Consider the following 240,898-nt stretch of genomic DNA (forward strand, 5'->3'; position numbering starts at 1 on the left):
AGGTGTCAAAGAGTTAACTTTATTTGTTCGAATCAAACAAAATGAGATGTTCCCCAGAGCATCTGAAATCCAGTGCCTTCCAGCCTACTGTTATAGCAAAACTTTGAGAGGAGTACTCCTCAAAAACCAATCAGGTAAATTCACGTTATCTCTTATTTTCGTCATGCAATGCTTTTGATCTGCCACGTTTATTTAGGCAACGAGGTACGTATCTGTCAGGATTCGGAACTCTTGTTCCTGTCTCCAGCCACTGTCTCCTCGTGTGGTGATTCCTTAGTGTTATTGTTTTCACCTGTTCCTCATTTGTCCCCTGTGTATTTAAGTTGTTCCCTGTTCCCTGTCCCGTTGCTCGGCCATTAAAGTTATTGTAGCCAGTTCTTCCAAGTCTAGAGAAAGTGATATTGTGTTTGCCTTGTCTTCTCTTGGTTTTTGGATTGCTACGAGATTGTTGTTATTTTTTTCTCTACCTCTTCGGAGTTGTTTTAGTTTCACTATTATCTTGTTTCTTTACCGTGTGGATGACATGCATTTTTTTGTTGGAATTTCTTAAGAGAACTTTATTTTTTTCTTTACCTCTTCGGGGTTGTGTTTGTTCTCGTACATTCTGGAGACTTGAAGATTTCATTGCCTCCTGAAATGTTCCCCTATCCTTCAGTGGCACCTGAGTAGAGTATTCATCCACAACACCGGAGACCGGACTTCGAGTCTCAGACCTAACACGTATCTAACGGTGGTTCGCTCGTTATTGTCTTATTTTCAAAACAAATTTAAATTCAGTGGGCAAAAACTGTCATCATAAACTGCTGGATTATGCCCAATAAACAGTGGAAAAGTACCCAAGGTTAGGAGAGAACAACATGTCACAAACTTTCAGGCCTCTGGCTTTTAGGCCTCATAAACAACAACAAACACTGGATTTTACCTTGTTACAAGTGCTCAACTGTGCTCTAAACATGTTTATATACCGATATACCGATTATAACATCAAATAAATAAATCATCATCACAAACTAATTTGTATGCAATTATTTTTAGTTAAATGTGTTCTCATATGTTTCCACATGTCAACTTACATTTCTACTGTTCCTATGAATACTTCTGAATACCTTTTAGGTATAAATGAATGAATAGAAAGAAATCTTTAAATTTTTATATAATCCTCACTCAGCTCCTGTTCAGCACAAGGTTATCATGACCTGTTTGTAGATTGTAGACATAGAAACGGAACGAATTTGGTCCTCAGGTATGATCAGGGCCGGAACAAGTCTTCTTGATACTGTTTAGTTATTTCCTGTCAACCACAATTACATTATGGTCATCATGACCTGCTTCCCTTTGCAAAACTCAATGTAGATTGTTGTCATAGTAACGAGGCGGAACATGCCCAACATTGGTCCTAAGGTATGACTGGGGCCAGTACATGTCTTCTCAATACTGTTTAGGTATTTCTAAGGGACATAATAACTGTGGTGTGATGAAGACCAGTGCCCAGTGCATGTAAAATATATCTGAATAGGTATTTCTCAGGTATATGATAACTGTTGTGAAGACCAGTGCCCAGTGTATGTAAAATATATGTAAATATGTCTTGTTTGTGCCCAAAATCACTCAGAAATTACACACTATATTCTGTTGAATTGATGCTAAAATACAGATTGCTTCCTGGGGAAATGCACCACAAGCCAAAAAGACCTGCATTTAAAGATGATGCATTCACAATTAGGCCCCTCCTTCCCTCTAAACAGGGGAGAAAACAGAAAAGCTTATGATTTCCGGTGCCACCTTCATACTCAAATGATGGACGTTCAAGAGAACAAGTCTATAGACCTTGTCGAGAAAACTGACACTAAGAACGCTGACCAAAGACCCAAATGGGACAACAAAGCTCAGTACATGCTCACATGCATCGGATTTGCAGTTGGTCTAGGAAACGTATGGCGATTTCCATACTTATGTCAAACCTATGGTGGAGGTAAGGGTCTGCTTAGATTGATGCTGAAAGTCTTTGTAGTTCATTTTAAACAAATTAAACACAAACGGCACAGAAGCGTGGGCTGTCAAGTGCAAGTTGTTTATGAATTAATTTGGCTTGTTTGAAACAGGAAGATGATGAAAGACCAGACAGGAAACAAGTGAGGCTGCTCTATACTACATGTGTTATAGAGGCTAGACAGGAAAACGTGTTTCTCTTCCACTTTTTTTAATAAAAAATCATGTAAATATTATAAGAATTGCTTATTTATTTTGAAATAGACATATATTATTTATATGTGGTGTGCTGGTTTACTTTAGATATCTCCTTGTGCATCAAACGTTGATTTTCTTTATAGGAAAATGTTTTTTTGATTTCTTATTCAATTTATATTGGAGGGGTAAAATATGGACAATCCCAACAGTTGGGTTTAAATTCAACTATTCCGGGTTGTTTCAACCTATGAATGGGTCAATTATGGACATGTTTAGGATAATGCAAACAAACAATAGTCCTTTGTCTGTCATCTATTTGATGTTTGCATTTCCCTATTTTTCCCCCACTTTGAGTTAAAGCAACCCATCGTTTCTAGAGTTGACACACACAAACACACACAACAGAATGGCTGGTTATGTTGATAAAGAAATCAAATTCACTACGTTTCTCACAAAACACTAAATGTTTTAAAATTATGTTAATAGCACATTTTTAAGATGCTTTCTCTTGTTCATTAACAATTTTTGTCAGAAATCCGCCAAGCTGAGACCGTTTCTCAGAAGCAGGTATGGCCTATTCTCTAAACCACCATTTCCATTGTGGTTTTCTGATCACAGCTTGCTTTCCTTTCCAAACTCACAAAATTCAGATATTAACGCTTTCCCCGCCAGCCTATTTTTAAAAAAGTTCCCAGCCTACACCAGCCTTTTTTAACATTTTCACAAAACTTTAATGGCTCACAGTACATTTCTGTAATATATATATGGACAAACAATATGTTATTGCAATGTTATTGCTGAATGCAAAAAGAGTCAGTATAGGCATGTTAAATAGTTTCACAGGCCTAAAGAGTTTTGAAGGTCTCATTTCACAACCACAAGGGTAAACTTTGCCCTGATTCCATTTTAAGTGTACATGTGTTTAAAGTGATACTTCAGGCCTGAATCCACTTCAAACATTGAACTCGCCTCTTTCACCCCACTGACTGAAACTGAAGTCACCAGACTTCCCTCAAGCCATCCCACCACCTGCCCCTTGACCCAATCCCCTGCCATCTCCTTCAGGCCACATCCAGCACACTAACACCTGCACTCACACGCATCATCAAAACATCCCACATTCAAACATTACTGCTTTAAGTTAAGTGTAATGTGTGTTTGCTCATGATGTTGCTAAACACAAACACCTAAGCTCGGTGGTTACCAATCGGTTTACCTTTTACATGACAAGCCGGAGTGTTCGAGGGTGAGAAACCTTTCTGTTGAGAAAAGTCTTTTGACACAACAAGAAGTCAAATGCAGTGTAATCGTTATCTTTAGCAGTCTACCAATTTTCTTCTTGCTCATTTTTTTGAAATTTATATTTAAAACAAAGAATATTTTGAGCGCCCGCCATCGCAGCGTACAAATCCTTTTGGCACAAACGATGCTACGTACAACATTTGCCATTCTTAAACCAATAACGTTGCAGACTGATTTGTCGATAAACCAAATCGTGTATCAAATCAACAATTCCTTTTTTTTGAGCGACCTCAACGCAACCGTGTCTATTAACCATATCAGGGGCTTAAATTGTGGATGTGTTTTGAGTGTCTTTAATGCATTGGGAATACGTGACGATTTTAAATGAATTTGTACTACTTGAATTGTCTAAAAACTTACAATTTAGAATGTCACTGTGAACATTTTGAGGGCACACACATTTTTAACAGAGAAAGACAATGACCCACACTGAAGCTATTCATAATAAATACTATGGAAGAGTAGGAATTGTAATGTTAAAAGTTCACAGGGACTTTAAAAATAATGAAGCCACTCAGCCAACCCCCTTTAGGAGTACCTAGCATATGATTTTTTAGGTCCTACTTTGGTTTATGGTGTGTCCAACAACAAGTTTATCTACATACAATGTGTTTAAACACTATAATGTCGTAATAATAGGCAGTTATTCGTACCTTACTTCTTGACTGACTCTCAAATGATTCGTTCCGCGATTCATCCGTCTAGGCCCTGCCTACCCGCTAACCTTGTGTCATGTGATTGGTCAGATGGTGTAGTCTGTTGTTATTGGTCAAACGCGTTCATCATGTGTCGCAAATGGAACCCCACTACCATCATTACAGGATTATGGTTTACATGTGGTTGGATGTCCTGTATATTATATGTGTAGCTAGAGATAGCGGCGATTTTACCGTACCCATTTGAACCCGAGTCTGACGAGGAAGAAGTCGCTAATCCACAACAAACTCCATCACGACTGGAGCAGGATGTTTGTCAGTGGCAAGTGACAACTATTGTCATAAAAACTCCCAGTGTGACAACATGCATGTTGTGCTTTTGCTCATCAATGAAATAAAACATATTTTTCTTTAAATACTGTTAATACGTTAGTAATACTATTATTTCGTCTTTACTGTGCGTTGTCATGGTACATAAAGCATTTCAGAAACTCGACGTTATGAGAAATTATATATATGAAACCCAAATATATCTATATAGGTGCACGTGCGGCAAACGTTTCATATTTGCAAAGTTAATAGCAAGATAAACAAACTGTAACACCCCAGAAATAACGGTACATGCTAATATTAGCGTTATATCCATTAGCTAAACACAGACATAAGGTACGAAAATATTTCTTGAAGTTAAGACGAAAATCTAAAGTCACACTTACAGGTTTGGATTCGGTGGAGCTAAAAGGTCCAAATAGAGTTTGTATTCCCCCTCTTTCAAGAATAGTCGTTTCACATACCCTGCAGTGAACGCGCCAAGATTATTAAACCAATGTTCGGTGAAATGACGCGCGCACAGTTAAACCCTGTGGTTATACTCCTTTGGTATCGTTGGAAAAATGAATTGTAACCATTTTTTCCTCAGGCGTTCTTCCTTTGGTATTTGAAATAAGACCGAGTTAGTGTCACACCGTAGAACACAGGCTCTAGACATGATGCACACGCATCACGAACGAGCGACAGTGTTTGTGGGAGGAGAGATAAGTTTTCGCGGCAGTCTCAGCAAAACGTAGGCGGTGACTATGTATAGTGACGTAGATACGCAGATGAACTATTCCATGTCTCGGTTGTGTGATTCAAAGTCCACTCCCATTTTTACAAGCAAATAACTTTGTTATTTATTCACCTTCAGACTTACAACTTGGCAGACAGCTTACTTTCAAACACGGCAACAGAACAGACTGCATGAAATGTCATTTTCATGATCTCATATGTACTCATTAACATAACTGTCACTGGTGCAAAAGCATATCATACTAAAACATACAATTGAGATGTTACGAATTGGCCACCATATACAATTCTCACAAATTGCCGTGAGATTGTGTACTGTAACTGTAACTTCTGTTGATTTGGACACACAGGGGCCTTCCTCATCCCGTACCTCATAGCTCTGGTTTGTGCGGGTCTACCCCTGCTTTATATGGAGCTCGCGATCGGACAAAATTTCCGGACCGGCAGCATTGGAGTCTGGAACTCAATCTCACCGTACTTGTGCGGCTTAGGTGGGTAATGGAACAAGTGACTGTAAAACCTGTTAGACTCCTATCTGTGGTCTCTATGTCTTTATGGTGACAATATGTCAGTGTTGCGGTCAAAATGTTCTGTGTTGTGGAAAGAAAACCACCTCTGAGAAACTTACTGCTTTATAAATCCAATCTAACAATTGATTGTTTCACTCTCTTTGACTCTCTTTGATGGTTTCGACATCTACATACATGTTATACATAACGTTTCTGTGACCATGCAGGTCTGGCTTCTATGACAGTGTCCTTCCTCATTGGCTTATTCTACAACACCATCCTGGCATGGGTGTTATGGTACTTTTATAATTCGTTTCGTGACCCACTTCCGTGGCATCACTGTCCCACTGCACTAAACCTCACTGGCAAGTTACAAACACCACAGAATCAAACATTATAAACAACTTTCATGCACAATAGCTTTATAAAAAATACATTAGTGCTGGTAAATCATTATGTTTTTTTAATGTGATTATCTGTCATTTTAATTCACCATTGCAGAAAATATTGAGGAGTGCAAACAGAGCACCCCTGCTAACTATTTCTGGTACAGGGAGACTCTCAACATCTCTCCAAACATTGATATCAGTGGGGGTTTAGAGGGTAAGCTGGTGTTGTGTCTGGCTGCAGCCTGGTTCATAGTTTATATCTGCTTCATCCGAGGCATTGAAACCATTGGAAAGGTATTTAAAGTGACCGTTTTGTGAGATCTTGCTCTCATTACTTCATGTTACGCAAAACAACGGTCTTAATCAATACTCTGGACATTTATGTTGCAGGCTATATATGTGACCGCCATCTTCCCTTATGTGGTGCTCACCATTTTTCTGATCCAGTCATTGACTCTACCAGGTGCTACTCTTGGAATAAAAACCCTTTTCACCCCAAATGTAGGTCTATTAATGAACACAAAGCTTTTAATGCTTTTAATGAAGTCTGTGACAAATGATGTGAATGGTCAACTTGTTTGCTTCTCCTGACAGTGGGAAACATTAAAGGACCCAAGGGTGTGGTTAGACGCAGCCACTCAGATTTTCTTCTCTCTGTCTTTAGCCTTTGGTGGCCTCATTGCATTTTCCAGCTATAACCCACAGAAGTAAGAAACCACAAACGTACATGTAAAAACAATACGTTAAAACAACCGTCATTCTTCTGTGCTAATCAGTTTCATGCCGGGATTTACTGGACAACACTCACATTAATGTTGTTACCACATATTTTACAAAATATAGAACCAAATCGAGTAGAATTTTTTTCAGAGAAAGCTAGGCTAGCACAAGCATGGTTTCAAGAATGAAGTTTCATATGATAAAACAAAAGACACTGTATATTATGGAATATAAAGACAAGTGTTTCGACACTTTTAGATGTTATAGCAAAATATTGTTATGCGGCTAGGACACTCATGTGAAAGGAACTGACCTTATTTTACGGAATTGTATTCTGTTATCTTACAGAATTTTCATATATTTTTTAATTGCGGTAAAGAAAATGTCAGACTGCAGAAATATACTACAAATTTACAAGTTGGTGGCATAAAACTAAATAAAAAAAATCTAATTTTACTTGATCAAAAATGTAATTTAAAGATTTATTCTAGCGAACCAGCTGATGGAATATTACCGTTTATTTATTTTTTGGTATATAATGGTCTTGATTAGGGTTGGTTAAAAATAATTGTTAACAACTTGGTGGAGTAATAGGCTGTTGGTTCATGGTACCTGGTTTTGAGTCTGACCTTAGTCATGTCGAAAATCCAAAAGTTAAATATAAAGTAACTAAATTTGTATTCGTTCTATCACATCATATGGAAACTATATTGAAATTTATTGATAAATGATCCTATTATAAATCCTATTGGTCACACTTTACAATAAGCTGCTGTTTGTTAACAATGAGTTAATGCATAAGCTAACATTAAATGACAATGAACAATACTTCTACAGCATTTATTAATATTAATTCATGTTAATTTCAGCATTTACTAATACATTATTAATATCAAACGTTGTGTGTTAACATAAGTTAATGCACCATGAACTAACATTAATAATCTGTGGGAAGGTAAGAGAATACACGGACACCAGATAGTTGTAAGTCAGCAGCCACGGAGCCCACTAGTGCTGTGCTTGTGTGGTTTATATGCCCGGCATTTAATCCGCTGGTTTCCAAGGGGACACTAATGCTGGATCTGTATCCCTGCCCCAAACTGTATTGACATGAACTAACGTTGACGTTTTTTATACAACTAACGTTGTATAAAATAAAATAAAAAACTTTCTGTTTTTTAATGTTCTTTATGAAAAAGAATCAATTACTCTCCCTACATAAATTATAAAAAAAAAACACCAAAGAAATCTGTATTCTAGAGTCATAGACCTTTCCATTGATATATAGTTTGTCATGATGCAATTAGCAATTGCATGCACAATTTTCACGCAAACTTAGGTGTCCCGTATACGGAACGGGTGAGAGTTAACAGGCTACTTTAGCAATCAAATCAAATAATAAAGGCACACCCTTAGCCTATAAATACTTTCTACTGGTCAATTAAGAAACAATGTACATTTTCAACTTGAATGTTAATGTGTAAAATCTGTTCCCAAATTCTCTGTGCTCAGTAACAACTGTGAAAGTGATGCTGTCGTCGTTGGCTGCGTAAACAGTTTTACATCCATCTATGCGTCTATACCCATCTTTGCAATCCTGGGATTCAAGGCACAAACGAATTATTCGGAGTGCAAAAACAGGTTACCAAAACAATTTCACCACAAGAATGATGAAATGTGGACATTCTGCGAAAGATTTAACTTTTGTCCTTTATCCTTTCTTTTCAGTACTATCAGTACTTGGGCGGCTGCTTTAAATATTTCGGATCCCAATATAACAGATGCAAGTTATGAACTATGGTACACACACCTGAATTCTACAAATCCATCATTTGTCAAAGAGCATAATTTAAAGATGTGTGATCTTAATGCATTTCTCAATCAGGTAAGGCTGCATCTGATAAGTCAAATGCTTATCAGTTTTTTTTTTACTGTAATTTGTATTTTTTTATCTGAAATGTGCTGATCCGCATGGAAGGTAGCAAACATTCATCTGCAACCTTTTAAAAGATGTAATGGAAAATAACAATGGGCCATTATGTATTTTGTATACCCAAGAGTGCATCAGGCACTGGCTTGGCATTCATAGTGTTCACAGAAGCGGTTACAAAGATGCCAGGTTCTCAGGTTTGGGCTGTGCTCTTCTTCATCATGCTGTTCACTTTGGGACTGTCTTCTATGTTTGGAAATCTAGAAGGGGTTCTCACTCCTCTTTTAGACCTGCAGATTATCCCCAAAAGAATCCCCAAAGAACTTTTAACAGGTATAAAGTCAAATGACTCTAGTCAGTGTAAAAGAGGAAATTATAGGTTATTTTTTGGAACTTAAACATAATTCTCTTTACAGGTCTCATATGCCTTGTTTCCTTCACTATCGCCTTGATCTTCTGTTTGGGCTCTGGAAACTACTGGCTAGAAATATTCAACAGCTATGTGGGGTCCGTCCCATTGCTGGTCATCGCCTTTTTTGAGATCATAGCAGTGGTCTGTGTCTATGGTGTTAACAGGTATGTGACTGAAAGCATTCTGCAGCATTTGTACTCTTCATACATATACAGAGCAATATAATGAAGAAATGCTTGGTTATAAGGTTAAATATTAAAGTCTGTTCCTTAATAATTTACTGAATACGCATTATATATCAGGTTCAGTGATGACATAGCGTTGATGACTAGACGGAGGCCCAACCTGTATTGGCAGGTGATGTGGAGGGTGATCAGCCCCCTCATGCTGCTGGTGGTCTTCTTAGCATATGTCATAGTTGAGGCCCAGAAGGAGCCCACCTATAAGGCGTGGAACCCAAATCACGTATGACACTTTGATCTATGATTCTCTATAAAAATGTTATTAAGTATGATTGTACATATTGTAGAAAAAAATATAACACTCTTTACCCCTGTCTCCTTCAGGTTGATTTTCCAAAGGCAGAGGATCAGCCGTATCCTTCATGGGTCTTTAACATCTGTGTTCTCCTGCCTGCTGTGCCATGTTGTCTTATTCCACTAGGGGTGCTCTACCGCTTCATCCAGTTAATTCATAAATACATAACAAATAGAAACACTTTAGAAGCTTATGACGTTGAAACTTAGGGATTGATGTACTGTTAGCTCTTTCAAGAATGTTTTTTTCATTCACAAAATCTCCAATGGAGAACGTTTATTAAAAAATGTAACGTTAATGCTGAATGATAACAACTTGCAGCACGCGTACAGTAGTATTATCAAGACTGTATAATCATCTCTGATTATTTAAGAGGTTACAACTTGAGTTTTCCTGAGGAAACCAGAGGAAAAAGATTTGATGTGTTTATAGACAATAAATGCTCATGTAATATCTCATGTCATTTAATTAGATACTCTGTATTTGTTTATTAAAATATATCTTGAAAGCATATATCATTGTTCTGTATTTTCAGTAACAGTTTGTATTGTATGTATTCATTTCCAGGAATATTCATTCAAATTAAATTGACAGCAAAGTTAGCTTAGCTAAGCTAACACTGATATCTTTATTGCCACACATCTTGGTTCATTTTTCATTTCTAAGATAAATGTAATAAAAATATCCTGATAATTTCCATGACATACCACATATAGCTTTATAAAGAGGTAGTAAGTGATATATTGTTACACACAGAAAGACTTAACAAACCAAAGAAATAAACATGAAAAATAATTAAAGTAATCTTGCCCCATATCAGACTTAATACTAGCTAATAAAATTGACAAATACTTCAGAAAGAAATTGTCTGCAGTTAAGAGTAAGACTTTTTTGGGGGAAAAATATAGTTATTAGCGATAAGCTTTATTAATAGCTATAATAAAAATGTCAATTTGTGGCCATATATTTCATGTAAACGGCTGAAAGGTGAGATGTGGTAAACCTTCGTTGTTTTTTAACTGAAGTGAGATAAAGAACATTACACACTGTAACAAACATTTCAGCAGCTGGGGTGTCAGAAAAAAACAAACAAAAAGGGTTTTTCATGTTATTTTACAGCTCTCTTTTTCTGTAAGTTCACATTTATATCGCATTTCAATGTATAAATTCTAAAAATATATATAAAATGTTTGTAAAAGTTGTTCTTACAGGTCATACCTTATATTTGATCATATTCATGTTCCTCAACATAAAGGGTTTAAGGTTTTGCATGTTTCTACCTCATTTAACAATGTACTGTGTGTGACTGAATGATGGTCATGTGACCTCATGAGACCATATAATTGAGTATTGCATTTAGTCGTGAACGTAATATTTAGGCAATATTATGGCAAAGCAATAAAATGAACATAAAACTGAATCATTATTGTGCCATGTGTGCGTGTGCATGAGATTTGATGTGACAGAGTAGTCCCTTTCTGTAATGTGAGGGGTGAACGGTAACATTGTCCCCCTTTTGCTGTCACGTGCTGTGGAATATGCTGGCTGCTTTTGTCAGCCTGTGACCCGTTCTGCTTTTCTGGCAGTTTCATTCAGCGGTGCCCTCGTGCACTGAGATGTCACCGATCCTCTCACAGTACGACCGCTGGGATTCAGGCCTGCATGGAAGCATCACCACCTGGGCCACATGGCAAAGGACAAGCAAATCCTTAAGACACAGCAAGATCTCATAGCAAAGAGAGCTTGAAAGAGTCAACTATCAGGTGATTTTTATTTCAGTCTGTCTTATTTATTAATTTTCGGATTTGCGATGTGTGTCAATATAATCAATGCATTTTATTTTACAACCTTAATGTGTTTACATTTTATTTAACATATAAGTATTTATGTACATTTTATTTAACATATAAAGGTAAACAAGCGACAACATTTATTAAAAACTTTGTTCACCGTAAATACAGCCGTATTTACATATTGTTGGGCAATGGTAATATTATTAACTATAAGCACGTTCTCTGAAGTATTTCACTCATCATTTATTCACTGTCATCGAAACCATATGACTCCTTCTTCTATGGAACACAAAATAAGATATTTTGAGAAATGTTTCATTGGTTTTGTGTTGTTACAATGGAAGTCAATAGGGGTCAGTGTTGTTTGGTTACCAACCATCTTCAAAATATCTTCTTTTGTGTTCTGCCAAAGAAAGTCATGCAGGTTTAGAAAAATATAAAGGTGAGTAAATGAATTTGGTGGGTGAACGATCCCTTCAAATACCATTGGTTAATTGTTACTTTCTATGTATACAGTAGGCCTCATACAGTGTGATCTAAAAGCAAACTTTTTTCTTTGTTACAATATGGTTTCCTTTAGAATTGAATAAAGGTTCATTGAGATTTCATGAATTGATGTCGACTTGATAGAAACGTACTCTTCTCATGTAGGATGTCTCACAGAACAGAGAGACCTCAATGTGCTGGTGCTGGTGTTGTCATGGAGTTTGACCAATATAATGACAGAGATTCGCCTGTGATAAAAGCCAGGAGCACTCCAAGTATGTTTCTTTACCTCTGTAATGCTTTTCGTACAGACAGAAATATTTCGATCAGAACTGCCTCCTCAAAACAAGTTGATAATTCATCCTAACTAGTTTTTTGATGTATAATTCAGCCATGTATAATTCAATTTAAAAAATCTATAATTCAATTTCTTTACAAAACAGCTAGAGCCACATTAATAAAACGTACCTACCTTCCTTGTAGTAAAATACTCTATAGTATATAATTTGTTTGTTTTCTACCTGCCATCAAAAAAATATGTATTACTCTACAGATGTGCCCTACGACATATACATTTAGTGACCATTTATCTCTTAGGATCAGCCCTCATCTACCTCAAGGGCCCCAAGTTTCTCATCTATGTGAGTGGAGCATTATCTATGTGGGTAAGCAGTCCTTTCATTTCTGCCATGCTGGGATTGCAATCAGTAAGCGGGGCATGAGCTTTGGCACAGTATTTCGTGTTTTCCTGATGCTTGAAAGATCATACAAACGATGAGAAATATGAAACCTGATGTATGATGTTAAGCAGAGCGTCTCTCTTCGTGTGCCAGGGTGATCGCATGTGGCATTTTGCCATTTCTGTTTTTCTGATCGAGCTGTATGGACATAACCTGCTGTTAACTGGCATCTTTGGACTGGTGGTGGCTGGGTCTGTGCTCTTACTGGGGGCTTTGATAGGAGATTGGGTTGACCGCAATCCAAGAAACAAAGGTAAAAGATGTATCATCGAATAAATACTGCCCATGCAGACAGTTTCAACGCAACCCGAAGTTAACTTTGGTCTGTTTGGTTGTAATAACAATTTATTTTGCTTTATTATATTAATATTTCATTGTATATTAGTTGTACTGAATTTAATTTAAACTATATAACAGTTCATGATTCTTTGAGTCTACTGAAAGTTAAGTTTGGGTTACAATTTTTTATTTTAATTTGCTGTCATATTTTTATGATATTCATAATCATCATGATTTCTTTTCTGTCTCTCACTATAGTGGCCCACCTGTCTCTGTTCATTCAGAACGTCTCAGTGACCATCTGCAGCATTGTTCTCATGTTGGTGTTCTCTTACAAAAAGCACATTGAGGAAATTTGGGATGGATGGTTAACTGTAAGTCCTTCTGACCTTTAACTTACTGAACCCTGGAAATCTTGATAAGATGTCAAATTTAATCTTACTCGAGTCTTAACTCTCATTTGACAAGTTTTTCATCATTTTAGACTTTAATGAGTTTTTTCAGGTTTTCACTGCAATGTAGCATAGGTCACTGTTTTACATCTTCAAAAAAAGTGCAGCATTCACGGAAGGGCAATTCTGTGAAAATGTCAACCTTACCACGAATAAAATTACATTTTTACCAACGTTTTTTATTATGGTTAAAGCACAGATTTTAACATTTGATGGTTTAAATACCCATGTGAGATCTCTCTTTAAATTCGTAAAGCATTTGTTCATGTGCATAATTTTTCATAGTCAGGTAAATGCAATTTTCAGGATTATCAAATCCATAACGCTACATAATGTATTCCTCGTAAATGGACACATGCAGATGAATATAAATGAACTATTTCATGTTCAATAAAGAGGAATCCCTTCTCCATTCATTGGGTATAATTGCTTCAGGATAGTGCATTTTATTTTACAGAAATCCTACAAAGTTTATCTTCTCCCAAAAAACGCGTCCTTTTTTTGTTACATATAACTCATGTTTATTTCCCTTTTTAAAATTTTTTTTTTTATAGACTGCCTTTTTTTAAGTTAAGACTCTATCAACAAGGGTTCAGAAAATATAAACAGATGGTTCAATATAATCGTAACAATTTCATTCTCTGAACATTTTTATGTCACCTCCATAAAGCAAAATGTCACGTCCATAATGCTGGAATTAAAAACTAGCAAATAGTCTATCTATGTTTTATTTAAAACCACTTGCAGGGAAAGAGTTGCACTAAGAGCTGACATGGTGTCTCTGCTACTGGTTAGCAGGTTACTGCTGTAAATGATGCTGTTAAACTTTCTTGCTGCAATGAAACTGAACACAGAGTAACTTGTTGCATCACAAAACTTACTCGAGGTGGTTTGTTATACGGTGGTGATCATCCTGGCAGATGTTGCAAACCTCGCCAGCACTGCTCTTACCATTGCCATCCAGAGGGACTGGATTGTGGTGATCACAGGCTACAATCGAGGTCACCTCGCAGGTATGAATGCTATTACTGTTCACGTAAAGTTAAAAAAATTATCAGAGACTATGGAGTCCAATTTAAAGCATATCAAAAGTAAGCCTGTAGACTAAAAGTCGATGCTCTCCGGATGCAGGAATGAATGCGACCATGAGGCGGATCGATCAGGTGACCAACATCCTGGCTCCACTTGCAGTGGGTCAGGTAATGACTCTGGCCTCTAATGTGGTTGGCTGTGGCTTCATCTTGGGATGGAATCTGCTGTCCCTCATTGTAGAGTTCATCTTCCTCTCCAGAGTCTACCGTATCGTACCGGAGCTGTCTGTCAAACCACCAGTCCTGGAGCATCAAAGCTGTTTGGAGAAGACAAGAGAAAGAAAATCCTCACAAGGTAAACTTTGTAATGGAAGTTTCTGTTGGCATGCCCCCTCACTATTTTATTTTTTAGCTAGTCCAATATGATGGGATCTTATTGTAAAAAAATCCTCTTTTCTCTAGGTAGAAGATCAGAGTGTCCACCAGCAGCCATTTCTGAAGAAAACACCACCAGCCTGCACTCACAAGAGCAATCCAGAGTACCACCGTGCATCCACCGTCTGCGTGTGCTCCTCAGCACCTGCCGAGAGGGATGGAGGGCATATTACAGACAGCAGGTTTTTCTAGCCGGCCTGGGTCTGGCCTTCCTGTACACGACCGTGTTGGGTTTTGACTGCATCACCACCGGCTATGCGTATAGCCCAGGGCATTAGCGGCTCTCTTCTCAGCATACTAATGGGTGTGTCAGCTGTGGCGGGGCTTTTGGGTACTGTCCTTTTCACAAAGCTGCGGAAAGCGTGTGGCCTGGTCAACACTGGGGTCATTTCCAGCGGCCTGCACCTAGGTTGCCTTATGCTTTGTGTGTGCTCTGTGTTTGCCCCCGGGAGCCCCATGGCCCTTGGTGTGCTAGATGTGAGGAATGTGTCTGACGTGGACGGGATGGCCGGAGGTCACCAGAGACACGGATACCCGATGCGTGTAGGCAGCAACCTGCCTCTCCTGCCAGACCGCTCGTCCATTCACTGGACCAATAACACTGTGCTGTTTGAGAATGCACCGTCGGGGACAGAACCTGAGTCTTATGTTTCTATCATCCTGCTGTTCTTGGGAGTCATCACGGCTCGAGTTGGTGAGCAAGAAAAGCGTTTACCTTTAAAACATGGATACACTTTACATTACTGGGCTAATGTTACATATTTTACTAAACACTGCAAAAACGTTTGCTTGCTGCATTCAATTTTCAAGTAAAATCAGCGAATTGTATTAAAGACTTCTATTTGCATCTCATTTAATATAATGGATTTCCTCTAATTTAAAGAAATTAACTTTGGTTGAACTAGATTTTTAAGTCAGTTCATTCATTTAAATTCAAGTGACTTGTAAAGCAATTTGATTTAACTAAAAATTTAAAGCAGGATTTGAACTTAAGTTTTTAAGTTACATTTCTTTACTGTAGAAGGAAAACTTTACTTAATTAATGTCATGAGTCATTCACTATTGCGCCACTCCAAACCCATGTGTCTTTTTTACTAGAATTTAGAAGAATGTCTTTTTCTAAAAAGTCCAATTTAAGTCAATTGGGACAAAAAATGCATATGGGTTCGGAACTGGATGAGGTAACTACTATATTTTTTTGCCAATTTGGGGTGAACTTTCTCTTTAAAGACACAAGTAACACAATTTAAATACGTTTTGATAAAATGGCTTGTGTTCAAATGCATTAAATGAATAAATATCCCTCGTATAAAGTGTACCTAAACTACATAACTAGACTGTATTGTAAAGGTAACTTTTAACAAGTGTGAAAGATAACACAAACACCTGTCCAATGTGTTACAGGTCTCTGGTCTTTTGACCTTTCAGTGACTCAACTCTTGCAGGAAACAATATGTGAATCGGAGCGAGGGGTGGTGAACGGAGTCCAGAGTTCTATGAACTACCTGATGGACCTCTTGCATTTCCTCATGGTCATCTCTGCCCCTCAGCCACAACACTTCGGCATTCTTGTCATCATTTCTGTTCTGTTCATTTTCACGGGACACACCATGTACTTCCTGTATGCCAGGAAAGCCAAGAGGAAACAACGCACAGAAACATAAGCAACACAGATGTGCAAGCGGATTTCTCTAATCATTGTCACGTGTGTTGGTTGGGCCGATTCTTGATTCATTTCAGGAATGCAGAGAAAAGGCCCAACAACAGTCCAGTACTCAGGTGAATAACAGCGCCCTCCTGCTGACAGTCAAGAGAAACGCCTCAATTATTGTCAAGTTGGCACTTTGGAGAGCCAAACTTCTACTGGTAGTTAATAAGTTTGAAAATGCACAGTGTTATTAGAAGAACATGTGTTACACATAGCTGACACAACACCTTTTTATGGATTATTACCAGAGCGAAGACCTTTTTTGAAGGCCTTCTTAAATGCATCTCATTGTTGCCAATTAGACACAAGTGAAACGAATGTATAATATTCAAGTATATGTATAGATTTTACAGATATAAAAACTGTCACATATATATGTACATATGCAACGTGCTTTTACAATTTTCATAAATGTGACAAATATATGAAATATTTCTTTTCGACCCCTTTGGATACATTAATGAGTTTGTCAGTTTGAGCAATAATATTAATCATAAGAAGAGACGGACGCACATTTTGCATTTCATTTATACTGTATACACTCAACAATGTATCTCTTCCAACAAACAGAAATAGCAATCCTCTCTTAGCTACTTTTATATCTGTTTTTATTATTTGTGGTTTTGACTGAATGCATAATCTTTTACTTTTAGAGAACAGAAGTTCAGAATTTGTGATTTATAAAAAGATGGTGGACTTTACTACGTCTGTTACACGTTGTGTCTTTTAATTTATCACTTTCTATTTTGAGTTCAAAATTGATGCAAACAGAATCTTACCTCAGCACTTCACTGTTACGTTTTGAACTCTAGTTTGAACTTATTTATGAAAGGTAACTATACATTAGTAATGGTTAACATATACATACAGTATATCACACTGCGTTGCATCTGTTGAAATTGTGTTAATAATTAAATATGGGATACCGTTATTTTACACTTCGTTATTTTATGCTGATGTGTTATGTAAAATGTTCTTGTATAAGTGTTAGACGGTTCAATAACAACCAATAAAAGCGCTTTTCGAATACAAAGCATTCATTGGATTGATTTGAATGGACAATAAATTATTTAAGAAACGGCTGTTGAAATGCTAATTCTGGTCTGCGTCCAGCAGATGTCTCTCTAAACCAAAGGACAATAGCAAGTGCATCACAATAGAGAGTCAGAGGCGTACTCAACGTCATGCGGCACTGCGCAGACTAATCAGTGTATGACATCACAGTACCGCGAGATAGAGTGACGCACTGCATTCAAATCGCTCTCTCTGTACTCTGATGTCATTCCCTGATCGATCTGCGCAGCTCCCCAAAAAAGCATTTTAACACTCGCTTTTATTTACATAGACTGAACTAAAATAATACAATAACGGCGTCCGATTTAGCACAAATAAAAGTCAGCTTTCTACTGTTCTCTATATTTACTTACAAATCCGTCCAAAATAAAAAACGTAGGTCTGTCGGTTGTAATGTAACCGAAACAAACGTAGAAAAAAATAAGATCCTTCTTTAAGAATTATATTTTTTCTTAAAAATGATCAGATAATAAAACTGTCCTTGGGCCAAACACTAACAAACTTTTTATCGGTGATCTCATAGCTACGCCCCACTCACGTCACGTGACATATTACCTTCACAATCCCGCACCTATGTTTACTCACGTGTCTGCCACACAATGCGCATCATTGATCTAGCGCTGTTCCGACCGGACCGATCTTATTTGCTCATCTGTAGATGAGTCAACATCCGTCAATGATCTGAAGAATCTCGGCATATGACCTTCAATCTGTGCTGTTTTCTATCAGGGACATGGAGGAGATGGTGAATGAGGGTCGGTCTGTGGTCAAGGGTGGTCTCAAGAGCTGGCGCTGGAGTAAAACTCTCAAGAGCAGCAGACATGATCCTTCACTTTCACCCAACTCTGAGTTCAAGGCCAGTTTGGAAGTTGTAAGTCTACTTTGTAACATTTATAAGTGGCTGTATTGTACTTGAATGTTGTAGTAAAGGCAACGGTTATCGCATCTGTTAGTCTGCTGGTAAGAAACTTCATGGCTGAAGAGAGCTATGCTTGAACTAATTCATTTTATTGGTCAGGTTGTAATGTGAGATTGGTTGAAGGGAAACCTGTTGGGTGGGATTTGAAACCTTGACTGAGGTTTTGTGTTTCTGCAACAGAACCAAAGTGACATTTGAAATTACCTGTACATAGGCCTATACACATTTCAATCATGTGCATTTTATTTCTAACAATAAGTGACTCATGATGGGTATTTAGTACGTGTTATGTTTGCCTTCAATGTTTGATGTCGATAAATAAGTAAATATTGGGTAAAATGTAGGTGTTAACTGGTGGTCATCATTTAATTTATCAACATTTTCAATGCAAGTGTCATTTTTTATAAAGACCTCTTAAGAGGACGTAAACCATGCTGGTCCAGAAGAAGTAATTCAACCAACAGAACATTTATAACTATAAATGTTTAACACATTTCTTTATTAATTAATTATGGATGTGAGATTTAAACATACTGTATATATTTAAAAAAAACGGAAAGGAAGTGCATCTGGCCCAGTGTTTATACTGTATCTTGCGAAGTGGTCTATAGCTACAGGATTCCACCTTGTAGAGCACTGAAGTGTTTGAAATGTCTTGTCAAATCCCCCAGTATAGCCTAGCATATAGAAATATCGCTGATATCTGTATTCTGCATCTTTTTCATGCACGATTCAACACAACTCCAGACATGGAGGTTAAGTGCAGCAGTTTACATTGACAACAAAAATGACTTCACTGTGTGTTTCCACAACAATCGACATAGTCATAAGCTAAAGTACACAATGAGTACTGACCCATCAGCCTTTCACTACCGTCCACTACGCTTTCTTTCACGGAGTCAAAATGCTTTTAAATCTATGTAGTTCACAACACTGTCTGATGCCTTTGCTGCACATACTGTATATTGGTACTTTATTTATTTTTCTGTACACATCTCTCTTTCATTTACAAATGAAATGTATTGTTTATTTTCCATTATACATTCTCTTGTCCAAAGTCAAATCTGTACTGTATGTCTAGAGCGAAAGTCTCGACAGGTCTGACCTTTTAGTTTTGTTAGATGTTGATTTAAACATAGATATAATGGTGAATAATAGTGAATGCACCTCTGTACACAATCTTCATAGCTGCTGTTCGACGATAAGAGACAGTTGACAAAGTGTATTGTCTGAACTTATAGAGCTTTATTGTTTTTAGATGTTTAACCTCATTCTTTTCCTGATAGATTATATCTCAGAAGCCGGCACCTGAGTCCATCCACTGTTCAAGTGAAGCGCATATTAGACACAAGGTATATCAGGCATTTACCCTCCCTGTCTACACAGGTGACTCGAAAAGCTGGTTGTATGGTTTAAAAATGCAGTTCAATAGACGGATCAAATATTGGGAGGGGTATGTCCCTTCCTAGCATAAAGCTACTGTTTCCTAAGCATTTTTTTATTTTATTTGTGTAAACGAGAAGTAAATTTTTTCCCTATGCAGTGTATACAATTGGGCTTTAAGGGATACTTCAAAATCAAAATCTGTATAATTGTCTTTGTTCTAATGAACACAGAAAGATATTTGGAAGAATGCTTATAAACAAAGAGATCTTGTCCCCCATTGAGTCACATAGTAGGAAAACATTATTTATCTTTTTTTTATTTTCTCAAACAAAAGAAGACTTTTTTAAGAATGTAGGACAGCCACAGTTCTCGGCACTTTTGACTACCATCATATTTTTTCCTACTATGGTAGTCAATGGGGGCCAACATCTTTCTGGTTATAAGCATTCTTCCAAATATCTTTCTCTATGTTCATCATAACAAAGAAATTTATGATCTGGAACAACGCGAAGGTGAGTAAATGATGACAGAATTTTCATTTTTGGGTGAATCACTGTATACTATTAAGGTTGTGATGTAATATTTAAATGCATGCAAATACTTTCTCATTTGGTAGCATGTTTCATACTTGTTTACGCTGTGTTTTGGTCCTCATTTCTTGTTTGCATCACATTGCTTGTCAGCATTATCAGATTTTATCGTTTGTAGATGTTTTATCATGATTAAAGTTTGTCATGAATTTAAAACCGTTCTCTGATTTGAAGGCTTGTGTGAAGAATGTGCTGTGTGCTGGCCAAGCCCTAAGGAATGCTTTCTTATCCAATGACAAGGATAACTGGAAAGCTCATATTAAACTGGCAAGAATCATCAGGCAAGTTTCACCATAATTTGTAGTGTGTGTGAGTTTCTATTTTAGTGAGTGACATTTATAAAGGAAGTTAAAAAGTTCACGCATCATTTAATAGGAAATTTCATTCTGACATGGAGTATTGTAGAAGTTCTCGTTGTAACATTGTTTTTAAGAAGCTGATGGGAAATGACCACAAACGTAATTAAATATTTATGAGATGGGTTGATGCATAAGTATTGCCAATCTATCATGTAAAAGCCAATATTGATTAAACCACTAATCTAACTGTTGGGGAATATGTCCCTCACAATGTCTACAGTGGTTAAGGCTGTCGGATTTACAAAGTGATATTACAAAAGCAAAAATTAATTACATCATAGTATGATATTAAAATTGTACAAATGGCAAATAGCATATAAGTAATAATTAACAACAAGGTTGTATTTGTTAATGTATTAGTTAATGCATTAGCTAACATGAACTAACACTGAAGAATTCTTCCACAGCATTTATCAATCTTAGTTCATGTTCAATTCGGCATTTACTAAAACAATTTTTAAATTCAAAATTGTAACTGTTAACATTAGTAAACGCATCAAAATGTAACGGACAACTATTTTGATATTAATTATTACTAACATTAACAAGGATTAATAAATGGTTAAAAACTAAATTGCTCATTGCATTAACCACTCTCAACAAATAAAAACGTTATTGTTTAGTGTTACCATTTAATTAAAATATATAAACAATAAATGTAACCATCGCTTAAAAAGTCAAATTGTAAAAAATATAAATATGGCAAGAATAAACATTTTCAGACTATGTTTATTTTGGTATTAAAGGTAAACTGTAATGTTTCTGATAATAAACTGTCATGCTTGTTCTCGTTTTTCATATCGTCAGGAGAACATATATTGGTCTGGAGCTGGTGGAGTGGTTGATGGATCACTGTGAATTCATACAAAACAGGGGAATCGCTTCCAAAATGTGGAACATTCTCCTGGACATGGGCATTCTGCTCTCAGGTACACAGATGTGACCGTTACGGCCTATGATACGATTGCTCCTGCAGTGTACAGATGGCACATACAGATGGTGTCGGTGTTTGGATGATTTATTGATTAAATTAAATTGCATCATATGCATTTTGAATCTGTAATACAGTGTAGCTCCCCGTGGCGTGCCTGACCAGAACAGAGTTGTGAAATGATTTATATCAGTACTAAATCACTGTAGGAGATACATTAAAAAGGAATTCTTCAATTAGGGAAATTTTCCAACCTCCTCTTTTACCGGAGTCATTACCATCATGTTATCCACTTCCAGCATGCATATTTTTCCTAGACTTGCTTTTTCATTTTTTGTCTGATATTTTCGTGTCATGCAGTATCTTTAATATTAAACTCTTTTGTGTCCAGTGGAGCAGCAAGACGTGTTTGAGGACTCCAGGTCGTTGTACCAGTTCACTTTTGAGGAATGTGAGGCCCAGAGCTGCGATTTCAGAAATCAGGCCAATTGGCGGAGTGCAGTGCATCTGCTCCTACAGCTGGCACCTCAAGGGCAGCTCCGCGGTGGTTCCCGCATACGGTGAGCACACGTATAAAGCTAGGGTCAAAGGTCATTGGAAAGCCATGTGTCATGGGATTGTGAAACTATAGCATTTAATTAACCACCCAGTGGAACGTGGCAGTCTGTGGCCTTTAATGATTATTTTAACCAAGCTAATGGAAAAATTTATGGTGTGTATATAGAATAAGCTTGTAATAACAATGTAAGTTGACCAAATACACCTCATTTGGTTTCCAAAATAGCATTTATTACGTTAAACCTTTTTAACGGTCAACAGTTTTTAAGTTACTTTATGGCTTTAAAGCATTTATGAAAAAAATCTAAATATGATTTCTTTTGTCTTTTGGGGAAGTACCCTTTCAAAAAGGTTCTTATATGTACCAATATGTAGAAAAGTATACATTTGGTACCAATACGCACCTTTGTGATACTAATATGTACTTTTGAGGTACTAATATTGCCCTTCTTGAAAAGCGTACTGCCCCAGTGCCAAAAGCTACTGTACATATTTAAAAAAGAAATGGACACTGCACAGAGAACACATATCAGGAAATATTACGGGCACAGAGATGAAAGCAGGGATCGGGAAAGGACCACGAGCCATGTTTCAAACTTGATTAGCCATGATTATGTGGTTAATTTTACAGACACGGTTGTCACTTTTTAAAACTTCTTAAACACTTACTTTCCACTTAAAGTAACTGTAGAAAGGAAAGCACCATGTAGTCTTTACTATAGATGTTAGTTCACAATGCCCCAACAAATCCTACCAAACAATAAATTCCACAGGTTGTTGATGTTTGGCGGGCTGTGTGACGTTATGTTTCCCAACATTCCAGCATAACCCAACAGCTAACATCACTGGTGATTCAAACAAAGTCACCTTCAATGCTGTTCAGATTCAGTCAGATATCAGATTTGTGTTGGCAGAAATTAAAAAAAAGCTACTTTGCCGGTTGCCTCCTTGGTAACACTTTACGTAGAGCCTTAATGTATAATACATTATAAAGGGTTATTAAAGGGCATGCCCTATAATTGTTCATAACGTGTGTTGTAATACATCAAATGTTGTGGTAAAGAATTCTAAGACCTAATGAAAAATGCAAAGTGTAACAAAGAATTGATACTGTAAGTGTTATAATGTATTAACTGTAGTTACAATTATTAACAAGACGTTACAATGCATTATAAGGTGCATTAAAGGCATAATAAATACATTTAAACTACTTTTATTGATTACTATACATATGTGACCCTGGATAACAAAACCAGTCTTAAGTAGCAGGGAAACATTTTTAGAAAAAGCCAAAGAACGGGTCAAAATGATCGATTTTTCTTTTATGCCCAAAAAACGTTAGGATAGTAAATAAAGACCATGTTCCGTGAAGATATTTTGTAAATTTCCTACTGTAAGTATATCAAAAATATATTTTTGCGAGGGGATGGCCTGCTACAGTGCCTCTGATTAACAACTTCAATGGGAATTTTACAATATTTTGATTCTTTTGCACCCTCAGTGGTCCACAGTTTTAAACGATTGTGTCTCCACCAGATTGTCATATCATAACAACCCATCCATCAATATAATGCTTAAATATTCCGCCTTTAGATGATGTAAAAATCTCGATTTCAAAAAATTGACCCATAAGACTGGTTTTGTTGTCCAAGGTCACATATATGCTTTAGGTAAAGTGTTACCGAATCCTTTAGTTTAGAGCCAACATCACACTGCCACAACAAAACCCAGGAACTTTGTTGAATCATTGGAAAGAAGACATGATAGCAGATGCACTTTACGGTAGATCACATGTTTAAGATGAGAAATTATCAAAAACAATACTGTGCACTTTTTTGTTAAAGTATTTAATTTTGCTTGTATATTTACATAGATATTTAGCAGACACTTTTATCCAAAGCGACTTAAAAAGAATTAGGGCAGAATTAATGTTGTGAAGTGTTAAAAAAACAGTGACCTGTAATCAAGACTTTAAGATGATAAAGGTTAATTATGGCAGGGAAATATGTTTTGGGTTCCACGAGCATACCAATGTAGTGAGCTGTAGATCCAGACTTTACCAGCAGATGTCTATGTGACAACACAGCTGTGAGTGGAGGAAGCGAGAGGTGTTTGTCTAACCCTCAGATATTCAGACATGCCCAACCTGTTCTGAGCATCTCACCAGTGCACAGAGTTCTCCATCTGACCTTCCACTGTCTGAAATCATGTCTTATCAGTTAACATATGTTCTGGTATTATCAGCAGACTTTCTTAGTTTTAACTGCCTCTGCACATTCTTCTTTTACAGTCACAATGTTATTTTATCTGAGCTATTCACGCTTATTGACAGCAATAAATGAGTAAATAAAGTATAACTCTATAAACGATGTCATTTTCATGTCATGTAACGTGTCACCTCTGAGGACAGCAGATGTAAAGTGTTTGCTCTCACTTGGTCACATCATTGACGTTTAGCTCTTTGGCAAACAGTACGTAAGCAGGGCATTAATGGACGTAAATGGAAGTCAAACTGTAGGCTGTGTCTGTCCTCATTATTTCCTCTCTGCTGGGAAAGGCGGTCAGGTGCTGTGATAGTCCTTTGGTCTGGACAGGATGTCCATCTTTAGAGATCTGTTTTTAGGTCCCTCTGTCTGCATCTTCATATGGCCCAATAAAGTATCGGGGACACTGCAGACGTCACTGAATGAATTGAAGTCTTATGTGGCCATTTTGTGCAAAGTCATTGTGAATATATTTGGTGTTTTCATTGTATTACAGCCAATACAATTCCCAAAGGTTTGTTCAAGATTGCTGTTATTATTTGACTCACAGTGAAGAATAGGTTTTACACTTACAAAACTTCTAGAAAGCATTGTTTCAGCATCATTGTAGCTACATACAGTTATGTGTTGAATTACATAGAAATAATTTTCAAAGAGAAAAACGATAAGTAAGGGATAATGTACATATAATTTGTCTATTGAATCAACCTCATGTCATTCGAAACCTTTATGACTTTCTTCTGCAGAACACAAAAGAAGACATTTTGAAGAACGTTGGTAAGCAAACAACACTGGCCCCCATTGATTTCCATTGTGTAGACAAAAACATTGAGGAAATATCATCTTTAGTGTTCTGCATTAGAAAGAGTCATATACAGGTTTTGATTGACATGAGGATACATGTATGATGGCAGAATTTGTATTTTTTGTTAAAACTATCCCTTTAAGAATTTATGTCTTTGAAACCGCACACATCAGTGAGATTAAGTTGTGGTTTATTTTGTTCTCTAGCTATAAAGAAGAAGATACCCAAAAGACATCAGAGGTTTTTAATACAGTTCTTCAAAAGAGAGCGTTGGAGCATCTCACTTCAACGGTAAGAAAACTAAACTGTCAACACTCTGATCCAGTAAGCTTTATCATTTTCATCTTTTTCTTTTTGTTAATTCATTAAAATCTATCAACTATGCATGACCACAATATACATAAGACTGTTAGGCCTGTGTTTGTCCAGTGAGAACCTGTAGATCTGGTATAATGTACAATAGTATGGCCATGCTGAGCATTAGCTTCCAGCCATTAAGGTAATGTTGCAGAACCCTCCTCAAGGTGGCCTGTGCACCTGCAGTCAACTTGGAAACAGAAATATAAAGTCATTTCCTGTAATTCCGAGACGATGAATTTGCATTGGATGCCCAGAGAAATCCGAGTTGGCTGTGGCTTGCGCAAGCCAAGAGGTCCGTTCAACACAAAACTTATTCAATATATGGGTAGTTGACAAATAAATCATACATTTCTGCTATTGTGCAAAATGTTTGAAAACAAGCTGTTACTATAACATTGTTTTATATTATTAATATTAATATTTATCTAAATAGCATGAGAGAGATTTATCATCTCAAATTTTATTGTTACACCATTGAAGAATGGATGCATATTAGTCTGTCAACTACCCAAAAACTGGAGCACAACCTTAAAACTAAAAATAATTTAAGTTGATCTAGATCTACATTATAAGGACTTTATAATTGGTCTATTGGCACGAATGCAATGTTCGACAAAGCAAAGGTTTCACGTTGCATTAGAAAGCTAGAGGGATTTAGTGTTCACTTGTATTATTATCACTTGTGTTATTAATTCATTAATTCTGATATAATTTATTTCATAACAGAAAAAAAATCCAGTCATGATCATGTAGTGAGATGAAAAAAAATAATACTCATCTAGTCATGTGATCCCAGCATTTCAGTTGCCATTATAGAGCAGCTTTTATTACATTATGTAAAGATTCTTACCTTCATTTTATTTTAATTTCAAATTACATTTTGAACATGTTTGCCAGAATGTTAAAGGGATAGTTCCAAAATTTAAAATTTTGTCATGATTTACTCATTTCAAGGCTGTATGACTTTCTCTCTTTCGCAGAACACTAAAGAAAATATTTTGAAGAATGTTGGTAACCAAACAACGACAGTCCCCATTCACAAGTTAATTCTTCAAAATATCTTCCTTTGTGTTCTGCAGATGAAAGAAAGTGGAGAGGGAGAATAAATGATGACAGAGTTATCATTTTTGGGCGTACTTTCCCTTTAATATGACTTTTAACACAGTGCACTTTGCTGCATTGAAAAAAAACCTGTCAACATTCTTTAAAACAACTCCTCTTGTGTTCTGCTAATGTAAGAGTCATACAGCTTTGCAACAACACAAGTTTTATTTACACCATTTCTAAGTGAACTGTCCCTTTAAGAGAGCTTTTGTATTTGACCGTACAGGGTCACAAAGTGGCACATTTCCCAGTCCAGCTCCATTTGTCATTGCCCCGTGTCTGTAGTCTCGGGTCAGGAGCTCCCACATCAGACGGCCCCGCAGGACGTGTCATTTTTATGGGCCACTAAGCACTGTTAAACACCTCCATTACTTTCTGCCACACACCTGGTTTACTAATGCTCACTCCTCCCATGGTCTAAGAGCAGCTGGACTTCCTCTCAAAACTGAATGATATTTCCTTCCAAATAACTGATGGATCGGATACATTTGTATTTGTGCCAAATGCTCTGGGATTAGCAGAGCCGCAGTTTAGTTACCACCTTAAAACAGATGGATTTGACAAGAAGACAGATCCCAAATAGTTTCAGAGGTTTCAGTCAAGGTTTTATGTGGTACTCTACACTCAAATGAATTGTGTGATATCTTGAAAATGAAAGGCTGTGAAAGAATAAGTAACGCAGAATTCTTCATACCCCTGCAAAAAACATCAAAGTACTCAATCCAGAGAACTGGTTAATGATTCAGTGCATGCAGAGTAAAACAAGCTGGGTATAAAGATTCAAAACACCAAAGATATTTTTTTAGAATCAGTTTGTGAAGAATTAAGCACGCGGTCATGGCAAGACTTCATAATATCAAGAGTCTCTTTTTTTTATAGGTGCAGCAGGAACTTCTCACAGCTCTGGCTCGCAAGGCACAAACTAAATCAAGTAAGAATTATTCTAAATTGTCAGGCATTTCATTTTTTATTGCACCGTCAAAATAAATTTCTTGTCTTGGGATTGTGTGCGAGCAGGAAGTTAAAAAAATATCATTCTGGCCTAGATTCTTTACTCATCCGCTATGTATTTGTGATTTTACAGTTGAGGAGAACAGAACAGAGACCCCTCCACCTTCTAGCTGTGCTGGGCTCACGGTAAGGAGAAAACACATTCAAGGGTAATGAGCTTAAATGTGTGTGTATGTGTTGCTGTGTTCGTGTGTGCGAATGTTTTGCTGAGCTTGACAGCCGTCCGGCAGCTCCAGCTGCTGTTTACAGTATATGTTCTGTGATTGAGCACCGCTTTCATACAGCTTGGTCATCAGTAGAAATCCCTTGAACTGGCAGAAAGAGAGAGCACGTGTGATTGGTGATAGATGGAGACTCTATATAATTTGTGTCAGGATGGAGTCCTGTGACTGTTCGGTAAGCTCAAGGCTTTTTCTGCCCTGTGTGATGGCTAATGGTTTATTGCAGCGTGTCTGACAGGTCTCTGATCAGCACACAGAATGTCGGCCGTTCACAAGAACCAATGATGTTTCAAAGGCAACACTGTACAGACTGGAACATATGGAGTGATATAAACCAACGGTTCTTAGTTGCTTTTAGAGGAGACCGACACCGTAATGGAATTGTTTATCTAACAAATCTAAACAAAAATGACGTATATTGCAAAATGTAAGGCTATTGAAATGTATTGGGGTCAAAGATCTAAAACGACTATACGACCTATAATAGCAATAACTGAATTCAATTAAAAATAAATATTACATTTCTGTGGCTGAAACATGAATCACTGATACAGTACAGTGTGCTTATGTACATGGCATTTAAAAAAAAATTATCAGTTGTATGCGGTTTCAGGAAAAATAAGTCTGGTAACTCCATTTAAAGGTCCAGTGTAGGAAATTTAGCACCATCCAGTGGTGAGGTTGCGAATTGCAAAATCAACTGCTCACTCCACCCCTCCCTTTGGAAACATTACGCCGGCTGGCACGGAACCAAGATGTTGTCAAATTTTTGCTTCTTTGCTGAAGGACATATTTACGAAACAAGCTATGTAGAGCAGTTTGTCCATTTAGGGCTACTGTAGAAACAACATGGCCACTTCCATGCAAGAGGACCCGCGGTGTATGCTTCATTATATAAAGTCTTCATACACCTCTGAAGACATAGTTATGTGTATTATATTTCTGTCAATAGATCCTCCAAAAAATAACACGGCACCTTTAAGTAGACAACTCAAAAACAAAATATATGAGATCTTTACTTAACAAAACTTCAAGAAATATTAATACTTTGTTTCTTAACACTTAATTTAATAATTTAATATTAAGCATGTTAAGGAAATTCATTCATTTTAAGATAAATCACGGTCGCATCACATGGCCAATTCATTTAGATGATAAAAACACTAAAATTACTTAATTTTACATTTTAATCTGCATTTGTGTATTCCACATTCTTAATGTTTAAATACTTTAACGTAATAATTTTGCTTTAGCCGAATGAAAAATAGTGGTTGGTACACCGTATTTTGTATAGTTTTCTTTTTATTGCACAGATAAGGATATATCAAGGAACCTGTTCATGTTATGAAATTTACTGGCTTCTAGCAATCCGCAGCAAAACCATACAGAGTTTAGTTAATGTGCCACTACGACTTAAAAATGGTTTTAACCGAAAATAACCTTATTTGACCCTATCAGAGCACACTGGCTACCAGCTGCTCATGTTGCAGTTCCTGTTGAATTGTTTGTTAGCTCAAGAGCTTATCATTGGGCCTCTATTTGGTAATTTGCTGTTATTTGCTGTAGAATTCTATTAGAATTCTGTACAACTGTCTATTGTTTTCTATATTCATCCATTACAATTTAGCGCTGACGAACGTCAGGGACTCTGCTGGCGTTGAATTTGTCCAGCATGAGGTTTGATTCCTTATATAGCCAGCAGAGCCGATATGGAAATCCTTGAATGTTCAAGACAAATTCCTCTCTCCTTCCCTTACTTCAGAGAATGAGGTCACAGGTTTCTCCACTGGACGTGTGGTATTTACCATTGTGTGTGAATGGAGCAGGAAGATGGGAATTTCTGTCCTTGATTACCCCCGGATTACCTATGAATTTATATTTTGTTATTTTGAGGCAAGGACAGCACCTATCAAGAGATTTATTGTTTGTTTATGTAGCCAAGATGCTCCAAGATACTTAGCGATGCCTTTAGATCCGCAACGGGGAATTTGCAATTTTACCAAAAATATAACCATGTGCACAACCATCAGGAAAACATTTTACAGAATGTTTTTAGGTTATATGTGATAAAAGAATATATATATATATATATATATATATATATATATATATATATATATATATATATATTATTCACAATGGTTGAAAGTAATTACCAAAATAGTCTAAAAAGTCACGTTTGAAGATGCCACTTGCTAACTTAGAGGTTCATTGTGTGAAATTTAGCAATATCTAGCGGTGAGGTTGCGAATTACAACCAACGGCCCACTCCACCCCTCATTTTCCAAGCACTACGGCTATATTGTCACGTTTACGCTTCTTTGCGATTTAACATATTTACAAAGGAGATAACATATTTACGAAACGCAGTCTGTAGAGCAGTTTGTCCGTTTAGAGACACTGTAGAAACAACATGGTGAATTCCTTGCAAGGGGACCCCCGGTATTTGTAGATAGAAATAACTTATTCTAAGGTAATAAAAGCATAGGATACTTCAATAAGTAGGGCCTTTAAAAAAACCTCTGAAGATAAAGTTTTGTATATTATATTGTACACTTGTAAAATGACACCTCTAATGAACTTCGTTGATATGTTTGACCAGTACTTATTGAGTCGCTGTTTATAATGTTTGCATTATACAATAGCAAGTGCCACTTGATGAAATTTGTTTTAAGATTAATTCACATGTTCACTTAACCATCAGTAACCTGTCCTGCTAGACCCCTTTCGGACCTTTCTCCCATTTTCTAGAGATTGCGATACTTCCTATTTGGGATTGGAGGGACTGCCAGATGTTTCCTGGTCGCCTCCACCCTGCCTATGTGCGTAAGAGAAATGGCAGGGAGAGAGAGGCAGGTTCCCTCTCCCCTCAGGCGAGCCTTCACTTTTTAAAGCTTTCCTCCTGAGCGCCTATGTGTGCCTACGGCTTTCTGCACCCTCAGGAGTGCTTTGACCATCTCGGCTAACCCACAGTTAGGGCATTTTCAGACTCATCTGAGTGAGACACAGCTGGAGTGTCCAGGCTGTCAGACTCTCAGTGATTCAGTGAGAGAGAGCTGCTCGTCTGTGCCGTGGCCCCATGGCGTGGGACTGTGGCTTAAAGTTTGTGTTTTCTGTGTCTCCTACACTGCAGACGGGCCCTGTGGCTGGTGTACGTGACAGAGAGGACATCAGCCGATTGGAGCTGGTACAGAGACTGGCCAAGGACGGATGTCGCCTGCTACACAGCCCAGTGAGAGCTACGGAGCGTCCCACTGAGGTGAGATTTATCATCATTCATGCGTGTTGTGTGTGAGATGGTCCACACGTGAGATTATTGTTAGGAAAACATAACTAGGATGGAGCAAACAAAATTAATTCTTGTCGGTTTTGTTTCTTGTGCAAATTCAAAAAAGTTCTGTTGTGTGTGAGGTACCAGCTCTTTATTTATTTAGTTTTTTACTATTCACAGTTTTTATCAGTTTCGGTGGTTTGAGAATTGAAACTTTAACCAACTACATACAGTACATTTACTTTTTACTCTATTACTTTTTCATTACATTTTGCTGTGATTTTTGACGCGGTACACTTAAAATACTATGAATACTATATTATGAAAAAGGATTGTTTACTTTTTTTGCTCTGTTAAACTCAAAAGAATATATTTTTTGAGGAATTTTGAAAAGCGAACAGTTCTAAGGCACCTTTGACTACCGTTTAAATTTTAAACTATGGTAGTCAATGATATCCCAGAAATGTCAGTTGCGAACATTTTCCAAGTATCTTTCTTTGTTTTTAATTGAACAAAGAAATATTTGCAGGTTTGGAAAGACTTGCGGGTGAATAATTCATGACAGAATTTTCAATTTTGGGTGGAGTATCCCTTAAAGTCCTCTTTTTTCAAATTCTCAAACTGTTTATACAACAAACCCAAGAAGATCTCTCATTGGTTAATCCCACAATAGTTCCATTTCCTCATAGCGGCCAGCCACTCACAATGACAGGAAGAGTTGACATCAGTTCTATAAGGTTGGCGGCAACAAGTTTGCAATGGCATGTCATACCCTTACGCAAAGAGAATATATTTTATTATATATTTACAGTCAGTATAGTAAATCATTTCATATTTGAAAGTGTAGCATGTAAAATAATATACTAATCAATTTCTGATTTTCATTATTTTTCATTGCAAAATGTAAGTACTTGTATTGTTTAATATGTTGCATTATATTTCCCAGTATAATTTTTCTCAATGGTAGCGTCCTATTCTGTGAGAAATCTTAGTTTAACCTTACATTGTGCTTTATAACCATAATAAGCCTTATCCAAATCACCACTGAGTTTTATGAATATCACAATACGGGCAGTTCTGCTGTTAGGGTTAGTTTTGTTCATCCTGTATTGCACAGCAGAAACACAATATAAGACTAGTTAGACTACATTACAACGGTAACTTAAAGTATCATAGTCCCTGTACCATTGTATGCTTATGGAATTGTCTTTTCGCTGCTGTCTTTTTCACTGGGTTTTGGATCTAACCAATAAAAATTCCTAAAGCGGCCCTAACAGACGGAGTTTCTCCCGATCTCATATTAATCTTGAGTACCTATAGAGTAGTATTGCATACGTCGTATCTTCGAGGAGAATATAGTTTGATCACATTTATAAAGGATAGATACAGCTGTAAGATTACTTCCAAAATCATATGGCGCTTGCGGGGGGAGGGGTAGGCTGAACTAAAGCACATTGTCAACAAAACACAGACATCAGTTGCACTCACTGCATTTTTTTCATGTCCAGCATCTTTATCGCTGGGACGGCCCCATATATGAGTTTCAAACCATCTCCAAATCCAGTGTTATATCCACCATTTATATAACATTCATCACCTAAACACCTGAACTTCACAAATATAGTCTCTATAACTCTCTCCTGCACACAAGTGAAAGTGACTGTCTGCTCATGCTCCTTCTCCTGCTCTCCATGCTGCCGCGTGCTTTTCCGGGAGAATTGTCCAATAAGGGACTAAGAAAAATTGTTACAAAACAGTTTTACATGTTCAAAAAAAACTGTCCAAAACCTGTACGATCGCTGGGGGAGTGAATCGAGCACAGAAATACTACATAATATGCCCAACTCGTTTTTTGACAAGTTGACCATGTTAAGCATGAGAAGACTGCATGTTTAACATTGTTAAGAAGTCAGAATGCATGACACATGGTTGCACCACCCCTTTAAAAAGACTTGTCAACTTTGACAACGCAGTATTTAATCATTTAAAAAATATTTTTGCTCTGTGAAAGTTGAAGCATGTTTTTATTAGGAAGAGCCAGTCAGGACATAATGCTGTCAGTGCAGGAGTGATGGTTGGTAAGAGTGCTGGTGCATGTGAACACAATGGCTGGCTCAACTCCACTGATGTATGAGTTTATTCATGTTGGAGGAAGGAAGCCTGCTGCTGCTGTGGAGATAGACTTTACATGCTTGTGTTTAGCTAAATCTAACATAATTTTTAGTAATAATACGCTGCATTTCTTTTCCTAATTGTGTTAGATTGCTGATGGAGGGTACACTTCAGCTGTTTAAATACTTATCCATAGAAACATTCATGGTACTTTTGTATGACACTTGGCATAAACAGTCAGTTTTGGAGATTGTTGTTAAGCATGCAGGTTGAGACACAGAGAGATTATGACATTGAAGACAATGTGCAGAAGATCTGCTCTTTGATTTACAAACACTCTCACTCGCGCATACCGCACATTTTACTTGCTCTCTGCTTTCACTCACTGTTTTCCATTACTGTGTTGTAATCTCTGGCATTAAACAGAAGTGAAGTTTTATTGCTTGGGTAAAAACTAAAGCCTGGAACTATGTGCTATAAGTCATGGTTTCCTTAATCTATTGGTTAGGACAGATGTGCATACTACAGTATATCCCGGCCGCCTTTAGGAACTGTGTATAGGGATATACACGTACAGTATGATTTACTTTAAAAAGCTGTTTTTGTAGAGTTTTGGAAACTGTTTGAGTAATGTCAACAGACCAAGAAAATATTTGAAATGCACACTGTCTTTTGTCACGTACATAAACACAACATTATTCCAGATGCTTCTGCCATTTGCAGCTCACATACTGTACTTTAACTGTGCTTTGCCGAAAGTTGACATGTTTTCAATTTTTAACAATATGTTTGTGTGTGTTAAATCTATACATTTGATCAAAGTTAAAAAAAAACATTTGTTTCAGACCAAAAGAAAAAAGTTGAGAATATTTTCTAGCTTCCTGGATTTGTTTTGTTTTCTTGGAGAAATATTAATAATAAATATTAGCAATTAAGTGAAAATTCTGTCATCGATTACTCACCCTCTTGTCATTTCAAAGCTTTTAGACTTTCTCTCTTCCACAGAACATATTTTGAAAATAGTTTGTAGCCGAACAGCACTGGACCCCATTCACTTCAATTGAATGGACACAAAAGCAATGCAAGTAAATGGGGCCAGTTAACAACATTTGTGTAAATGATGAAATAATTTTTATTTCTGGAAGAACAATCACTTTAAGTCTTCAGCATCCAACAGAAAGCCAGACATATAGATTACTGTATAGATGAATGCTTTCTGCCTGGAATCCCACAGTCTTGTGTCATATCCCATGTGCTCATAAGCAACTTTCAGACACTCTAGAAGGGCAGCAGGCCAACTAGCTATACGGCCACAGGGTCAATAACTCATTGCACAGAAAGACTTTCTTTTAGTGAGAACAGCTACTGACCACTGAGAGAATTAAAAAAGTTCACTGTGCAACAATTGACACGGACAATCTTTGAGAACGTTGGCATTTAAAAATGTATTAAAATTGTACACCCTTTTTGAACTAGTTGCAGACAATAAACAAATTATTTATTACAGAATGAAAATATGAAAATGCGAAGTAAGAGGATGCATGTCCACCCACATATTACTGAATGTGAACTCACAGTTGAGTCACAGACTCACATTTTTGCATTTGCAGCTCAGTTTTGGGTGGTTTTCCGCTGGGTACAGTACCTAGTACCTGATACCTTTTTAGTACCACCTCGGTTGAGGTTCCTAGCATACTTTACCGATACCAAAATGTGGTATGTTTACAAACAGATCAGTGAATGGTCAGAATCAGGACCGGCGTCATTGGATTTGCATCAAAAATAGGTATTTTAATACTTAATATTGGCATTTCGTTAAATGCTTTGTGACTGTAATATTGAGACCCTTTACGCAACATTAGTTTACCCTCGCACTGTTGAGCAAACCAAATGATCATTGTCTGCTTCTTGCTGTAAGATTTCCCAAACTCTCTGGTATTTTCAGCAGTTCTCTCTTTGGTCTGCGGAGATGGCATTAGAACTGAAGGAGGTGACATTCTCTCAGTCACTTCAATCCCTGTAGAAGCGTTAGCTGAATTTAATGCCACTAAATGCCACATTTTGATCCTTTGTTATGTTCTTCTTTCACTGCTCCAGCATTCAGTTTTGTCCACCCTGTAGTTTTCTGTAGGTCACCGGGTTTCCATCACCCTGGTTTTAGGCGCATTTTGAAGTTTCGCATCAGAAACGAGCGATGAAAATGGCAAATTTCAAAATAAAAAACGTTATTTTGCAAAAACGGTTTGACGCTCGCTTGAGGTGTTTTTTCTTTTTGCGAAGAACAGGTAATGCGAATAAACTCATTTGCCGTATAAATTCTGACGTAGCGAACATCAAAGCCACGAGACGAAGCGGCTGTTTCCGTTGATTGTGTCTTTCTGGTTTCCAGATCTTTTTTATTTACTGTTGGTTGTTACCAAAACCATCCGCTCGAGAAACCTGATGGAAACGCACTAATTTCACATCAGTCTTTCTCCTGTTATTGCAAACTTTGAAAAGATCCGCATCATGTTTGGATGGAAACCCGGCTACAGGCTACAAGTCTACAGTACACTGCAGGAAAGAAGCTTTTTGCAGGAGCGAAACTGAACTGAATGTTGTGCCTAGGGAGATGAGTCTGTGATCGTGGCTTTTTAATGCAGTTTGTGCTGATTGTCTTTGTGACGGGCATATGCGATCTGTATGTGTGTGTGCCTGTGTGAGATCACTGAAGGTCTCTCAATGCTTCAGTGCAATAGGCAATTAGAGCATAAAAGTGCTGGCACTTTCAGCCTGTCTGTTTGCCTAATTACACACATGCGCACACACACACGAATGGACATACACACATGCACACACACATTGAATGATGTGCTGTTTGCTGTGATTCAGGGACAGACTGCATGAAAATAAGCTCATTAACATCACACACACACACACATGCACACAAGTGCTGCATGTTCCTCTCATCAATTACACCGCTAACTACTAAAATTCATAAGCTCTTCATAAGCTCTTTCTGTATCATTGCAATACAGTTGTTTTCAGAATAGTGACAGTCAGGTTCACTGTTGGCAGAAGCATTATAGAAGACGGCTTGTGAGACACACACCCATATTTACTCACAACTGAGTCACACCTCCAGTTCAACTCGCACACTGCATATGGGCAAACAAACCCATTCCTTCAGTTCACAGTCCAGAGCTTTCGATGCGCTCCTCAAACATTCACATGGGTCCATCACCTGATTCAGTCAGTATTTGAGCACATGGGTGTGTAGGAATAAGCGAGCTGTGCGTGTCAGTGAACCCAATGCAGAATATGTTCATGTGGTTTTACTGTACAAAATCCTGGGTATAGGTTGAGCTTTATGTCTGTGTGGAGTAATTTGGTAACGCTTTGTTCTCAGCATGTGTGTGTGTGTTTCAGCATGAGCGGAGAGCTGGGAGAGATTGATAACACACACAGGACAAAGTGACAGGCCACACAACAGCAGTAAAATACTATACATTTAGGCCCAGTTCACAGACAAGGCTTAGCTTAAGGAACAGTTCATCCAAAAATACAAATTCTGTCATCATGTACTCACCCAAGAGTTGTTCCAAAACTGTATACATTTCTTTGCACACAGAAGTCGATATTTGGAAGAATGCTTGTAACCAAACAGTTTACCACCATTGACTACCACAGGAGGAAGAATTACAATTGTAGTCAAAAGTCCCCCAGAATGGTTTTCTTTCCTATTTTCTTCAAAATATCTTTGTCAGGGACTATAGGGTTAAGCCTTGTATGTCAATCTGGTCATTACTGTTTTTCGTACCTTTTGTAGATGTATAAAAAATTCCAATACTTTTTTTTATACCCACACCAAGACTTTTTCTAAGAATAGCACTTTCACAGAGTATCAGTTATCATGGACAAAATAATTTATCATAACCATATATATAGACATTGTAATTATTATTATATTGAGAAAAAAAAAAGGAAATCATGTCAAATTAGTTTCATGTATTTTGTTTTTTCCTTTTTGGTCAATGAGGTGGGTTGAAAGAATTCGTAACCATCGTGTCTCAAGGCAAAGTTTTAAACTGGTGTGAATATTTATCAATATTATCATATGTGTAGTATTAATTTAGTTTTAATGTCAATACTGCAAACAAAGTTTTATGATTTAAATGAAAGACGCAATTTAGATGTTTTAGATGAAAAATTAAGAATAGATCTAGTACATGCGGTCTTGTCCACATACAAAAACATCTACGTAAATGTTTCAATAATTTTGAAAAACCTTAAAAGCAGCATTTCACACAGAATGGATTCATTTTAGTCCATGGCTACATATAAAATATCTATTATCTAAATAAATGAGTTGCATTAATTCACCTTTCAAATGAGCAAATCATTAAAATATAAAAGCAGGCAGCTCTGAACAGCGCTGCAGTAGGGTGCATTGTGCCGGGTCACGATAAAATGAATCTTTTGAGAAGCGCCGTTTGATGTGGGCTGTTTAATTTAAAGCTGCATTGTGATGGAAATCAGGACTGAGAGACGGTGACAAGAGAGCAGGGAATCTCCTTGGTGATAATTTAAACCCCTCCCTTCCCCTCCTGCAGCCCCCCGGTGACGCAGCAGTCCGTGTGTGCGAGAGAGAGAGGACCCGCGAGGTGCTGCTATCTCAGAGAACGACGTCACCGAGAGCCCCCCCCACCCGCTCCTTCTCAACCAGGAGGTAAGCAGCCGCTCGCTCTCTTGCCATCACATGCACGGAGCTCTCCGGAGCGCACGCACACCTTCTTCTGCCTCTCCCTCACTCTCTCTCTCAACGGATCTGTCTGTACCTGCCTCCTGTCACTTTGTTGATCCATATCTCCCTGAAGTCATTTTCTCACACACGCGCTCGAGGATGTGCTGCATTGCCGTGCGTTCCTTCCTGTGGCCGTTTGGCTTCTGAAGGAGGCTGAACACAGAGTTGGTGTGGTGGCAAGCGTCTAAACAACTCTCCACAAGCTTAGCCTAGCCGGACGACCCCGTACTTCCCGGTCTGGATGTGGTAAGCGGGCACCGATGCTGACATGGGCAGCAGGCGTGTAGTGGCCCCAGATCCGCGCCTGGAGGGCAGGTTGATGCCGGCCGCTTTGGTGGAACAGGAGGAAGACGATGAAGAGGACGAATCCTCGGACACAAGTAGCGCCGAGCGAGCGACCGTGCCGACGTTCGATGTTCCTTATTTTCGTTACATTGACGAGGAGGGAGAGGAGGAAGAGGGCGAGGAGGAAGGCTGGTGCAGCAGTCGCTCCTTGTCCTCCATCGACGAGGAGGACTTCAGTGACTCTTCTGTCTCCCACAGGTACGCCGCTGTGCCTGCCACCCCCGAGAAGGTTCTGGACCATCTGTTGGATCAACTGAGGATGGACGAAGAGCAAAGGAACCCACAGAGCAGAGAAACAGGTGAGGCGTGACCTTTTACCTCAGATGTGACCCGTATATTGGTAGGGATACACTTTGGATGCTAGCTGAGAAACCATCTGGCGCCGGATTCGCAAAACATTCTTAAGAAGAAAATTATTCTTAACTGCCATGTGTTCTCTTAAATTGTAATTTAAGAAATAAGTTAGGAATGTTATGTAGTCCCGAAAAAACTTCTTAAGACCGTTCTTAAATTTTTCCTCAAGATTGATCTTAGAAATAAATTAAAAAGGATATAAATTCTCAAAACAGAAGCTGTCGTGAACTTAGATCTTAAAATTATTACAGCCTCACGGTTGTCTTAAATCTAAAATGTTTAATACATGTATTTGGTTGTTTTACATGTGACGTGTATTGTATTGAGCTAGAATCATAATTTTGATGTTTACTTCTCATTAAGGAATATTTATTTTGATATAAGGTAATAATAAGGTCTAGCTCACTTTAGCTTTCATTATTATAGGGCTTTTTACTTTATTCTGGGACAAAGTGACTCGAAACGGAGAGGGTCACAAGTCTTATGTCGTAGCAACATACAAAAGTTTTTCTTTTTTTTTTTTCTTTTTATAATATGTATATATTTTAAAGCTTGCTAATATATTAGCTAACATGCGATCGTAAATTCCGTTTAACACATCACATGCTAGTATATATAGACTACATAAGAATCTGATTTGTTTGTTACACATATCAAGTTTATTGTGTAGATAAATATATACAGTTACTACATGAGCAAGCCAGTTAAATCATATTATTTCATTCTTATGACAAAAATGTAAATGTTCTTAAGAAAATATTTGAGATTGTTTCAATTGCACTTATGAACATTCTTACGAACTTCGGATAATTGATCTTAAGAAAATTCGTATATTTTGTCTTAAGAACCTTGTTGTGAATCCGGCCCAAGGTCACTAAAACGGGTTAAAATTGTTTGCCTCGGGCTTTGTGGTAGTAACATCTATCAACACTGTCACTTATCCTGCTTTCCAAAAAAATATTCGGCATGTGCTCCATACAGTACCACAGCTCCAAGTTTTGTTTGTGCCATTGAGGTTAATGATCCAATAGTGTAGTCGGGTACCTGTCTGTGTTCTGTCCTGCTGGTACCGAGTTAGATTATTCTGCTAGCTTTAATAACTTGTGGTCATGTACAGCATGCTCCGTGTGAGCTGGCAACGGCTAAGCGAGAGAGAAAGGCAGGTCATGGGGTTTCACCTCACACATCATTGAATATGATCCTAGAGATGCTGCGAAATCTGTAACCCTCAAGAAACAGTACATTAAGTTTAATGAATTATTGAAGTACTGTCCATAAAACTTCAGTGATCAGAACTGGGTCATATATTTACGAACGGGGATGGGTTACATGAGGTTAAATTATAGTGCTATTGCATATGAGCGGTGTTAATATGATACGTCATACGCTGATATCCATTTAAAAACAGCATTTTTTTATTCCTTGTTATAATGCATGCATGCAGCTCTTCACATAACATAATAAATTACGAGACCACATGGAGTGTAGTGGCATTTTTAAAGGCTTATCATTTTGGGAGGAAAATAAAAAGAGGTTATAGTTGTTCAAAATACCAGGCTGACTTTATTCCTGATTTTCCACTCGGGATGTTTGTTGTAAAGGTATTGATTTCAATTCTCCGTAGGGGACCGAAAATTCCTGTAGCCCTAAAGCCATTTGTCTTGGGTCATAGACAAAGCCGAACTATAGATATGTGATGCTTATCAAGGCTCCAGACTTTTCACTTAAAGAGATAGTTCACCTTCTTGTCATTTTATATACCTGTGTGACGTGATTTCTTCTGCAGAACACAAAAGAAGATTTTGGAAGAATGTTGGCAACCAAACAACTGCTTCCCATTAAATTCATACAATAGAAGTAAATGGGTACCACCATTGCTTCGTTACCAACATTCTTCAAAATATCTCCTTTTGTGTTCTGCAGAAGTCCTACAGGTTTGAATTGACATGAGGGTGAGTTAATACAACAGAATTTTCATATTTGAACTATCCCTTGTTGTTTTCGGAACAAAGAGAACGCAGAACAGTATTTGCAGACAAATTGAACATGGTATGTGAATGAGCTCTGGCTGGTAGTGATAATTGCTGATCAGTGTGTAAAGCTTCTCTAAGACTGGAGGAAAGAGTTAGTGTTCTTCCCGTCTGAAAAATCCTGACGCTGCTGTGGCTATTCCCCCTCCCCATGCAAGGCTGAGGCAGTTTAGTGAAGTGAGTTCTAACCTCATTAAAGGCATTGATAGCTAATCGCTATAGTTCAGCTCAGTTCCCTGTGTGGAGCTAAGAAGCCGTCTGCTCAAATCCTGCACCACTGCTGCGCTTCATTTATTTGCTTTCAGTGCATTTTCAGCGCTCTCTTCCTAGTACAACCAAAACACACACATTTATATTCATTAACAAAGAGTACATGTGTCATGGGAAACTTTTCAAGCGATAGTCGCCCACAAAAACAAATGTTGTAATGTTTGCTTATACTTTGTTGTCATTCTGCCCGCTGTGGAACCCAAAATGAATAGTGCTTGAGGATGTTGTTGTACTAAAGTTAAGTACAATGAAAGTGGATGGGACTGGCGCTTTCAGCTCAAAAAAACTAACAAAATAGCGTCAATAAAGTGATGTTGATATAACATATGATAACTTTGTTATAATATTCAGAGAAATTTAATTATTTACTTAAAATCTTGCTTGCCAGCTGAAGTCTGCATTTACTTACATTTTATGCTAGTAGCAGTTTGGACATTCTGCTATAAATCTTCCCTAAACAATCGTGTTCTTTAAGGGGTTTATTGAAAGAAATTAGCGTAAATAAATAATGACAGTTTTCCGTTTTGAGTGAATTATTTCAGTAATACGTTTGTGCTGGTAATATACTGTACGTACACCTCGTATCGACATCACTCCTTCCTAAGAAACCTTCCTACGAACAATCCTCAGATTTGTTGCTGTCTTCAGTATTAACTAATAAATTGGATGCAGAAAGGTTGTCGTGATCTATGAACTGTCAGGTGAAGTGACTTCGATCCTAAGTGCCTGGTAAGCTCTATTCTACTGGGAGGGCTTTGTCAACACAATAAAGCTATTATGGCACAAATGGTATAACAGATATAAATAAATTATATCGCTGTATGTTTTTGATGCAATTTTTAAAGTGCAAAACCATTGCATTGGCTCAGAGGCTCTAGTGAACCACACGTTATTTTGTTATGAATGAAAACGTCTATGTACATTATTCTTATGTATTGTGTGTTTTTAAGAACCGATAGAGAGGGAGCGAGACAAAGAAAGAATCAGACAGACAGCGATTCCCATAGGAGAGGTCTCGGGGGGATATAAGGGTTGCTGGTGTATCATGTGGGGTTGTCATGCTTGCACTGCCCTCACATGTGTAGTGAGTTTTGAGAGAGAGTATTGATTTCATACATCTGAAGGATCCATCGGCTGATCCCGAATGAATTCCGTGTTTACATCCTGCAGAACAGGTAGCTTCAGCACACAAAGGGATTTAAAGGTTTGTTGTTTAAGGTATGAAGCCAGAGGGAAGCGTGCAGTGTAAGTATTGATTTGTTACGGGAAGGCCGAGGTTATTTTATTGTTTTTATAAATGAGAAGTATACAACCAGCTGTATGCAGGGATAAAGATCATAGGCATGAAATGATAAAAATGAAATAGAAAAAAATAGAAGCGTAGGAGTGATTTTTAATTGATGTATTTGTGGGTCAGAGCTTTTGCATATGAATTTTTTCAACTTCTTAGTTATAGCACCCCCCGTGTTACTGTCAAACGCATTGTAGTTAACCCAAAAATATTTTCTCATGCAAGTTTGTATAAATTTTTTGGGGTTTCCTACTGTTGGAAAATTGCTTCATAAATTGCTTTGTTCCGTTGAACACAAATGAAGATATTTTGAAGATTGTAGGAAAGCAAACAATTCTGGGGCACTTCTACCACTGTCATTTTTCCTACTGTGGTTGCCAAAGGTGTCCGGGAACTATTTGGTTACAAGCATTCTTCCAAATTTATTAGAATAAAGAATTGTATACAGATTTGGAACAACTCGGGGGTGAGTAAATGATGACAGAACTTTTATTTTTGGGTGAACTGTACCTTTTAAACAAGCATACAAACAAACAAACAGTATAATGGGCCCTGTGCCTCATGCCCGCAGCAAGGTCCCTATAGAAATGATTTACTGAGTTTGGTGTGGAACAACTCAACTGCACCAACCCTATTTTAGAACCATTGGGATGGATTTAAATGCCTCCAGCCCAGATTCCATCGCCTAAAATCTGTGTCTGACCTTATTGATGCTCTTGTGTCTGGATTGGAGTAAATCCCTGCAGCCATGCTCCAACATCTAGTGGAAAGCCTTCCCTAAAGACTGGAGTCTGTGAATGTCAAAATGGAAATGAAGAGCAGCACAGAGTTTCTCTACATTACATTCTATGTGTGCGCAAGCTGTTCAGTTCTACGTGAATGTGTGTAAGTCAATAGCCCTGCAACAGATGGTTTAAGGGACAAATCAGATCAATATGATGTTTGATTATTTTAGTTATAATGTTCATTGATCTTTAGGTCAAAACACTAGTTCGTTTTATTGTATTTCTTAATTCCATCACATGTTCAATGAATGTATCCACAGTGTCTAATTATGGGACATTTTCTCCACTAATGACCAAATCTCGTTCCACTCACAATGCTCTTCATTTAATTCTGAAGTAATTTGGCATTCTTTCTTTTAGAATTGCACTGAAATTTTACATCTGCAAAAATATAAATGAATACAGATTTTTCAGCACAAATATCTGGTTTACTGAAATAGTCCTGCGCATGCAAATAAAGTCTCTGAGTGCTTTAAATGCACAAAATAAACGGATATCAATCAAAAATCAGCTTCGAAAGATACCAGTTTTCATGTGTTTACATGCATAGTAATAATCCGGCTACGCAGAGAACCGGGTTTACATGGAAGTTTGACACTTGCCGGGTTTCCGCCGTGCAGTGACGTCATCGTCGATAGTCTATTTAGTTATTAAAAATGCAGAGGGAAAACTGTCAGGATCTGTATTTTATATATCTTGTCTTGGCCGCAGTACTTGCATATCCAACAATAGCTCTTCATTTTGACGTTTCTACATCAACTGCATGATTCGAAAGCAGACATTTACTATTGCGCTGTCAGACATGTGTACATAAACAAAACTGAGAGAAAACCGGTAAAGGTGTTTACGAAATCGGAGTAATGGGCAAAAAACTACCTCTGCCGAGCGGGTTTTGCTTACGCCGTTTATGCGCTTTCCCCAATTAACGAAAACCCTTTTACACATTTACGTGACTTACACGTTATACTCCGTAACGGGTGATAAAAGCGATGTTTTACCAGATAGATGTTTTATGTTAAAAGTCATTATATGAAGAGCTCTTTTCCAAAACGCTATAAATCCATTTTAATAGTTTTCATGAAAATGACATTTTTTACCTAGACCCATACATTTTGTTAATATTCAATTTAAACTGTTAAATTGGTCTGTTGGCTGAGTCTGAACATGTTAAATGAAACAACAATATTGTCGATTATAAATTCAAATTTTATTTATTTATTTTTCAAAACGCTACAAATCCATATCCTTTTTTTTTTCCTCAGTAAATCAAATAAATGCAAATGCATGAAATAAATAACAGCCAAATAAAATAAATAGTAACAAACTAAATAGTAAAACAAAATAAATATTTTCAATTTCATGTTTCAATATTTTCCACCACATACAACAAATCATTTAAAAATAACACATACAAATACCACTAACGAGCGTATTCTGATTGGTCGAGAGGACATATTGCATTTAGACTAAAAACAGGTTCGGGACTTTTTGAAAGAAACTGCTCCATCAATGTTTCATGCCAAATCACTATATTTCCTTGTTTAAAATGTACTTCAAGATGCAGTGAATAGGTTTAGTACACAGCAAAATGGCATGACAAACCCACTTTTTTTAAATTTGGCGTTTAATGCGTTTTGGAAAAGAGCTCTTCATATGAATAAATAACATTCAGAAAGTTTAGAAATATTTAATTACTCTTCAGAATCTGAATCGGCAATATAAGTCTTAGGACCGTATCGTACACCCGGCGTAGTGTTTTTGCTAGTTTCAGCCCGATGCAGATCAAATTTTTCCATCCTGCGCTGCGTTGTTTAAATACCACATGCATTTGCGTATTTTTGTGGGCCCATGGGCATGCTGGTCTAAGAAAATAGTTGTTCAGGGACATATTTGCCGTGTTACTACTTTGAGGAAGTGAAAATCGACTGCGCCTCAGACCAACTAAAACCTAGTCTAAAGTCAATGGCGCAATATTTATTTTGTAATTTAGAGAGCGCTTTAGTAGAAAATGCGCCTCTGGGCGCGTCCACATCATGCTTTCAATTTACTTATTAGACCGAGGGAAACACAGCAGCACACAAACATGTCAAATATTAAAAAAATATGTATTTCAACATTACTATTGTGTACATAAAGGTAAAATCCGGCTTGTCCTGTAGATGGTTAAAACGTGCGAGCAGATGTGTTTCCTCTTTTTGAGAAGCGCCCAGTCTTTGCTCTTTCCATACTTTTGCAAATTCCCTGTGAAAATAGCAAATCCGCCGTGGGGCGAGCGCAACTGGCTCTTAAAGGGAATGAGGGATGAGACTCTGATTGGTTTACTGCACGTTACGGCCAAAAAACACCCATTACACATTAGGAGAATCAGGACAGCCTGTTTAGACCATGCGCTGGGCACGTTGACGGTTTTCCCCGTCATTAAACTAGCAGAAGTGGATTCAGAAACACCCTGCGCTATAGACCATGCGCCTAAGATTGTTAAAATAGGGCCCTTAATGATCGTTGGAGAAATTTAGTATCAGTGCGTCTCTTATAAAATTCTGTCATCGTTTATTCACACATGCCATTTGAAACTTGTACGACCCTTTCTTCCTTGAAGTGGTTTACTTTAGGATTAGTTGCACCAGAAATGTCAATAATTGATGCTGTCAGAGGGGGCAATCCACCCCATAATGCACCTAATTTCATGAAAGACATCTATATCAGGAATTCATTTGAAAGACTTGTTTCGCAGATGTATTGATTTGCCTTTACATTCTTCTTTAACAATCCAAACCTGAGCCAATATTGAATAAAAATGATAAAGCAAAGGCCAACGACTCTATGATATTTCTGGCTTTTGTTCCCCTTTCCTCCTATTTCTCCTTAAGTGAAGTCAATCACCTGATCAGCGTTCTGGCTTGATCTGTCCTGAAGGCCTGCTGAGGTTAATTGGGAAACTGTGGTCAATAAGCAGCAATCAAACCCTGTCCACACGGCTGCCGGAGAGAATTGTGGGAATGCCTTCATTGATGATAATAACTTTAGCTCAGGCTGGAATTTCTAAACACTCCCACACAAACCCTGAGGCTGTCAGAGCTCATTATTCATGCTTCATGAACACGGTTTATGCAAAACCTGATAAATTTAGTGCGAATACTAGAGAGACTGAAAGTCATCTGTCATTTCATCTTATTAAGGTTAACGGTGTCATTTTCAGGTTTTTTGCAAGCTCTGGTTCCTCAAATGTAAATGTCGATATCATAAGCAGCTGACCAGACCTGCGAGTGCAAGCCGTGACCTGCGGTATTCCTCAGCTGTCCGTCACAGCATCAGACAGCGGCTCGCTTGACCTCCAGGGTCCGCCTCTGTCATTGAGGTGGTCATTTACGCTCAGCTTTTCACATCATGTTTGTAATTCAGCCTGACACGTTCTGTCTGATCTGTACTGCAGCGTAGGAGGCTGAGAAGAATGTAGAGAGATTTTCCACTTGGAGGTTATTTCCTCAAACATTTTCTCACCAAAATTCTGTGTCAAAGCAATGACTTGCTGCATCTAATGTGTGTCAGAATGTGAATTTTTAAGCTTTCAAATGTGTCACTGATAATTGGTAGAAGACATTACAGTATCTGTTTTTCAACTCATAATAATTGCAACTTTTATCACGATACACAGTATTGTCATTTCATATTATTCTTAAATAAATCCAAATGATAATTTAAGGTTGTTAGGGCGAAATAAACATACTTGGTACACGGCTGCTTACCTCATAAGCAAGTTATTGAATATGAAATATTGATTTGAAATATTTGATTACTTAATTTGTATTGTATTTCTTTAGTACTTTCGGTTTTAAGTCAAGACACAAAGTTCAAACAAGAGGCATATGCAATTTGGTTGAATCATTTTAAAATAAAATGTCATATAGACCACTTTGCAAGATTCAACCACTGGTCCATAAGCTTTTCCGGATTTATTTCTTATTTCGTTTTTTTTTTTCTTCTTTTTAATCTTGCATACTTTATTTAATTATATTTTTAGATCATCTTTTAACATTTTAAATCAGTTATAAATATTCTATTGGTTGTATTTTGTTCAAACGTTTCCGTAGTGTTAAAGATCTGAAATAGTAAAATCTTCTGGAACAGCACTGAACCAGTGTTTCTTACATCATTCAAAGAGGTCTATATGTTATTAAAAATGTATATTGAATTTATGAGTAATCTTAAACTTCATCTGTCAGAATGACTCGCAGTACCCGGATAAACGTGGATTATGAATTTTGAACGGTCTTTATCAGGGAATAACTGACCTTGGATTGTTGCGACTGGCCAATCAGAATGAAGTATTCCAAAGCGCCGTGTAATAAAATCTATTTAATGAGGACTTCTAGACAACTGAATATGCAAAGTTGATTTGCATTTTTGTGCTCTATTATCAGTAGCAAGATACAAGTGCGACAGGTGCTGTGTAGTTTTTCAATTATTTCATTTATGGATCAACATGCTAAAAACACTTCTCATTGCAGGTTTTGTTTACGCTTGTTCTCAGTTAGATGAGGAGCAGAACAGGTGTGTTAAACAGCTTGAGTTGTGTTATTAATAGAAAGTAAGCTTTCAACATTTAAGCGAATGTAATATATACAATTTTCCACAGTATTTTGAATAATGCAAATGATAATTGCAATTTGCAAATGAATTATAACAATAACTCTGTATTATTGAGACTGGCAAATGTCTAATTTCAAGGAGGTCTAAATCCTGAATCTCAAGAAAACATATCTTGGTCTCACGTCAGACTTAGAGTGCCAAAAAACGTTTCTCTTCATTAGGAAATATGATGTAGTCAAGTTCTTATTCCTCTGCAATATCTGATTCTAGATAAAGTTCAAGGTACTCTACAGTAGTCATGGTCAGTTTAGTAGCTTGCTAGTTGCTGCATATACAATTTGCATAAAGTGGACATTTTCTTTTCCTAGAGAAGTCAATTATGTCTAATCCTTTGCTGGTGTGGCACTTCTGAGGGTTTTTGCATGAGAAAGAGTCTCTTTATGCTGTATATGAAGTTCATAATTTTTCAGATAACGAAAAATCCATTCGGAGCATAGGAAGATGATCTTGTGCTAGAGAATTAAAGAGCTTAAAGCATGTCAGGTTTATCTGCGTCTGCAGACAGCAGGTGTTAATGAAGGGTTTTGTGAAATTACCTTTGTAAATCACTCCTTGTATGTTTGTGTAGAGCCTTATATTTGCAAGACTGAAAGAGTTAGCAGTTTAAACACATCAAAATGATATAGCATGATATCAAATCCTTAAAGCATAGATCGTAACATTGCAGGGATAGTTCACCCCCCCAAAAATGTTAATTGTTATGTATTCACCATCCTGTCATTCAAAACCTGTATATTGCTATTCGGTGAAACATAAAAGAAGATATATTGAGAAATGTCTCATTGGTTTTTGTGGTCCATACAATGAAAGTCAATGGGTGCCAGTGTTGTTTGGTTGCCAACATTCTTTAAAATATCTTCTTTTTCTTCTGCAGAAGAAAGAAAGTCATACAGGCTTAAATTGACATGAGAATGATTGAATAATGAGATAATGTATATTTGGGTGCGCTGTCCCTTTTAGTTTAAAGCAATTGATCTAGCTTCATTCAGTCTAATTTACTTCTAAATTGTACACGTATGTGTTTGTTCACTTTCCTGTTAAAGTTAAGCACAGGCATCAGTTTTGGGATGCACAGTATGTAATTTACTTTAAACTGCTCCGTCTGTGCGAGTGAGGGAGCATCATTGGCTACGGTTGTACAGCTGTGCTCTGCACATTTCCATAATGATGTGAGCAGTTCAGTAGAGCAGAACGCACAAAGCCCAAGGAAGTAAGTGTGAAATCAGGAAGAATTTACAACAGTGCCAATGCAGCACGCTCGCACCGCAGCCGGCAGAAATATTGTCACTAATAGGATTTACAGCTTAAGCAGGAACCCCTTTGTCACCACATACTGCAGCAGAAAACACTCCTTCATTCATCATTCTCTCGTTTTCTCCCCCCCTCCTTCTGCTTGTTTTGCTTTGGGTTGCATAGTAAGTTTAATGTAATGTTAATTGAAACAAATGTCAGAGTGCTTTAAAATGTGACCATGTGAAATAGCAGTAGTAGGTTAAAGTGGTTTTACTGTATTTAATTACAGTTTCAGGAATCCACAAGACCCGCAGTATGTTTATGAAAGCAAACATATTAATCCTTACCCACATCAGATATTATTTAAAAAAAAAAAAACATTATTTTCAAATTTGTAGCTTTCCTGTAGCTCAGAGGTAAGTGCATTGCGTTAACAACGCAAGGTTGTGGGTTCGATCCCAGGGGATTGCAAATACCTACGTAAAATGTATAGGATAAAGCAATGTAAGTCACTTTGGATAAAAGCGTCTGCCAAATGCCTAAATGTAATGTAAATGCAAAAATTGAATGTGATAAATGCAACCTTGACATGTTGGGTTTATTAGAAAGTCTTCATTATGTTTGTGCATCAGATTGTTTCAAGCTTCTTAATGATTCACAATGATTACTTAAGGAAAATCAATTCATCAGTTTCAGTATCATTTGATCTTTGATCATGAATGCATATTGATTCTCATGGCAGGAGAACAGATGTAGGCTATTGTAGAAAATATATATGAAACTGCAAATGCTTTGCAGAATTTTGCCACAGTCCAAACCTGAGAACAGATTATTTTCCATAAATTCAGAATAATGCATAACTAGTTTATGTGTGTCTGTAATAACTGTGTTTGTTTTGCTCCCCTACAGCACAACAAACATTTGTTAGCATGCATTTGGTGTGCATTCTTGGTTAAATGGTGTAAATTATGCACAACCAGAAACAGATGATGATATTATAAAAGATTCAGCACTTTCAAGCTTTATATTCTGTAGAGTGTGTAGATCAGATGAGAGTATTGATTCATGTCTGTGGGAGCATATGCTGAAATAAATGTTCCTGCAGAGCAAATTACAGCTGAATGAGGCTTGAATGCACATCAGTCATTATGGGCTTGACTTGTGGGATCAGCAGAGGTCGAGCTTACTAAGGGCCGTTTAATGTCTATGTCGGTACACGATCCGTTCTGCGCATGCGCGTAATTACGTAATATAAAACGTCACGGTTTCCCTACACTATTGGTATCATGCATGCGATGAAACAGGCGGCACAACTGATGGCATATTTTTGTAGACTACATAGTGTTTTTCTTTTAACAGTTCACGCGGGTCTATTTTGATGTTTTTTAATGTAGCTTACGCTATTGCATGTGTTAACGTTGTTGCCAATCCAAAATAATAAAGAAGTTGTTACATAAACATACATGAGTCTTTCTGTAATTGCAAACCTTCAGTTTCCTCCATCTCCCGCTGTATTGCATTAGGCCGTGGTTCGATCTGAGGTCAGTAGTTTTCTCAAAGACAGTTTGTGTCGTTTTTATTAAAAGCTGCTAATATTAGTTAACTTTAAATTGAGTAATTTTATATAAGAATGGTCTATATAGGCTAATATATCTATCTATATAATCTAAATGAGGAAAATAATCCCTTCAATGGCGTTAACAGAAGACAATAAGAAACATAATATGCATTTCTGTCAACCAAATATTGCCTAACGGTAGCATACTGGGCAAGCTTCTCTTTCTTTCGCTGCACACCAATTTCTTTCGCTGTGAGTGAATAAAAGTCTCGCGGTACAAAGGTGCGCAAGTGTGGAACAGATCGTGCAGTGTCATAAATTGGCGCAAAACAGAATAATCATTTGCACATGCGCGTTTTCTACCACGTCATTATGCGCGGACGGATTACCGACACTCTACCTCTCTCACTCTCTCCCTCTCTCTCTCTCTGGTATGACACAGCTGAAACAAATTTTATCATTTGTTTTAGATGTAATGCATGTATACACGATTTAAGGTTCAAAAACACTGTATTTTCCACACACTGTGTTTATATCTCCTCTTTGTCCTGCAGATTTTTTACAAAGCTCATTGCTCTGTAAACTGTACGTTGTGATTGGTCGAAAACTGCAAGCCTGTGATGTAAATTAACGCTTCTTACCATACTTGGAACATCAGGTTCCAAAGCAATTGTATTGACAGGTACACCCACCTTACTTGCGTTTACGTGTGGGTGAACTTATACCACAAACTGACATAGATTTGTGGGGGTGTAGTTCCAGGATGCGTTTCAGGCAGGTCTGGGTGAGCATTCGATTTTAGATAGAATGCATCTTTTGTTCTGACACTTTCATTTTTGAAATTTTAAGGGTCTTAATCAAGCATGGGCAACCTATAACACATCAAAGACCCCTTTAAGTGTATCGGTTCAAAATGCAGAGCTATTATTTGATCACACTATATGTATCCCCTTCAAAATTGACGAGAAATGAAAAAAAACATGGTTTTATTTTTGCTGATCTAAAAAGCACTGAAATAACTTTACCATAACAAAAGGTATAAACCTAAAGAAAATGTCTCAACGTGCATTCACAAAAAATGTGGGTTTTTAGTGGTCTTCAATGCTGCTCAGAGGAATGAAAAACATAACCGGTTCTGCTCAAGGTCACTGTGTACTGAGCTCTTTTTCCTTCAGTCATATGTTCAGGGTGAGATGATGTGGGAACAACACTGGCACAGATTGCTTGAAGGCAGACACAACTCTAATTAAAGTGGCATTATAACAAGGCATGATAATGCACAAGAGAGAGAAAGGAGGTCAGAGCTAAAAAAGGAATCACCAGAAATGATAAATATGATGTAGGTTGCCTGTTTATATTCAGTTTGGCGTTGTTAAATATTTAATGCACTCACTGGAGTCTTCTCATTTATGCTCTTAATTCAGCAAATCATTTGCATTGTAAAACGCTGTTCTGTTTCCAACATTTTTCAAAAATGATGACAGATTTTTATTTTTGAATGTGAACTTCTCCTTTAAAGGTGCTGTTTGTAATAACGGACAAACTTCTCTACAGAGTGCGTTTCATAAATATGGTATCTCTTTCGGCAAAGAGGCGAAAACGCAATTAAATTTTTGTTTTGTAGGATCCGCCGTTATGCTTCGAAAGAGAGGGGCAGAGTGAGTCGTTGGTTGCAATTCGCAACCTCACCACTAGATGCCACTAAAATCTCCACATTGCTTCTTTAAAGCTGCAGTCCATAGGATTGGCCTCTTTGTCCCCATCTCAGTTTGTAATGCCTCCATTGATTTCCATTGTACGGACACAAAACCACTGAAACATTTCTCAAAATATGTTATTTTTTCCCACACCTTTGTGTTCCATTTAAAGATTTTGAACCACCTGAAGGGAGCTTTTTTATCTCAATCCAGAGAATAGATAAAAATACTCCAAAGCAGTTTTAATACAGTATGACACAGCTGAAACAAATTTTATAATTCGTTTTAGATGTAATGCGTGTATCATGTATGGTGTAGCGTGTATGTAGTGATGTATCTGACTCACAGAACATGTTGTTTTTCTTTTCAGAGATTCTCGTGGATGACTTTCTGCTGACGTACCCTGTGTTCATGTCCACCAGTGACCTCTGCCAGGCACTACTTGGTCAATATCCTTCTAATGACACACCCTTGTACATGTATTATAGCAGATGTTGTTTTTGCTTTTCTTATACATTTTAAAGGTGAAAATGTAAAAAAGTGTATTTTCTTGGGCACATTTAAGCATAACCTTTAGATCAATATTATGTAAGATCTAAATTTTCGTTTTAAACTAGTATTATAAATATATTGTGCATACCTTTATTAAACTCACAATATTGTACGTATCCCGCCCTCTGAGGTCTCGGTACACTAATGTAAATGATCATGAGCAATCTCCATGAAATCTCCATGAAATCTCCATGAAATGAGCAATTTGTCGAATAATACTATGCATGAGCGCTATGTTAGACACCATCTATTACATAGGCTTAACCACATTGCTCAGCCAGGTGTTAAAGCACTTAACAGATTCTGTGGTGTTTAGCCAAAGGCACGCAATTAAGACTTTGTTATGGAACCCTTCGTAATTGAACACAGAGATCCGACCTCAGGCATTTCCTCTTCCTTTGAACTATGTGTCTGAGGAACACAGCACGCTGGAATATATTACATGCCTTAACTACTCCTGATCCACCTATTGTTCAAAAAAAGGACGACTGAAAGAGGAGGCCAGAGAGACTTTGCTCAGGAAAAGGAAAGTGCTGCACCTGCTGTCCCAATGGAGCTCACTGTGCACGGACCTGCTTCAGGATGACGAACATGCAAAACTATTCCTCAAGGTACAGGAAGGCAGAAACGGGACCTTTTTTGGAAGTAAAGAAAAGCTAAAGCCCCTAGAGACCATTTGGATTTCTATATGCATTTAATGAGGGTGAAGAAAACACAGGATTATCACTGGCTTCGGATTATTATGAAATGCCCTCACACATTTTTATTATCATACATTACGTTGCACTGTAAAGAAAACATTTCTTACTTGGTATTTTTGCAGTGGCATCCAGTGCTGAAAAAGTAAATGAGTGTTTGTTTTAAACAAGCAAAAATAAATCATAAAAAACCTGAATTAAATAATATTCCCCACCCTGTATATTTTTGCTTGTTTTAACCATAAACTCAACTTGTATTGTTTTTATAGAAAACAAGAAAAAACATCTTATGTCATTTTGCTTCTCAAGTGGAGTACATGTATCTTGATTTACAATTCTATGGCATTTTTACTTGAAAAATGTATTTAGTACAAAGTACTATGTATGTCATTTTTGCTAAATATCATTTTTGCATCTAAGATTCTGTTCACACTGCATGCCAATCTGAATTGTTCTGACTTGTTCACTTGTTCCGACATTGTAGTTAATATCTGATTCAACAATTGCTGTAGTTGACTTGTAGTCATTCGCACCCGTAGAAGAGCTGATCTTTTCAAAACGTTTTACTTATAACTCGTGTTTGTTTAACATTTGCAGACCCTCTACCGATATGTTCTAGATGATCTTTATGAGTTTCCCTCGCTGGAGAAGGACATCAAAGAACTTCAGAAACTTCTACGGATGCAGCGTAGACAGTAAGTGTCCTCACTACCACATACAGACCGCATCTAATGTTACGCGCCGGAGTCAATCTGAACTGAATTATGAATCTCTCTGATTTCTGGGAAGCCAAAAATTCATCATAGATATTTAAAGATGCATTAATCATATTCATCACAGTAATGTTCCTAAGAATTTGCACTCCCAAAAATACAACAAGAGAGCTGCAAAAAGACAGACTCATTATCTTTCCAAAAACCCATCTGCATTTTAAATAAGTTAAGAAGTTAAACTATCCATGTGACCGTATTGAGATCAGCCAATGACAAGTGATCTTTGACTTCTTCTGTCTGTCTGTTACCGTGGAGACAGGAGAAGAGAACAGGGCTGATAAATGAGTGATGTAACAAAGAAGTTCTGTTGTTTTGGATTCATGTCACAGTGTGTTGAAAGAAAGGCTTCCTCAGCTAGACAGCAGACGGTTTGCTGAGGGTGATAACTGAGCTCTAATCTAACAGCATTTCAAAGACTGTGGTTTTAAATGACCTGAGCTGGAGATCTATAACACCTGGAGAAAGAGATCTGCTAAAACACTCATTCCTCTTAAGACAAGACAGTGCATTAGTCTACACAGCTAAATAAATGACACATTGTTTCATGATAAATAGTCAGTAACAAATCGAAACCGTTCACAAGTGTAGTTCTTTACATTAGACACTTAGGATCACCACAGTCTTTAACAGTAAAAATGACGTAATTTAGCTTTAAGTAGCTACTTAATTGGTGCCTGAGAGAATCTTTGCCTCCGAAATTGCCTACTTCCATACTATATAGTAAGCGAAAATGAATATAAGTCATGAAGGGTATGTCCGAAACCTCAGTTTTTACAAAACACAGGTTGATGTTAATAAGGGATGAACCGATATGTACATTTTGGCCGATAGCCGATAATTCTTTAACATTGGGAGCCGATAACCGATATTTTGACCGATATACAGTATCTAAATATCTAAAGCAATATTAATAAAAATTCCCTAAGACTGAAACAAAAGGCAAAAAATGGACAACTGTTTTTATTTGAAAAGATTCTCTGCGGTAAACAAGGTAACCATTAGTTTATTTCTTATTAGTTTATACAACTTATTTCCCTAGAAAATCATGTACCACCTACTTTACAATAGTTAACGATACTTTAACCTTCAAACTTTTCTGGTATATTTAATAAATAAATTATAGATGTTCTTCCAGATAAAAATGTCAATAGTTTCAAACAAAATGCTTTTGTTCCTATAATTTATACATTCATAAATACTGTACATACATCAGCAATGTTTTGCTAATAGCAGTAAGGGAATGATCACGAATGATCAACGGAAAGATGGTACTGTATGGTATTTTAACCGTGAGCAGATGAAGTAGTTTAAAGAAAGGAAGTGATTAAAGATTTATCGGCTTTAATTTATCGGCATACATTGTATTATCGGCCGATACCGATAACATTAAAATTACCATTTATCGGCCGATATCGATATGGCCGATAGTTTATTGTGCCTCCCTAATGTGAATACGTCATAGGTCATAGAGCATACCGGTCAAATGACAATAAAACGTGGGGGATGCAGTACATCCGAAATCTAGTCATACTACCCCCACACATACTATATAGAACGTACTGTTTTAACGGTCAATAGGTAGGACCTTAATTTAAATCAGAACGTACTGTCATAGTATGCGATTTCGGATGCAGTGAATAAATTACATTTTTACACTTAAGCCCCGCCTCTTTCTTACTAAACCGACCAATCCGGGGCTAGGTGACCCTGCTCTTTAAAAGTTCAGTTTTTTTTCGATGGATCTTCATGGTTATACCTGATCGCTTTTTATGTTTGAGAGAAGCACTGCCAAACAAATTAAATATGGAAAGCTCAACCAACTATTTGATGCTAATACATAGCCAACTAATTTTTTCAGCTATTTAAAATTTGCATGTGAGCTCTAATCCAACATCTCCTTTTAGTAACCAGCAGTCTAGATGATGACCTCACACTGTACATCACCCTCCCGCCGGGGCTTCATGAATGTCCGATGATTAATTAGAGTGGCATAGGAGAATATGGAGACTGTAAAACTCTGTTCCATCGGCTGATTTTATCAGGCTGTTTAATCCGAGAGAGCTGTGCGGGGATGAAGCCGTTGTGCCGTTTCGTTTAGATGAGGCAATCAGTAAATCACCCCGCATCACATTTTAATGTTAGAGTTGATGGTTGAGGCCTGATCGGAATGAGAATGGGCTCTTTACGACCGCTCCTCGCAGCGGGTTGCGTGCGCTATTTTTCAGTTCAGATATAATAGCACATTTATATTTGAAGTGATGCCTTTGGCTCATTCTTTTTTATTTCTTTTTCGCTCTCTCTCATTTGCTTTCGCTTACATCCTATGTTTCTGTTTCTCTGCTCATCAGTACGGTAACGTTAGATGAATACTCGCCGCAGAGGAAGGTAAGAGATACTGTAAGACAATTAGTTTTTTATCAGCACAGAATCTAAATGTGTTTGCCATTGACACGTGATGTTTGCTACATTTCAGAATAAAGCTCTCGTCCATCAGTTGAGTCTGAGGGAGAACTGGCACCCCGTGAGAGGATCTCACAGAGAGAGAAAAGAAGGTAAACTCATCAAATATTCCCTCATTCTCTCCCACACGCTCCTCTCAGACTTATATCTCTGTGACCGCCTGCAGAGGCATTGCAGAACCCTGGCAGGTTGTTTATGAATAACAGTGTGGGGGAATCTTGTTTTAAGAGATTTTAATGTAATTTGTGACTGTGTGTGTGTGTCTCCTCAGTGCTGTGTCGTGTGTACATGACTGTAGACTCATATGTGAGCGTGAGGACACATAGTGAGGTGTCTGTGCAGGAGTTGCTGAGGACTGTGGCAGAAAGACTCGACTGCGCAGAGGACGACATGGTGCTGGTCGCCATCACGTATTCTGAAGGTCTGAACGGGCAGAACGCCATTTATTCATGTCTGTTTTCAAGTTCATTGACACAAACAAAATTAATGGGAGAAAAAGGTGCACGAAAGCTGTGATTGAAAACCAAAATTTTGGTATAAATTTGTTTTCTTGTGCAAACTTTGGATAGTTTTTTAGTTTTTTGGTCAGATATCAGTTTCTGCAAATAAAAAGCAAAACTTTATTTGGATTTATGGAGACATGTTTTCATGAAATGAAACAAAAAATCTATTTATTTAAACGCATATCTATAGACGGTTTCAAAGTGACAACTGCCCTTAACTTCTGGTACACATTTACAAATAATAGAGTGCCTGTAGAAGACTATTTCTGATCTGAGCTAAAGAAGCCGAGAAGAACCTTTAGATGGCTAAACTTGTCTCTCCAAAATGTTGAACTTGGACTGCGATACCAAGCTCAACCGCTAGATATCAATGTACCATATGGTTACTTTAAATGCGACCCAACTACAGGACCCATTAAACCCATGTTTTATTTAACAAAATGAACATGCAACAAAATTCAACAAATCGTTTATTTAATACAATTATTATACAATAAAATAATAATATTCATTAATATTAACATAAATAAACTAAAATATAAATAGTTATATTATTAGACAATAGCCAAACACAGACCAGAAATTAACTGCAGTCCTAGCGCGTGTCCGATAAAAACGGTCTTTAAATAGTTAATTCTGAAAAACTGAAAATAATTTTGGAGTGTTGGATTTTCAAATTTTTCTTGAACACCATGCTGAAGTATTTCCTCTCTAAACTTTTTCCATTGAATTCACTAGAACGGCACTGGATATCAGTGTCTCTCGACTGGACAAACTGTGCCTAGAAACAATACATTAGTGACCTCTTGGGGCCAAAGTAATTATTTCTCTTTTTGTGCCTCACTGCTGTAGCTTCTGTCCGACACTGATGTTCCTCTCTGTCTCTCTCTGTCTCCCTCTCTAGACAAAGTTCTGCTTCAGTCAGAACAGTGTGTGTTCTCCGCTTCACTCAGTTCTGCTGACAGGCTGCACGTCTGTAGAAGGGATCTGACTGAGATCATGGTGAGCATCAGACTGCTGCTCTCTGAAGCACACTTAAAACAGATCTGCTTCACACACTGTAAGCTCAGGACTCTGTCAGTGTTTGTGAATATGTGACAGACAGTTTACCCCAATTGGACACATACCTGTACTTATATCTAAACATCTTATGATGCAACACTATTATGATGTAATGATACATGAAATCGAGCTGGTTGTAATTTCGTTCTCTTATGTGTTGAGTCTGTTTCAGGCCATAATGCCAATACATAATATTTGTGATTCAGCCCATTGTATTATTGTTTTTTATAAATGATCCAGGGCAGGAAGAAATTATTTTGGAAATATCGTTAACGTTATGACCATTAATGTATGTCTACATAGTATACAAGCTCTTATATTTCAAAAGTGTGAGGAGAATGGAGTTTTCAATGACAGGGCCCATTTAAAGCAGTCCAATAACATGCTGTATTTGCCGTAATAGTCAGTGTTGTGTTTTGTCAGAGTCCCTGTACTGATAATGGACAGCAGCGCTCGATAAAGATGCTCAGCATGAACACATGGGATGTAGCCGTGTCTCTAACTAACTGTGACTGGAGTCTCTTCAGTAACATCCATGAGGTGACGTCTCACACACATTTACTTATTTGTCAAATGTGGAAATTCCAAAGACTTCTGTTGTTTTCATACACAGCTGGCTATGAATGCATGAATAATTAAAAGAATGAAGCATTTATATAGCCTATACCTAATGCAGTTTACAATCATACCAAGGGTCTCCTCATCCACCAACCAGTGTGTAGCGTCTACTTGCATAAGGGGACGGCGGCCACCTCACAATTTTTTAAAAGCTTCATTTACTTTGTTTTTTTTGGTGTTTTTACAAATGAGGACGTCTCCACAGGGTGGCTTTGCTCATGTTTGGTTACAAATTTAGTTAACTAACGAAAGTTAACAAGTAACAACTGATAGAAGAAATTCAGTTTAATCTGATGGATCTTCAAGGTTCAAAGGAAATATTTTCAACTTTCACAGCTTTTGTTATACATGTCTTATTTAAATCTAATGGATGGGGCTGGCAATGGAAAGGTCATGGGTTCATACCTTGACAACAATAGTCATTAGGGATGCACCGAAATGAAATTCTTGGCCGAAGCCGAATAATAATGAAATGCTTGGCCGAAGGCCGAAGGCCGAATACCGAACGCGGTGTTTCGCATTTTTTCCATTTATTTTGCCAATTTTTTCACCATTACAATAATTAAATAGTAAAAATTAGCTTTTTACTATTTTGTGTTGCTTTTCAGAGAAATAAATCAAATAACAAAAATATAATTTCAAAATATTTATTTAACACAGAACATTTTTTTAACATTCCAGCAGATATTATACAAACAAAGCACAATATAACTTAAAATAAATAAATTAGTAAAATAAAAAATATATTTTTATTTGGCCATCTTTGAAGCCCCCCTTCTTGAATAGCCTATGTTAGGCCTATAACTGACTGCTGAAAGAATGTAACTCTGTATGTCTACAACAACAAATGTGCATTGAATAGTGCAAAAAATGTGGATGAACCCACAACAAATAAATAACTGTCCTAGACATAAGCCTACTTAGCCTACTTCTTCAGGAAAAGTGGCAGGTTCTTCTTTATGAAAAGTAGCTTCTCTGCTTTCTCACATGAAAGTCGGTTCCTCTTCTCATCGATGACATGAGATGCAGCACTAAACAGTCTCTCGCTGTCGGTGCTTGTGCATGGAGCAGACAAGTACCTGCAGAATAGTTGACATTTTTATTGCAGTTTTCTGACAATTGCTCATTTCAAAACGAAAAATGTCTTCAAGATAATGAAATGGTTGAAACCCAGTGTAGGCCTACTATTTTACTACACTGAAAATAGTAAAATTTTCACAAAATACATAATATAAAATATAGGTAGTAACACTTTACAATGTTTCCTTTTGTTAACATTATTGCTTTAACTAACAATTAGCAATACATTTGTTATGGTATTTATTAATCTTCGTTAATGTAAGATAATAAAAAATATTTAGTTCATGTTAGTATAAGTGCATTAACAATTTTAACAAATAGGCCTGCCACTTTTGATACTTTTTAATTCAAAAATTAAAAATGTGATACTTAATTTTAATACTGTATTAGTAAATGTTAACATTAAGATTAATAAATGCTTTTAATAAGAGTTTTTCATTGTTAGTTAATGTTAAAAAAAAATAGAAATATAAAGTGTTACCATAATCCAAAATATAAGTAAAATCTTAAATTAATTTCCCATACAAGTAGCCTACCTGCGTGCCATCTGCGCCAGGTCGGGAAAGCGGCCTTGATTGGTCCTCCAAAATTCGAGAGGGTTATTGCTCCTGGGGATGGGGACTTCTGAGAGATAACCATCTAACTGTTGAGCGGTTGAGCTTGTCCTCTGTCTTGCAAATGGGTTATTCTCTTGGAGGATCTCATCGAACATGTCAGACAGCGAGACTGTGCGGGGCTCATCTGTAGTACGAGCGCGTTTACTCTCTGCGCTGTTTTCATCTCCTGCGCTGTGCGTCACCTGACCGTCTCCATCACCTAGCGGCTTTCCCAAATCCAACTCGGCCTGGATCATTTCTCGTGTGCGCAGCTTTTTCCCCACATCCAAGTAATGATCTTTATATCGTGGATCAAGCACAGTCGCGATGCAGTACAGGGGTTCTGAGTCCGCCTGACTAAATCGTGTGCTGACAGCTTCCAAGAGCGCACTTTTAGTTGTTTTCACTCCGTGGTCTGTTTCAGCCTCTTTGTTTAAAAGACGCTTTAGTGCTGCAAGTAAGGGTATGACGTCTGCCACAGATGCATCAGATGAGCTTATCTCTTTTGTTATCTGCTCAAAGGGGGCGAGAAGAGAGAGAACGTTCTCGATTAACACCCACTGGTATGCGGTGAATGTCGCGGGCAGGTCATGATCTGCTATGTATGTAGCCAAGACTCGCTTTTGCGCAAAAAGGCTTTCCAGCATATAATATGTACTGTTCCACCTTGTGCTCACATCCTGTTGGAAACGTTTTTGTGGCATTCCGAACTGTTCTTGGATAGATTGTAGGCGCGCATAGGCAAGTGGTGAATGTTTAAAATGGCCAACAATTTTCCTGCCTATCGCTATCACATCTGCTATACTGCGCTGACTCAACAATCCCTCGTTGACCGCCAGTTGAATTGTGTGTGCCATACACCGTATGCCTTTCAGATCGCTATCTTCCATGGATTTAGCCATATTTCTTGCGTTGTCACTGACTACCGCATGCACTTTAGATCGGTCGATACGCCAAGTGTCAAACATGTTGGCGAACGCCTCGGATATGGCTACAGCTGTATGGGACCCTCTAAACTCTTGTGAGTGAAGCACAATCTTTTGTAGCTTGAAATCTGTGTCGATCCACTGCGCAGTTAAACCTAGCATACTGGTGGGGCTCACATCCGAGCTCCAAATATCAGTCGTGAAGCTGAGGGCTGCAATGTCTGTAGCCAAGAGCTCATGGACGTGAGTTGAAACGACGTTATACATCTCAGGTAAGCACACGTCTGAGAAATACCGTCTACTAGGGATGGTGTAACGGGGCTCAATATGGTCTATAAGCCTGCGAAATCCAACATCCTCTACAACAGAGAATGGTTGATCATCCAATGCGATGAATTCCATTATCCTTTTAGTAATACCTTTAGCTTTGGCACTGTCATTGGCAAACTTTTTTGCTTTTTCTAAGAAGTCAGCCACAGATGGAGTGGGTGTTCTAGGACTGGGGGGAGCTACTTTCCTTTTCGCTGCTGCTGTTGCCGTAGCCGCCGCCGTGTCTTTCTCGTACTCTGCATGATGTTCGGGGTGTCTTGATTTTAAGTGATAAATTAAACTTGAAGTGCTGTACGTTTTTGCAGATGCACCCCCTCTGGACAATTCAGCAGAACAGTGTCTGCAAACGGCCGTTTTTGCCTCTTTCTCTGACACTTTAAAGTGCTTCCACACTGCTGACATGTTTGCTGCATAAAGCGCGCGCCTCTCACTCTACGCGGGTTACTATTTGATCGCGTCATTAAAAACGTCATTGTTCGGCAAAATTTATTCGGCCTTTTTACTTATTCGGTTGCCGAACATTCGGTGCATCCCTAATAGTCATTTTTTCCTTAACCCTGCAGCAAGAGCTGGTGTATTTCACTCTGAGCCGTGATGCCAGCGGCGGCCAAACGGTGGCGCTGGAGCAGTTGCTGCAGCGCTGTAATGAGACTCAGCAGTGGGTGATGACTGAGGTGCTGCTGTGTCCAATCCCATGCAAACGTGTGCAGCTCTTCAAGAAATACATCAAAATAGCCGCACAGTGAGTACAAAGATTTCGTTTGTCTTTGGCCAAAATTGAGATTGGGTTTGTTCAAAATATTAACCAGATACACCACTAGATAGAACAGACTAGAAGCCTAAAAATACTCAAATTTCGTTCATGTTCCAGGAAAAACATCTTTAAAGTATGAAAAGTGTGCAAAATAGTTTGTTTTATGTGCCTGAATTGCTTTCATCTCCTCTCTCAGCTGTAAAGCACAGAGGAACCTGAACTCATTCTTTGCCATCATTATGGGGTTGAATAGTCCAGCCGTCAGTCGACTCACTCAGACGTGGGAGGTAAGACAACACCAGAATACATCAGTCTTTCTTCAGCATGAATTGTTTTCCAAAGAGTATTGCTGACTCTGCTGAACCAGATTCATGCGTTGACTTCAGATCTTCCGCTTCTTTTCCTGTCCTCGTTTCAGAAAGTCCCTGGGAAGTTCAGGAAGTTATTCTCCGAGCTGGAGAGCCTGACAGTAAGCGATTGTCTCATCAGAATCTTAACTTTCCCCCCGCTGACTCCCCTCCTGTTCCCTCCTGCTGGAGCGTTTTGGGCTGTTTGTGGCTCATTAGAATGTAACATATGAAGTCATAATCATGTCAGAGCCCCCGGGAGGAAACAGCAGGTGGTGTTAGAGAGGAAGAGATTGAAAACAGACCAGATGGTGTTAGTGGGTAAAATAATTCAAACTGCATCACAAACACGCTCGCACAAATATGTACATGTGACCCCGCAGGACCCTTCTATGAACCACAAAGCCTACAGAGACGCCTTCAAGAAGATGAAGTCTCCCAAAATCCCTTTCATACCTCTACTTCTGAAAGGTACACAAATGACCTTCACAATAAACCTCCAGTCAAGTCATTTGTCTGTCAATGGCACAAAGGGACTGGTTAGAAGTGAGATTGGTGGTGGAGTGAGCCGTTGGTTGCAATTTGCAACTTCACCACTGGATGCCGCTAAAATGTACACCTTGCTCTAGCATTTAAATATTTTTTGCTACTTTTCTGGTCCCACCAGAGTCGTTAAGTTTTCCATGAAGTATACGATGAATTCTAAAGAAATATTTTATCTTTAAACAGATATTACCTTCATTCATGAGGGCAACAAAACCTTTCTGGACAACCTGGTTAACTTTGATAAGCTAGTAAGTAAACAGTAATGCTTATGAAGGTCATTTTATTTGGAAAATGAATGACGGGTCCCAAGTTTCCAGCAGTATCTAACGTAAGATGTTTTTTGCGTGCAGCACATGATAGCAGACACAGTGCGAATCATCAGGCAGTGTCGGACAGATAACATGGGTAAGTCTTCCATTCACACACGTTTGTGTTGAAATTTAAATGGAAAGTGTTATAAGTCTTCCATTGTTTGGATAAAATGACATTCAAACAGTTTTCCTTAACCCCTATACTCCTTATCCCCTGTCTACTATTGCTTGGATAAACAGACATATGTCAGGGCACTCCAACAAAGCAGTTTTATTAGTACTACAGAGTAACAAGAACCTATAACTTTTGAAAAGTAGATATATATAGCCCAGAACTGTCCCTACCTCTAAAAAGTAGTTGCTCAGTTGTCACGGGGATGCAGATTTTCTATGTAATGAGAATGATTTTGCTCTTTTACGTCCATCAGGAAACATGTTGTCCCAGAAAGACAGCGCAGAGGTGAGAACATACATCAATTACCTGCACGTCATTGACAATCAACAAACTCTCTTTGAGCTCTCACACAGACTGGAGCCCAGGACATAAAACTGCTGAGACACAGGACAACATCCATCCTTTAACTCAAGACTGTGATGGATACCTCATGTTGCTATGCGGTGTGTTATCCACTAGGGGGAGACACGCAGAGATCATAGGAAGAGAATATCACACGCCAAAGAAATCAATCTGTCTGCAAGTTCAGTGAGAAACCCATCATGCAAAACTGTGAATCATAAAAGGGAAGTTTGAATTAGTGTCATGGTGGAAACAGAACAATGATACAGTATTCAATGTTTCAATAAGAACACATCATGTTTAGGGTGTAACATGTTGTTATGTACGGCTTGCTTTCACATAGATCAGAACAGATGTCTAGTTGTTTGAGCCAAAAACATAGTAGTTTGAAATTAACTTAATAAGAGGACGTTTTAGTGAATGCCTATTGCGAAAAGGCAAACACATCCTCATTCATATTTTGTGCGATTAGTATGATTGTGCAAAATACAAAACAATGTGATGTGCTTTTAGGTTAAGGTCAACTGTTTGAAATATTTATAGACAATCAGAATAATATGCCTACTGTAAGCATCCGCTACCACAAGCAATGGCAGAACTTTCTTTTAAAGCTGTAGTGGGCATTGGGACTTACGTGAACTATTAGGACATCTTAATTCAAACCTTATAAGAATGCACATCTTAGACATACTGCGGATAACAAATCATAATTTAGTTTGCAGACTATAAAAGAAATAATTTCACACACTTTAGGACTTGCTCTATTAAAATGTCTTACAGCTTGGCTCAGATAACTGTGAACAGCGGTTCTACAGAGACCTTTGTTAAGAGGTGCTTGAAAAAGCATATGTATAGATTTTGTTTATAAGTTGTGCTTTGAGTTGTGAGCATATTTATTTAGCAATATATTTGTTCGGATAGGAACATAACACATTTTAAGCATAAAGAGAAGATGTAAATGTGTTCAGAAGGTCTGCAGGATTTGGCAACGCCATTGATGGACCTATCTGATTTAAAACCGCAAATGCACAAACAGCATTTTTTTTTATAAATAATACTAAAAACAGGCCATAAAGCAATAGTGAGGTGTACGTCACCTCCTGAAACATAATTTAGCAGACTGTAGCTGCTGTTTGCACTAGTTTTCTTTATTTCGATTAAAGAAAAATGAATCCTGTTCTCTGTCTGTCTGTCAGTCTTTGCCTATATTTGTACGGAGTAGAGTTTTTGAAGTTTTGTTTTAGATTTAGTATTTTTATAAATATTTTTAACTTTAATTTGTAGCTTTAGTGTTAATTTTAATTATTTATCTTTTTAAATCGCTATATTCATTTAATTCAATTTATTTTTATTTCAGTTTTATTTGCATTTAATAATTGTAGTGCCTCAAAATTAAACTAAATGAAAATTAACTAAACAAAAAACAGAAAATTTGTCAAAGTTTTTCTTATCTTAACTTATATGTTATTTTATTCAGTTAACAGAAATGTTATTAATATTTTATTGTAATTCAATTCAAGAAATGTTTGAATAATTTTAGTAAGATATAATAACCTTGGTATTGTGCATAGTTATGGTGTATATTTTTTCCTTGTGTGTTTTGCTTCCAAAATCTATTAAGTGAAACATACTGACATCAAGTGGTGGAATATAAACAGGGATAGACAATGAAATTACGTGACAAATATTGCAACAGAAAGATGAGGCTTATGGATTTGTAATAGCCACAACAGTACAGTATAGCTGTTATTTATATGCAGTTTTGATTGGTCGTGTAAATTTGTGTATGCCCCTAAGTGCAAGATGAGTCATCAATATTTTTGTTTTATTCCCAAGACAAAAAAAAAAAAAAAGAGTATAAGAACATGTCAGAATACAGTAGCATATAGATGAACTCTAAGCTAAGATACATTGACTAAAAGCCACAGAACTCCGATTCTGTTTTTCCATCTTGTAACCTGTAGATTTCAGTATGTCCTATTACGAGCATGTTCTCTGATGCAAAAGCTCAATTGGCTTACTGAGCATCTTAGCTTCTTAGAGCGAGGACAAATTGTCTAAACAATTACAGAGGCGTAATGTTCTGGGCCATTATTACCCGCGGTGAACTCGCTGTGGAGGAAGGCAAGACTCCACAGCTTGTGCTAACCTCTCATTTCCCGCTCCGGGTCATATATATCATTTTCTCATCTCCTGACAAGGTCTGCGTCACAGCAGAGAACTATGGAAAGGGTGTACAAACAACCTCAGACAAACACAGCAGTTGTTGTGTGAAGAAATTGAACGTCATCTCAAATACTATTGAAGATCACATCTGTACATTTCATTCCCATGAAATCTAGTTATTTTATCACACAGAGGTTGAGGAAATAATGGAGAAGATGAAACGTCCAAGGTAGACGTGAGATGCATCGCACCGATATATCGGTCTTCAGCATGCGAGGAAGGTCAATGTCAAACATATCAGGATGGTCCATAATCTACTGGAAGTCTCTATTGTGTGATGGCACTTAAAGGCATTTAACTGTGTTTATTCCTACTAACATAATATTTATACGGCATATTAATCTTTCAAAACTACCCATAAAGTTTAAGCACATGCAATTGAAAATGCATACGTTGAACACAGTTTACAAAATGCGTCTATTTCAACCACCCTAACCCTTAAAATATCTTTCAGCATAATATAACAAAATACAGTACAGGCATCTAAGAGTAGAGCTACGCGTCGTGGACCCTCGCTCACACCGACAAAAGCAGAGCCACTCCAGCAAGGATCCACTTTGCAGGTGGGTGTCGTGTTTTCAGACGAAAGTTCCAGATGTACGTGGGACCGCGGCGTTTGGTACGGTACACCGGACACTCGTAGGTGTTCTTCAGCTCCTGCTGGCCAGCCGGTACCGCACGGATGTACAGCACTGGCATAGCTGGAGTCAAGTCCATCAAAACAGCATCTGATAACACTCCTGAGGTGCTGTCCCAACCAGCTCCTGCAGAAAAAAACACACAAAGATTATTTTAGCATGTATCCAACGGGAATGACAAAGAGTATATAAATAATATTTATATTTATTTCATATATATTTATTCTAATAGTTGTATAGTGAATATTCATTCTTCTTTTTAATAAAATGAAACACCATTTTTTTGTCTGAAAAATCAATAAATGAACAACCGTGTCAATGTTTTGTTTGAACATCTTGTATTGCATGTTGTTTTGCGATTTAAAATTGCACTCGGTGTAACATACATTAAGAATATTCTTGTAAACTATACATATTTCATAAATTCCCTTTAAGAATAAAAAACAGCTAAAAGTTCAGAAAACAACAGAGCTTTCACATTTACAGTAAAGAACAATGTAAAGTCGCATAAACCCAGAAGGGGTGTTCAAGACCCTCATATGTAAATAAAAAAAGAAATCACCCTCTATGTAGAGTCCATGGATGTACGCTCCCTCTCGTGGAGGATGCCCATACTCATCCTTGCCTTTCTTAGTGACGTCTACAGAGAGAGTCATTCTGTCTAAAGGCCACTTGTTCTTCTGAGCTATGCTCTGCATGATTGCTGTAGGACAGAATATTGAACACGTTAGCTAGCATACAGCCCATTTTCATGGTGTTTTAAAGCAAGTTAAAAATGATTAAATGTCTGGTCATTGAAATTCAATAAAATACAGCCCTAAATATTATTTGGAAACGCTTAAACTAAAGGAAAATAAGAAATGTAAATATTTATTTATAACGCCACATTCACCAAACTCAGTCATGGTATCACACCTTTGTACCATAATACCAACAAAAACTTCCCTAAATAAATAAAAACTTCATAAAAAAAAAAAAATGAAATAAATTGATATTATATAAATATATATATTACTTTCCTTATATTATGTTATGTTTTATATTACTGCGGTACATTTGAAACCTTGTATCTTCATATTTTTTGTCATAAATTATTACATATTACTTTATGTTTGTCACTAGGTTTTGTACTAACTAATAAAAAGTATTTAAAAAATCATTGTCAACTTTAAAATGTAATCATTTAAAAATCAAGTGTTTTTCCACTTTCTGAAAAACGTCTTGGTTACGTATGTAACCTCAGTTCCCTGATGGAGGGAACGAGACGTTGTGTCGAGAACGACAGATGGGGTTCGCCCTTGAGAACCAATCAACTCTGACTACTATAGAAAAGGCCAATGAAATTTGGCGAATGCAATTTGCATGCCGGGCTCCGCCCCCGGAAATCCGGTATAAAAGGAGGCCGGCGTGCAGCATTCACTTACCTTTGTTCTGAAGAGCCTGAGACCTCTCAAACTGCAGCAGAATACGATACGTGTTCGTGGCATAAGGGACACAACGTCTCGTTCCCTCCATCAGGGAACTGAGGTTACATACGTAACCAAGACGTTCCCTTTCTGTCGGTCTCTCGACGTTGTGTCGAGAACGACAGATGGGGTTGCCTATGGAAAACGCCACAACGCTGTATCGCGTCACAATCTCTAGCGAAGCGACGGTAACAAGCCTGGGCGTGTCATCTCGAAGCTTTCGTGAGACTGTAACCTTCCAGTGTGGTGGTCGGGGGGTTCCAGAGCTTTCTTGGAGAAAGATGGGTACAGCCCTGACCGGTAACTTTCACGGACGGGGCCTTAGCTCTCTATAGGCGAGAGGCCGTCCAGATCAGTTTACACCGGGTAAGCGCGACTCTTAATCAGGGAAGCGCTACAGAGGCCACCTCCTACCCGTGGGGAGGAATATGGTGGATATAGGTATGGTCTCGTCCTTGGAGGAGAACGCATGGAACGTGCGGACTGAGTAGTTAACCGCGAGGTGGAGGCCCACCTGGGGAAGCTCATGGGTTACCAGGAGTGGGAACCATTCTCATGAGGATACATCAGACGGAACAGCCCACGGAGGGGGTGTTACAGACGTCCGGTAGCACTAGGTCCGGTTAGAGCTATCTGTGATAGCTCACATGGTATCCCGGCCTAAGGGGGAAGGCTGCTCTGCCCAGCCAGCCCCCAGGGGGTGCTTGTTTGGTGATGGATGGAATGCCTATTCTTAACCAGTGTCTGGGTAAGAAGGGAGGCTGGTGAGGTACCAGTTTCTTAGCGATGTGTTCGGGTAAGAAGAAAAGGTAAATAGCACACTGACCCAACCTGTTAGAGGGTGGAAAGGTGCTTTCGCAGGCATACGCCCCCCCGGATGCCAGTCCTACATGTCGCCACGCAGGACGTGGGCTGACACCGGGTTTACGCGAAGGTTGTTAACCCTTGCGAAGGTGTTTGGGCATAGCCCAACCCGCAGCTCTACAGATGTCTGCTAGAGAGGCGCTTCTACCAGTGTCCAGGAGGTGGCTAAACTCCGTGTGGAGTGAGCCCTCACTGCCAATGGGCATGGGAGATTCTGAGATCGGAATGCCGTCGTAACGGCGTCCACGACCCAGTGCGCCAGCCTCTGTTTGGAGACAGCCTTCCCCTTCTGCTGTCCTCCAACAGACACGGAGCTGGTCAGAGCTTCAGAGCTCTGCGTGCGGTCCAGTACGTACTGGACACAACACTAGCCGGGTTGGGTCTTCCTCCCCTATGGGGAGCGCCTGCAAGTTCACCACTTGGCCCCGGAGGGAGTAGTGGGAACTTCTTGGGCACGCATCGGGGCCTGGGTCTCAAGATAACGTGAGAGTTTCCAGGGCCGAGTTTAAGGCAATCCAGGGACACGGAGGATGCTCGGTGGTCCCCTACCCTCTTGAAGGAAGTGAGCGCCGTCAGGAGGGCCGTCTTACTCTATGAGGAAGATCGGAACCTCCGAGGGGCTCTTTGGGGGGCCCTGAGGCCCCCCAGGACCACTTAGGGTCCCAAGAGGGTATGGAGCGGAGATGAGGCGGATTCCGCCCTCTCGCTGCTTAGGAACCTGGTGACCAGGTCGTGTTGCCCTAGAAACTTTCCACCGACTGAGTCGTGATGAGTGGCAATAGCGACTACATACACTTTCAGTGTGGAAGGGAGATGTTAGTCTCCAGTCTCGTGAGAAGGGGAACACAATCCTGATCAAGCACCTCAGTGGGTCTTTCTCGTTGAGAAAGACACCAGGACGAGAAGAGGCACCGTCTAGAGGCGTGTAACCGCCTAGTAGATGGGGCCCTAGCCTGGGTGATGGTCTCAGCCGTATAGGGGGAGTAGCCATCTTAGGATCTTCTCGTCCCGTCTAGAGACCAGACATGGGTGTTCCAGAGGTCTGATCTGGGATGCCAGAACGTGTCCTTCCCCTGAGAGAGCAGGTCCTCTGTCAGGGGAATGGTTCAGGGGGAGTCGCTGTCCAGAGCATCGGCTCTGAGGCCAAGTGCGGTTAGACCGGTGTGGTGTAACCAATAACACTTGGTGCTCCTGCTCCCTGACCTTGCACAGAGTCTGTACAAGAAGGCTCCTGGGGGGGGGAAGGTGTGCTTCCGCCCATCCCGCGGCCAGCTGTGCGCAAGGATATCCGTGCCGAGGGCAGGGACTATCAAGCGGGCAAATGGTGGTGTTACGGGAGGTGAACAGGTTTTACCTGGGCCTACCCGAACAGCCTCCAAATGAGCTGGACTGCACGGGGGTGGAGTCGCCACTCTCCACGAGGCATAAACTGGCGAGAAAGCACGTCGGCTGTCTAGTTCAGTTTGCCCGGGGTGTGTGGCCTGCAGGGAACGAGTCACCTGTTGACTCCACCGGAGGAGGCGTCGAGCAAGTTGTGTTTAGCTGTTGTGTGCGAACGCCACCCTGACGATCTGTATTCGCTACAGCTATAGTGCTGTCCTCGGAACAGCACGTGCATGTCTCGCACGAGAGGCCGTAGCCTGCTCAGTGCAAGTAGCATAGCCCACAACTCTTGGCAATTGATATGCCAGCGCAGGCGGGGGTTCGTCCAACACCCCACCTGCGTGCCCGTTGCACACTACACCGCACCCCTGCAGGGAGACTTCAGTCGTCACCACGACCTGCCTCATAACCTGCTCAAAGGGACCTGAGTCCGTCGAAAAAGTCATAAAGACTAGGGGTTATGGTGCGTCGGCAGCAGGGCGGCATCACCATGCGCCTGCTGCCGGTGTGCCACGCTCTCCTCGGAACTCGACTCTGAAACCAGTGTTGGAGCGGTGTCATGTGCATCAACTCGAGGGGTATTAACCCGCGAGGACGCCATGTGTCCCAGGAGCCTCTGAATTGTTTCAGGGGGACCGCTGTCTGCCTAAAATGTTCATTTCAGACAGTTCAACACTGGTTGGGCACAACTGCGGACAGGTGTGCCGACATGGTGACAGAGCTGAGTTCCATACCGAGAAAGAGGATGCTCTGCACTGGGGAGAGCTTGCCCCTCTCTTGGTTGACCTGGAGTCCCAATCGACCTAGGTGCCGGAGCACCAGGTCCCTTTGTGTACATAACAGATCTCGCGAGTGTGCCAAGATAGGCCAGTCGCTGAGATAGTTTAGTACCCGCTCGCCTTCCTCCTCTCAGGGAGAAAGGGCGGTCAGGGACAGACCGAAAGGGAGGACTCTGTACTGATATGCCCGCCTCTCGCACGCGAACCGTGGGAACGGCCGGTGTCGAGGAGGATCGAGACATGAAAGTAAGCGTCCTTCAGGTCGATTGCCACGAACCAATCCTGACACCTCATAGATGTCAGGACGCGCCTCTGTGTGAGCACCCTGAATGGCAGCTTGTGAAGGTGCTCTGTTCAGGGTACGCAGCCTTTGGGGGCAACCCGCCGTCTTTCTTGGGAACGATGAAGTGCGGGTGGTGACCCACTGAACATCTTGGTTTTGAGGGACGAACTCGATGCCTGTTTTGCCAGAAGGGTGGTGACCTCTACCCGAAGTACGGAGGCGTCCCTGCCTCTGACAGAGGGAGAGATGATGCCCCGAAACTTGGGTGAGTCTCTGGCGAACTGGATCGAGTAACCAAGACGGACCGCCCTCATTAGCCAGCGAGACAGTGTGGGCAGCTCTCGAGCTCCCAGGGACTGTGACAGGGTGACCAAGGGGACGGTCTGCTTCATCATTCCCACGGGGGGTGGTTCGTCGGCTGGCGGAGCTAACCATGTCGCGGGGAGTCCCCGGAGGGAAGGTTTTTGCTCCGCCTGCTTACCTGCCTGGCGGGACAACGGCACGCACTGTCGGTTTGAGAGTGGTGACGGCTGTCGTATGTGTACGACCTCACGCCTCGCCAGGGTGTGAGGTCGGTTCGCCGAGCACAGTCCAGTGGAGTGTGCGATCGGCTGCAAGTAAACCCGGGGAGAACAGAAAACTCAGTGAGTAAGTGGGCGCCAAGCCCTAACAAGGGCCCGGCTTTGGTGACGAGGCAGGAGTCGTCCCGTACCGACCGATCAGAGCCGTGGCTGTGAAGGTTCGGGCCCGATGTTGTTCTTCCTGGGGTCTTCCCGTCAGTGTCCCTTCTCGCGAGGAGGTTGCTGACGGGGTGGAGGTTTCCCCCTCGACCTCTGCTTCCGGGGTGCCGCCTGTGGGGGCACAGGAACCGGAGCCGATGTCGAAAGGGTCCTGGGTTGCAGGGAAGCAGACGTCACGTGAGATCTCGGAGGCCTGTAGGCGGCCGAGTCGCGGCGTGAAAAAAAATGTGGTTAATTGCCACTGTCTGCTTCGCCGTCAAAAAACTGCTGAGCGCAGTCCTCGACGGTGTTACCAACAACCCACCCTGCGAGATGAGTGCATCAAGAAAGCGGACTTCCTTGCTGTCACTCTTCTGCACAAGGTATAGCCGGGGGTGTCTCTCCTGGACCACTACCGTGGACATCGTCCGACCCAGAGCCCGTGCCGCCGCCTTAGTCGCCCGTAGAGCGCTGTCAGCGGTGGCACGGAGATCCTGCATTATACCCGGGTCGGCCTTACCCTCGTGGAGCCCTCTCAACGCCCTGGCCTGGCGGACCTGCAGGATGGCCAAGGCATAGAGAGAGGAGGCAGCCTGGCCCGCAACATCGCAAGCTTTCGACACCAGTGATGCCAAAGTCTTACGTGCTTTGGACGGTAGGAGTGGTCGATCCCCCCCAGGTGGTAGCCGTCCGCGGCACAGGTGCACCGCAGGCGGACGTTCCACCCGGGGGATCTCGACGCAGTCCTTGGCTGCCTCACCATCGAGGGAAGTAAGGGAGCCGGAGCTGGTTTCACTGGAACGGTCCGTGAGTGGAGCGTTCCAAGTTTTACACAGCTCCTCATGCACCTCCGGGAAAAACATGGCACCCGGGGTGGGCGCGGTTTGCACCGCGCACCGACCTCGGGAACCACGCATCCCCGGGTTAGCACGGATGACATCACTTCTGCTTCCTCCTGAACTCGACCGCTGGGGGTGGAGTTTGGATTCGGCAGAGTCGGATGCCAGTCTCCCTCCGATGCTGCGAGCGACATCTCATCTACGTCACACATCGTTTCCGAGTGTGTGCGTGAGGATCCGGACGGTATGCCACCGCCGGTTGGGGAACGTTCAGAAGAGCGAATCGGGGTGCGATCGGCCCGTGAGCACTTGGCTGGCGGGTTTACGTTCGCAGAGTTCCCCGTATCACTAACGCTGCTAACGTGGGTGGTCATCGGGGCCGTAGCCACAGATGTCACAGCCCGGGTAGCAGACGAAATGGTGGCTGGTTCCCGTAGGAAGACAGCCACCCGTGACCGCAACTTCTGAATGACAATCTGCCCGCAGTGCAGGCAGATGTGTCAACGAACGCTGCTTCAGTGTGCTGGACGCCCAGACACCTAATGCAGCGATCGTGTCCATCCCCCTCCTCGATGAGGGTGCCGCACCCAAGAGAACAGCGGGACATGCCGCGCTGGAGAATGCTCAGTCAGTCCTGAAAAGGACTTTTAGAAAAAATCTCTAACACCTCCGGAACCGCCGAGACGCCCAGGGGAAGGTCGCTGCAGGAAGGGACGATCCGCTGTAACACGTCGTAGCACCAGCGTGTAGTTGTAGAGGATTGAATCCTGAGTTGTACTCATGAGCGATGGCTCTGAAGAACAAAAGGTAAGTGAATGCTGCACGCCGGCCTCCTTTTATACCGGATTTCCGGGGGCGGAGCCCGGCATGCAAATTGCATTCGCCAAATTTCATTGGCCTTTTCTATAGTAGTCAGAGTTGATTGGTTCTCAAGGGCGAACCCCATCTGTCGTTCTCGACACAACGTCGAGAGACCGACAGAAAGGGAACAGCGGATTTGGACATCTGAGGTTTATGAAGGACCGCAACGATGCATTAATATAGTTATATATATGAATATTATATGAAACTAAAAATATGAAACAGAAAGCCAATTCAACATATAAATAAACTACAAAAATGATCATCATGTGTGTGTCCGTCTCACCCGTGAGAAATGATTGAGGGCTAAAGAGTCCTGAGATCCAAACTACAGCAGGAAACACAAAGTCTTGAGTCCAAGTGTCCAGCTCGCGACACTGGGTCAGAACATCAGTGAACCTGCGGCATGTATAACCATAACATCATTCAAATTCAACAAATGTTATATATTTTCTCATCAAAGGTCTATGCAGGGTGCTGTACCACGGGCCCAGTGTTTTGGTTGAAGGATATGCCAATCTGCTCCAGCTCTCTGGAACGCTGTCATAGAACAGAGCCGTCTGGAGCATCTCAATGTCTGAAGAAAGACTCAGTTCTCCCTTTACCAGGAAGTTCATGATAGAGAAAACCGATAATGTTATTGTGTTTGTCAAAACTATTCATAATGATGTTAATTTTTCTATCTGGTTTTGTCTGTACCTTCAATCCCAAGTCCAGTTCTTTCAATGATCTGTGTATCTCTGCCAACAGCAGATTCATCCGCTGACACTCCTGCAGACACACAAGGATGTACGGAGTCCTGTCTGCTGTTTTGCACATCAGCTCTGCCAGATTATACTCTTCAGGCAGCTTCTCCAACATGTCATCCAGAACACTCTTTACCTGAGCATTGACAACTGAGCATCAGTAGAGACTCAACATGTCTAAAGATGCCATAAAACATTTGTTGCTCCTTATTACTTTTTATTAATAAATTAATTATTTGGAAAACCATTAATCTAAGTAGAAGGCTTGGTCTAAGAGATATGTGCATTATGTTACATCAGGGGTTGTCAAAAGTTTACATTGTAAGGTGCATCGCTTTGCGCCCCGCTTAGAATTTTAATTAGACCAAAAACACATTTAGTTATACAATGCTGGAACATCAATTCCTTATTTTTCTGATGGTTGACTGCATACAATCTATGCTTAATTTCTATATTTCATAAATGGTACAAAATCGGTGCCCCCCTCCTCGGCACCCAGTTTGAGAGCCGCTGTTGTAAGTACTGCACAGTTTTATAAGCACCTTCTCCTCTATGCATTGCGTCATTCCGTCTCCTGTTGTTGAATCTCTGGGCTGAAGTTCCAGCAGGGTTCTGAAGAGATCATCAGATGTGGCTGTCATTAACTCAATCTCAGCGTTAGGGTGCATACCATAGAGACCAGGACTCTCCACAGGCAGTCTCTCATCCACATAGCTGTGATATCCAACGAAGTCTAAATCACGAGGAGCCGGGAAGCCGGGACAAAGAAAGAGCTCCTCCTCAAACTGGAAAGAAATGAGAGTCATTTTGCTGTTCAGTTCAGAGTATTTCTGATGGAAGGTCCGGTCTGTCTTGTGTGGATCTGGGCCGGTTAAGAAGATTAGTGCTTTAGATCCTTTATGAGATGATTCATACATAATAACCATTGTGCAGGGAAATGTTTCGTATTTTAGTGTTTTAAAACTGTGAGCCGATAAATGAGTAAACTCTGCATGTGCACTTAAAAAAATAGCCAAATAATGAGAAATATCTTGTTTTTTATGTATTTCGATGCTAATTTTAAAACATTGGTCAAATTGAGGCAACCTTTGAAGTCAGCTGGGGGGCCCCGGACCCCATCTTTTGAGTACCACTGCTCTGTATGCTACATGAAAACTATACCATGAGACCAAACTGTCAAGTTGTTGAAAAGTTTATTCTTCACTGGTCATGTCTTATTTGCCCTTGAACGATTCAGTTCTGCCCCTGCTAGAAAAAAGAGACACAGGGCAGATGAGTTTTGGAGAGCGTTTCTGCTCCCTTTTTCCTGATGAACACAAACATTTCTCCGTGTTAGCTCTACTCAGAGCAGTGCTCAGTAACTGATGAAGGTGTGTGTGGGTAATCGATAGCAGGTCCGGTGTTGGGCTGGGAGAGAATAATGCAGCTCTGTGGAAAGGCTAAAGATAAACTCTGTGATTGATGGCTGCTCATCCCTGCTCCTAATGAGACTCACTGAAGAAGCATTTGGGCAGCATGCCTGACCACTGCTGGAAAACCGCCTTAATCACCCCGAACAAAGCCACTGGAGTAAAGACACGTTTTAAACTTTTGTGTGAACGATGTGATGTCAACTAGCACACACAAACAAAAAACTCTAAAAACAACCACCAAGGTTTGTATTCTGATTCTGATCAATTATTTGCATAACTTTTATTATTGCTAATGTAATATACAAGGGAAGAATGGGAAATGGGAAAAATGTGTGTAATGTTATGCATATTCTCGCCACTAGATGGCCCCATACAGCTACAGAACGTTTACTGAAGATTCAATGATAAAACTCACTACTCTGCTATAATTCACAAATAATATTTCATTACTAAATCACGTTATTTCATTGATAAATTACAGTCACGACTGGGAATTATTTGAGCAGTTAATTCTATTTTGCGAAATTCTAGAAGTTTGCATTGAAAATGATGAAATGGGTCTTTTGCCTCAACGTTACTTCTCTCTAGTTCTCTGACTTTGGTTCAAGAAAAAAACGAAATAAGGTGAAATGTAGTGTTTTAGAGTTCTGAATGTCTTTACCATCTTTGGACTGATGAACCGCAGGAGATAAGTACGACACAGTCTCCTGTCCCATTCATCTGTGATGTGTCCTCCATATATGATCTCTCCAAACAGATAACACAGGTCCTCCCATGGTACCTGACCAACACAAACACACCATTGTCAAAACGTCCAAATCCCATTACGAACTGATCCATCAGTGTTTAATACACACGGATGTATTTGATCTTTTTCTGGGAAACACAAAATTAGATATTTTGAAAAATATTTTCGTATCCATGCAATGGAAGTCAATGGGCCAGTGTTTGGTAACCAACATTCTTCAAAACATCTTCTTTTGTGTTCTGCAGAAGCAAGTCATACAGGTTTGAATTAACATGAAAGTGAGTAAATGATGAAAGAAATGTTCATTCTTGGGTGAACTATCACTTGAAGATGTGTCTTCATTGGATCTGCTGGAATAGCCAAACATGCTGTGACATTTAATAGAGCTTTTCATTTGAATCTCAGGTCATCATACTCATCTCTCATATATTATACAAGAGAAAAAGACAATCTACTTAATCTATAACCCGAGCAAAGGTCAAGCTCTTCTGACCTCATGCTTTGTTTGGCTAACGTCTGACCTTAGAACCAGCAGTTTGATGAGTAATTGTAAAGCAGAGAAGAAGCGAGTGTGTCTTCTAACCAATGACAGACGCTACTGAGGTTCACCATCATTTGTACCTGTATTGTTCGGCAAATTGCGTCTTTCATCAGCTATAATTGCAGTGATCACTTATAAAGCGTTGTAAGGTGTCACACACAACGCGTGTAATTACATTTAGCATGATGCTTCATTTGCCGCCTAATGAGTCCTCGGTGTACGCACATACAGGTTACTGTTTAGTTAACATAATGAAGGACATTCGCTTTTGGAGGGGAGGGGCAAAATCTAGAGTCGACATAATTGGTTGTGACCGGAGTAATGCAGGCAGAGAAAAACACACAATGAGATTGTATGAATACAGTGAGACTGTGACTTTTCTCTTTGTGGCATGAAATTATACAGCACTGGTGTTGAAATGAGCCAACTTTCAGTCACAAAGAGAAAATTCCTTCTTTTACAAGGTGTAAAAGAGTTTGTCAATGAAACGCCGGTATGATAAAGTCTGCCGCAGTTTTAAATGCTTGTCATTCTTTGTCTGGGTGTATAATTCGCACCGACACAAATGCTGATACATTCTTCAGTTTGTTAGACAATGGTAGAAAGGATAGTCACAATAACACTTTTACATTCCCATTGCATGATTTAAAAGCTTGTGTTTTTGATAAAGATGTTTAATTAAAGGTCCAATTTTGTTATTTTTTGGAGGATCTATTGACAGAAATGAAATATAATACACATAACTTTGTCTTCGGAGGTGTATAAAGACCTTTTATAACTAAGCGTTATTTTTTATTACTTTAGAATGAGTTATTTCTATCTACATACACCGCGGGTCCCCTTGCATGGAAGTGGCCATGTTGTTTCTACAGGAGCCCTAATCGGACAAACTGCTCTATTGAGCACTTTAAATAAATACTAATTTCCTACGGCAAAGACGCAAAAACTTGATGACACCTTTGTCTTGTGTCAGCCACCATAGTTTGGTGGCTGTTTCCTGCAGGTGGCGCTATAACTTTATCTGAATTTCACAATGTAGTTGTATTCAGGCCAGGTCTTTTAACAAATGTGTGAAGTCTGGGGCCTGTTGGACATTCTATGCCTGAGTAACAACAACTTCCTGTCCATGGCGAAGGCTAAACTTTGGCAGGCCATCAGGGTCACGTTTCCCGACGAAAACTCAAAAGATCCGCAATTTAGCTTCGCAGAGGCCTTAAGATGAAAATGACACGAATATGATGTTGATCGGATAAAATCTCCGGGAGGAGTTCGTTCAAATACAACGCGTGCAAATTGTAAAAAATCTGGAACTGGAAGGGGGAGGGGTGGAGAGAGCCATTGGTTTTGCAATTCCCAATCTCACCACTAGATGGCGCTAAACTGGAGCTTTAAAGTGATAGTTCCCAAAAATACAAAATGAAGTAATAATTTATTCACTATCATGTCAGTCAAAACATTTATTTGACTCTTTTTTTCTGTGGAACACAAAAGAAGATATTTTGAGAGTGTGTGTCCAAATGGGACCGATGTTGTTTCCTTTTCTGTAGAAGTCATACAGGTTTAAATGACACAAGGATATGTAAATGATGAAAGAATTTTCATTTTGGAGTAAAATATTCCTTTAATTCTTCTGTACAATAATCTGCTATTTGATCTGCAAGTTGGGAGTGTTTTTATAAACATGAACTTCTACTTATGGATATGATAATATCATTATTCATATTATGCAAAAGGAAAAGCGTTTCTAAGTTTTACATGTTAAAAACTTTTAACATTAACATAACATAACATAAAAAAAATGCCTGAAATGATTGTCACACACATTCTACCTGAGTTTTTGGATTGTTATTTTAAAACTTCCGTTTTGTCCTTTTTTCTGTGTAATAAATTCTAATCTCTTACTTTAGCATTTGTTTCCAGGTAGTTGTACAGCACACTGCTGGAGATGGTGAGATCTCCACTATTGAACGGGTATCTGTGATTCCAGCCCTGAGGCCCAAACCTCCTCCTCTCACTCACACAGGCATGAAAATAACAGAGCGAGAAGAGCAGGCCTTTAAACTCCTGTTCATGACAACACAGCTCCAGAGTATCCTGCAACGTGAACCAAAATTATAATTATATGATTTCCTTCAAAAAACATATTTATATTTTTACCAGCAGGGCTGCTTGTGGGTAAGAGTGATTCTGGGGGCCCACAGGTCCAATATCTTCTAAATTCAAACGAATGACATTGTTGCAGAAGTGTGTAAAGACCTGTGTGAAGTTGTCGAGAGCCGCGTGAAAGCTGGATTTTAGGCCGATGGGCGGCTCAGCGGTGAGTTTGAGTGAGTTCTCCAGCATGCTGCAGGGAATGATGTGATCATGAGGACCGGCTGCTGGTTCTCCACTCATAAACACTCTGAAGTCTGAGTGAGCGTTACCACCTGTGATGTCCAACAGCTCCTCCAGACGACATAACCATCCTGCCAGCAGGTGAACGTTCTACAGAAGATGTGTTTAACGGATACACAACATGCGGCTTTTATGATATTATTTCTTTGTAGTATAATGTCAATCATCAACCGTTTTGTTATATTTTCACGTTATTAACAAAACCGTCATTTAAACAAAAATGAGTACAGGGAAGGGAAGAAAAATGTCTTTAGTAATAAGTGTAAAAACGTTGAGTTCACATGATGACATCCTTGGTACATGTTAAAGGTGTGAACATATGTGTATTTAGTTTAGTTAATCTGTAAATTGAAAAAAGTCCAAGAAAGTGTTCCGGACAACGTTTTTGGGGAATTCTGTTTGGCGATGCTACTTGAACACAAATTACACATTTCACCTTCGGGTCAGCAACATTTAATATAGGGTAGAACCCCGGACAGGGGTTATCTTATAACCAGGACTAGGCCTAAGTTAAAGGGATACTTCACCCAAAAGTAAAAACTCACTGTCATCATTACCCTTAGATTCTTTCAAACCTGAATCATTTTATTTGTTTTGCTAAACATGCAGGAAGAAATTTGGAAGAATGTCAGATCTCCTCCACCATTTACTGCCATAGTAGGGAAAGTAAATACTATGGGAGTCAATGGGGGTGAGATTGACAATCCAGTTCAGCAGAACAAAGAAATGTATAGAGGATTGGAACTATCTGAGGGTGAATAGAGGATGACAGAATTGTCATTTTTGGATTTTATAGAAACATACTTTGAAAAAACATATTACTTGTGTGCATCCTGAGACAAAACAATTGTTCTAATATATTTTAAGATATTTTAGTACAAATTGTTTTTGTTCCAGATGCCTTTTACGTTTAACTAGTCTGGGAGTATGCTTAAGTTTTTTCTTTGTTCGACATTTGTTGTTTTATAGTCTTCTCCATCGTGCACACTTTATAGCATTTGTAAAGGGTAAATGTTTTTTTGGGTTGTACCTGTAGTATGACCCAATGTCCTCTCTCAGCTGCGGTCTTCAGCGCTCTCTCGGCCACAATCTCTTGCCCTTGACCTAAGGACACATTATGTAGGTTCCCAATGTCTGTGCTAAAGCCAAGCTTCAAACCTAAAAAGAAAACACATATCATAATGTTAACACCGATCATGCTATACAGAAATGTATAGGAGTAAGTGACAGTTCACCCAAAATTGAAAATTCTTCGATCATTTACTCAACATCTTGTCATTTCAAACCTGTTTGACTTTCTTTCTTCTGCAGAATACAAAAGAAGATATTTTGAAGAAAGTCGGTAACCGAACAGCACACAGAAGTGGCACCCATATACTTCTATTGTATGGACACAAAACCAATGCAAGTGAATGGGTGCCATTTAAAATATTTTCTTTTGTGTTCTGAGGAAGAAAGAGAGTCAAACAATGACAAGCGGGTGAGTAAATTATGACCGAACTTTCATTTTTGGGTGAACTTCAGTTAAAGATTTATCTGTACCCAGTGTTTCTACATCTTTAATGGGGTCAACTCCAGGAGACAGGATGAAGAACGCTGGCGTTGAAGGGCCGCACTGCTCATAACACTTTTCAAACTCCATTCGACCAACGTCCACATACTTGGGGCCCAAACTCTCCTCAATAAAATTCCTGTTATGGTGTTTAAAACATTGATAATAAACAATTTGAGGTAATGGAACCCGTGACTATGGTGTCGTCGCTAGCACCATGTTATACCAGCTGAGATATAGGAAAGCTCAAGGAAACTTACAGAATGAGCCAAGTATTGGTAAAGGAAACCTATTGGTTGTCTTGACGGATGATCATTACCTGAGAGCATAGGTCATCCTGTCAGGCCGAATTGCTCTGAGAATGATGAGTCTCTGGAGGGGCGTCTTGTTCTTCCAGTCCAGAGGGAGACGTTCTCTTTCTGGACATTCCGACTCGACCAGTTTCCTCCAGCGTTTGGCAGAACCTTCCACATCCTTGTCCAGACCCCTGAATGCCTCCAGCATGGACAAGCTCTATAGTGTCAACAAACAACCCACTTAAAGTTCTTCATACGAGTTTTTTATAGGAGTAGTTCACCAGAAAATTAAAATTATGTCATCTTTTATTTCTGTCCTATTGTCATTTCAAACCGGTATGACTTTCTTTCTCCTGCAGTACACGAAAGAAGATATTTTGAAAAATGTTTGTAACTAAAAATTCCCCCATTCACTTCTATTTTAACCAATGCTGTTAACAGCATTCTTCAAAATATCTTCTTTTGTGTTCTGCGGAAGAAATAAGGTCATACAGGTTCTAAATGACAAGAGGGCGTGTAAATGATGACAGAATTTCCATTTTTGAAGATGAACTACTCCTATAAAGCACCTGTACAAGCTTTATATAAAAAAAATCTTTTTTTGAAGGATTGCACTGTATGACATCTGAATAAATGACAGAAGGTGATGTCCAGAGAAACAGCCGGTGTATTACCCTAATGGTTCCCCATGCATGTGGAGACAGAAAGCCGACTGGACTGCTGTCACAAACTTCCACAGGAAACCGCAACAGAAGCTCCAGGTCCTGAGGCTCAACAGATCCTCTCTGCAGCAGAATCTAAATGAATAAAGAGGAAGAGCAGAAGTAATGGGGACATTAGACTTCAGATCCTCTGAATACAGATGTCCCCATCCATCAGACGCAGACAAGCGGTCCTCAGAACAGCTTTGCTCTGTTTGATGTGGACCTGTGAAGGACGGCTGGTGCAGACTGACAGCATCGAGGAAAACAGGTGCTGTCCTGACAGGTATTTGCATTCTGCCACTTTGCCCCACCCTCCTGTCAGAGCTGACCAGTTGAGGAGAGGGGTGCCCAGGCTGTGAGACTAAATCAATAGGAACAGACCTGGCTGTACTGACAGGCCCTAATGGAACTTAATGTAAAGGCAGAAAAGTGGAGTGATTGATGCCAATGACAAAGTGCAGGAGGAGGAAGGGAGTAGGTGGCGGTGGGTGGATGGGAGGCGTTTCTGTTCCGACGGAGGTCCGGCCCACTCACCTGGAGGGCGGTGTGGGTAAGAAAGGTGAGCCGGTCCCTCTGGAAGAGCGCTTGGCAGGTGTACTGCAGGGTTGAATGGGTGATGGCCTCGGTGAGGGATAAAACACGCGCTGACACGTCTTCATCTGGTGGAGCGCTCTCGAGGGCTTTGAGGAACACTTTTTTAAAAGCCTTAAATGTGAAATACAAATGAAAATTCAGATTAAAAACAACATTTCCATGAACCCTTTATACGGCAGTGGATTAAATGTTCATTGAATCCACATTTTGTGGTCATTCCAGTCCACTGTCTGCTGAATTTCAACAAAATCAAACCTAAGGAGTGAGATAAAATCATTCAACAGCAATGTGTCAGCATGACAAGACACACGAAAACTGTGATAAACATCAAGGTTATCGCATATAAAAAAAATAATTTACTGTATATTACTGTTGTGTTGCTTAAAAGTGAATATAAAGTAGTTTTCTTTGCAGTATTTGAGGTCTGAAAAAATACAGAGCATATTTTCAGTTATTTTGACCTGCTTCTCCAGTTTTTATTTTTCGCAAATAAATTTAAAAGGAAACATACTTATTTTTAAATTTGGGAGAAATAGTCGTAGTAGTTCACAGAATAAAATGAAAATGATAACTTTACCTAAACACATATAAATAGTCAATTATTTTTTGTATGTTTTGTATGTTGTATGTACAACATTAATGTTATTTAAAATTATTAATAAAAACAATGTGTTCGACAGTGTTGGGTAAGTTACTCTGAAAAAGTAATTAATTACTAGTTACTCATTACATATTCAATAGTGTAATTAGATTACTGTCCAAATTACTCTGTCCAAAAAGTATTTAGTGACTCATTACTAATTACTTTCTATATACTACATCGACCTTGATTAGTTAAGTGATTCAAGGATAGACATGAAACGGCTTATTTAATTCATTCAAATAAATAATATTATTAACTGACCAAAGTATAACAAATGTGAGCACAGATTTTAAAGTAAGACTTTGAATTTTGATGTCAATTACACTATTGCACACGCATATATTTCACAAAGTATTTAGTTTAAGTACATCAAAAGTAACTGTAATTAAATTACAGAAAACATACGAGTAATCCCTTGCTTTACTTTTTCAAGGGAAAAGTAATTAAAATACAGTAACTAATTACTTAGTAACTAGTTACACTCAACACTGGTGTTCGACATATCATGATACTCGTAATATGAACAGATGATTGTTGAATAGTGTTGAATGTCGTATTTAATACACCTAAATCAACATGCAAACTACATTAAAGGGAGAGTTCACCCAAAAAGAACAATTCTGTTATCATTTATTCACCCTCATGTCATGTCATTCTTGACACATTTTCTTACTCGAAACACAAAAGATATTTTGAGAAACGTCTCAGTGGATTTGAGTCCATACAGTGGAAGTTTGTTGTTTGGTTATCAAAGTTCTTTCAAATATCTTCTTTTCTGTTCTACAGATCAGCTTTGGAAGGACATGGGTCAGGAAATGATGAAAGAATTTTATTTTATGTTACTGTCCCATTATGTAAACAAACTAAGGTTACTCTGTTACCGTGAGCGAGTACTGGTACATGGGGTTGATGTTGTGGAGTTCTTTTATAGTAAAGTACAGCAAAGTTGCTCTTTCAGCTGCTGGCCGGTAGAGATCTCGTGCCTCGTTGATCCTCAATTCATTATCTCGTGCTTCTAAAGCCTGTGGAAACAGCACATCATTGGTGAAATACATTTAAAGCATAAGCATCTGCCGGTAAATATCGTTTAGAATTGATCTGATCGTCTTGTTAGACAAAAACAATGGTAGGGTGTCAGTGTGTATCCTACTTTGCTGTGGATCTGTTTGGCCGTGTTCTTGGTGTATTCAAGTTGTTCCACTAAAGCTGTATCTCGCAAAAAGTTTCCCTCTGCTGCTGTGAGTCTGCACAGCAACTCATCCTCCAGTCTCTTCAGCTCAATCTGACACATGTTCTGTTGAGTGCTCAACTCCAGCTGGAGGAATCAAAGACCAGCAAGCAATGTTACAATTCAGTGGAGACGGATCGAAAAATATCTGATGTCCTGACACAATCCACACTGAATCCGAAAATTATGTCCGAATGAACCAAATGAAGAGCTCTTTTCCAAAACTCTATAAATCCATTTTAATAGTTTTCATGAAAATGTTTTTTTTTTTTACCTAGACCCATACATTTTGTTAATATTAAATTTATACTGTTAAATTGGTCTGTTAACTCAGTCTGAACATGTTAAACTATGATTGTTAAATGGAAGAAAAAAAATTGTCGATTACAAATTCAAAGTTTATTTGTATTTTTTTTCAAAATGCTAGAAATCCATCCCTTTCTTCGAAAAAAAAATGGTTTGTCTTTTTAAAAACAAACAAACAAGAGAAAATGCAACATATGACATCAGGGAGTCATACTATAAATGAATATAAATCAAATAAATGCAAATGCATGAAATAAATAACAGTCAAATAAAATAAATAGTTTCACACTAAATAGTCAAATAAATGAAATATTTTCAATTTCATGTTTCAATATTGTCCGCCACATAAAACAAATAATTTAAAAATAACATTTTAATACCACTAACGAATGAATTCTGATTGGTCGAGAGGACATATCGCATTTAGGCTAAAAACAGGTTGCGCGCTTATAGCGGTTTGGAAGAGAACTGCATCATGCAGTACATTTTAAACAAGGAAATATAGCAATTTGGCATGAAACATTGATGGAGCAGTGAATAGGTTCAGTGCACAGCAAAATGCCATGCCAAACTCATTTTTTTTCGCGTTAAAACGTAAATAAAACGTAAAATGCTAAAATAGTGTTAACTACTTTTTAGTGTATACACTCTGCTTTCTACCCAAAAGTCTACTTTTTATCCAGACTGACCTTCATCATCTCCAGGTCGGGTCTGTCATGCGTGACCACCTCCCCCATGAGCTGCTCCTCCAGACCAGCAGGTGTCACTGTGAAGTTTATAAGTGTGGTCTGCGCTTGAAGCTCCGGAGGAAAGTGCGGGTTGGCTTGCTTAGTGTGTAGAATGAGGCGAAACGTGCTGTTATATTCACACTCTTTGTCGCCCAGTCTGATGTACCTAAAGGAAAACCAAACTGAGTACATGGTGCTTGGTTAAAGAAAAACTCTGCATCAACGTTAAGAGCTGGAAAGAGCGTTCCACCCGCACTAGACACCAGTACTGCCTAAATGAAGCAAACAGAAAAAGATGACAACAGCTCCCAATAGCCACCACAAGCAAAAAGGCGTTAGATAAACTGAAAGATGACATTCCCATCAGCCAATATTTATCCCAATCTGCATTTCAATTAAATCAGGCCTGTCTGGTCAAACATGGTGGCGTTTAATTTCGCTCTAATTACCCGACGCCTGTCAGCCAGCAGTAACAACTCTCCCGCCAAAATCCGGGTCCGCTTCGGCTCTATATCTTCAAAAGATGGAATTAATGTACTATTGATAGAACCATTACTTCACCAAATTAAAGTCCCAGCTGATGGATTGGCTCGTGCCCCTCCGTCAGACATGAAAGGAATAATTAGTATTCATTACTTCACACTCTGCAACATTCCAATTATTAATGAACTTCAGCCAGAGAGCCACACCAGATCCATCATGGCTGCCGCGGCCGGGCCGGATTAATCACGGGCACGGACTGAAGTGCGGGTCAGACGGTGGAATAAACTTGTAATCAAATTAAACATTGGGCCATGGTTATGGGTCAAAAGATTGAGAATGCAGGTGTCACTGAGGCACAAGAAAATACTTGATATATTATGCTGAGAAATTATTAACATAACATATTGAAAAAGAGAAACTCGTGAAAATACTGATGTAATGGTAAAGGGTCTTCAACATGCGCATCACATGAGGGTCCACAAATTAACATTTGAGCATTGAAAAAAAAAAAACTTGGTTAAAAAGTTAAAATTCATTCAAAATAAAAATGCATATATCAATATTAAAAACCCATGCAACTGTACTATAATATAATATAATATAATTATTAATTATAGTATATATATAATATAGTAAAATAAACTCTTGTTTTCTTCGAATTTAAACACAATGTTCTGGCTGCTTGCAACTGATCCGTATTCAAGACACATAAAGAAAAAGACCAAACAAACGCGCATTTATCAGCTTGTGTGAGTGCAGAATCAATAGCTCTGCCTTCAGCTCTATTCAAATCACACAACACTAATTCATCTTCCATTCTAGTTTTCATACAGAGTCATGACAGGAAAAGGCTTCTTCAAAATTCAGTAAAACTAAATCCCCTGGTAATTTAACCTTAGAAAGCTTTTAAACAAACAAAACATACTTTAATGATTGATCTTCACAAATCACTTGCCTTCCCTTCTTCAGGGTTTGTCTTCCTAATAGAGGTTCCAGGAGAGGGTCCAATGTCTCTTTTATGTTTTCAATCAGGACCACCTCACCACAGGTCACAGCCTGTTCAATCACATCCAGATATCTGTAAGGTAATATAAACAAACCCTGGAAATAAACATCTTGTTTGTAGTTGTGTTTTTTTATACTTGCTTTTGTCACGACTTCATAGAAATGTACACTCACCTAAAGGATTATTAGGAACACAATACTTATACTGTGTTTGACCCCCTTTCGCCTTCAGAACTGCCTTAATTCTACGTGGCATTGATTCAACAAGGTGCTGAAAGCATTCTTTAGAAATGTTGGCCCATATTGAAAGGATAGCATCTTGCAGTTGATGGAGATTTGTGGGATGCATGAAGCTCCCGTTCCACCACATCCCAAAGATGCTCTATTGGGTTGAGATCTGGTGACTGTGGGGGCCATTTTAGTACAGTGAACTCATTGTCATGTTCAAGAAACCTATTTGAAATGATTCGAGCTTTGTGACATGGCGCATTATCCTGCTGGAAGTAGCCATCAGAGGATGGGTACATGGTGGTCATAAAGGGATGGACATGGTCAGAAACAATGCTCAGGTAGGCCGTGGCATTTAAACGTTGGCCAATTGGCACTAAGGGGCCTAAAGTGTACCAAGAAAACATCCCCCACACCATCACACGACCACCATAATTGCATTAATGAGAAATTGAACAGGTGTTCCTCATAATCCTTTAGGTGAGTGTACCCTGCTTGTAAACATTTGTCACAACAGACCACTGGAAAAAAATGTTACAGTGTGTAAAACACAAAATAAGTTAGTTGGGTGATGCTCACGAAACCTTTGGTTTAAAATGTCACATGGTTTTTGAAATACTTGCATCTACGTCTTTTTTAAATAACAACATCAACATGTCAACATGCTTTTTTCCAAAATGCCTTAAAAAGCGCATTACCGTGACAGCCTAAAATGTCAATACCACAGCATGTTTTGCTAAAAGAAGGGGAGGCCATGATGGAAAGAAAGTTTTTATTCATCATACATACTTAGAAATTATTTAAGTATGTTTTTATAGAAGATTGTAAATGTATTTTTTTTGTGTGGAAAACTACTTGTTGCGGTTAGGCTAATTCATATTGCTGTGTAAACAGTACGACGAGAATTTTTAACTTTTAACACGACGAGAATTTTAAACTTTTAACAATAATATGAAACTGTAATATAAAATCTGTTAACCTGGTAGCCATTACTGGCAGATGTGTCACGTCATACAAAATCAAATTTACTGTAAAGATCTGTATGTGTGTGTACACAGTCCTAAATGTTGCAGATGATAATAACGTCACTCATGGAGACTTCTTTTTTTCTACTATTTCTTAACCTTTTATATTCCGTCAATGTTTTTTTTTTGTCATCCGAGAACATCTACTAGAACATACGATTATTTTTTCCAGACATTACATTTTTTATCCAGTTTAAATGACAACATATTATGCACATGAGTATAAGGTGTGTTACGGTAATGAGACTTTCAGCAGAAAATGAAATCAAATTGTTAAAATGATTATTTGTGCAAGGTAGAGAAAACAATTATCATTATTATATATTAATATATTGTGTAACTCAATTTATGTTTTATAATTAAAATAATAACGATGTTTCGGTGGTTTTGAGAGAATGACCCAGTATGTATGTACCCTTTAAATATTTAAACCTAAAGTCTGGACTTGTCTGGACTATCATCCTGCCACATAAGCTGTTAATCGCTCAACTGACTTTAATGTTAATTGAGCAAACTAAAGTGACTTCACCCTTTCTGGCCATACTGCAGGATCCTCATGTTAGGCCCATACAGATTTCGGATCCACTTGCTGGCCTGCAGCTGAGGATCCACGATCAGAGGCCAGCGCTGGCTGGTCATCAGGATGGCTGCGTTTTCAACGGACAGCCGATCAGCTGGCAGGCCCTGGTTGTGCCAGGCTGCCACGGCGGCCGGGTTGGTCAGCGTAAGCACAGGGTCCAGATCGTGTGACAGCGGGATAGGGGTCTGGACCGAGAGGTGTGAGGAGAGGAAGACAGACAGTGATGCTATTCAGTTCAACGCTCTGCTGGAGTGTAGACACGGTCAAACGGCAGCAGGATTTTACAGCAGGTCGCTCAAGAGGAAACACTCCTTGACAGGAGATTCAAGTTGGCAATAGGCGCAATATGTACAATAAAAGTAATAAGTGCAATAACTGTTTTTAAAGGAATAGTTCACCTTTCAAATTCAAATTCCGTCGTTATACACTAATCTGTATGACTTTCTTTCTTCTGCATACACAAAAGAAGATATTTAAAAATATGTTGGTAACAGAAAAACGTTAGTCCCCATTGACTTGCTTTGGTTTTTTGCCTATTCAATAGAAGTCAATGGGGACCAACCGTCCAACACCTTTTCGAAATATCTTCTTTTGTGTTTTGCCAAAGAACCAAAATCAGACAGGTTTAAATTGACAACAGGGTGAGTAAATGAAGACAATATTCTCGTTTGAAGGTGAACTATTCCTTTAAGCAAGCAAGAATAAAAACAAAGCACAAAATAATGAGAGAAAGCTGGGCAGGAATCTCACCCCGAGCTCTCGGAGAAAAGGAATCAGCATGTCGTGGAGGAGCTGGTGTCGATACGACTGCGTGAAGCAGCCGGCGTAAGAGACGAAGGCAGAAGCCAGGAGAACGTCACCACAAACTGTCTTCATCTGAGACTCCAGCTCTAACTCTCCTTCGGACCAGCGCACATTCTCCGCCTGTAGTGAGAGAGTGAATCGCATTAGAACCAGCACAAATTTAGGCTAAAAAATCTTTAAAGGTGACAATTAAAGTGAATAATTTCTGCACTACATTGACAATTGTAAATAAAATATTGTAATATAAAATATGTAAAAATATTTTCTCATCTCTCATTTCTTTCTCATTTAGCGTTGGTATATCACAACAATATATGACAGTTGTTGAAATCCACTCTTCAGAATGAAAGAGAAACCTCTTTTGTTCTCCCTCCAATCGATCATAAACACAGACCAAACATGAGCCGTAATATATACGGTCACAATTCACCTAAACTGCCTTTGAAAGTTTACTTACATTTTCACTCAGCATCAATTCAGCACTCATTTAAGACTTCAATAATATCGCGGAGACGCTCGTGCGATGATAAATCTTCTCTGACATCGCCTTTGCGGGGGCCGAGCTTCCAGAACATGTCGCATAATAAATTCTCGGACAGTTAAAAATCACTATAATTTTATACTAATGCATTATGGATTACTTGGAATATCAGTCAGTCCTGGGTGAAACGTTTTTAATTTCCAACAGCTGTTAAGGCTTTGAGGTAAGTTAATGATTACATATAGACGGGCTGATTTATTAGTCTAAACACTATTGCTTCCAGGTCAATGGCATAAAGACGAATCATTTGTCTTGATATGTTTAAAAGCCAAGCTGTCCTATTGCAACCCTATTCGTTTCTCCCAAAGTCGAAGGTTTAAAATAAAAGCAGTTAAAGAAACATTACAATCTCTTTTTTGAATTAACAGTAGCAAAGATTTCAGATCAAGGAAAATATATTATTAGTGTAACATGAAGTAAAAAAACATGTTCCTGTTTAATATTAGCTTTTAGCATTGCTCATCCCATTATGAATTATTTATCTTGCCCAGCCATGTTCAGGACAACGGATAGCAGATGAACGTGTGCCCTTCTCTCATCTCTGTCCCAAACTGGCACACGGCCATCTAGCCCCTTGCCCTGATCAATGGTGCATTTGCTGTGATGTGCTTCTTCCTTCCGAGCGCTCAATTTCAGCGTCTGGCCAAACATTTAAGCCACAGCCACATCCCTTTGAGCGAAGCCAAGCTCATGTTGAGATTAGGTCTGTTGGTGTTGTCCCCTAAGTCCAGACCCTTTCCTCTCACAGCCTCGCGGTACCTGCAGGCCTCCCACCAGCCGATTGGCCAGCTCGATGGTCTGGCTGGTGCGTGTCACTTCCTGCTGGCAGTGCAGTTTCTCAGTCGCCGCCCTCTCAAACTGAGCTGTTAGGCTTTGCAGGTGCCTGTCCAGATCCTACGAGCAGAGACACAGCAAGTGATTTATAGCACTACTGTACTTTCTTACTGTACTTAACTGTGACGCATACAATAAAAAGCTGAATTGTAATACTTTTAATAGTAAGTTTATAGAAAGGACAACATTATACGTTTAGGGTATATGAATGCACTCTTTAAAATACTGGTGTTGTGATGATTATTATTTATTAAAAATAAAAAAATCTCACATCCAGTTTCTTTCTCACTCCGAGCAGTTTTGTGGTGGCAATCTGTAGTTCATCAGTGGCTTGTCTCAGCGCCTGACGCTTTGGTGCAACTTCACAATACACCTGGAGAACCCCAACAACACATACTATTCATTACACAAAAACATTCACTCGTGTTCATTTTAACCCTGGATGGTGTTCATGTTTTTGTTTCTCACATCTAGTGGACATACATTTGCATTATTTGTTGTTTAAATCAATGCAGTCAAGATGTACAGATGTTACCATAATTCTGTCATGTTCCTCTGTTAAATGACACCTTTGATAAAAGCTAATAGTTATTTTTATAAAAAAGTAAAAAATAAGAGGAATAAGAGGAATAATTACAAGGTTGAAAAAACATGTTGTGGTGAGGAAGGCTTGTGGGGCTTCCGTGTTATTGTTTGTTTGTTTTGATTAAACTTTTTTTAAATGTTTGCCGGTTCCCGCCTCCTTCCTTCCTTTTAGTGAACCTTATTACAAACGTTTATTATAAATCATTAACATTATCATGATATTAATGTCTAGGGTTGAAAATAAATAGGATCTTTTTTCAGTAAACACTGCAAACGGGTGCCACGTGAAGGGTTAAACAGACAACTGCTTGTCATTTTGACAGAAAAAAACGAGTTACTAGAAAGAATGCAATTCAAAGTCTAGATAGAATATTTCTATATTCATAAGTGTCTACGTTAAAATACTTTTCCTAGTTTAATGTGGTCAATCAAAAGCTGCTTTTACTGAAAAATTGCCCTATTCACTAAACCATATTTCAAAGGGTAATAAAACATGGCGAGAAAAAATGATCATGAATATAAATAGTTAACATGATATACATCTTTGGAAAAAAAATCGTATTAAATGAATCATTTTTTTGCAAACGATTTCCACATTCTGGAACCGAAGGGTTAAACAGATGACTGCTTATAATTTACAATATACATATATTTTAATTCTGCTTTTGAACATGTCACATGGTCTCACCTCATAGTAGCGCACTATGTTGATGGCCCACGCACAGAGACCTGCAGCTGCATAGGACTTGGTCCGAACATGGTCCGGATGAAACTCTGGGATTCTCAAGTATTCCTTCTTGACCACGGTCAGACATGATTCAGGGATGTGCTCTTTATCATAAGAAAGCAATGACTGCAGGAAGTCATCCACCTTTAATAAAAACAATGTCAGTAAAATGGATACGTTTACAGGTATGTAAACACTTTAATCCCAACCAATAAGCCTAGAGACCAAGCATTATAAATCAAGTATACTAATACTAATTTGTGCTATCATCCAAAGCAAGAACACAAATAAAATATTTATTCACGCGCACAATACTTATAAAGCACAATCATGACCTTGATAACTTCACAGCTCCTGGGTCACCCTTGCGTTTCATTGAACCTGCAATCTTTGCATTTGCATCCCTGTCTTTATCCATCACCAACCTCTACACAACACCCTTCCAAAAGCCATCTCCTCCCCCTCATAAATCAACCTTTCCCCAATATTTCCATTTCTATCTCATCTGACATGTATTTAATATTCTCATGCACTGAAGTGCTTTCATAATGTAGTCTATTCGTGACACGGCAGCAGTTTAGCAGGGTCAGCAGGTCAAGGCCTGATTGTGGATTATACAGCATGAATCAGATAGCACCGAAAAAAGGGTGTGTTGTCGTCATAGCAACAGCTTCACCTTGCCCATGAAGATCCTGGCGGCCTTCCACCCGCGGTCTTTAGGAATTCGCCCACGTGGAGCCAAAAGCACCATCACGGCGGCGGTGACGTTAATAACAGCCTGCGGGGGATTGGGGAACGTCTTTAACTCTGTCAGATTCACCTTAAAGAAGCAGAATAGAAAGCATTTTACAGGAGATCAAAACCTCACAGTGTTAATTTAGAAAGTGTTACCATGTGGCCGGAACAAACCCCTCATGTGAGCTATCACTATTGTATTCTTGAGGAAACTTCTCTTGTACCACATATTCAGGTACCTTTGCTTCAGTGTAGGTCTATTGGGTGTTTCATATATGACTTTCAGGCAAGATTTCTTTAAGCTTTTTGTTCCAGCTTTTTATTACTTCCGGGCAAAGTTTGTTATTTTTGCGTGAGTGACGCGAGCTGACAAATATTTCAACTTGTGCTGAAGAGGAGATTGATGCGCGTTCGCGGCACACGCGCCGCCTGATTCCCATCATTGGCACCACCTGGCGCGTCTATTTGTGTCTTATGTAATTTACTCACGCGAAACACTTGATTTGTGTTTGGTGTAAACCCCCCTATTAGATTCTCAAGTTTTGGGCCCAAACGTGTCAAAAAGTTTGGCCAACTTGCAAGAAAGTAATAACACCTCTTCTTAACTATTTTTAAATTGGGACATGTTACGAAAGTTTAGACCTAGGTTAGAGGGTTTGTCAAAAGCAACATTTATCGTGATGTCTGCTGTGATGATGCGGGCATCACATTTACATTTTGGCATTTTGCAGACACCTCACAAGCGACATACAAGAGTGAAGAACAAAAAAGTTATTCATCATTGGGGCATTCATCATTGGGACAATAATACAAGAAGTGCTTAAGCAAGTCACCAGCGTTTTAACAATGTTAGATAAAAAGGTCTTATTATTATATATTATACTATTATAAAGAAGTTTACTAAAGTTGGAACTACTGAAACTTTCTGTAAAGTGAACTGAAAATAAATAAAAACTAAACTACAAAACTACAAAAAACAAAATACATTAACATTTTATTGCAACATAAAAAAGAAAAAAAACATAATACAATTACAAAATCACTTAACAAAGTTGCTAAAAAAATAAATAAAAAATTATAATAATAAAACTACATTTTGTTCATTTTTACATTAAACTATAATAAACTATAATGACTATAATAAAGCAAAAAAGAAAACTATAATAACTCTGACACAATACCTGTTGAAGGACAGAGAAATGCTTAAAGGTATTTTTATTTTAAAAGGAAAGATTTTTAAGATACAATTTTATTTGTTTTTTCTACAATATTTTGAGGGATGCTGCTCATCGCACTGATGAGAAATGTGCAAATCAGTTGCAAGTCAATATTGAGTCTGAGTCAATCACAAGTTACAGACAGTATATACCTTATTGAGTGTTTGGAGAGCAGAAGTGGCAGCGTCTAAAGCCGGTTCAGCTTTAGCCAAATCACATTCACAGTCCCTCAGTCTGCGTGACACCTCTGCCCGCATAGTAGCTACCTGCAGATCAACACACGTTAAATAAACAAATCAAAATCATGAAATTCAGTTAAGTAAAACTGTGTGAGCTTTTACAGCTGTATGCCTTTGATTCCTCTACCTTTTGCTCCTCTAGGTCCGCATCACTCCTCTTTTGGCTCACTCGTTCTGTCTGCAGGCCGATCCTGGCCATGAGACCTTCAGCTGCCTGGTTCTTCAATGTAAGCTCCACTTCTTGTGAATTGAGCTTAAGTGTCAGATCCTCCACCTGTTGAGTTTGAGTTAGGAGATGTTTAAAATAAGCGGTATTTCTTAATTCTCATAGTTTAATGTTCTGTTGAAGTATAATTAGGCCTACTCAATACATTACTATAGTTGCCTCTGTCTTTTAGATTTCACATTAAATCATAAGATAATAATAGATAATAAAATTCTATAATCTGATAATATAATAATAATGTTTCCAGTCTTTTAGATTTCACATTACATCATAAAATAATACAAATAGTAGATAATAAAATTCTATAATTTGATAATATAATAAAAATATTTCCAGTCTTTTAAATTTCACATTACATCATAAGATCATAATAATAGTTAATCATATTCTAAAATTAGATCATAATATTCTATAATATTTTCTATAAGCATAACAATAAAGAGGCCTTCTAAAAACCAAATGTTATCTCAGGATCTGACTGAAACTCTTGTTGAAATCTATAAAGCAGCTTGTGTTCTTTTTAATCTAGAAGGCATTGGCAGCATCTGAATGCTCAACCCTATATCACAAAGGCAAGCAATCATCAACACTTCAAGACTCAAGGTTTACGATTCCCTCAGCCTTCGCCGAGTTGTGACGCTCATCTTGAGGCATATTAACTAGCAGTAACAACATTCCCAGCCAAACCCAGCCTTGAGGAGGCTGTCCGGTCCACCTCTAAACTCTGCGGTCCCCACGAGGGCCACGCACCTGAGAGGCGGTCGTCTTGAGTTTCTGAAGGCCGGCGCGAAGCCTGCCGTGCCGCTGCTGTAGTTCCATCTCTCTCTTCTCCAGGAGACTCTGGTAAAGCCTCAGCTGCTCCAGGAAACTTCTGGGTGTGCTGTAGATGTGCCTCCTCTCATTGCGGCAGTAATGTTCGCTAACCCGCTTGGCGTCGCCGTGAGCTTGGGCCATGAAAAGACTGATGGATTTCCGAACAGCGGGCTGTAAAGACGAGCGTGAGAGTGAGCAGAGAGCCTAAGAGAGGCGACTGAACGGATTAAACGCTCTTTAACATTCTCGGCTGTCACAGGGCCTGAAATATCACCTTCATAAATTCAGAATTCATCTCCAAGTTTGTATGTGCTTTGCCTGCTTCTGGACTTACTCAATCTGAAATTTAGGTGCGGGGAAGATTGGGCCAGTAGAGGGCTTGGAAAATAATGGCCTACGGCCGGCGACACAGAGCGTATAAAGTAGGCCGAGCGTTTATTTCACGTCACGTGGCTTCTGACTCTCAGAGAGCCAGTGCTGTGTTTTGTTCGTCGGTTATTTATGATGGCTGCTGCTGTCCGATGACTGACCCATTTATCAGATTGTTAAAGATCAATTCATGCAAAGGCAAACGCACTTTAAAAGATGCAAGAACACGGATCATAATTCAAAGAAAAGCAATAAAACATGAACATGTAACCGGCTGGCAAAACAAGAAGAAAGAGACTGTTATAAATGAAGACCTGACATAATGCTATTCGATGAAGAGCGTATTGAGTTTAGACGCCTGATAAATAATCCATCAGTCTCTTTAACTCAATGGTGTCATTAAGCACTTTATTCTGTTGTTCTGCTATTTACAATTGTAAATAAATTGAGCAAAAACGGCAAAGATTTGGTCATATGTCCTATCTAAGGGAAAATAAAAATAAATAAACCTAACTGCATGGTAAAAAAGCCAACTTGCAAAGACGTAGCTTGAACATTGAATCTTTAGTTAAAGGAGTCCAAATATTGTTTTGCATATACAAAACCTTCCATCCATCCATTTTCTACCGCTTATCCGAACTACCTCGGGTCACGGGTAGCCTGCGCCTATCTCAGGAGTCATCGGGCATCAAGGCAGGATACACCCTGGATGGAGTGCCAACCCATCGCAGGGCTATACAAAACCAAATTAGTCTAAACATGTTTGTAACAAAGATTATTTTGTTGCCTAGATTTATGCTGGGTTCACACCGAACACAAACAAGCTTTTTGTTCCAGCTTTTTATTACTTCCGGGCAAAGTTTTTATTTTTGCGTGAGTGACGCGAGCTGACAAATATTTCAACTTGTGCTGAAGAGGAGATTGATGCCCGTTCGCGGCACACGCGCCGCCTGATTCCCATTATTGGCACCACCTGCCGCGTCTATTTGTGTCTTATGATATTTACTCACGCAAAACGCTTGATTTGCGTTTGGTGTGAACCCCCTATTAGATTCTCAAGTTTTGGGCCCAAACGTGTCAAAAAGTTTGGCCAACTTGCAAGACACTGTATTTTGAACAAACAATATTGCAAGAGTTTGAAAGTTCCCAAGATTCATTCTCTATTTATGTTCAGCCAACAAAAAATATTTTGTTCTTGTTCATTAGGTAAACTTGACTATGTTCTGACAACTCAATTTTTGTAGTTGGGTGGACTTGTGCTAGGTTTCCTTATCATTTTAACTTATCTTAGCAAGTTAATCTTAGCATTTCTTTTCAGTGTCAGTTTTAAATAGTTTGTTCAAATAAGGATAATATTTTTATAAAAATTTTTACTCGATTAGGATTAATGCATGCAATTAATTAAATTTAGCAAATTTTATTTAAGTTTTCATTTTTTACACTGGTTATGCACTAAGGATCCAAAAATTAAAAAGGTGATAATAATTGCGATTAAATAGTTGAATCAACTGACAGCACTAAATTCAATATGCTAATGTTATGGTCCACCACTGCACACAAAGAGAAAACAAACTCACAGCTGGTCAACACACACACACACACACACACACACACACACATTGAGAGTCTGGCTGAAACAGCTGTGGCTTCTCTGAGGGTCAGTCTGTGTGTATTAATCACAGTTGCTTTATTAGCATAAATGATCCTGCTTAGTGATCGTTCCACCGGTGCAGGACAACAACAATGCAGAGAGTGAGAGAGAGAAACTGCGTCTGTCATTGAGCTCACTGTGCATGTGATCGTCCATTTGTCTTCACTTCAGAGTCTAGCTAATGATGAGGAATCTAGTGCACATGTAAATGTGATGAGAGGAGACTCATTAAAAGAATGACTGTGTCTTAGACCCTTCGGCTGTGTTGTGCCATTTCAGTGAATGTGAAGCAAATGCAAACAATGGAGAGAATTGAAACCACTATAAACTACTTGTCAATGTGGAATAAACCTGTAACCGAAATAAACTTGGACTGTAAGCAGTTACACTTTACATTAAGGTACACAAATGCTTGCTTATTAAAATACTTATTAGTCGTAAATTAGTATATATAAAGCACATATTAATGCCTGACCTTATTCTACAGCCCCTAAACTATCTTATAAACAGAAATTAGGAGTTTACTGAGGCAAAAGATATAGTCAATAGTTCGTTAATATTGAGAAATGGACCCTAATCTAAAATGACCGTGATTTTTTTCACATGAGTTTGCAACAAAAAGTCTAGTGTGACTGCAGCATGAAGCTCAGGTTTACTTGTATGCTTGGGATGTTCTGCAGGAACCTCATGCTGACAGACTGCAGGGCCTCCAGGGGCCATTCCTGAAACCAGTCCAGAGTGGTGCAGCTCAGAAGAGCTGGAAACCGCCGGACACGTGCACGCAGGGAATTACCTACAGGAGACAAGCAAAGCACCACCTGCACACACACACAGCGTCATATATTGTTCAAAATGTAATGTATCTTGTGTAAAGCTAAATGTATAAAACAATCACTGCAGTCAGACCTTGAGCTGCTGTTGCACTCGGTTCATAAAAAACCTCCAGTAGTTCTCATTGCTCTCCAGCAGACCCAGTTCCCGGAACTCACTCCTCACGGCTTTCCTCACTCCATCCAGCTCCTCTTCACTCAATAGATTAGGGATCTCACCTGAGGTCAGAACGCACATGCAGCAGGTTCAGGTCAAATGGATTTATATAATTACAAACTTAACTAGTAATGTAGGTCGAGTCCTTATTTTAACACCTTAAAATTAAGACATCTCCGGCAACACTGAACTAAATCAAACGTTAGAGCCACACAACATTGGAACACTGGCACCATCAATGATGTGGATTTGGGGGCGGAGTTTCGTGTTCATTGTATTCAATAATGTTCAGAAAACCTGTTTGAAAACTTTTTTTGGAATTTTGTGGTGCCACTGCTTGCACAGAAATAATACTTTACCTCGAAAGGTCCAGTGTATGAAATTTAGCGGCATCTAGCTGTGTGGTTGTGAATTGCAACGGCTCACTCTACCCCTCCCTTTCCAAACACTGCAGTGGCTTACACACAACTAAGATGTTGTCACATTTTCGCTTCTTTGCCGAAGGGGATAACATATTTACGAAACACACTCTGAGAGCTCAGCTAAAGAGCTACTGTAGAAACAACATGGCGAATTCCATGCAAGTGGGCCCGCAGTGTATGTCGATAGAAAGGCAGGGATCTGAAACAGGCAGCCCGCAGGCCAAAACTGGTCCTCCAGCAATAATATCTGGCCTGCGCCAGCAGCGTTATTTTAAATATTTTGCCCGCAGCTGGTTCTGAAATAGATCTGTCATAATCATGTCTTATGAATTTGCCTTCAAATAAAAGTACGAGAACGTTTTTGCAGCACTGTTTTATTTAAAAATGAATTGAGAGCTTTTAATTTGAAAAGTTCTGAAAGATATGGTAAGGAGTCTGTCGATCGCTATCACACTTCTAAAATAGCCGCCATGAAATATGGGGTGTGAAAAAATTAACAGTGAAGCATTGAAACGTTTGCTTTTAAGGCAGGGCACCAACACGTGACCGATAACAAAGCAAATTCAGCTTCCCCTTTTTTTTTAAGGTGCCATGTTTCGTCTTGTGGTGCGGTCTAATATTATATTCTTTGCAAATAATGACAACTTCGTTGCAGATAAAACACACAGGCTTCGTATTCACAAAACTAGGGAGGACGAATGCATGGTTGTCTTTCAATTCCCCTTTGTATGCCCTATTTTTGCCCCCAACTTTCTTCTTTAGACTCTTTGATAGTGCCATTTTCTCTCACCATCTAGCTAGCTTAAATGTTAACATCATTGCACAGGACGTAAAAGCATACCCCCAGCAGGCAAAAAAAAGCACTTTAGTACGTGAGGATTGTAAAAAATAGGCTATGTTATATAATTATATAACTATTATATAATCATATATAATTATATAATAACTTTTTTCATCAATTCATTTCTTAAATTTTTCTTTAACTAAGTTCTTGCCCGCCATCTAGCGGCGAAGCCCAAACTTACTTGGCGACCCCTGTTCAAAGGTATTAAAAACATAATGCTTCATTATGTGAGGTCTTTATACTACTCTGAAACATACTGTATATGTATATTGCGCTGCATGTCTGTTAACAGATCCTCCATAAAATTACACACAGCACCTTTAACTTGAATTCAAGAAAGCCACATTTTAAGTTTAACCATAAGATTTACACCATTATCATTTAAAAGCTGTCTCTCGGGTTTCTTTTATTATTCAAATGATTCATAATTCAGCCATAAATTGCCGAACAAACGTAATTCTAGCAAACCTTTCAAACTCTCTTACTAAAGCAATGAAGCATTAACACACGCATCAGTTCAATGATGTCACATTTGTTAACTCAGATGATCCAATGCTTCATTCGGGTTCAAACATTAAGCAGGTCTTCGACCTCAATGTTTGACGTCAATGACTGATGAGCGCCACCATCTGTGTTCTGGGGGTCCTGATCCAATGACACGCGGGTCTGTTCCAGCCACCCTTAATCTACTTCACCAGCCCCGCTCCATTTACATATGTTTCCCATTCATCAGAGAGACACACAATAAGCACCCCTACGGCGTGTGTGAATGCGTGTTTGTGCGGGACGATCTGACCTGAAGAGATCAGGGTGCTGATGATGACAAGGAAACGGTCCTCTGGGATCTGAGCGTCTGTGAGGAGCAGGACTGTGGGAACGTTTTTAACACCCGTCTTCACGTACAGTCTGGCCAGATCCACCTAGGAATGTTACAGGAGAGACTGTTGCTTTATCTCAGCACACGGAGAGCGTATCAAATGTGAAGCTGTCTGAAACGCAATAGCTAAAGTCTCAATCTAATTATGAGATTAGAAGCATCAAAGTATGATTTCACAGAATGTTATTTGTCATTATGAAAAATGATTTTATGTAGAAAACAGTGAATCACAAAAAATGACCCAAAGTCAGTCTGATATGTGACCTTGTGGTCCGAGCATGTGCTACAGACACGTTTAGCTGTGGTTCTCATGTAAGAGATGGGATCTCAAATCTGACCTGCATTCTGTCCTGATCACCTCATGACAACATTTACTGACACCTGTCTAGCTCTGCTTTCAATAAAAACTAGCAAAAAGCCTGAACATTTTAAAGATATTAAGATTTAGACTAGTAAAACCATATTAAAATGAATACTGACCTGTAAAAATAACTACAAATAACCTGAAGTGTAATTTCTAATATTTACATTTCTTCTCCTAACCCAACTACAACGAGAGAAATAAGATTAAAAATGAATTAAAGCAAACTTGTGTGTTATGGAAATGTTTTGATTTGAGACTTGGTTCTATCTGCATTCTGAGCAGTTTTGAGCTTCAAAGTTTTTACATTCTGTTCTACTTTGTAGATAAAAACCTGTAGATAAAACCTTTCTGTTTTCTAAAAAAGTCCCAAAATGTACACAACATAAGATAAAAATCCGTGTATCATTCGTTCTTTTCATATTCAATTGAGATATCAAAATCGGAAAATTAAAAAACGGTTTGTTTCTTCGTTATTCGTTTATAAATGTAATACCAAAAAACAAATAACGGGTCATTTTTCGTACTTTTGATTTAATGCTCAGATCAAAAATGGGAAATGAAACAAAGGGGACACGACAGATTTTGATTTTGAGATTGAATTTGTTCGATTTGGGTAAGCCGGAAGTTATCTTCGTGTGTGTATGTGTTGCAGTTAAAAGAAGCCTGAAAACCCTCAATCTTGCAGTGATTGACTAAGTAATTTTTTTTGTAATTTCGTATCGACACCCTGGCCGCACTGGAATCATATGCTGATTTAATTAAAGACTTATTTGAAACTGTCAGGACACATAAAGAGATGTCAACTACGCTGCAGAAGATGGGTATCCAGCGAAGTTCTGAAATGAGACGAGGCTGAATCCAGCTTCTTATTCGCAGTTTCTTATTCACGCTTAGCTTCTTAGGGACCATCTCGCGTTTCTCTTCTTTTACGTTTTTAAAATAAAAACTTTTTTGTGTGTGTGTTTCTGTGTGCGCGCGCGTGTGTGTGTGTCTGTTGGCGTGTGTCTGTGCCTGCCTGCGTGCGTGTGTGAGAGAGAGTGCACAGAGGATGGGCTGCTGCTCGCTGTCTAAGTCATGACCTGCTGAATGCCCCTTGAGATGACCGTGAACTTCACGTGGAACCTCCATCACCCACTCCCCTTAACATTCTCTATATTACTTTGATCGAACAGTTTTTTTAGGCAGCCTATGTCCACCATGAATATTAATCGAATCCAAAAGTACCTACATGTTTGAAAGTGCAATATTCTGGTGCAGAACATGCAGTACGGTTTATGCATGAGTAATTTACGTGTATATTTGTAAAAAAAACATAGTATACACCGTTTTGTTATACTTTGCATATATATAATTAACTGTTTTTATTCTATATATTTATTTTTTCTATTTCCTTTGTTTGTCTATACTGTATTTTTTCATTCTGAGCTCCTGAAACCACAACACGTTGCTTGTCTTTGTGTGCACAATTTGAAAATAAAGCTTATTCTAATTTTTTACTGATCCATTGTTCTTATACAATTTATTATACTCTTGTTGGTCTTAGCCAGTGCATTATACACACATTATATTACTGCTATGTAGTTACATGTATATATATTTAAGTAAACTTTGACACAGAACTGTGTTTTTGTACAAGTATGTCTTTGATGGTGCGTTAAAAGTTCCACAGCTAGGTTACACCTTGTCTTGATGTCTACCGTCATGCAAGAAAACAGTTTTACTGTAGCATTTTTGGGTTATTGGACAATTTGGGGTGCCATATCTCGAGTTCTTTGAGGGTGCGTTAGACGTTCTACATTGGAGTTATACCCAGTATTCATGACTAACATCTAGCCAAAAAGCAGATATTTTTATTGTAGCATTTTGTAGCAGAACTTCGCTGGATACCCATCTTCTGCAGCGTAGTTGACATCTCTTTATGTGTCTTGACAGTTTCAAATAAGTCTTTAATTAAATCAGCATATGATTCCAGTACGGCCATGGTGTCGATACGAAATTACAAAAACAATTACTTAGTCAATCACTGCAAGATTGAGGATTTTCAGGCTTCTTTTAACTTTTTGCAAATGCGGCAAACTTCCAAGTGCAACACATACACACGAAGATAACTTCCGGTTTACCCAAATCGAACAAATTAAATCTCAAAATCAAAATCTGTCGTGTCCCCTTTATTTCATTTCCTATTTTTGATCTGAGCATTAAATCAAAAGTACGAAAAATGACCCGTTATTTGTTTTTTGGTATCACATTTATAAACGAATAACGAAATAACAAACCGTTTTTTAATTTTCCGATTTTGGAATCTCAATTGAATATGAAAAGAACGAATGATACACGGATTGATAAAAAACATCACGTAATATAAATAAGTTGTCAATGAATAAGAATATGTGAATAACTCAATTTTGACCAAAAAAGTCAGATAGAAGCTTAAAGTTCCATAGAAAAAATATAAATGTGACAACATAAGTATTTAAAAAATACACCTTTAGGTTAAAATATTTTTCAGATCATGAGAAGTTTTTCAAAATTTTAATGGTAGCATATACGCTGCTGTCCTTCTAAAACCATGTATCTCTATATTTCGTGGTTCGGGCTGCATTGATATGTACATTTTTGCCGATAATGATAACCAATAATTCTTGAACACTTGAAACCGATTAACCGATGTTTTGACAGATATACAGTAAATAGATAGACTGAAAATATTTTTTTCCCCTAAAATCCTGTACCAAGCCTACTTTACACTAATTGCAAAACCCAGCATAAAGCATAAAGGGGGATTTAGAATAAAGATTTAAAAATAGAGATGAAAAAATGAATTATCGGCCATATCGGTATTGGCAGATAAATGGTAATTTTTTATGTTATCGGTTCCGGCCGATAATCAAATTTAATATTATAGCCGATAAATTATGAATCATTTCCTCTGGTTGAACCACTTCAGCTGCACTCTGCTCACAGTTAAAATCCATGATCATTCACTTACTGCTATTAGCAAAACATTGTTGATGTAGTATGTAGATACATTCATGAATGTGTAAAATATAGTAGCAAAGGCATATTGTTGAAGCCTACTGCTGTCTGGATGCTTTCTGTCTTTAGACCTGTTAGACTTGTGGGTTTTGAGCACCTTTCTGGGTTAGTTTAAAAAGAACAATCTTTAATTTGTGTATTAAAGAAACTTTATACCCTAAAAGATTAAAAGTTATATCTAACCAATAAACTGTGTTTTTTTATTGCCTTAAAATCAGGTTTCGGAAGGACAGCGATGATATGAATAGAAGTAGCATTAAGTGAATGATCATAGATTTTAACTGTGAGCAGCGTACAGCTGAAGTGGTTCAACCAGAGGAAATGATTCAAAATTTATCGGCTATAATATATCGGCCTGAATTTGATAAGCGGCTGATACCGCTAACATTAAAAATGACCATTTATCTGCCGATAATTTATTGTGTGTCCCTATTTTTAATCATTATTATTATTTATTGGGTTTTGCAAATATCTAACCAATAAACAGTCTTTTTTCTATTTCCTTAAAAACAGGTTTCGGAAGAACACCGATGATATGCATAGAAACGCAGGATAAGACCAGTATGAAGTGTCATATCGTGATTATGTGTAGAGGGCATTAAACAGTCGGTGACAGGTGTATAGAGATCAATGCAGCTCGGCCAACTGGCCTCAGATTTACCACACACTGATGAATGAAATGATAGCAGCGGTCTCATCAATAGGGCATTGAAATATTTGCCTTGGTTCTTTAATAGGATCTGGCAATTACTCCCCATTGCATCCGGGCAGGACTAAATGAGATCGATGAAGCAGGACGGGGTATTGATCAGGAAAAGTGTTGTAAAAGAAAGCTTGATCTCTGGTAATGAATCTTCGCCATTTTAGATTCATCTTCACCTCACAGCAGCGACGGGTTCGAGCGTTTGGGCAGCTGATGTGGTTTACTAAAATACCACAATATCATTGTAGCATTATTTGTGGTTTCTGCATCGCCTATTCAGTTTTTCATTGATTGTATCGTGTCGTCAGAGTCTAGCGATTTACCTTTAGGTCCTCTATGCTGTAGCCCTTGCTGAGGGTGGGCTGGAACACATCCATGTTGGAGAGGTGGGCGGCAAGGCGGGTCAAGCTTTGTTTGCCACTGCCACCCACACCTACGAGCAGGGCGTGGCCTGAAGGACACGCTAGGATGCGACTGATCCGACACCTGCAGAAATCGTATGAAAAAACAATGTGTGCAGATACAGTAGTACTGTATTGAAAAAGCAAATAATACAGATGGAGCACTCACACGTGCTGCATGGCTTCTTGGAACAGAACCAGGTTCATAGCACAGTGGAGCTCATTGTAGCTGTCCAGAGCCTCATTGAGGATAAAGCTGAGCTGCTCCCATCCACTAACGGGTCTGTAAAAAGATTCTTCAGACCTCACTGTGCTGTGCATGTATATGAGAGGCTCCTGCAACATTGCTTCCTCATGCATTTCCTATAGGAGATATACAAAAGAAAACCGATTAATTGATTAAATGATTGAAAGTGAATGATATTGAAATCAGATAAGTTAAGGGAAAGTCTAGCGATAGTAATGATCTTTTAATAGCTGCAGAAAACAGGCTAGTTTGTATTATTAGTTGTTTATTAGATGCCCATAGGATGCCTATGTTGGGACAATACAAGATATTTACAGATATTAGTGGTTGTACAGTATTTATTGGTTTTGGAGGTATGTTGAATTTTAGTGGCAGATATTGGATTCTTAATTGTGGATGCTTATGTCTGCATTCAAAAAACGTTTCCTGTAATAGAGAACCATTGCTATTGTGGCCCTTTTATAAAAATACTTTTTTCTACAACTACAAAATTAAGTTATTTACATTTATTATTAAATAAATGTACTTTTATTGGAAGCTATTTCCATCTAGAATAATAAATACGGTAATTATCAGAATATTGATATTTAAAATTGATGTATCCCTATATTTTAACATTTTTTAAATAAATAAATATATATACAAGGGAAATGTAAAAGGGTCAACCTACAGCATTCTGTAATCAAGATTTTTTTTTAATTAATGTAAAAATACTTTATATACGGATGTTTACTTTATGACAAATATAAGCAACATTTATAGTTAAGGTCTTTTCATTTTGTTTTCTTAAATTTTTTTTGCAAAAGATGGTATTTGTTACTTTCTGTTAAAAGAAAAATGTACATGTTTATCATACACCGTGTCTACACAGGACGCAGCGCAACAAAAGACAATAGAACGCATTGAAACCCATAACAATTAGAATTTTGTCCACACTTGATGCGGCGCAACAATCCCATTAGAACAAGAGGTGTGTCGCGTTGTGTCTGTTGTAGACACGGTGTTAAAGTGATTGTTCACCCAAAAATGAAAATTCTGTCATAATTTACTTTTGGGAGCTGAACTATCACTTTATATAAATGTGACCCAGTCATTTACTGTTTTCTGTTTAAAAAAAACCCACATAATGTGAAAAACATTCTGTGAAAATATAACCTTTTTATCTTTAATATTGAATGGTACTTAATAAGGACAAACCATTGAAATCATAATTAAATTAACGATTAAAAACAAACTTTGATGAGTGTTATCTCAATTAAAATTTTGAGACTTTAGCCTGGTTTTCACAGACTGGATCACAAATACGAACGTCTGATGTTGAGCATCACCTTTTTTGAATAAGGGTCCCACATACCTAACTAGGGTATGCATACCTAAGGGTTAATATAAGGGTTATATTAATATAATAAGGGTTAACATACCTAAACTATTAAACCAATAATTAAATATATAAATACAAATCAGACAACTTAAACCTCAATTTGTCTTGTTTCATACACTACTGATTTACCTTAGATGTATGGCGCACAACGTCTGTCTGCAACCTAAAAAACAGCTGCAAATCAGACTCTTCAGAGAAGCGGTCAGAATACACCCTGCTGGATTCATGAATCCAAAGGCGAACCAGATCTTCTCCCTGTCTAACACAGTCAGGTCTGGAGAACAGGAGACCCTAGATGCGAATGCACACAATCAATAGCTGTACACAAAAACAAACACTACTATAGATTTACTAAATAACTGGAAATATTTACCTGGAACAGCCGGGAGAGATCGCACAAGTTGAAGACGTTGTAGAACTTATTGGAGGTGGGGAGGAAGTGCTGGAGCACTGTGTTATGGAGAGTTACAGCTGCCTGCACCACCGCTGGACCTGTTCGCACAACAGCTGGGCTGAACGGAAACCTCTGCAGGTGGAGGGTCAGGATAGAGCCGAAGATGGAGCCGAGGGTCTCACTGTTGGGTGCGTTGACCGCTAATACTGTAAAATGCCTCTGATGAAGATAAGGATTAGTCAGTGATGGCATTCACCGCTGTTGTGTCATATAAAATAAATGTGGACTGTAATATTTTCTAGTTTTCTCTCCATAAAATGCCTCACTGATATGCTGTAACTATATTATGTAAATGCCAGGGTAGGGATGTGAAAAAATAACTCTTTTGAACTCATCTGGAATTTGAGTCGGCCACTACAGGAAGTTTAATTGGAACGAAAGAAAACCAATTAATTTAATTCAAAATAGCCACACAGAGAAATATCGTTACTCCAAAAGTTTTGTTATCAAATATAATGAATTACTTCATACTCCGCCAAACAGCACTACAGAATTTTTGACAAAATGTTGTTAGATAATATTTGTGGTAAAATATTTAAAACTAGTAAATTAAGAGCATTCTGAAAAATAAAGTTATTTTTTAAATAACTGTTTTTAATAATCATTATTATCAAAATGATTAATCTATTATTGTTGAGAATACATTATATGGTTTGTGGATAATTTATATTTAACATTTGCATGTGTACCTCAACTTCAGGAATACAATTTGAAAGGCAATCTCAGTTAAGCTTTTTATTACATACGCTCCTGGCACAATAAAGAAACTCTTAAAAAAGAAATATAAAAACCTGAAGTCTGGGGTTAATTGTGAAACTGCCTGATGTTGGATTCATACAAGTGATGTAATGGGTGTTGTGTATTTCCTTCATAGTTAACTTCTGGCTGTCATACCTGCAAACAATAAAAAACACGGTGTTATAATGCAGTCCGACAACTAAAATCTATTTTAACTCAAATAAAATGAGATGGATGTATAACCAGTGCTTGTAATCCAGATGTTGGCGAATGAGAGCGTGTGGCTGAGAGGTTCCATAACCGTCTAACGCGGCCATGTTCATGTCATCAATGAAGTAGACGAGTCTCTTGTTTCCTTGAGGAGCATAACATCTGCCAGCCTTCCTCTCAAGAGGTTTCTCCATCACCTCTGATAATAACAGCAAGATGAAGATCAACAATTACGTAGTAACATCTTCATTTTCATGGTGACAGACCATGCAAGTGAGATAAAAATATGAAGTAATGACCAAAAAACACGATAATATAAGGCTTCTTGAATGTTTTTAGATGGCAGATCACTTTAAAAACAAAACAACAATTGTACACCACAAATATAAGAAACCACAATTCACCTCACAACAATTACCTACCAAGATAAGTATATTTTCTTTTTTAAGTACAGCCACAAATATATTGCATATATATATATATATATATATATATATATATATATATATATATATATATATTTATATAGATATAGACAATCTACTAGGATTATTTGACCAATGGTTGTCAATTTTTTAAAACAACCCAGCATATTTAGTGTGTAATTTTATCAGACTGCTGATATGTTCTTGTTTCTTTGTAATAAATAAACTCAACCGTTACTTTTACCATATTAACGTCTTGGTTACGTATGTAACCTCAGTTCCCTGATGGAGGGAACGAGACGTTGTGTCGAGAACGACAGATGGGGTTCGCCCTTGAGAACCAATCAACTCTGACTACTATAGAAAAGGCCAATGAAATTTGGCGAATGCAATTTGCATGCCGGGCTCCGCCCCCGGAAATCCGGTATAAAAGGAGGCCGGCGTGCAGCATTCACTTACCTTTGTTCTGAAGAGCCTGAGACCTCTCAAACTGCAGCAGAATACGATACGTGTTCGTGGCATAAGGGACACAACGTCTCGTTCCCTCCATCAGGGAACTGAGGTTACATACGTAACCAAGACGTTCCCTTTCTGTCGGTCTCTCGACGTTGTGTCGAGAACGACAGATGGGGTTGCCTATGGAAAACGCCACAACGCTGTATCGCGTCACAATCTCTAGCGAAGCGACGGTAACAAGCCTGGGCGTGTCATCTCGAAGCTTTCGTGAGACTGTAACCTTCCAGTGTGGTGGTCGGGGGGTTCCAGAGCTTTCTTGGAGAAAGATGGGTACAGCCCTGACCGGTAACTTTCACGGACGGGGCCTTAGCTCTCTATAGGCGAGAGGCCATCCAGATCAGTTTACACCGGGTAAGCGCGACTCTTAATCAGAGAAGCGCTACAGAGGCCACCTCCTACCCGTGGGGAGGAATATGGTGGATATAGGTATGGTCTCGTCCTTGGAGGAGAACGCATGGAACGTGCGGACTGAGTAGTTAACCGCGAGGTGGAGGCCCACCTGGGGAAGCTCAAGGGTTACCAGGAGTGGGAACCATTCTCATGAGGATACATCAGACGGAACAGCCCACGGAGGGGGTGTTACAGACGTCCGGTAGCACTAGGTCCGGTTAGAGCTATCTGTGATAGCTCACATGGTATCCCGGCCTAAGGGGGAAGGCTGCTCTGCCCAGCCAGCCCCCAGGGGGTGCTTGTTTGGTGATGGATGGAATGCCTATTCTTAACCAGTGTCTGGGTAAGAAGGGAGGCTGGTGAGGTACCAGTTTCTTAGCGATGTGTTCGGGTAAGAAGAAAAGGTAAATAGCACACTGACCCAACCTGTTAGAGGGTGGAAAGGTGCTTTCGCAGGCATACGCCCCCCCGGATGCCAGTCCTACATGTCGCCACGCAGGACGTGGGCTGACACCGGGTTTACGCGAAGGTTGTTAACCCTTGCGAAGGTGTTTGGGCATAGCCCAACCCGCAGCTCTACAGATGTCTGCTAGAGAGGCGCTTCTGCCAGTGTCCAGGAGGTGGCTAAACTCCGTGTGGAGTGAGCCCTCACTGCCAATGGGCATGGGAGATTCTGAGATCGGAATGCCGTCGTAACGGCGTCCACGACCCAGTGCGCCAGCCTCTGTTTGGAGACAGCCTTCCCCTTCTGCTGTCCTCCAACAGACACGGAGCTGGTCAGAGCTTCAGAGCTCTGCGTGCGGTCCAGTACGTACTGGACACAACACTAATCGGGTTGGGTCTTCCTCCCCTATGGGGAGCGCCTGCAAGTTCACCACTTGGCCCCGGAGGGAGTAGTGGGAACTTCTTGGGCACGCATCCGGGCCTGGGTCTCAAGATAACGTGAGAGTTTCCAGGGCCGAGTTTAAGGCAATCGAGGGACACGGAGGATGCTCGGTGGTCCCCTACCCTCTTGAAAGAAGTGAGCGCCGTCAGGAGGGCCGTCTTACTCTATGAGGAAGATCGGAACCTCCGAGGGGCTCTTTGGGGGGCCCTGAGGCTCCCCAGGACCACTTAGGGTCCCAAGAGGGTATGGAGCGGAGATGAGGCGGATTCCGCCCTCTCGCTGCTTAGGAACCTGGTGACCAGGTCGTGTTGCCCTAGAAACTTTCCACCGACTGAGTCGTGATGAGTGGCAATAGCGACTACATACACTTTCAGTGTGGAAGGGAGATGTTAGTCTCCAGTCTCGTGAGGAGGGGAACACAATCCTGATCAAGCACCTCAGTGGGTCTTTCTCGTTGAGAAAGACACCAGGACGAGAAGAGGCACCGTCTAGAGGCGTGTAACCGCCTAGTAGATGGGGCCCTAGCCTGGGTGATGGTCTCAGCCGTATAGGGGGAGTAGCCATCTTAGGATCTTCTCGTCCCGTCTAGAGACCAGACATGGGTGTTCCAGAGGTCTGATCTGGGATGCCAGAACGTGTCCTTCCCCTGAGAGAGCAGGTCCTCTGTCAGGGGAATGGTTCAGGGGGAGTCGCTGTCCAGAGCATCGGCTCTGAGGCCAAGTGCGGTTAGACCGGTGTGGTGTAACCAATAACACTTGGTGCTCCTGCTCCCTGACCTTGCACAGAGTCTGTACAAGAAGGCTCCTGGGGGGGGGAAGGTGTGCTTCCGCCCATCCCGCGGCCAGCTGTGCGCAAGGATATCCGTGCCGAGGGCAGGGACTATCAAGCGGGCAAATGGTGGTGTTACGGGAGGTGAACAGGTTTTACCTGGGCCTACCCGAACAGCCTCCAAATGAGCTGGACTGCACGGGGGTGGAGTCGCCACTCTCCACGAGGCATAAACTGGCGAGAAAGCACTTCGGCTGTCTAGTTCAGTTTGCCCGGGGTGTGTGGCCTGCAGGGAACGAGTCACCTGTTGACTCCACCGGAGGAGGCGTCGAGCAAGTTGTGTTTAGCTGCTGTGTGCGAACGCCACCCTGACGATCTGTATTCGCTACAGCTATAGTACTGTCCTCGGAACAGCACGTGCATGTCTCGCACGAGAGGCCGTAGCCTGCTCAGTGCAAGTAGCATAGCCCACAACTCTTGGCAATTGATATGCCAGCGCAGGCGGGGGTTCGTCCAACACCCCACCTGCGTGCCCGTTGCACACTACACCGCACCCCTGCAGGGAGACTTCAGTCGTCACCACGACCTGCCTCATAACCTGCTCAGAGGGACCTGAGTCCGTCGAAAAAGTCATAAAGACTAGGGGTTATGGTGCGTCGGCAGCAGGGCGGCATCACCATGCGCCTGCTGCCGGTGTGCCACGCTCTCCTCGGAACTCGACTCTGAAACCAGTGTTGGAGCGGTGTCATGTGCATCAACTCGAGGGGTATTAGCCCGCGAGGACGCCATGTGTCCCAGGAGCCTCTGAATTGTTTCAGGGGGACCGCTGTCTGCCTAAAAATGTTCATTTCAGACAGTTCAACACTGGTTGGGCACAACTGCGGACAGGTGTGCCGACATGGTGACAGAGCTGAGTTCCATACCGAGAAAAAGGATGCTCTGCACTGGGGAGAGCTTGCCCCTCTCTTGGTTGACCTGGAGTCCCAATCGACCTAGGTGCCGGAGCACCAGGTCCCTTTGTGTACATAACAGATCTCGCGAGTGTGCCAAGATAGGCCAGTCGCTGAGATAGTTTAGTACCCGCTCGCCTTCCTCCTCTCAGGGAGAAAGGGCGGTCAGGGACAGACCGAAAGGGAGGACTCTGTACTGATATGCCCGCCTCTCGCACGCGAACCGTGGGAACGGCCGGTGTCGAGGAGGATCGAGACATGAAAGTAAGCGTCCTTCAGGTCGATTGCCACGAACCAATCCTGACACCTCATAGATGTCAGGACGCGCCTCTGTGTGAGCACCCTGAATGGCAGCTTGTGAAGGTGCTCTGTTCAGGGTACGCAGCCTTTGGGGGCAACCCGCCGTCTTTCTTGGGAACGATGAAGTGCGGGTGGTGACCCACTGAACATCTTGGTTTTGAGGGACGAACTCGATGCCTGTTTTGCCAGAAGGGTGGGGACCTCTACCCGAAGTACGGAGGCGTCCCTGCCTCTGACAGAGGGAGAGATGATGCCCCGAAACTTGGGTGAGTCTCTGGCGAACTGGATCGAGTAACCAAGACGGACCGCCCTCATTAGCCAGCGAGACAGTGTGGGCAGCTCTCGAGCTCCCAGGGACTGTGACAGGGTGACCAAGGGGACGGTCTGCTTCATCATTCCCACGGGGGGTGGTTCGTCGGCTGGCGGAGCTAACCATGTCGCGGGGAGTCCCCGGAGGGAAGGTTTTTGCTCCGCCTGCTTACCTGCCTGGCGGGACAACGGCACGCACTGTCGGTTTGAGAGTGGTGACGGCTGTCGTATATGTGTACGACCTCACGCCTCGCCAGGGTGTGAGGTCGGTTCGCCGAGCACAGTCCAGTGGAGTGTGCGATCGGCTGCAAGTAAACCCGGGGAGAACAAAAAACTCAGTGAGTAAGTGGGCGCCAAGCCCTAACAAGGGCCCGGCTTTGGTGACGAGGCAGGAGTCGTCCCGTACCGACCGATCAGAGCCGTGGCTGTGAAGGTTCGGGCCCGATGTTGTTCTCCCTGGGGTCTTCCCGTCAGTGTCCCTTCTCGCGAGGAGGTTGCTGACGGGGTGGAGGTTTCCCCCTCGACCTCTGCTTCCGGGGTGCCGCCTGTGGGGGCACAGGAACCGGAGCCGATGTCGAAAGGGTCCTGGGTTGCAGGGAAGCAGACGTCACGTGAGATCTCGGAGGCCTGTAGGCGGCCGAGTCGCTGCGTGAAAAAAATGTGGTTAATTGCCACTGTCTGCTTCGCCGTCAAAAAACTGCTGAGCGCAGTCCTCGACGGTGTTACCAACAACCCACCCTGCGAGATGAGTGCATCAAGAAAGCGGACTTCCTTGCTGTCACTCTTCTGCACAAGGTATAGCCGGGGGTGTCTCTCCTGGACCACTACCGTGGACATCGTCCGACCCAGGGCCCGTGCCGCCGCCTTAGTCGCCCGTAGAGCGCTGTCAGCGGTGGCACGGAGATCCTGCATTATACCCGGGTCGGCCTTACCCTCGTGGAGCCCTCTCAACGCCCTGGCCTGGCGGACCTGCAGGATGGCCAAGGCATAGAGAGAGGAGGCAGCCTGGCCCGCAACATCGCAAGCTTTCGACACCAGTGATGCCGAAGTCTTACGTGCTTTGGACGGTAGGAGTGGTCGATCCCCCCCCAGGTGGTAGCCGTCCGCGGCACAGGTGCACCGCAGGCGGACGTTCCACCCGGGGGATCTCGACGCAGTCCTTGGCTGCCTCACCATCGAGGGAAGTAAGGGAGCCGGAGCTGGTTTCACTGGAACGGTCCGTGAGAGGAGCGTTCCAAGTTTTACACAGCTCCTCATGCACCTCCGGGAAAAACATGGCACCCGGGGTGGGCGCGGTTTGCACCGCGCACCGACCTCGGGAACCACGTATCCCCGGGTTAGCACGGATGACATCACTTCTGCTTCCTCCTGAACTCGACCGCTGGGGGTGGAGTTTGGATTCGGCAGAGTCGGATGCCAGTCTCCCTCCGATGCTGCGAGCGACATCTCATCTACGTCACACATCGTTTCCGAGTGTGTGCGTGAGGATCCGGACGGTATGCCACCGCCGGTTGGGGAACGTTCAGAAGAGCGAATCGGGGTGCGATCGGCCCGTGAGCACTTGGCTGGCGGGTTTACGTTCGCAGAGTTCCCCGTATCACTAACGCTGCTAACGTGGGTGGTCATCGGGGCCGTAGCCACAGATGTCACAGCCCGGGTAGCAGACGAAATGGTGGCTGGTTCCCGTAGGAAGACAGCCACCCGTGACCGCAACTTCTGAATGACAATCTGCCCGCAGTGCAGGCAGATGTGTCAACGAACGCTGCTTCAGTGTGCTGGACGCCCAGACACCTAATGCAGCGATCGTGTCCATCCCCCTCCTCGATGAGGGTGCCGCACCCAAGAGAACAGCGGGACATGCCGCGCTGGAGAATGCTCAGTCAGTCCTGAAAAGGACTTTTAGAAAAAATCTCTAACACCTCCGGAACCGCCGAGACGCCCAGGGGAAGGTCGCTGCAGAAAGGGACGATCCGCTGTAACACGTCGTAGCACCAGCGTGTAGTTGTAGAGGATTGAATCCTGAGTTGTACTCATGAGCGATGGCTCTGAAGAACAAAAGGTAAGTGAATGCTGCACGCCGGCCTCCTTTTATACCGGATTTCCGGGGGCGGAGCCCGGCATGCAAATTGCATTCGCCAAATTTCATTGGCCTTTTCTATAGTAGTCAGAGTTGATTGGTTCTCAAGGGCGAACCCCATCTGTCGTTCTCGACACAACGTCGAGAGACCGACAGAAAGGGAACCTAAATAAATACTTCTCACTACTTTGACCAACACTTACATACAATAAAGCATAACTGTCAGTTATGATATTATCACAAATGAATGTCACCACAATCATTCAATTTGTTCTTATGCCTCAAAAAAACAGGTCATAATTTTAATATAATGAGCTTTCTTTTATAATTAGTTCATTTAGTTTTTTTTTTTAATTAGCCAATCAGCTTGTGTTAAGCGTTTCAAGCAGTTGGTCTGAAGGATCCTAAATTGTGCACATCACAGCTTCACACAGATGAAGAGAAATTCAGCATATGAACCACAAGGAGGTGCTGTTCTATACATATAAGGAGCAAGTCTCTATAGAGAAATGTGTAGAACTGTATACTTTCACACTCACTTTTCAGCACTGATGCTGTTGTGTAGAAGTTAAGGGGCACATTTGCAGCCATAAATCTCTCTGGCAGTCTTTCCAGAAAGTTTCTGACCACAGCAGACTTTCCTGTGCCTGCTCCACCGACCAGCATGAGAGGTTGAGATGACTCCAGCAACATGTCCATAAAATACTGCAACCTGACTGTCTCCACCGTAGGAACTAACACAGCCTGTAGCCAGAGTCAATCACATAATGAAAAACTATACGTTTGATCGTTCAAGTCATTTTTAGCCGTATACATAAATCATGCTTGTGTTTCAGAAAAAAGTTGTGCAATGCTTTGCAAGAACGCTGTAAATGAACTTTGATGAACTTTCAAACAATAGTTATTTCACACTGAGACACGATAAACCTGTAGGTCTGGTTCATTACTAAGGAAACCATTTGTCAACACTGCCTTTATCTTTGGAGGATAAAAATAGAGACAATAGGCACACAAATGTGATTACTCTGAATGGTAATCATACCCAAAACTCTTCTGACTGCAGGTTCAGCTCATGTTGTTTTCTCTGTATCTGTTCACTGACCCACTCTAACACAGTAACTGCACTAAATTAGCATGCCATTATTCTGAAATTAAAGTGGCTTTCTGTGAGAGAGAGGTGGAATTTTCTCAGGAAAAGGACTCGACACAAAAAACTACACTGCGTTGTGAAGAGTACATTCACATCGTGTTATTCAGCAGGTTACAGGAAGTAAAAAAAGTAGTTTCACATCAAACTTCATTGTAAGTTTCTTCCTGCACTTTACGATCCTGGCTTCACCTGTACAGGTGTATTGGGCTCCATCTCAAATGCGGGAACCCTGTCGGTCCAATGCAGGAAGCGCCTGGAACGAGGATCTAAGTAGTAGTCGAACACAGAACCCTGAGCAGGGAACTTTACAGTCTTCATCTCTTTCGTCCACCACTGACTGAACTCGGCCCGATAATCCTGGAGCTGTGAGAACAGATAAAGCAGGAACTTTTAGAGACTGGAGAACATGCTAATGCTATAAGTTTGTAACCACATACATTATTAGGTTGTGTATATTAAACTATTACCCATAACTGAAAGTTCGGTCATCATTTACTCACCCTCTTGTCATTTTAAACCTGTATGACTATCTTTACCGTGTGGAACACAAAAGAAGATATTTTGAAGACTGTTGGTAACCAAACAATGCTGGCCCCCATTCACTTCTATTGTATGGACACAAAACCAATGTAAGTCAACGGGTGCCATCGTTGTTCGGCTACCAACATTCTATAAATGATTCTATAAAATCATTCTATAAAAAAAGTCATACAGGTTTGAAATCAATTTTCATTTTTTTCGGTGAATTATCCCTTTAATACAAGATTGGTAAATTCCATACAATTATAAAACAAAAATTAGTTTTTCCTGTTTCACACACACAACAAATACCTGATCCTGATATGTGGCTCCACCGAAAGCCCACACACAGGCAAACGCAAAGAACATCTCATAGACGTCTCGTGGTGAGTCTGCTGCAATGTTCTCAGGGGTTAACAGATAATCCAGATATGAGCACAGAGTCTGAGAAAGACAGAAAGTGTCATCTGAAAAAATCGCAAAACTGAACTATACAGTATATATGACTGTGTGTGTGTGTGTGTGCGGTCTACCTGAACCATGCTGTACTCAGAAACAGGAGTGATTGTCTTAAAGGAGCTTCTCATTTTTTCAATGCAGCGTGGGACGTATTTGTCAAACAGAATGGTCAGATGTGCTCTTTCCGTTTGTGTTCTCCTCTGATCAACCCAGCTCGCGACACATCTACACCAGGATAAAAAAGAGCAGCTATTCACACATGGATTGAAAAGACAAACCCATGACAAGCAACCATAAACACCCCGAATCACACTCCTATTACTATGTGTAGAATTTCAACACTCGTGTCTGAAAATAAATAAAGTGTATTTCTCACAGGTGCCAGCTCAGCTCATGAGGATTGATGTGCAGGATGCCAGCGCGGGACACGGTGGCTGGTGTGGCGTGTTTCAAGTGACTGATCTCAAACAGCAGCCTCATGGAGGGCGTGAGAGGGATGCGTTCATTATTTGCCAGAGTAAGAACCTGCAAACGTGTATAAGATCAATGCCACAATCGCAATATTCATATTTAACTCAACTCAACTCAACTTTATTTATATAGCGCTTTTTACAATTTTCATTGTTACAAAGCAGCTGGAAAATAATAAAAAAAATAATTGCTTGGAAAATAAATCCACAGTATTAGATGGGATGCTGGTAGTTGTCTAGCATTACACACGTAACAATTCTGATGGCTAATTTAATTTGAATAATGACATCATAGCCCCCTGGATTACCTTGGATAGAAACTTGCTACATACTGAATCCCTCTCTGAATTTATTTACATACAATCTGATAAAGTGGACCAATGATGCGCTTAAGCGCGTCAACCGAGCAGACAATGCAGATGTCAATAAAAACACAGACAAACTGTATATCGATACCTTGTTGTCATCCATGACAGTGTTGAGAGACTCAATCCACATGGGGTCAATGTCTCCATCCAGAACAATCCACTTCGGGCCCGGGTGAGAGTTACTGGCTTGATCCCGCATGAAATGCGACAATAAACCTGCCAGATGGAGAGATTTACAATCTGAAAGTCTCAGCAGGAATAATCCATCTCAGGTCTAAAGTGTAAGTTATGTGATATGAATTGGACAGTATCAGGTCAATGAAAGTGTAGTAAGTCTAGAAAACGCTGCATGCTGTACCATCTTTCCATTCCCTAGTGGCTGGATGGATGAATCCAAACAGCTCATCCGTGCATATTGCTTTCGGGTTCAGATCATTCCAGAAAGGCTTCTTTCCCATGTTGCTGTAGGTTTTGTGAAGAGTTTTCAGGATCTTTTTTAGGGGTAGACGTAAATACACATATCACATGATTACGGTTTATAGTTCAATCCAGATTGGTCAAAGCGTTGCGCGTGACACTGACCTGGCTTTTCCCTGTTCCAGCATTACCGACCACAAACACTGAGTGATGAACAGATAGAAGCTCCTCAAGCTGTTCCACCTCCATTTATTAATATTGTGAAAGCAATCAAATTTGATTTTAAACAAGTGATGACTTAAGATTGAAAACACAAGAAACAATGATGCACTGCAGGGAATTTCTCACTTTGAGAATGAATGAGTCTTCAGGTTGGAGCTTCAGCTGTAAACTGGTCTGTCTGACTTTTTGCTCAAACTCAGCATCAGTCCACCGTTCCACCTCGACGCCAGGAAACAAATCTCGAATGAGACCAAGGAACACCGGAACGTCCTCCGAAACGATCTTCGGCATGTTGAAATCTCTCAGCGCCTGCATTAACACCTACATTAAAAAACAACTCCTGTTACGGAATGGCATCTAATTTTGAAAGTTGGGTGAATTTAGTATAATGTATACAGTAAATCGATTATTCTTCACCTGATTTTCCGGTCTAGCACGATCTGCTCTTTTGAGAGCCCCAGCAACAACCAGGACAGGTTTGACAGCCCGCAAGCCCCAGTCATAGTGGTCCTTAAACATAGAAAATTTTTGTCTATGTACAGATATAAACGAAGACAATTGGCTGAACTGCATCTTCACTCTAAAAAATGCTGAGTTGTTTCAACAAAGTGTTGGGTCAAATATGGATGGACCCAACCGTTGGGATGAAAATTAACCAACTGTATGCTAGGTTCTTTCAGACAAAAAATTTGGGTTGTTTTAACCCATTGATGTGTCAAATAAAAATATTTTTTGGGATAACTGGGAAAATTGGGTTTGTCCATTTTTTGGCCAATGATGGGTTAACTTAATCCAACATTTTCATGGGTGTCTGTACCTGTTTAGAGAGCAGCTCCTTACAGAGCCTGTAGAGAGTGATGAACTTCATCCCTAGAACCTGAGCATTCTGAAATCCTTCTGACATCAACATGATCTCGCAGATCAGCTCCATGTCAGGAACCACCATGGCACACGGCCTAAAGAAAACAACATTGGTGCGACATTCATAGTCTGCATGCTGCTAATAAAACATTTAGAAAAATAACTTTATGTATTTTCCACTACAGTCTGACTGTATGCTAGTTTGTACGTTTCTGATATTCTGCTTTATTTGGATCAAGCTATACCTGAATAAAGCTTTGAGGTTCTCGGGCAGCTCAGTTCTTCCAGCATATCCAGGGTTCATAGTGATGAAGATCCCAACAGAGGGTTTCAAGCCTATCTCCTCCTCTAGGAAAAGAAACCTGCAGGACAAAAGACAGAAAATCACTCTAAATATGAACTATTGTAAAAATCTACAACTTTACGCTAAACAACCCACCTATTCCTCCTGTTACGAATGGCATCTTGTATGGTCTTCACCTGTACTGCTACCACTGACAGAACTTCCACAGTGATCCGATTAAATTCATCAAAGCAGCCCCAGGCTCCAGTTTGTGCTAGACCTTTAAAGATGTTCCCTATGGACTATATAACATCACTGATCAGGAAAACACCCCCAATGACTATATGCTTAGTGGAACAACTGAACCAACAGCGGTGGTTAAGAATGTGATGAAGTTTTAAAGAGATCAGTCATTGATCTCTTTCAAAGAGGTCAAATGGTTTTTTACAAAGTAATTATATTCATTATGAGCTCAGCTGAACTGAGAATACACTAATTGAAGCCTAATGTGTGCTAGAGACTTCACCTTGTAGTCCATCTGTTCAGAGCAGTTGAAGACATAGACCATCATCCCCAGAGCTCTGCCCAGGTCTTTAGTGGTCTCAGTCTTTCCTGTACCAGCTGGTCCCGCTGGAGCGCCGCTCATAGTCAAGTGCAGGGACTGAGTGAGGGTTATATAGCATCTGCATTTAAAAACAGTTACAATGTAAACTTCAGAAAACATTAAATTAATATAAAATATGTCATAAATATAATTAGTAATTTTTAGATTGCATGCATAATTTGACAAAATGACAGATTGATATTCTGTGATATTTACATTGATATTTTCATTTTTATCAATTAATTTATCCTAAGCATGTATATCTAACTTTGTCTCACTGACATTTTTTTATTCTTGTTGACTTAGTTTAAAAGAAACTAGCTAATTTATTGGCTGTGCCAGTCCTGGTTTGAGTGAAATATTCTCTAAATAAATAATGAGATTGCTAGCATTATTTTACTTATTTTTTTGTAATTGTGTTAATTATATTTTTCATGATTTTTTCAATGTTCAGTAAAGGCTAAACAATAAAAATGATGGTAACCAACTACACTTAGTTTTAATGAAAGTGTATTATTTGCAAAATTGTTGGTTGTGGTGGGAATGATCCCAGTCCTCATTTGAGTGATATTTTTACCAAAATAAAATATGGCTAACATTCATTTCACTCATTGTTTAGATTATCGGTTTTCAAAAAAGGTGTTAATGTTATTTTTTTTTTTAAATAATATATCAATGTTTGTCAATGGTTAAACTATATTAATGATTACAAGGTGTCACCGAAAAACGAAAAGTTTCCCATAGCTGTCTGTTACCTGTCAGTGAGGGGTGTAATAACCAGTCGAGGTGTGTTGCCGAGGTATTCATAGGAATAGCGAAACTGGGCGTCACAGATGTTAATGAAGCAATGCCTCTGCTCTTCATCCCAACTGTGACGAAGCTGAGAAACCCAGGCAAACGCTTGAGCGCTGCTCACCTGGATAAAGACGGCATTAAACATTTATTCAAACTTCTCCGAAACATTCCGGGGCTATCAAAATATCAGATTTCACTACACAACTAAATGGCCTAAAGAAATCATGAAAACAATATTATCATGAAACATTATAAGTCAAATTGATCTTTTGTTTTCCATATTGTCAATACATTGGTTTATAATAATCAAATAAAAATAACAATACACCTATAATGTTTAAATGATGAATTATTTATAAAATTATTATGTGTATTATCAACAAGATATCAATAATCATAAATTATGGTTATTAATAGTATGGTCATTGGGACACACCTGAAACATTCCCAAAGAAATCATGGTCAAACTTTAGATTATGTTCCATTAGTCACTACTAACTACAACTACTGCCTCAATAAACTTCTTATTACTGCTTATAAGGTAGTTGATAGGTTTATGTAAAGGGTATTGGGTGGTAATAAAGTCATGCAGAAAAAAAGCATTTATATGTGCTCTATACGTACTAATATACAACTAATATGCATGTTAATAAACAAGTGGTTAGTAAGAAATTTGTGTACCGTAATATTAAGCATAACCGAAATCTTACTGCCCTTATTAAGTAAACCAATAATCTAAATCCCCCCAATTGAAATAACTGATCAATGACTACATGTCAATATAAAATGTTGACTAAAACCACAAGTACCAAACACTATTTAAAACAAGCAGAACATCCAACAGTCAACATTATGATTTTGTATGTACAGAAGTAAACATGACCCAACCTTCTTAGCAATGAGTTGCGAGACCACGTCTCTAGCATGAACATCAATGGTGCACAGGGTCATGATCTTCTGCCTGTCAGTCGGCTTCAGCTCTCCCAATAACATGTTTATCAAGGAGTTTAGCTGGGCAATCTGGAATAAGTAAAGCAGATATTTTCGAGTTTATGAGGGTACAAAGATGGCCTATGAGAGCATACAGTGAGCTTTGTGGCCCCTGCTTACAGTAATTATATCAATTTACGTGCCAGAGAGAAGTGGATGGTAATGACTATAGTGACAGGGGCTCAGGGTCATGTGTTCATCAGAGAACCCCCCCAGCATGTTTATGGAGCGAGGTCATATATTCTAGTTCTGAGGCCAAATAAGCACAGAGCTCATTTATCAATGTTGGGGGTACTGTGAGTGTCTGCGTGTGAGTGTGTAAGACGGGTCGACTGTGAATGAGATCAGGCAGCTGGCGTGGTTTGTGTGTGTGCGACTTTAAATGAGAGTGGTGGGTCAACACGCGTGTGAGTCGGGGGGAGGCAGTTAAGACGCGATATTGTGGATCCCTGTCACAGACAGGCAAATGAGATGTAATCTTCCTCCCTGTATTTGGTGTAAAAGCAGCTTAGGTTGTACTACATTTATCACCTCGGGCTGTCTAACAGCGACTCCAATCAGGGGCTTGAAGGGAGAGAGGCAGATTATTCAAACGCCGGCCAAGGACAAGTTAACCTTCCCCACGTTTGATGACAGGGCCCGATGCCGTAGAGACAGTGTGGACAGACTAGTGGCAGTCACACAGATCTGCGCTGTTTACTTCATCATACTCACAGTGAAGAAGCAGGACTGTGTTTTCTAAAGCTTTATCAGTATATGTGCTTTATATCAGGACGTCTCATAGGAGTATACAAGGAGCTTTTTGCAGCTGTTGCCATATAAAATGTGTAAAAACTTGGTGTATTTCCAACAATCTTATTTGTAACTATTTTATTTCTTAACATGTGCGTTTATAAAATAAATAATGAACTTGTGTTATTTATGCTTATTAATTCATACTTAGTATTAATATAAAATAAACATTTATTAAAGGATTCATAATGTTTCATAGTTTAACTCTAAAGGACTGTGACTGGGATAAGGGAAAAATAAAAACCTATATAGAAAAAACATCTTTCAAGAAAAATAAATAGATGTGAATTTCATATCAAAACAAAACAAATTTTTGTTTTGTTTGTTGTCATGGATCAGGAACCGAAGTTACATTTTCGATGTAATGAATAATTTCTAAATAATTTTAATTAAATTGTAGCCAGTTTTTATTTTGCATTTTGGGTGTAATTTTGTTGTAATGTCAATGACAAAACATTCGTATTTATAATTCAAAATCCAATTCAAAATGGCAAAATCAACTGGCAAATCAGTTAGAATGGGCACAACCCCTGAGTGAGAATGCATCCTGTGGTATTTCAGGACATGAAAACTAAATGTCAGGTGACATAATCTGTCATGAGATATACATTACAACACACAGATAGAACACTAGTCATTAGAAAGCATTTTTAGCACTCTTCAAATGTTAAAAACAATACCTGCTGGAAACATGAAAACATAAACATTATGGCATATTTAATCAAATAAAACATACTGACAGATTTACACAGAATTACGTGTTTATTCTGTCAGTCTGTATTTTAGGAGATAGTCTTTGTCCAGACCTGTTTCTTGTTGTAGTCTCTGAGTGCCGTCTCGAACCCCTCAGCCAGCCGCTCGAATGCCAGATTCAAATCCGCGGACCACCAGACCTGGGAGGCGGTGAGGACCACCTGAGCGGGCTGCTCAAGTATCCAGTGTTCCCTCGAGCGCTCCTCGTACACAGCGACCGCCTCAGCTATGTGCCTCCTCAGTCCATCTCTCATCACGTCCTCCAGACGAGTCAGCCAGAGCTCAACCTGAAATAAAATGGCTTAATTTGTAAGTTATATTCTATGTCTTCCGAGTCAAATATTTACAAAATTATAAATACTTCCTGCTTAAACTGTTCAAAGACAATAGGCAAACCTTACAATGAATTTCACATCCAAGTGAAGTTCCATAACAGACAAAAAAATCATGTCATTATATTTATAAATGTGATAATTGTTTATATAATTAAATATTTTATATTATAAATATTATATTTTATAAATTAAATATGATTATATTTCTATATACTGTATTTTATTTTAAATTACTTACTGCACCTTTAAATACATTTAATAAATTTCAATAAACCTATTGATTCAATTGTATTTGATGTTACTTTCTTTTAAACATGGATTTTACCGGTCCATCGAAGTCACACGGCGAATAGAAGGAAACATATTCTCTCTCTCTGCTGAACATCCCAACACCTGTTGTGTTTTTTTCCTCCCCGTCAGAAAACTCCAGATCAGTCATACTGTCAAACAGTTTACCCAGGTGACAGATCACCTGTAAAAGCAATGAACCGTAACGCAACATTTTCACAGAACAATATATGATGTGCAGCAGCATCTCTTTGTATAATCGAATCAATCTACAGAGTCGCGTATGGTTAAGTATAGGCATATTCATAGATAATGATATGATTGTGAATACATTTGCAATTCTTATTATAACCGAGGTACAATGAGAAGATGAAGCACTCTGACACTCTTCTGGTTGAGCGCTTCAGAAGAAAAGCAGCACATATGTGGGAGGATCGGCTCTAAGACAGAGGTGATGGGGGTCAGAATCAATCCAAGTTTATAACTTTTTTTACCGTAATGATATTTCACAGAGAAGCACTGGCTTTGGAATTATTAGCATGTTGATGAAAAAGTTTAATCGTGGAGATAAAGGTTACTGCGCAGCGTTGAGGATAGAAATGAAGTATGGTAAAATGTAAAAATTATTTCCATGAATTTCAGTAATCATTATTACTAATACCAGGATAGTTTGTAATTGACCTGTTTATGGATTACTGTAATATTGAAATGAGCTGTATAATTAGAGCAATGTGAAACTAACTAAACTTTGAAAACAATTCAAACTGTTAGAAATGTTCGTTTCCAAAGTAAATTAAATACAAATATTGAGGTAGAACCTGTCTGGGCTGTCGCCCCTTGGAAAGGATGTCCAGTAAGTCTGCTGAAGACAGGAAATAGAATCGGGGGAAAGCCACTCTCTTCGTCTCCAGGTATTTGGCTAAAGCCTTCTCACAAACACCCAGTCTAAAACAAATTCAATGAAACCAACAAAGAATCAATGTGCATTAATCGTAAGTGCGTAACTATGTTAACCTTATAAAATCATTTACCTTTAAAATTTAAATTTTTCAAACCTTTTTTGCAGATCTTCAAGTACCCGTAGAAGATTGGGCTTGCTGGTGGCAGCTATTACATTTTTGGTATTGGCACTTTTGAACATCAGGTCCTTCACACAAGCACATCAACATGCAAGAAAATAAATGATTTATTATTTAGATTTATTAACCAGCTAACCTAGCTAAATCATTTTCCTTTTTTCTTCCTGTAGTGATAATAGTGATATTAAATCTATTAATATTGCATTGTTTTCAAGTTTCACTTCATACGTCATTTAAATAAGCTTAACTAAAAACATGCCATACAAATGTCAAATCAATTTAAAAAGCTCAAATCAATCAAACCTTGAAGTCTGAATCGATGGCACTGAACTGTCGCGTCTCCTCCGGCAGCTGCAGACAAATGTCTTGAGAGCCCATGAAGATGCTCTCCAGATGAGCCCAGGTCCTCTGCACCTCCAGCCAAAGCACAAGCACTGAGTCAGCCCGAGTCAGCTGGACCTGTAGAGCAGACACCTGCTCGTGGAAAAACTTTGCTTGCTTAGTGTTCAGTAAAACCTGGAGTTGCACCTGACAGAGAAACAGAAACATAAAGTCAGCAGCTTTCCTAGATGTTTCATACAGTATTGCTCAACTCTTGATGTTGTGCTGTAAATAAAAGTAATTGATGATATATACACGATATAAATATGTGCATGATGAACTTTTATAAACTCTGTGTGAAAAAAAAAAAGAATAACAAATTTAATCGACATATTCTCTATCTTGTCAGTCTATGGTGCGTGTTCACGATAGCATTTCGTCGCTTCCTGCGCATTCGATGGGGGCAGACCCTCCGGAATCCTACTTTGAGTTTACAAGCAGACGTACGCTGTATATATGCTGATCTTCGCAAAATGTCTGATGATTTCGATATTGAGGAAGACTTTTTTGCCCAACCATACAAACCAAATCTACATGCGTCGAATTGCTCTCGTGAAGGCGCATGATATGTTGATTAAAGTTGTTTGTTTTTCGCACATAAACCATTGTCGTTGCTTCCAAAAAAATTCATTTGAGCCACTATGAGCGGATGGACCGTTTAAACAATGTCTTTAAGTACTTTTCTGGACCTTGACAACAACTATAACCATCTCTCGGATGTCAAATAAAATATCTTTATCTGTGTTCCGAAGACGCCGGGAGGTATTAAAACATGTTGAACGTCATGTGGCTGAGTAAAAAATAACCCAATTTTGATTTGGAGATTAACTTTTCCTTTAATAGAAAGTTTTAATTTCTGCTCTCCTATGGAGGTTGTACTATAGATGTCGAGATTCAAGTATTTGGTCCTCTTCAAACTGATCATCTGAAAATGTTGGGTGACGGGGCGCACAGTTGACATTCAGAGTCAAAAGTGTACATTTGAATGAATATGAATAATTTTGGTCCATTTTTTGGCAAATACTTTATACAGTAAGTCTTTTCTTGCACTTTTCACAGTTTTTATATTACATCACTTCATGAATGAAGTTTAGCATTTGTGTACAAAAAAGGTTTGTGGTTTGGTTACTCCCATCCCAGCTACCATGTTGCTGTGTCCTTCTGTTGGCTACACTATTTTCAGCCATGTGTGTGTAAAGGGGCCGCTTTTGAACAGACAGCAGACTCATTGTCAACAGTGACGTGTTTGGCCAGATTTGGCCCTTTACACATGTAGCGTGATAACAAAGCCAGCAATGTGTGGTCTCTATAAATCTGATGTCTGAATACAGGCTGCTGACATTGAGAGATGGCTCTTCTCCTCACGGTGGTACGGTCTCAGAGAAAGAGATAAACACTCTGGCCACACCAAGCTTGTTTTGCCAAGCAACAGCTTGTTAACATTACTGATAAGATGAGTAAACATGTTATCAGTTTAGCATTTAGGTGTTATTCTGATATAAACTGTTTGCCTAATTGGATGTGACGTTTTGGTACCTGACTCTCCTCCAGACGCTCTATAAGTTCATCGCTGCACTTGAGTAGTGGTGTAATGGTGCGGTAATGATCTTCATAAGAAAACTCCATTCGTTCCCACATCTGAGTCACTTCTGACAAAACCTTAAAAATAAAAATAATAAAACATTTGTTCCTAATTTCCAGAACAGGTATAAAAGCAAACAACGGTTTGGAAGGGATGTAAGATTAAACCTTCTCAGTGGACAACTCTTTGACTGCTCTGCCCACTGTACTGTGCACCACATCCTCATATCTATTCAGTTGCAAAGCCAGAAGGTCCTGAAGAGTTGTTCCTTCAGTTAGGGCAAAGTCAACCTAAGAGAACAGTTCAGGTGTGAATATTCCTGATGAATATAGTGATGAATGATATTAATTGTTAATCTATGGATATATACAGAATTTCATTGCTTATCATAAACTGCATTTCACTGGACATGAAACAGGAAAATAAATTCAATATAATTTTACATTACCGAATAATGTAATTGAAAATAAATTGACAGAAATTCATCAAAAAATTCATGAAGTAAGTAACTAAAGTTTCAAATAATTCAATGACAGGTTTTTATTAATGTTTTAAATAATACTTACAATATCATGCACACAATATATTATATTTTTTCTCGTTGATATTAAATGAATAGTTCACTTTAAAATAAGCCCCTATTGACTTTCTATAGTAGAAATAAAAATTACTATGGAAAGTCAAAGTATATATATTTTGGTGGATATATATTGAAAAATAAATTAATAATCGTGTTATGCAGTGATAAATATAGCCGTTGCATCTACCCCAGTAGTCCGGATCAGCTGGGCCCAGTGTCTGTCTCTCATGGCCGGGTTCTGTAGTTCTGTCACAGCCCTGAGAGAAGCTAACAGATTTTTGAGCACATGATCCAGACCCAAATAAACACCCCAAACACGGGCCTCTATATCAAGAACCCGCATTTCCTGTTTAGACAAAAAAATTGTTAGATATTACAAAACACTAAAGCTGATAGATAACCACACAATTTCACTCAGTTCTTCACGGGACATATGACAAAAATAGAATATTAAACTTAAAATGTTAAATATTTAGTACGATTTTATTAGATAATGCGATGCTGGTTTCTAGAACACTAACACTGACCATCTTACCTTGGTAAACCTTCTCAGTTCAGTCTCCATGTGTTCCACAATAACATCTCTCCACTTGGTTCTAGCCCAGACTGCTATACTGGACTGTGAGGACACAACATTACATTTAACTTAAACAAAAGTGTATATTGGATGTTGAAATTTGTCCTGTTTAATGCCATGTTTCTTAGCATATGAAGAGCTTTGTCAAGAATATATGTGGTTTAATAATGATCATATCCAGATTTCAAGTCAGGCAAAACCGAACAGAATGACCTACCTGAGCACATAGAAGCAGATCCCAGAGATGTTTTAAAACAGTGATGTCTCTCTGACACAGCTTTAGTTGTTTTGAATCAGGGCAGCTCACTTCAAACAGCTTGCAGGACTTCTCCAGGTCTGCCATCTCTTCTTCTAAAATCACAATCTCCCTGTGACACTAATACACAAACATACTCTAATGTATTACCTAAAGCAAGATATGGCACCATATGATAATGACAGCTGTCATTTCATGTGATTGTATGCAAATATATGCAAATAAATACTGTGGTATAATGGTTGGTCTGAATTAAAAGAAAAAACGCATTTACTTTATCCAGGCGAGTGTATGGGTTCACTGTGACGAACTGGAGAGGAGCTTCTGTTTTGAACCTCTCTCGATACTGATTCAGCTTTTTCTAAAAAGAGGAGAGAAATGAATATACAAAATCTGAAGTGCATGTTTATCCTGAAGTGACTGTAGGTAAAGCTTAAGTCTTGATTTTAACTTGACTTTAATAATAAAGGTTTAAAGGGATAGTTCTGCCAAACGACTCAAATTTGCCGTTTATTTACTTACACTCAGGCAATCCGAGTTCTAGGTGACACTTTTTCTTGAGTAGAACCATAAATAAGATTGTTTGGTAAATCCGCAGCCCTCTCCGCTGCGGAAGACGCTGGTATGCCATCCGCCACCAAATACTACAAGAAGAAGATTGAGATTGTGTGCAGAGGCTCCACATCATGGCTAATATTATTAAAAATGACGTTTAATTTATGAAAATATCAAACGATTCGCTTCACGAAACGTCAACATGTCGCCAGGAGCCGCATTTTGGAATTATGTGCTTTAGGAACTCTTAGACGGGTGGACCCCATAGACTCCCACTATATGAAGCAGAGATTTACCAATCTATCTTCTTTATGGTTCTACTCAAGAAAAAATGTCAACTACATCTCGGATGGCTTGAGGGTGTGTAAAAAAACGGCAAATTGGAGATTTTGGCTGAACTATCCCTTTAATTTAATATTTAATAAAATGTATATAAAATAAGAAAAAATCACCTCAAAGGCCACACACTTCCTGCGGACGATGGTCATTTCCGCAGCATGGAGAGGAGCGAGCTCATGTTTCACTGTCAATGCCAACTTCTTTATGCAGTTCCACTTCTCTGGCAATTCCTGATACAAGGTGACATATTTAAACAATGAAAAAAACGTTTCATCAGGCACAACACAGGATTTGCTAGTAGAATGCACTTGCTTCTCTTGGTATGTTTTAAAGTCTGCACAATCCTGTCATGTAGACCATTATGAATGATGCGAACAACACTGCTCCTAAAGCTGGTCCTGGTCTTAAAGGAACAGTTTACCCAAAAATGAAAATTCTGTCTTCATTTACTCACCCTCAAGTTGACTAAAATCACTAAATGTATTAATGTCTTTGTTCTGATGAACACAGATACATATATTTGCAAAAATGCTTAAAACAGTCCTTGGCCACCATTGACCACCATAGTAGATAAAATACTTTATACTTTGATTGAGTTTGAAATGTTGTCTTGCTTGTACACTTGCTTTTGTTTACGTGTAGTATTGAAAACAGGAAGTGGACCAGTGTTGTTTACATCTTGCAAAACGGTCAATAGATGATTTTTATTTAAAATACATAAAAAAATACAAATCAAACTTTTTTGAAACAATTAAAGTGATGTATGATATATATATATATATATATATATATATATATATATATATATATATATATAGAGAGAGAGAGAGAGAGAGAGACTTAATGATATTAATTACATATTTAGCATTGATGGAAAACCAGTATTCAGAACTGAATCTTCACCCTCTGTTAGGCAAATTAGAATTCTTTATTATTGCTTTTACGTCATGTCTTTAAAAAGGCACAGCCACTTTAATCTTAGGAAGGCTCTTGGATTCCTCATAAACATAACAAATAGGTCCCTGAATAATTTTCTCGATGTCACAGTCTGGGACCTTTTAACAAAGAGGACAATCATGTTTTCAGTTTCAGAGTGATTTATATAGCAGACAGCAAATTAATTAAAAGTTAAAGGAGAAGCGATATCAGTTGTTCAACATAGCCAATGTGGAAACACCATAAATGAATATAATAATCCTATGTGGGTTACACACTAACACCATCAAATCATTATCTCTTAGTCATGTCTTGCCTCGGGCTCTCACCTCAAGTTTTGCGTGAACACGGTCAGGTAGGGTTTCTCCATACTGCCCCAACAGATCCACCACATCACTGATAGGTTCCAAAAGTCTATCCGTATGGGGTTGCCTATTTCTGATAGCCAGCAGGTAACCCATGACCTGCACGAGAGACTGGTAGTCTCCACCACAGACAGGCTCTTTTAGCCTCCATTCCGCCTGGAGAATAAAGTCCTCAAGCTCACCGATACTGAAGAACATCAAATTACAAAACCCGCAGAAATAAATTACAAATATTGGTGGTAGAAAGCACTCGGAGTGTAAAATTAGGGTTGAAATGATTTCTACAGTATGTTATTATAGAAAGGGCTTTCACCTGTCGGTTACGTAAGATATCAGGTGCTCCTTAAACATCCAGCTCCATTTATTCACAACGTTTAAAAGACTGATCTTGAACAAACGGATATCCACTTTAAACCAGCCCTCGAACACCTGCCAGTCCTCCAAAGAGCTGACCTCAGCACGCACTTCTTCATAATGATTCATCTGTATTTAAAGGAAACAACTCTATAATAACAAGACAAGCGCTTGACTCAACTATCAGAATACTACTTATTGGCTGATATCTATATTATCTTTTTTACGACAAATTAATAGTGTGTCATGATGTTTCGATGACTGATATTTATGGAGAAGCTTTAAAAGCTGTGAAGTATCACCTGCTCTTTGAACTGCTCCGTGGTGGGAGGAGTTTCTGGAAACGCATCTTCTCCATACGTTTCCACCTCCTGAGCTGTAAGTGCGTGACCGTAGAGGAGAAACTGCCTGAGAAACTCAACCCTGTCATCAAGCCACAGGGGAGCATAACGGTTATACGCTTCCTTGTATGTTAAGGCTTTCTTCAAGACATCGTCAACTTTCCCCATAACTTCCTGTCGGAGATCTAAGAGGTCCATCATGTTCTCGACATCAGGCTGAATGGACAGTAAAACAATTATTTTACATAAGATCAAATTCTACCTAATGCATTTTTCAGATACTTTATGGATGGCTGCAGTAAGAAATAATAGATATAGTGGGGTCGAAAACTTTCAGCAATTTAAGTTGTAAATATCTCTAATATGATTAAATATGCAAAAGTCTGGACAATTCATTCAATTTTTACCCTATTTTTAAATTTTATTATATTTTTATTTTTAGTACCTGGTAGTCCTCCATCCCCACGTGAGCTGCTACCCTCTTCACCTGAGCAGACATCTTGAACACATCTCCCAGTAATCCTTCTACCAATTCATACAGTCCATCTCCAACATCTCGATCAAGAGATGGTCTAAATGTAATCTCAGATCCCATCAGCAGCATTTGAGCCTCAAACAGCGGAGCTTGCCTCACTGACCCCCCCATACTATCGATGAAAAACGCCAGAGAAGTAGCGATATCACGGAAAAACCCCTCTACTATCATATCATCCACATACTCCAGATAACCTTTCCACATGTCTGAAGAACCATCGACTCCAAAGAGGACCATGTTCTCCTGGTAATAAAAACAATAAACAGCAATGTTGAGACAAGAAAAGATAATACGATTTAATAAAAGAAGATGTCAATCCCTCACCTGTAACAGTTTATGGATTGTTTCTCCATCTTTCCTGAGGTTGTTGTAACTTTTTGCAACTCTTGCTGCTCTATCTTCAAGTTGCAGTAGTGTATCTTTCTTGTTGTCCTTCCTGCAAAACATTGGCTGTTTGCTCCATCCATTCATCAGAACCTTCATGACCTCAGCGTTGTCTTTAGTTTTCTGAAGTCTTCTCTCAATCTGATAGATGGTGTCCTTCAGGATGCAGATGTAGTCGCAGCATCTCGGGTCTTGCCATGTGAGTTCAGTTTCTGCTCGATGGAGCTGCTGGTCAATAGTTTCCAGCTCTTTATTCATGAGAGGAGCCTCCACCTCAAGAGTCGTTTGTTTCACCTTGTTGTACCACTGCACTAGCAAATCCAGGCTCCCAAGATTCTGATGGAGGTCAGGTAAAACAATCCCAATGAAAAGGCAAAAAGATCTATGATAACATGCAGACAAATAAGAAATACACTTACATTAAAGAAGATCTCTTTATTTTCATACAACTTCATAGCAGCAGAAGGGATGTTCGTCTGATTAAGGATTATAAGTTGTTTTACGTCCTTCAATACTGCAATCAGCTACGGTTAAAAAGTCAACATCATTCAAATGACACCGCACGATTCCCCCAGTAGTAACGGTAAGACACTTAGCATTTCAACTGAAAATAATGCAGTGTGCCATAACACAGTATTTTTTAAATACATTATACTTATGTTCTTCACCTCTTGACTGATGTTTACTGACAGCAGGTCAGTACTTGGATCTCTTTTGATCAAGGGTCGATCCAGGTTTATATTGCAGACCTGGTCAATATCGCTACACCAGGTGAAATAGACCTGCTTCTCATATTCATCTAAACGTGTACACATCTCCATGTACTTATGATAGACCACCTTCGTCTCTGGTCCCTCCATGAACCTGTGAGAGATTATGTACAACCCTTTTACAAATCAAACCCATTGATCTGAACCATTAAAAAACAAAAAAGTACTTACATATTGAGAACAAATCTGAAATTCTTCCAGGGGGTTTGAACTCTCTCTCTAAGCCTTTTTGCCAATTTCAGAGTTCCTGTCATTTCAGGCATGTTCTTGCTTAGGCACATTTTGTTGTTCTTTTTCTGAAATTCAATGATACAAGGTCAGTTGTGCATTGGAACAACAACAACACACTGTAGAACAGCTATTCTACCTGCTCAAGATGTGAATCCAGCAGGTGTTTGCATCTGTCCAGCTCCTCCTCAAATAGCTGAATCGCTTTGAAGAAATAAGGAGTAAAGTTTTCCCTCTCTCTGTCCAAGAGGGGTTTGAGCACAGCTACCATCTTCAAAGAGATGCAGATACAACTGTTATGGGTCTGTTTTAACCGTTGGTAACAAATGAATCAATTTAATTTGAATATCTTACTTTAAAAACAGATTCCAAGCCTGAACAGTCTTGAAAGGCCAGGTGCAGAATACGGGACAGCCGTCGATCAAAATCAGCCACGTTTTCTTGAAAACTTTTGTAGTCTTTGTCAAAATCCTTCCAACAAGATGTTACAAGTCTAAGAGGACTAACTATACAGTACTTTTATCAATAAGAAAAGTCTTAACTAATTTACTGACTTCCTTCTTCAGCTGAACACAAACAAGATTTTTTTAAAAATATTTGTCCCAAACCGTTAAAGCTCTAAAATGGATACTGTAAGCACCTATCCAAAAAGAGATTCAAAAGGCTTAAGTGGGTAATGAAAGTCTTCGGAAGTGAAACAAAGTCAAAGCAAAGATATTTTGCTTCACAAGGTATATTAGGGATAAGTACATTTTCAGATAATTTTTATTTTGGGGTGAACTATTACTTTAAATACTCATTGTAGCTTATCCAGATGAATAGCGTGCCAGCAGTTCATGATAACGTTAATTAGATCATTACCATACATTATACCTAATTGAATCAACATTATTTAATAATCTGCCAAAGACTTTAAGACATAATATAAAACTCATGTATTAACAATATTATAAAGTGTTACCAATAAAATAGATATAAAATAGACATACAGTTGACATAGAATCAGAGATGGTAAAAATCTTTTCCCAAGAAAAATAAAGGTTGTTTGCTAGCCTGGCTGTATAGAGCATATCTTTGCAAGATAACCTGCTGTTCTCTTTAAAACAGTCACCATAATACAAAATATTACAGAGAACTATACAGATGCATAGAGTGAACTAGTCAAATGGTATCATCAAGCGTTATCATCTACAGACACACGACAACATACTGTCAAAACATCAAACTGTTTCTTTGTGATGTATCAGGGTATATAATTAGAGGTCTGTTTATAGTTCACACACAGACTTTATGATCATATGATTCCAAATCATACCTGTGAAGTCAAATCTAGAGGATTGTATTCACGATCTCTCATTACTTTGCAGAGCTGGAGGAACTCGGAGTGAAGCAGAGAGACCTGCTCAGTGTAAACTCTTCCTCGGAGTCCTCCAAACACCACCTTCTCCAACCTCTGGAACTCCAGCACTGTAGAGAAAAAATCCTGAAAGCACAAAGCATTATATCATCCTTTTCAAATATTTGCTGACTAAATTTGTGTAGTCTGTATATGCATATATGTAAAGAAGATATTGGCTCATTAGGAGAATGATGTTAAAAGACACATTAAAGGGGTCATATGGGTAGAGTACGTGTTTTTATGTGTCTTTGGTGTGTTATAAGTTACCCATGCATTATTAGACGAAAATTGCAAAAATGAAATGTGTCGGAACCAAAGATGCATTCTTTCTAAAAGCGAATGCTTATCCAGACCTCGTGTAACCACATCCCCACAAATCTATGTCAGTTCGTGGTGTGATCCTCCCAAATGTATACGCAAGTAAGGTGGGCGTAACTGTCAGAACAATTGCTTTGGAACCTGATAAATATATGATCCTGATCCATATGGTAAGAAGCGTTACATTTCCATCACATGCTTGGAGTATTTCACCAATCACTACGCACTGGTTAACTGGCCAATCATAGCACACCTCACTTTTCAGAGCAAAGAGCTTTGTAAAAAATCTCAGAAAGGCGGGGCAAAGAGGAGATACAAACAAGCACGGAATGTGGAAAATACAGCATTTTCTAACCTTAAATCATGTATACACATTGTATTACATCTAAAAAAACGATAATTTTCGTTCATATGACCCCTTTAAAGTACAGTACAAAAACGTTCAACATTTCTTTCTATATACCCAAAACAAACAGGAACAAATTAAAGTGAATTATGATACTGTGAGCGTACCTTCAGCTGTGAAACCCGAGCTAAGAAGACATCAAATCTGGTAAAAACAAGGGGCAAAGGGAAATCCCAGCACTTGTGTGACACACAAGAACTGGACAAAGCAGCCACTTTTGCTCTGTATGTCCTAAATGTTTCCCTGCAAAACTGAAAAATGTTCACTACAGTCTGCAACTTCTCCAAGATATCTTCGGTCTCTGCTCTCAGCAGCTCCTCTGAACTAAGATATGAAGTTGCCTAGTTGGAGCAAAGATGTGATGAACAGAAACATTTTAATCTCAATTCTGACAATATTCATTCTCAAAATTATCAATATATAAAGAACAGATAATAAATGATAGTTGCTGCTACTTTAAAATAGATTTTGTGAATAATTAACCTTGATTAGCTGTAAACTGGATGACCTTAAGTTCATTGATTCATGTTAAACTCGACACACTGAACTACTGCAGGAACCTATTCATTAGAAGCAACATTACATGCGTGTTACCTGCTGAATGAGCTGGTTGTGTAGTTCCTGCAGCAGCACAACAATACGAGCAGGAAAACGATAAAATGAGCAATGGGTCCATATGAGCAGTATCACATGAAAGACTTGTGGGATGAGCGCATGGAGAGATGAGAACTCATTTTCTTCTAGTTGAGACAGCAGTGATCCGAGAGGTTGAAGGTGAAGGTCTATAGCTTTGGCCTCCTGCAAAGCTATGGGACAAATACACATAATTGCTATTGACACATACATTGTGCTACATGGGGGAAATAATTCTGTTTTTAAAATATTGACTTACTGTAGGAGAACCACATGCTAAAACAATGTTTGAAATTCATCTAGAAAATAAAATAAGACTCACCTTTAAAAACATCATCAGTTAAAGCTTTGAATGATGGAAAATAGCTGCTTTCTATTATTTCCAGAATTCTCATCATCTTCCGGACACCAGGATTCTGAAGCTAAGATTTACAATGATTTAGTTCAATATTAGACTGCAAAATTAAATAATTTACTTCATTTTATTGCAATATATATAAAAAATTATTTACGCTTGCTCATTCAATTTAAAAGTTATACAATAACTGAAGGACAAACCTGCTCATTAATGCTTTGTATGTTTGTTTTTCTGGCCCTCCAGAAGTCAAGTTCAGCTTTTGGTCCAGGGATCTTTCCCTTCTCAAGCAATTCAGCAGAATCTGCTCTTAAGACTTTATAAATCATATGCGTCCAGCTGATGACCATGGACTCTATAGCATATATCCCAGCTCTATTGTGACTGTCTTGCCTTGAGAAAAAGAGAGAGAGAAAAGGATTGCTGTTGTAATAAAAAAAACTTGTGTGAGATTTTGTAAAGTCACATTACAAAGCAATAACCAGAAAGAAAACAGCTTATTATTACTAATCTGATCAAACATGAACATTTTAGACAAGAAACAATACGTTACAGCAAGTCAAGATTGTCATACAATGTGAAAGTTTCCACTTCACAGCGTTCCATCCAGTCATTGATTGCTGGGATTGGAAGAATGGTTTTCCCACACAACTCTCCTCTTACAACAGACATCTTGCTTTGCAAATTCTCATTGTGTTTCAACACATCCTGTGATATTGTTTTTGGCCACATCTGGTGATTTTTCTTGTTGGACAGAACCGGCAAACAGACCTTGATGCAAAAAAAATCAACGTTTACAAGCATTGATCATGATCTTGCGGTTAAAAGACAATGGATAATACATTCAAGTTTTTTCCTTCTCAGCATGGGACTAAAATTGAAAAGTTGTCCTCGTAATTCGTGAGAATGCTAACATTATCTGTCTTTATACCATAGTCTGTTTGAATACTCGTTTCTTATTGGCTGGAAGGTGTGCATTAAAAGTGTTTAATGTCCAGGTAACTCCAGTCAGTTTGATGAATGTTTAAAATGAACTGACAAAATAACCGTCATTTTCATCTCAACCAAAATTGTAATGTAAACATCGATAACAGCTTTAACTTGACAAATGAAGATGGTATATAAGGGATAATCCACAGGTAGCCATGCATTAAAGGATTTTAATGCACATTGCAGAGGCAACAGCCTCCACATCCTGTATAAAAACCCTTTAATGTGTGGCTAGTTGTGGATTGTTCCGTACATGTTAATTAATTCACCTCAACAAATCAATAGCTTTACATGAGCATGCATTACTACAGTCTACAAAATGTATTTACCTTTTCTATTGTGTCTGACAGCTGTGTCAGAAAAGTGGGTGAGAGAGCCCCAAAGAGTAAAGAACTCCTACAGTTTTCTGGGACGATGGGAACATTTTCCTTCTTGAGAATGTAAACCTCCTTGTGTTTAGAAAGGTGACAGACCTAAAGTGCAAACATGGGTGATGTCGTAGCACTTGTAACACATGACGCATCAATACTATGATATCTAATTTCGCATGCATTGACTATATTCATCTCAGATACAGAAATGTAAACAAACACATAAGGCCATACTGCTTACCTCTGTTTTAACTGTGATCTCATTGGCCGCTGTCGAGCTGAAAAACAACAGTCTAACGCGTGCTTCGAAAAGCATGGTGAAAAGTGATTTATTTTTTTCAAGGTTGACAAAATTTTCCCACGCATCAGCTTGGACTTGCAGCATCCGGCACAGTCTCTCGCCAACATACTGCACTCTGTGGTCCTCGGAAAACTGCTCTTCTTCTTGCTCTTCTGACATATTAGTTGTCTGTGTGAAACAGAAGCAAACAGTCCAAAACTTTGATGAAGATTTCTTAAAGCATGTTGAACGCGATGCACGTATTTACAGGTTAGTTACATGCACGCGCTGAACAGATTTAATACTTTCAGAGAAAGTGTAGAAAGGGGCAGAACCGCGTCCCGCTGCCATGGTTTCCATCCAACACAACGCAAATACCCCCCAAGCTACACTTGGGTCATTCAGTCCAGACCAGTGAGTTTGTACTTGTCAACATGACCAACTTGTGTATGGACCGAGTACCTAAACGAGACTATCTGGCGATTGGCGAAGAAGCTATAGTTACTAATAAAATATTATGTTTTTCGAGAGCCATTTAAAGAACTGATTTTATTAGCTTTATTAGAGTTTTTAATTGCGCAATATTGCTATAACTCGTAACGTGTTCACAGACTGTTACGTCAATGCGCCAAAATAAAGTGTAAAGTAGGCCTACATATTCTTGAAATATATTTTGACTGATTCTACGCGCCAGTATGCTATTTATTTATATTTTAAAATGAACATGACTAAATTATTGTTATTTTATTTTTACTAAAACAGTTCGGTTGATTACAAGTTGATGCGTCGCAATAATAAAATGGTCCCTGCTGACTTTTACGTGAGTGCGCCTCTAATGCCCTCTAGGGGCCTGGACCGTTGAGGCGCACTACTGAGGGAGATCTGCTGCTGACGAACACAACGTGCTCTGCCTATCCACTCTTCCAAGAGTACGGTAGGGTGCTTAATTCTGGCCTTGTTTTGGAAGCGGCTGTTCAAACTTTTAGTTTTTCAGATATCTAAGTGTTAGATACATATTAGCTTGTTAAGTACACTTGCTACACGTCGAAACGAACTATCGAAACGTTGCCAGTCAGTTGTGAACTTTAACCATTTGGATGAATTCTCAATTTATGACACGTTCTCTAATTATACAATAATAACCTGGACAGTGACTTCTCTCTATATGTTTTGTAAAATTAATCATTTTGTACGTTTCTGGACTCGGGAGGGGAAACATTGTCACTGTTTGCTAATCAATAAGATACAAGAATGTTTCCTATGCAGTGAACGGTTAACGTCATTTCACACAGCGTGTTTATGGTGACTGGGAAACCATGGGAATGCCGTTTGAACTGGACAGAATGCGACATCCGGCCACATGCGGCCTTCCTATGGTTCCCCTGCGGTGTTATGCAAGCTGTATAAAAGAACAAATTTGTTATCCTCCACCCGAGGGCATCTGTTGATGGATACCTCCTCCCAGGGGTCGAGAGGAAGTAACGCTCAACAGCCGCTGCTTATCTCGCTTTAGTTGTTTTAAGTGTTCCTCACTTGAGATATGACAGATTTAAGTGCTTCACTAGGAAGGTAATAAATGCCGTTTTTATCTATTTGGACGGCGAGTTGCGACATATTCATGCGTCGCGCAGGTTGCTGGTGCTCGTGGTATTTGTATGAGATAGAATATGATTATAATTCTGGTAAAAATTCCTAGATACCAGAATGGAATATTAATGTCAGATAAAAGTCCACGAGGCAGTGCATGTTAGTTTGTGTAGGCAGGCAGAGTATTGGGGATTTGTGTGTACCACCAGAGGACATGGACCTTGAGCATTCCCAAAGGAAAAGCATGCACTGCATGTGTCTGGAGGGATGCTTTATCCTTTTTAATAAACCCCCCAAAAGACTGGTGCTACCCTATTGACCTAAAAGAAGATTAAAACGGGATATCATAGCATGTGAACCAAGCTTGTAATATCTAGCATTTAATACTCTCCAACCATTCACCTGTTTGTTTTGAACACCTGAATGATAATATTGTTTTGACCAGTATATATTTATTTTGCTATGACTGTAGCCATGGCACTTTTAGTGTGGTTTCTGGACAGGGATTATTTTAAACCAGAAATAGGCCTTAGTTTGATTAGAAAATGTAAGTAGTTTTAACAAATATGTCATACTAAAAACATTACTTGTGTGCATTTTAAGACAAAACAAAGGCACTTGGTTATTTAAATATAAGTTAGTACAAGTAGTTTTCAGTTTGGAAAGCTTTTATATTTATTTTTAGACTCGGACTAGTCCAGGAAACCACCCCTTAATGTTTTTCATATAGGTAAGAAACATCAATACATTTTTATAATCTGTTTATATGCTTTTGGCACCTTACAGAGCATGCTGCCTCACTTAAAAATGATAAAGTGTGCGATGCAGGGTCTCCCGGTTTTATTAGATTTGTCTCCGATTTTTCAGGGGTCTTTGTGACATTAGTCTATACATGGCCTTTTGATTCTTAATCCTAGCACAGGCAGCCGATGTGATATTCCTCTCACAGCTTGTGATTTATGACCTTGCTCCCCAGCACTTAGTACAGGGAGATCACAAGGTGCTTCTGAGGCCAGTATAAAACATTTAATATGCATGCCCTGTGCTCCTGCACGCTGGCTATACTGCCCAAAGAAGATGGGTCAATAAATGTTTACAAAAATTCATCTGAGACTGCAAAGGAAATCAACCAGTTAAAATGTGTATAGCTGTGATTTCTAATCAAGATTGTTTTAAAATGAGTGACACAAAAGAAACCTTGCAAAAAGTGTTTATGGGAGAAATGGCAAACTAAATGGCAAACTCAAACAAACCTTCTGGCTCACGCATGCTTTTGAACTTGAGTGTAGATGTGAGTCAGTTAAATGATAAGATATTTCATCTTCCTATTAAACCCTTCCAGTACAATAACAAGTTTAAGTTCATAAAGTCCCATTAAAATAAAAAAAATACAATTCCTATTTTTTTCACAGAATAGTGCAGTGTTTATTTTAAATATCTTACCAATGTGTGTCATTCTCTTTTTAAAATTCACATGTCCTCAAAATCTTAAATTAAAATCTGAAAATGTGCTTCGACCCTCTAGTTACTATCCTCCTTAAATGACATAAGACTGTTTAATCCTCCCCTTCAACTTTCAGTCTGTGCCCAGTTCCATTTCAAAATGCAAGGGCAGTTTTTATGCACCCAATCAAACCACAGTGAAAAAAACAAGCCACGCCCACAACTTTTCACATTTGAAATTCTTCTTCATTACAGAGGTAAAAATAATAGCAACTTCTGTTTCAAGGGGACTTTAACATTGAAATATCCAACAAAAAGTGCAAAACATATTGAGTGTGTCTTACATTTACTTCCACAACATTAAATCTATTGATTCCTTAGATTTGCTAAAAGTTAATAGATTTAAAAATAACAAAACTATGTACACATTTATTTACCCAGTAAATGGCAATTCTGTTTGACTGTTGACTTTCTTCTTCAGTGCACTTGCCACAGTGGTATTCACTTTACAAGAGTGCTAAACACTCAAGTGTGTATCTTTTGTTGGTGAAAAGCCTGCTTTGCCTTCAGCATATTATTGTTGTGTCTGAGGACCGCGGAGTGGAGATGACATTGTGTTTGGAGCTGATGTGAGATTTATCAGCGGGGCCGTGAATGAAACAGTTTGGCAGGGATGACTACATTCTTTGGGAGGTATGTCTCTGCATGAAAGCACATTAATCTTAGCTTACCATAAACAAATCTCCGAACTGCCCGCATATCTTAAATAAACCCTTTACATTTTTGTCATTTTTATCAGGTTAGTGAGATGTTTTGTCAAAGATACATTAAAACAAAGAAGGTCTTTAGTACTATAGCACTATTTGTATTACTTTGTACAATATTGCTATTGCTGTTAAGTAATGATTTTTGACATTTTGTCAGTCTTAATGGGATAGTTTGAAAACTAAAGTTTTTGTCATAATTTATTCACCCTCGTAAAGGAATCATTCTTCAGTGCAACACAAAAGAAGATATTTTGAGAAATTTCTCGGTGGTTTTGTTTCCATACAATGAAAGTCAGAGGGCCAGAGTTGTTTATACAAACCTTTATCAGAATATATATTTTTTTTGTGTGTGTTTTGCCGAAGAAAGAAAGTTATACGGGTTTTGCAACAATAAATACATTTTCATTTTAACCTGTGATTTCACTTCAATATTAATTTATTTTAATTCACATTTATGCTCTCATTTAAAAGTCTTATATGGCATATATATATTGGATATTTATTGTGCGATGTATTTTGCATCTTGCTTTTTTACGAAGCATTGTTTTAAAGCATTAGAAAATATACATTAATTTTTTCATTTTTGAAATTTTTATTTTCACACAGTCATGACGTGATCCAAGAAGTCTGATATGCATTCGTGGCACCTCGCTCTGATTTAATAACAGTGAGAACTTGTCTTCGCTCTCTCTCTCTGTTTTTCCTGCATCTGCCTCTGTGCCAGAGAGTGTGCAGTAAATGGCAACACCAATTCACCTGGACTTCACTAGCTTGTAATGGGCGCATTACGCTCCAGCCCCCCCATCCAGTGCCTATCATAGGGGACAGAGGTCACCTCTCTCCTCCTTGCTCCTGATTGAAGGCATTTATGCCAATTTTGGGAAACAGCCTTTCTAGGCTAATGACCCCAACAACCTTGGACTTTTCTCCTGGTTGGCCTTGGTGACCAAACTGCCTGAGGTCACCGTCTCTTTATGGGTGCTCTCTCCCTTTTGGATCTACTGAATTGAGAAGCATTTGCATTTCGCTTTGTGGCATCTCTGTATTCCAATGAAATACACACAGCTGGTCTTTGTTATGCATATTTATCATGGATATGTGTGTAATTGTGTTGCCTTACATTGTTTGTAACAATTACAATCTTCCATTCTGAAGAGAATGAGCATCTGAATACCCAAATGTGTGAATATCTAGATATTTGTAATGTTTAATCTAACCTAAAGAAATGGCTACAAATGATTGTGGGATTACTTTGCTATATACACCAACCAAAAAAACGCTTAGAATGAGACGAATCAATGTCCAGCATTTATTTCAGTTTCTTTCCTCTCTGAAAGTAAAATGGGTTCTTAACTTTCTCCATTAAATATAATTGCAGTTCTTCTAGTTTCATAAAAGTAATGATGAAAAGAGGCCCGTGGTTAAGATTTGAGTTGAAGTAAATGATGGGGCAGGAGTTTGCTTGTAGGGCCCCATCATCACGGCGATTAGCTTCTGTTTGCAGGACAGAAGCCACAGACCATTACTGCTGCACCATCTTCTGTTGTGTTTGAAGTGCGAAAGCATGTTTTCAGTGTCATCTATATTTTTATTTACGATTTCATAATCCGAAGTTGTGAAAAGTTCAATTGTAAACTTTTTATTTGATATTTTTATGGTTTTAATTAGCTTTGATTGAATGTAAATTTTAACTTTTTAAATTGAATTACACAAATAATTGGAATGCTTAGTTTCATTAATTTTCATTTGATTTATAAATACATCGCTCTTAAAGAGTATTGAATGTAAAAATGTTGTTACGAATTAAAAAAAATGAGTTTTTGTGAGCTCTAGTAATAGACAATGGGTGAAACCTTGCATTCGCAAGAACACAATGTAAATGTAAATATTTTTGTAATATTGATTTTATTTAAATGTATTAGATGTATTAAATGCACTAGGTTTGTGGTAGTAACTGTAACTGATATTGCTTAAATTCACACAGATGTATGAAAAGGCACAGTTGTGGGAAATTTTAACCTGAAAAACTGTTCCCTGTGTATCTTGCCTTTACAAACCCCCACACCCCCCCCCCCCCCAAAACTCTGCCCTCCTCACTCTTTCTCAGACATGGCATCATTAAAAGAACCTATTGCTCCCGCTGTGAGATTATGAAGTTAATTATTTTAAGATCAAACGACCAGCGGTTACAATGAAGCCCATTGCAAAAAAACTTCTGAGGTCTCCCCCCCAAACCACCGTCATCACCTCCCCTTTCCTCTCAAATTAAAGCACAGTGGGGATCTCTCCACACCTCTCAGGTGAATTCCCCCAGTGGCCTACATCCTCCCATTAGTAGCCTTTTAGCTGCAGGCTAAGGTAGGGCTACTAATTGGCCTCGGGAACAAAACTAGCCCTCTGACAGGCTCAGACTCGCAGGAAGCTAAAAATGCCCAAATTGCCCCAATCCCGGGAAGCTGCTGTTTGCCAGAGGCTGGCTGGACCATTCCACCAACACTTTAGTTTCATAACTACAATGTTACAGTTGAATTCTCTGTGAGTTGTGGAGTTGTCAAAAATCTTCAGGATATTTTAAAATTGTATTCTGTAATGCTTGACCTCACTTGATGCAAAGGGTCTTTTAATAGTGTATAATATTGTAGTCTCTTCATATGTAATTTCACAAATAGAAGATGTGCTTAAAGATCAATGGGTAAATAACAAAAGTTTGTCCTGCCATTGTGATGCGTGCTAAGTGCCAAACAATTAATACCTTTTGAACTCTCAGTACTGCATTGCAGCCATAAAATCGAATGGCACTTCATATAATGAATGCATATTGCTGTATCAATCTCTCACAGTGATATTTGTGACCCTGTCTGTGAAAACAAGGATAAAGCTTCAAAATCAAATTTTGAGAACAATTTTTGAGCCCATAATTCCTCTTTGATTCCAATAAACTTTTTCAGTCATTAAAGATAACGTCAAGGTATCGGGGTTATATTAGCAGAATGCTCTTTACATTATCTATAGATGATTTTATGTTGAAATCAGTAGATCAGACAAAATGTTTCAATCGTAATTGAATATCAATAACATATGTGTTTCGTGTTTGCACCTGTGGATGCTGTTATTCAGTTAATATAAAACACATACGGACAAAAATGTTAATGCACAGTAGATTGCTTTGCATAACATAAATAAAAATGTATAAATATAAAATATCTTGACACACTTTACAAAAATAAAATGTTCTTTAGCTGATCAAGGTTAACGAAGAGGACTCTTGTCTCTAGTCTAAAACATAGACATGATAATAACAATAAACGTGTGTGTGTTTGAGAGAGAGAGAGAGAGAGAGAGAGAGAGAGACAATTTGAGCCATTAGGTTAGTTCTCAAGCCATTATACAGTGATTACCCAAAGAGCTTATGAAAGGTTGCTTTGATAGTCTTGTTTTTAAATGGGTCAAAAGCTCTTCTCTGCTCAGGGTAATTGGAACTTGAATCAATTGTTTATAATGCATGTCAGCATCAGCCGCCAAACTCAATTTAACTCCGTCTGAATTACACCTTATACATTTTAAAGGTGTTTGCAAAGCTGTGAGAAATTATTAATGCCGTCTTAAGAAGAATCCAGCAATTCCCTTACAAAACACGACAATAACAAAAACAACTGGAAAACTGTTTAACTAGTTTCAAGAACATCTAAAACATAGGAAAACATGTTCCGCAGAGCAAGTGTAAAAGAAAAAAATGTAGTCCCTGTTAGATTTTGGAAGGCAGTGTCATCCATCACATGGTCTAATTCCTGAAGGCCTCCCATTGAGAGTTTGAAATGTGCATGTAATTTAATTTGAAGCCCCCCGGTCACTCTCGGCATCCTCCCTGCATGTTTGTCAATGTGCTGTAATCTCATGCTCAGTGGGAATTTAAGTGCTGATGAAATCAGATTGTCAAGTGTCATTAAGGAACGCTGCAAATCAAATGGAGAGTGAAATATTCACCATGTTCTATCAATTTGGTGTCTTGTTACAGAAATATTTGCCTGTGGTGGTGCATTTCACTTTACTTTCCCAATGAATTTTTTGCTTGATGGGAGTTGTAGATGTGTTTTCTACTGAAGCAGAAAGTTTAAGATGGACATATCAAATATTTTTTTTTTTTTATAACCAGTGACTGGGTTGTAGTTGCATCCCAGCAATAAGTCATAATATTCTACTTTTCTACATTTTTATACTACGGAGAATATGATTCGATAAAAGTTGGTGTGGTGCAAGATGAGTCATCGATATTTTATGTTAAGTTTGCACTCCAGCAAGTGACTATACATTTTAAAATTGATATATCTGAAATAACATTTTGTCAATGATGGATTTTGTTAATAACTTTGTTTCCATACCTATTTCTTATTATGGGGTATTGCATAAAAAACTGCTGTATTGAAAGTTACAAGATGCGCAAAATTATTTAAATGTACTTAATTGAGTACGATTCTTTTATTACAGATTTTTTTTAACCATTAAGATTTTAACTTTCGATTGAAACGTAGGTAGTGGTGGTTTCAGTAACAAGACTTTTACCATATGACATCATCTTTCCAACATTGCCTCATGTTCTTTTTCTCTGCTGAAGAATGCAGTCGCTCTCATGGTCCTGCGGGCCCCTGAAGCTATACAGGATCGCGACAGTGCCATCACAACGGCTGGCTTCTCACACAAGATTAGTTCTGCCAAACAGAGCAGGTCTGAGACAAGTGCACCAGCTTTCCTAAGCAGATTTTGTCCTGCAGTTGACCCCGTCATCAGTCTCTAATAATCCAGTCCTTCACCGAGAGCCACAGGAACAGCCGAGTCCGCCAAACCACGGCCGAGAACCGCAGGTCTCGGGCGAGTCTGGCCTTGCCCACAGCAGGGATGCGGGAGGTTGTGATAAATAGGGAAGCGAGTCATATTCGGGACAAAATGACATGTTGTCCTCTATCATTAGTGCCATGTGGATGCTAGTAAACTGCAAACTGAGGAATAGGGCACACAGATGGTACTGCCAGTAGCTCTCGCTAAAGGATGTCAGCGAGGGGGCTTTCTGTTTCAGCCCATAAGCCCTGACCACCTGATCCGTGTGCTGGCTACAGGGTGTAATATACGTTGCTGTGTTATTAAAGTCAGGCTCTTAGTTCCTGCAAGACTAAACTTGCTGTCGTGGTCCAATTGTTTTCTTTGCTTTACTGATTTTCTTTAAGCAACTACATTACATGTATCATGTGTTCTTTACAAGGTTTGGCAGATGCTTTTTAAGCTTTGTAGACTCACTGTTTCATAGGACGCACAGGCCTCATCGGAAGTTAACTTCCGGTCTTTGCTTGTTGATTGGTCTTACTAGTGGCTAAAAATATAACTATCTAATTTTTTTGTAATTTATATTAATATTAGTTTATAGGAATATTTTTGTATAATAATTGTGTAAAAAGATTTGTTAAATTATATTTTATATACATTTTTTGTTAAATGGGTTGACTTTGTGTCATATTACAGTAGCCAAGTAATGGTTCTTCTACTGGTAACCCAAAATAATACGATTAGACATACTTTTACTAGCTACTGTAATTCACTTGTTATTTATTTGCTTGTTTTCAGAAATAATCATGCACACTAAAGGGTGGATGCGCAGTAACGGTTGTTTATGTTTTTCCTTTTACCCATTTAAATGTTAGCATGATGTCAGTACTGGGAATCAAACCCACTTTGTTAGCACAATGCTGTACTAGTTGAACTACAGGAACAATGCAAGACTGTTTAGTGGAAGTTTTTGTCTTCCTTTAAGAATTCAAAGACATTAATAAATTGTTAAACCGGTTCAAGTTAATGTGTGACCGCTAAACAAACCCATAACAAACAAATGCATGACAAAAAAAAGTTTAATGAGAAGTAAAAGTCCACTTGTTTAGCAAGACTATATTTTAAATTTCGTTTCAAAAATTCTTTTATATTCAATAATTCTCTTTAATATAACTTTTATGTTTGATTTGCTTGGCAAGAGCACACAAAGCTCTTTATAAGGTTTGGCTACACATATAGCGCACCCACTAGCCAGTGTGACAGCATCTCCGTTATCTTTGACACCTTTGAAAGTAATCTATTAAAATAACAATAAACGGATGCAAAAACAAAACAAAAAAGAGCCAAATGTCTTTGATTTACAAAAGTGAGGCTTCTTGTCCTTAATTTTAATGTTGGGACCTTTGATTTCCTCTTGAATGGAAGGCTTAACTGATGCTAAGAGTATAGGGCAGTAACTGAAGACAATAAGAGCTTTCAAAGTTTAAGTGCCCATTCAAATGCTAAGAAAGCAATGGCTAATTATATAGTTCTAAGACGCTTGAAAGTCTCTTATCTGTCTTACATTAATGCCGAGTCACTGATGTGCTGTTTATTTCCCAGCAGTCATCTGGTTTCCTGCCCAATGAATGACAAGAGAGGAAGAAGGAGGTCCAAGCCTCTAATGATTCCAGTGAATTTAGATTTCAATAGAGCACTGGTCTTAATGACAGTCTTCACAGCTCTGCTCGGAGGAACACTGGGGCGCTTCATTTGCTTTCAGTATTCTACTGCTGTCATTTTAGCAGCATTCTCTTGTTAAGAGATGTCAACTTAAGACATGCACATCAGCTGTTTGTTGAGTTTCACAACACAATAATACACTGTTGAAAAAATGTGGGCTTTGCTTGCCTTTTGACATGAAAGAAACCGTTCATTACTACCATAATCTCAGTATCTTCTGGTCTATTTTGCCAAAACTGGTAAATTGTTTCTTAAGCAGTCTGTGGGAATTTATCTTCAAGAAAATCTAATCAAAATACGTTTCTGGAGATATTGTAAGGTATAACTAACTTCTGGTATGTACAAACTATTTTACCTTCAAATGTTTTTTACACTTTTAATATCTAAATACTGGCAACATTTTACCCCCCCCCACTTCCCAAACCCCCTACGGGTTCTCCCCAAGGATGCAGATATGCAAAACAATTTTCCTTTTTTCCAGCCAAATAAAAAAGTACCATATCACACAAAGGCAGCTTAAATTAGTTGTTGCCAAGCAACAAACATCAAAAGGTCTATTGCTTTGGGTTGAGGATGCCTGTAATTTAACACTTTGTGGGCACACCGAAATCACAATGAGCTACCCAGAGTTTTCTTGCAATTAGACCATCTCTGCACCCCCATTTATCGCTTATAGACAGTATTTTGTAAGTGCTTGGGCTCTAAAAATAGTGCTAAAAATGCAACAGGTACAAGGAACCTGTTTGACAATTGACATTCCTTTTTTTACTTTAACCATTAATCTTTCATAATGTCTTTGAGTCAATTGCAAGAACATCCTACAAAATAAAAGAAATGCATTTACATAGTCTGAATTGTTTTTGTTATGATGCAATCAGTTTGCATCTCTTGCAAATCATGTGAACATTTGTTCCATGATATCCTAATTTTTGGTAAAGTTCAGCATGGTGATTATTCTCCTGTTTCCCAGATGAAGATTGTTTGTTGATTGCACTCCGTATTTATGTCCATCCTGTCTGATGATGGAAGATGACGCCTTGCACTCAGTATTTACGTCCATCATGTCTGATGATGGAAGATCGCGCCTTGGGCTTCGGCTGGGACGAAGGCATTTGCTGCAATCACAGCCTTTTACTCTCCTTATGAAGATTCTGTTTCTACTGCGGACAGCCTGCTAACCCAAACCATCCATTCGCGTGCGGAGGTGATCTGGAGGTGCGTGAGACACTGGAGTGCTTTTCTTTCCCCCACTTGATTGACTCATCAAATCTGAACAGTTGTCTGCTGTCTTCTTGGACTTGTTTGCTATTGATTGGTGTGATGGGAGAAAGAAATCATTAGGGCATTCAAAGCAGAAAAGGAAATCTTGCCATTCAGTGGAGTGGTCAGAGAGAGTTGATGATACACGGACGTTTGCAACATATTGTATTTGTTGCTCTTCTATAGAAACGACATGAATTCAATCATGCCTGTTCATGTTTTTCCAAAGCAAGATAGAGATCATGAGACCACACTGGATACTTACCGATAAGTTTAAAAGCGCTTTAACATGTTTAATGTGTTTTCGAGGGCGTTACTGTTTTAAAGAGTTTACATTTAGTCAGTTCCTGAGAAGGCCTTATTCTGACTCATTGCGCTTCACCAAGAGGAAATGTACTTGGCTGTAAGTTTTAGGTAACTGGTATTAAAATTTACAGGATGGAAAAAAAGATGAATGAAGTGCAGAAGCATATTTTCGCTACATCAGAAAGAGACAGATCATTGATGACACCCTCACTTTTCATTTTATAGCCGCAGAAAAATGTTTGAAGTCTATTAAGGGACAGTACGTGTTTCTGTACATTCCATTGTTGCATTCTAGTACTCGTATCATTCCAAACTTGTATGCTGTTTTCTGTCAAGCACCAAACAATTCTATACAAAGGTAAGACGGTTTCCAATGACGTTTGACGCTATTAACCAATGCCTTTTGCAGCATACTTTTGTTGATATACGAAACGAAGGTAAATAGCAACGTATATTTGTTGCAATCTTTCCGTGCGTTACAGTGCTTAACAAATTAATTCGACCAAATGCGTGTTGTAATCAAAAGTAAACAAATATTTTGGGAATCTATCAAAAACGTGTAAATCCCCAAAATGTATTTCTCAAATAACACATTTAAACCACGGAATATTCTTTATTCACGTTAATTTACCTCAAATCTATCTCAGAAGTCACACATTTATCAAGCGTAACGTTGGAACGATAAAACTTTGTTCTATTAAAGTACCATTGTGTAATAATTTAGGTGTATCTAGTGGTGATTTTGCAAATTGCAACTACATTTTCACTTGTTTCCTGAATGAGATCATGTATTTACGAAACATGTTTGGTGGAGCAGTTTGTCCATTTAGGGCTAGTGTAGCAACAGCATTCCATCCATCAGACCTGCGGTTTATTAAGATAGAAGTTGCTCATGCTTAGGTAATTAAAACATACGCTTCATCATGTAAGGTCTTTATACACCTCTGAGCACATAGTTATGTATATTATATTGCATTTCTGTCAATAGCTCCTCCAAAAAATTACCCACCGGACTTTTAAAGTTCATGAGAAGTTGCGATCGTCACATCGTATTCTAACGCATTTCAGAGTGAAAGGGTATTTCGAGTGAGAAAAAATTGTGGGCATGGGACAGAAGTGCATTTTCAGATTTTAACTGAAGATTATGAGGGCACATGAATAAAATAAAAAAAGACCCACATTAGTACGCTATTTACAATAAACGCTGGAATTATTTTGATTTCACTTGGACTTTAAGGACGGCAAGTAAATTATCTTTAATTTGGCATCTGAATAAAAAAATGAATCACTTTTTCTTGTAAAACAGTAAATTAAAAATGGCAACAAATTATATTTTAGCATTAGAAAAACTACTGTGACAAGAGAGCTCACACATATTTTTTCGAAAAACCATTACAGACAAAATGATCTTGGTAATCACCAAGATTGTTAGTTTACGGCAGCCATGTGGAACGAACCTTGCATTGGTTGATGGTCTAATAAATCAGTTTTTACATGATTTTATTTAATTGCGTGAACTACTACTTAACCTAAAAGCAACTGTCCAAAAGAACAATTTTTTGTGAATAACGTGAAAGATTACACTCCAAAGGAAGGGGGGAGTGGTCAGACACTGAGCAGACAGGTAGATGCTTCCTACAGGTGATGTATCTGTGTCTGTTAGACTCTTGACTTTGGTCGTAATCTGTTGCGGATGATCACAGAGGCCGGCAGTGCTCGCAGACCTCTGACCCCAGCTTCAAACGCAGACCTGCAGTAAATCACACCACAGCAGCTGCCCTTAAACGTTCCCACTGAGCAGTCTACTCCCCTCGGGCCAAGCTCACAGGAATGCCAGTAATGTTAACCGACTACCTCATACCAGGTAAAGAGACCAGGTACAGAAACGTCTGTGTGTGTTGCCATTTGTTTACAGTGTATACACTCTTATCCTTTGATAATTTTAAATTATATATCTAACATTGGAAGGGTTATTATGGGCCGTTTTGATCTTTGCAAAGAGTATCCTGCCTCTTATGCTTAAACTCACAATGGTTTTAGTGTTATAAGGTCCACTTTACTCTCACTTCTGTGGATGCTCCACTCACCGACATCATTCAAAGAGCCAAGGTCAGCGACAGTCCTCTGCTTTACATAGGCGCATAGTAAATGAAGGCCTTTCAATCAGAGGATGAGTGTGCGCCGGACCACAATCAGGCCTGCCGTGACGGATGAAGAAATAAATCAGTTAGGCTTTAAGAGAGGGGGCGAGCTGTCACATTCACACTTGCTGGGTTAAGTCTTTTGCATACAGTACATTCATTAACATACTGCAGCCATTACGTTTATTTAAAGCAATACACCTTTTGTGCACAAGGGCTGTCACAGTATCAGATTTTTCAATACAATCTTGCAGGAATTCATAGGTAGTTTATGAGATTTTAATACGTATAATCTTATTCATTCATACATTTAAGTTTGATTTGCTTTTGCGCCAGTGATGTTTGGTGTAAGTGTGGGGTTAGGGGATGGGCTTCAATATTGCTTTATTCTAAGAATTGTATCTTTTTGTGAGATTCACATCATACAAATTAGCCAATTTGTAAAATACCTATGGATTCCCTTGAGATCAGGTTCGATTTTCACAATAAAGATATTATCATGATAGGTATTTTATAATGCTAGTAGTAAATTCACCATTCATTTGGTTTGTTTTGTGTTGAACCCCCTCAAAAGCAAAGGAAGGCAAAGAGAAATGGATTGTAAGCATTGTTGCTCTTAACGCAAAACTATACTAAATATATACAATATTATCATATGTGTAAAAGGAAGACAACTTTGAAAACTGTATTTTAATATCATGGTTAGGATATCGGCCTATTGTAACACACCTATTGTGTGCGTACGCAACAGTGTGGGCTATTATCGCTTGGACATAAAATCGCAGATTTTTTTTTTCCGTTTTAAATCATAAAAACTTCCAAAACGATACATAAGGGACAGAAAACCAAACTTTTGCAGAATTTAACAATTTAGAGATTGACAAATTCCCCTCATGCTCTCTCATTTGTCAAAAGTTTGCTCAATTTTTATACCGCTCGAAAGGGCCAGCCAGAATGTGCGAGTCCTTCAACGATCAATACATTATCTGCAGCCCGGCTTTGATAAGCAAGGTCCTAATACCCCTGTTTTTTGCTTCTTTTGCTCAAACCGAGTAAAACAAATTAAAAACACAGCAAGTCACTAAAAGACCAATTCATAAAGCACAGCAGCTGCCTGAGGCCCATGACAGGATGTTGAGGTGAAAAATCAGCGCTGACCTCTCCCCCGGCTCATCTATCTCCTCTTACTGTCCACCAAAGGGGCTTCACAACACTGATTTATGGGCCAAAGAAAAATGCCACGCTGGAATGGGCTTTTGATAAAATTGTTCAAGAGATTCCAGGCTATAAATCCTGATCTTTTACGTCCAGGTCGCTTGCTACTTTCACATTCTTCTGCCATCCATAAGAGGACGCCGGACATGACATCTAATCCATAATGCTACAATATTCCTGGCACTTTAGGAAAACAGTAACATTTATATTTCTCTGCATGGATGCTGGTGTTTATAGATCTAAAAGGATGTCTGATTCAAACAGAATGTGGTCAGATGTTGCTTGTAATGTTGTGTTTGTTTGAAGAAAAAATGTATCGCTGTTTTATTGTAATTTCAGGGTATATCCAAACAATATTTATTATTATTTTTTAAGTAGCAGAACCTGTTCATAATTTTTCTATGAAGCAAAAACACACTTTTTTGCTTTCACATTATGCGGACAACTTTAGAAATTGTACATTCTCTTAACTTATCAAAATAAGTTAAACAGTTTCAATTGAATTTCAAAGTCATAGCAATTCATCTAGCCATAATTTTTTGTTGAAATGAGTTGTTAAAACAGTACTTAAACATTTAAGGGTGCAAGACCATTTTTTCGGTGTGTCAAAATATGTCCATTGTAAAATAGAATACCAGATTAGACAACAGAACTGAAAAAATATACAGTATATTCAAACTGCAATTGCAATGCTTGAGACATCGCTTTAATGTCTGAAACCTGTTGGTGTCTGTAACTAAAGTGCATATTGCATATTTGCGGTTGCCCCAAGCCAAACCGGTTGAATTTATGTTGACAGGTACGATTAGCATCTGGAAACTCAAGTCGTTCGCATCACATGACCTACTTTTTTAAGTGGTGACAGGAAACATACCATCAGCGAGCTGGCGCCAGAAATGAGGAATGAGTCAGTGAGCCTCCTGCTGTCGTTTCTTTGGTCTCTCAATCTTTATGAGCGAGGGATGAGAAAAACAATGAGACAACCACCGAGCACAGGTGTTTCAAGAAGGGAGGGGACGTGTAAAAACAGGTAGCCACGTATCTGCAGTGAGATTCATTGTCTCTCATAAAAAAGCAGAAAAAGAGAACAAAACCAGCTTTTCCGAGAGATCCACGCTGGCTGTTTTCCCAGAGTAATTGCAGTTGTAAGGGATTGTAATTTAGTTCTGCGTAGCTATGCGCAGATACAGTATGCAAATGTAATTTCCCTCCATCATCAGCGCAGAGGGACAGTGGAGATTGATGCGGTTAGCTGAGGCTCCAGAGAAAACCATTGCCAGCCAATAGCACCAGGGAATCTCATGCCACTTCCAATGAGATGTTTTTTTAACAGCCATTTTAAAAGACAATGACATGAGCAAACGAACCGGGAGGATGTCAAACAGTGCCGGGCTGGAGTGGAGTGGCTCAGCTGAGCTCCGCAAATAGACGGCGTATAACTTACAGAGGGGGGCCCGCGGTGTCCTCAATGAGAAGAGGAAGATGAAGTGGCTAATCTACAAAAGTGAGTTTGTGTTTCAGATTAGGGGCCCTGCCAACAAGCACGGGGCAAAGAAGGTACTGACAGGACGAGGAAATGAAATGTTTACCGATGGGTGGGGGGGGTGCGGACGACACACGTCACAGCTTTGGTTTGGTTGGCAGCACTTTGGTATTATTACAGAATGAAGGAGAGGGTCGGGGGTCAGAGAGTGATGAAAACAGGTGTTACAGGAGAAGTATGTAGGGGGGGATGCTGTTGTAAGTAAAAGATTCCTGGAAGTCTTCATATTTGAGTTCAGGCTTCATGCAGAGGAAGACGTCAGATGTAAAACCTAAATTATAGATTAAATATGAGAAAACAATAAATAATAATAAAAACACTTCATATTTTTTAAGAAAAACTATCCTCTAACATAAACAAATAATCTAAAGAACCTCATCACTGGGTGAGTCACATGGATGCAGCAAGAGGTTGTAGAAGCTTATGGCTTTAATGACTGATTGACAAAACGATCTGTCCTTGTAGTTGTGAATTCTTGATTCTAGCTTTCATGGTTTCTCAAGCAATGTCTGGAACTCAAAAAGTGCACTTTGACAGAAGAAAATACCGTTAGAATGCCTTAAAATCCTCTAAATATCAAGAAAACATGTGATTGACACCATTGAATGTCACACGTGTTTACTGGCAACCCATATTATTTGTTCCTCATACCTATCCATCAAGCTGCTACGCATTATCTCCACGGACAAAAAGGGTAGAAATGCTTTCGAGACTGTATTTCGAAAAGTATTTCTTTTTGATTTGGTCACTTGCTTAACTATGTCAGTCTGCTTGGTAGTAGGGCTGCAAAATGCTTAATCGCTTCCTGAAAAAAAAGTTGGTGTTTACACAATACCTGTATATGAGTAAAATATTATAATTAACAAACGTTATATATAATTTAAAACATAAATACATACATGTAAATATCTAAATATGTTTTATTAATATTAATATGTATTAATATGCACAGCACACAGACAGATATTATGTAAACAAAAACTTTACTATGGATGCAATTAATGGGGATCATTTGACAGCCCTACTTGGTACTATGAAACTATCAGAGCAGTCGAGAGAGAGAGAGTCACATCAATGAAAGTTCAAAATGGTCGAGCGTCATGTGAACCATGGAACTTTCAGATAGCTCTAGGAAGTTTTTTGTCTTTAAATTCAGATTTTTTTATTTATTTGTTGAACAACTTTTAAAGTTTTTCTCAATTTCGCTCATCTCTCGAATATTCCAGGATGATCATAGAAGCATTATGTTAATTGAAAGCATCTCTGTTAGCCTGGAGCAGTGTCAATACAGAACACTCGCAGAATGCTCCGAAGGCGTCTTGTGATCGCAGTACCAGGAGCAGAAGTCAGACATCCCCCGTGTCTCATCTTCACACTAATCTTTCATTTCTGAGCCCGCTGCACCATATCAAACAACCCCTTTGCAAGCACACATACACACCCAAACGACTCAATTTGCATGGCAGAGGGGGATTTGTAGCAGGGGCAAATCTGGTGTCAGCCTCTATTAAATGTTACATCGATGTGCTATCATAATCAGACTGCTAATGAGCGGTGGGTCGACTTGAGATGAAGAGAATTCTGGGATACGTGGTGGAGTTCGAGTCTTGTCTCAGCAGCTGCTGTATTTGAAGGACCAGTGTTGTGTTGATGCAGGTTCTAAACAGTATGCCATAGTTCCATATTTATTGATTTCTTACATTTTTATGTTTTAATAAATTGACTATGCAAGTAATTTTAACGTGATGTAAAATTTTATAATAATAACAATTGAAATAAAAAAAATATTTTGATGAAAAGGCCATGATGTGTTGATTAAATTATTTGTTTTGTATTGTGCTTTGTGTTTAAGGAAACTGCAATTTAATTTACTTTTATTATAATTAAAGAAAGCGTATTTCAATTTCAATTTTTATTTTAATATTTATTATTGTTATTATTAGTATTTATTTATATATACATGTTCCAGTCTCAGTGTATGCATACACATACACATATATTATCAAGTTATAACTGATATGGAAAAAGCGGTGGCTATGTTTTTTTCTAGAGGCATCGTTCCATCTTTTGATTGCAAGAAGCAATATATATTTACATACAGATGTGGACAAAAGCCGCATGCTCTCTGAGTGATTGGAGACTTGATGTATAATCATGTAGCAGGAGCACCTGATGTGTAGATCTAATGTGCCAGCAAACACACGAGACTCCAACACTTCAGCCTTTTGCTGGAAAATAGAAACCTGAAATTAGGAAGATTGTAGTGGTAAATCAAATAATCTGTACTTGACTTGAAGAACGTTTAATTAATCAAATTAGCAAAAGTGATTTAATTGAATTGACTCATCCACTAATACCTCACCTGTATTCACTTGATTAAAGGGTTAAAAGTGAAGAAAAAGGAAGGCAGATAATACACTTCCTGATCAATTTCTTTCCCACAGAAAACACATTCATTTATTTGTTTTACGCCAATGTACGCACGTACTGTATTTTCAGTGTCGCACATCCGGTTCGTTTGAATCACCTCTTGATGCTGAATCTAAACTGACGCTAATATCCCTGAAAACACTGTTTTGCTTCCTCAACACCTCGCTTTCGGCCGCGCACCAGCAGCACACACATACACCGCTCGGATGACCCCTGCACACTGTAGCTAGGGTCCCTCGCAAACCAAAACCTGTCAGCAGCCCCCTTCCTATGAGTGGCCCACACAATAGAGAAAGGGTCCCGACTGCGGAGTTCAGTCGCCATTAACCCCCACCAGCTGTTCCTGCCGGGGCCATTGGCCGCTCAATACGGCCCCCCGAAGGGGGGCCCTCACGTTGCCTAATCTAGCCATTGTTGGTCAGGAATGCTGACAGAAAGAAAAGAGTTTTTTTCTGCTTCTCCTTGTGTCCATGCAAGCGTGTGTAGCCAAGTGTGAGAGCACAGAGTAGGCCAGGGCTAATTTCTATAGTTGCCCGTGAAGGAAGGGGGCTGCCGTGGAGAATAGGCCTGTTTAGCTGCTTGACAAAATTCTTTTTCTCTTTTTCTCTTTTGCAAATGCAGTGCGATTGTTGGATGCCGATCACCCCCCACCGTCCGTATCTCGTAATTCCTTTTAGAGACTTTTGGCAATTGAATTAGATTAAATGTATTAAAAGGTGTTTTTCTCTTATCAAAAGCTTTTATTGGAACTAGAAGGATCATGAATCTGTCAATCAGATCGTTCCGATTCTGGTGAAAATGCATCCATATTACATTGGGAAATGTGTGAGGAAAAATGTTTCGTACGTAGTGCAGTTACCTCAGCAGCTGGACGTTGCTAGTATTTAATCAGCTGAAAAATAAAGCTGACTTTTTTGTGATTTACTGATTGTTATTTCCCATCCAGCGGTAATATGATTTCCACAGAAATCAAAATCCTGTTTCAGTTGGTACTTTCGCCTTGTGAATATATTAACAATTAGTCCATTTCAATTAACATGAAAATTAAAACAGCATTTTCCAGTCAATTTAACCTGGAAGCAGTTAGGCTGCCATTATGATGAGCTCAGGCAGAGGCCTCGGCAGGGTTTGAACATGTGTGCCACAGTCATTTGTGCTCAGCAGAACAAAAAATAACCTCTCCACATTTTTTAAAAATCATTAGATGGGACAATTTGCCATTTTTTGTTTTTTAATTACTCAATTCTAAGAGGTGGGAGAAGAATAGTGACAAAACATTATTTGAGACGAGCATGCCACATGATCAAATCCCAGACACATTCGGTGAAGCATCAAAGGGATGAATCACCAAAAATGTAAAATTCTGTCATCATTTACTCACCCTCAAGTTGTTCCAATCCTGTATAAATATCTTTGTTCTGCTCTACACAAAGGAAGATATTTGAAAGAATGTCAGATCTCATCCCCAATTAACCGTCATAGTAGGGAAATTAATACTATGCAGTCAGTGGGGGATGAGACCTGTTTTACCTGTGTACTTACATTCTTCCAAATATTTTACTTTTGGGTTAAGCAGAAAAAAAAAGGTATATATGTTTGGAATAACTTGAGGGTGATTAATTGATGACAGTTTTCATTTTTGGATAACTACCCCTTTAATTTCATAACAATTTAAAACGATGCATGTGCTGCATATCATGTCAAACACATGCAGAACCAATCCAGTTATACACTAAAACACAAAAACAATTTTCGTCTGTCAGTTCGGGGCTTATGTACAAATCCACCAACTTTAACTGTCTGTTCTCTCACTTCAGAAGTAGGAATCACCACACCATAATCCCCCGCGGTGACGGAGCTCTCGAACAAGATCGCTGGAGGAAAACCAGCAGGTGAAATGAGGTAAGAAGTGGTAAGTGTTAATGCAATGTGATGGGATGTGTTTGTATCATGTCATTGAAGGTGGAGGGGTGGGCACGGGGTGTACTGTGTGTGTGTCGTGCTCACAAAACTGTTGTGACAGGCTTCGGAGGAGTGATAGTTGAATCTGCCTCAGTCAATTATCTGTCCGCGCTAGACGTTTTTGTGCTAATGAGCTCGCAGGGTCCCGTGGGCAGACTTCCCCTGTCTCGCGGCTAAAGATCACTTTCATTGCTTTCGCAGAACTAATTCAGGCCCACAAAAAGTGGGAGCTTCACGGGCGCGGCCCCCTTTTACTGCTCCTTTTGTGGAGCTTTTAGAGGCGTGCTGAAGAGAGTGAGGGCTCTAACGCTGCCTCCTCTTCATCCCCACTCCATTGCCTTCCATTACCATACATATCCATATGAAAAGTCAGGCAATGCCCGAACAGCTGTCCGGCAAAAGCGCCCACAGAGAAAGCCAGGTCCCCCGGCCCCTCCTCTCCGGGGATCACTTTAGCCCTCAGTGGGCAATAATAAACCACAACCATTTAAACAGTCTTTCAGCCAGAGAGAGAGAGACAGAGGAGAGGGAGAGAGAGTGATGGCAGCAGAATGCAGCGTTTCACAGGCCGACGTAGGGCCCTCATTGGCCGATTCCGACCTCTGGTCAGCCCCCGCAGAAGTCAAGAGAGTGAGGGAGGACCAGCCCAATTGCTCACACAATGCAAAATCCCCCCATCTCTTAAGAGAGAGCATCATGAATGGCAATTGTCCTATTAATCCCTTGTTTTCAAAAACCTCTCCACAATGAGAGGAAATGTTTCATATCTTATCTTAAATCATGTAAAAACAACGTTTCTGAAGAGCGGTTGAGGTACGGTGATGTAACATAAATGCTAGCAAAGTTTTATTGGAGTTTACATTTGTCCCCTATCACAGATCTTCTGTTTTAAATAATAAAGAATGAAAAAAAGGAAATAAGGATTTGTTGAGAGTAATGTACTGTAAATGTTTATTTTTTTTTTTAAAACAATCACAAAAATAGAAAGCAAGAAACAGATGGTGAAAATTATGCAGATTTCAGTGCAATAGTGGTCAACAAAGTTGCAATCTGTTTCTGATGTTTTGATTCGTTCCACCTGTGGCGGTACATTAAAACTTGCCAACATCTTGCATTAAGTGAAAAGTGTCAAATAAAAAAGGTTTTTATTACAACCCAGAATTCCCCCAACACCTTCATTAAACAGTACAAACTACGGCTACAAACCCTCATTTTCTCTTCCAGAGAGATGCCATTCGCTGGGAATTTCCCAGCAGAATCTCGCATACACCTACAGGGCTCAATAAACTGTTCTGGGTGGGACCCCAAAAGTGCATCAAGCGGTAAAATCCCCTGCATTAGTGGGACTGCTGGCACAGTGAGGGTTAAATTAGTGCCCCCGGGTCACTGGGGGGGTCTTTTAGTGAGATGGGATTTGAGCACCTCGCCCTGCAAAGGTCTCCTTCATGCTGGGATGATGCGGAGGGTTATTCCCTGACAGCGCTGATGCAGACCCACAGTTTGTGTGGTGAGCTCCCGCTGTGTTAGGTGATGTTAGGTGTGATGTCACACAGGGAAATGCCATCTTAAATCACCTTACACGTAATTGTAAATTATTAAGAGTTGCTGTCCATCCCAAACAGGACACTTTTGATCCAATAATTTACTAACATGCCTGTTCTGACGTGTGTAATTTACAACATTCAGTCTAACAACTCCAGCTACCCATGTTCATATGTTGTTTTGCGTGTTTTGGTCAGATGTGCTTCCAGTGAGAGAGAAGTATAAATCTATTGATGATAAAATGCAAGCTCGAAAACAATCGTTGGTTCCGTCGTGCAAACGGCAAGAGGATGTGTGTGTGTGTGTCAAAGTGGAGGTCCTGTCCTATAAAGTCCCTCACCCCCACCCACCTCACGCACCCACCACAAAGTGACTGACCCCAGAGTCATGGCACACAAAGCCCCACACCTTCTTCCTCTGAATGTCCATCTTAAAATGAGGAGCAGTGAATTTGAGTCCATTATAGAGGCTTTGACATGCACCTGATTATGGTCAGCTTCTTGTCCAACAGGCTTATCGGCCACTCAATGCATTATTAGCCAGCCTTCCTGTGCCACATATCAGCGCTGGCACACTCGAGTGCACCGAGACCTGTTGCGTTCCCTCAGGGCGCAGACAAACACCCGCAACAGGCGGAAACCTTTCTTAATACACAGTGTAAGCCGTCGCCTTTGGTGCTTACCTACTCCACCTACTCGACCAAAACCTTATTCAGTCTGAAGGCCTGTTTGTTGTCTTTGCATAACTCAATAAAAAAGGAAAGAGAGAGAGATAGAGAGTGGGTGGGGGTAGGAAATGGACTAGAGGGGGTGTGTGGGATCAGAATGACTTCTTGAACGCATCTCTCCCTTTGGCTGCAATTAAACACAGTACGATGGTGATTAGTTCAGCGCGAGGAGCAGAGAAAGAGACACTCTTGAATCCAAATGGAGGGACCTGACTGGCCTTTCTGGAGGGACAATGGGCCGAGTTTATTGCAGAAACCTGCTTACCCTCCTGCATGGCAAACCATGGGAACTCCAGTCAGGTGGAAACTTTTCTCTCTTTCTCGCTCTTTCTCTCTCTTGATTTCCCCCCGCCCTTCGAAACCCCCACCCTCCCCAATAGCACCCCCAGTGACTATGGATGTTCTCAAGGGCCACAAGGGTCAGGGGTCCCTCCACCTCCGGATTTAGTATTTTTTATTTTTGCACAATCGCTCTGTTTTGTTTAATATTTCTCTTTATGTCGCTGTTATTTATATTGTTTCTAGCATTTTGCTTGTGTTCGGCTATTGTTTGTGCAGAGCAAGTAAACTATGAGCTTTCCCATCCGTGTTTTTATCATTTTTCTCTCTAAACCATCTCCTCATCTTTTTATCATTTTGCAAGCAAGGAGCTGAGTCTCTCTCTCTCTCTCTCTCTCTCGCTCTCCGGCTTCTGTGGGAAGTTCCTTTTCAAGGCCCGGGACCTTGCCTGCGTGCGAACGCATAAAGAAAACAATTTTACGCCGCCGAGGCAAGTAGGCACCAATTACAGACCTAACAGCCACCTGCAGAATCAAAATCCCTTTACCCCACCCCTCCTCTCCCCACCAGGCAATCCCCCTCCTTTCCTCCATCTCATGAATATTTAATAGGCTGATGATGTTATGAATGGCCGGGCCAGGTGAGGAGGGGTGGGAGTAATAAGTTTCCCAGCTGGAGATGATGTAGTGGGCCCCCGTCTCACTGCGCCAGTCCTTATACCCGCCGCTCCGGGACAGCTGACCCCGGGGGAGAGAAAGTGACAGGGGCGTGCAACGCTGTGTGGCGCTCCCTATCCCCAACTACCACCACCCCAAATCTCTTGTTGGCCGATTTTACACATCCTGCCCTGTCCAAAGGGACAAACGTCAGTCCTGACAGACCCACACTATTTATAATTTGATAAGAAGCACACCCAATGGGTATTAAACAAGTATTACACGCAGCATTTATCCCCAGATCTCTCTTTCTCTGTAAACTCATAGTGGGCTTGTCCTTGTGATTAATTGAACACATGCTGGTGATGGTCATAAATAATCTACAGAACACAAGTGCATATTGTTAAGAGATTATGAAAGTGTGCAATAGGGAATTACATTGGTATTTGATCTGCACTCTATGAAGACTCAATCTCGAAAGTACACAAGCATAAAAGCTTAAATACAAATACTTTAAAAGACTATTGCCCCGGTTCCACAGACAAGTTTTAGGACTAGTCCCAGACTAAAATGAAAGTTTGAGCTGTTTTAACTGAAAAAAAACTGCCCTGACATATCTTAAAATGTGTAATCTTTGTTGTTTCGTCTCAAGATGCACATCAGTAATGTTTTTTTCAAAGGCATTTTAATAAAAGCGAATTAAATATCGTAATTTACCTCATGCATAGTCCTGGTAGCTAAGCCTTGTATGTGTGTTTTGTTCTATATACCAGATATTAAATATACAAAATTAGTCTGGAAGTATGTAGAATGTATTCATATTTGGAAATTACAGTTGAATGAGTTGGTCTGAATGAATGATTTATATTTTTTTGAATAGCATAAATATATATATATTTTATATTTATAAACAAACTATATGTTTTTCTTGGTGTAAAGCTTGTCTTTGAGAATTTTCACAATGTGTACAAGGCTTATTGACTTAAAGTGTAGGAAAATGCAAATTTTGTCTACAAAATATTACCACAAAAGTTGATGAATACATTTAAATAACTGATTCAATTGTAGTTGGTGTATGCTTGTCTTTGCTTCTTTTTATATACCCTAACATGCTGTAGTATGCCATTTACCATAAAAATAACAATTTCGAACAAAGAATATAAATAAATAAGTTTAGTGTGTTGTCCATTTTGTAAAATAAATCTCATATTTTGATGGTTTATTCAACCCAGAGGGGGCATTTAAAGCAAAAATTGTACAAAAAATCCTATCAGACATCACTCTTGGTCACTACTATAGATCAGTAACAGTTCATCTTTTAGAGCTACCCTAAAGAATGCCTATGTACTTATTTTTTTAAAGCTTTTAAAGATTCAGCTGTATAACAAACACTTGTTATGTGTATGTTTACACTGTCTATGTTGGTTCCACCTAGAGGGATCAGCTCTTCAAGATTCAAAACAAACAGCTCTCAGAAAAAAATATTCAACTATGCAAACTGCCATCCAACCAAAGCAGTGGGTGTTTACTTATAAAGTCTTCAATGGGCACGCCATTAAAACGTTGCGTTTGTAGAGCTGGCCTCAAACCCCGGGTAGAAAATAGCCTATTACTTATTGATTTTGATGTTTTTGAATGTAAAAATCACGCAAACGTCATAAGTGGACATCATACAACAGTATAAAACAATAAACAAGACCAGTTCATCACACCTTTAAAGCCGAGAGAATTGGGAAACTGAGAAAATAGTTAAATTTAGCAGATGTTGTACATTAGCGCCACACAGCTCAATTTGAAACATTTTCTCAGTAACGCATTAGGGGTGGGCGGAATGACTAAAAATCTGTTTCATGAACTGAATAGTTTTATTAGCTGAATAGACAGAATGATTATTGCACAGGTGTGCCTTAGGCTGGCCACAATAAAAGGCTACTCTAAAATGTGCAGTTTTACTGTTTTTTTGGGAGGTCCGAAACAAAAAGCATGTGCGTACCCATCGCCAACAAAACACAGACAACAGTTTCACTCACCGCATGCGGTCCAACATCTTTAAGCGCTGGGACGGCTCCATATATCCATTTCAAACAATCTCCAAATCCAGCGTTATATCCACTGTTCATATAACATTCATCACCCAAATGCAGTGAACAAACAAACACCTGAACTTGGCGAACGTATGCTCTCTCTCTCCCTGCACACAAGTGAAAGTGACTTCGGCGCATGCTCCTTCTCCTGCTTCTTCTCCTTTCCTTCTTTTCATGGAAAATTGTTACGATTTTATGTGTTCGAAAAACATGGGGAACTGGGGAAGTGAATCGAGCACAGAAATACTATGTAATACGCCTAACTTGTTTTTCGACAAGTTGACCATGTTAAACATGAGATGACAGCATGTTTAACATTGTAAAGAAGTCAGAATGCATAAGAAAAAGTGAGATCATTCACTTTATCCTTGGAATAGAGCTCTTTTTTTTTACAGTGGCTAGTGTTTATTAAAAGTACATTTTGATAGAAATGTGTTTTTCCACAGTTGTTTAGGTATGATAAGTCGTTTTAGAAATTAAGCCAGAAACTGATATCCCGACTTCTGACAACATTGGAAGTTTGTCACTACGCTTGTACACAGAGTGCATTAAACATCTAAATATTGGTGGTAGCCATGAAGTAATTCACATATTTCTGGATATTTGGTTCAAATATATTTTCCAATAAATTCCATTATAAAATCTTTATTTGAAAAAAAGAACAGTTGTACATTGAAAAGGGCTGAGAGATTTGCACATACTCTTGTCCATATATATCGCCTACACACTAAGAATTGCTGGGTTAGAAAATAACCCCACCTTAACCCAGCTGCTGGGTAACTATGGGACAGAACACGCGCTGGGTTATTTTGACCCAAGTGCTGGGTTGAACCATTTGACCCAAAATGATGGGTTGTTTGTTTGACCCAACTAGTGGGTCGGGTTAACTGTGTTTCTGGGTTAACATAACCTAAACATTGGGTTATATGTTTTCCCAATGCCTTGCTACTTTTATATTTACCAATAAAAATAAATAATCTCAAGGGAATGTAAAATTATTATATTTTTTCTGTAATACAATTACACAAAACAAATGCAATTGTAAATATGCATTTTTATTCAATTAATTTCTTTACATTTATTGAATGGGTGCAATTGTCATACATTTCATCCAACACCTACAGACACATAAAAACAAGTTTTTGTAGATCAGTTTCTTTAAAAACACAAAACTGGGTGAATTAAGCACTGTAGATTCCTATTCTATATGTCAACATTGCAGCATTAGAACACTCAAAAATATATTATTGGCACATGAGAATCAGTCCAAACAGTGTGCCATTAAAACTAAGCCAAACAAAGACTCAAAACAACAGACAATACATGTGACAACTTAAAGCATGTTACAAGTGTCCTCAAAAACTTCCCTCTTCACTCATGTCCATCAATACGATAAACTGCATGCCGGAGAAATTTCTAAGTAGGAAGAGACTGCTTAGTTAACATCAAGCACAGAAAAGGACTTGAAACAGATCAACTAAGCAACAAGTCAGTTTCAATGGCATGTCCTGAAACAATGGTGAAGGTCTGGGATGTCGTTGCTGCCTCGTCCCAAAGGCACAAAATGTGCAGAATACATCACTGTTCTCTGCATTTTGCAAGTATTCCACCATGAAAGTCCCCACCTGTTAAATATATGACAGTTAGTCTTAAAACATAACTAAAATTTAAGTTAAAATGCATTTAATGAACAAACACAGAGGCCTTATAAAAATGCTAATTTTAGAAGAAAACTTCAAACTTCACTTTTAGTATTTTACATCATTCACTACATTCATATTGTATATCATTTACTTCTGAGGATATACATATATCACACAGTGATGGCCAAAACTATTAGAACACTAGTATTTTTACCAGCTGGAAAATGGAATAAAAGTCAGTTATTTCTATCGTTTGCTGTCGTAGGTCAGAAGGAAATTTCTGTTTAATTTTCCAATCATTATTTTTGTCATTAATTGTAATAATCAGTGAGTTTAAGAGGCATAGCTTTTAGCTAATGCAGCTAACGGTAACGTTACCTGTGGGAAAAAAGCGCGAAAATGCTAAATTTTAAATTATTGCTAGTTGGTTGGATCCGGCACGTCACAGACACTTGAAAAAAATATCCCCTTAGATTAAGTTTTGCATGAAATTATCTAATTCTGACTAAACATTACAAAGCCATACAGTAGGCAAACAGTAACCGAACTATACCATGTATTTCTGACCTAAGGCTAGTTCATACATTTCCATGAGGATTTAACGTGAAGGATAAAAACCTTTTAAAGTAAAAATATGCACACGTACACACATATATTTATAACATAACGATAAAGCGATTGTTAAGGACTTTTTTTGTAAAAAAAATTGCATGCTAAACTGCTAAATTACTTAACGTTAATCAATCACAGAATAAAACACTTCCTCCGCACAGAGACAGATCAAATACTGCATTAAACAGTAAAATCAGTGTTCTCTTACCACAAGTTATTAAAAATAATCATATTATCATATTAATTTACCTTATAAAATCAGCTTGCTGTGATGTGCGTTGCCGTTTGACAAGGAGACGCGTGAAGGATCCAGAAGGTTCGATGAAGTGGAAAAATGAACAAACCGGTTGGGTCAAAATAACCCAACCCAGCTGTTCAGTGGTGAAATAACCCCTACAGTCCATTTGACCCAGAATGAGCAACCCAACTGTGTGTTTACAGTACCTCAAACAACCCAAAATTATGACCCAGCACAATTAACCCAAAAATGTGTTTACAGAAATAACCCAGCATTTTTTAGAGTGTAAGCGTGTTTTAATATTTGACAAATAAATGCTGCACACAGTCACACACAGAAACACACTCGCATGATGAGTCCACATCTGAAGAACTGGCCGAGGCAGTGGGTGAAAAATGGTCTGGAAAAAATTGAGATTATGCAACGCTTTCCTCTAGCCATCAATCCAGCGTTTAACACCTGTCCCGGGTGGAGGTGCAATATAATAGATGAGCAGGCGAAGGTTAAAGAGGAGTGCGGCGCATCTTTGATGCAGCGCTATGAGAGCCGACAGAAAGCGGAAGAGAAGAGACACGAGAGGCACTGTATTAATCTTCTCCTAATCTCAAAGTCGCCGACGGGCTGAAAGCACAGCTGACTTTATTCACTGTAACAACTGGTGACGAATGAGAGCGCTGGTTACATAAGTTCTGATAAAGGACGTGTGGGAAAGACAATGGCCCTCAATTTTTGATTTAATCAACTCTCTTCGTGTGATGTATTTGAGCAAATGATAAAAGAAATCAATCAAGTGGGATCAGACGTGAGAGGGAAACAAGGCAAATGTTTGATTTTACCTTGTCGGCCGATACGGATGAAATATACACGGTGTAATAAAGAGGCCTAAGTACACGGCGCCCGGGTCCAGGCTAATACAGTGGAGGAGGAGAGATTGAAGCAGGCCGGTCGCAGGTTCTGTTATTCGGACCCGGGCAGGGCTGGATTGATGAGAGAGAGGCACAGTGTGATCTGTGGAGTCTTAATCTATCTCCTCAGAGCGGCTCATTTGTTACAAAAATGACAGTGTCTTCTTATCGATTTTACACTGAGAGATCAATCAGCTTCTACCCCGCAGCAGGCAAAATTTACAGTCAAGGCCCAGACACACACACAGGCACACACCCTGTCTGAAAACAAATCAAAATTAGCTAATCTGAGCGAAGGAATTTGTTGCTCTGGAGTTCAGCTCACAGAAAAACACACATGCACAGCCCTTTAATCAATCACACGCAAAAACACGCTCATATTGTTCATGCCACGGCAGCATAGTTATTGAAGTGCTCATCTCTTTCCATTTATTATGTCTTCAAGGCAGGTAAGCTATATACTTGTGCAACATAAACAAAAATCACTTCATGAACAGACATTCTATATTTTACATTGTCGTATTAAGCCTATACAATTGACTGTACAAGTGCAATGCTATTTTAATAATAGAAACGTATATCTGTGGAAAATAAAGAGACCACTCCAGTTTTGCCTTTATTCAGCATTTCTACATGTATAGTGGCTGTTGCATTTCAACAGAAACAACCCAGAAATGATATACAGTCACTCAACAGCGATGTGAAAGACTGAGAGGATGCAAAGATGCATAAAAGATGTGAAATAAAATCAGGCTTCTTCCATCATACATTCATCACTGATCCTAAAGTACATGTAAAACAGTTATATTGGGTTGTTTAAACGTATAATAAAATATCAATTTGCTTTCTTTGCAGTATTCTAGATAGAAAGTTTTAACTTTTTTGTTATTTTGATCCGTTTGACCATTTCTGTTAGGACCACTGTCGTCAAATATTTAACAATATATATTTATTTAAGTATATTTAAGGTTGGGGAATGAAACTGTTCTGGACAAACTATCAGCCCGTCCATGCAGCCTTGCATGCACATAGCAGGAGTGCAGCGATACATGTCCCCCCCACGGGGGGAACCACAACAGTTCATGATGTGCAACAGGATTAAATGGAATAATCCGACAGACCGGGGTTGGCGCTTGTATGCAAGCGCCTGGTGGTCGGGCCTCCCCCCATGGGGTCCGGCCGGGCTCAGCCCGAAGGAGCGACATGGGGCCACCCTCCCGTGGACCCACCACCTGCAGGAGGGACTGTAAGGGGCCGGTGCTTAGTGGATTGGGCGGCAGTCGAAGGCGGGGTCCTTGACAACCCGATCCCTGGACGCGGAATCTAGCTCTAGGGACATGGAACGTCACCTCTCTGGCGGGGAAAGAGCCTGAGATTGTACATGAGTTTCAGAGATTCCGAACAGAGGTCATTGGGATCACCTCTACGCACAGATTGGGCTCTGGAACCACACTCCTCGAGAGAGGATGGACTCTTCACCACTCTAGAGTTGCCCGTGGTGAGAGGCGGCGGGCTGGAGCTGTTTTGCTTATAGCGCCCCAGCTCAGCCGCCATGTGTTGGAGTTCACCCCGGTGAACGAGAGGGTCGCTTCCCTGCGCCTTCGGGTCGGGGATAGGTCTCTCATTGTGGTGTGCGGCTATGGCCCAAACGGCAGTGTAGAGTACCCGGTCTTCTTGGAGACTCTGGGAGGGGTGCTGGAAAGTGCTCCGACTGGGGACTCCGTCGTTCTGCTGGGGGACTTCAACGCCCACGTGGGCAGCGACAGTGACACCTGGAGGGGCGTGATTGGGAGGAACGCCCCCCCTGATCTGAACCCGAGTGGTGTTCTGTTATTGGACTTCTGTGCTAGTTACAGCTTGTCAATAACGAACACCATGTTTAAGCATAAGGGTGTCCATCAGTGCACATGGCACCAGGACACCCTAGACCGGAGGTCGATGATCGACTTTGGTTGTTTCATCTGACCACCGGCTGTTTGTCTGTGACACTCGGGTGAAGAGAGGGGCGGAGCTGTCAACTGATCACCACCTGGTGGTGAGTTGGATCCGATGGCGGGGGAGGAAGCTGGACAGACTCAGCAGACCCAAACATACTGTGAGGATCTGTTGGGAATGTTTGGCCGAATCCCCTGTCAGAGAGATCTTCAACTTCCACCTCCGGCAGAGCTTCGACCAGATCCCGAGGGAGTCTGGAGATATTGAGTTCGAGTGGACCATGTTCTCCACCTCCATTGTCAACACGGAGCTGTGGCCGTAAGGTCGCCGGTGCTTATCGAGGCGGCAATCCCCGAACCCGGTGGTGGACACCGGAAGCAAGGGATGCCGTCAAGCTGAAGAAGGAGTCCTAACGGGTCCGTCTGGCTTGTGGGACTCCAGAGGCAATTGACGGGTACCGACAGGCCAAGTGGACTGCAGCCCAGGGTGGTTGAGGTCGCAAAAACTCGTGCCTGGGAGGAGTTCGGTGAGGCCATGGCCATGGATATCATCGGGCAGTGGAATGAATACTTCGAGAATCTCCTCAATCCCGCCGTCACGTCTTCCGTCGAGGAAGCAGGGGCTGAGGGCTTGGAGGTGGACTCGTCCATCACCCGGGCTGAAGTCACCGAGGTAGTCAAGAAACTCCTCGGTGGCAGGGCACCGGGGGTGGATGAGATCCGCCCTGAGTACCTCAAGTCTCTGGATGTTGTGGGGCTGTCTTGGCTGACACGCCTCTGCAGCACCGCGTGGCGGTCGGGGACAGTGCCTTTTTTGACTGGCAGACCGGGGTGGTGGTCCCTCTTTTTAAGAAGGGGGACCGGAGGGTGTGCTCCAACTATCGGGGATCACACTTCTCAGCCTCCCCGGGAAAGTCTATGACAGGGTACTGGAGCGGAGAATCTGGCCGATTGTAGAACCTCAGATTCAGGAGGAACAGTGTGGTTTTCGTCCTGGTCGTGGAACACTGGACCAGCTCTATACCCTCTGCAGGGTGCTGGAGGGTTCATGGGAGTTTGCCCAACCAATCCACATGTGTTTTGTGGATTTGGAGAAGGCATTCGACTGTGTCCCTCGCGGCATCTTGTGGAGGGTGCTCTGGGAGTATGCACTTCGGGACCCTTTGCTAAGGGCTATCCGGTCCCTGTACGACCGGAGCAGGAGCTTGGTTCGCATTGCCGGCAGTAAGTCAGACTTGTTCCTGGTGCATGTTGGACTCCGGCAGGGCTGCTCTTTGTCGCCGGTTCTGTTCATAATTTTTATGGACAGAATTTCTAGGCGCAGCCAGGGGCCGGAGGGTGTCTGGTTTGGGGACCACACGATTTCATCTCTGCTCTTTGCGGATGATGTTGTCGTGCTGGCCCCATCAGACCAGGACCTTCAGCATCCACTGAACGGTTTGCAGCCGAGTGTGAAGCGGCTGGGATGAGAATCAGCACCTCCAAATCTGAGGGTAAAAGGGTGGCTTGCCCACTTCAGGTTGGTGGAGAGTTCCTGCCTCAAGTGGAGGAGTTGAAGTATCTGGGGGTCTTGTTCACGAGTGAGGGAAGGATGGAACTGGAGATTGACAGATGGATCGGTGCAGCTTTTTCAGTAATACGGTCGCTGTACCGGTCTGTCGTGGTGAAGAAGCTGAGCCGCAAGGCGAAGCTCTCGATTTACTGGTCAATCTATGTTTCTACTCTCACCTATGGTCATGTGCTGTGGGTCATGACCGAAAGGACAAGATCCCGGATACAGGCGGACGAATTGAGCTTTCCCCGCAGGGTGGCTGGGCGATCCCTTAGAGAAGGGGTGAGAAGCTTGGTCACTCGGGAGGAGCTCAGAGTAGAGCCGCTGCTCCTCCACATCGAGAGGGGCCAGCTGAGGTGGCTCGGGCATCTTTTCCGGATGCCCCCTAGACGCCTTCCCGGGAAGGTGTTCCGGGCATGTCCCACCGGGAGGAGACCCCGGGGAAGACCTAGGACACGCTGGAGGGACTATGGCTCCCGGATGGCCTGGGAACGCCTCGGTGTCCCCCCGGAAGAGCTGGAGGAAGTGTCTAGGGAGAGGGAAGTCTGGGCATCCCTGCTTAGACTGCTGCCCCCGCGACCCGGCCCAGGATGAAGCAGAAGAAGATGGATGGATGGATCCGACAGATGCAGGCAGAAATTTTGGAGATGGGGATGGAGGTGGATTTTGAGTGCAGCACGATTAAGCAGCTGATAAGGAGTAAAGAAATGCAACTTGTATAGGACGCAGTGTAGTGTGTGTTGTATGACTATTGGTTTAAGTTGATTAGCTGCACCTGATGTGATCGATTGATACAAGATACTCACGTGACCTTCCGGAACTAATGCTATGCTTGATTTCAATTTTGGAGAATGCGAATAAAAAATTCATTCATTTGGGATTCAAAATAAATGTTGTCACTAGTTCACAAAGTGAAACAAAAATGAACTTTTTAATTAAACGCATACCTATAAATGGTAAATTCAGACGAACTGAAAATAATTTTGAGTGGTCTCTCATGTCAATTAGCTGTATTTGTACATTCAATTCAAGTTTATTTATGTATAGCTTTTCACAATGTGCATTGTTCCAAAGCAGCTTTACAGGAGCAAATAAGAAAATCACAGAATGGTAACACACAGCACAGTGCATGATGTTTATAGAACAAGCAAGATCATTCTAATAATTAAATAAGTGCAGTGTCCTGGTGAGCAAGCCAGCACTGCCATATGTCTCGGACAAATCCATAACTGATTTGACATCATTGCTGTAATTTTTGCATTGCAGGGGAGTATTTGTGTGACAAATCCTTGCATTTGGATGACAATGTTTGAGAACAATTTGAGTCATGGGTTTGACTGGAGAGACTGGTGCTGTCTTAGCTTCAAACAAGACATGTACAAACCGTGTTAAGATTAATTTATCATTCATTTCAATTTTTATGTATGCCAGAAAAAAAAACTTCACATATTTGGTACTTTTATAATGTTTGACGTTGTAAAAATGTGAATAGTTTGGTGTATTTACAGTAATGGCATTTTAATGCATACATAAATATGATACACGCCGCTATTATCCTGAGAGTCGACCGAAGAGCACACTTCGCTATAGATAAAACATTCATTTGAATCCAGACTTAATATACTTGTTTTCAAGAATCTGACAAAATATTTCACCAGCTGAGTCCCTAATTGGTCCCCGGCACAGAAAAGCAGCACTAAATGAGGGGTCAGTCAAAAGCGGGGCATGACTTTGTGGCTTCTGCGCCTCCATTTGCTTTGACAGTCTCAGCCTCAAAGAGCTTTCAAATGCAACATCATAGCAAACAAATGACTCTTTATCCTCCATCAGTTATATAAAGAAATAATTGGAATCTGAAAGTTCATTTACAAAGGACTAGCCATCGCAATCACAGGCTATAATGTATGGGTGTGGGGCGAGAAAAAAAGCCATAATTGGTTTGGTAAAGATCGCTTTCCATTACACCATAAAGCACTACACAATAGAAAAGGTCACCAATTAAGCAATCATGAATACCAAGTACTGTGGCTGATGAAAATAGGCCAGTGGTTTAAATAGATTTGCAAGCAATTTACCTTTTCACAATGTTGGCAATCTGATGCAATTTGCTTGCAATTTTGTCCGCTTTCAGTGGCACTCCAAGCTGACACTACATGGACCAAATGGCCGAGCGGAACGCACAGAGAAAATGTAAAACTATATTGGCTGCATCAAGGTATCAGAACGGGGCTTCATCAGGAAAATTACAACAATTAGCATAAGTGGTTAGGAAGCAACATTTTAAATGTCAGCGACTGAAGCGTTCGCTGGAGGTTTTGGCCAGGGACATTCGAGAGAGTGCCGTGTCCTCTGCGACGGACTCGCTCGCGGGAAACGCATGAGGCAATCACCCATCATGTGGCGAGCGTTGATGGGCCCGCAATTGCCGTGACATTCTACTTGTCGCTGGCTGTCATTCTCTGCCACTCACATTTTTTCTTCCTGTGTCTTTAATTCTGTTTCCTAACTGGCGCTTTTCTGTTTTCTTTCACTGCAGAATTACCCCACATAATTGTTGCCATGCATTTTCCCACATTTGCGGCTGTAAATTATCTCCCAAACATCCGAGACAAATGCGTGACACACTTTTGCATTGACTTGGCTTTCTGTCAAAAACTTTGGAAATGTCTTTGTTCGATATTTTAAAACTTCTCAAGAGGTATCTCTTACAATAAACGCGTGAGTTCTCAAGCATAACTAATTCTTAAACTGCTAATCATGTGAAATGTTTGTTCATGTGATGAGTGTTTATTATGTCATGTCATGTGTTTGTTTATGCAGTGTTTGCTCATGTGATGTATGTGTTGATTGGTTTTATGAGAGGATTGTTTGTGTGATGTTGGGTCATGTGAAGTTTGTTTGTGTGATATTGGTTTATGTGAGGTTTGTTCATGTGATGAGTGATTATGTGATGTTTGTTCATGTGATGAATGTTCATGTGATGAGTGACTATGTGATGTTTGTTCAAGTGATGTTTGTTTATGTAATGAGTGTTTGTGTGATGTTGGTTCATGTGATGTTTGTTTTTGTGATGTTGGTTTATTTGATGTTTGTTCATGTGATGAATGTTCATGTAATTAGTGTTTATGTGATGTCATGCGTTTTTGTTTATGCAGTGTTTGTTCATGTTATGAGTGTTTATGTGATGTTTGTTAATATGATGAGTGTTTATGTGATGCACATTTATGTGATGCTGGTTTATATGATGCGTGTTTATGTGATGCATGTTTATGTGGTCTTGGTTTATATGATGAGTGTTCACGTGGTGTTTGTTCATGTAAGGAGTGTTTATGTGGTGTTTGTTCATGTGATTATTGTGACCATGTTCATGTAATGAGTTTCTGTATGATGTTTGTTCATGTGATGGGTGTAAATGTGATGTTTATTCATGGGATGTTTGTTTGTGTAATGTTGGTTTATGTAAGCGATTATTATATTTTATTCCAGGACCCACCTAGACAGGTATAATCTATCTTGAGACCCACCCATGGGCGCCGTAAAGGGGTGGAAGGTTAGGACGATTCTAAGGGCCCAGGCTGATTTAGGGCCCAGAAGAGCAGACCCCCTTTATATTTTCCTATTTGTAGGGGGCCCAGAAATTTTGGTTTCCATAGGGCCCAGAATTTCTGGCGGCACCCCTGGACCCACCAAAGTATTTTTAAATGGAAATATGGGGAGAAAATATACATTCATCAAGTAGAAGAGTTTTGATTTTTTTCCTAAATAGAATAAATAAAAATGAAGCTGCAGTAGCAAACTATCTAGTGTTTATATGGTGAGTATTCATGTGATAACTGTTTACGTGGTATTTTATTGATGCGATGAGTGTTTAAGTGATGTTTGTTCATGTGATCAGTAGGAATGCAACAATTCTCAATATAATATTGAACGGTTCTGGACAACCTACACTGTTCAGTACACGTAAATGTGAATTGCGGTTCTTTCAGTTTCACATTGAAATAATTCCTGTTTATTTTATTACTCTCTGAAACGGTTTCTCTTTCCTTGTTTGTCTGTATGTCTGCGTGCTGAGATAGATAAAAGCCTCCTAATTAGTAAATATCTAATAATAATGAGCTAAAGTTGCGATGCTGGTGACAGATTTCACACGAGTTGAGCGGTGAAGGAAGGCCGCATGCAACATGAGAAGCAATTTGCAGCCGAGAATAACGCTGACGAATAGATGCGGGGTAACCATCAGAAGCACCGAAACCTACCGGCTTTATTGTTTGCCCATTGTACAAAAGTGATCATGTCCGAATTGAGCAAATTAAGTCGGTTAAATGTATTGTTGTAGTGATCAGTGTTTATGTGATGACGGTTTTAATATGGTTTGTTCATGCGTTCGAGTGTTTACATGATGTTTTGTTAATCCGAAGATTGTTTTTGTGATATTTGTTAATGTGATGCATTTTTTCTAAAGTGCAAGTTACTAAGTCAAGGAAACAATTAAAAGACCTAATGACTAAAACGTTTATTTATTTAATATTTTAAATTAGTAAATTATTTTTAACATATGTACATAAATGGCAGCATCTTAAATGTGTGTGTTCAGGCAACATTTTCAATTCCATATCCTGTTTTTGATCCATCACATCCGCATCACCACAACAGTGTGACCAAGTTTAGATCTATTCAACATTATTAAGGTGTGCAACAAAACAATCCTGTGGCAAAGTATTTACACTCATGTGCATGTCCTCACGTCTGTGTGTGTCATCGACCTTAAAGCTTCAAATGCGTTGCTGTTGACATTCTACACAGTATAGCTGCGAGAAACATAAATGCCTAAGATGGCCCTAATAGCTTTGGTGTAATTATGTTTCAGCATTTAGAGATCCAAGCTTTACGTGAGCCAAGTAGGAGGTCTTGACTCGTGTCATGACGAGTTTAAAAGCAGGCGTGGGCAGCGCTACAATTACAGAACAACAGTTCTCCTCATCAACTCTTTTTTTCGATATAATAACCACTAGTCAAAGATTATGAGTGTGTTTGGTTTGCTGAGGTTAGCGGTCTGCTTGACCCACACTAAACACATCTGTCTGCCAACGGTCCTTGATTAAAACCTATGGATTTACAGTAATAATCAAGAGTCATCAATAAGAGGTGGTATGTTTGTGTGTTTTAGTTAATGAATTATGGCAGAAAGTACCTGCCTGCTTGTGTCTAATGCCATTTTCTATATATGATGTTGATTCGATAACTTGTACAGTTCAACTCTTAAAGGGACGGATCACATGAGCATAAAATATGGTGAAACAATAAAAGTATCATAAAAGTGGTTCGCATGGCTTGTTTACTATATTCAACATCTTCTGAAGTCATTCTTTATACTTTAACTGTTCCTGACGTTGTCATTATTCACATATGATATTGACCAAAAAAATGAAAATGCTTCATATTTATTTATATAAGTGTGCCCTTGTTCACAAAACCAATCTAAATGATTCAGTGTCTTAATGATTTAGCTAATAAGCAGTTGACAGATCACAAATATAAATTTGAAAAAGCCTATTAAGTATGATAAAAGTCTGTCTTTATACAAAGTTATCATATGATTTCTGAACAGTTGGAATACAATGCAGTCACGTCGAGCACCAATTGAGAACTCTGAGCAATTATTTTGGAATTCTACTTTTTTGTTCTACAGATGAAAGTAAGCCATATAATAATGTAAAAATAAGTAAACAATGGAGTTCCCCATGTCTGGGGAATGATGCAGGGTGTAAGATGGACGACATGGTACCCCCATGTCCCTTTTTTCCAATTTTTTGCTGTACATACTATCTGTGCATACATGAAAGTGTGTGTTTGGGTGTGTACAGATGGACGTAGCTTGTTCCCCTCTATTTTGCTCTTTTGTGTCAGCGTTCTCCATAATTACATTTGATGAGTGGTGGTTGCGGGGGGAGGAAGGAGACCCGGGCAGGTGATGGGATGGGGGAGAGAAACCTGTGGCAGCCCCCCGTGCCATCCGGCACACCGTTTCCCCGTCTGACAGCTAATTAGGACAGACATAGATTTCTCCCCAATGTAACAGATGTTGCCTAATCAGTCCAGCTTCTGAGCTCCCCGCGCCAGCTACATTTCATGCACAATTTAACTATCTAAAAGGAACTAGAGACTTAATGCATTGTAAGGCCAGCACAGCTGTTTTGCTTAGCAGAGAGACACGCAAAGAGAGAGAGAGCGAGAGAGAAATAAATAGGGGAACTCATTGTCAGAAGCAAAGAGTGCTTTATTTAATTCAAGCAGGGGGTTTATAATGTCATAATGCTACAGTGTGGTACTAACAACGCTGGGGGTGCCAAAGATTTCAGCTTCACTGCTCCATCACTGTATGCGGGATATCCAAGCTATTGAACTAAGTGATGTATTTCAGAGGGAAAAAAAACCTTTTTAATCACACTCCGTGACAAACTCCGAGGCATCATGCTTGTGAGGAGGAACCAGTGGCAGTTTTGGCTCACAGTGGTTTGGATTTATATTACAGTATATATTTAGATGCATTACTGTAGTGATACAGTTTTTATTTTGATATGCAAGGGGACCAGAAATCTTGAATTTAAAGCATATTACTGTACCTGTTAAAGGTGTGATTCGAGCAAACTCAGACATCGCTGCTGTCCTTCTGAAACCTCCACATTTCATGATTTTCCTTTTTTGGCATAAATCATTATTATTAGTCACGCTTTGTGTTTGTCAGTGGGTTTTGTAAATATCTAACCAACAAAATGTTTTAAAAAGTGCCTGTCTACTTTGACAACACAATATTTAATCATTTAAAAACCACAGGGGTTATTTTTCACTTTCCTTAAAAACAGCAAATTTGTACATCTGATTTACAGCGACAATATCTATATTTTTTTCATTTTTAATAGATCTATTAGATATTTGCCATAGAATTTCAGAGCATGCAGGAAACTTATGAGGTTGTCACACGATAACCATATCATCACAATAATTGCATTTTTTTATAATAAATGTAACTATAAGTAAAGTTCAAATTTAAAAAAGATATAAAGCTTTATATCTGCAAGATGTGACAGTGCCATATGACAAACGTGTCTTTAACCCCCCTCCACTTTCTTCCACCTCCCTCTGCCCTCCACTGCCATATCTGCAGTACTTTCATCCTTTTCTTGTTGATGCATCTGGCAGTAAATCCCCCACCAACTTTCAACAATTGCACATGTAGAGAGCAAAAAAAAAACACACATACTGACTGATGAAATCAGTTAGTAGTTGTTGTGCTAACCATTACCTGTCAGTTCCTCTGCCTCAATACAAAGGGGCATCAATATCTGAAGAGGAAATCAAGGACGAGGAAAGAAAAGATGGCCAGATAAACAATGACAATGCCCCTGTATTTTTCTCTCTCTCTCTTTCTGTTTGCTCCGTGCTTTTATTTATGATGAAATGTTTAAAGTGAGACCTAGGGACGCCTCTTAAACAAACTCTTATATATAGTGGAGTACAGAACAGAGTAAAAGAGTGTGCTTATTGTTGGTGATCCGTTTATTTCAGTAGCTGTTTAGTCCTGAGGTTTTTCCACATCAAAAAATATTGAAAAGGAGCTTGTGTATATGTAACAACTGTTTCTCAAGTATTTCTTTTTTTATGGTCATGTCGCCAAACTTACACTATTTCACTTAAATGTAATGCTTAAATAAATAAATATATACAAAATTATACAATAGACTTTTTTCATTTAATACTTAAATTACGCAATCTTTAAATCTGTTTGCACAGTGTGAAAGTTTGGCCTCATGCCTGGAAAACTTCAGAGAATGAGCACATTTTGCCATTTCACACCTCGACTTCACTGTCTAATATTACACGGCAAATTTGCAAAGCGCTTTTGGAGTAGAACGAAGTGTCCCTCTTTACTCTCTCCTCTCATTTGAGTTGTTCTTGAAGGACATTGGAAATCCCCATAACACCAATGCAGATCCCGTATGGCGAGAAGAAGAGAGGTAATTACATACTATTCTGCAGTCTGACAAGACGAGGTGTTTATACCTGAACACCTCGTCTAACCTCTCTCAACGCCCGGCTGAAACACCGATAATGGATCCGTTCGCAGATTATCAAACCTGTCAGGCATACCCCAACACAGTACTTCTTTGAGTACAGTTTATTTACAGTATAAAAAATGTGATTCATGTTAAGTGTATTTCATAACCTATAGATTTGATCCGCAATTTCCTGTCGAGTTCAAACTCTCCTGCACCATTTCGCTTTCCGCATTATTGATGGAGGAGCTCGCTCGCGGTTACTCCGAGCTTTTGACGCTTGACCCCACTCAGTAGTCTCTCTCTATTCATAGCCACTGATAGCTTTTTGTTTGTTATAACCACCCAATTTATGCCTCTCTGGATAACAGAGAGCATTGATTGACTGACAAAGGGTGCGACGCAGATTGCAAGAGGTGAGGAGAGCCTGTAATGGTGCCTGTGAATGCTCCTCCGTGCATTAAAAACTGCAACACATCATCCAAATGACTTTGAATCTCGAATCGCACATTACGAATGGCTCTGTCTATACTATGAGGAATCGATGGAATAATAATTGCATTTGTTTTCGCCAAAAATGGAAAAAGTCCATTATGCCTTGGCTCTCTGTGATGTTGTGGGCAGATTATGGAGCAGCGTTCCGTGTTCCGTGTTTCGTGTTATTTCTTTTTCTCTTTTGATCGTTCGCTAATCGGTAAGTTTTGCAGCGCCGCATGCAGCTGTCAGATGAACAGAACACATCCTCCTACACTCTAATTGACCCAATCGTAGTTTCTCGTGACAAACAACATGACCCCATGGCCTCTGAAATTACTACTTTGACTCTGAAATCTAAAAAAAGAACTAATTGCTACTTTAATCCACTTGTGCCATTCTCACGCACACATGAAGTTTGACTTTTATTTCATTTGCACAAAAAAGTTGAAAGGCTTCGGAATTTTTATGATTGCAGTCGGGGACTCCACAGGCACAAAAAATGTATGGCGGACCAATTTTTGACAGCCGAAATTATTACGCTTGATTGCAAATCAATAAAATCAATACTGTCGACTGACTTCATGTTAAAATCAAAACTTTTAAGTCAAATGAATGGCCACTTAAATGAAGTAATTATCATTACACATTAAGCGATAGTAAATTATTCAAATATTCCCATCCGCCTTCATATTTATCTTTGTGCACTTGTTAGTATGTGTGTGCGCAGTGTGTGTTTTTCTTACTGGGACCACCCCTTCACTCCCCATGGCTGTGTGTCACACTTAACAAGATTAGCCCTGTGGGCTCCCAACACCCCTAACACCCCTGACCGCTCCCACTGAGCCAATCACCCATGGTCCCATTCACACGAGCAGCCCCCTCTACGCCTCACACGGGGGCCATTCAGATCACAGAGCGTACGCATCTTGGTTACCGTTGAAGTCAATATGGAGCTCCTGTCTAACCTCTTAGGCAGAGTGCTTTAACCAAAGTCACCTCTTTAAAGCGAGAGAATGATGGGTAATAGATTCTCTAGAGACCTGTGAGGGGCTGCAAACGGTCAACGGGTCAGTGCTCTAACCATTAACCCTCCAGCTAAACTCACTCCTTCTGCACATTCAAAGCTTGTTACAATCTATTTCACCTTATCCCGGGTCAAAAAAGTCATAGATTCTTCCCTGACAGAAATTTGTAACGTTTTTTCTGTAGATTCTTGAACCGCCGGCCGTCACTGCCCCATCAAAGCACCCTCTCGCCGGCAAGCTTGTTCGACAACACGCGTAATGACAGCTCCCTGGATCCTCTGGCGTTTTTCCTCCTCTGCGATGGTGTGAAGAGTCGAGCGTAAAATGGAAGCGATTTATTAACGAACCATTAGGGACCGCTTTATAAATGCCCCTTCCCAGCATGCTCGGCGGGTGGTGTGGCCAGGCGGATTAGGCCATGCCGGTTTCGGTGACATGAGAAAGGAAGTTCCCCGCCGTGCGTGTGAAGAGCGGCAAGGGAAATACAAAGCAGGGGCCGCCCTTTCCCCCTGCTCGCTACAGGGCCCTGGGTTCCAGGGGCCTCACAATGGGCTGAAGGGACATGAATAAGCTGGCCGGGCCGGTGGCAGTGGAGGTGGCTGGGTGACAGGGTGTGAAAGGGGCCAAGGAAGGAGAATAGCACAATGGGCCAGATAATGAGGTAGATTCCACGGGTCAGCAAAGCATTGCATTCACCTTCAGAGCTTCACACACACACACATACTCGCAGATACCTGTGGGACTCTCACGCCGCCCGTCCTCCATTCACAAACTCTTCCGGTTCTTGTTTTGTGGGTGTGACAATGTTTCCCTTTCCAATAAATAGATGCATGTATTATAAAATAGCCAGCCTACGCATACAGTGCGTGGCAAGCAAGATCACGATTATTTTACAATCCTGGAGATGTGCATTTATCTGGAAAAACTCCCCCCGTTGTAACCAAATGCATTAAAACAAGCAGTGACATGCAGTGGCGGAGAGACTGTACGTGCAATTTGCCAGAGGAAAAACAAAACTCTGTACTGCTGTTGCTCACTGACAGATTGCCGTCAGGTTGTTCAGGACAAAGTGTGGCAGATCCAGTTTAACCGACAAATCAGGCCGCGGTCTAAGCAGAAGGGAAAGGATTATCCAAAGTGAATGGTTGAAAGAAACTCAAGGCTATCAAATAGCACATGTTCGTGCAGTGCTGTGCAAAATAGCCACATTAAGAGCTTTAGACGGGAGAATTGGCGCTTATAATGCTTTTAGTATGGAGCTTTTGTCATGCCGTCCGGTTTAGGTGATTCCAAACATGTATTCAGCAGGCGCACTGGAGCCGGCGTCAAAATGGTTGTCATCCAGCCTCCCTCGTCGTCCCACTTCAGATAAACGATTCACAGTGAATGCAAACCGTCAAAATTAGACATGGTCGCGATGGAAAGCGTTTGGCCTTGGCCTTCAGTTTCACCATAATCCTCTTCTAGAACGTACCGGAGCGAGGCCCGTCGGGGTTTTACGCAAGGAAGATGCTCAGACATTGACACGGCGAGATAATGCAGACGGCCAAGATACGCCTCCTCACTTCAGACGGGCCTTTTTTACAGCGCTCCTAATCTAATTAAGTAAATAACTTTATAAGTGATCACCTTAGTGACAAAACACTACTGAGAAAGCTAATTTGCTTCTTCCCTAGTGCAAGAGATAATACTGTTTTATTACACAAAGGTCACAAGGGAAATTAACTTCTAGCCAACAAGCAGATAAAGAAGAAAGCAGAGGCAGCCGGAATAACAAGCGCATACTGATTACATTCAATCCAGTGAGTCCCAGATGGGTTACAACAAGTGACCTTTCTCCAAGCTCCTCGGAAAATGGGAGACACAAACGTCGACTTGCCGCTTGGTGCAGGGTAAGCCGGTGTTTATAGGTTAAGTAATAGGGATAGGCAAGAACCGCAAGGTGGATTGTTGGGATTATTCATTTGGCAGTTTTAGACCACATTTGGGGGACAACGAAATACAATTTAATTTTTACAAAGAACAGACAAATAAATTGCTTGGCTCTAGTGAATGCACAACGACGTTGCTGGTCTTTTTGGTGATGGTCTGGGATTCAATCGTTGGACAAAAGCTGTTGTCCCTGTTCGCCTAAAATTGGTCGACGTACATATGAGACTCTAGATTATCTTGCAATCTTTGAGTGATTTTTCTTTGAAAGATTTGTTTGCAGTTGTCAGTTAACAATGCTAATAAGTTAACAAGCTCTCGTTTAAAAGTGCTGATATGAGATAACATATCACACTGTTTTTTTTCAACGTTTTAAATTGCATACCTTTTAGGCTGTTCTCAGTGATAAAGAACAGGCACCCTAATGTATCTATTTCTTTATAAATCTGATAGATTTAAAAAATCCACATTGCGCTTTTGAAGGAAGAAAGTGAAATTTTGAGTCGACAATATCTCGCAGAACTATTGCATGTTTCAATCAATGCACGACGGAGTAAATAAAAAGCAGGGGGGAAGATTCACCGCCATTGATCGCGGCTCAACACAGACCCTGCTGACAATCTAGAGTTTACGCCGGTAATGTCCACAGTCATCGACAAAATCAATGAAACTCATCCTTTCAATAGCATCCAATTATTAGCACAAAGTAAAGGTAGCCATCCCTGATAAATCACGGATACCTCATTGAGAAGATACAGACAAGATAAATGTTAATTGAAATGCAAATACCGTTCGGACTAAAAACAAGAAGCACGTGAGGGGAGTTGAAAGATCATTTAAAATATCTGGTTTAATTAACATGGATTCCAAACGCAAATTATTGAAACATGATAAATTCAGAATCTTTTGTCATACACACCGACTAACAGCACTTACATAATGAAATAAACGTTGTTCCCAAAGTGTGCCAACTGTTACCAAGCTGCTATTTTGGCAAGAAAGCAGCACATTCAACCCATGAGCCCATGAGTGATCTGAGTAACACATCACATCTCCCGTTCTAATCATCATTAATATCTCATCATGGTTTGTGTTAATTAAAAAAGCTACACGGCTGATGAGTGTTAAATGTGATGTGGCTGGATCTAATGTTCATCGGTTCTCTCGTCCCATCTTACACTCATTTCTTAAATGTGCCAAACGTAATCAGAAAGCACAACGCTTTCGGTTCAAGTCTGTCTGCCAACTGCCGACTTATTTTCCAGGACTTCTATGCTTTTATGACTAAACAACAGTCAGTAAAGCGTTTCCGGTGTGACAAGACTATTTTTAATATCAGAACACGGTTCAAAGACAATTTGTGCTCTAGTGCATTTCTGATACAAACTTATCCAAAAGTTATATATATATATATATATATATATAGTACTTATAAAGTATAGATACTGTATGTAGAATAAAAATATAATGATAATAATTTACATTAATAATAAATATTCTTTGTGCATGAAAAAAAGTGAAAAATAAAATCGGAATATAATAAAATGAATGTTTGTAAAATCTTTTAATAAGCTTTTATTTTATAATTTATAATATTAAAATAAAATCAGTGCTAAACTTCTTACATTAGTTATACGTTTTGATTATTACGAATATATTAATTATTGTTTTGTATTTAAACTAGGGCTGTCGACTCGATTCATCACGATTAATTGCATCCAGAAAAAAGTTTGTATTTATATAATATGTATTCATGTCTTTGAACTGTGCATATTAATTTTGTTACATTTTTACATTTGTTTACAAATTTACATTTGTTACATACATGTGTATATTTAAGAAAGATAAATAAATATAATTTTAATTATTGGTAAATATAAATAAATAGATGTAAATATTTTCTAAATATGCATACATGTATGTATATTTTTTTGTAATTATGCACAGTACACAGACATATGTTATGTAAACACAAACTTTTATTCTGGATGTGATTTATCGCGATTAATCGTTTGACAGCCCTAATTTAAACAGAGCATAACATAATATTAATGTGAATTGATTCTGCTTGTCGACTAGAGTAAAAGTTACTAAAATATTTATTTTTAGTTTCATTAATATCCCTTATTGTTGTGGTTATATTTCTATTGATTTCCACCTCTGTCAAGACTCTTACAAGATTTATGAAATGAAACAGGAAGACCCCAGTGATTTATATTCATCTAAATTAATTCACAGTCACAACATTTATAGCAACTTAGGTGAGAATCATTGACATCAAAGTAAAAGCTATTAACCCTGCACATTCTCCACGAACTCATTACTTTTGCCAAAAAGCCCCAGCATTAGGCCCTGCAAGACTCCACATCACCAGCATGAAAACATTTCTTCTGCATTTTCGCCAATGTTAAATATAGAGCCACTGTTTGTCTAACATTTTTGCCTAATGAGCCATGAAACACATTTGCTACTGTTGACCTAGTAATTTTAAGTAATATGGCTATTAAAAACCATTATGTGTCAGTCAGCTGGAACAGAGTGGGGTTGAGCTGTTTGGAGGGTTTGAAGAACGCTGCTATGACTTTAGTAGGCCTGCTGTTAGCACTTTGTGAGTACCCGAAGGTGGAATGGAATTTAAAGAGATAGTCTTCTGCACAACACAAAAGGCGATATTTTGATCAACGTTGGTAAGCATACAACATTGGCCACCATTGACTTCCATTATAACGACACAAAACTATCTTCTTTTGTGTTCCGCATAAGAAATAGTCATACAGGTTATAAACGCCATGAGGAGTGAATAATTGATTAATTTTTCTTTTAGGATGAAGGAATGCTAATTTATTTAGAATGTGAATACAGTACTGCTTGTGCGTGTAAAATGCTTTGCACACATTCTTAAACAATATATTTCCTTTCATTCACCTTCATAAATGCAAAATCCACTTTGAACCGTTAGACCGTCCAAGAAAAAATTCCCTTCCATATTCATGAATCCTCACGACACACACACACATACACTCACTAATATTCTCCCAGACCTCATTAATACAGTGCCGTGGATGACTGCTCTACAGGGCCTGACTTAGTATCACAGTGGAAGGCAAGAAAATCAGATTAAACAATTAGTGTCAATTAGCCCCGGCCAAATCATTCCACAAACAATTGGTCTCTAGTGCCCCGCTTAATTACGAGCGACTCTCAGCGCCTTATCAAGAGCCTCGTCTGGCCCGTGATTCATGTCCGACTCTCCACTGTCCCGCAGGCACCATCAATTATCCTCCTGTAAACAAATCCTTGATAATAAATGACATGCCTTGCCGAGCTCTATTAGCATAGCCTTATTTATGCTTGCTTGCTGGTCCCGCTGCAGAACTGCAAGTGATCATGAGGCCCACCTGATTAGAGAGGGCCGGACGCTGGGGGAAACTGTGAAATGATGAGGACGTTAATAGAAAAGCCGAGCGTTTTGGTGATGTAGTGCAGTGCGGTTGTCCCTTTTGTGTATTTTTTTCACAAATATCAATGTGATGGTCTTTCTCAAATCTTAAGTTAAGAGTTCAGTTTTATAACCTGTGTGACTGTTTTCTTTGAGACACAGCAAGTGATGGTATGTTAAATGTCAGGGATTGAAAACCTTTGTCCCCATTCACTTGTTATTGTATTGAAAATGAACAGGGTGTAATAATGATGACTTTTTTCATTTTTGGTTATTATTTACTCACCCTCTTGTCATTTCTTACCTGTATGATTTTATTTTGCAGAAAGCAAAAGAAGATATTTTGATAAATGTTGTTAACTCAACAAAGGAGTACCCGTTGACTTGCATTGGTTTTGAGTCCATAGTAGATGACGACAAAACATTTTGGGGTGAACTATCCCTTTAAGGTTTTCGCCCTCACATCACTTCTTACCCATCATGCACCTGCCATACATAGAGCATCTTCACAATTACTTGTGATTTTTGACCATCATCAGAGAACAATAACTATCGTTCTTCAAAATATAACATTCCCGGCACCCGAACCGATACTGATCCATTTATATACAGTGTAACCACAACAAAAATCTCACACCCCCACACACACACACAGAAATACACGTGTTGCAAGGGGAGACGGCAGGCGTGATGACATGTTAAATTACCCTGGTGATGTATGGTTTAATGAACCCCCTTGTGTTGATCATGCTCCACATTAATCAGAGAGCTCCAGCAGATTCCCTTATTTTCTCAATGCTTCCCTGATAAACTGCAATTTCATTTAACCTTGGACAGCAACTTTAATAGCTTCCACAGGACAACTGTCAATACTTGCCTGGGTATACAGTGATTAAATTGCATGGTGAGAAGAATGTCCTGACTTCCTTTATCAAGCCCCTCCCTCATTCCTCTCTTCCTCAATTCTCTCATTTCTCCCCCTTCCCCGACGTGATTTTTTCTCGGGGCGCGCAATCCGCAACGCAAGGTGCCCAGAAGTGTTGTGCGATGTGTAAATTGGAGCTAATAGAAATCCAATATGACACTAAGGAGAATCTGGTTGAACGCTCATTAGCTTGTAACCAGTGTTGGGTAAGTTACTCTGAAATAGTTATTAATTACTAGTTACTAATAAGTACATATTCAACAGTGTAATGAGATTACTGTACAAATTACATCTTCAAAAAGTATTTAATTACTAATTTCTTTCTACATCCGATCAACCTTGATAAGTTAATTGATTCAAGGATAGACATGAAACGGCTCTTTTAATTCATTCAAATATATAAAAAATCTACATCAATTAGTCTTATTAACTGACCAAAGTATACAAATGTGAGGAGGATATATTAAAGCATACATTTTAGAGTTAGACTTATAAATGTGTAGTCATTTCCACTATTGACTATAGTAGCCAATATTTAGTTCAATTACATCAGAAATAAGTGTAATTAAATTACAGAACAAATAAGAGTAATCCTTACTTTACTTTTTAAAGAAAAAAGTTAATAAATTACATTAATGAATTACTAACACCCAACACTGTATGTAACTATATAAAGTATGATGTCAGAATTCATGAAATTATTTTACACTTCACCCCAAATTCTATCATCATTTACGCAACTTCATGTTATTTCAAACCTGCATGACCTTCTTTCTTTTTCAAAACAAAATAGAAGATATTTTGAAGAACCACTGTTGTTTGGTTACCAACATTCTTCAAAATATTTTATTTTGTCTTCTGCACAAAGAAGTCATACATATTAATTGAAAAGAGGTGTCCATTTTAGTCATGTGTTGGTTTTATGTTTTTATTTTGTTTAGCTTTGGCTGATACCTCAGGGCCTTGAGTGACAATCTTGCCCCATGTCAATCACTTTTAAGAAGACATTGCAAATTAAAAGCCTATGATGCTGAAATACACACAGTAGGTAAATCAGAGAAAACAATGACTCTGTTTATTTATTATTATTATTATTTCGTTTTTTTTATTTCACAATGTAGCTGTATATAAATATAAATGACATTGAAGGTAATGTAAAATGGTTCAGTAAAAACTAACATGAAAATGTTTTCTATATATTTTAAGACAATACATGCCATGTTCCAGTAAAATACTAATAACAAAAATGTATAGTGAAAGGTAACCACAAAAAAATAATGCGTTCCTAAAAGTCCCTGCATGATCCATTGCATTTCATTACATTTTCTATACGTAGGTAATTTTTTTCCAATATTTGTAAAGCTGCCAGTTTTTATAGTGAATTTTTACAAATAACAAAATTAAAATAGAGGCACATATGTTGCAGACATACCACCCCATATCTGAGTCTCTGAAGGTGCCTGCTGACCTCAGCACTGTTGAAGCGACTTTCACTCTGCGACATCTTAATTCTCTTCATGTCATCTGAGCACAAATTATAAGCCAAGAGACATCAGCTGACTGATTAAAAACAAGTGTCAGGGAATGGAAGGACAAAGGAATGTCTGAATAAAAAAATAATCAATACACCCCCATCCCTCCCTCAAGCCAGAGGTATAAAGTAAACCACAGTCCTGAAGGCATGTAGTATTACATCTTCAAAAAAATATGATAAATATAATTTGAAACCGACAATGTGAAACTGAGATGGTTAGTCAGTAACTCCATATGCTTATAACATTAATTGAACGTGTCCGTGTATCATACTACCATGCACATTTGTAAAATATATCAAAATAATTGTACACAATATTGCAAGTTGTATAGAGAACTAATTATTATATTGTATGAGAGTCATGAAGTTCATCCAATGCTTTACAAACCTAGCAAAAGCAAACATATGATGATGCAGGGCCCCTCTCAAAATGTGTTTGCTAACTTAAATGTTGTCACAGTGAAAAAAAGAACTTGCTATTGTGTCATCGCAATGACATAATGAGGTAGGCAAATACTTGTCTCTCCGCCCTGTCCCTTCCCTCCCTTTCTGCAGAGGTGACAGGCACACACTCTGGTCTCCATTATGGCTGTAGATGGACAGAATGGGCCGTTGTGGATAATTACTGAAACTGTAGGAGTCAGGACTTGACTATCAGCACTTTACTCAGTCTAACGGAGGTTTAGGTCTGTCCCTCACACTGACACACTGAACACACTCGCTTGGGTAATGCTGAGGACTGGAAGGAAAAGTCAGGGATGGATTGTTGGGCTCTTACTGTCATGATTTGATTCGATGTGTCATTATTTAATTGATCGTAATTGGAAAGATTGATGAATAACATACGTTTAAATACTCCACTGATCAAACTGTGTTACATATTTTTGCAATTGTACAAAATTCTGCAATTGGCCAAAAAAAATTACTATAGACTAGTTAAAAGTTTGATAGGACATTCAGTATTTTATTAATATTTGTGGCGCATATGTTTTTATTAATATAGCCAAAGTAATTCAATGAAATTAATTCAAAATAAATTAATTGTCTGCAAACCATGAATATCATTCAAAAACATTTGTTAATTTTTCATCCCTACAAACACTATAAAATAAGAAATCTAACCGCATTAAACTCAAAACTAAAGGATGACAAAGCCTTTCATAAAGAAGCAACACCCCCCCCCCCCCCACACACATACTGTCACCCATCCCTCCCAGCCAAAGGGGCTCCCATCCAGGCTGACAATAACCCAGTGGCAGCTGGTCGATCGATACCCGACAAAAGCTCGGAGGTTGGGGCAGTCAAAAGATTGTTAACTAGCCATTTCATCTCTCAGACATTTAGATGATTGTTCGTGCTTCACTGCACTCCTTCAGCAAGGGCTGCTCACACACCTGTGCTAGGGCCCTTACAAAGGCCGCTTACCCACTTTTGATGACCTTACTGGCCGGCAACCACCCGACGAACACTCACGCACAAAAGCATGGCGCCTCAGGATGCCTCATAGTTGACAACTGTGTTTTCATGCATGGTTAAGGGTGCACAAACATTAGATACTGTATTTGGAAAAATTCTTTTTTATGACTAAACTAGACGATTAAGTTAGGTTAAGCAGATTTTTTTTACTTCAAAGTGGGATGATGATTATCATTGTTTTGTGGTGTAGCTTCTGGAAATGTCTATTAGACGTACTTTAACCGTTAATGTTCTGTGCTGTACTGTAATAATTTTAAGATCTCTGAGCCTTAATTATGTTTGATATTTCTGCTACTAAAACTCAAACTTAAATAGACATGGGAAATACTCCAGTCCGTGCAATTAAAAAAACGTCAACAAGCCTTTTTGACCCCACAATTAAAGTTTTTCAACATACATCTCTTCGGATCACAGCAGAGTCTGACCTGTTGTCATATTTAAACCTAAGAAACATTTGCATACGTCATTCAGTTATTGGCTCCTTTATATCGTGTTACATTAGCATGTGATTTGTTGGTTAATTAGAGGCCTTATGATAATGATAATGACCACATAGCCCATGAAGACACCTTTCCAGGTGTTTAGCTTCGGTGATTAGCCGCTGGATGCCTCCTCCCACATCCAGTGTCGACACAACACTGACTAAATCAAGATGAATGAGTTATTTGACACAGAACACACACAAGCATATATAAAAAATCCCACCATATATGATTGCCATGAATTCATTTATTACACAAAAACAGCATATGTGTGCAGGTGTGTGTGTGTGCTGCTCAAACTTGTTTGCATATATGTGTGAATCTGCCCACATATGTGTGCCTTTACACTTCTGTGATCGTGTCCATGGTTGTGTGATCCAGCAAAAGGTCAGCACATGGTCCACGGCCTTGCTCTAGTAGTTCAATGGGACAGTGGGACACGGGCCGAGGGTTGGGGCCGGGACGTGGACTGGCGCTCTCTGAGGTTCACCCAGGCAGAGCCAGGCTTCCTGCTCCTGCTTTGTCACACCATTTGGGCTCTTGTGTCTCGGGCTCCACTGCTCTTGCCTCACTTGGCAACCTCACACACACAGGGACATCTGGTCTCTCTGTCCCACCTCCTGCTGAAAAGAAAGAGTCCGGCCATGGCTTCACATTTATATGAAAATTTTACAAAGAACTGAAGTAACAACTGTAGAATATTAGCTTAAATAATGTGTGAAACCTACGAGAGACAAACATGTTTGGAGGACTAAGTGAAGGGAAAACGGCATTATAGTGCAACAGATTGCTTTACAGTTTTATTTTAACATACACCTGCTTCATGCATGTTATACCTGTCTTCTAAATTTCTGCTTCATCATTGTCAACACTTTTCATATTAAACAAATATTTAGACTGCAAAAAAATATTTTGTTATCACAGAGAAGATTTGAAGAATTTGAGATGCTTATTTGGTTATTATGTAGATTTAAGTGCATTTAACGCAGTCCTAAATCTTTATTACTGGTTTCCAATTTCAGCAATTAGTCCTGTAATGTTTAGCAAGACTCCGACAGGTAAACCACTGGATTATCAGTTTTCCTGGATAATCGTAAAATTAGAGAGAAAAGTGCTCCCACCATCTCCGGGACACAGCCGCTTACTTCCCCTCTATTCTTTGCGCAAAATTATTGGAGAGCACGCAATATTAAACCCCTTTTGTTCGTGCGCACTGGGCCAGAATAACGCGATGATTAGAGGCACGAATGGGACAGGTTTCTTTAGCTTGATTTCATGACGGTAATGTAGCCCAAGCATGGGAGAAGAAAGGCAGAGATTGGGACATCTGTTCAATGGGTCACAGAGAATGCAGGCCAAAAGGAACCTCGGTGGCCTGTGTTGCATCTTGGGAGAGTAACAGGATATTTGCATGTGCATTTTCTGAGAATTTTAGATCAATGTGATTATTTGCAGGAAAAAATCTCCTGATAGGAATGCAAAATAAACTACATTTTATTTGAGTATGTTGCCCAGAAGCCTTCCCTGAGAGGTTTTGAAATCCAATGTATGATGTTTGAAAGGAATAAATTGGTAATGTTTTCGGTATCATTTAAAAACATCACATCCCGCAGTGCTCGCTTGCGATCACACCCTGTTGCTGCGCATCATCCTCAGAAGATAACACAGCCAGCGCCAGGCGTCTCCAGCATCTCTGTCAGAGGACGTGAACACATGTTTTGATTACACCACCGGTGGCCGAGCGGCTCCTCCGTTATTCGTAATTAAACTCAATTCCCAGAGTAACATTTATCTTCCAGGGTCTGCGCGTTCACTGTGCGCGAGCGCCACTGCCTTCTGCTGCGCGAGAGGAGATGTGCGCGGGGTCAATCAATAAACCGAGGACAGAGACACGGTATGTGGATCATGCATCTGTTGCAATTAAACAATGCTGCAGTTTATAGGACATTTGTTTGTGGATGTGACATTTGTATTTTGACGTGTTGCGGTTACGCGTTCTATTATGGATAGTATTTCTCGAATATTTATACAGGATTCGGGGATGTTTTAATTATTAGAATTTTTTTGATGTTTTTATGTGGGATGCTTTCGATTGTTTTTGAGTGCGTGTAAAACCATGGAAATGTTTATGATAAATTATCTTTTTTAAGAAATAATTTATACTCTTGCAAACAAAGTTCTAAAAATGATCTGACAGCAAAGTAAATAAATGGCTAATGTTTAGTTTTTGCAGCGTTTTAAAATAGCCTAGTGGAATTTTTTTGCGATTTATTTTTGTAAATCATCAAAATTATAAATGATTTTTCTTGTTTAATTTGTAGCTATCTTAACAAAACTTGATACTATTTTTAAATTAGTTGAAAATTCATTCTGGCTCCAAATTGCTTTTTACGTTTTTATTTTTTATTCTATGTTATTATTACTTTAGTTTTAGTTACCATATTTGAATCGCAGAGGTTAAGCATTGCAAAAGGAAAACAACAAAACTGTCGTGCAAATCGAAGAAACAGAGAAATGAATCTGATCAGCCATCTATCACTTCCAGCAATAAAGAAAGCGACGCAGCGGAGGCAGATAATTTGATGTATAATCTTCGGTCGTTTTAATTAACTTTTTGCTGTCCTGTAATGACCAAGTTGGTCAACGGAGCCGGTCAATAAGAATGTTAATATCAAACAAATAAAACTTCTCATGATTAAAAACCTCCTGCTTTATTAAATTTGAAATTCAAATGAAATTTATGCCTCCAGTCCAGGACGCATGGGCTACATCATTATCCTGAGAGCATTTCTGCATTCATCGTCCTGATATCAATAGCCCGAGACTGTATTTCGGTTGAGAGTTAACTGAACAAAAGGGTCATATTCTACCTTGTTAAGACATGTGCATGCATTATGTTGAATGATTATTGCGCTAACCAGCACGAGTTAACAAATTCTCAGAGTGAAATGCAAGAGTTCATTGGCATAATAAAAATCAACACGGTGTGTACACAGAGAAAAAACCCAGAGAGTTGTTTTTTCAACTTTTAGGCAATGCATCCATAATGCAACAAACTCATATTAGAAAACATGTGAAATTTTAACCAATTGATAAGATATATATGTAATAAATGAATAATACACTATACATTTTTACAAGTAGATGGAGTTAAACATTTACAGATTATCTAAAAATTAAGGTTTAAATGCAACCTGTTATTTTGCCCAATTTATTGTAATTATTTTCGCGAGTACAATAACGAGTATAGTAACTTTTAGTGACATACTAGTTTTTTTAATATTATCACAAGTAGCAGTAGACATTAGATAATAATAAACAATAATACATAACAAAAATACTAAAACGACTAAAAAAGAATACACTTATAAATAGTGTCAAAATTAACGTCTCACAGGGTCTCCTAACCTCATTAACCTCATTACAAAAGAATAGAAAACTTTTGCCCAAAACTTCCAGTCCTTCTCATTTAACTTGAGTTTTATTATGAGGGGGTTGTAGGAAGGGGTGGAGATCTTGTCTGAAGTGCTCTGTCGATGACCTCACGCTAGAATGTGGCCGCGTGAAGGTACGGCTCTTCCTGATTGGTCGCCCGTGTCACAGCGGCACTTCAAAGCTGTGAGAGGAGCTACAATTGTGCTGGAATGGGCGGACCACATCATTGTATTGCACACCTCTAAAAAAACAGTGCTCTGATTCATAAATATAAAAAGATCCTCTGAGGAGGGCACTTTTGTGATGGCAACTTCACTTCTAGGGGTGAGTCTAAGGAGTTTCGTGCTGGTTTAATTAGTTTCCTTTATTGTCCTGCCGTGGGGATTAACATTTCTTGGGTCAGCCAGGGAGAGAGTCACTTGATAATGTTTTAAGCGAGAGAAACGGACAGGAGTTTCATTTCTCACCTTCGACATTGTATGTATAACTCGTTTCCGGTGCACATATACTGGTGTGTGTGTATATATACATATGCTGCGCATTGGTTTTGTTTTACGTATGCGCTTGGTTGTATTTCCGTAAAAGATTATTTACCATCATTCAGGTACGTTTTTCCTGTTTGAGCTTGTCAAATCTTACGTCTGTTGCAACCCTAAACGAAACATCCTAAATCTTCTTGTTCTAACCATTTGCAGTGCTGTGTTTTGGGAACACGTATGCTTTAATTTACTGACCTTTAACTCAATTTCTTCCAGGAGGAGCCGAGATTGGGGTCGACTCCTTTAGCCATGTTGGCTGCGACGTGTAACAAAATCGGGAGCCCAAGTCCCTCGCCGTCCTCTATTTCGGATAACTCGTCTTCGTTCGGAAAAGGATTCCACCCGTGGAAACGAGCGACAGCCAGCAGCTGTAGTTTAGGATCCAGTTTATCCTCTTTCACTCGGAATGGCGGTGGTTTAAGCGACTCCTTTGGCACGAACACTTCCACGGGATCCAGTGCCTTTTCCTTAACTTCTGGTACTTCATCCAACTCCCACTTCGGAAACGACTACTCCGTTTTCCAGGCGTCTGTTTCCAACAATTCCCAAGAGCCCAGCCATCAGCCCATGTTTATTTCCAAGGTGCACACGTCCGTGGACAGTTTGCAAAGTATCTACCCGAGAATGAGCGTGGCGCATCCCTACGAGTCGTGGTTCAAGTCCTCGCACCCTGGCATACCCACCGGAGACGTGGGCACCACGGGTGCATCTGCATGGTGGGACGTGGGAGCTGGTTGGATTGACGTGCAGAACCCGAACGGAGCCGCGCTACAGACGTCCCTTCACTCTGGAGGGCTGCAGACTTCTTTACACTCTCCTCTGGGGGGATACAACTCAGACTACTCGACTTTAAGTCACTCTGCCTTTAGTACCAGTGCGTCTCCGCACCTGCTGACCACCGGTCAGCATCTCATGGACGGATTCAAACCCGTGCTGTCCTCTTACCCGGACTCGAGTCCCTCTCCTCTGGGTGGAGGAGGTGGTTCCATGCTGACAGGGGGTCCGACGGCCTCGTTGGCGGGATCCCCGCGTTCTTCAGCGCGACGCTACTCGGGCAGAGCGACTTGTGACTGTCCGAACTGTCAGGAGGCGGAACGGCTCGGTCCAGCTGGGGCAAGCCTCCGCAGAAAGGGGCTTCACAGCTGTCACATTCCCGGCTGCGGTAAAGTGTACGGTAAAACTTCACATCTCAAGGCTCATTTGAGGTGGCACACTGGAGAAAGGCCGTTTGTGTGTAACTGGTTGTTCTGTGGAAAAAGGTTCACTCGCTCCGACGAGCTCCAGCGACATTTACGCACGCACACCGGCGAGAAGCGCTTCGCTTGTCCCGTGTGTAATAAGAGGTTCATGAGGAGCGATCACCTCAGTAAACATGTCAAAACGCACAGTGCCGGAGGGTCTTCGGGGTCTGGGGCGAGTGGAGGGAAACGTGGGAGTGATACCGACAGCGAACACAGCGTGCCCGGTAGTCCCTCTTGCCACTCACCTGACCTGTTGCAACCTCCCGAGTCTGTCCCAACAGCGGCCATGAACGGCCGTGCAAACTCCCTCGATTAATTCCGTTCAAAATGCACCTGCACGAATCTCGAATGAGGAAGACTTGAATTGACTAGAAATCTATTTGTCGGTGCGCAAAAGGGTTATGGTTAGTCGTTTGGTAACACTTTATAATAGCTCTCAAGGAAAAAGTCGTAACATTGATGGCAAACAGATGAGTGGTTTATTTACGTTCAGATATGAATATCTTAAAAACAACGTTTCATTACTTTTCTAACTATTTAAATGTACATTACCTAAATATCTGTTAAGATGTGTGGATGTCTGTTAAGGGTGTTTACGAAAGTGATTATAAAGTGTTACCTGGTGTTCTTTGAGAAATAACCATATGGCCATTTCACTTGGATGTTGTAAAGTGGTTAAATCTACGATTAAAATGTAATTTACAATGAAGTAAGCCTGTTTTTGGTCTGCACAGACTCTTATGTGACGCGAATTTGGAATATTATAAAGGACATAATTTGATGTGTGCGTACTGATGGGTATTTGTCGAAAAGTCTTATTTTTCTTTTAATGTTGTTCTGAAACTGAAAAATATGTATTTTACCCATCAGTGAAGTGGCCTGTCATTGCTAACATTTTTTTCTTCTCAAAACCAAACTGTGGCACTTTATTCATGAACACTACTTTAATCCGATCTCCTAAAGACAAATTTCCGTAGTGTTGAACCGACTTTGTTTTGTCATTTACAATTTTATTTCTTTAATGTTCGAAAAAATAGTCTATATATCGCACACTGGTCTTTGTCAAAACTACATACTACAAATCCTAAGTTTTTTGTATGAAATGTACTTATTTCCTGTTGCTGCAAAAGAATGTACATATTGAAAATAAAATAGATTAGAATAGAAGGTAATTCCATGTTAAAGCTGAGTAATGTATTTGTTCAGACACATATTTTGAATAGTATCTTTAGTTGCATATATTGACTCTAGTAAATATCCAAAACTGCGGGAGTGCTTTTTTGTGAAGAAAAACGTCATATTTATCCAAGAGTTGCAATTGATTTTTGTAAGTCTGTAATAGGCGCACTTAGAGATGATTTTGTAAGATTTTAAATTTAGAATACCGTGTTTAGTCACGTTTTCTAATTTATGTAAGCATGCACATGTAAGGTGAGCGTTTATTTCACATCGTTTATTTGAGAAATTGGCTCTCTAATTTAAGTCACTCAATAAAGTTAACATGGATTCAGCCACAGTGAACAGTTTTGGAGTTGAAATTATTGCAATGTCCAGCTTCTATAAAATATAATGTGCACTATCATAATCGGTTTATCGCTTAAGGGAGAGCCTGCACTAAAGAAAATAAATGCTGAGATATTTTACAGTATATACATACAAACGTGTAATGTTTAAATATGTTACAGCAGTACATTTTTTAAATTCAAACATTTGCGTTTACATAAATTCGCAAAATGAAGCAAACTTAGAAAAAAATACATTTAGGGCTACTACTACATTTAGAATTAATTAATACTGTAGTTTAATATAATAAATCCTGCGCTTTTAATAATTTAATTATTTTTGTAGAATATAGTACGGCAAAATTAAAGCTTGTGTTAACATTGTCTGACATGTAAAATCCATCATTCCTATTTTAGAATTTGTGTGACACTTTGTGACATTTCTTACTCTACAAAAGACACTTGTGCATTTCCACACGTTGCTCATGACTTGTAATTTAGTTACTAAAATAAAAATTAACTCCGAATACACCAACAAAGTAGGCGAAACAATTTTTTTTTATTTATAAGTTACAAAAGCTACTCAAGAAGGCTAATCTAAATTTTATGAGACTCCATCGAAAAACAACTGTTCAGAATATTCTGAAACATTTTTTGATTTGAAGATATGTACATATTCTATGTAAATAAAAACATTTACATTTTATAAACATTTACTGACAATAAAGAAATTAAGTTACGTGCGAGAAAAGTTAACATTTAGCCAAACAACATCAAGTTTGTGAATGAATCAAAAATATCGAATAATGTTGTAATTCACGTTCAAACTAGATACAATATGATTTAGGCTATAAATGATCAAAGCCGGATAATTATAAATGAAAAAAATATTTTTGATCATCTCGATTACATCATACGATAAATATTAATGACAACAGTGTTGTTACAAAAGTTACAACGGTCTCGCAAAGGAGCAGGACGTTAAAACCATGAGTGCACTGCGCCCCCATGCGGTGACGTCATAAACAAAATACTTGTGAAATGCTCAGAAAACTGATGTTCACATTATACGGGTTTACCCGATGTAACTTGTGCAATTAGCACTAAATGCAAAGCATAGGATAAGTGTTGTCAATGTCGAAAAAAGTTACATTTATGTACTATGACACTTACAATACTTAATATACACGAACAAACGCAACACAATTTGTGAATAAACAAAAATAAATCAATGGATAAAGTGTAATTTTGTATAAGAATAGTACCTGTATCAAAATAAAGTGTACAGATTCAATTACCCAGACAAAGCTGAAGAGCTCATTACAAGCTCTTCATAATAATAACAAATTATTTGCCTCTTGAAGATAGGCCTTCTTTTTATACAGCAAACTTTTTAATTTTGTTTGTAAAAGTTAGTGAGCAGACACTTGAGCATTCACTAGAGCATGGTAGGCCCCTTGTCTAGCCATGAGTTGGGCATGTGTACCCTGCTCGGCAACTGTGCCGTTCTGAATGACCACGATGCTGTCAGCATTCTGAATAGTGGACAAGCGGTGGGCAATGACGATACAAGTGCGGCCAAGACGAGCGTCATCGAGGGCTTTCTGAACAATCTGTGTCAAAGGAAAGAGAGAAGTGGGTAAAGCTTAACTCATGCAGTTTTGTTTGTAAACCACACTAAAACAAAAACGACATTCATAGTATTGAGTGTACAGAACAAAAATCAAGCAGAATGAAAATAAGTATGGTGGCAATTTATAATTACTTAAAGCATGACTCGGTGCTTCACTTTACCCGTAGTTTTGACAAAAAAAATACTAAAGATAAAATGCTCCCTTTTTACTCAGTGTACAATACATGAAGCTGCACTGCTGTAAGGACAGTCTTTAAAACCTTCAGGCTAACTGGATTAGTGTTTATACTACTTAAAGAGCCACCTGCTGGTTGAAGTGAATATTGTACTTGCTGCACTTTTTATGCACTATTTAAAAAACATGCTTTTAATGTTATGTATTCAAAAGCTTAAACACACATGTACAAAATTACTCATTTATAAGAATATTGTTTATTATTATTCAAGCCATGCACAAACATTAAAAGTAATAGTAATATTATTATTAACCTTCTCGCTCTCTGTGTCGAGGGCTGATGTTGCTTCATCCAGAAGCAGAACTTTTGGCTTGCGGACCAACGCTCGAGCGATGGCTATTCTCTGCTTCTGTCCTCCAGACATCTGAGCGCCTTTATCTCCCACTCGAGTGTTATATTTCTGAAGGGAATATGACAATGTCATACACACACACGTTAATAAAAAACGTACACAGATGTATTAACATGTATCAATAAAGTAACACATACATCAGGAAGCCCAAGGATGAAGCTATGTATGTTAGCTTTTTTTGCCGCTTCCTCAATCTCCTCCTGGCTGACGACACGGCTGTTATCCCCATACTGAATATTCTCCGCAATGGTGCAGTCGAACAGGATGGGCTCCTGAGACACCAGACCCAACTGTGCGCGCAGCCAGGCCAAGTTCAGCTTTCTCGTGTCCGTCCCGTCTGCTAACTGTGCAAACATGAGAAAGAAAGTGAGGCACGAATGGATTCCGTTTGCTGAGATTATGGTTTAAACTTTCACGTGATGCACTCACCACTTGACCTGCGGCAGAGTCGTAGAAACGCTCCAGAAGTTGAATGCTTGTGCTTTTTCCACACCCGCTGCCACCCACCAGAGCCAGTGTCTGTCCCTGATACACCGACACGTTGAGACCCTGCAGGACCTTCACGTTCTGACGGGTCGGGTACATGAAATGCACCTCTCGGAATTCAATATTGCCTGAGAAGTCAGACTGGACAAAAATATCCGGATCAGCATAAATAACAACTCTCTATCATGACAATTTCGGACAGAGGTTAAACACAACTGGGTCAATGACAGAATGCTTTTTGCCTTTTTTACTGGAACTTTTTTATATTTTTGGATTTTTTCGTGGTTAATTTCAGCCCAGCCCATAAATCAAAAAAGTATAGTTTTTATGAGGCCGATAATGTTTACTGTGGGTTGTGTACTGCTCAAGACAATCTTATTGTTACATATTTGAAAACAGTAACACTTTACTTATTTTCTGTCCTTCTGAGACCCTGATCTCCATATATACATATATATATATTATATATAAGGTGTTTATAAACTTTGACAACATATCAGAGTTAATATATTTTGATTTTACTTTTTTAAATATTTGCAATTAGCTTTTATTTATTTTTAACAATTTTGGTATGCCTATATGCTTTAAAAGACTGATTAATTTATATTTTAGTTTATTATTTTAATTTTAGTGCTTTAAACTTATTTCAGTTTATTTTTGAGGCAACATTTCAATTTTACCTTTAGTTAAGTTTTTCCAATAATATTTAAGTTTCAATAAACTGAAAATGAAAACTGAAATGTTTTCAAAATTTTAATTTTAGGAAAATAAAACAACCTTGCAACACAGTAAAATGAACTTAAAACCTACAGTGTGTTTTTATCTCCTGAAAAACAGTGAATTTGGACATTCAAGGTTTCAGAAGGACAGCGATGATATTCAGGACTTCACACTTACTGGTTTATCTCCAGACTCATCATAGATGTCAATCAATGGTTTCTTTTCCAGCAGCTTTAGGATCCGTGCAGCTGCTGCTTTGGCTTTGGCGAAGTCGGGAGCAAATGATGACGACTGACCGATGTTCATAGCAGCAAAGACGATCACAGAAAACACCCTGTATGGAGGAACCAGTGTTACCAGAGGATGTTTGAAAAGTATATATGTAACACAGGAGCAAACCTCATGCAAACTTTACTTACAAGAAGACGTTCTCATATTCTGTGTAACAGCGTGCAATGAGCCAGGCTCCAAAGCGGAATATAGCAGCATTAACCAGGTACGGAATCGCTTGTGCAATTGCAAATGTGATGCCATAGATGGGTGCTTTACACAAACTAGACCTGAAACGATACATATTGACCTTTGTAAAATTACAAATACGCTCAATCAGATCTGACTTTAGATAAGATCATGTATCGGTTGGATTTTTACCGATAGGGTATATTGAGACTGTCAATAAACTTGCGGTAGAAGACATCTTCACGGGTTAACGCGACCACTGTCCTGAAGTTCTCCACGGTTTCTGTAGATATCTGTGGATGGATGTTGTAAATGAAATCGTAAACTACAAAATCAATCCTGTTTAAAGGTCAAATTGCACCAAACAATATGAGTATCTAGTCTAGATCTAGTGTACCTTGCCAGACAACTCCAGAGCACTCTGATCTTTGTTGGCGTGTCCTGCCATGGCTTTCATCTGTACGAAGTTCGCCCCCGTGAGGAAGGGCACACAGGCAAGGATGAGCAGGGTGAGCTGCCAACTATGGATAAATGCTACAATGATAGCAATGGCAAGAGCACAGATAGTGTTTGTAGCCAATCCTAATCTGGAACCAGCTGCCTGTAGACAAAGAAGACACGAGCAAGGTTTTTGAGATTTTAGAGGATTTTGAAAAGATTAATTATGGCATGAGAACAAATAAGGTAAATAACAACAATAGTGCATAAATGTGTGATCTCATCCAAATTTCAAACTGTACTAAACGTCTGATAAATGAGATCTACTTAAAGAAAATACAAAATGGCATCTGGCAGAACACAGCAGTGAATTAATGTCAATTCTTGAAGCTGCGGTTGAATGGATTAGATTTCTTATGAATCCGACAATGTAGAATCACCCAGGCCCATAACAGTGTTGAAAGATGGATGAAATGAACTGAAGCCAAAAACACAGGCTGTATGCACAGTGAAAGCTTAATTACTGGTTCTGATGGCAAATCACTGTGTTCCACTCACCCCTTTAACCAGAGACGCATCTGTGGCTAATTTAGTGGTCAGGACTCCCACTGCATTGTTGTTGTCATCAAACCAGGCGATCTCCTGTTAACAGAATGAAGCGCACATTTCAATAGCCGTTTGTTTGTGCCAGATTAGCTCTCTGCTGCATTAGCTTTATACGGTAATGGAACGAGTGACATGATATGGGCAATACCTGTCGCATCATGGCGCTGAAAGCCTGACTTCTCAACCTCATGGTTAGAAGCTCCCCCGATTTACCAAACATGAAGCCCTGAAGGACAGAGGAACAGACGTGAATACTTATTTCTGATACAAAAAAAACGTGATTTTTACAGAATGCCCTCAGTAGCCACACGGATCCTCTTTTACTGGTCTGTAGATGTGGTTCAGCTGTTGATGTGTTTTATTACTTATACTAGTAGATTCTATGGTTAAGTTGTAGTGTTAATGTGACACTGTTTATACATCGGACACGATCGGTGTGACGTGACATTGTTGTTCCGACCGGCTTGTTCTTACTGGGTTTGTTGTGTGGAGCATATTCACTGAGGACAACATTTTAAATTATAATGGGTTCTAATGGGTTATATTGTGCTTTGTTTTGTTGCATTGCTCCACGTCTGGCTAAATTAGGTGCTTCACAACTTTTTAACATATTATTTGTTTCAATAACTAATTAAAATTTGCTTATTATTACGTTTTACTTCAAGGTTATAGGTTTGGTTAGGCATAGGGTTAGAGCAAGAACTTAAATGAGTAGTTATTTCCAAATTAGGAAAGAAAATCCAGAACCAATTTTATTTGACATCAATGACATACCGCCATATTTGAATATATTTTGAATGTATATCTATATATGCTTCATCGGCTTACGTTTACATGCAATCTTACCATTGTCAATTAAGCTTAAGATAAAATCGTTTTCTCACAAATGTATTGTTTAGCTTCATTTGATCATTGTTTGAATTCGTATGATTCATATACTTATGATGGGTGGAGACGCTTTTTGGAGCATCAAAACCTGTGGCGCTTAATAATGGCATTACAAACCTAGGAAGAGCAAGGACATTATTTAATATAACAAATGTAATTCTGGATTTAATTATTTCTTTGAGATTTTTTTAAATTTAATATACAACATAGTCACAGCTACATTCTCACCTGGAAGAAATATGTGATAAATGCCACCGTTCCGACTAGCAAAAATAAAAGTGAGAACATCAAAGTTTTCTGTCGCTTCACTTCAGGATCAACCTCTGAAAACACCTAAAAAAAGAGACGGTTCAACTAAATTAAACGTCCAGAGTAAATCATTATACATAATACGCACAATATGTGGTACTAATATAAAAGTCACTGCCACAGAATTGTACCAATTAAATCGCTTTAACTTGCTGAATCATGTTAAATTCACAATCAATTGAAATGAAATGCAGAAGGCATAATATATGCAATAATGATTATTGTTCAGAGATGTGCAAACAAAGACAAAAGGACACTCACACCAATGATTTTGGCAAACAGGATGGCCACACAGGGATACACAGCTCCACCCACAAAGCTGGCCAACGTGCCCACCAGCAGGTAAGGCCATTCCGGCTTATTCAGAGCCAGAATCCTGGTGAATGGGATTTCTTCAACCTTTTCCTTTTTCTACAAGACATTTCCAACTGCTTCATTTATAAATAACGAGACATTTCACTAAAGGCAGAAACTGTCATTTTAAGTCATATACCTTTTTGTCCTCCTTTTTCCTTGAGGAATTCTTTCTCAAGGACTTTCTCTGGCGTCCGCTGCTGCGTCTTGAGCTTCTTCTGAGGGTCCCGTTCTCCCTTTTTATCTCCACCACCCCCTCAGGAGTCTCTGTGTCAGTCGATTCCCCCTCAGTCTCTTCCTCTGAAGCGAGATTCGGGATATCATCTTCATTGGTGTCAAGGTTGTCATCGCGTCCCCCAGAGGTCTGGTCAATGTAAATGAAAACAACTATTTTAGCACTAAACTAAGACAAATAAGAAATGTCCAGTCAGACTATTGATCCATTTTACAAAACACAGACGGACACAAGTATACCTGTTGCATTACGAGAGAGTAGTACACTCCTTTCTTGGCCATGAGTTCTTTGTGCGTGCCCTGTTCCACAACCTGGCCATCCCTGAAGCCTGCGATTATATCTGCTGTGCGAATAGTCGACAGGCGGTGAGCAATAACAATGGTTGTGCGTCCTGCTCTCGCCTATGAAACAACAATCTTGTTCATTTCTGCTGCTGGTTATCACAAAATGCACATACTGCTCATAAAAAGCCTCTGTGCGGTTTGTGGTGCATCACCTTGTCTAAAGCCGCCTGAACGACGGACTCGCTCTGGGTGTCCAGGGCAGACGTGGCTTCATCCAACAAGAGGATTTTAGGGTTTTTGACTAGAGCTCGAGCTATGGCGATCCTTTGCTTCTGACCCCCACTGAGTTGAGCCCCCCTCTCCCCAACCATAGTGTTCAGCTTCTGTCTCAGAGAAAAAACAACAGTCAAGCCTGTTTCAGATTTGATACAATGAATTTATTATATTTAGTATACAAAATGAACAGTCCTTACATCTGGTAATTTGGAAATGAAATCGTAGGCATTGGCCTCTCTGATGGCTCGGTCAATATCCTCATCGGTGGCGTCTTCCCGGCCGTAGCGTATGTTCTCTGCAATGATGGTCCCAAAAAGAACAGGCTCCTGACTGACGATGCCCATGTTCTCTCTGAGCCAGCACACATTTAGAGAACGGACATTATGACCATCTAGAGTCACCTGCAATGCATGTTTCATAAACACATGAGGACAAATCTAGACATTAACTGAAATAAAATGCTTGTGACTAATTTCGGGAGGGGAAATGTTATGAAAGTTTAGCATTACCTCTCCTGAATCAGGGTCATAGAATCGCTGCAGGAGCTGAATTGTCGTGCTTTTCCCACACCCACTGGCTCCGACCAAAGCGAGGGTCTTTCCATGAGGAATCTTCAGATTCATACCCTGTAAAATCTGATGTGGTACGTTGAATCAGTTCTCAGTGTCACGTCAAATGTCTTCGGACATTTCAGAAGTAGGTCAGTAAAATATAAATCTAACATCTTTTACTCAAGACCCCTTTGAATAACATTGCATTAAAGGTACATGGTATCCAAATTGACCTTGGTGTTGACAGCAACCTGAAAATTTGGTGAAAATTCTTGAGAGCAAAGGGAATATTCAACTCTACCTTTACATCTTTTCTAGAGGGATAGTTGAAGTAGATGTTTTTAAATTCAATATCTCCTTTTACACTGTCTGGTCTATGACCCTCTTTAGAGCTGCTGTCAATGGGACGAGGCTGGAACAAGAGAGAAATCATCCAAAATAAACAAAATACCAAATTAAAACTTAAAAAGTGACTTTGCAATGAACACACTGAGGTTTTGTACCATGTCAATAGTTTTGTAGACCTCGTAGGCGGCACCCCGCGCCATGGCAATGCTCTCCAGGTTTGGAGCTCCTTGACCCAAAGAAAATGCGCCAATCATCACACAGAAAAAAACCTGTTGACAATGAGTTGCACTTGACCGAATCGTAAATTCAATCAGAAACTGAAATAAGTCCAAAATATCTCCAAACTTACGGTGATGACCCGTCCGATGGTGTAATTATCAGGTTCGTCCACAGACAGTTTTGTCCCATACCAAAACGCAAGCGCATACGCGCCAAATATAATGAACTGTGTCAGCCCCATGGCCACATTAGTGGTAACAGATTTTTTTACTCCAAAGTTCTTTGCTTCAAGCAAATTTTCTTCATACCTAGAATACAAAGTCATGCTGTAAACAGGGTGAATAGAGTTCGGTGGCATTCTTAACATTTAGAGGAGTTCTTGATCTTATCAAGTGACAGAGTTCAGCAGTTCAACTTCTGAGTTGTACTTATGAGCGAAATGTTCCAAATGTGCTCACCTATCCACTGCTTTTTTCTGTCCGTTAAATGCCACGACAGTCCTTATGGCCACAAGAATCTCTTCAGCTACTGCTCCTGCTTTTGCGTATGCTGTCAGCTCCTTAGTGGTCAGACTGGCGAGAATCTGTGGGTGACGGAAAGATAATAATACATTTGACTGTATTAAAGGAATAGGTCATATCATAAACCAAAGCTTTCTTTGTTTTGGTGAACAAAATAACCTTTTCATGTGTTCTACATAATAAAGAGTCGTATACAGGTTTTAACCAAATGAGGGTGAATAACGACAGACTCTTTTTAATGAGGAAAACAAAAGTTATTAAAACCATTTAAACTAAATTGTGTAAGCACATACTTTAGACCAAACAGCCGCTGATCCTGCGAGAAGCGGACTGACAGCAAGTATGACAAGAGTCAGTTTCCAGCCGTAGATAAATCCGATAACGAACCCAGCAATAAATGTGCAGAAGAACTGTACGAACACACAGATTTTGTCTCCGAGGCCATCGTTGATTGTGTTTATATCACTGATCAGAGATAAGAAAAGGAATTTTGAGCATAAGCATCCACTCTAAAAAAATGGTACTAGCACTAAAAGTAGTTCTTGGCTCGTAATCATAATGGAACCAATTTAAGTGCTATATAGAACCATATATTGGTGCTTCAGTGGTTCTTAAGAGGTTCTTTGGGATGAATGAGATGCTATGTAGCACCGCTTTTTTATAAAGAACCTGTATGGTTATTCAGCGGTTCTATAGAGCGCCTCAGTCATCCCAAAGATCCATTGAAGAACCACTGAAGCACCAAGATATGGTTCTATATAGCACTTAAACTGGTTCCCTTATGATTACGAGCCAAGAACCACTTTTAGTGCTAGTACCATTTTTTTTTTTGAGTGTGAAATATGGCCAGTGATCTGAGATTGTTCTAAGTAATTGTGAAAGTAATTGAAATGTGTGAGAATTCAGAGGAATATGCTTCACTCACTCCGTAAGTCTGGTATTTAGCTCTCCGATCTTATGTGTGTCAAACCATGACATCTGCTGGTGGAGGATGGCATGGAAATACTTCTCCCGAATTCTCTTGGTTTGCTTTGCGGCAGTCAACAGGAAAAGCATTACCTGGAAAGTGCCCAGGACTAACACTGCACCCCCGATCCCCACAAAGTAATAAGCATGTCTGGAAAAAACAAACTCACACACGTGAATCATAGATCATGACATTTTTAAAGAATTTAGTGAATGACTCGAAAACATTTAAGAAAATCACTTAATGATTCATTTTGACACCAGAGACTGCTCACGTTGTCATTTTATCTTCAATGCCTATTTCAGGAGAACCAGCCAAACACTCTGAAGGGTTCGAAGTGATGTTGTCTGCAAACAATCAGAGAGAAATATTTCCTGAAACCAGATACCAGACCATCCAAAAGGCAAAAGCACACAAAATAAAAACTCTGAATGGTAAATATTTATGAAACCATTGCTGAACCGCTACACTAAGCGCACATTATGTGTAGCTGCAAAATATGAACTTTTTATAGATGTTTCGACAGGGCTTGAAGACTCACTTGGTAGCCCTTTAAATATTTTTTGTTGTAACCTGCATAATTTTAGATGTTGTTACCTGTCATATTATACTGCTGCCCACTGCTCACAAAGCTGTCAGTCATTTGTCCGAACACCACACACATGAGAGGTAAAGCCACGCCATGGGCAGCTGAACACAGCAGACCTATCAGCATGAGCAACACCTCTGCACAGGTGGCATACCGAAACTGCAGCCCATAAAAACATCCAAGTCAAGCTTTGGAAACACTGCATACCCTCAGGGGTTTTCATTATCATCAGCACGTTGCATCACTGCTTACAAAAGTAACAAATAAATTTGTGAGGAAAGTAGACACGTGTGTGTTCTCTTACCAGCTGAAAAAATCCAACTGCTTTCTCTGACTCTTTTTTCTCTTTTGGCTTTTTGTCCTTTTTGCTATTTGAACAGAATGAGATGTGTAAGACACAAAGTAGATTTACACTTGAACTTCGAATACAATAAAAACCAGATGGTTTTGCAAACGAAAACCACATTCTAAAAGAGACTTTAAGCCTCTTTAGGTGGGACCTTTTGTCGCCTTAGAATTAGAAGGTTCTGTCTGCATTCTGAGCAGTTTTGAGATGATGAGCTTCAAAGCTTTTGCTTTCCATTTGACTTTTGGTTTTCCTAAAATGTCATGTGTGTACATTTATAATGTCTTAAAAATAAAGGTTGCTTAAAAGTTTATTCACAGCGAGTTCAAGGACTCAATATTTAACACCATTTACTAAATGTTATGATTCAAATTATTAAAGCTACAACAACAATGTCTTCATAATTCGTATTTGCATTGTAAAACATGCAAAATCAATACGCTTTTTGTGAAGGCTCCAAATGGCCTTTATTTTGCCTTATCAAAAATGTGACACTGGACCACAAAACCAGTCTTAAGTAGCACAGGATTTTTGTAATAGCCAAAATACATTGTATAGGGGTCAAACTTGATCAGAGATGTAAAGAGTACATGACAACCATACTAGAGTAAAAGTACAGATGCCTTGCAGTGAAAATTACTCTATTACAAGTTACAAGTCGCAAATTGCAAAACGACTTGAGTAAAAGTCTTTGAGTATCTGATTTTAACACTACTTGAGTATTTTACTCATACGGAATGTAGGCTTAAAGCACTTAACCCCAACACTTAAGAGACATCTTGGTGAAAAACAAGAAACGGTTCATTTGTGAGGAGAGCAATCGCATCAACTGAACAACTCAAAATTGCAAACAAATCAAGGTCGACACTAAAGCCTACATCTACAAACACTCAAATGTCAGTTAAGCTTAAGTGCTCATGAGGAAACCAATATCCTTCAAAAAGCTCTCTTCTGGAAAACGGATAAATAAGATAATGTTAAGTTAAAAAAGCCTTTTTTCACTGGACATGGTGGTTTTGGCCTTGTCGCCAGCTGCAGTCACATCCTCATCACATATAATCCGCCGGCGATTGACAACTACCTGATAATAAACCTGCATTTGCATAAAGGAGCCATGTTGACAAGTTTCAGTAAGTAAGGACAAAAATGAACAAGATATAGTCAATGCCCTGAAAATGACAATACTGCTTCTTCTCTAGCAGAATTAAAGTGCTTCAGGAAAAGTTAGGTGCAATGAAAAATGTAATGTGTAATTGTATTGTAATTCAAGATGTATTGGAGTAAAGAGTACACTGTAAAAAAAGAGTACACCGTTTTGTTCTGTATTTTTGAAAAACAGGGAAAATGTCAAATGACAGAAATAGACTGCAAATTTGTTTTTTGTTTTACAGATTTTCCCTGTATATTTAAAACATGGCTAAAAATGTAAAAAATCGTCAAATTACAGAAATAGACTGAACATTTACATTGTTTATTTAGCAAAGTATCTGTGTATAATTGACAAATACTCTTCTTAAACACAAACAAACTAAATGAATCCTCTGGTAGAATCATTTATGTTTTCTGTAAAGGCAGCCTATACGGGCAAAATAACCAATGACTCGGGCATGAAGTCACTAGAGTTGAGCAATAATCCTTTTTTTCTTTCAGAGCTTATATGGCTGTCAGGAAATAATTAAATTACTGTTTTTCATAACTTGTCCCTAACTACAATATACGTTATTTCTTATTATATATCTGATCATAAATAGCATAAATAAACGTTATGGGGTAATTTGACTATTAACATGCAAAATTTATTTAACTCTGCACACATGAACGAAATGATTCAAGAAAAGATTTGTTCATTTTGCTGAACGAGATTCAAACATCCGAATCATAAATAGGAGTCGAACTTCCCTTCACTAATACATTCAAGCCCGGTTTCTGCATAAGTAGAATCATCGGAGACACATGTGCTTGCATCTTCATATTTCGTCATAAAACCGCGTCGTAACTAACTTCGTAATATTTTGTCATTTTTCATAGGATTCACTTGGGCATATGTTACAGTATGGAAAAACTTGAAAATACTGATTCTGCTCGGAGTGGAAAGAATGTGTATAGATGTCTTTCTTTTGATGAACACAGAGAAAGATATTTGGAAGAATGCTTATGTCCAAACAGATCTCAACCCCCATTGACTACCATAGTAGGAAAAAATGGACCGGAGTGGCCACAATGCATCTAAAAATGGTGATTTGAAATGAAACGTTGGAATGGTTTTCCTGATTGGTTTACTGATAAGGATTTACTGGTTAGCAGATAGCGTTTATTACGATAGTACGTTTAGCATTTTAGATGTTTCTCAGTATATTTCTTTGGATTTTTGTAATTATATTAACATCATTCTTTATGTTTATGTTTTATTAGTCAAGACTGCAGGGTTCTTGAGTTAGTTGTTAAGTACTTCATAGAGAAAGAGGATCAGATTTTCCATAAAGTTGATCAGACAACCTTGCCTAATGAAGTGGACTGTGCTGGACTTCCAAGTACACTGGAATTTGTGCAGAGGTAAAAAAGAAGTGAAAGTCAGTCAACATCCAATCACACACACTGTCTCTCACACACACACACACACACACACACACACATTATCATAAACACTCTATCTCACACACATCCTCACATGTACTCACTCACTCCACAAACACACATCATCATCACTTTCTAACACAAACACATCATCATATACACTCACTCTCTCCCACATCATCATCACATACACTCATTCTAATACACACATCTTTACATACACTCACTTACTCAATCTCACTCACACACACACATGCACACATGGGTGAGGTTGAGTAAATAGAGAATTTTCATTTTGAAGGTGAACTATTCCTTTAAGAGAATAATGGTACAGTCCTTTTATTTATTGATATTTTGTTAATTCAACAGATGTCTTTTCAAGATTATCCCAGAGAAGGACCCAAAATCGAAAAGAGCACATCAGTCGAAAGGTTATGTCACTGTTTAGCACAATTGCAGACTATGAATGGATTGAGTTAAAATTGTAAAATACTCCTGCAGTGTCTTGAAAAATTATTCTCTGTGCACTGACTTGAAACTACATGTGCTTTTGTTGTTTATTTGTTCTTTTATGACTCATATGTTGACAAGACGATTTTGTGGTAATAAGTGGTCTAGTTTTTAAGGCAGTTCAGTAAACTTAAAATATTTGTATAACAAGTTGTATTTTTATATTGTTTCACTTTCCTATTGGTGATTGTTGAAATGATTAATTAATTGTTCTTTTGATACATTGACATAGTTATGAACAAACTTTTATGTTGGTATACTCATGCATTTAAGATCAAATTTTCTATGGGTCCATTACTGTTTAAAAAGTATTCTTTTCATTAAAACCTGAAAAACACTCAACTTGAGGCTCATTATTTGAATCCGTGATCTTATTGGTACTTTTATGGTTTCCACATAAATGTCCACAATATGTAAGTGGTTCTTTACAGTTTTTTCCAACTGCTTACACACAAAATCTTTTCATGTCACATGCTTTTTGAAACCTCTCACCCAAAGTGCAAAACTAAACACAAAATCTCCAAAACCACAAGCTATTTCTCAGCCTTTGACTCAGCGTTCATTGCATAAAACACTTTTTTCAAAACATTACACACAATTATTTACCTAAAACACAAAAATCTAACAGGAAGTGACTTGCTTTCCTTTTCCAAACACAACCAGTCAAAATGCTACACTTATTCACCAGGTCACACACACTCTCCTCACATGTGGAAACACTAATTGCTTAACTGATCACTATCCAATCACTGCTTTACTGTAGTATTGGCCTATAAATAGATCAAAGGTCAGATTACCTGTTTTGAACAATGCATGCCAACAATGGACAGAGAGCAAGAGGAGTAGGAGGAAGAGGAGGAAGAGGAAGAAGAGGACGAGGGCAAAGAAGAGAAGGAAGGAGAGCCATCTCTGATAAGATTAGGGGAACACTTGTTGATCTTGTGATCAACCACGGTTTGAGCATGAGATAGGCTGGAATGAGACTCCAGCCCAATTTGAGTCGATTTACAGTGGCATCAATAATTCAAACCTTCAGAAATGAGAACAGGTATGAAACTATCTAATGACTATTTTAGCTATACAGTAATGTACAGTAAATACCTATGACTTCATAGTATTGCAAAAACATTTGTAACTCTAAACCATCCATTTATTGCACTGCCTTGAATGAATGAGGTTGGTTATCATGCTGTACTACAGTTTGTACACAATGCTTGTCCCTGATCCAGATCAAGAGCATGCTAGATTTGTGGTTACATGGGACAATGTTAGTTTTCACCGTGCTGTTCTGGTCCAAAACTGGTTTACCACCCATCAGCAATTTGTAGTTTTGTACGTACCCCCAAATTCACCTTTTCTAAATCCCATAGAGGAATTCTTCTCAGCCAGGCGCCGGAAAGTCTATGATCGCCAACCCTATGCCCGCATGGCGCTTCTCCAGGCAATGGAGGACGCATGTGGGGACACAGAGTTTGCCTCTGTCCAAGGTTGGATACGCCATGCTAAGAGATACTTCCCTCGATGTTTGGCAAGAGAAAATGTTTCTAGTGATGTGGACAAAGTATTGTGGCCAGCCCCAGCCCAAAGAAGCGATGAAGCGTAGCTCAACAATGATGGCTGCACCTCCACCAATTTCTGGACTGTCCCCCGGGACCCCACACACACAATTCTGAAGAACATACTTTTGGTTTATATATGTCTTTGATTTTGTTGAATGCTACTGTAATAAACAGTAATGTTTGGCCTAATATATATGTTCTGTATCTAGATTGCATTTGTGTTTACAGTGTACTTGTTTCCCCTCAGCAGATAACTTTCACTGTAGAACATGTAGATATGAGCACATGAAAGACAAAAGAGCTTTAAATTTAGAACAACAGTGTTTACTTGGTATATCGAAACATTCACTTTTATGAAAGAAGTATTTGCCATTTGTTGCAAATGCTTCATCCTGACATGTGTTTATGGAATTTTGAATGCAGTGTTAAATTTTGAAGGAGATATGAGGCATTTTGCATTTTGTGTGTGCAGTTTTGGGAATTGTGTGTAGAGTTTTGAGAAAAGGTGACATAGTTTTGAAAACGTGTGTAAGTAGTTGGAAAAAACTGTAATCTTTAGATCTTCAATTAAACATCGAGAAGCTCAAGAAGTACATGAAATAGCAGTTAAAAACTGTTATTATAACTATGGAAAAAAGACTGTAATGGGTCAACTTATATAAAAATGTAGTCAAGTATAATGTAAAGCTGCTAATATCTTTAATACTCAAAAAAAGAAATACATGTTATTTTAATGGTGAATTTTTTTTTTTTTAATTAGTATTTATTTAAGGGAAGATCGTGTATTTTGTAAATTTCCTATCCTAAATATGTAAAAACTTTATTTTTGTGCGTATGCTAAGGACTTCATCTGGACAACTTTAAAGGCGATTTTCTCAATATTTAGATTTTTAGACACTAGAGTTTTAGAAAGTCTTATATCAGCCAAATATTGTCCTATCCTAAAAAAATCATACATCAACAAACATTTATTCAGCTTCCACATAATGTAAAAATCCCAATTTCGCGATATATATTTTTTTATATGTAAATAATATATTCACAAAAATGTAGTATCCATTCCAAATACCTATTATCATAAGAAAACTTACTTGTACAGTATATTTGACATTACATTTTATATTCTATCTCATTTATAGGATTAAAGAGGCTCACTTATGTACCTGAACATGCTTTTGCTCTTTGCTTTCACAGACACTTTTGGTGGCTCCTCTGGTTCTTCCTCTGGATGTTTTTCATTCTGTGTGTAAGCCTGGTTGACATAGCCGTCAGGTATTGCCTCTGAGGAAAAGAGATCATGTTCACTAACAGGAAGCAGGTGTGGTGTGCAAGTCTAAGGTGTCTAAGGAACACCAAAGTATAAATAATTAATTTGAAATTAAGGGCCAGTCTTGTATGATCAAGACTACCAATCTACTATTATGAAGAAGTATCATGAAAACAGCATCGACATACCATGCGTGTAGGGCGGAGGTAAATCTGTCGCTTGATCACTTGACTCCTCTTCCATTGTCATAGCGAATTTATGCGTCGCTATATATAGAGAACATTGTGAACATTGTCGGTTCAAAAGAAAAATAATAATAATAATGGTTTATAAAAAAAAAACAATATCATAATTCAATTAAAGTAAAGGTACGTGCCACAATGACACAAAAAAGAGTAGCCTATTGGTGGGAAGAATACAATGAATAGATATATTACACTAATAGGACTTTTTCCAATAATGTCTTCTTTGCCATTATGTCATTATGTCATGCGCGTGCAAATGTTTACAGTGACCCATATTTATGACACAGGCATTCACACATCCGTTTAATTTCATTCATGACGCCTGTTTGTTACCTAACCAGTTACAAACCTAAGGTGTATCAGGCGTCAGGTGGTTATGACACAAATGCATATAGGCTAACTAAAAAGCGACAAATAAAAGAACAAATTCAAAAAGATCGCTTTTGATTTATTAGCTAACACCCGCCGCCACATTTGTAGTTTGGAAATACAATAAGCAATTGTTAAAAAGGCTTATTTCTCACATTAAATAAGAGAAGAATAACCAGACTATATAATTTAAATATATTAATATAATATTTACACATAGCCTACATTAGCCTATCAAAAATAGCTTACCCCATGTGCTGTTGACATAACCCTCCCGGCAGACAAGCAATGTTTGCTAAAGATCCAGTAGCCTATGTGTGACGATGCTTTATAGCGCATTACCTGGACACGCCTCTTCCCGCACCGTGTCAAGAGTTAATCATAAATTACAGATCATCTCTGTATATTTTTTCTGCGAATGGGTGCAAGACGGATACGAAGTTTTAATAGACTTCTGATAATTTATTGGTGGTTTTTGATGTAATTACACAGAAAACTAGGAAATGAACGTTTCTCAAAGCCTTATACAAGAGACATCAAAGCCTCAGCATTGAGCCTATAGCATCCAGGTTAAAGAGAGGCCTCAAGCAGGTGTCTGATTTTAGACCTCCGCATTCCTGCAACACACGTTGCTTAGAAAGGTCCATCAGTCTGAAAGAATATAAAAGGCTAAAATGAGAGATCGGTCGGTGTTGCTTGTGTTGCTTGGGTCTTACGTGGGTTTAGATCGTAAAATACAACAAGGGAGTATTTTTGGAATATTTTTTGGTATGCGAGATCATAATCAGAAACAATTATTATCTTATAAATAAAAATGTTAAATGTTTTTTTAAATGTGTCATTTATTTGAGGCTGACCTTAAACCTTTGCCATTTTAAATGGTTCAGATTGTTCAGATTGTTCTAATGTGATTATGCATTTAAGCATTAAAGTAACCAAAATAGTTTTTAATTATCATAACATAATTTGATGAACATGACATGACATTATTAATTTACAGTTTTGTTCTTTGAAATAAAAACAAAAAACCAATAAAACATACATAAGAGTTGTTTTTATGTTTAGTTGTCTTGCCCTCTGACACAAATTATGAAGCAGTAGTACCAGTATATCAAGCTTGATCTTGATTCAGTGCATATCTGACACCACCTACAAACCAGTCTCTCTATTTATATAACAAAAGTTATGTGAATGAACTCGGTTAAACTGGTGAACTTTCACATAAAATCTGAGGAATAATTGGCATTCTTTTCTTTTTCGTTGCCAGCATTGCTAGTAAATCATCATACAGGTTTTGTGATCTCTAAGATTTCATTACAGTGAATTTGCATAAGCAGGAACCCTCCAAGCAAGATTCCATTTTTGTATGGGTAACCATTGCATTCTTTGTGAATACAACAGTGTTTTGCAATAAGATTAAGGTGTTATCACAAAATGACAAGTTTATGTCCATGTAGGTTTGCACATTTGAGAATGCCCACTGAGGAGTGGATTTTACCTTTGTTGTATACTTTGCAATCATATCTGTATTATCCACGGAAATAATAGTTTTTTCAGGAGCGTTCTGTACATTGTGTTCTGGCTTTTGTTTTTGTTTCTGGTTTCGGACAACGTTAAAAAGTAGCATCACAGTAGCTACACTCTTATCATCAGTTCATCGCTGTAGAATGTGATAGACAGGTGAAACGGGGAATGCTGAGTTTACCATGACTTTAAGCCTTATATGTCAACACTCTTCAAGGAAGCAGTGACATTTTGCCTGATTCACTGTTCAATCATATTATCAAGTTTGATCAACCCTTTAAAAAAAAATAAAGACATTATTAGGACATTCCCGTACATCTGATAACATGTAGCTCTGGATGCTGGTGGTGAGAACTCTGTTACCCGTTTTTTCACGTGCTTATGTCACCATTACCATTTATGGATTTGCAGCTGATGTCAAATTGTTGTATAGCCTACACTGTAAAAAATACATGTGAAATCTACAGCAATTCACTGTGTTCATGCACTGGAAATAACTGTATTAGGGGTCACAGTGAATTACTGTAGTTTCAATGAGAAATTACAATACTGGTCAAAATATTGTGAAAATCACATTAAAGAGGATGTGCTGTACAAAGTCTCAGTAATCAGTACTGTCCTGAAAGTCACAACAAACACGTACTATGTGAGATTTACAGTAATTCCCTGTGTTCATGCACTGGAAATAACGTATTGGGGGTCACAGAGCATTAAAGTACAGTGAGAAATTACAATACTGATCAAATATTGTGGAAAATCACATTAGAGGAAAGTGCTAGAAAAATGACTTTGTTAACTTAACCAACACTGGCCTGTGGTAAATCACAACAATCAAGCATGAATGTTCATAGTTCTACATTATAAAGGGTTTAAATAATTAAAATAGATATTTTCCCAGTTCACAGGTATTACAGTTAATCTTGGAATTGAGAAACTTTTGTGTGATATTCCGGGCACCTCTGAAATGGGACATAATCCAAAACAAAGTATGATCGTTATTTAAAGGATACAAATGTCTTGCACAAGCTTTAAATAGCTTTTTTATTTTGAGTCTAGCACAACTAGACATTAAACATTGAACTGTTTTATAACCTTCTGTGAATTGATGATTAAATATTTTTGTGAAAATAGACGTTTCTGAAATAGATAATTTATTGATTTGTCATGAGGTTTTGTTTACAAGCAGCAAAAATGCATGGCCTTGACACAGGCTTATGATGTATGCTACTGGTTCTTACTCAGTGGCCCGCGAAGTCAACTTCCTGCAGCCATAACCCTGATCAAACTCACCTGGGGCCCATTCTTCGTACGTCGCTAACTCGGTTAGCTGGATTTGATTGTTGACGATTTGGCAAGATCTTGGATTGTTTGGTTGTTCGAAGCTCATCCTAGACTTGCTGTCATAGCAACAGGTGCGCAATCTTAAACCTGCCCGCGAAAAGGCTTATTTCATGTAAACAGGATTAGATCCCGGCTTTATAAGCGGAGGTGATATGGGAAGTCTTTCCAAGCCCTGTCTTGTCCGTGTTTACGTCAGTAATGCGTTGCTGAAGGTGCCAGAATAATTCGAAGAGCTTTTTGAATTAATCGCGTTTTGCGAGGTCGACAGGATCCTTTAGCGCAGCCCGATAACCTTCTGATTGAGAGATATCGTTTTTCTCGGGAGGGTGTAATCTACATTATCAACTTTTTGGAGCCACACGTTAAATGTTCGACTCGTCGGAGTCTGGCTTTAACAACTGCACAAACAGTTTGTATAGCTTTGTGACTCTTTGCGAGTGGCACTTTCCTTTACATTATTGGAGATGCAGAAAACGTGGGTAAACGTGCTTTATGTCGTGCCATTCGCAAAGTTTATCTGTCACACAAACAGTTTTTAGGGGGCTTTGTGGTATTTCCAAGACACTTAAGACCACAGGCTGTGAAGCAGATTTTTTTTTGACATTGCAGGTACATTATAATTGTTAATGAAGATCATGCAAACATGATCATGCCAAAAAGTAGCCTAGGACTTACAGTATTTGTTCCTCAGGCTTGCCTAGCATTATTGTTGCCATAGACTGCACACTGGTCCCCATCGGGCCCCACCTGGCCCAAATGAAGCGGATTTTGTGAACCGAAAGGGATTTCACGGTGTAAATGTGCAAGAAAATTACTATTACAATTATTAGTATTCCAGATAAGCAATAAATAAAATTAATGTAATCAAAAAGTATGCAGTTGACTGATTACAAATATTTTAGATAGTCTGTGACTCCATGTTTCACATCACAAATGTGGAAGCCACATGGCCTGGTTCTGTGCATTACTGCAGGATTTTCAGAGTCACATTTATGCACATTATTTGAAAAAACTGCATTTTTCCAGGTGCTTACGATGAGATCCTGCTTGGTGACAGGGGCTATGCCTGCAGGCAGTACTCCATGACGCCATTCCCCGACCCAAACCCTGGACCACAAACCCATTACAATACAGCTCTAGCCAGAACAAAGGCACACATTAAAATGACCTTTGGCCAACTAAAGGGAAGATTTCAGTGTCTTAAGGGTCTGAGGGTTGCACCTGACAGGGCCTGTGACATTATTGTTGCCACAATATTGCCACCATCAGAAAGGAGAGGACCCCTGTGGTGGAGGTGTAGCCTGATGATGACCTCCAGCCAGTGCACTTGGACCAACCTACGGACCATGGGACAGAATTGTGGGACACCATTTTTGAAATCTTTTTTTTACACATTAACCTTCATTAAATTAATAATAGAAGACAAGACAACATGTTTAGTTCATGGAGTTTTATTTCAATTATTGTTTCTCAAGAAAAGCCAGTGATGGTCATCTTTTGCCTGCATTAAGATATATATAGTTATCCAAGGGCAGCAATAGTGCTCTTTGTGAAAAATAGTGTTTCAGCACTTACTCTGAAGTTTCTTTTGAAGCGACTCAATCTCTAGTGCCAGTTTTTTCTTCTTTAAGGTATCAAGTTCAATTTCTCCCTTAATTTTAGTTTTTTAAAAGCAAAATACTCAATTTTATGTTGAATATTCTGTTTATAAAGGGTACGGATATCCCCCTGTGCCATTAAAAAGAAAAACTCAACACAAGCCTCATGCAACAGAAAAAGAAAAAGTAGACTGCCCACCTCTGTATATCTTTGTGCTGTAGGCGTTTTCTCCTGCAACTCATATTGCAGTCAGAAATAATGTGTCCACACCTATAAATTACATAAAGTTATTTGTGCACTGTGGCGAGTGGAGAAACGACACGTACACCAGATCTCAAAAACACACACCCCGGAGGGTATTTTTATTCAATTAATTAGTGCTCCCGTGGCCGTGTGGTTTTCGCAAGTGTCCTTGATTTCGTGCCTTCGGTCCGGGAGGTGGTGGGGTGTGATGTGCTCGCAGATGGCGTGACGATCTGGTGTTCCCTCGTGCTGTATCCTGTGTTCCAGTGTGACGTGAACTTGAGGCTTGCTGACGGTCGTCAGTCGTCAGAACCTGTTTGAGAGAATGGGAGAGACACGTCAGGTAACTCATGCTATGGAGTCGTAGCTCACCATGCCTTGGGTTGGTCTGGCTTTCATGCTGCCTCTCATCAATCTTCGACAACCGGCAGCTGCGCCTCGTTGCAACCCTCTGTTTCCATGGCGACGCTGATTGTGCTAAGGGAGACTCGTCACATTCCCCCCCCTAAGCGTCGACGTGGATCCGCAGGACGTCCGGTGTGTATAAATATGTGGTTGACGGGGGGGTGGGTGTCGCTTACCTGCCCGGGACGTCCAACCTGACCACATCCTCGACAGACCGTTCGCATTGCCATGGGAGGCCCCGGCTCGGTGTGTCACGGTAAAGTGGAAGTCCTGGAGCGCCAGGAACCAGCGAGTAACCCGCGCGTTTGGGTCCTTTGCCTTGGACAGCCATTGGAGTGGGGCATGGTCTGTCACCAGCGGGAAACTCCTTCCTAGTAGGTAATACCTGAGCTCCAGGACTGCCCACTTAATCGCCAGGGCCTCCTTCTCGACTGTGGCGTAGCGTGTCTCAGCGGGGGTGAGTTTCTTGCTGATATATACCAGCGGATGTTTCATACCCCCGCACATTGGGACAGCACTGCGCCTAGGCCTGTGTCCAACGCGTCGGTCTGGAGGATAAAGGGGCAGCTGTAGTCGGGGGCGTGGAGTACTGGGGACGAAGATAGAGCCTCTTGTAGGGCTCGAAAGGCTTTATCCACTTCTACCGTTCACAGGATCTTCTCTGGTTGCCCCTTTTTGGTCAGGTCGGTCAGGGGGCTGGCTATTGCGGAGAAGTTGGGGATGAAGCATCTGTAGTATCCCGCCAGCCCCAGAAAAGCTTGCACCTGGGTCTTTTTCTGGGGTCGGGGGGCTTTCTTGATGGCCTCGATCTTCTTCCTCTGGGGTTGGATCAGACCTCTTCCTACACGAAAACCCAGGTACTGAGCCTCGTCGAGCCCCAGGTGACACTTCCGTGGGTTTGCTACCAGTCCGGCCTTCCTCAGGTCGACCAGCACCCTCCGTACTCTGTCTATGTGGTCCCCCCATGCTTCAGAATGGATGACCAGATCGTCTATGTAGGCCGCGGCATATGCTTGGTGAGGCCGTAGGAGAATGTCCATCATCTTCTGGAACGTAGCAGGGGCTCCGTGGAGCCCAAACGGTAGTACCCAGTACTGCCAGTGTCCAGAGGGTGAACTAAAAGCGGTCTTTTCCCTTGCTCCTGTGGCCAATGGTACCTGCCAGTACCCTTTTGTCAGGTCTAGGGTAGATATATACCGGGCTTTACCCAGACGATCCAGTAGCTCATCCACCCGGGGCATGGGGTAACCGTCGAAGCTGGAGACCTCATTCAAGCGACGGAAGTCATTGCAGACACGGCGGGTGCCGTCGGGCTTGGGAACCATCACAATGGGGCTCGACCAAGGGCTGCGGGATGCTTCTATTACCCCCAGCTGCCTCATCCTGGTGATCTCCTTCTCTATAGCCAGCCGACGAGCCTCTGGGACCCTATAAGAACGCTGCCTGACTATGAGACCGGGGGGCGTCCGGATCTCATGTTGAGTGATCCTTGTCTGCCCGGGCCTCTCGGAGAAGATGTCCTGAAACTGACCAGGTTCTTGAGGTCTTGCTTCTGGACTGCGGACAGATGTATCTCTGGCGACTCGGACTCCGCGAATGCGGCCATCTGGGCCGGAGGTGCTATCCATCTCTTCAATAGGTTAATGTGGTATGGCTTCTCTTCCTGGCGGCGTCCCGGTTGACGGATCCGGTAGTTGACCGGCCCAACCCTTTCGACGATACTGTATGGTCCCTTCCATGTAGCCAGGAATTTTGATGTTGCCGTCGGGAGAAGTAACATCACTCTATCCCGGGTAAAAACTCCCGGGGTTGTGCTGGCCGGTCATACCACCTCCGTTGGGCGCGCTGGGCCTCGGCGAGGTGTTCCCGGACCAAGGGCATCACTCGGTCTATCCGAGTTTTCATTTGCCGCACGTGCTCAATGAGGGATCGATGGGGGGCCGGTTGATTTTCCCAGGCTTCTTTGGCCACGTCTAAAAGTCCTCTTGGCTGTTGGCCGAAAAGCAATTCAAATGGTGTAAATCCGGTGGATGCTTGAGGTACTTCTCTCACTCCAAAGAGCACGTACGGCATCATAAGGTCCCAGTCGTGCCCATCCTCTGCCACCACCCGTCGCAACATCCTCTTCAGGGTTTGGTTGAATCTTTCAACTAGGCCGTCTGCCTGAGGGTGGTAGACTGATGTGCGGAGCTGTTTTACCTTGAGTAGGTGGCAGAGGTCCGTCATCAACCGGGACATGAACGGAGTCCCCTGGTCAGTCATGATCTCCGAGGGGATACACACCCGGCTGAAGAGGAGAAACAGCTCCTTCGCGATGGTCTGGGAGGTGGCCTTCCTCAATGGTATGGCTTCCGGGTATCGGGTGGCGTAATCGACAATGACAAGATATGTTCATGCCCCCGGGCAGACTTAGGCAGCGGCCCTATCAGGTCCATCCCTACGCGTTCGAAGGGCACCTCGATTATGGGTAGTGGGATGAGGGGACTGGGGGGAGGTCGCTTGGGGGATGTCTTCTGGCACACTGGGCAGGCTGACCTGCCCAGGCCTGACCTGCCCTCTTGACCTCACCCTCCAGACCGGGCCACTGGAACTGGTCCCGAATGCGTTGGGTTGTATTGGCGGGTCCCAGATGGCCGGCCATGGGATGGCTGTGTGCCAGTTCGAGGATGGTATCCGTCTTCCCCTTCGGTACCACCAGTAGCTGTTTCTCCTCCCCCCTTCTCTGAGCGACACAGTACAACAGACCGTTCATGACGATGAAGTACTGGAGGGGGTGTGGACCCGGTATCCTGACCTCATCGTCCACTCTGCGTACCTGATTCCAGCAGTTCCTCAGTTCCCCACGATTGTCTTCCGTCTGTTCCTTACCAAAGGAGCCTCCTCCGGTTATCTGTTGGAAGAGGGCAGAGAAGAGGTAAGGGTCTGAACACTCACCCTCCCGTCCTTTTTCCGTTGCCAGGAACGCCTTCGGATGTTCCTTCAGCTTCGGTCGTTGGCGACGTTGGCGGCGGCCCACCCCCTTTATAGGACTCTACCAGCAATTTCTCAAATGCCGGATAGTCCCGGCCGAGCAGTATGGGCACTGGGAGATCTTCCACCATCCCTACGTCCATCTCCCAGGCACCCTGTCGTGTGGACACGGTAATTCGGTAGACTGGGACTTGACGGGTTTCCCCATGAACACACATAACTGGTATTCTGGACGTCTTCTTCGGTTGAGTTGACAGGATTCCTGGCTGGACTAGCGTTACCGAACTCCCCGAGTCTAAAGTGGCGATTACTGCCTGGCCATTGATATAGACCGTTCTCTTGGGGGCTCCGGGGAGGGTGGGTCCTTGCTGTCCACAAACGGACAGCCAAGATCGAGCGCTTGGCGGGGTTCGGTCTGTGGGCATGGGTTCGTCCTCGGGGGTGGGAGCCGCCGGTCTGTTGCCTGGTCGAGAGGTGCCCTCCGACGGTCGCCATAGCGGGGTCATGGAGTCGTAGGTCATGGAGTCGTAGCTCACCATGCCTTGGGTTGGTCTGGCTTTTATGCTGCCTCTCACCAATCTCCGACGACCGGCAGCTGCGCCACGTTGCAACACTCTGTTTCCATGGCGACGCTGATTGCGCTAAGGGAGACTCGTCACATGCACTTACAAGTACTTCCTCCAAAGGACAAGCATCTGAGAGGGTTTCTTCACTGTCCTCTGCAAAAGAAAAATGGGTATTACAAAGTGTTGTACTTTCTTTCCTTTTGATGTAAAGTTAGAAATGTCCACTTACTGCACATATTTCAGACACCACTTTCTTGGGAACAGGTAAAAGTGTTGGTGTATTATGTAAAACTACACCAAAGAGGAGAACTCAATGGGATTACAATACACTAGGAAAAATATGATCAATAGCATATTGCAAAATATTTTTACATTTGTTATGCAGTTTTCACCTTCATAAGTCAAAGAAGTTGTCTAAATATGTATTTGTTGAAATGACTATACAAGCCATTTGGATTATAGACATAATTGAACGCAGCAACAAATTATTTAGTGTAGCAAGATGATTTAAAACTCATTTACCTGTAATTAAGGTGTTGTTGTTACTGGTCCCTGGCTTTAGGTCTAAGGAAGAGCTGCCCCCAGGGATGCCCATTACAGTAGGTCGGTTCTCATTTAGCCCAAAGGGCAGCTCTTCTGCCGGGGTATAATGTGGGGGTGCAGGACCACCATCAGTTTTTTTCTGCTCCGCCTTTTTCTTGATTGCTGATTATAAACAGACAAACACATCATTTAAAATGTTTTTGGTAACAGATACTAAACAGTAGAAGTAGAAAGGATTACCAGTTACTTCACTTTTACTTGTTCCCATGTTCTAGTGGGTCCTGAGCTGGCTCTGACATTAAGAAATTATTAAATTATTAAAATAAGAATATATACTGTAATAATAAGGGATATAACTATAACATGGAACACTAACGCATTTAATTTGTGTGCTACTTTTTGCCAGCCCTCTCTCCTGGCTTTTGCACACTTTGAAGTGTTCCCTGACGTTTTAATTATTTTTTCAAACTCAGCAAACCCTTCCAGTAATAATTCTTGCTCTGCTGCGTTGAAAAACAGACTCTTTTTCTTTCTCGATAGCAATATCAGCTGCTTTGTAAAACATTTTCCAAATCATCTACATTATCTGTAAAAAAACACAGTAACTAACTGACAGCCATTAACAAGTCACTTACTGTAAAAAACAATCACAAATACTAGATTGACTGTTTAAAATAAATATGTGAACGAGAAATGGCTGAAATATCTTAGATTAGCCACTGGAGGGCAGTCATTGCTAATAATTTTAGTTAAATCAGTTAGTAGCTACATTTACTAAGCCTACAACTATATACAGGTACATCTAAAAAATCGGACTATTGTGAAAAAAGTCAATATTTTTCATCCCTCAATTCAGAAAGTTTAACCCATGTATGATATAGATTCGTTACACATTGAGTCAAATAGTTCAAGCCCTTATTTCTTGAAATTTTGATGATTATGGCTATCAGATAATAAAAACCCAAAATTCAGTGTCTCAAAAAATTAGAATATTCTATAAGATCAATAAACGGAAATGTCAGGCTTCTGAAAAGTATTTTCATTTCTATACACTCAATATTTGGTTGGGCCTCCTTTTGCATGAATTACTGCATCAATGTGGCGTGGCATGGAGGCAATCAGCCTGTGGCACTGCTCAGGTGTAATGGACGCCCAGGTTGCTTTGATAGCGGCCTTCAGGTCATCTGCATTGTTGGGTCGGGTGTATAACATCCTCCTCTGGACAAAAGATACCTGGTTCATGTCAGGCAGGTTTGCTGGTCAATCAAGCTCAGTACCACCATGTTCATTGAACCAGATTTTGATACCTTTTGCAGTGTGGGCAGGTGCCAAGTCCCGTTGGAAAATGAAATCAGCATCTCCATAAAGCTTGTCAGCAGAAGGAAGCATGAAGTGCTCTAAGATTTCCTGGTGGATGGCTGCGTTGACTTTGGACTTCAGAAAACACAGTGGATCAACACCAGCAGATGACATGGCAGTCCAAATCATCACTGATTTGGGAAACTTCACACTGGACTTCAAGCAACATGGATTCTGTGCCTTCCTCCAGACTCTGGGATCTTGATCTCCAAATGAAATGCAAAATGTACTTTTACAAATTTTTCTTCATGCTTCATCCTGCGGACAAGCTGTATGGAGATGCTGATTTCATTTTCCAGCAGGACTTGGCACCTGCCCACACTGGCAAAGATACCTGCGCTTCCTTTACACCTGAGCAGTGCCACAGGCTGATTGCCTCCATGGCCACACCACATTGATGCAGTAATTTATACAAAAGAAGGCCCAACCAAATATTAAAAAAAATAACATTCTAGAAATGTATAGAAATGAACATACTTTTCAGAAGCCTGACATTTCTGTTTAAAATATCCTTTTTTACTGATCTTATGTAATATTCAAATTTTCTGAGACACTGAATTTTGGGTTTTCATTATCTGTAAGCTATGAATCTATATAATATCTGGGTTTCACTCTCTGAAATGAGTTTCAAAAATGATTGACCTTTTTCACGATATCCATTTTTTTAGATGTACCTGTAGGCTATATACTTAAGCAAAAAAAGCCTGTCGTGCTAGAGATGGTGTTATGGGTGTCATTATGTCAAGATACATAACTTTGCAGAAGCTAAACAAGTCTAGTTTAAATATGTTTTTTAAATATTAGTATTTTGCAGTATAAAAATTCACTGGCAGTAAGTACAACTTCATCCACGTCAAAAGGTTACCATGACAAAAATAGACTTCTATAAGCAAATACGTTCTCGCGTAAACAATTAAGTTCTCACGAATTTCCATACCGAAACTACCTGTTGCCCCGTAGTTTCAGGTGTTGCAATGTCTGTGCGTACATCAAGATACGGTTTGTGGGTTGTGGAGTTCCATTGAAAACTCGAGGAGCGCATTCACCGCCACTGTTTGATTGTGTGGAACTACACATCCCATGATGCACCATTTCTACTATTCAAGCCGATACAGACACACAGAAGTATTGTGCACTTGCTGACACTACCCGAAGAAAGAAAAAGTTCTCCCGAGGACCGAAGTAGGAAACAACCATGTTTCAGGTGAGTGTGTTTCACGTTTAAACACTTTTTAATACTTTTAGTAAATGTATTAATTAAACTAAAAAATATCTTAGTTTATTGAGTTAAAGCTTTGCACGAGGGTTTACGTTTAGGAATGGTTTAATTATTAATTATGACAAGTAGGGGGAAACCTGCCATGTGTGTCACACTATTCGGGGGTTGTAATGCCATTGTGAAGTAATATCTATTTCTCTCATTCAACACAAAATACACGGCTAAGTAAATAAAATAGAAGAGTGTATGTTTGTTGTGCTAAAACACAAACAGGTGCTTTCTGACGTGGCTGACGCAGGGCGTGTTGAAGCGTATGCGGATTTGAATAGAGTTGCACTCGCTCACCCTTCACCACAGATAGAAAGCTTTGTATGAGAGACAGATATTCAGAGACAAGACAGACCTGTTCTCATGCCTGCGTTATGTTTTCCATAACACGCATTTAATGAGTCATTCACGGTGACTGGACTGAAAGCTTACAGAACTGAGATTCATTGCGCGTTCCAAACGGGTTTTATTGCCCCCCCTAAGGGACCTTCGGGAAGCGGACCCCCCACAAAACATCGCTCCAAATAAAGAGAAAATTACATTGTTTTTATTGCTCTTTTTGCCAAGTGAATTTTAAACAGACACATAAGGAGATACAGTTCTGTTATTCCATCCAGAGTTTACAGATCAAGAGCTTTACTCTTCACAGAGAGCAGCTCATAGGGATGATCACTTTCGAATGGAAAGCGACATCATACTCGGAGTCATCAAAGAAAAGAAAAACTCACAACAACAACAACAATAAACGTGTGTCAGTAAAGTCTGCTGTTTATTTGTGAATGTTTAGTGCTTGAACAAACAACTCCTCATTAATGACATTCATATCAAATATGTATTAGCATGTATTATAGTTAACGTATTGCTTGTTTATACATAAAATAGTTTAACTATGTTAACCTTTGGTTTAAGTCAAAGAATGATCGATAATCATTACCTAAAATAATTCCTTTTTAAACATATTTGTGCACATGTTAATGTGTTCATTCTTGTTTTAATAGCTGTAACATTACAAACAGACTTTAAGTTCCTGGATAAAAGATGGCAGCCGCAAAGATAAAATCAAACGCTTATGCCGTTAATCTGCATCGGAGTCAATCAGAAGGGACACTGATAGATCTGGACGACAGTGTGACCATCAATAACAACAGCCTTCATGGTAATTATGCTGAAAGAGCTTGTTCCCCCTCTTCGTTTGGCATTTTGTCATTTATTTTGTCAATGTATTCAAATATATTTTCTCTTCTCTCAGGGAGCTACGCTAATCAGATTGGAAACATCTCCGAGTGGTCTGTCCTACCGAAAGAAAGTGAAAATCTAAAGCGGACAACCAACCCCTTCTGGAATCAGCTGTCCCGATCCAATCCGTTCCTAAATGATATCGTCCAAACGAGCACCTACGATTCTGGAGTGTCCATGCTGAAAGAGGATCCCATAACACTTTCTGATAACAACGATGACTCTGTCAGCACATCCTCAGATGAAACAAACTTTGCCCATCTCATAGCGCCCAGACAAAGCGATTTAAATCGATCGGGAAGGTGGAGAAGTGCCTCGGATATACTTGACACCCTTGAGAAAAGGGAGAGCCAAAAGGAGAAGACACTCGGCTCTCAAGGACCGTTCCTCAATCCTGATTTCGAGTGGTTGAAAAATGACAGGGAAGCTTACAAAATGGCTTGGCTGAGTCACAGACAGCTGACCCGGTCCTGTTTGGATCTGAGTCTAATGAAGCAAAGTCCTGGATGGGCCCAGACTCAAGCCACGGACATTCAAACAGTCTGCAAGATAGACCATCACGGCGGCTCAGTGCAGTTGCCAGAAACGGACATCACGGCTCACATTGCCCAGGGACACGTTGCCCCGGGTGAGGTCCAAGAGATCGGCCTCAAAGTTCTCCACGATCCCCCCGCGGGAATAAACAACAACTACACCACCACCCTTAGCCCTCTTTTAGAGGTCACCCTCAGTAACCTTAACGTCTCTGGTGGCATTTCGCTGGAGATGAGAATGGCTGCTAATGTGAAGAATGACCCCACAAGCCACGTCATGACCTCATTTGTAGGTCTTGTTTCACAAAGGAAAGAAGGACCTTATCAAAAGTTAAAAGACTGTTACGTATATAACGATATGTTACAAATGAAGCTCCTAGATTTGAAACCTCACATGTACGTCATATCGGCCGCTGAGGCCAGCGTTCTAGAGCCACCTGCAAGGTCAATATGGGATTACCTGGATCGCTATTTCACCGTGGCCATCTATGGTCCCAAGCACATACACCCGTCTCTCAAAGTGGTGCTGGTCATCACCTGCCATAATAATATTCCTCCCAGGCTCTCTTTCTCGGACATCCACAGGGGTAACAGAAACCTGCCCCCTGTTGTTTTGGAGCTTTGGGGAAAACATCAACTAAACCCACACGGTCTTAAAGATCTTCACATTGTCTCTAAAGTTTTGGATATGAACTTCGAAGTGAATTTGGTGGATCAGAATAAAGTGGTTAAACAGGAGCAGCTAAAATCTGGAAGAGAGCTGCATCTACCATTAGAGCTGGTGAAGGTGGGCAGGGGTGAGATGACCCCTTTTAAACTCTGCATTGAGGTGCGGGACGCAGAACGTCTGGCTTTAGGAGACTTTTACGTTACCTCACCTGAGCATACCCCTCTGAGGTCAGACAAACATGGACAGAGGCGGTCAGACTGGCAGAGGGAAGTGGCTCGGTCGATGCCCATTCCCGAGGAATCTATCCCAGAAATCCTCACTCAGAAGTTTCCGGACAGACATGTAGATTTGCAATGGTATGGGGTGGCGATGAAATCCATCCTCAGACAGCCGAGAGTGGAATATCTTCTGGAATATTTTAAAGGTGATACAATTGCTTTGCTCTCTAGGGAATCTGTCAGATCTGTAGGTCACCAGAAGGTTAAGGAGTGGTACATCGGTTTTATTCGAGGAAGGATCGGCCTGGTGCACTGCAAGAACCTGAAGGTCATCTCCAAGGAACAAGTCATTGACTTTACTGCAATTAAACTCACCACGCACGTTCTCTTGGACAATATGACAATTCCTTTTAAAAAACTCACCTACATGTACTCAGCTATTCAGACTCTGGTCACAGAACATGTAAAATGTTGGAGAACCTTCGCTGAGGCTCTGGGTTACTCGGAACTCTCACTTGAAGCTATCTCCAGGAGACACGCTGAAACGGAGGCAGAGAAGGTGGCCTGTGTGCTAGAAAAGCTAAAGGAAGATTGTCACGCAGAAAAGATCAAGAAAAAGTTTCAGCATGAACTTATTTCTGTACGTAGCCTTGGCATTGACACCTGTTTTTATTCACGACAAAGGGAAAAAATTAAGAGTGATGTTTATTATTTGTGTTCTCTACAGGGTCTGTTAAAGATGGATACTCAAGGTCTAGTGGCTCATCTCATCCAGGATATAGTGATTCTGTCCACAGCGGTCGAGCTCGGAGTCAGATGGAGGGAGCTCGCGGAGCGTCTCAAAAAGCTCTCAAATGCCCAAATCGCTGCTTATGAGGCGCCTCATAGAGGGAAAAATGGAGATGTTAGTGCCCAGGTGAATTGAAATTCTGCACATCCTTTTGTTAATGTAGATTACAAAAATTAAAATTATGTTTTTTTTATACACAAAAATGAATTTCTGAAGAATGTTGAATGGTTGTTGACAAATAAACCGCACATGTGTCTATGGTGTGACATGGCAATAATTTAGAAAAAGAACCAATGATGAAGATAAATCTCTCTTTTACTATTTTATATGATAAATAATAATAATAATATAAAACGGTATATAAACAGTTTTCGCCGTCACACCATAGGACGGTTTGCAAGTACAGAATATACATTTTTGGATACAATGCGTGATTAAAGGGACAGTTCACCCCAAATAAAAATTCTGTCTTTATTGACCCTTGAGTTGTTCTGTAGCTATATTCATATCTTTGTTCTGAGGAATGCAGAGAAAGATATTTGGAAGAATGCAAGGAAGCAACCAGTTCTGGGGCATTTTGGCTACCATTGTAATTTTCCCTAAAATGGTAGTCTGTTGGCCAAGAACTGTTTGGTTACAAGCATTTTTCCAAATATCTTTCTCTGTGTTCATCAAAACAAAGAAATAATGCAGATTTAGAACAACTCAAGGGTGAGTAAATGATGACTGAATTTTTATTTTGGGTTGTACTGTCCCTTTAGGTCCATTACTATTTGTTCAACTGTTGTTAATACATTTGGGAGTTTTAATCATTCAGTAATCACGTCATTTAGACATAATTTTTCTATATTAATTCATTATTCTCTTTTGATTCATAGTCGATGTGGAAACCTGCATATGACTTCCTGTACGCCTGGAGCAAACAGTACGGGGACGGTTACAGGGATATGATCCAGGACCTTCATCTGGCACTGGATAAAATGAAGAGCCCAGTAACCAAGCAGTGGAGACAGATCACTGGAGCTCTCATCACTGTAAACTGTATGGAGATCCTGCGAGCTTCTGCCTTCCACAGAGATTAAAGGAGAACACTTCATATTGAGGTGAACCGTCATGATGATTACTTTGCCATACTAATATTTTGATGTGACAAAATATCCACCCTCGATGACATCTGTTCTGAATGTTGTTACTGTATACCTGTCTGTATTTTATATGTGATGTATTTTATATAAGCGCAGTGTTTACAGCACTGCCTGTTATTAACTGTGACATTGAAATGGCTACTTCTCTAGAACGTGTCTACAGGTATGGTTTCTAAGTTCTCTGGATGCTTCTAAGGGTTGTTTGAGGGGGAAATGCTTTTTAGAGAGCATTGCAATAGAGAGGTAATCTAACACTTTTTCATCATTGATAAACTGCCTGAAGGTCACATGGTTTCCGTGTTCTTTAGCTAAGCATTTTGCTTGGATTGTGTCTGTGTCTGTATGTTTTAATATTTGAAGATGAATGTAGAATATTTGATCCAAGTGTTACAGTATGTGGCCCAGAAAAAAGATATCTTACACATTAGTGGTTATTGTAGATCATCATTTGTCACATCTTTGTTATTCTCAAGTATATTGCATATACCGGCAAATGGTATTTATTTTTATATTGTATGTTTCTTATGTCATTTTAAATATGCAGACTACAGTGTTTTAGTAAAAGTCCATGTATAATTGTATAATCTAAGAACAGTCTTCAAAATATATTTTGTGTTCTTGTACTTTTATTAGACTAACACTTTGAAATTAAAATTTATAACATCACCATTTATGTTATGAAGGAGCTCTATAAGGAGCAAAGATATTAATAAAAAATATATTGTGTATTTCTTGTTTGGTATTTTGATAATCAAATGGCATGGCACTATCTAGATTGCATTCTGGGTAGTATAGTGATATGCAGCTTTAAATCGGTCACTTCCTTTAAAAGGCTGGACAATTTTCAACCCAGCGTTTTTTTGGATAGTGTTTATACACCTGTTGCTTTTGTCACTTCAATGTCTCAGCTTCATAATGCATGTAAACTATGCCAGTTTCTCTGACCGGCTGTGGTTTGGTTTGCTTCATAGAAAGTTCTGTTGATGTATAATCTCTAGCTTACTTAGCCTGTGTGTTTACCTAAACTGCTTTAACCCACTAAGAGTTTCATTGTTCATTCTCACCCTCTAAAATTTCAGCTAAGCTGTACTGAATGATTTTTGTGACAAAATTCACATGTTTTATTAATATGTACCACATATAATTCTTCCAAGTCATTGTACTACACAACACATCCATCAAATTCTATCCATCTATACAGCTCCATTTTATGCCTTGTTTTTTAACAGATATAAATTATTTTTCAGATATGTGCATAACAATACTATTATTCTATGATATCGCAGATTTAACCATTCAAGTAGCTGCTTAATCTTACTATCACCATTACTCGATTGCAGCGTCCTAAAGTTAGATTCAGGTACAAAGTTTCACATAGATTATATTGCTGCTTTACATACACAGGTTTCATTGGCCAGGAACTTCCCCAAAGGCAACAAATCACAGTTCACTTTGTTTCATAATTTGAGGTGATTTTTTTTCAGGTCCAATGTGTATCAGACATTCAGCCATCGGCCCGTGACGTCTGAGACTGAGGCGCAGTAAGGAACACAACAATAGCGTGAATGACGTTAGACAAATAAACTTTGTTTAAAATCTAATGAACATTAAAAGCTTTATAACACCTAAGGACCTTTAGGAAGATAATAAGTATACCTTCTGGAATAATAAGATAAATTCTGGCTAAAATTCCAGTCTGAAAACCTTCAGCACATCTATTAAAAATGTGTGGGCTGCTGGTTTAAGGCTTGTTAAACTGAAGATAATTTGAACGTTTTCTAAAGTGAGCAATGGAAATCACCCCTCAGACAAACAACATCAGACAGTAAAATGCCTTGCCAAAATATCATTAACTGCTCTTTGAGTTTCTCAGTGAGAAGCTTTAGTTCTTCACTGTTGTTTTTATACCATTCTGGGTTTTTTTCTGTCATGTATCAGCAATAAGCAGGTAAAACATTCTCAATGAATAGGAATAAGGAATCGTTTTTTGCTTATTCTGAAAACAGATCCATTGAGCAATAGAGCAAAACCAATTTAGACTGAAACTAAATATTATAATTTATTATTATCAATAGAATAAATTTTGGTAGAATTTTGCCTGAAATCTACTCTTGAATCCATTAACGCTTCTCTGTGTATCCGCCCCTTGGCTCTTTATACATTTTCACATAGACTACAATATACAGTAGTAAGTAAAACCTCTTTAAGCATTGCCTACTGAGCGTGTTTGAATTCTACTATTGATCACTGTTTTAGGCACAACAACATTAATAGAAAGGAGATCAGAGTTGAGTCTGTAAGCTGTGCATGGTTTATTCATCTACGAGCAAACTGCGGTACATCACAATGCTGTGAACCCACACATTAATGAGAAAGACCAGCGTAATGACCGGAAAAACATGCTGGCTTCACACTTTAGAGGCACAAACAGGGTGAACAGCAGGCCTCAAATTGTGATGCTTCAACACAATGACCTCCAGTGTAGTGCACTTATTGTTTCTTTTTTCTGACACAATAGACTGGCGTGTCACCATGAAGAAACATTAAAACTATGTTCTTGTGATTGAAAGGCAATGTTTTTAAACAGGATTTGAAAAGTCAAAAGACGGCCTCATGAGAGTGAAAAATTACAGACTTTGTTTAGACAGCTAAATGATTCTTGCTTTGCTTGCTCGACTGGTCTTAGAACAACAGTGAAGCGATTTAAAGGAATAGTTCACCCCAAAATATTTTTAATAAAAATAAAAAAAATCTGTGTTCTGCTGAACACAAAGGAAGGTATTTGAAAGAATGTTTGCAATTTTCAGTTCTGGAACATCATTCACTACCATAATATACTTTTTTCATTATATTTTTTGTTCGGTTGAACACAAAATTAGATAGTTTAAATAATTTAGAAAAGCAAACCGTTCTGGGGCACCTTTGACTATACCATTTTATATATTATCTATTATTGAATGATATGCCAGAAAGGAAAATACTAACATTCTTTCAAATATCTTCCTTCGTGTTTAGCAGAACAACCATTAGCAGCACCATTTGACTAGTGAGTACAAACTTTAACCATAGTCTGTATTCCTCTCACCCAGCTGTTAAGAATGTTACTGTTATGAAAGTTACTGCTTCCAAATGCATAGAGACTGTGTCTGTCCCCCGAATAATACGAACAAATAATAATTTATGTAAAAGTCAGATAAAAAACCTTATCGTGATTAAAACCAAAAGACAATATATTTAATGAGCAAAACCAACGCCTAAAGTTTGGCCTTCTTAATATTAGATCACTAAATCCAAAGGCAGTTATTGTAAATGAAATAATCACAGAGAACAACTTACTGAAACCTGGCTTAAGCCAAATGAATATTTTGGTCTAAATGAGTATACTCCACCAAGCTACGGTTATATGCACGAGCCACGTCCGGTTGGTCGAGGTGGTGGTGTCGCAACAATCTTTAGAGACTTTCTCACCGTAACTCAGAGAACAAAGCGTACATTTAAATCATTTGAAGTGCTTACGTTGAACATAATTGTTCCAAACAAAAGTAAAAAAACATTACTTTCTCTTAAATTGGCTACTGTGTACAGACTTACACTAATTTTCTGATAGAGTTCGGACCTATTGGTTAACGTCGATAAAGTACTGATTGTCGGAGATTTTAATATCCACTTAGATAGTGCTAACAATCCATTAGCTGTGGCGTTTAAAGAGCTACTACACTGGTGTAACCCAAAACATCAATAGACCTACTCATCGACGTAATCATACACTAGATTTGATTATATCTCACGGAGCCGATCTAACCAATATCGATATTATACCTCAAAGCGACGAGTCCGGCTTGGCCTTGTTTTGTGGTCGTTGTCGGACAACAGAGGAATAAAGCTACAACATGCCATTACTATTTTCTCTGGTTGTTCCTCTGTTTTTGCTGGTGTCGATCGTGGAGTGGGACCGGGTTGAACCTGCACGGTTTTCGTTGAGTGGGACTTTCTGGGTTGCAGATGGTGGGCTCTCCCGTTGCAGATGGTGGGCTCTCCCTCTTCCTCTTGGATATTTGCTCGGTGGCTTTTGGTCGGGGTCACTGAGTGCAGCTATGACACGTCGAAGGGGATCTGGCCCTCCCGGCTGAGCCTGGTTTCTCCCGAGGTTTTTTTCTCCATTAATCAATCATTGGAGTTTGGGTTCCTCGCCACAGCAGAGCAGTGTTGGCTTGCTCACGGGGAGACTGCATTTATTTATTTATTAATTAGATATTCTTTCTTAGAATGATCTTGCTTGTTCTATAAACACCATGCACTGTGCAGTGTTTTACCTTTTCTGTTTTTTCCTGTTTGCCCCTGTTTCACAGTTCCTTATCTGTGGAGCCTGTGGGATATTGTGTGCCAAGAAGAGAACTGGATTAACAGTAAAATGATAAGTGACAGAAGCAGCAACATTATAAATATTTATCATCTAACCTACTGTATACACACCTATACAGAGATAAAAGCAAGTGCCACCAACATCTGTTTGTAAACTTTACTCTCACCTCACAGATGGTCCTGTTTTCAGCCTGCTGTATCTGTGCACTTATCGGGGGAATTCTCAAAGTCAATTTCTGCGAGTGATGGTGAAGCGGGTAAAGAATCTGCATTCTCTGCATCTCGTCTTCCTCTACCTGGCCGCCCTGGGCATCTTGGGCTGCACCCACTCCACCTGGCAGATTTGCAGGCGCAGGTGTGAAGAGAAGAGAATGTTTCTGGAAAGAGATTTGTCCTTGCATCATTCATTGGAGATGAATGAGAAGATGAAGTCGCCGTGTGGTAGTCCCGTTGGCTCAGTTTAGAAATGTTTATTGTAAGTGCGTTCATTGTGTTTATTGTTATGCACCTTGAGTCGGATGTAGAATGAATCTGCTTAGTCATGCTGGCTCAGGTCAATGTTTTATGTCAATGTTATGTAAAACAAATCCTGTAATGATGAGCCATTTGTGTTTGTGGTGTAAGTTTAAAGTTAGGTAATGGTATAGTGGTGAAGACAGCCTTCTTCATTGTGACCAAGGATTTTGTGATTTTTTCATTCAGGTGGATTAACATTTTCTAGCTGGGATTACCTTTTTTTGTACGTCCTTAGGGTAGCAGACTTTGAGTGGCTCCTCGTGCCACTCAAAACACCACCTCATTGCCAAAATGCTCCCAACCTTTGTAACTGACGACAAACAACCACGTCAATGAAACGGTGAATAACATCTGAAATCACGATACAACAGCGGCATCTGCTGGTGAAATGTGTCAGTACATGATAAAAATAGAAGGCAGTGCAGAATTAATAAAGCAGCGTATGTGGAAAAAAATATCAGAACTCTTGTGTTTGTGTTGTTTTAGACTCAGTTAAATGTATGACAAACTAATGACTGGGCAACCTACACTTTTACGTAATCCATACATAAATGATATACTTAATCGAAACAATTGAATATAAATACAGGGTGTTCTCATTCATTAGCACACAAATCATTCACTTTAAAACAAGATTAGTCTTTAAAGTTATTGTTCATCCAAAAATAAAGTTATGTCATCCTTTACTCACCTTCTAGTCATTTCTTTCTTCTGCTGAACACAAAAGAAGATATTTTGAAGAATGTTGGAAACCCAACAAGGGTGGTACCTATTGATTTCTAATGTATGGACACAAAACCAATGCAAGTGAATGGGTCCCGCTGTTGATTGGTTACCAACATTCTTTAAAATAAAATGTAGGGTTCTGCACCTGAAAGGGTGAGTACATTTTAGTCATGTTTTTATTTTATTTATCTTTGGCTGATACCTCAGAGCCAGTGACAACCTTGCCCCATGTCAATCACTTTTAAGGAGAATAAGTATTAAAATGTGTTAGGTGTTTTGGACATTCTGTCGTTTTCAGGCAGGGCATGCTTCATTGTTTCTTTCTTTCTTGTTTGTTTGTTATCAGGAGAACATTCATTCCTTACCCATATTAAAGTCTTGCGCCAAGCATATATTATAACAATATTTCTAATTTTGTGTTCTGCGGAAGAAAGAAAGTCTTACAGATTTGAAATGACAAGAGGGTAAGTAAATGATGCATTTTCATTCTGAAGGTGAGCAAATGCTTTATTTTCATTATCAAAGTATATCTTGTCTTCCACTATGTCTCTGAAGCTCAAGCTGACAGCCTAGGGAACGGTTCACATAGATAGTGCACATGGATGAAATTGATTTATTATGGGTTAGAAATAAATGTTCACTTGTTTAAAAACAAATAAGAAATAAAGAAGAAGAAAGAAAGAAAGAAAGAAAGAAAGAAAGAAATAACGATGCCTATCTATCAAATGAACTCTTTTGGAATAATGCCCAAAATGTTTTAATGGAAAAAAGTTAATAGTTCATAATAGACACTATAAGAATTTCTGTGATGGTTATTTTTTATCAGCAAGGGCTAGCTCACCCAAAAATAGACTCTAAGGTGAAATATTTCTTTAACAGCTACTGTGAGGGTCAGAAGATGGCGCACTCAGCCCTTATGCTTTCTCGTTTTCCTTCACTTCATCAAGTGGACTTGTATGGGAGAAATTTCCCGCCAAAAGTATTGAATAAAAAGTATATTTAAAAAACGTATAAGTGTAAATCAAAAAATAAAAACCATGACACAGAACTTTAAACACATTTAATTTATAATGCACAAAATGAATACATAAAGATAAAGTTGTCTAAATCGCACAACAAATAATGTTTCCCTTGGTTTTTTTACAAAAAATACATATATATAATTTTTCCCTAGCTTGTTTTTTCTCGTTCTGCACTTGCTTTTCTAAATACTGCGTCACCATTGGTACGCTACTTCTAGATTGACAGATTGACAGCTTCTCCTTGATGTCACTCTAAGCGGGACTTGAAGATGGGTAACCATCAGCTGCAAATCCTTTATAACAGTTTATAATTAACAACAAATAGACAATAACAACATTCCTCCTCCAGAATCTGTAGTGAATTGTACACCATAAGTTCCCTCATATATTATATAAACAAATGAAATAATTAAATGAAAAATAATTTAAAATCCATCTTCAAGTGTATGACACGATTCCTGATTGGAGTTATGTCAACAGCCTCTTTGTTTGATTTGATAGAGGGGGAGCTGTCAATCTAGACCTGCGGACCAATGGTGACGCTAAAGCCCGCCCTAATTAGCATGAAACTTGAACTGCAGAATTTGGAAAAGCAAACACACTATTTTAGCACAGTTGAATTGGCCAATAGGACATTTCCCACACCTTATGCAGGGGGAAGCAGCCAAGTATATGAATAGAGGAAAAGAGGTCTGAGGTTTCACTGGTTCGTCGGGTAGGCATCCTCTGTATTTGGGGTTGTACAAATGATTTCAGAAATACATAGCATACTTACCTTTCCTTGCCATTATCAGAGATACATCTCATGAGTTGTGTGTCCCAATTTCATCACATTATACTGAGTGAAAAATGCCTTTTAGTGAGGTGCTGCTGATAATGCCCCTTTGTATGGTTCCCCTCAATCACATCATCAGTTGTGCACCTTGGCCTCATTGGGTGTTTCGGCCCTATATCACAAGACACCCTCAGCCTAAGGAGGCCCACCGCAGGATGATCAGACCTGGGTGTGTGTTGCATTGTTACAAGGTCATCTGGCATCCCATGCTGTGTCCATCCACCTAAACCACACCCATTAGCTTCTTCTTTCGGCACCACTGGCAAGTTCTTGATTATCCTCCACTGGACCTTTGAGAGTGACGTATTTGTGGGCTATGATAACCTCTGCAGTTAACCCGTCCAGTGAGTAGTGAACTCACGCACTGCAAGTCGTGAACATATACTGTATACACCATAAGCAGTGGACAGCTATCACTGAAGTTGAAAGGCACCACAGACGTTACCCTGGCCCTAAGAATCGAACAAGCAACCTTCTGGTCACGAGTCCGACTCTCTAAGCAGAAGGCCACAACTACCCAAACCGTTAATGCGCCATCAGTGCGCCTGGTCCCGTATGACATGCCATTACAATTAATTCAATTAATAAGACATTACCATAATCAAACGCAACCATACGCGCCAACCCGTTGGCTAAGGCTATTAAAACCCCAATGGCTCCGTTAATGCAAGCATAGTGCCCTCTGTCCCGAATGGCATAACATTTAAAAAAATACATATGGGTAGAATAAATTAAAATATAAGCAGAAAATATCAGAGAACACAATTTTTTTATAACGAAGTTAAACATTATTTTGTGTGCGATTTGGACAATTTGGTCTTTATGTATTCATTTTGTGCACTATAATTTAAAAGTGTTTAAAGTTCTTAAAGTTTTTATTTTATGATTTACGCTTATTCTTTTTTTCAATATGCCCGCAATACTTTTGGCAGGAAATGTATCCCATAGACTTGGACTAAATTAGTGAAGTTATGTAGGAAA

The 240,898-nt window shown here is 39.5% G+C and overlaps 9 protein-coding genes and 2 long non-coding RNA genes across 13 annotated transcripts; 7 read left to right on the forward strand and 4 right to left on the reverse strand.

The window, feature by feature from the left end:
* Positions 1-1,794: 1,794 nt before the first annotated feature.
* Positions 1,795-10,223, forward strand: LOC130433325 (sodium-dependent neutral amino acid transporter B(0)AT1-like). Of its 2 annotated transcripts, none has more exons than XM_056763143.1 (12): positions 1,795-1,972; positions 5,564-5,704; positions 5,950-6,087; positions 6,224-6,405; positions 6,502-6,612; positions 6,706-6,818; positions 8,344-8,472; positions 8,560-8,716; positions 8,890-9,094; positions 9,178-9,337; positions 9,476-9,638; positions 9,740-10,223. In XM_056763143.1, exons 1-12 carry the CDS (start codon positions 1,795-1,797, stop codon positions 9,917-9,919), a joined length of 1,857 nt encoding a protein of 618 aa, XP_056619121.1. In that variant the 3' UTR covers positions 9,920-10,223. The 2 variants fall into 2 exon arrangements, with proteins under 2 accessions (XP_056619121.1, XP_056619122.1); XM_056763144.1 differs by lacking the exon at positions 1,795-1,972 and adding an exon at positions 2,669-2,754.
* A 1,932-nt stretch (positions 10,224-12,155) lies between these two features.
* On the forward strand, positions 12,156-16,590 carry si:ch211-254p10.2 (solute carrier family 40 member 1). Its single transcript, XM_056762522.1, is given in 9 exon segments — positions 12,156-12,264; positions 12,587-12,654; positions 12,823-12,982; positions 13,267-13,382; positions 14,347-14,473; positions 14,592-14,846; positions 14,954-15,192; positions 15,194-15,620; positions 16,331-16,590. Coding segments are annotated over 9 exon segments (1,761 nt in total).
* Positions 16,591-18,289: 1,699 nt separating this feature from the next.
* rapgef5b (Rap guanine nucleotide exchange factor (GEF) 5b) lies at positions 18,290-65,845 on the forward strand. Of its 2 annotated transcripts, XM_056762518.1 has the most exons (26): positions 18,290-18,579; positions 19,914-19,979; positions 20,778-20,884; positions 21,770-21,891; positions 22,285-22,453; positions 25,727-25,811; positions 27,864-27,915; positions 28,069-28,121; positions 31,350-31,475; positions 38,192-38,307; positions 38,926-39,026; positions 52,966-53,044; positions 53,614-53,758; positions 54,443-54,540; positions 56,967-57,003; positions 57,092-57,170; positions 57,350-57,499; positions 58,486-58,583; positions 59,067-59,183; positions 62,757-62,935; positions 63,144-63,234; positions 63,366-63,416; positions 63,678-63,765; positions 64,024-64,088; positions 64,191-64,245; positions 64,580-65,845. In XM_056762518.1, the coding sequence occupies exons 1-26, from the start codon at positions 18,442-18,444 to the stop codon at positions 64,696-64,698; spliced, it is 2,586 nt and encodes an 861-aa protein (XP_056618496.1). In that variant the 5' UTR covers positions 18,290-18,441; the 3' UTR covers positions 64,699-65,845. The 2 variants fall into 2 exon arrangements, with proteins under 2 accessions (XP_056618496.1, XP_056618497.1); XM_056762519.1 differs by lacking the exons at positions 18,290-18,579; positions 19,914-19,979; positions 20,778-20,884; positions 21,770-21,891 and adding an exon at positions 25,462-25,492 and having other exon boundaries at positions 22,288-22,453.
* On the reverse strand, positions 59,227-62,750 carry LOC130432917 (zinc finger BED domain-containing protein 4-like). Its single transcript, XM_056762520.1, has 2 exons — positions 60,878-62,750; positions 59,227-60,340 (listed from the first exon to the last, which is right to left on the reverse strand). The coding sequence occupies exons 1-2, from the start codon at positions 62,593-62,595 to the stop codon at positions 60,187-60,189; spliced, it is 1,872 nt and encodes a 623-aa protein (XP_056618498.1). The 5' UTR covers positions 62,596-62,750; the 3' UTR covers positions 59,227-60,186.
* A 676-nt stretch (positions 65,846-66,521) lies between the features above and the next one.
* LOC130432651 (dynein axonemal heavy chain 11) lies at positions 66,522-140,107 on the reverse strand. The gene is made up of 83 exons (XM_056762126.1): positions 139,565-140,107; positions 139,247-139,474; positions 138,964-139,107; positions 138,219-138,415; positions 137,848-138,037; positions 137,612-137,711; positions 137,251-137,462; positions 136,764-136,997; positions 135,849-136,016; positions 134,888-135,004; positions 134,673-134,804; positions 134,477-134,601; positions 134,204-134,399; positions 133,955-134,059; positions 133,476-133,871; positions 133,062-133,394; positions 132,578-132,832; positions 132,235-132,404; positions 131,886-132,108; positions 130,734-130,850; positions 130,001-130,087; positions 129,688-129,846; positions 129,429-129,512; positions 129,081-129,239; positions 128,481-128,603; positions 128,268-128,390; positions 126,654-126,878; positions 126,327-126,418; positions 126,090-126,216; positions 125,309-125,455; positions 124,702-124,935; positions 123,002-123,133; positions 122,074-122,234; positions 121,241-121,397; positions 120,871-121,016; positions 120,677-120,793; positions 120,388-120,526; positions 119,988-120,080; positions 119,697-119,891; positions 119,514-119,591; positions 119,290-119,422; positions 119,020-119,147; positions 118,470-118,618; positions 118,168-118,318; positions 117,947-118,078; positions 117,305-117,478; positions 116,505-116,709; positions 109,378-109,543; positions 109,188-109,290; positions 108,316-108,555; positions 108,072-108,233; positions 106,484-106,677; positions 106,237-106,399; positions 101,730-101,853; positions 99,587-99,729; positions 99,337-99,498; positions 96,598-96,831; positions 95,749-95,895; positions 95,535-95,648; positions 94,107-94,250; positions 93,392-93,574; positions 92,390-92,491; positions 92,044-92,178; positions 90,690-90,863; positions 89,889-90,124; positions 88,057-88,179; positions 86,580-86,784; positions 85,507-85,671; positions 85,238-85,378; positions 83,654-83,824; positions 83,090-83,212; positions 82,439-82,632; positions 82,110-82,258; positions 81,598-81,725; positions 80,430-80,657; positions 80,076-80,267; positions 77,546-77,665; positions 76,015-76,257; positions 75,426-75,608; positions 75,210-75,325; positions 75,013-75,125; positions 68,095-68,235; positions 66,522-67,658 (listed from the first exon to the last, which is right to left on the reverse strand). The coding sequence occupies exons 1-83, from the start codon at positions 139,643-139,645 to the stop codon at positions 67,411-67,413; spliced, it is 13,482 nt and encodes a 4,493-aa protein (XP_056618104.1). The 5' UTR covers positions 139,646-140,107; the 3' UTR covers positions 66,522-67,410.
* A 20-nt stretch (positions 140,108-140,127) lies between these two features.
* On the forward strand, positions 140,128-145,807 carry LOC130432653 (uncharacterized). The gene is made up of 3 exons (XR_008908482.1): positions 140,128-140,219; positions 142,797-143,008; positions 143,689-145,807. It is a non-coding gene; the product is annotated as an uncharacterized LOC130432653 (long non-coding RNA).
* A 21,005-nt stretch (positions 145,808-166,812) lies between these two features.
* Positions 166,813-168,537, reverse strand: LOC130433193 (uncharacterized). The gene is made up of 2 exons (XR_008908551.1): positions 168,269-168,537; positions 166,813-167,389 (listed from the first exon to the last, which is right to left on the reverse strand). It is a non-coding gene; the product is annotated as an uncharacterized LOC130433193 (long non-coding RNA).
* A 27,100-nt stretch (positions 168,538-195,637) lies between these two features.
* On the forward strand, positions 195,638-197,629 carry sp8b (sp8 transcription factor b). The gene is given in 3 exon segments (XM_056762819.1): positions 195,638-195,748; positions 196,180-197,476; positions 197,479-197,629. Coding segments are annotated over 3 exon segments (1,407 nt in total). The 5' UTR covers positions 195,638-195,727; the 3' UTR covers positions 197,568-197,629.
* Positions 197,630-199,302: 1,673 nt separating this feature from the next.
* abcb5 (ATP-binding cassette, sub-family B (MDR/TAP), member 5) lies at positions 199,303-216,359 on the reverse strand. The gene is made up of 29 exons (XM_056762547.1): positions 216,297-216,359; positions 215,622-215,699; positions 215,330-215,447; positions 209,482-209,545; positions 209,186-209,336; positions 208,863-208,935; positions 208,547-208,738; positions 207,915-208,086; positions 207,559-207,683; positions 207,231-207,408; positions 207,037-207,150; positions 206,835-206,945; positions 206,492-206,617; positions 206,180-206,383; positions 205,919-206,089; positions 205,662-205,823; positions 205,327-205,551; positions 205,095-205,244; positions 204,753-204,857; positions 203,785-203,862; positions 203,589-203,672; positions 202,990-203,193; positions 202,785-202,885; positions 202,553-202,693; positions 202,311-202,467; positions 201,357-201,554; positions 201,065-201,271; positions 200,829-200,975; positions 199,303-200,319 (listed from the first exon to the last, which is right to left on the reverse strand). Exons 2-29 carry the CDS (start codon positions 215,680-215,682, stop codon positions 200,119-200,121), a joined length of 4,020 nt encoding a protein of 1,339 aa, XP_056618525.1. The 5' UTR covers positions 215,683-215,699; positions 216,297-216,359; the 3' UTR covers positions 199,303-200,118.
* An 11,346-nt stretch (positions 216,360-227,705) lies between these two features.
* Positions 227,706-233,184, forward strand: macc1 (MET transcriptional regulator MACC1). Its single transcript, XM_056763558.1, has 5 exons — positions 227,706-227,801; positions 228,863-229,020; positions 229,114-231,161; positions 231,249-231,437; positions 232,190-233,184. Exons 2-5 carry the CDS (start codon positions 228,903-228,905, stop codon positions 232,391-232,393), a joined length of 2,559 nt encoding a protein of 852 aa, XP_056619536.1. The 5' UTR covers positions 227,706-227,801; positions 228,863-228,902; the 3' UTR covers positions 232,394-233,184.
* A 1,671-nt stretch (positions 233,185-234,855) lies between these two features.
* Positions 234,856-237,691, forward strand: tmem196b (transmembrane protein 196b). The gene is given in 4 exon segments (XM_056762193.1): positions 234,856-234,888; positions 236,806-236,862; positions 236,993-237,044; positions 237,047-237,691. Coding segments are annotated over 4 exon segments (378 nt in total). The 3' UTR covers positions 237,283-237,691.
* The last annotated feature ends 3,207 nt before the right edge of the window (positions 237,692-240,898 follow it).

This window comes from Triplophysa dalaica, chromosome 12, assembly GCF_015846415.1.
Source record: "Triplophysa dalaica isolate WHDGS20190420 chromosome 12, ASM1584641v1, whole genome shotgun sequence".
Classification (NCBI taxonomy): domain Eukaryota; kingdom Metazoa; phylum Chordata; class Actinopteri; order Cypriniformes; family Nemacheilidae; genus Triplophysa; species Triplophysa dalaica.

What these genes read in the sequence shown, in the direction of transcription:
- LOC130433325 (XM_056763143.1), top strand. Translation starts at nt 1,795, where the DNA reads ATGATGGACGTTCAAGAGAACAAGTCTATAGACCTTGTCGAGAAAACT. An exon ending in AAACCCTTTTCACCCCAAAT is followed by an intron (nt 6,613 to 6,705) that starts GTAGGTCTATTA and finishes TTCTCCTGACAG; the next exon opens with TGGGAAACATTAAAGGACCC. An exon ending in CCCCAAAGAACTTTTAACAG is followed by an intron (nt 9,095 to 9,177) that starts GTATAAAGTCAA and finishes TTCTCTTTACAG; the next exon opens with GTCTCATATGCCTTGTTTCC.
- rapgef5b (XM_056762518.1), top strand. Translation starts at nt 18,442, where the DNA reads ATGGAGGAGATGGTGAATGAGGGTCGGTCTGTGGTCAAGGGTGGTCTC. An exon ending in CTACGGAGCGTCCCACTGAG is followed by an intron (nt 31,476 to 38,191) that starts GTGAGATTTATC and finishes CCCCTCCTGCAG; the next exon opens with CCCCCCGGTGACGCAGCAGT. An exon ending in GTGTCGGACAGATAACATGG is followed by an intron (nt 64,246 to 64,579) that starts GTAAGTCTTCCA and finishes TACGTCCATCAG; the next exon opens with GAAACATGTTGTCCCAGAAA.
- LOC130432917 (XM_056762520.1), bottom strand. Translation starts at nt 62,595, where the DNA reads ATGTCAGCAGTGTGGAAGCACTTTAAAGTGTCAGAGAAAGAGGCAAAA. An exon ending in CTGGCGCAGATGGCACGCAG is followed by an intron (nt 60,341 to 60,877) that starts GTAGGCTACTTG and finishes ACTATTCTGCAG; the next exon opens with GTACTTGTCTGCTCCATGCA.
- LOC130432651 (XM_056762126.1), bottom strand. Translation starts at nt 139,645, where the DNA reads ATGGAAACCATGGCAGCGGGACGCGGTTCTGCCCCTTTCTACACTTTC. An exon ending in CTCTCCAAACACTCAATAAG is followed by an intron (nt 94,251 to 95,534) that starts GTATATACTGTC and finishes TGCTTCTTTAAG; the next exon opens with GTGAATCTGACAGAGTTAAA. An exon ending in CCAGGATCTTCATGGGCAAG is followed by an intron (nt 93,575 to 94,106) that starts GTGAAGCTGTTG and finishes TTTTTATTAAAG; the next exon opens with GTGGATGACTTCCTGCAGTC.
- abcb5 (XM_056762547.1), bottom strand. Translation starts at nt 215,682, where the DNA reads ATGACAATGGAAGAGGAGTCAAGTGATCAAGCGACAGATTTACCTCCG. An exon ending in CCTCTAGAAAAGATGTAAAG is followed by an intron (nt 206,618 to 206,834) that starts GTAGAGTTGAAT and finishes GTACCACATCAG; the next exon opens with ATTTTACAGGGTATGAATCT. An exon ending in TTCAGGCGGCTTTAGACAAG is followed by an intron (nt 205,824 to 205,918) that starts GTGATGCACCAC and finishes GTTGTTTCATAG; the next exon opens with GCGAGAGCAGGACGCACAAC.
- macc1 (XM_056763558.1), top strand. Translation starts at nt 228,903, where the DNA reads ATGGCAGCCGCAAAGATAAAATCAAACGCTTATGCCGTTAATCTGCAT. An exon ending in TTCAGCATGAACTTATTTCT is followed by an intron (nt 231,162 to 231,248) that starts GTACGTAGCCTT and finishes TGTTCTCTACAG; the next exon opens with GGTCTGTTAAAGATGGATAC. An exon ending in ATGGAGATGTTAGTGCCCAG is followed by an intron (nt 231,438 to 232,189) that starts GTGAATTGAAAT and finishes TTTGATTCATAG; the next exon opens with TCGATGTGGAAACCTGCATA.